This window comes from Tamandua tetradactyla, chromosome 4 (assembly GCF_023851605.1).
Source record: "Tamandua tetradactyla isolate mTamTet1 chromosome 4, mTamTet1.pri, whole genome shotgun sequence".
In the NCBI taxonomy this organism is placed as follows: domain Eukaryota; kingdom Metazoa; phylum Chordata; class Mammalia; order Pilosa; family Myrmecophagidae; genus Tamandua; species Tamandua tetradactyla.
Genome location: NC_135330.1, coordinates 182,639,805 through 182,928,162, shown reverse-complemented (window position 1 = coordinate 182,928,162; position 288,358 = coordinate 182,639,805). Strand labels below are relative to the sequence as shown.

The following is a 288,358-nucleotide window of genomic DNA, read 5'->3' as shown; positions in this document are numbered from 1 at the left end:
TTATAAGAAAGAACTTTTTTAATAGACTTTTCTGGTTTGAATCTGTTGTGTACACTAGAAAAGCCAAGTTCTTTAATCCTCATTCAATAATGCTGAGTGAGATCTTTTTTATTGTTTTCATGGAGATGTGACCCACCCAATTGAGGGTGGTGACTTTAGATTAAATGGTTTCCATGGGGATGTATCTCTGCCCATCAAAATGGGGTTGCTTACTAGAGCCCTTTAAGAGGGAACCATTTTGGAAAAAACTTTAGAGAGTCCACTCAGCCAGAAACCACTGGAGATGAAGAAAGAAGAAGCCCCCAGGGAAGACATTAAAGAAGTCTGGAGAGAAAGCTAGCAGACATCTCCATGTGCCTTTCCAGCTGAGAGAGAAACCCTGAACATCATCAGCCTTCTTGAGCCAAGACATTTTCTTCTGGATGCCTTAGTTTGGACATTTTTATAGGCTTGCCTTAATTTGGACATTTTCATGGCCTTAGAACGGTAAACAGGCAACCTAATAAACTCCCTTTTTAAAAAGTCATTCCATTTCTGGTATATTGCACTTCAGCAGCTTACAAACTAAGACATAGACAAAGTATTCCAAAGGGAATAGGCTGTTTGACAGGTCTTGAGTTCCACTAGAAACACTCAGGCAGAGGGTGGACAATTGTGCAGGGATTGTAGTTGAAAGCATCCCAATCTAGAAGGAGGATTGGATTATGTGATATTTATGGTTTCTTCCAAACTTGATATTCTTGACTGTTAAGATTAACTAGGATGGCAATCAAGGCTACTTGGGGAAAGGGACTTCCATGAGGCCTCTGAAACTAATGAGCATCTGTACAGATCTTCACAGTTTCCAAATCACTTTCCTTAACCTCATTTCATTCAATAATCTAAAACTACCTGTATTTCAGTTGTATCCTTAGCAGATAGAAGTCATGAAAGAGGAACCTTGGAAGAAAGAAGCCTCACTAGCAAAAGATGGAAATAGAAAATCAATGAGAGGATGGCAGGCATGTGCAGGACACAAGTATTAATTGAAGTAGAAGCCAGAACAGCACCATGATTGTGGCATTATGCTTCTATCTTTCCCATAAGTTCATTTACTTGGAAATACACATTTAAAAAATCTGAGTCATATATGAATTGATCAAAGTGTATATAAAAATTTCATAGCTGAACTATTCTGAACAATACATAGCAAGGTGGTATTGTTCTTTATTCACTAAAGTTGTTCTTCGCAAGAATACTTTCCTGGAATAAACATTTTGATAAACTCATTGAGGTAGGATATGATGCCAAAGGTACACCCAAGCAACCAAAGATGATTATAAACTACTGTTCGTGAGGAAAGTAAAGGAATTAAATTTGTTCCGAACATGGGGAGGGAAGGGGCATAAATGGGGGAGAACAAAAGGCCACACATTGTATAAAGTAAGCCCTTTCTATGATTCCCCAAATAGATTTTTTAAAAAGACACTGGGAAAGTGTCTGTGTTGAATCCAGGTTGATGGAAGATGAAGGATGGAAAAGTGAATATAGAGAGAGGAGTCAGAGGTAGAAGGGGCTATGAGAGAGTGAGCCCTCGGACTTAGTGGAGACAAGTTTGCAGTGGCATCACACTGTGACAGCAGCTTCAAATACCACTGCAAAGACCAAGCCAAAACTGAGATCAATAGCACTACCAGGGAGTGTCAAGGTTAGGAAGGTACATGTTGAATGCTACCAATACAGAATTTAATTCTGCATGCACCCTAAACCCAGGAGAAGTAAGGTGGCCCTCCGAAACACCTGTTTGGGAGGTAGTACTGGAAGTACAGACTTACTGCTATTTGAATCCTCAGCCTCAGTATCCCTTAAGATACATTTATCTGCAAGTAAATGCATACCCATTTAACAGAGACTCAAAGAGTAAAGGCACTTTGCTTATTCAAATGGCCAGAAATCTGTTGGTGAGCAGTTCCAGCTTTGGTGTAGTGGCTCAGTTATGTTACTCAAAATTTGGGTGTTTGTATTTTACTGCTGTACCACCCTTAAGCAGTTGCAAGATGGCTACTCAAGTTCTCAGCGTTGCATCTGTGCCAGTTTGGATCTGTGGTGGACCCCAGAAAAGCCATGTGCTTTAATCCTCATTCAATATTGCTGGTTGGGAGCTTTTTGATTGCTCCCATGGCAATGTGAACTACCCCATTGTGGGTGGTAACTTTTGATTACATGGCTACAACAGAGTTGTGTCTCCACACATTCAAGGTGGGGTGGTTACTGGAGCCCTTTGAGAAGGAACCATTTTGGAAAAAGCTTGAGAGCCATAAGAACCATGAGAGCCCATGCCAAGATTTTTGGAAATGAAGAAGGAAAACGCCCCTGGGGAAGCTTCATGAAACAAGAAGCCTGGAGAGAAAGCTAGCAGACGTCACCATGTTTGCCATGTGCCTTTCCAGTTGAGAAAGAAACTCTGAACTTCATCGGCCTTTCTTGAGTAAAGGTAACCTCTGTTGTATTTGGACATTTTTATAGACTTGCTTTAATTGGGACATTTTCACAGCCTTAGAACTGTAAACTTGCAACTTAATAAATTCCCCCTTTTAAAAGCTGTTTGTTGTAGCGCATGCTGGAAGCTAGCAAACTAGAACAGTATCCTAAAATGACCATGTTTAAGGTAAGAAGAGAGGTGGTTGGAAAAGGAGCTCTCTCCCACAACACTCTTATTTAGGAAGAAGATCATTCTCAGTATCCCTTGAAGTCTTCCTTTGTTTTTCATTCGTCAGAATTGGGTTACCAGGCAGGGAATAATAGATATCACAATCGAACTGGGGAGTTAGAAAAAGAACAAAACGGGACTGATTTACATGGGAAGAGTTTAAGGAAAATAGCAAGGGATATGTATTACCCTGGGGCTAGCAGGAAACTGTTAGGGCCCTCTGAAAAACAAGTAGAGGGAAAGCAGGGAGTCTGGAAAGGACCACCAGACAGGAGCTGGGGTGTGCAGTGGACAAGTGCAGCTAATTTGTAGGGAGAGAGGCAGAGAATAAGAGCCCCAACCTCACCCTTCTCCTGGCGCCTAATTACCTGCTGGTGCCTTCATTGGTTAAAATTCCACCAAAAGCCATAGGGCTGCCTAATATCTTTCATACAGCAATGTGGGGAAAGGTGGACAGTAGATCTAGAGGGACAAACTGATGTGAGCCAGCCCACCCTTGACTATGAGAAGCAGAGTGAAATGATCAAGATTGGATTAGATAACCATGATTTCATCCCTTGGAGCAACCTTCCTTAAGCATATTTCCACTGGTCTGGTGAAATCGGGGTTTTGTTAAAAAGAAGGCAAAGCTGATTATTGGATAGGCAATAAAGGAATTCGTCACAGATGCATTTGTAAGATCATATATAGAGAAGCCATGCTTCTGCAGTTGGGTAAGCTTCCAAAGTTGGAAGGTTGTGAGTTCTCATCTGGCTAACATTCCTATCCCTACACTCACATTAAAAATGCGCGCACACACACACACACACACACACACATATTTCTTCTCCCATTCATGGAAATGGCTTCAAGATTAGATCTTAACTTTTAAGAGAGATTAAATTGAAGAAATTAACTCTGATGCATATTCCATTTTTTATTTTTTGTTAGATCACAATTATCACAAGAACTCCATGTGATCTGGGACTGTGCAGTGTCACATTCAAGGAGAAATGGTCTAAGAAATAAGGTCACTGAAAACAATTTCAGTCTTTATTGTCACTTCTTACAAAATGTCAAAGGGGATTCATTTCACAACCCCAACACTGTTGGCAATTCTTTTTCTATTCTTCTCCCTGCCTGTGCTCCTCCCTCCAGCCTTTTTCTCCATGACTAGCTCTAGCCTCCCCACCAAAACAGTGACAATGGTAGTGACAACAACCACAACAAAACAACCAAGACGGCACAGCTCTTGTTTCCCTGCCCATGAACCACAGGTTCTGCTTTGCTCAGTAATTGAAGGACATTTAACAAGTTGGGTCAGGGCTGTCACTTAAGAGTCTTAAATGTCATCCTGGACATTCATATAGGTGAAGAGCTCTTTTACAATCATCTGTCTAGAACCTGATTCATTTGATATATAAAAACAAAATCATTTTGCATAGTTTTAATATACAAACTATACACTAGTTTTTAAATTCTGATGCCTGTTTTCATCTCTGCTTTACAATTTGCCTTTTTGTACAGAATTGCTTCTGAACTTGCTTTAAAAAAAATCAAAACCGAGGGCGCTGCTACAGTGGCTCAGCAGGCAGAATTCTCACCTGCCATGCTGGAGACCTGGGTTCAATTCCTGGTGCCTGCCCATGGAAAAAAAAAAACATTAAGGAAAAACTCAAAGCTTATACATTAAAGTATGAGCATCTGTCTATTTATTTCCTACTATAATCATGCTTGAGGATTTCACATACTGAATTCAATATGTATTATTTTCATTATAAATTACTCTTCTTTGGTTGCACAGTTTTATTTCAGTTTGGACACTATATAGATTTTTTTTTAATTATATGTGAATGCAGATTATATGTATGAATTCCATTTCTGGAGAGTAAAGGTGGCATTGAGACGATGTCTTGGTAGAAAAGGATTGAGAGCTCATGCTCCAGCATTCCCAGCTTTTTCTGTGTTCTCAGCTTCTCCTGTGTTCCACTACTGATCACTACAGTTTGCCCAAGAAGGCCCAGGAGGGGGCAGGGGATACTGAGAGGAGAGTGCAAAGGTGAGATGGGAGGGAGAAAAGAGGACACATTATAAGCAACAGTTTTTCCTTTTATCCCTGTCACATGTATATACAGTCACTTTTAGACAAAATATCAGGTAAATGCTATTCATATCTTGTTCTTTCTTGCTGCCCAGTATAACATGTATTGTCTTAAACTAGTGAATATTGTCCCACAAGAGACAGCATCTCCTTCTTTATAATCATATATATACGATTATAAATATATATAATTTCCATTTTTCCCCTGGAATCAACTGCAAATAATATCCTTCAGGCTACCCGAAGAAAAAATATTAATTGAGGGAAGAAGAAAACCTGAGCGTTTATCCCTTTTAACTTTATTCTTTCAAATCGAAGTTTAAAAAAACAAAACTAAACTAAACACATTGGCATTTGCAAATGTAGCTCCTTAAATTGCCTGCCTTAAATTGTAAATTATTTAACATGTGAAATTAAACCTTCACACAGAAGCCTGGCAAGCTCTAATCATACAGGCACAAATATGTCAATAGTGAAGATTTGTTGGTGTTTGAGTCCTGCTAATGCACATTCCAAGAAGCACTTACAGCTATAAATAGCCCCCAAACTACAGTGGCATTTGAGGCCTTTTAGACCAGAGGTATGAATCTTGGGTGCACAAGCAGTGACTGAAAATTACAAACCCCGGTCTTGCCTCCCCTGGCATGGTGAGCTGGAAGGACGGCCCAGTGGGACATAGAGAAGAGAAAATTGCCATTGGTACCCATCTTCTAAGTCAGCGGGAGTTCACAGAGCATGGAGGTGTGATTCACAGGGCACCGGGGTTTGAGACCTTCGGACCCTAGGATGACAACTCATTCATGTTGTCCTGGGAGTTCTGATGTTAGCGCTGAAAAGTCCATGTCCTGGGAAATTCCTCAGTTGAAGGCAAAAAAGGATGGTTGGAAATATACAGGTGAATTAGTGCCTCTAATTCTAAGCCTTCCTTGGAAACTTAAGTCCTTTCCCCTCCCCTATCCTGGCCAACAGTACTCTGTTTAGAAACAAAAATTTCTCCCTGCCAAAGGTCTTGGCTTGGGTCTTTGTCACTTACTACTTTTTGATAACAGGTAGGTGCTAGTGAAGACCTGGGTTCTAGTTCACAGGACACGCGTTTGGAGGCAGGAAAGTGGAGTTAAAATAGTGCTGGCTGTGGGTATGAGGGTGCAGGGGAAGAAAAATGAATACTGAGGTGGAAAGAAGAGAGGGTCCAAGGCAGAGAGGGTAAATTTGAGACAGAGAGGGTGAGTCCGAGGGTCTCCTTCTCCCATAAGGCATGGCCATCCTGGCACCTCTCTGATTGCTCATCTGTACAGTGACAATAATCTCACCAATAAGGCTCACAGGGCTTTTGTGATGACCAAATGAAATATGATTAATCACCTTTGGAAAGTGATTATCATAATGCTTGGCACATAACAGGTTTTCAATAAATGCCATCTTAAAAAAAAATTGCAGCTTCCTTACAGCTGTGCCCACAGATCTCTCAGTGTCCTGGCAGCCCTGGCTCTTCCCATCAATCAGATCTGACCTTTAATGAAAACATATTTGCTATTTCTGACCATGACATAGAATGTTTGCCTTTGAAAGGATCTGGGAGATAATTTCATATACTCCCTTATCTGTGAGGTCCTACACTTTTCAGGTTTGTAATTAAGAGCTGCTTTTTTTTTTCCTTTCTGATAGTATCTTAGGACTTAATTGGCCTGAGCAGGTAAAAAGGCCCCCTGACTATTATTGAACTGTGGGTGAGGGTTGTGGTGAGAGGCCATGCTGAAAATATGATCAGAGCCCTCTTAGTGATTGTTTTTCCTTGGGGAGAATTCCAAATCAACAAATAAGTTCCCTTCATAGGGAAGAACATTGGAAACAGATACCTACTTGTCCAGTGACCTGAGTTTTTTGCTTAACAAATATTGACTGATCTCTACTGAGCGGCACACTCCCCAGCAATCCATCTTACTCAAGAACTGAGATAAAAACTGGTATTAGTAGAAACAAGGTGTGGTAGTTAGAGTCAGGTGTCAACTTGGCCAGGTGAAGGTGCCTAGTTCTATTGCTGTGGACATAAGCCAATGGCATGTGAACCTCATCTGTTCCTGATTACATCTGCAGTCAGCTAGGAGACATGATGTTTGATTTAATTGGCTGGTGCTTAAATGAGAGACTCAACGTAGCACAGCCAAAGCAGCTCAGCATATGTCATCTCATCACTCACAACTCAGCCCAGACATTTGGAGATGCAAAAAAAGAAATCACCCCGGGGAAAGTTGTTGGAACCCAGAGGCCTGGAGAGAAGCCCAGCAGACATCACTCTGTGCCTTCCCACGTAAGAAAGAACCTCAGTTGAAAGTTAGCTGCCTTTCCTCTGAAGAACTATATGTTAAATCAATAAATCCCCTTTTATTAAAGCCAATCCATCTCTGGTATATTGCATTCTGACAGCTAGCAAACTAGAACACAACATAACATAATTTCAGCACCTACGAATGAAAGCATGCTACTATACTCTGAATTAACAAACATATCCTCCCACCCCAATATAGCACTTTGTAGAGAAAAACATGAGTTATTTCCCCAGACACTGGTATTCTTTTTTTTTTTTCTTAGAATAATTTACCTTAACTACTGTAGAAAACCTCTGTTTTATTTCAGGAAAATATTGAAAATCTATCTACTTATTTTTTCCTGGAGTTAAAACCACATGGGAGTTCTCCCATATGTTTTCGAGCTCAAACCTTGAAAGAAATAAGCATGCCTTATATGTGCACCATGTCTTACATTTATTAAGTTCTTTCATACGCATGATCCCAAAACAACACTGAAAGACAGGATTTGGGAGAATCTCTCCATTTTTTATTTGATAATGAGGACCAGAGAAGTACATTGATGAGATTAGAGTCACACAGCTAATAAATGAACCATCCAGGGTCCCATTCACTGTTGAGTTCCTGCCACATCTCTGCTGTGACAGTAACTGAGAACACAATAGGATACCTAAAATAGCATCTGCTCTTCTGACAGCCATTGTAGAGGCAGGTGAGATAGCAGCAGGTTGAGGAACGAGGATTTCGAGTTGGAAATGTTTTGTAATGTTCACCAGTTTGCTAAACTGATACTGGCAAATCACTTAAAATCTTGAAATTTCCTATGTCAATAATAAGAATATTGATATAATTCACAGGAATGTCTAAAGAAATGGGTTAGAAAATATTTTCTGACATGTCTAAAGAACTTAATAATGGTATCTGATAATGGAATTTTGTTTTATATACACGGAGAGGTAATAAATCTCTGTAAACTCTTCTAGTTAATAAGATAGTGAGATCACCTTCCATTCTAAGTTGCTAGAGATTCATAAGTAATGCTGCTTTGAAAATGGAAAAGGGATAAAAATGGAGCTGGATATTTTCCTTTCTGCTGTCATAGACTTCCGTCTCCACAAGCTGACTATCCAAGTTTTTTCACTTTTTTTCACAAAAATTCAAAATGGAAACACTGGTTGGATTTACTCAATATTTATAAAAATGCTAATTCAATTTGGCAATATTGTTCTTTATGCTAATGAAAAAAAAAACTTTCTTTTTCCTGAAAACCTGAAAGTAAGATTCTTATACAATTATATATTCTTGAACTGGTTTTTCAATGCACAATCTCCGGCCACATTTCATCTGCAGATGGAGCAACATGGCCGAGTCCTCTGGAGGACAATCAGGTTCTTTAGTAGGGGAAGTTTATTTTTAGGACTTTTGGGCTTCTTTATTTTTTTCCCTTTCTCTTAGTAAAAATAGTGTCCATTTACCTGTGGTTGTGAAAATCATTAAAGAGCAAGAAGATAAGAAACAACAAAAAGCAATTCATCCTGTCAGATAGAAAGAAAGATGACACCCCATAAGAATTGGTTACTATTTTAAATCTGGGTATATACAAGAGACTTGAGTCCAGCCTTGTATTGTAAAGGCCTGAAAAATGAACCTCAAAAGCAAAAGTGAATGACGTGCTTTTAGGTTAACAGTCTTGCTTAGTCACAAGCATAATGGTTGAATGTGTCCAGGTTCTGTTCTAAGTGCTTTGCATATACTAATTCATTTAATCTACACTAAACCACCAGTGGTCTTTGCTGATGCAAAGAATAGCCTAAACTGTCTGGGTGGGGCAGAAGGGAGCTAGCAAGTTCAGGGACATCGGGTGCAGAGTCCTGAGAAGTCCTGGCCCTTCTGAGAGATCTGATTGGCAGAGTAACCTTGGAATCCACTTTCAGAGTATTGATGAGAGTTTGCCAGTGGAGACAGCCACTTCTTAGCTGTGACAAGAGATGGCATGGTTGGGGGCTCCAATTTATTCACTCAACATAAGCTTTTTGAGTTTCTGATATGTGCCAGGTACTAGTCTTGGAGCCTACCAAGACCAAAACGGACTTTACCCTCATGGCATTCACATTCTATCATTGCTTGTTTTGACCCGAGGTCAGGGGAGAGGCCTATAGAAATAAAACTGATGGAGACTCCTTGCAGAGAGCCTAACTGAAGGATGTCATGTTTAATAGTCAGGTCTGTTCACCATCCCCTGGGCTCTCTGAACTTATTATCTGCATGTCATAGGCTTGTAGATTTTTAGAGCTGGAGGAAGTGTTGAGGAATAATCTACACATTCCTACAAAGTCAGCAGCTGGTAGCGACAGGAATGTAGGCCAGAACCTTAACTCCTGGCTCAATGATCTTTCCACTAAGCCCCTTCCCACTACCCTTCCTTCTACACTGCAAAGATCTGTAACTGAGAAAGCCCCACCCTGAAAAGAGGGACTCGATATCATTTATTTGAAACCCAGGGAATAATAACTTATGGGATTGAATATATTGAAACTAAAAAGTGATGTAATCAAAGGATAGAGAAGGTGGTAGATTTTCACCCCTAAATGGAAGTCCTCAGAGAGATTCATTTTTACAATCTTTGTTTTGGAAGATTTGACTGAATTTGGAGTCCTCTAACATCCGTAAGAACCTGTGGGGTCCCTATTCTCTTCTCTATATGCATTCCATTTACACAGCCTTGCTTTCTCTTTTGGATTCAATTAGCCTCCACAGGCTAATGAATCCCAAAGCAATAACTGGCTCAGAGCCCCCTTCTAAGTGCCAAACCAGGGTAAACAAATGCCAGTGACATCTCCAAAATGGAATTCCATCTCCCCACCCTACCCCCTCTCCCACCAACAAAATTACTTCTTTTCTACATCCTCATCTTCGTAAATGTGTCTGGGAAGCAGGGCATCTTGGTAGAATTGTTTTAATATGAACGATACTGAAAAAATTCATTAAGTAGTTTTTTATTATAAAAGAAAGATACTGTTCTAGTTTGCTAGCTGCTGGAATGCAATGTACCAGAAACGGAATGGCTTTTAAAAAGGGGAATTTAATAAGTTGCTAGTTTACAGTTCTAAGGCTGAGAATTAAAACAAGTCTATAGAAATGTCCAATCTAAGGCATCCAGGGAAATATACTTTGCTTCAAGAAGGCCAATGATATTTAACGTTTCTTTCTCAGCCAGAAGGGCACATGGTGAACATGGCGGTGTATGCTGGCTTTCCCGTGGCTCTACAAAAAAGGGAATCTCTCCAAAATGTTTCCTCTTTTAAAGGATTAATGGGTTGAGTCACAACTCCATGGAAGCTATCTGATCAAAAATTACCACCTACAATTGGGTGGGTCACATCTTCATGGAAACAATCAAAAAGCTCCCAGCCAGCAATATTGAATGAGGATTAAAGGACATGGCTTTTCTGGGGTCCACCACAGACTCAAACCAGCACAAATACATTCATATTTTTTAATGCAAATAATACGAGATGGCATAAAGTAAAAATTGAAAGCTTCTCCCTCTCTTGCTTACCTCCTCCGTATCTCAATCCTACCTCCTAGATATGTGTGTGTGTGTCTTTCTTTCTTCTACATAATATTCTGTAACTTGATATTTTACTTAATAAAAATGTTGGATATTTTTTATATCCACAGGTATAGATCTACATCATTCTTTTTCAATAGCTGTATTGAATTTTATTCTACAACTGTACCATAATTTATTTCTCCAATCTCTTAGTAATGTGTATTCATATTATATTCATATTTTGTGATTACAAGAAATGCCATAGTGAACTTCTGTTCCCATGTCAGTGACCATTTATCGGTAGTGTGCATTTTTATTTTGACTCATATTGCCAAATTTCTCTCCAAAATATTGTACCAATGTTGACTCCCACCAACAGTATAAGAGAATACTCTGTTTGTCACCATGCCCTCTCATGCCAGAGGGATAATCTATTAGATGTGAAATACTATTTAATTATTTTTAATTGATATTGCTCTAATTTAGTGTGAAGTTGATCAATTGGCCATTTCATTTATTTATTCAGACAGTTTTAAAAGGTATTTTTCTTAAGATATCTTTATGCACATGTAATCTGTTCTAGTTTGCTAGGTGCCAGAATGCAACACACCAGAGACAGATTGGCTCTTAATAAAAGGGGATTTATTTTGTTAGTTCTTCAGAGGAAAGGCAGCTAACTTTCCACTGAGGTTCTTTCTTACGTGAGAAGGCACAGGATGGTCTCTGCTGGCCTTCTCTCCAGGCCTCTGGGTTCCAACAACTTTCCCTGTGGTGATTTTTTTCTGCATCTCCAAAGGCCTGGGCTGAGCTGTGAGTGCTGAGATGAGGTATGCTGAGCTACTTGGGCTGTGCTATGTTGCGCTCTCTTATTTAAGCACCAGCCAGTTAAGTCAAACGTCATTCATTGCAACAGGCATGCCTCCTAGCCAACTGCAGATGTAATCAGCAACAGATGGGGTTCACGTACTATTGGCTCATGTCCACAGTAACAAAACTAGGTGCCTTCACCTGGCCAAGTTGACAACTGAATCTAACTACCACATAGTCCATCCAAAGTATACAGTCAGTGGCTCACAATCTCATAGCATAGTTGTGTATTCATCAGTATGATCATTTTGAGAACATTTGCATCACTCCAGAAAAAGAGATAAAAATACAAAAGGAAAAAATTCATACATCCTATACCCTTACCCCTCCCTCTCATGAGTATTGCAATCTACCCAATTGTTTTAACCCCTTATCCATCTATTATGTATTTATTTTTTGTCCTTATGGTTTTACTAATTTTTTATTCAGACAGTTTTACAACCCTGTTTTCTTTTGTAAAAGTTCTTTATATCAGTAGATTAATTAGCTATGTCATATGTGTTGTAAATATTTTCCAAGTTTGATATTTGTCATTCCTCAATCTTTTTTCTGCTTAGATGGTTTAAGTTTATATAATCAAATTTATCAGAATTTTTCCTTTGTGACTTTTGGGTTTTCTGTGATCCTTGGAAAGGTCTTCCCTAGTTCAGGATGATGTACTCTTATTTTCTTCTAACGTTTTTTTTTTGTTTTTTTTTTTTTTTTCATGTATTTTTTTTATTAATTAAAAAAAGAATTAACAAAACAATTAGAAATCATTCCAATCTACATGTACAATCAGTAATTCTTAATAACATCACATAGTTGCATATTCATCATTTCTTAGTACATTTGCATCGATTTAGAAAAAGAAATAAAAAGACAACAGAATAAGAATTAAAACAATAATAGAAAGAAAAAAAACAAAAAAAACAAAAACAAAAAACCTATACCTCACATGCAGCTTCATTCAGTGTTTTAACATAATTGCATTACAATTGGGTAGTATTGTGCTGTCCATTTCTGAGTTTTTATATCCAGTCCCGTTGTACAGTCTGTATCCCTTCATCTCCAATTATCCCTTCTCTTTTTTTTTTTTTTTTTAGTTAACGGAAAAAAAGAAATTAACCCAACATTTAGAGATCATACCATTCTACACATGCAATCATTAATTCTTAACATCATCACATAGATGCATGATCATCATTTCTTAGTACATTTGCATTGGTTTAGAAGAACTAGCAACATAACCGAAAAAGATATAGAATGTTAATATAGAGAAAAAAATAAAAGTAATAATAGTAAAATCAAAACAAAACAAAACAAAACAAAACAAAAACCTATAGCTCAGATGCAGCTTCATTCAGTGTTTTAACATGATTACTTTACAATTAGGTATTATTGTGCTGTCCATTTTTGAGTTTTTGTATCTAGTCCTGTTGCACAGTCTGTATCCCTTCAGCTTCAATTACCCATTGTCTTACCCTGTTTCTAACTCCTGCTGAACTCTGTTACCAATGACATATTTCAAGTTTATTCTCGAATGTCCGTTCACATCAGTGGGACCATACAGTATTTGTCCTTTAGTTTTTGGCTGGATTCACTCAGCATAATATTCTCTAGGTCCATCCATGTTATTACATGGTTCATAAGTTTATCTTGTCTTAAAGCTGCATAATATTCCATCGTATGTATATACCACAGTTTGTTTAGCCACTCTTCCGTTGATGGAGATTTTGGCTGTTTCCATCTCCTTGCAATTGTAAATAATGCTGCTATAAACATTGGTGTGCAAATGTCTGTTTGTGTCTTTGCCCTTAAGTCCTTTGAGTAGATACCTAGCAATGGTATTGCTGGGTCGTATGGCAATTCTATATTCAGCTTTTTGAGGAACCGCCAAACTGCCTTCCACAGTGGTTGCACCCTTTGACATTCCCACCAACAGTGGATAAGTGTGCCTCTTTCTCCGCATCCTCTCCAGCACTTGTCATTTTCTGTTTTGTTGATAATGGCCATTCTGGTGGGTGTGAGATGATATCTCATTGTGGTTTTGATTTGCATTTCTCTAATGGCCAGGGACATTGAGCATCTCTTCATGTGCCTCTTGGCCATCCGTATTTCCTCTTCTGAGAGGTGTCTGTTCAAGTCTTTTTCCCATTTTGTAATTGGGTTGGCTGTCTTTTTGTTGTTGAGATGAACAATCTCTTTATAAATTCTGGATACTAGACCTTTATCTGATATATCATTTCCAAATATTGTCTCCCATTGTGAAGGCTGTCTTTCTACTTTCTTGATGAAGTTCTTTGATGCACAAAAGTGTTTAATTTTGAGGAGTTCCCATTTATTTATTTCCTTCTTCAGTGCTCTTGCTTTAGGTTTAAGGTCCATAAAACCGCCTCCAGTTGTAAGATCCATAAGATATCTCCCAACATTTTCCTCTAACTGTTTTATGGTCTTAGACCTAATGTTTAGATCTTTGATCCATTTTGAGTTAACTTTTGTATAGGGTGTGAGAGATGGGTCTTCTTTCATTCTTTTGCATATGGATATCCAGTTCTCTAGGCACCATTTATTGAAGAGACTGTTCTGTCCCAGGTGAGTTGGCTTGACTGCCTTATCAAAGATCAAATGTCCATAGATGAGAGGGTCTATATCTGAGCACTCTATTCGATTCCATTGGTCGATATATCTATCTTTATGCCAATACCATGCTGTTTTGACCACTGTGGCTTCATAATATGCCTTAAAGTCAGGCAGCGTGAGACCTCCAGCTTCGTTTTTTTTCCTCAAGATGTTTTTAGCAATTCGGGGCACCCTGCCCTTCCAGATAAATTTGCTTATTGGTTTTTCTATTTCTGAAAAATAAGTTGTTGGGATTTTGATTGGTATTGCATTGAATCTGTAAATCAATTTAGGTAGGATTGACATCTTAACTATATTTAGTCTTCCAATCCATGAACACGGTATGCCCTTCCATCTATTTAGGTCTTCTGTGATTTCTTTTAGCAGTTTTTTGTAGTTTTCTTTATATAGGTTTTTTGTCTCTTTAGTTAAATTTATTCCTAGGTATTTTATTCTTTTAGTTGCAATTGTAAATGGGATTCGTTTCTTGATTTCCCCCTCAGCTTGTTCATTACTAGTGTATAGAAATGCTACAGATTTTTGAATGTTGATCTTGTAACCTGCTACTTTGCTGTACTCATTTATTAGCTCTAGTAGTTTTGTTGTGGATTTTTCCGGGTTTTCGACGTATAGTATCATATCGTCTGCAAACAGTGATAGTTTTACTTCTTCCTTTCCAATTTTGATGCCTTGTATTTCTTTTTCTTGTCTAATTGCTCTGGCTAGAACCTCCAACACAATGTTGAATAATAGTGGTGATAGTGGACATCCTTGTCTTGTTCCTGATCTTAGGGGGAAAGTTTTCAATTTTTCCCCATTGAGGATGATATTAGCTGTGGGTTTTTCATATATTCCCTCTATCATTTTAAGGAAGTTCCCTTGTATTCCTATCTTTTGAAGTGTTTTCAACAGGAAAGGATGTTGAATCTTGTCGAATGCCTTCTCTGCATCAATTGAGATGATCATGTGATTTTTCTGCTTTGATTTGTTGATATGGTGTATTACATTAATTGATTTTCTTATGTTGAACCATCCTTGCATACCTGGGATGAATCCTACTTGGTCATGATGTATAATTCTTTTAATGTGTTGTTGGATACGATTTGCTAGAATTTTATTGAGGATTTTTGCATCTGTATTCATTAGAGAGATTGGTCTGTAGTTTTCTTTTTTTGTAATATCTTTGCCTGGTTTTGGTATGAGGGTGATGTTGGCTTCATAGAATGAATTAGGTAGTTTTCCCTCCACTTCGATTTTTTTGAAGAGTTTGAAGAGAATTGGTACTAATTCTTTCTGGAACGTTTGGTAGAATTCACATGTGAAGCCATCTGGTCCTGGACTTTTCTTTTTAGGAAGCTTTTGAATGACTAATTCAATTTCTTTACTTGTGATTGGTTTGTTGAGGTCATCTATGTCTTCTTGAGTCAAAGTTGGTTGTTCATGTCTTTCCAGGAACCCGTCCATTTCCTCTAAATTGTTGTATTTATTAGCGTAGAGTTGTTCATAGTATCCTGTTATTACCTCCTTTATTTCTGTGAGGTCAGTAGTTATGTCTCCTCTTCCATTTCTGATCTTATTTATTTGCATCCTCTCTCTTCTTCTTTTTGTCAATCTTGCTAAGGGCCCATCAATCTTATTGATTTTCTCATAGAACCAACTTCTGGCCTTATTGATTTTCTCTATTGTTTTCATGTTTTCAATTTCATTTATTTGTGCTCTAATCTTTGTTATTTCTTTCCTTTTGCTTGCTTTGGGGTTAGCTTGCTGTTCTTTCTCCAGTTCTTCCAAATGGATAGTTAATTCCTGAATTTTTGCCTTTTCTTCTTTTCTGATATAGGCATTTAGAGCAATAAATTTCCCTCTTAGCACTGCCTTTGCTGCGTCCCATAAGTTTTGATATGTTGTGTTTTCATTTTCATTCGCCTCGAGGTATTTGCTAATTTCTCTTGCAATTTCTTCTTTGACCCAGTCGTTGTTTAGGAGTGTGTTGTTGAGCCTCCACGTATTTGTGAATTTTCTGGCACTCTGCCTATTATTGATTTCCAACATCATTCCTTTATGGTCTGAGAAAGTGTTGTGTAAGATTTCAATCTTTTTAAATTTGTTAAGACTTGCTTTGTGACCCAGCATATGGTCTATCTTTGAGAATGATCCATGAGCACTTGAGAAAAAGGTGTATCCTGCTGTTGTGGGATGTAATGTCCTATAAATGTCTATTAAGTCTAGTTCATTTATAGTAATATTCAGATTCTCTATTTCTTTGTTGATCCTCTGTCTAGATGTTCTGTCCCTTGATGAGAGTGGTGAGTTGAAGTCTCCAACTATTATGGTATATGAGTCTATTTCCCTTTTCAGTGTTTGCAGTGTATTCCTCACGTATTTTGGGGCATTCTGATTTGGTGCGTAAATATTTATGATTGTTATGTCTTCTTGTTTAATTGTTCCTTTTATTAGTATATAGTGTCCTTCTTTGTCTATTTTAACTGTTTTACATTTGAAGTCTAATTTGTTGGATATTAGTATAGCCACTCCTGCTCTTTTCTGGTTGTTATTTGCATGAAATATCTTTTCCCAACCTTTCACTTTCAACCTATGTTTATCTTTGGGTCTAAGATGTGTTTCCTGTAGACAGCATATAGAAGGATCCTGTTTTTTAATCCATTCTGCCAATCTATGTCTTTTGATTGGGGAATTCAGTCCATTGACATTTAGTGTTATTACTGTTTGGATAATATTTTCCTCTAACATTTTGCCTTTTGTATTATATATATCATATCTGATTTTCCTTCTTTCTACACTCTTTTCCATATCTCTCTCTTCTGTCTTTTTGTATCTGACTCTAGTGCTCCCTTTAGTATTTCTTGCAGAGCTGGTCTCTTGGTCACAAATTCTTTCAGTGACTTTTTGTCTGAGAATGTTTTAATTTCTCCCTCATTTTTGAAGGATAATTTTGCTGGATATAGGAGTCTTGGTTGGCAGTTTTTCTCTTTTAGTATTTTAAATATATCATCCCACTGTCTTCTAGCTTCCATGGTTTCTGCTGAGAAATCTACACAAAGTCTTATTGGGTTTCCCTTGTATGTAATGGATTGTTTTTCTCTTGCTGCTTTCAAGATCTTCTCTTTCTCTTTGACCTCTGACATTCTAACTAGTAAGTGTCTTGGAGAACGCCTATTTGGGTCTAATCTCTTTGGGGTGCGCTGCACTTCTTGGATCTGTAATTTTAGGTCTTTCATAAGAGTTGGGAAATTTTCAGTGATAATTTCTTCCATTAGTTTTTCTCCTCCTTTTCCCTTCTCTTCTCCTTCTGGGACACCCACAACACGTATATTTGTGCGCTTCATATTGTCCTTGAGTTCCCTGATACCCTGTTCAAATTTTTCCATTCTTTTCCCTATAGTTTCTGTTTCTTTTTGGAATTCAGATGTTCCATCCTCCAAATCACTAATTCTATCTTCTGTCTCTTTAAATCTATCATTGTAGCTATCCATTATTTTTTCTATGTTTGCTACTTTATCCTTCACTTCCATAAGTTCTGCGATTTGTTTTTTCAGTTTTTCTATTTCTTCTTTATGTTCAGCCCATGTCCTCTTCATGTCCTCCCTCAATTTATCGATTTCATTTTTGAAGAGGTTTTCCATTTCTGTTCGTATATTCAGCATTAGTTGTCTCAGCTCTTGTGTCTCATTTGAGCTATTGCTTTGTTCCTTTGACTGAGCCATATTCTCAATCTTTTGAGCGTGGACAGTTATCTTCTGCTGCTGGCGTCTGGGCATTTATTCAGATTTCTCTTGGTGTTGGACCCAGCAAGGTTGTAATATTTTTCTGTGAAATCTCTGGGTTCTGTTTTTCTTATCCTGCCCAGTAGGTGGCGCTCGTGGCACACGTTTGTCTGCGGGTCCCACCAGTAAAAGGTGCTGTGGGACCTTAAACTTTGGAAAACTCTCGCCGTCCTGGGGGTTCGCTAGCCGGAGCGGCTTGAGCCGGCCCCGGCCCGGGGTCTGAACGCAGGGAGGGTTGCTGGTCGCCGCAGCCAGGGAAAGAGCCAGTCCGAATTTCCCAGTCGGCCCTGGGCAACAAGCGTGGCAGGAGGGCGCCAGCGGCAGCGGCCCGCCCGAGAGAGTGCACGTTCCCCGGGAGTCACGGGGTCACCGTTCTCCGCGGCCTGGGGGTTTCCGATCCAATATTCTCAGTTGGTCCGGGGGCTGCGCGTGGTGTGGGCGCCAGTCGCCCCGATTTCAGGGGACCACCTCTCCAATTCTCCCAGCCGGCCCGGGAAGGGGGAAGGGAGTAACTCCGTCCGCTTGCCACCCCGCCCGGTAAGGCCCGCGCGCCTCGGCGATCTCACCCGAGCTGCTTCTCTCAGCCAGCCAGCCGTTCCAGGATGGGGTACGCTGTCTTTTTTTATCTCTGTTGTGGCTTTGGGCGCTTTCTGTATCGTTTCTACTCCCCTAGTAGGTGTCCTGGAGAAGAAACTAAGATCCGCGCGTCTTACTAAGCCGCCATCTTCCAGGAACGAGCTCTTCTAACGTTTTTATGGTTTAATTTAAAAATTTGCTTGAACTTGAATTTATTTGGGTATTTGGGTTGATGTAGGGCGAGTGGCAGCTCCCCTTACCTCACTGCTACAAGTGTCTGGCTGATTGTCCCAAAGCCATTTACTGAATAACCTAAATCATTTCTCATTCATTTGAAATGGCATTTTTATCAAATACTAAATTAACATTACATGTTTGGGCTTATTTTTGGACTCTATTCTATTCTAATAACCTGCCTGCATATTCCTACACTGATAGCATGCTGTTTTAATTACAATGACTTTCTTCTATGTTTTAATAGCTTGACTTTTTTGCTGAGCTCTCTCTTCCAAACAAACTACTATAGAGTAGCTGTCACTGACCCCTGTATAAACAGGATTTGTGATTCTCTAGATTTCATATCAGAATTGTGCCGCTCATTATTTTGCAGCTGAGTTGACTGATCTGCTAAGGGTGTTCCTGAAGGGATAAGTCAGAGATGGGACTGACTCTAGAATCTGTCCAGAATGATCAGATGATTATATCCAGGTCCTTGGCCCTGTGGTCTCCAAAGCACAGTAACCCAGGAAGTCAAAGCCAGCCATGGGTGTGGTTAGGTTGCATGGGATACTAGTACGGGAAAGCAGAGCAAGGGTTTTCATGTTCTCACAGCCTTTCCCCTGCTTTCTTCCCATGCACCAACAGACAATCAGCCAGACACTTGTAGCAGTGAGGTAAGGGGAGCTGCCACTTGCCCTACATCAACCCAAATACCCAAATGAATTCAAGTTCAAGCAAATTTTTAAATTAAACCATAAAAACGTTAGAAGAAAATAAGAGTACATCATCCTGAACTAGGGAAGACCTTTCCAAGGATCACAGAAAACCCAAAAGTCACAAAGGAAAATTTCTGATAAATTTGATTATATAAACTTAAACCATCTAAGCAGAAAAAAGATTGAGGAATGACAAATATCAAACTTGGAAAATATTTACAACACATATGACATAGCTAATTAATCTACTGATATAAACAGTGGCCTTGTTGTCAAGCCAGCCTTGCTGAGAGCCAGGCTACCCAGTTTATTGCTCAAGCCACAGGAATAGCACAGTGCTCCATTAACCGGCTTCGGTGAGACTTTCACCCCATTCTCAAATACTTGCTTAATATGTCTCATAATTGGCCCATGTAAAAGAAAAAGCAATTCAGATTGCATTTTTTCATGGCCCAAATCTCTTACAAAGGAGCTCTGGGGCTCGGGTTGAAGTCCATAATATTTCCCACAAATTAAATTATTCTTACTCCACCCCATAGGAGAGAATCCGGGGGGGGGGGGGGGCGGATTTTAAAAGCCATGTCCGAACAGCTCTGTACAATCGTAAAACACTGTGTTTATGATCCACAAATAATATGTGCAACTAAAAGGATAATGCTAACTCCAAACCTTAAAATATGATTTAAGCTTTAATCAAGGTTTAATTAAACAACATGGAGCCAAAAATAAGGAATTATATTGTGATGCTTACTTTCTTCCTTCCCTTGAGGATGTATCTGATTTCATAAGGTGAGTATAATTAGGAAGCTGCTCTATACCATGTTTTTTAACTTCTATAAACCAACTATGCTGCTGAAAAATAGCTCAGTATCACCTTTCTAATGATTTGTCAAAACTACCAGAACGTGATTTTTTTGAGCTCTACTTTCTGCACTTTAAACTATGAATGACTTGTTTGCTTTTTTTAAAATATCGTGTATCCTTCAAAAATATTTATTGAGATAAAATTCACATACCATAAATGTTCCCATTTGAAGTGTACAATTCAATGGTTTTCGTGTATTCACAGATTATGCAACCATAACCATGAAGTTTAAAACATTTTCATCACTACAAAAAGGAACCCCCTTCCCAATATACTCACGCCCCATTCCCATCCCCCACTCCTCTTCTCTCCCCTCTCCCAGACCTACTAAGATCTATGGTGGTTCCTAATCTACTTTCTGTTTCTGTAGATTTTCCTGTTCTAGACATTTCATATAAATGGAATTACATGTCTTTTGTGATGGACTTCTCTCATTATTATATTGTTTTCAAGGTTCATCCATGTTGTAACATGCATCAGTATTTCGTTCATTTTTATTGCCAAATAATATTTCATTTTTTGGATATACCACATTTTATTTATCTGTCTACTAGTTGATGGACATTTGGATTGCTTCCACTTTTTGACTATTCTATCACATAGAAAAATATATTGTGTTGTGTTCACTCTGGTCACTTTCCTATGGGAATTTTCCAGTATGTCACTGTTTTCCAATAAATCTGGAAGCTCAAAGCTCCTGTTTGATCTTATTGGAATATATCTGGCCAGATGCAGCTCTAAAATACTTCTCTTATTAGAGCTCCATGCTGCTAGGACTAAATAAACATCTCTTCCTTTGACCTCAAACAGAGGTTGAAGTTTGAAAGTATGGGCCATATCTTCCTTTATCCTGTATTCTGATTTACCTTGGTCCTATCCAGATCAGCTTCATTCATATCTCTAGATGAAGTCTGACCACTCTTTCAGCTTTTTAAACAGTTGCTAGATGGGGTAATGTTGACTTTCATAGCTTCAGTGCTCTAACTCTGGGTCACATAAATATCTGAAGTATCAGGGAATGACCAGGTTATATACAAATAGCTCAGTATCTCAGGATTTAGAAATATCAGTTACAACTCCTGAACATATGTGACTGCTGTAAGAGTTGAAATCTAGAAACCTTTACAATCCCAATCTGAAAACCGATGCTCTCAACTTCAATTTTCTGAGTTTGTATATTATAGCTACTCTATATGAGTGAGGCATGATAATTGTCTTTTTGATTATGATATTTCATTCAACATATTGTCCTTTAGGTTCATTCACCTAGTTGCATGCCTCACAATTTCACTCCTTCTTGCAGCGATTCAGTAGTCCATTGTATGTGAACCCCACAGTTCCCCCTTCCATTCCTCAGTCCTTGTACCCTTAGGCCACCTCTATCCATTGGGAATCGAGAACACTGCCTCCATGAACACCAGTGTGAAAATGTCCATTCGTGTCCCCACACTCAGTTCCTCTAGGTATATACCTAGCAACGGGGTTTCAAGATCATATGGCAACCCCACCCCTAGCCTCATGTGGGACCACCATGCTGCCTTCCAGAGGGGCTGTGCCTCTCAGCTCTCCTACCGACAGTGAATGTGTAAATCTATTTCTTCACATTTTCTCTAGCGCTTGCATTCGTACTTCATACAAGTCAACCTAAGTAAATGGACATGACTTAGCCACCACAATCTTTATGATGATATTACTTTTCTTCCTCATAGAATCCATACCTCTTCCCCATGCCCTCCACATGTTAACATTTAGTTTTGGCATAATGCCTTTGTGGAAGCATATTACAAAGTTACTGTTGACTATAGGCCCTAGCTTGCATTGATTGTGCTTTTTCTGTATACCATCCATTTTCAATTCCTTGCAATGTGGACATTCGTTTGTTCTCCCTCATGCAAAAACATCTTTATATTTGCACATTTAATTGCCATCATTTATCCACTCTAACCACACCATCTCAGTCTTTATCCTCTCTCTTTCTTTCTGGTTTCATATATGCCCCCAGCCTTTCTCCCTCAAACATACACACATTCAGCATCATTCTGTGTACTTACATTATCAGGTAGTGTTGTGCTATTCACTTCTGAGTTTTACAATCAGTCTTGTCACACAATTTGTATTTCTTCAGCACCAAATGCCCAATCTCGACCCTCTTTCTATCTCCTGACAACCTGTGTTCTTAACTTTAACTCTCAAAGTTCACTCATTAGTATTAGTTCATTTTAATGAGACCATACAGTATTTATCCTTTTGTTTCTGGCTAATTTCACTCAGCATAGTGTCCTCAAAGTTCATCCAGGTTGTTACATGCTTCATGACTTTATTCTGTCTTACTGCTGTGCAGTATTCCATTGTATGTATATGCCACAACTTCTTTAGCCACTCTTCCACTGATGGACATGTGGGCTGCTTCCATCTCTTGGCAATCGTAGATAATAATCATAAATACTGTCTCATATTATGTAGGCTGCCTTTTTACTTTCCTAACAAAGTTCTTTAATGCACAAAAGTGTTTAATTTTGAAGAGATCCCATTTATCTATTTCTTTTTCTATTTCTTTTTTCAATGCTCATTCTTTGAGTATAAAGTCTAGGAAACCACCTCCTATGTGCTGGTTTCAAGCTACTGTGTACCCCATAAAAGCCGTGTCCTTTAATCTTCATTCAATATTTATGGGTGGAATCTTTTTTATTATTTTCATGGAGATATGACCCACCAAATTGTGGGTGGTAACTTCTGATTAGATGGTTTCCATGGAGATGTGTCTCCACCCATTCAAGATGGGGTTGCTTACTGGAGTCCTTTAAGAGGGACCCATTTTGGAAAAAGCTTTAGAGCCACTAGAATTGGCAGCGTCCACATAGCCAGAGACCTCTGGAGATGAAAAGAAAAATGCCCCCTGGGGGAGCTTCATGAAATGAGAAGCTAGGAGAGAAAGTTAGCAAATGTCGCCATATGCTTTTCTAGCTGACAGAAGGGTCCTGGACCCATCTTCTTGAGTCAAGGTATCTTTTCCTGGATGCCTTAATTTGAACTCTATTATAGAGTTTCCTTAATTTGGACATTTTCATGTTCTTAGAACTTTAAACTTGCAACTTAATAAATATCCCATTTTAAAAGCCATTCCAATTCTGGTATATTGCAGTGTGGCAGCTTACAAGCTAGAATGTCCTATTACAAGATTTGTAAGATATTTCCTTACATTTTCTTCTAGCAGTTTTATGTTCTTAACTCTAACATTTAGGTCTTTGATACATTTTGAGTAGATTTTTGTATCAGGTGTGAGATATGGACCTCTTTCATTCTTTGCATATGGCTATCCAGTTCTCCAACTACCATTTATTGAAGATGCTGCTCTGTCCCAGGTGGGTTGACTTGACTGCCTTATCAAAGATCAATTGTCCATAGATGAGAGAGTCTATTTCTGAACACTCTATTTGATTCCATTGGTCAGTATATCTACCTTTATGCCAGCACCATGCTGCTTTGACCATTGTAGCTTCATAATACACTCTGAAATCAAGCAGTGTGAGATTTCCCACTTCATTTTTCCTTCTCAAGATATTTTTAGTTATTCGGGGTACCCTGCCCTTCCAAATAAATTTGGTTATTCATATTTCTATTTCAGTAAAGTAACTTGTTGGGATTTTAATTGGCATTGCATTGAGTCTATAAATCAACTTGGTTAGAATTGACATCTTGGTTGTATTTATTTTTCCAATCCATGAACATGGTATGCCTTTCCACTTATTTAGGTCTTCCATGATTTCTTTTAGCAATTTCTTGTAGTTTTCTCTGTGTAAGTCTTTAGTATCCTAAGTTAAATTTATTCCTAAATATTTGATTCTTTTGATTGTTATTGTAAATGGAATTTTTTCTTTATTTCCTCCTCAAGATTGCTCATTACTACTGTATAGAGGCACTACTGATTTGGGGGTGTTGATCTTGTACCCTGTCACTTTGCTGTACTCATTTATTAGCTTTAGCAGCTTTGCTGTAGGTTTTTTGGGATTTTTCACATGTAACATCATGTCATCTGCAAATAGGGGCATTTTACTTCTTCCTTTTCAATTTGAATGCCTTTTATTTCTTTTTCTTGTCTAATTGCTCTGGCTAGAACTTCCAGCACAATGTTGAGTAACAGTAGTGACAGTGGGCATCCTTGTTATGTTCCTGATCTTAGAGGGAAAGCTTTTAGTCTTTCCCCATTGAGGATGATGTTAGCTGTGGATTTTTCATATATTCCCTTTATCATGTTCAGGATGTTGCCTTCTGTTCCCATCCTTTGAAGTGTTTTCATCCTTTCTTGACCTTGTTGAGGTCATCTGTTTCTTCTTTAGTCAATGTTGGTTGTTCATGCCTTTCTAGGAAGTTGTCCATTAACCTATGTTGTCTAGTTTACTAGCATATAGTTGTTCATAGTATCCTCTCAATTACCTCCTTTATTTCTGAGGGGTCATTGGTTATGTCCTGTTTCCATTTCTGATTTTATTTATTTGCATTTCTCTCTCTCTTTCTGTCAGTCTAGCTAAGGGCCCATCGATTTTATTGATTTCCTCAAAGAACCAACTTCTGGTTTTGTTGATTTTCTCAATTGTTTTCATATTCTCAATTTCATTTATTTCTGATCTGATCTTTGTAATTTCTTTCCTTTTGTTTGCTTTGGAGTTAGTTTGCTCTTCTTTCTCTAGTTCCTCCAAGTGTACAGTTAATTCCTTGATATTTGTTCTTTCTTCTTTTTGAATATAGGTATTTAAGGCAATAAATTTCCCTCTCAGTGCTGCTTTTGCTGCATCCCATACATTTTGATATATTGTGTTTTCATTTTTATTTGTCTTGAGATATTTACTGATTTCCCTTGCAATTTCTTCCTTGACTCACTGGTTGTTTAAGAGTGTGTTCTTTAGGTTCCATGTATTTGTGAACTTTCTGGCCCTCTGCCTGTTACTGATTTCCAACTTCAGTCCATTATGATCTGAGAAAGTGTTCTGTATAATTTCAGTCTTTTAAAATTTATTGAGAGTTGCTTTGTGACCACCATATGGTCTATCCTTGAGCACTTGAGAGAAATGTGTATTCTGCTGTTGTGGGATGTAAAGTTCTGTACATGTCTGTTAAGTCTAGTTCATTTATTGTATTACTCTAAATCTGTTTCCTTATTGATCCTCTGTCTAGATGCTCTATCCATTGATGAGAGCAGGGAATTGAAGTCTCCAACTATTATGGTAGAGGTGTCTACTTCTCCCTTCAGTGTCGTCAGTGTTTGCCTCATCTATTTTGGAGTGCTCTGGCTTGGTGCATAAATATTTATGATTGTTATGCCTTCTTATTGAATTGTTCCTTTTATTAATACATAGTGTCCTTCTTTGTCTCTTTTAGTTGTTTTACATTTGAAGTCTAATTTGTTGGATATTAGTAGAGTTACTCCTGCCTGCTCTTTTCTGGTTGTGGTTTGAGTGAAATATCTTTTCCCAACCTTTCACTTTCAACCTATTTTTGTCCTTGGGTCTAAAGTGAGTCTCCTGTAGACAGCATATAGATAGGTCCAATGCTTTAATTCTGCCAGTCTATGTCTTCTGATTGGGTAGTTTAATCCATTAACATTTAATGTTATTATTGTAAAGGCAGTACTTTCTTCTACCATTTCATCTTTGGGATTTTATATATCATATCTAATTTTTTTCCTCTTTTTACCTTTACTGATAGCCTTCATTTTTATACTTTTCTCCAGACCTCTCTTTCCTGCCTTTTTCTATCTGCCTGTAGTGCTCCCTTTTGTCAATCTTTTGTCCTTTTTTGCCAATTTCTTAGTCACAAATTCTCTCCATGATTGTTTGCCTGAAATATTTTAATCTTCCTCTCATTTTTGAAGAACAGTTTTGCTGTGTTTAGAATTATTGGTTGGCGGTTTTTTTTCTTTCAGAATCTTAAATATATTATAACACTACCTTCTTGCCTCCATGGTTTCTGATGAGAAATCCACACACGGTCTTATTGAGCTTCCCTGATATGTGATGGATTGCTTTTCTCCTGCTTCTTTCAAAATTCTCTCTTTGTCTTTAACATTTGACAGTCTGATTAGTAAGTATCTTGGTGCATGTCTATTTGGATCTATAGTGTTTGGGATATGCTGCATTTCTTGAATCTGTAATTTTATGTCTTTCATAAGAGATGGGAAATTTTCTGTAATTGTTTCTTCCATTAAGATTTCTCCTCCTTTTCCCTTCTGTTCTCTTTCTGGGATACCCACAACATGTGTACTTGTGCACTTCTCTGGTCATTCAGTTCCCTGAGACCCTGCTCAAATTTTTCCATTCTTTTTCCTATATTTTCCTTTATATGTCAGATTTCAGATGTCCAGTCCTCTAGTTCACTAATCCTTTCTTCTGCCTCTTCAAATGTATTGTTTTAGGTTTCCATTTTTTCATCTTTGCTATGGTGGCTTCATTCCCATAAGTTCTATGATTTGTTTTTTCAAACATTCCTGTTCTTCTTTATGTTTGCCCAATGTCTTCTTTAGATCCTCCCTAAACTCATTGATTTGATTTTTTTTTTTTTTTTTTTTTTTTTTAAAGGAAAGACAGAGAGAAGGAAGGAAGGATAGAAGGAAGGAAGGAAGGAAGAAAGGGAAACATTTTCTTGTTTTATTGTACTTTGTTTTTCCGTTTTTTGTTACATGGGCTGGGGCCGGGAATCGAACCGAGGTCCTCCGGCATAGCAGGCAAGCACCTCGCCCGCTGAGCCACCGCGGCCCGCCTCATTGATTTGATTTTTGATGAGATTTTGCATGTCTGTTCAAATATCCTAAATTAGTTGTTTTAACTCTTGTATCTCATTTGAAGTGTTGGTTTGTTCCTTTGACTGGGCCATATCTTTGATTTTCCTAGTATAACTCATTTGTTCCTGGCATCTAGGCATTTGATTTCCTTAATTCGTTTTTCTGGAAGTGGTTTTTCACTCTCTTACCTGGGGTTTTCTTGCTAGATGGTTTTGTTCTCTACCTGTCCTTTGACATTCAATTCAACTTTTTCTAGACTTCTAGCATAGGTTCTGTTTAACCAATCAGAAATTTTCAGTTCTTGTTTTTCTATTTCGTGTCCTGCCTATATGGAGCTATTTTTGTTGTTGTTGTTGTTTTTTGTTTGTTTGTTTTTTTAGGAGGGTGCTCAGATATTATACACCCCAGACATACTTTCCCAGACCAAACTGGCCCAGATCTCATGAGAAGAGAGTAGCCAGCATCAGTTTTCCCTGGAAGTGGGACCCAGCAGATTGTCAGACTTTTCTATGAAGCCTCTAGACTCTGTGCTTTTCTTATCCTGCCAAGCTTTTGGTGCTTGTCTACCATGGCTTCCCACCAGCTTAAAGTGATGTGATGCCTTTAATTTCAGCAGACTCTCCTGTCAGAGGCATGATTGAGACAGAGGTGAGGCAGTAGGTAGGCTTTGATTGCTTCTGTTTTCCAGTCTCTGGGGCCTGAATTCCTTAAAAGAGGGCCTCCACTTGAACTGGGCTTCACTCCCCTTTTCTTGGGGGAAGTTAAGCCCTTTAGGGAATTTAACCTCTTTCATCTGACTACTTACTTTATCTTTCAGAAACCCTAGTTCCACCCTTGCTAGGCAGTTTTGGGGCCTGAGAATGGCTGGAGTTCTGTCTAATGATCTATATAAGAAGTAAAAAAAAAAAAAATCCTTTTCAGAGCCAAACTCCTGCTCCTCACATTTGCCAATCAAGAGCTTGAGTTGGTGTGTGGCTCTATGTGCCCCCTTTTCTTGAGGTCTAATCCTTTACCAATATTTTATGCTGTCTAAGTCTAAAAGCCTCTGTTTTTTATATCCCCTCCCCCCAGCCCTGCTCCCTCTCTGCCAGAGCAAAAACTCCTAGTTCCTTTAGTGCTTATTCCAGGTTTATCTGTGCTTGGGGCCTGTTTTCAATAGCCAGAATTTGTTAATTGATTCCACGAACAGAGCTTGGTTAGCTAACTTATTTGCTACCAGTGAAGTCTGTTTCCTTTCACCTCAGTGAAACAGCTGCTGTGCTCTTGGGGGAGGGGTGCCAGCCTCCAAGTCTTGGGGGACTTACAGTTCTGTGTGGAATCTTAGCCATTCCACCTGATCCAGACTGTTTTTATACTATGTATCTGGACCTCAATATGCCGCCATTTGCCCCAGGAAAGATTTCTTAATGGCGTTTTTATTATGAATGGTAGTCGAAGAACATCAGGGGGAGTTTTTCTGAATCTCCTGAAAAACACTCCCAGTATCAGTGAAGAACCAAATAAGGTCATTTTCTACATTGAAAATCAAAAGGAATGTGAAAATTAAATAGCTACTAGGAAGAGGAGAGGACAATTTGGGGGGGGAAGATGAAACTTGTTAAAAGTTTAAATTTTCAAGAAGACAATGATACATCATGAGAAACTTTTGCAAGCGACACAAATGAGGTCCTAGCCCTTCTTGATGAAGCACAAGAAGGACATGGAGAAACAAAACTGGACACAGGGCGGGCCACGGTGGCTCAGCAGGTAAGAATGCTTGCCTGCCAAGCCCGAGGACCCGGGTTTGATTCCCGGTGCCTGCCCATGTGAAAAAAAAAAAAAAAAAACTGGACACAGAGGAAGCCAATCAATCAAGATGTTGATTATTTTCACGATTTCATCATCTTTGTGTACATTTTGGATTATTCAAGGAAGAAGGCTTTCTAAAATAATGTGCAATAAATCGTTTCTACTGAGATTTATTTTACTTTGCACTGATAAACATGAAAATCTGGAGAAAAGAGAACTATGTTATTTTAAATAAAAATGAATATATCTGGGGAGATGAATGTGATTAATACAAATTAAAAATTTTTCATATCTGACAAAATACTTGAAAGTATATAGCAGATAATTTAACTTCTCAATCTGTTGCATGTGCTAATTTTTATGAGTATTACTAGCTGATAATCAGTTTTGTTCGAGTCATAATATACATTCAAATTTTGTTGTCTTTTTCTGACTTATCTTTGCAACGAATCATGTTTTGGTTTGAAGACATCACATTAAAATATCCTGTGGAACATGTAAATTGTTAAGCTATTGCAAATGCATTCAAATTTGGTTTTTCTGTATTCTAAGAACTCAGGCAATTTTAAGGATAAGACACTAAAATTAAAATAAATTAAAACAAGTGGTTCTTTCCACTTATATGTTTGACTTGGAGTAAAAAAAGATGCCTTTAAAAGCATATTGGTTCTTAACTCTAACATTTTTGAATTTTTATTAACTTGCTCATATACTAAATGCTGAATGTGATCCATATCTGTATATTACTATGGACATTAAAAATTACTCAGTGGCAGCTTGCCTAAGATTGTTTTACCTTATGTTAAAGAGTTAGATATTGTAAATGTCACAACTGCATGAAGTTTCAAATTATTAATTTTTATTAATGATGAAAATAAATTTAATTTATTTAATTTTATTTATGTTCCAAGAGTTATATATATGTATAGGATAAAATGTATAGGATACAATTATGAACCATTTTTTTTAGACAATGTACTTGAAGTCTTTCAGTAGTTCCTGGAATATATGGATGTTATAATTGAATCTAAATGGGATAAGGCAGTAAATATGGCTATTGGCCTTTTATTTATAAAGAATGCAAAAATAAAATTAGATTTTTGGTAGTCCCTAAAAATATATATTTGTTAAATGAGTACAGAGAAACGGGATCTATGTGCCTGCCAGGGCTCATTTCTGGAATGTAAAGTCTTATCCTGACTGCCACTGACTTGCTCAGGGGTCCTCCCTCCACGTCGATGCTGTTGGGCTTCTGGCAAAGATGGCATTTTGGTAGCAACCACCAACCTCAGATCAAGCAAGGGATAAATTAAGACATAAAAAAATGCTCCCTGACCCAGGGTGGGTTTGAGTCTGAGCTGACTCCCACTAACAGTATATTCCATCAAGCCATATGAATTGCTGCTACTAGGCTATTTTTACTTACAAAAATGGCTATTTCATATGGTTCAACATAAAAAATTAAATTAGGCTCAACGAATAAAACTACAAAGAATTTAATTAATATTTTTTTGTTTGTAGCCTACAGAACTCATTTTCTCTTTCTTCCTTCTGTTATTCCCTTTGCTTTTCTCTTTTTCTTTCTCTTCCTTTCTAGCCAAGGGACACACCTTGATCCCCAGTTTTCTGCATCTATTATTAAAAGATGCTGGGTCTCAGCCTTTTTTACAACTCTGCTTTCTTACCTGGAGAGGGTAAGATTGACAATAAAGGACACATAATGTGTTGCCATCTATATCCCTCTTTTTTCCTTTCTCTGTCATACGGATCCTACTCTCTCCTTTTTATTGTCACCTCTAATTTCCAGTTGTAGTTCCATACTCTCTTCTCACCTCCTTTCCAAATGACTGAGGTACCCAAAAGAGTTGCTTAGAACTGCCAGTGGCTGAAACAGCTGCAGAAGTAGTTGACTTATGAACCGTGCCCATCTCATGGCAACTAAGATGAGCTGAGTGTTTGTGTTCCCCATTTAAGGCCTGGTACTCTGAAAACTGGAGATGGTCTTTCTCATGAGGCTCCAGAATTGCATTTCATCCCGATTGAATTGCAGACCTTTAATTTCTGAAGCGTATCTTCTTTGACTTGCCAACTATTAAAAATTCTTCATTTCTTAGAGGAGAATTTGATCTGTTCGATGTTTTCAGACAGCTGGAAGAGAACCTGAGGGGTCACTTGCCATCTTGTATGGGGATTATATTTTTACTTGTTGACAAGGACCAAGGACAAGGGGTTGATTTTATACATAGCAAACCAGTTTTATTAAATGAAGTTGTACATAAATGATGATGCTGTTTTTTACATACAGTAAAAGATGAAAAAAGGAATTTCTTGAGGTCAGTTGTTTTTTTGGTGTTTACAATATTTTGTTGGCATATTTGGTCTAGAGTAAATGAATAAATTGGAGTCTTTCCTTTCCTTTTGTTTGCATTTCACTAAATTTACTTTCTCATTTTAGAGGTCAAACTTGATAAGCATCTTGGATAGTATATGATATATTATTCAGAAAGAATTTGTTAAAGTAAGAAAATTTATTAGTCACTTTCTCTAGAAATTCTACATAGACTACAGACATCTTTGTGGTCTAAGTGTTGATGAGGTACATTCATGAATAAGATATGAATATCAAGGAGGGTATTTTGCAACATTTTTCATGCTCATTTTTCTTTTCTGATTTCCTTTTCATAATAGCTATACTTTTCTTGTATACCTTATAAGGTTCAAGATTTCAGTATGACAGTAAATCTTCACAATTCAAAAGGATGACTGATAATAAACTTTGAAGACTGATGTATTAAAATTGGAAGTCATTAGAAGCTTTGAATGAAATGCCTATCATTGCTGTTCTACATTTTCTAAAGGCCTTATCTGTTTGAGTGTTGAAATCAAGAACTCCAAAACTGCTAAGTGGCAGTATACACCGAATCCCTGGAGAGTACCTAAGTATTTCATTACATTTACGTTTCCAGGCCTCGCAGTAAATGCAGTACAGGGTTTATAATAAAATTGGATTTGTAATCCAGCCCTGAACCCTCCCCAGGTATCTGATTTATTTGTAGGATGTTCTTGTGACTATCATTCTACCTGTCTGGGGTTCTACTTTTCTCACTATGAAATGGGAAAATTAATACCCAACTCTTCCTTCAAACCTAATTCAGTACCACCTCAATTATAAAATAAGTGTGAGCATGCTTAAGTGCTTTAAATGCTTTAGAAAGGCGCTTTGGGGACTTTTTGTTATTATTACTTTCAAGTTCTAACTTGGATTGGCCTTTCAATTTCAAAACTTTTAGAAAAAACACCTATATAACTTGTTTTACAGAGGGGTAAATTTCTAGCTTTGGTTAGAGAAAGATCTGTGTAGAAGCATTAGCTTCATGTGCTTTGTCTTCTTCACTGCTAAGGTCTAAATCAACCACCTCTTGCAAACTTGACCCCTGAGCAGATGGGAAAACCACCACAAACGTGCAATAATTGCAACTATTCAGTGTGTGTTCTAGGTAGAAATAACGGCACAGTCAGTGGAAAAGGGAAACAAATAGCTGGCACATGAATTTTTGGAGGATCACCCAGGGTTTAGCAAAGTTGAAACAATCTGTAATCTGAAAATCAAGCCTCTGCATGGAAATTGAATGGGGGACAATCCTCAGCCACTTTCTCAGCCATATCTTCGCTGTACCTGGCCCATAAGGGGAGCTCAGTTTCTTCTCAGATTTCTTCAACCAGATGACATAGAGAATGAGGGACTTACTCTGCTACAGCAGATCCTCAGATACAATCCCACAATTCTGTTTGGAAAGACTTGGTCTTCGTGCATCTCTTTGTGTGGGTGAGGTTTCCCCTTGCTGGTCGCTGGCTGCTTTGGATCTTAGACTGCTAGAACTAGAGACATTCTAGAGATTACCAGTCCAACCTCTTCCCTTTATACATGAGAAAACCGAGGCCCGTGGAGGGTAAATGACTTACTTAAGGGTACAAGGAAAGATCATGGAAAGAGCCCCTGGAGTCTAGAAATTTTTACCTGTCCATGTTATGTAGAAAATGTTTTCTTAGCAATATAATTCCAATATGATTTTTTGCTAGTCTGTTGTTAGTTGAAGAAATATTTCCATAATCTTGCTATGGGATGGGGGATGGGGGCTGGGGGCTGAGACCACCGAGGGACACACTTGAAGTACCATAGATGGTCCTGATGCATCTGTGGGACTTCTGTGTGGCTGAATGGGGCATATAAGGTGAGAATGGAGGTAAAATTATTCACAGCTGTGGAGGGATAGATGTTTTAGAGAGAGATTCTGGAGGGTATCAGAAAAAGGACAGAGGAAATGGCTGTGAGGAGAGAGAAACTGCCTCAGAGAACAGAACTGCCCAGGAGGAATTATGTCAGATTTCTGCTGTGTGGTGAGAAATGTGAATTCCCTTCCCATTAAATCTTCAGTGAAACTATTTCTCATTAATGAGCATGATATCACATGTCTTTATGGGGGAGAAGGGCTGGGTATGGCCTCAAGTTGAGGGGCAGGATGAGAGCAAGGGCATGTTCTGTCTGGATTACAAATAGAAAGCAATCCAACCACCATCTATCTTTTTACAGTTGTGGCATATGAGGTGCCAAGAGGTGGAATGACTGCCATGAGTTTTTGGTAGCAGATGGGCGGGGTTCCACTGTGGTTTAAAACAAATTCTACAACCTGTCCAGAGGGTGATAATCCTGTCCAGACCATTACAGACCACTTGCTGAAGCGGAGGCTGGCTACTCAAAGTGGCCCCTGTGCCCCAGTCCATATGGAACTCTTGGAATATTGCACAGACATTTAGGAATTCCATGGTCTCATGGTAGAATGAATGCTTCTCTAATTTTATAGAAGACAATGCTCAGATCAGTAAAGTCAAGTCAGCAGCCCGCAACTTGTACTATTCTTTGGGAATCAAATAATGGAATGCCTACTTTCCATTCCATTAAACTAAAAGAATACAATACGGTTTCAGTGGGGATATCAATGGATACAGAGAGGTGGCACTTACTAGTCCAAAATGCAATATAATGATGGACCAAACTCTAAGCCTTTTATCGGTGTTGTGTATTCCTATGTCCCTAGTGCTTAATAAAGTCCTTGGCTCTTGGTTGGTGCTTGAGAAATATTTACCGAATGGATGAATGAATGAATGAATGAATGAAGTAAAGAATAAAATGCCGCTTTCCTAGGTCTCCTGGCCTAATGTGTACTATATTCTGTATTCCAGTTACATAAACTCCAAGTTCCAGGTAATGCAGGGGAAGCCACATTTGAACACTTAAGCTACTTAGGACTTGACACTCTGGACAAGGTTAGAGTAACAGATTAAAACTGGAGAGAAGAGTACCTGGTGGTCTTTCAACTCTCTCAGCTCTGGCCCCAGGTAAACACTTGCCTGCCTGACCTTCTGTTTCTTTTAAGGTCCTCATGGTGTTCTCACTCACCATCATCCTTTACTTTTTAAACCTGTGTACACCTCGCATCCTTTTCTGCATGATTAGATTAATCTAAATCAGCTGGGAATAATCCCAGCGCTCACTATTGTAAACTCTACCTAAGCCCGAGGACATTTTGTTTAATGTGATATGAATCTTCTTGAAATATGAAACTGGGTATCAAGGTAGCAGCCAGGCTTAAGGCATAAAGTATTTATTGTGAGACTTGACAACCCAAGGAGGAAAAGAGGGCCTTAATCCTCATTCTACCCATGTGATGGAATGAGGAAACCCATCATCTCTTTGTATATGTTGAGGAAGACAAAACAAAACAAATGAATAATCCAGGGCTCTTCCTGTTTGCGAAATCCTTTAAGTAAGATTAGTTTTGTTAATTTAGCTGCCTTTTGAAAAATAAATCCCCGAGTAACAGAGTTAACCTCTACTACATTCAAAAGCTGTTTTCATACCTAAGTATTGATGACAAATCAGGGATGTATAATGCGTTTCTCTTTCACTGGATTTAATCTCAAATTCCAATAGTTACTCAGTGTGACGTTCTGGCTGAACATGTGATATGTCACTTCTCCAAAAGAAGTGGAAATATGGAAAATAAATCAGTATTTCTGGTTTCTACCACTCTTGGCAGCCAGGTCAACAAGCTGTGGAGACTCAAAATTGTTACAGAAATGGCCTGGGAACCGAGCTCATTGCCTTCCACAGTCACACATGGTTCAAAATTCTAATCAGGTTTGCAGCCAGGCCACAATTAGTAGGTCATAATTAGAACACCAGTATTCTTTTAGGTAGTCATTGAGTGCTCTTGTCAACCTTAAAAATGTTTATTAGGTCCTCTCTAGAATAATCCAGGAGATAGTCATACTATTAAGAGGGAAACAACTTTGGTACTTTTGAGGGGTTGAGAAGAGCTTTGATAAAATGCTCTTGCCTTGGTTAGTATGAAGTGAAAACAAAACAAGGCAAGTTTTCTTTATTTTTTTTTCCATGCTAGTGCTCTGCTTAGAATTTGAAACATCAGATGACGACTTAGTCTTTTGAGCTGCAGTCCCTTTCTCAATTGTTTGTTGAGGAATAAACAGAACGACATTCAAAAACCGAGGTGAGTGAATTAATTATTAAACAGTCTAGCACAATCAATACAATATTGCTGTGTTTCCTTTTAGATATTTCTGGAGTTTGTTTTCAATATTTAATTCAACCCAAATGTGTAGGTCATTAGCAAATATATATTCCAGGGTACCACAAGATGTACCTTGCATTATATGGTCACACCACAAAAGCAATGAAATTCTTGATGCAGAATTTGGGTTTAGTGGGTTATAATTTTAAAAGTCCTACCTTAAAGGAAAAGTTAATGGTAGGAGAAACTTTCCAAGTGGATCTTTTCTCCCCCCCACTTTTTTTAAAAGGATAATGGGGTAAATTTATTTGCAAATTCTTCTGAAAGATTTATCAAAGAATATGGTATTAATGGGATCTTTGATAAAGATCATAAGGAATGGAGAAATCACTTCAAATTGCCATTTCCTATGTTTCTTGGTATTAGCATGTAAACAATAAGGACAAAAGTGGAAAGAAAAATATTTTTATTAGATTATATGTTGGTAGAATTATGTATGGGGTACATGACATTTTGATTGGCTACTTTCATGTGACTGTTTTGCTGAGAGGGCATTTTTAATTTGGCCAAAAAAAACCAAAACCTAACTTTCACATAAAAAAATTACATTGGATGTAATTTGTGAAAGAAATTCCCTCTTCCCATATTTAACCCCATCCTCAGTGGGGAGGGATGGGTACAGATCAGAGATGTCTGTTGTGAACATTACTTGTAAATAAAAAGTTATGATTTTCACATTTTGATATGGTGATTTTGGACATAATTTCTCAAAGGGCTGCATCAAAATGTCATTAGCAAATATATAGGATAGGAGAGGCAGGCCTTCCTATCACAAGTTAACTTCCACATCAATGTATCCCTAATGCATTAAGCTTCCCCACTGGTGAGTTCTCTTTTTGGGCTGAGCTATTATCCTGCTTTAAAATCTTCTTACACAGAGCACCTTTTACCACTCATGAACTCCTATAACAGTCTTTGCAACCTGATGGCCAGTGGGTGATGGAGTGGATTCCTGAGTGCAGGACATTTGATCTAAGAACATGATACATTACCTAGGAGAAAGAAAGATGGTGGCAGCTTTCTCAGGGTGTGGCCTGGGAGCAGCCATGAGCCTGTGGTTTAGGAAACAATGAAAGGCTGGCAGAAAAGTAGCTTTATCTGTTTACTTTTGTCTTAGATGGTCCCTTCCAACTGCCTTACCAATTTCCCATATTGCAACTCTCCCCCACTAAGGTGATTGAGCTGGAGGAAGCTTCTTGAGTAAATTAATCTTCAAGTCAGGTCAGATGAGACTGCTACCAGTGTCATCAAGTGTGATGACCAAACAACAAGGAGAATGCTTCTTTAAGCCCTGCTTTGACATCTGACTCAAAGCTTTATTTTCATAGCCAAGCCTTTTATATTATGGTATAACTTTATAAATGAATAAGGTATTTTCTATTTTAGCCTTGTGAAGACTTTGGTATGCTAATGAAAGACAAATTTCAGATTTCAATAAGGTACACAAAAGCATTTAAATAATTTACTAAGTTTCCTTGTGAATGGGTGAATTTCTATATCCAGTTCTAAAGTAGATGTTTTAGTTTACTAATGCTACCTGAATGCAATACACAAAAAATGGATTGACTTCTATAAAGGGTATTTATTTAGTTACAAATTTACAGTTCTTCAGAGAAAAGTTAGCTAGCTTTCATCTGGATTCCTCTGTCACATGGGAAGGCACATGGCAATGTGTGTGGTCTTCTCTCCTGGCTTCCAGTTTCAAACAGCTTCCTCTGTGGTGTTTCCTCTCTGCATCTCCAAACGTCTGGGTCTATGTTGACTCTGAGCTCTGACCTGAGCTTTTCTGAGCTTCTTCTATCCCTTCTAACATCTCCTTTTAAGCCCCCAGCTGATGAAATTGAAACATCACTCATTACGGAAGGTACTCCCCTTAGCTGGCCACAGATGTAATTGTTCACAGATGAATTTCACATGCTCATGATTTAAGTCCACAGCAACAGAACAACTGGAGACCATCACCTGGCCAAGTTGACACCTGAACCTAACGACTACTGTAGGATACATTAAGAGGCATTAAGATGCTTTTGATAAAATTCAATTAAATTTCAAGAATAAATTATTTTCAGTAATGATTGTTCTAGTTTGCAAGCTGCTGGAACTCAATATACCAGAAATGGAGTAGCTTTTAAAAGGGGGAAATTTTTAATTTGCAATTTTTTAAGTTGCAAGTTTACAGTTCTAAGGCCATGAAAATGCTCAAATTAGAGCAAGGCTATAGAAATGTCCAAGCTAAGGCATCCAGGGGAAAATACCTTGGTTCAAGAAGGCTGATTATGCTCAGAGTTTCTCTCTCAGCTGGAAAGGCACATGGCGAGATCTGCTAGCTCTGTCTTCAGTGGATTCCCTGGGGCTCTGTCCATTCTGTTGGCTGTCAGTTCTGGTGGCTCTCGTGGCACTAAAACTTTTTCCATAATGGTTCCCTCTTAAAGGGCTCCAGTAAGCCACCCCACCTTGAATGGGTAGAGACACATCTCCATGGAAACCATCTAATCAAAAGTTACCACCCACAATTGGGTTGGCCACATCTCCATGGACACAATAAAAAACATCCCATCTAGCAATATTGAATGAGGATTAAAGAACATGACTTTTCTGGGCTACCTAACAGCTTCAAACTAGCATAGTGATGAAAACCCAGTGGAAAAGATCTGACTTAGGAAACAGTTTTACCTTTTATTTAAAGCCCAATGATTTTCAGTTCAGATGAAATGTTTCTTTAAGTTGTTTCAAGGGTATAGAGATTTAGAATAATGAGAAAGGAAGAAGCATTATTTAAAAAACTATAAGCAAAGGAAAATGATCTCTTTTACAAAAATGTAGAAAATGACATAGGAATATTTTCTACTTAAAAATAAAAATAGAATTCTGTTGATTTTTTAAGTTTAGTTAATGTTTATTTAATGGTTGTTTCTCTAACCAGAATCGACTGACTCACAACTAAAGTTCAAAAGGATGAGGAGTGTCAGTACGCTCTCAGTTGTGTTGAAATAAGTTTTTGGTGGGAACTTTGAAGTTTTACTTATTTCAGTAAGAGGAAAATATACTCTAAAGAAAACTGTAAGAGTAACCTAAGTTTTAGCATCTTTAAACAGGTAAATAAATTCACAAACCATGTTTCTATTGACTTGCCATCTGTCATTTTAAAATCTTACCTGAATTTCCTCATGATGAGGGAGAAGAAAATTCTTCACATATTAAAAAAAAAAGACTGTTATATCCAACCATAGAAATTAAAATCAAGAGATTTATTCTGGTTTATAGGAAATACAGGGTATGGTGATAAAGGAAACTGAGGAAACAATTAGACAACTCTAGAATGTTGGACATTCTACAAGAAAACTGTCCTGGTGACTCCAAAAAGTCAATGTTGTAAAAACATGAAAAGATAAAAAAGAAGGGAGGAAGGCGGTTGGGAGTCTGTTCTAGATTGAAAGAGGCTAAAGAGACATTAAAATAAAATATAATGCCTGAATTTTGGCTGGGTTCCATAACAAAGCTTTTGGAGACAGTTGGGGAAATCTGAATTTGGACTAGATGATATTAAGGAATTATTGCTAATTTTCTTAAGTGTGAATAATATTTTGACTGTACAGGAGAGCATCTTTTTTTTCAGAGTGTGCTGGTTTGAAAGGAAGTATGCCCCCTAAGAAAAGCCATGTTTTAATATAAGTCCCATTTCATAAGGTAGAATAATCCCTATTCAATACTGTATGTTTGAAACTGCAATTAGATCATCTCCCTGGATGATGTGATTTAGTCAAGAATGGCTGTTAAACTGGATTAGGGGACGACATGTCTCCACCCATTTGGGTGGGTCTTGATTGGTTTATTGGAGTCCTATAAAAGAGGAAATATTTTGGAGAATGAGAGATTCAGAGAGAGCAGAGAATGCTGCAGCACCACGAAGCAGAGAGTCCACCAGCCAGTGACCTTTGGAGATGAAGAAGGAAAACGCCTCCCGACAGGAGAGAAAGCTAGTAGATGACACAATACTCTCCATGTGCCCTTCCAGCCAAGAGAGAAGCCCTGACTGTGTTCGCCTTGTGTCTTCTCACTTGAGAGAGAAACCCTGAGCTTCATCGGCCTTCTTGAACCAAGGTATCTTTCCCTGGATGCCTTTGATTGGACATTTCTATAGACTTGTTTTAATTGGGACATTTTCTCAGCCTTAGAACTGTAAACTAGCAACTCATTAAATTACCCCTTTTAAAAGCCATTCCATTTCTGGTATATTGCATTCTGACAGTTAGCAAACTAGAACACAGAGATACTGAAGAATTTAGGGTGAATAGTCATGGTTGTCTAAATGAAATGGATTAGCAAAAAAAAAAAAAAAGCTAGGCAATGGGTTATTTTTCAAACTTTCTCTAAGTTTTAAACAGCTAATGATGAGCTATTAGAAAAAAAATCATATGGCAAAGAAAAATACTAACATGACTTGATTGTGAGACTAAATCTTAAATTTTCTTTGCAAAGATATTTCAGTAAAAGCCTGTGGCCTCCACAAGTTTTTCTGTGTCTTAGTTTGCAGGCTGCTGTGACAATGCCACATAATGGATTAGCTTAAAGAGCAAGCGTTATTGGGTCATGATTTCAGAGGCTAGAAGCCCAAAATCAAGGTGCTGGCAAGGCAATGCTTTCTCCCCATGTCTGGAACATTCTGGTGTTGCTTTGTTACAATCCTTGGGGTTCACTGGCTTCCATTTCTGCATACATGTGCCCTCCCAGTTTCCACTGACTTCCAGCTTTTGGATCATGGCTTTCTCTGACCAGCTGTGTTCAAATTTCTTCTGCTTATAAAGGACTCGAGTAAGAGGGATTAAGGCCCACTCTGATTCAGCTGGGCCACACCTTAACTAAAAATAATGCCTTCAAAAGGTCCTATTTACACATGAGTTCAAACCCACAGGGATGCAGGTTAAGAACATGCCTTTCACTGGGGTTCATAATTCAACCAGCTACATCCTGTCAGGTAGTTGCAGACAGTGCTCCGATATGTGAAGTGCCTGGTGCTCAAAATGGCCCTTTCTCCAAAAAGTCAAGCATTAATATGGCTGTGGGGAAATAATGATGTCAGTAGCCACCCAAGAACTGTACTTGGGTACCCTGTGACAATTCCCTGACTTCTATACCTTTTTGTAGGTTCTTTCCCTCAACCTTGCATCTTTCATGTAAAATGAAATTTGTACAATTCTGGTCCATTCTTGGGAGGAGCTGTTTTGGAAATGATTGCTGTGGAACAGGGCTGGGAGTTCTACTTCTTTGCTTTCATGTAACAAGGGCTAATACTTTTGTTGGTGCTTCCTCATGCCAGCGCCTAAGTGCTTTATGTATATTAACTCTTGTTTGTCACCACAAGGTTACGTGGTAGATTCTAGTACCAGCTGTGCTTAGGAGCTGAAGAAACAAGCAAAGAGAGATTAATTAATTTGCCCAAGATCACACAATTAAAAAGTGGCAGAACTATGTTGAAGTATTGAAGGAGAAGTGCACTTATGTCTGCAATTCATTTTGAAACATATAAAAAATAGGGTAGATTGATGAATAGAGGATTGGATAGCTGGATAGAAATGTGATTAGCAAATATAAAATGCCAGTTGTATGGAATCTAGGTGAGGTGTATATGGGTGTTTACTGAACAATTCTTTCAGCTTTTCTGCATTTACATTTTTGTATAACAAAACATTGGATGAGAAATATTTAAAAGTAGCAAAACTGAGATTTGAACCATAGCAGCCTTTCTCTAGGGTCTAGATTCTTGACCACCAGGTGCTATTGCTTCTTGAGCTGGAAAGAGTTAGGCTGAGTAGCTTATGGGATACTGCAAAAGCATGGGAAGACTAGATGGAATCTAAGATGTTATCTAGTCAACCCCTCCGGAGATGTTCAGAGAGAGGGAGTGACTTGCCCAAGATCTAAGCAAGGGGTAGGACCTATGACTCATGACTTCCCATTGCTTGGTCTGTCCACTATTCCAGGCTGCCAGATCTTATTGATGCAGCCAAGCAACATGATGTGTGATTCTCTTTCTTTTCTATACTGTGTTTTGGCCACAGAACAAGACTTTTTATTCAGAGTTGGCATCTAAAATAATAATTGTATTATCTTTTCTTTCGATGCCTTCTAGAATGTAGATTCTAGATTCTACATTCTAGATTCACATATTAGAATGCTGTACTCTACCTAGAATCATATCTTATGCTTCATCTCTGAGTACCTAGAGTTTATTGAGCTGTAAGGAACATTTTACCATTGAGTTTAAACATCTTCTGGTTTCTCTTCTATTTTTAATACCTTGGATTCATATGGCACTTTGCTTTGCTGAGCTCAGGCACTTCACAGACATTGCCTAATAAATCCTCCCAGACTGGTGGATGATAGGGTTTATTAACCACACACCACATGAAAAAAGCCTACTTCTAAGAGCTTAAATGGCTTGTGTATGATCACCAAGTAGGTGAAGAGATAAGAGCTGGTCATCACACCTGAATCTTTATTTTTTGAGTCCACTTTCTAGAGCCTGGGAAAACAGACAATTGCCTTTGGTATTGGTATTGCCTTTTGGAATGGTATTGAAGAAATAGAATTGTGTCATTTTAAAATCAGAAATGACCACAAAAATCATCTGTGGCAACCTCTTCATTTTAAAATGAGAAAAGTTAATGGACTTTCCCAAGGTCACTGTGGTGACTTGGAACTATTTACTCCAGAAAAACATGTTCTTAAATTTAATCCATTCCTTTGGGTGTAACCCATTGTAAGTAGGACTTCTTGATGAGGTTACTTCAGTTAGGATGTGGCCCAATTGATTTAGAATGGGTCTTAATGCAATTATTGAAAGCCTAATAAAGAAGGCCACAGAGAAAGAGAAAGCCTGAAGCTGGAAGTCAATGGAGTGGAGAAGGCAGGAGAGGACACCATGTGCATTCCATGTGACACAAACCAAGAACCAGTGATCCCAGACAGCTGGCATTGCCTTGATGACACCTTGATTTTGGACTTCTCCCAGCCTTGAAACCATGAGCCAATAAATTCCCACTTTCTAAGACAACCCTTTGAATGGTATTTGCTTCAGTAGCCACAATACAGTCACAAAGCTTATTAGTGGCAAATCCTCCAGTAAGGTGCTGAGTTGCATGGGTCTTGAAAACTCCACTCCTTGGTGATTAATATTTTATTTCTTATTAATCAATATTAAACTACATACCTAATTCCTTGCCTCAGGGTGATACAAACCGTTCTTAGCTGAGGGAAATTGTGCCTTTCAAGAAAATTAATTTGGAAAACCTACCTTAAGACTAGAGATGTAGAAAAACTGGTAAATTTGCATTGCTTTTCAGGGCATGTTGCATGAACAGCACAAGGTCTGGGGAAATAGAGTGAGTCTGTGCTGGCCAATCCAGCCTGACCAGTCAGCGTTCAGGAATGTCATCTAGACGCAGAGCACAGTTAGAGGCAGATTCAACCTTGCACCTCAGCAGGACAAGACTGGCTGGCTTGCGCTGACAGTTCAGAGCATATGCAATGCAATTACTGTTTCTTTCTAAAATTCCATTTAAGCTTTCTTAAGCAGGGAATGTGTGTTTTCCACAGTACTGTGTCCAGACCTTAGTGAACACTCAACATGAATAATAAACTATTTAGAACAAAGGGAGAAGGAATCATAATCCTGTTATTAGTAGGCTTCTCAACCTCTTTGGGACTTTAGGGGGGGTCATCCAAAGAAGTCAGTTGGTGTGTTTTTCCAGTTCTATTAATTCTGTGTGGAGTCTACCTTACCACACAGGCAAAGTTCAAGGATGCCCATACTGGATGATTTGAAGGATGTTTTTGAGCTCCACAGCATAAGATATGTTTCCACAGGACTTTATGTAAAAAAAAAAAAAAAGATCTTGTGGAATTTTTACCTCATTCTTTTTAAACCAATGTTCCCAAAGTATTTTCTTATTTTATCTCTAGCTATCACCTCACCAAAAAAATTTCTGTCAATCTTTATTATTTGTTCTCATTTATTTATTTATTCATCAATCCATTCATTCACTCATTTATTTATTTAATCTGTTTATCCACTATCCTTATCTATCTAATCCTACTCACGTATAGAGAACTAGATTAACCAAAACCCTTGCTTTATAGCACACTTTTATCATTGGTCAACGGCTGGTGAGTTACTTAGTTATTTTTTGATAATGTAATAAGTACAGACAAGCCCACTACTGTAAACCAAAGCTAGGATTTTGACAGTAGCCCATCTGTAACTATATATAGCCACCACCTCATCTCAGTCCCCACCCCATCACCTACCTCCTCCCATCTTATATAACCATCATCTCAAATCCCTGTTCACCATTCCCTTGCTTTCATTTTTATATGGTTTTACATTTATATTGAGTTCTAAAAAGTGTGTGGTGTGAGTATCCTTGTTCCTAACTTTATAAAAAAAAATGTGTCACTTTATATATTTAGACTTAATTTTTCTCTTTCTATTGGTCTTAGTTCCCAGGGCTGCTGTAACAAAGTGCCACAGACTAGTTGGCTTAAACACAGAAATGCATTGTTTCATGGTTCTGGAGGCTAGAAGTCTGAAGTCAAGGGGTTGGTAGGGCCGTGCTTCCTCTTCTGTACCATGCTCTCCCCTGGCTTCTGATGGGTGGTTGACAATCCATGGTGTTCCTTGGCCTGTGACAGCATAACTCAGTCTCTGCCTCCAAACTACATGCTGTCTCTCTCTCTCTGTCTCTCTGTGTCCAGATTTCTTCTTGTATGGACACCAGTCATATTGGATTACGGCACACCCCAATCCAGTTTGCCCTTATCTTAGCTAATAAAATCTTCAAAGATCCTATTTATAAACACGTTCATATTCACAGGACTGGGTTAGGACTTGAGCTTGTCTTTTTTGGGAAGACACAATTCAATGTATAACACTATTAAATTGCTTAGTTTCACCATCGTCTTGTGTCTTGCTCTATTTCATTCATTTTGCCTCCTATATAAAAATAACCTATCATACAAATATACTACCAAGAACTGTGAAGTGACTGAGATTTTATTTTACAGTTCTATGGGTTTTAAAAAAGATATTTAATTCTGGTAATATATACAACATAACACTTTCCAGTTTAACCACTTTCAAGTATAAAATTCAATGGTGTTAATTACATTCACAGTGTTGTGTGGCCATAGTGACTAAGATCTTGTCCTACTTGCAACACAAAAAGTTCACCTGCCATCATTTCATGCATGCTGTTGGAAGTCATGGGACTCCTGGGTCAGAGACCAAGGACTTTCACGGCCCAGCAAACAGCACGAGAATCAGGATAATTGGGTCAGTTCTCCCTGTCTCCAAGTTCCAGAGGGTGATGTGGATGGGCCCAGATGGCTGCCTGTACACATAGTAGCTTGTTACAAAAGAGGAATTCTGTGTTTGGGGAACCCAAATCTTTTATAATGGGCTGTAAATTCCCTACCTTTGCTCCTGAGAGCAACACCAACTCTATCTTTCAGGGCCTTAAGCATCCCTACTCTTTGCTCTGGAGGGAGACACTCTATTTTCCCAGGCTTTTTGCTATACAGATATTTTGGAAAAGATGGTCTGGAGCAAAGGGCAGGTCTTCCCTTGTTTGCAAGACATGTAGAAACATGAAAGACCCCTGGGGGATGGCTTAAACATATACCATCGATTACTCAACCTTTCAAACTTTAAGATATTATTGCTAATGGAATATAAACATCTCTAAAAAAAAAAAAAAAAGTAAAAATACCTTTTTTCAGTCACTTACACCTTAAAGAAAATTAATTTATCTAATTTTTACCACATTGGAAGCTAGATGAGTTAAGCTTTGAAATAGGGAATGGATGCAGAGGCTCGAAGTTCCTGAGCTACAGGGTATGGGGAGTAAAGTTTGCTAAAGGAGCAATGGACTATGTTACACTGAATTTTTGCCTATGGGGCAATTTTATCCAAACTGACCAGGGCCATACATCTGATGGGACAGATGCCACTCATTCACATGGCCATTGCATTGAGTGGCAATTAATTGATCTGATTGCATTTTTTATGCCATGCTGTTTTAGCAACAAGGTAAGGGCAGGCCAAAGGGAATGGTTCTAAGAAAGAAATTGCTTAGAGTTGGCAGAGTGGCAGGGATTTGTTCTGCCATTGAGCCAGGGGTACTTTGCACTTTCAATACTCTCATCTCCGTTCCCTATTAAAACTCCCCTTCCCCTTAATAGGATACTTACTATTTGGACTGGCTAAAGAGGTGAATACATCAGGAACAGTTCATAGGAAGAGACTGAATGTTTATATGTTCTGAGATAGTGGTTCTCAACCTTGTCTATACACCAGAATTATTTGGGAAGCTTAAAAAAATCCCCATGCTCAGGGTAGGCCAAGACCAATTACAAAAGAATCTCTGTGGTTGGGACCAAGCATCAGTATTCTTTCATAGTTCTCCAGTATATTCCACTGCGCAGTCCAAATTGAGAACCTCTGCCCTAGTATCTAAGCACAGGGCCTGGTACAAAATAGGGATTCATTGAATCAATGCTTCATTGAATCCAACAGAAGCTTTCATCCCAAACTTAAGTTTGGGTGCAGGACACAGATGCAGGGCAGTGATTTTTCAAATGGGTTCATGCTGGAATCGCCTGGGGAGCTTGTCAAAAATGCTGAAATTAGGGTCATACCCTAAGCCAACTGAATCTTTATATCTGGGATGGGATCCTGGAAGAAATTTATTTTGAAAGCTCCCAGGTGAAAATCACTGCTCCAGGGTGAAGAAAGTAACAGACTGAAGAATCCCATTTCCCATCTCCAGTATGTGGGGGCATGGTAGGAATAGAGTGTCAGGGGAAAGAATGAATGAATCTTCTGTATGGCTTGCTTTCCACATGTATTCTCTAAGACTAGTAGTTGCCTCTCTTCACCACTGTAATCAAATATTTCAACAACTCCTACAAAGTTTGTAAAGCCAAACATTTTCTACTTGTTTAGCTAGCAGTAAGAGCTTCCTAATGCAGAGATGGCTGATGGGTTAGACAGCATGGGGTGCATTAAGGAAACTAGGATTTAGCCAAATCTCAGAAGAAGAATCCTTGAGGTCCTTGGGATTTCTCTAATCACTTTTCTGATGTCAAGGTAAAATGGAGAAAAGCCATAGTATGCGTCATTTTTTTCCTACTCCAGCTCCTTCCGTTGGCTCTTACCCTCCTGCCCCTCCTTTTTGTGCTCCTAGACTTTTCCTGGAACATCTCACTTGGGTCTCTGTTGTTAGGTGGTGGAGCCTGGCTGCACTCATGCACTAGAAGCAAACGTGCAATCGTTTGGCTGTTCTCCTTCAGACCCTTTTTCATGTTCCCACTGTCTTCTTAAAAGGTGATGCTTCTCATGGAGATAAATACTGTTGGTGGAGAAGAATACCCTTAGGCTGAATGCAGGGAAAGAATTACTTCACAACCTCACTTTCTGCAAACCCTGCCATAGTCACCCCGAGTCTTACCCTGGAAGAACAGCAGTAGCTCTAGGTTCCTAAGACATGGATCTCAAGGAAGACTGCCACCTGCACCCGGCAATCCCACCTAGGGCCTTGTCACCGATAGCCCCAAACAATTTGCCTCTGGACTCCTGGTGTGTCCTTGGAGCAAACCAAGGAACCATTAGGAGAATCTGATAATGCCCAGGAAACTGGTAATAATAGGAAACCTTCATTGAGTTCTCACCATGTGCCACAGTTGTTTTATGAATTATCTCATGAAATCAGACAACAACTTTGTGAGGTACATAGATACTGTAAGATAGTATTAAGCATATAGACCATAGTTCTAGGCTGCTGGGGTTTAAACCCTGGCTCTGCCATTAGCTGTGTGACCTTGGGCAAGTCATAACATCTCTGTGTTCCCAGTTTTCTCATCTGTAATATAAGAATTAATAATAGCAAACAGTTTGTAGGATCATTGTAAAGACTAAATGTGTTAGAACAGAGTCTTGAACATGGTAAGTACCTGATAAGTGTCAGCTATTGTTATCCCTATGTTATGGAAAAAGAAACAGAGGAACAGATTGATGAAACCATTTGTTGATGTCCCACAGCCAGTTTATATCTGAGAGCCTCACTGTTGGTTCCTCTGCTGGAATCCCTTGGAACATGCCTGGTTCTAGACTAAGGATGAGGCTCCAGTGGCTACTCAGAAGCCCTAAATGGTGGAGTTATACAGAGAAGGTTGGGTTTAACAAATGAGCATGACTGTGGAATCATTATATTGATATTTCTTTTAGTCTCCAGTATCTTAGGGCAGCTAGAAGTAAAAACCTAAAATTGTGGAATTGTATCCCATACCAAATCTGTTCTACAGCTAATTGTTGCAATGTGCTTTGAATTTTATTGCTTTTTTGTATACATGTTATTTTTCCCCCAAAAAGAAAAAAAAAAGTCGATTGTGGTGATAAATGCACAGCTATATGATGGTATTGTGAACCACTGATTGCACACTTTGGATGATTGCATGGTATGTGAATATATAACATGTATCAATAAAAATAAATAATTAAAAAAAAGATCAAAGGAGAAGGTGGAGTTATAAAAGAGAAGATAGGATGTAACAAATGAGCATGACTCCTGAATCATATTGATATTTCTCTTAGTCTCCAGTGTCTTGGAGCAGTCAGAAGGAAAAACCTGAAATTGGGGAGTTGTGACTACACCAAACTCTGGAATCTGTTCTATAACTAATTGTTGCAGTGTGCCTTGAAATTTATTCCTTTTTTTGTATATATGTTATTTTTCACAATTAAAAGGAAAAACACCCATCAATGAATCCAAGCTGGCGTATGGACCAACATTCTCCCTCACACAGTGGACAACCATTCCCAGGTACTGGGCTCTGCTCTGAGCTTGCACTGTTCCCCCCAAAAGCCTTTCTAGAAAGGGGGTAAAGCTGGCAACTATGGGGGACAAGTCTCAGGACAAAAGCCAGCACAATCAAGAAGGCTGAGCAGAGATGTGGAAAGAATTGGGGTTTTCTGCAAGTCAGTCTATTACCCGGCCTTGGATGTCCTACCTCTGGACTTCTTATGTGAAATATTGCATTCTTCCAATTGATTAAACCACTTTAATCGGGTTTCCTGTTAATTGTGGCTGAAAGTATTATGATGCAGCATGTCTTACTATGCACTCCAACACAACCTTAAAATGAAAAGGGAAAGCCAGTTCTTCTAATTCTGGATTGGCACCTCAGTTCATTTACATAAGTAATTGTCAAACTTTGAGCATTGGCTTGACAAAAACAGCTAGCAGAGTGCCACAGGATAAAAAGAAAAGCCTGCTTGGGAATGAGACAGAAAAAGACTCAGTTAGAAAGGATTTTAATTTAAAAACTAAATTAAGGAAACTCCAGCATACATAATGTTGCTTTTTTTTCCATCAGAAAAATGTAAGGGCAAGGTATAATTTGGAATCCATTATAAGTGAATAATCAGTATCAACTACATCAATTCTCATTTTAGACATCTTATTTCATGAATTTTTTTTAGTTAAAAAAGTCAGTCATATTCTATTATTGTCATTTAGAATGCTTTCAATTTTTCCTTTGAAGATTTCAAATTCTGAAATTACTAGATTTAGCCAGAGTTCAGATAGCCTGGAAATCACATACCCACCACCTAAACACTCTTTTGGGGTGTTTTCATGTAACAGATCCCCTACAGTTCTGTCTGGCTGTTTCTGATAAGCACAGGAGCAGGTGGTCTGAATTGCATTTATCTTCATCAGACAGGCAGTGACACAGCACTCGTGGCCACAGAAAATAGAGAACACAGAGGAATAGTGGTGAGGAAACAGTGTTTAGTCCCCTCTTCTTTTCTTATTTATTTTTCTTTGACACTGAGGAACCCTAGACTATCAGCAATGACCTTGCCAATTCCTTCCCCATCTTGGCCTGAGGTAGGGATTTAGGGTTCCCTGAAATAGTCTTTCTCTTTCTCTCTACCCCTGTCCACTCAGGGCAGAACAGGAAGGAAAAGAAGAGGTTGACCAGGGAATGAAATAAGCACCTCTGCCCTTTTAGAGCAGTTTTATTAAGATATATTTACATACTATACAATCCATCCTAAGTGTACAACCAATGGCTTTTAGTATAACCAAAGAGTGGTGCATGCATCATCACAATCAATTTTAGAACATTTTCATTACTCCAAAAGGAAAAACCCTACAACTCTTAGCAGTTACCTTTCAATCCCTTTATCCTTCCCCAGCCCTACATAATCACTAACTAATTCTATCCTTATAGATTTATTTATATTTGCATTTACGTTTTGTATAAATAGAATCATACAATATGTAGTACTTTGTGTCTGGTTTATTTCACCATGCATAATGTTTCTTAAAAATTATTGTCATTTTTTTAATTAGAGAAATTGTACATTTACGGAAAAGTCATGTAAAAAATATGTACACCCCTCTCATTGTTGGCACTTTGCATTAGCGTAGTACCTCTGTTACCACTGATGAAAGAATAATAAAATATTACTGTAAACTATTCCCTTTAGTTTATGTTAGGTATATTTTCCCCCTCTACCACCCTATTATTAACACCTTGTAACAGTGTTGTACATTAGTTATAATTTATGAGAGAACATTTTTGTATTTGTATTATTAACCACCATCCATCGTCCACAACAGGGTTCACTGTGTTAAACAGTCCCATGTTCTTTCTGTCTTCTAGTGTCATATACAACCCAAAACTTCCCCCTTCAAACACATTTACAAACATAAGTCAGCATTGCTAATTACACTCACAATAATGCACTACCGTCGTCACTATCCATTTTCAAATATTTACAATCAACCTAACTAGAAATTCTGTACAAATTATGCACCAGCTCCCACTCCTTGCCCCCATTCTATCCCCTGGTAACCAAATTCTAGATTCTAACTCTATAAGTTTGCTTATTATAGTTAGTTCATATCAGTGACATCACACAATACTTGTCCTTTTATGTCTGACCTGTTTCACTCAACATAATGTCCTCAAGATTCATCCATGTTATCACATGCGTCAAGACTTCATTTCTTCTTCCCGCTGAATAATATTCCATTGTATGTATATACCACGTTTTGTTTATCCATTCATTGGTTGATGGACACTTGGGTTGCTTCCATCTTTTGGCAATTGTAAATAACGCCACTATAAACATTGGTGTGCAAATATCTGTTCAAACCCTGCTTTCAGTTCTTCTGGGTATATGCCTAGTAGTGGCATTGCCAGATCACATGACAATTCTAAGTTTCCTGAGGAACTGCCAAACTGTCTTCCACAGAGGCTTGCATCATTTTACATCTTCACCAACAATGAATGAGTGTTCTTTTTCTCCACATCCTTTCCAACGCTTGTAGTTTTCCTTTTTATTAATAGTGGCCATTCTAGTAAGTATGAAATATCACTGAGGTTTTGATTTGCGTTTCCCTAATAGCTAGTGATGTTGAGCATATTTTCATGTGCTTTTTAGCCATTTATATTTCCTCTTTGGAAAAATGTCTATTCAAGTTTTTGTCCATTTTTAAATTGGGTTGTTTGACTTTATATTGTTGAGTATAAAATTTCTTTATATATTCTGGATATTAAACCCTTATCGGATATGTGTTTTCCGAATATTTTCTCCCATTGAGTAGGTTCTTGACAACGTCCTTTGAAGCATAAAAGTTTTAAATTTTGAGGAGATCCCATTTATCTATTTTTTGTTTCATTGCTGGTGCTTAGGGTGTAAAGCCTAATAAACCATTGCCTAACAAAAGATCTTGAAGATATTTTCCTACATTTTCCCCTAGGAGTTTTATGCTCCTGATTCTTTTATTTAAGTCTTTGATCCATTTTGAGTTGATTTTTTTATAAGGTTTGAGGTAGGGGTCTTCCTCCTTATTTTTTTGCAAATGGAGATGCATTTTCCCAGCACCATTTGTTGAGTAAACTAGTCTTTCCCAATTGAGTCGTGTATTACTCAGGGTTCCCTAGGGAAAAAAAGACCAACATGAGATATCTTTAAGGATAAACTTTCGTGAAAGTGTCTCATGCAACTGTGGGGATGCATGAGTCCAAATTCCATAGGGCAGGCCGTGGACTGGCGGCAATGATGAAGATGTTTGATGAATTCCAAGGAAAGGCTGGCTGGCTGAAGTGGAATAGAAAATTCTCTCTTCTGACTATGAAATCATCACCTCTCCCTTAAGTCTTCAACTGATTGGATTCAACTCAGCTGATTGGATTCTCTCTTTGCAGAAGACATTCCCCTTAGCTAGGGGGATGTACATGTAATCAGCCATAGATGCAATCAACTGAGTGGTGATTAAATAAATCAGTCTTCTGGTTTATTAATGAGCCATGAAATATCCTTGCAGTAATGGTTAGGTCAGTGCTTGTTTGACCAGCAACTGGACACCATCATCTGGGCAAGTTGACACATGAACCTAATCATCACAAGTGATCTTTGCCCCCTTGTCAAAAATCAATTGACCATAGATGTGAGAGTCTATTTCTGGACTCTCAATTTGATTTCATTGTTCAGTGTATTTATCTTCATGCCAGTACCATGCTGTTTTGTCCACTGTAGCTTTGTAAATGCTATAAAGTCAGGAAGAGTGAATTCTCCAAAAATCCATTCTTCTTTTTTCAAGATGATTTTTGGCTATTTGGCACCCTTCATCTTCCAAATAAATGTGATCATTGGCTTTTTAATTTGTACAAAGCAGGCTGTTAGAACTTTGATTAGGATTGGGTTGAATCTATAAATCAATTTGGGTAGATTTGACATCTTAATGATAGTCTTCCTGTACGTGAATGCAGAAGGTCCTTCCATTTATTTAGGTATTCTTTGATTTCTTTTAGCAATGTTTTGTGGTTTTCTTCATACAAGTCCTTTGTATCCTTGGTTAAATTTATTCCTAGATATTTGATTATTTTAGTTGCTATTGTAAATGGAATTTTTTTCTTGATTTTTCTCCTCAGATTGATCATTACTTGTGTATAGTAACACTGCTGGTTTTTGCAATGTTGATCTTGTATCCCCCCACTTTGCTGAACTCATTAATTAACTCTAGTAGCTTTGTTGTAGTTTTGTTTTGTTTTGTTTTGTTTTACCTCTTATAATAGTAGCGGTTATTTGCCAGGTGCTGGAAATTTATCTGTATTTGTAACCCCAGTTTGGGGTTAAAGTAATTCAGATCACAGGGGTAAGGAAAACATTGTCTGTGTTTTAAAACCACACATACTCTTTGAGACCAAAAGAAGAAAGGCTTATGTGGTCTAGAATGAAAATTTTCTGTAGCACATAATCTAACTCATCCTATCTGTATAGCTCATTTGAACAATTGAAACAGGGAGCTCAGAATAAGAAAGAGGTCCTTTAATCCTGTATAGCTTAATATAATGCCTGGCTACATCTTAGAGTATAGTAAGCAGACAATAAAAAAGTATTGGCAAAGTCCCTTGAGGGATGGAAGAAAAAATATGGAACTATTGAACTTTTACTTACTCTTACTCTTGTGGAGCTTATGTAGGTAGTGAAAAAACTTAGCCTACCTATAGGTATGCCTATGAGTTACTTCTGGGGGACTTCTTTTGTTGCTTAGAAGTGGCCTCTCTCTCTCTCTAAGTCCAATTCTGTAAGTGAAATTATTGCCCTCCCCACTACGTGGGACATGACATCCAGGGGTGAAATCTCCCTGACAGGTTGGGAGATGACTCCCAGGGATGAATCTGACCCTGGTACAATGGGATCGACAATGTCATCCTGACCAAAAGAAGGAAAAGAAGTGTAACTAATAAAGTATCAGTTTATAGGCTGAGAGAGTTCAAATAGTGTCAAGAGGCTACTCTGGAGGTCACTCTTATGCAAGCTTCAGTTAGACATTGCTACCTATCATAACTTGCCAAACCACAACCAAAACCATTCCAGCCAATCCTAAAGAACACCTAGGTCAATATATAAGATTCTACAAAGGTTCCATGCACTAGAGTAACTTTCCAGAAACCTACAACCTCCAGATAAGTCCTAAAACACAGCCCAGCCTCTCCAGAACATCAGCTAGTTCCATGTCCCTACCCCCTAATACTGACAGCCCCTTCCAACGTGAAAAAGTTAGAATGGCCATATCCCAAACACCACTGAAGAGTGGGAGAAAGTTCAAAGGTGATGGTGGAGCTATTCAGAGAATGTAGGGTTTAACAAATGAGTAAATGAGTAAATGAGTATAATGATTGTTGAATCATTATATGATCTTTTAGGCTCCAGTATCTTTGAGCAGCTAGAAGTAAAAACCTAAAATAGTGGAATTGTAACACATACCAAACTCTGAAATCTGTTGTTTTGATGTGCTTTGAAATTTGTTTTTTTGTATATATGTTATTTTTCAAAAAAAAGTTGATTGTGATGATAAATGCAGAGCTATATGATGATGTTATGAACCACTGATTGTATACTTTGGATGATTACATGGTATGTGAATGTATACCAGTAAAAAATATATATATATATTATAAACACAAAAAAGTTATATATATATATATATACACACGTATATATATATATATGTGTGTGTATATATATATATATAAAAGAATGGGGTCAACAACAAAGGTACGGTCTCAGTGCAAAGCTGACATTAAACATCAGAATTTTCTACTTGAGCCTGTTGCTTTTAATCTGTCCACCCCCAATCAGGGTTTCCTGTCACAGCCTCCATCTATAGGACTTACCTAACCCAGGCTGGTATTTCTTCCTTCACACATACCCTCATAAATGCTGCCTCGTAGTCTGGTTAGCAAAGTCTCTCATTTATCAAGTTTTTAATTCAGTGCTGGTCTGCAAGTCTTTTCAACCTCTCTGATGCACAGTGAAGATGATCTGGGGAGTTTTTACAAAATATTGATGCCTAGGCTCCACCCTAGCCCAAATGATTCAGAACCCAGAAGTTGAGAATCACTGCTCTAGAGATTACTAAAGATTTTTTTTCAGCCTCGTTTAGACTTCTGATCATCTGTATGCCCACTCTCTTCTTGCCTTGGAATCTTTCTTAATCTATGATGCTTTTCCTCTAGAGGCCTTTGCTTTCTGCACTTGCTCAGCTTGCTGTTACCTAGTGTGAGGATCTGCCCGGGCCTTGGCTAACTGCTTGGTTGTCTTGCCTGGTTTAGACAAGACTTTTGTGTGAGAAGTGTATTTGGAAGTGTGATTCCAGGGGGCAGCAGTAAAGGACAGCGGAAGTGAAACTGGGAAGCAGAGAGAGCCAACTAAAAGATATTGTTATCAAATTGCCACTACCGTAAGCAACTGGTTGCTTGATCCCGTAGGACCTTCTGCGAAGTCTTCTGAAATGTGTATCAGGCACATCTACCAAAGGGAAGAAAGAGGAAAACATTTATTCATTGCCTTACATCCCCCCCACGGCCCCCACCTAATTAAGGATTGCCCATCAGGGTTTAACCTCCACCACTTCCAGGTTTCATATACATGAGTGCTGGGCACGTTCTTACAGATTTCCTAGGCCACATCTTCAGTGAGGCCCCGTGGCAAGATATGAAAAGCACAAAGCTTAGAAATGGACACTTTTCAGGTTATACCTTCATGAAACTGGTTGTTATGACCTGAATCTTGTCTCCCCAGAAGATGTGTTGAAGTCCTAATCAACACATCAGAATGTGACCTAATTTGGAAACAGGGTTGTTACCAATGGAATTAAGCAAGTTAAAATGTAAGTCATCATGGGTAAGGTGGGCCCTTAATCCAATATGACTGGTGTCCTCATAAGAGGAAATTAGGAGAGACAGAGGGAAGAAAGCACATGATCCCCACAGCAGAGAATGTCCTCGATTCCCAGCAGCCTCAAGAAAGGCACGGGACAGATGCTTTCCTACAGGTGAAGCCCTGTGCTGCTGATACTTTGATTTCAGACTTCTAGCCTCCAAAACCATGAGGCAATAACATTCTGGTGCTTTAAGCCACCCAGTTTGCAATACTTTGTTACGGCAGCCCTGGGAAACTAAGATGCTGGTCAAAGCCTAAGAAGAACTGATTACTACATCAGTGGCTGGAATAAAAGATGAGACCTACAGGACGTGAAGTGGTGCACAAGAGATGTCTGAAAATGGCATTTCTGACCTAACCCAGCCTGCCTACACCAGAGTGCTCTGTCTATAGCCCTATCCTGGTGGACACTAGTCTTTGCTATTCCAGTTTCTTCTGCCCAGGGCCTCTGAACCTCTCATTTTCCCTAAGCTGACATTGGTCTACAGCAATGCTGTGCCAGAGACATGCACTATTACACTTTATGAGGCCCTCTGTGATCAAGTGAGCTCAGTTAATTAATATTTTTCCCCACCTGGTAGCTTAACATGGAAGACCCCTTACTGTCTTACTGCCATAGTGTTCTCCCCCAGCCCTCTATTACATGGATGTTTATTCTGGTTCCCTAGACCTGCCTTACTCTTTTCTCTCTCTACTCATTGGTTCATCTGAGACTCTCTCTTAGAAAGTTCTTCCCCTTCTTCTATCCCTCCATAATTGGACTCATCCAACTCAAAGCCCACATCTACTTTCAAGTATTTCCTGACCAGTCTGAAATGCTCTTTCTCTTCTCTAAATGCCTATGGTAGCTATTATTTGGAAGTTAACTTTGTATTGCCTTTTCACATCTCTTATCTTGAACTGACGTAAAAATGTTATTGTGATTCAACTTTTGTGCTTAGGTGCCGCGTCCTCTTTTTCCTCCCTGGTTTGACATGGTTCCCTGGAAGGAAGGGCGGTGGCAAGGCCTTCAATGCCCCAAAAGAGGATGAGGCATAAAATGGTGTAATAGAAAAATACTGGGATTAATGACACTAATTGTGTGTTTCTTGTTGCTGGTTGTGCTCCAAGCATTATATCAAAACGAATCAGAAAGCAAAAATTTTGTATTAAGAACTGGAAAAAATGATACAAATTGTACAAATTGCAAAACTTTGTTAATGACTGTTTGGGAAAAATTAGGTTGGGATACCCCCATTAAGCAAGTCATGCTGCAGATGCAGCAGGCAGAAGTGCTTTTAGAACAAGTCACAGAAAAGTACCCCATAGAGAGTAAACAATTACAATTAAAAAACCCTGCATTGAGCCATCCTAGAAATTTACTTCCCACCGCTCAAGGACCACCTAATGTGAAATATAAAATTGGAGACAGATGGTGGGAACTCCCTAAAGGAGCTAATGTCAATGGGAAAAGATTCCCTGACCCTCCATTACCATACACAGGAGTTTACAATGAAGATGGCCATAGAATTGTAAATGTCAATGGTAGGCACGTTAGATTTAACTCTTTATCATTTATAGAAAAACTTAGAAGAGCAAGCCCCCCTTTGTGTCTTTTTGGGGCCTAAAACGAAACGAGATCTTTTACAACAGTTAGTGAAATCACAGTTAAGATGGAGTTTAACATGCTGCCCCTGGTTCAGGGAACCTGTCCAAAAACTTCAAGAGGAAATAAAGAAATAAGAAAAACTGATACCTGTCAGCACCCAATCTCCCCCACCACGGCGCCGGTCCATGCTAATGAAACAATAAAAAATCTAAGTAGACAATGTAACCTTTTAATCATAAACCAGATTAAAATAGGTCTTGACATATAGCCTCACCTGTAGAATAATAGGAACAGAAAGTCTAAACTCAGAAAAACTGCAAACACAATGTCTGCGGTTTAAGCCAATATCTTGCTGCTATCGAAATCTTATGTACATGTTCCTAAGAAAATCAGAACGTGTATTTTCGCTTTGCTTCCCTGAACCTGTAACCTTACCTAAAATGTAAGCCATGATGCAACCATGATCCTGTGATACCTGTTTTTTTTGCCAAGAATAAGGGTATAAAATCAGTTAAGCAAAAATAAATCTAAGCAACTCTTCTCAGAAAAGAATTCTCTAAGCTGTCTCTTGGTGTTCTTCTCGCGCCGACGACCCTCCACACCTTCAAGCCCGTTCCCTCTGCTGCGGCTGGACCGCGGCACTTAGGTTTTGCCTCCCTAACTAAAATGAGATTCAGACCGATTTCTTTCTGACACTCTAGCATCTTGGTATGATGTCTTGCCTATAGTGGATGTTCGATAAATACCTGGTCATCTCATCCTTATTAAATGTCACACATTTCCAAAAGTTTTTAAAAACCACAATACAGATAATTGGAACTTCAGAAACTTTACAGGCCAAAGGGGTGGGGAGTGCTTCCGAATACCTAATCACTCCCATATTTGCTTACTACTGCATGTGTAGGCTGGAGAAGATGGCTGTCCCTTGGTGGAAATTATCATTAAAATATGATGAAGGGATATTTATAGACCTTAAAGCACAAAATAGCAATATTTTTAAAGGCTAACTTTTACAAGGCTATGGGGTTGAATTCTAGTTTGGGTCTAGAAACTGGGTCACTGCAGTAAGTAGGATGCCGGGGTTGGCTGCCAGTGGAAAGATCGTTGTGGTAGACTGGTTTATCCTCTCAGTCTGTTCATATCTCTGCTTAAATGGCACTGTCTCCCTGCCTCCTTCTAACCCCATATAAAACATATTTTATGTTAAATATGTTCTTCCACTTGTAGTCTCCCCTTAACCTGCTTCTCTGTTCTTCAGAACACTTTTTACCGTCTGATATACCCTCTTATAATTGTTTTTCATCTGCTTTCCCCCCATTAGAACATCAACTCCACAAGGGTTAGATTTTACTTTTAGTGCAATTTTAGATTTATTGAAAACCGAGCAAATTTCCATATACCACCCCCATACACCCAGTTTTCCCTATTAATAGGATTTTGCATTAATGTATAATTTTTGTTATAATTACTGAACTGATATTGACATGGTATCATTAACTGAAGTCCATAGTTCACATTAGGGTTCACTCTTTGTGTTGCATAATTAGTCGTTTTTGACAAAAGCATAATGTCATGTATCCAACATTACAGTATCTTACAGGAATGTTTCCTACCCTAAAAATTCCTTGTGCTTCACCTGTTCATCCCTCCCTCCCTAAAACCCAGTGGTAACCACTGATTTCTTTACTGTCTGTAGAGTTTTGCCTTTTCCAGAATGCCATAGAGTTGGAATCTGTCTTAGATTTGCCTGAGCTGCTATCACAGATATCACATAGTGAGTTGGATGAAATAACAAGCATTTATTGGCTCACGGTTTCAGAGGCCAAGGGTCTAACATCAAGACATCACCAATGCTTGCTCTCTTTCTGAAGACTGTGGCATTCTGGAGCCGGCTTGCTGGCAATCCCTGGGATTCCTTGGTGGTGATGGTGTCACAACGTTGTGAATATAATTAATATCACTGCTTTGTAGAGTAACTACCATTGTAATAATTAGCATTATGATCACATAGTAGTTAAAATGGGATATTTTATGTTTATATATGTTACCACAATAAAGATTTTATAAAAAAAGAGTGTTGCTCAACCAACAAATATCTTGGGATTTCCAGCTTTCTTTCTGTTATTGATTTCCCATATAATTCTATTATAGTCCAAGAGCATATTTCACATGATTTCTGTTATTTTAAATTTGTTCAGGTGGGTTTTATGGCCCAGAATGTGGTCTGTCTTGATGAATGTTTCATGTGCTCTTCATAAGGACATGTACCCTGCCATTGCTGTTGACATATTCTACAAATGTCCATATGATCCAGTAGATGGATGGTGCTGTGAAGTTCAATTATGTCCCTGGTGAAAATCACTATGTCTGCTAGATATGGCAATTACTGATGGAGGGATGCTAGCCTCCAACTAGAATTGTGGGTCTGTCTATTTCTCCTTTTGGCCTATCAATTTTTGCTTCATATGTGGTTTGCTTCTTTGTTGTTAGGTGCATGCACATTAAGTATTGTTATACCTTCTTGGAGAAATGATCCCTTTATCTTTATGTAATGTCCCTCTTTTTGCCCTAACAATTTTTCTTCCTCTGAAGTTTACTTTTTCTGAAATGAATATAGAATGCCCTAGCTTTCTTTAATTAGTGTCAGCATAAAACATCTTTCTCCATCCATTTACTTTAAAAAAAAATATATTTTTATTATAGACAATGAACCCATATACCAACATTCTTGACATATGAACATTCTTGACATGGTTGCAATCAATGGCTCACAATATCATCACATAGTTGTGTATTCATTACTATGATCATTTTTTTTAACATTTGCATCTCTCCAGAAAAAGAAAGAAAAAAAGAAAAAACTCATACATGCCATACCCCTTACCACTCCATTTCATTGACCACTAGTATTTCAATCTACTCAATTAATTTTAACCTTTGTTCCCTCTAATATTTGTTTATTTTTTATCCATATTTTTACTCATCTGTCCATACTGCAGATAAATGGAGCATCAGACACAAGGTTTTCACAATCACACAGTCACATTGTGAAAGCGATATCATTATACAATCATCTTCAAGAAACATGGCTACTGGAACACAGCTCTACAGTTTCGAGCACTTCCCTCTAGCCACTCTAATACACCATAAACTAAAAAGGTGATATCTATATAATGCATAAGAATAACCTCCAGGATAACCTCTCAACTCTGATTGAAATCTCTCAGCCACTGACACTTTATTTTGTCTCATATCTCTCTTCCCTCTTTTGGTCGAGAAGGTTTTCTCAATCCCTTGATGCCGAGTGCCATCTCATTTTTTAGGATTTCTGTCCCACGTTACCTGAGAGGTTTGCACCCCTGGGAGTCATGTCCCCTGTAGAGAGGGGAAGGGCAATGAGTTTGCTTGCCATGTTGGCTGAAGGAGAGAGAGGCCACATCTGAGCACCAAAAAGAGGTTCTCTTGGAGTGACTCTTAGGCCTAATTTTAAGTAGGCTTAGCCTCTCCTTTGTGGTGATAAGTTTCAAGAAAACAAACTCCAAGATTGAGGGCTAGGTCTATTGATTTACTTTTAATATATTTGTCTTTATGTTTAAACTGAATTGTGGCAAGAACATAGAGTTGGGTCTTTTTTAATCCTTTCTGATAGTTTCTGTCTTTAATTTGATGTATTTAGACCATATGCATTGAAAGTGATTATTGATATAGCTGGATTGATATCCACCATGTTTGTAACTGTTTCTATTCATTGTCATTGCTCTTTGTCTCTTTTTTGTTTTCCACTTCTTCCTTCCTTCTTTGGGCTTATATGAGCATACTTTTCTCTCCTCTCAGCGTCTCAATTACACTTCTTCTTTACTTTTTAAAATTACTTGCCTGAGAGTTTACAATATACATTAGCAACAAATCTAAGTCTGCCTTTAAATAACACTATACCACCTCAAGGGTAGTACAGGTGCCTTATAACATAATATTCCTAATTCCTCCCCGTCCCTATCCTTATAACGTTGCTGCCACTCATTTCACTTCTTCATTTGCTATAATCACTGTTCTTCAAACAGTTATCTATTGGATCAATAGAGAATAAGAAAAATAAAAGATTTTATTTTGCCTTCACTTATTCCTTCTCTAAAGCTCTTACTTTCTTTCTGTGGATCCGAATTTATTAGCTATATAATTTTCCTTCTCTATAATTTCTTTTAACAGGTCTACTGTTAACTAAATTCCCTCAATTTTTGTTTGTCTGAGAGACTGATTATTTCTTCTTCACTTTGGAAGGATAATTTTTCTAGATACAGAATTCTAGTTTTTTTTTTTTTCTTTTAACACTTGAGATACTTTCCTATGTTCTTATTTGCGTGGTTTCTGATGATAAGTCTAAGGTAATTCTTATCATTTTTCTTCCATAGTTAAGTCATTCACCCCATCCCTGATGACTTTTAAGATTTCCTCTTTGTTTTTTTTGCAGTTTTAGGTGATATGCTTAGATATAGATTTTTTTTTTTTTTTTGTATTTACCTTGCTTGATTTTCTCTGAGCTTCTTGAATCTATGGTTTGATATCTGTCATTAATTTTGGAAAATTCTCAGCCATTATTACTTCAAATATTTTTTCTGTTCCTTTCTCTTTTCTCCTTCTGGTATTTCCATTATGCACATGACATACCTTTGGTAATTGTCCCAGAGTTCCTGGATATTCTGTCAATTTTTGCTCATTCTTTTTCCTCTTTGCATTTCAGTTTAGGATGTTTCTATTAATGTATCTGAAGCTCACTGAATCCTTGGCTGACTATGCCCAGTATATTGATAAACCCATCAGAGACAATCTTCATTTCCTGTTATAGTGTTTTGTTTCATTTTATATGGACAAGCATCAGGAAATGAGCCCTGTTATAGTGTTTTTGATTTCTAGCATTCCTTTTTACTTTTTTTCTTAGAGTTTTCATCTCTGTAGTTACATTACCCATCTGTTTTGCATGTTGTATACTTTTTTTCAAGTAGAATCCTTAACATGTTAATCATAACTATTTAAAATTTCCTAGATAATAAATTCCAAAATCTGTGTCATATCTGGGTCTTGTTCTGATGCTTGCTTTGTCACTTTGCACTGTTTTTTTCCTGCCTTTTCGCATGCCCTATAATTTTTTGCAGAAAGTCAGATATGATATATCAAATAATAGGAACCAAAATAATTAGGCTTTTAGTATCAGATATAATGTTAATATGGCTGAGAGCTGGACTGTTCAATGTTTACCATAGTTTTAGATGCCAGAATTTCCTGTTTCAGTTTTCTCTAGTGTCCTTCCCCCCTCCTCCCATGCTGACTTTGGGTTTCCCTAAGAACTCCTTCTTAAATGGGTCAGTGTATTACAGCTCTCTCAGTTGTAATCCACTGCTCTTTGCCAGAGCCTTGATTTGGTGGTAAGGTGTCAGGGAGGGAAAACATTTTCTAATTTTATAATCGTAAATCTCAGGTTTTTAGTGCTCCTGAGTCCTTGGGCTGTGACCTTTATAGCCATTTTTAGCCTTTTTTTTTTTTTTTCTCTTCCTACATGAGATAGGAAGGCTTTAGGGGTCAGAGTTGGAGAATTGCCCTCCCCAGGTCAGATAAGGCTCTGATAAAGTAGTTTCCTCTAGAGGGCTGACCTTTGTTATGGGGATTGCTCTAGCCACATTTAAAAGGATTACTTTCCCACTGGGCATATTTCAAAATGATTACTCCCCTCCCCCTTCTCCTGCTGGATAACAGGATTAGATTTTCCTCTTGATCTTCACAGTGAGAACCAGATCCTGGATTCTTAGATCCTGGAACCATGCAAAGAAGGAGAGTCCCTCCCAAGGCTGCGCCCCTGGAGTTTTTAACTCTCAAGCTAGTTCACACTGAGTCTCAGTTTTTCAAAATTACTATCTAAGTATTTCTACCAGTTCATAGCTCCAGGGCTGCTGCTCTGGGCAAACAGATTTTGGCTGTAATTCTCTGTATTCATCTGCCATCCCAGATTTAGGGCTGGTGGTTTGCCTTGTGACCCGAGTTCTCTGATGGACCTAAGAAAAGTTGTTAACTTTCAGTTTATCCAACTTTTCTTTAAGTGTCAGAGCTGAAAACAGTGAAAGCTAAAAACCAGTGAAGTCCCAGCACTAGCCTTCTTAGATGTTTTGTCCACTGCTCTGTCTCCAGCAATCGAATAGTGATTTTTCACATTCTAAAGGCACAAATAAACATATTTACTGAAAGAATGAAGCCACAGTGACATGGCCCTGACGTCTCTACTGACCAAAGAGCCACAGTTCCACTGTGTACTAGGGAGTGCACTATAGTGAGTTGGGGGACTTAAGACTGTATTCATTTAGAGGAGGTTATATGTAAAAAAAACCTTCAGAGCCATGGAGGAACATCACTTCTCTCAGACTGGGTCGTCTCTCTCTGCACCGGGCTGGGTTCACTGGTTTAAAAGCAGACCTAACAGACCCACTGTTGTTCTTTCTATCACACAAGGGTGTCCCCAAACCAAGACTGTAACAAATTTATTCTGCTTGCTCTCCTTTTAGGCAAACTCAGCCAGAACTCAGTTCTGTTTCCTACTTTTACAGAAGTAGAACTCCGTAACTACCCATGAGTTTCTGAAGAAATCAAAAAAGAAGAAAACACCCTTGGAGCATCTCTGTCCTTCTTCATTTAAACTGCTAACAAGAAGGAACATAGATTATTCAGGTGCCTATCAGTGTTCATAGTAGAAGTACTGCATGAGTCAGGACCCTTTCCATTAAAAGCCATAGAAACTCAACTCAAGCTTAAGGAAAAAAGAAATATATTGGTCCACGTAACAGGAATTGTCAGGTGTGCAGCTAGCTTTAGTCATGTTAATCCAGCTTCTCATATGATTCAGAATCTTGCTTCTGCCGTACTTCCTTTGTGCAGTGTGCTGGGAAACGTTGAACAACTGGTTCTCTAAAAGGGAAAGAAAAGCCCTGATTTTTAGCCAACTTTTGTCATATAAATACTCACACCACGATTGATTTCAAGTTAAAGTAACTGAACCCAGAGTTAGGAAGAGATACGCTTATTTGGCTCTTGAGAGCTAATGCAAGCTGGCTCCATCACACCACTGCATTTACATTGTTTTCTTTCTCCCGTGGGCCTTTCCCACACATTGGGAAAAATAATCTGGGCTTACATAATTGTTTTACCTAATTTAAATTCAGAAGAAAAACAGCTCTACACAGTTCCCAGGCTTTGTGCGTGTGTGATATGCCCACCCCTGGACCAAGCACTGTGCCTGAGGAAGAGATCACTTTGATGGATCAGTCATAGTGATTCCATCCTTAGAGGAGGAAGGAAGCTCCACCAGAATCACATGACCTGCCAACGGGCCACTAACTCAAAGGAAGTGACCAAGAACTAATAAAGAAGCAAGAGACATCCAGTGATTGAGCTTTCATGTCTTGGGGTTAAGTAGCCTCTGAAAGTCACATTCTAAACAAATAAAGCAACATTTTGAAATGGAATAGTGAGACTCCCAGGAAATGTTCTAAGAGTTTGAGAAGATTTAGGGACTAAAAGGAAAGGTGAGAGGATGATATCAGAGCTATATTGGTTCAATTATTCTTGGATTTCTGCTCCTATATGTGCCCACAATAGTAGTAACTAAAATTTTAATCACTCCTTATAGAGATAAAATGCTCTGTCATATTATCTCACTTCATCCTTGCTCAAGATAGCACAGCTAATCAATGGCAATGCTGGTATCTAAATCCTGGTTTCTAGTTCCTGTTTCTGGGTTCTTTCTAATGACTCATGCTGACTTATTGATTCCCTTTGATTAACTGTATGGATCTCCCATTGTTTATTATCTCTTTAACCCATTGGCATTTTCAGTCTGTGTACTTCCTAAAGTAAGACAATCTTTCAACTTCCTTAAAACTATAGTCTCCAAGTTTCTATTGTGGTAGCCCAAACAGAGTGAGTTCGTATACTTCCTAACCACAATTAAAAATATTTGTGGACATAATAGAGCCATGGGCCTGAGGAATAGTACATCATTGCTAATCTCACCAATAAATGCATTAGCAGCCATTTTTTTTCTTTAATTTTATTTTGAAATAATTTCAAATTTACAGGGGCAGTCAATAACTCCATTGTTTTGGACACTGAAATAGCCACCTTTGAATTTCTCTCACTACTTAACCGGGAGGCCAAGAATGGTATTATTTAATTGGCTTGTATGGTTGAGCCCAGTTACCAAGGTGAAAGCAGTTTGCTGCTATATAATGGGGGAAAGAGACTGTATCTGGTACCCAGGGGATTTTCTGGGGTGTTTTTTGCTCTTCTATGACCCAAAGTAAAACTTAATGGAAAATTATACTAATCAAAAAAGACTAAATCTCTGAGGATTCATAGATTTAGTAATGAAGGTTAGGGTTATCCCACCAGGCAAAGATTCCCAATCCACTGATGTCCTGACAAAGTTAAAAGGAAACAGGAAATAATTATTTGGAATGGAAAGTGTCAACATCAACTATAGTACCAAACCCAGATATAAAAGCAAGGACTGTAGCCGAATATATTTTTTCTTCTATGTTTATTATTTGTATACAAATATATATGTACATATTTACTATTTTCATTTTCTCCTTTCCTTCTCTTTTTTTCAGTTTTATTGATATATATTCACACACCATAGAAACCATCTAAAGTATACAATTGCTGGCTCACAGTATCATCATATAGTTGTGCATACAGCCCCATGATCAATTTTAGAATATTTTTATTACTCCAGAACGGAAATAAGAATAAAAAGTAAACCCAAATTCTCCCATACCCCTTATTCCCTCCTATTGTTGACCCATAGTATTAGTGTAGTAAATTTGTTATTGTTGATGAAAGAATATTAAAATATCACTGTTAGCTATAGTCCATAGTTTGCAATAGCTTTGTTTTTCATATGACCCACTGTATTTTTTTATATTTGTAGTAGTTCATGCAAGAACTTATTTACATACATGACTTTAAACCACTTTCAAAGTCACCTACAATACATCACTATTACTTATAATCCCAATAATGAGCTACCATCACCTCTATCCATTCCCACAAATTTAAGTTCAATCACATGAACAATTCTGTGCTTATTTGGTAATCATTCCCTCTTCTCTAGCTTCTATCTCTAGGTACCCTATATTCTACATTTTAGGACTCTGTGTTTACATGTTCTAGTTAGTTCATATTAGTGAAATCATAAAATATCCGTCCTTTTGGGTTTAGCTTATTTCACTCAGCATTATGTCCTCAAGGTTCATCCATGTTGTCACATCTTTCAGGACCTCATTCGTCCTTACTGCTGCATAATTTTCCATCGTATGTATATATCACATTTAGTTTATCCACTCATCTGTTGCGGGACTCTTGGATGGTTTTCATCTTTTGGCTGTTGTGAATAATGCCACTATGCACATCAGTGTGCAAATGTCTGTTCGTGTCCCTGCTCTCAGATCTTCTGGGCACACACCAAATAGCAGAATCTCAATATTTAGTTTTCTGAGTACCCACCAAACTCTCTTCTATAGTGGTTGTACTGTTTTACATTTCCACCAGCAATCAATAAGTGTTCCTATTTCTCTACATCTCTCCAACATTTGTAGTTACCTGTTTGTTTAATAGCAGCTATTCTTATAGGTATAAGATGATATCTCACTTTGGTTTTGATTTACATTTTCCTAATAACTAATGAAGATGAAAATCTTTTCATGTGCTCTTTAGCTACTTATTTTCTCTTTGGAAAAATATCTATTCATATCTTTTGCCCATTTTATAATTTGGTTGTTTGTCCTTTTATTGTTGAGTTGTAAGATTTCTTTATATATACTGGATATCAGATGCTTGTCAGATAAAAGATTACCATATATTCTCTCCCATTGTGTTGGCTGCCTCTTTACTTTTTGACAAAGTTCTTTGAAGCACAGAAGTGTTCAATCTTGAGGAGATTTTTCTTTTGTTGCTTATGCCTTGGCAATAAGGTCTAAGAAGTTACCTCCTATTTCTAGGTCTTGAAGATGTTTCTCAATATATTCTTTTGGAATTTTATAGTACTGGCTCTTATATTTATGTCTTTTCTCCACTTTGAGTTAATTTTGTATAAGGTGTGAGGTAGAGGTCCTCTTTCATTCCTTGGGTTATAATATCTAGTTCTCCCAGTCCCATTTATTGAAGAGACTATTCTGTCCCAGTTTAGTGGATTTGGGACCTTGTCAAAAATCAGTTGACCACATGTTTTAGTTTACTAGCTGCCAGAATACAATATACCAAAAATGGAATGGCTTTTCAGAAGAAGAATTTAATAAGTTGCAAGTTAACAGTTTTTAGGCCATGGAAATGTCCCAATTGAAACAAGTCTATAGAAATGTCCAATCTAAGGCAACCAGGGAAAGATACCTTGGTTCAAGGAGGCCGATGAAGGCTAGCTTTCTCTCCTTGCTTCCTCTTTCATGAAGCTCCCCGGGATGTATTTTCCTTCTTTGTCTCCAAAGGTCGCTGACTGGTGGACTCTCTGCTTCTCGTGGCTATGTCCTTCTTCTCTGCTCTCGCTGAATCTCTCTCATTTTCTAAAATGTTTCCTTTTATAGGATTCTAATAAACTAATCAAGACCCACCCGAATGGGTGGAGACACATCTTCACCTAATCCATCTTAACAACCACTCTTGATTGAGTCATGTCTCCAGAGAGATGATCTAATTGCAGTTTCAAATATACAGTACTGAATAGAAGAGATGGCTGCCTTTACAAAATGGGATTAGGATTAAAACACGGCTTTTCTAGGGTACATAAATCATTTCAAACCAGCACACCATAGATCTGAGGTTCTATTTCTGAACTCTCAATCTGATTCCATTGATCAGTATATCTATCTTTGTGCCTGTAAACATGCTATTTTGACCACTGTGGCTTTATAATAAGCTTAAAGTCAGGAAGTATAAGTCTTCCCACTTGTTCCTCATTTTTAGGATGCTTTTGGCTATTTGAGTTCCCTTTCCCTTCCAAATAAATTTAATAGCTAACTTTTCCAAGTCTACAAAATAGGTTGTTGGAATTTTTATCAGGATTGCATTGACTCTGTAGATCTATTTGGGTAGAATTGATATCTTAACAACATTTAGCCTTTCTAACCATGAACACGGAATGTCTTTCCACCTATTTAGATGCTTGATTTCTTTTATCAATGTTTTGTAGTTTTCTGTGTACATGTCCTTTACATCCTTCATTAAGTTTATTCCTAGTTACCTGATTTAACTTTTAGTTGCTATCGTGAATGGAATTATTTTCTTAATTGCCTTCTCAATTAGGTCATTACTAATGTATAGAAACACTATTGATTTTGTATGTTAGTCTTATATCCTGCTGAATTTATTAGCTCAAGTAACTTTGTCATATATTTCTGGAGATTTTCCAAATATAGGATCATGTCGCCTGCAAATAATAAGAGTTTTACTTCTTCCTTTCCTGTCTGATGCCTCTTATTTTCTTTTTCTTGCCTAATTGTTCTAGCTAGACCTTCTAGCACAATGTTGAATAACAGATGTGACAGTGGGCATCTTTGTCTTGTTCCTGATTTTATGGGTAAGGTTTTAAGTCTCTCATCATTCAATATGATACTGGCTGTGGGTTTTTCATATATGCCACTCATCATTTTGAGGAGATTTCCTTCGATTCCTATCTTTTCAAGTGTTTTTATCAAGAAAGGATGCTGAATTTTGTTGAACCCTTCTCTTCGTATACAGATTTTGTAGTAGGTAACTTTGCAACATAGTTTTTTGGTAATAGAATATTCAGATGGAACTGTGACTGAATTTGAAGAGAAAATAACACAGTCCAAAGAAGAATAGTGTGTGACTATCTCCCACAAAATGGACACAACTATTGGAATTTTGTCTCCTAATTTTAAGTAGAGCATAAGAATGTCTTCATTTGTATGATGTATAGTTGCATCATGTTTGGAGGAAACATAGATGTTTTGGTTATTGTATGGAAGATTGTGTATGGAAGCTGTAGCCAAAGGGGTGGACTATACCAGTTCTTAGGTGATTGTCTTTCAGCCATAAACCCCTCCTTCCGTGATGCTGAAGCTGGGACTCTGCAAACCACACTTCTGCTTTACCACATGGTTTCCTGTTAGGCTCTGTCAATACAAGGAGGGCTAGAGGAAGATTTCAAGGCTGAAGAAGAGCTTCATCCTTCCTATATGTTTCCTGGGGCTTTCCCGTCTGCTTCCTGTTCTTGGTTGTGTAACAAGTAATTCTTTCTCACTCTGGGAAAGCGGTTCCTTTCCATAGCAGCAGCTGAATTCAGTTTGCAGTTTTTCTAACCAGACTCAGAACAGAACCAGACTCATTTCACCAACTTCATGGGAATATTCTTTCAATCCCACAGACTCCAGCGGTCTCTGTTTCAATTTCATGGGGACCTTCCTCCAATTTTCTAAGTTTTAAAAATTCCAACTTCTTCCTTTTGTTTTTTTAAGTGTTTTGAGGTGTTAGATTGCTTTGCTTTCTCCTGAAGCCTTACTTAGTGGTCTCTCTTTGCCTTTTCATTACCTAGTTAATAAACTTTATACCTAGTTAACAATTCTTTGTGTTACGTTGTTTTCTTTCGAATAGCTGGCATGGTTCCTGTGTCCTGAGTGAACTCTGACTGACACATCTTCTGGCAAAAGAATTTTAAGTAAATGACTACTTCACTGAACTGAAATTTACCTTTCTATTGGAATTTTATCTATGAATGTCATGAAACTTTTTTATAAGTTGCATATAAAATAGGTGAAGTAAATAAATTTGAATAAAACTAAGTATACTTCTATGAAAACATTTCTGTATGGTTATGTGGTAGACTCTTTGCTATCCATGTGGGAAACCTGGGTTTGATTCCAAACCATGCACCTAAAAAAAAAAAAAGGCACATTTCTGTAATCGTTATTAGATTTGTATGTCTAGAAACACTGAGATAAGGGCCTATAAAGTTTTAGGTAGATTTCAAAACAAGAATGATGTACACAGCTTAAAAGATATTGATTTCAAATGTTTAAACCCCTTAAAACAATATAAAAGAAAGAAGGAAAAATAAAAAAGCATTTTCTGCTTAAACATACTAAGAGATTCAAGTGAAGTTGGTGGTAACTAACAATAAATGCCACAAGGAGCTAGTATTTGATTTTTTTCATCCTGAAGTTTTGCTTAGAACAGAAGTGCATAGTATGAGAAGGAGACCGAGGGCTTTGTTAAGGCTGAAAATGGATTTTTCAGTTGTGAAATGTGTAAGTTTCTTAGTGAGCCAAAATAGGCAAAAGAGAAAATTGTGTGTCACTCAAAAGAGTATCAAAATTTTGTTGTTACACAGAATGGTGTATTGAAAACAGCACAACTGCAGGGCATTTTGTAAAAGGTTTTATATGCAGTGGACCTGAGCAAGGGAAATTGTGACTATACTTTACAATGCATCTCTTGGCTGAAACAAATAAGATTTGATGATAGTCATACACAATTTGCAAAGCAATATACTTTTGAAATTCTAACCTTGAAAGTATGCATCCATAAAACTGAATATACTCCATTGTTAGGCTGTTAAATATTAGGAAAATCCTGGGAGAAGTAAAGGTGATAGAATTTGGGGCTAAGAAATAAGGAGATGGAAGAGAGATAAAATGTGCTGGATGATACCTTCCTAAAAAATACTGCAAAATAAGGACAAGGATTATTTAGGAGTGGTCTTTATCAATACTTTAATATGTTATGTTAGTGCCATCACCTGGAACCTATGCTTTAATCTTTGATTTAAAAAAATGGTATAAGATGGTCAACAATTCCCAAAGCTCTTCCATGGAACATTAGTACCTGTAGAGAAGATAATAGATATTCTTTCTCCACCCACCAGTCTTCCCGCAAAAAGTTTTTTGAGCAAAAGGCTTTTAAATGCATGCAGTGTAACCAACTGACTGGTTTGCCTGGCACAAAGAGGATTCTGGACGTAGGACTTTCAGTTTTAAAACTGGGACGGTCTCCAGCAGACAATTCCAGTTTGCTCAGGACAGAGAGGTTTTCCAGGATGTGGGACTTCCAGTGCTCAGACCAGGAAAGTCCTGCGCAAACCAGGATGAGCTGGTCACCCTAAATGTATCTGTTTCCTTCATTCCACGGTATAATTTATTTTAAATATCAACCTTCCTGAATTCTAGATGCATATTTACACTGATGCCCAAAGAAACATCCCAATTTTCAGAGAGAGGAATAGTCTGTGATATAGTTGTCTATAACTCTACATGCACAGAATTCAATTATGGGGAGAAGGTATCTGTTTCTCTCATTTTTACCTCCATTATTTGCACTGGCTGCTCCAAATGTAAGCAAATCCACTATTTAAAACAAAAAATAATTACAAGGCATTGTGGGTTTTATACTGTATGGAGAAGTAAAACTTATGACAACATTAGCACAGAGGATGGGAGGATGGAAATGGAAGTAAATGGCTGTAAGGTTTTGACATTGTATGTGAATTAGCATAATATTATTTTTAAACAACTTTATTGTGGGATAATTTATACACTATAAAATACACCAATTTTAAATGTACAGTTCAGCGATTTTTAGTAAAGTACTAAGTTGTGTACTCCCTACCACGAATCCATTTTAGAACAGTTCTATCACTCCAATACCACCTCTCATGCCCATTTATAATTACTTCCTATTACCACAATGAGCCCCAGGTAACCACTAATCTACTTTTCATCTTTACAGATTTACCTTTCCTGAATATTTCATATGAACGAAATCATACTCTTTGTGGTCTTTTGTGTCTAACTTCTCTAATTTAGTGTAATGTTTTTAGTGTATCAGCACTTCATTCTTTTTATTGCTGAACAACATTCCATTGTGTGGGTTTACTGCATTTTGTTCAACCATCCACCAGTTGATGGACATTTGAGTTGTTCTCAATTTTGGGCTCTTGTGAATTATGCTGCTATAGACATTTCCATGCAAGTCTTTGTGTGGGCACATGTTTTCAGTTCTCCTGTGTAGATATCAAGGCGTGGAATTGCTAGGTTGCATTTGCAAACTTTATTTTTGACTTTTTTAAAAAGCTGGTAAACTGTTAAGAATATTGAATCCTGCAATCCATGAACCTGAAAATCCCTCCATTTTTATCTTACAATGTTTTGTAGTTTTCAGTGTACAAATTCTTGCACTCCTTTTGTTAAAATTATTCCCAAGCATTTTGTTCTTTTGATGCTTTGTGGGTGCAATTGTTTTCTTAATTTCTTTTTTGATTGTTTATTTCTACATGTGGAAATGAAGTTGATTTTTGCATATTGATCTTATATTCTGAAACCATGTCCTGCAATTATGCTAAACTCATTAGTCTAATAACTTTTATGGATAGCTCAGGATTTTCTACATACTAGATCATGCCATCTGTTAATAAAGGCAGTTTTATTTCTTCCTTTCCAATCTAGATGACTTTTAATTCTTTCTTGCCATATTACCCTGATGAGAGCTTTAGTACAGGAGTGGTGAGGAGAGGGACATCCTTCTCTTGTTCCTGATCTTGAAGAAAAACATTCAGGCTTTCACCATTAAGTATGTTAGCATCAGGTTTTCCACAAATACCCTTTATCAGGTTGAGCATGTTTCTTTCTATTGCTAGTGTACTGTGAGTTTAAAATCATAAATGGGTATTGAATTTCGTCACATGTTTTTAGTGTCTATTGAAATGATTATGATTTTTTTTGTCCTTTAGATTATTGAGATGGTGTATAATATTACAAAAAAAGTTGAAATGTCTTATAGATGAGGCTTTCTCAAGTAGTCTCTGTAGCCCAATGCATTTTAGCAAAAAAAAAGAAAGAAAAAATGTTGTGCAACCCTTCTCCCTTCGCGGTCCATACGTCAAGGTCTCATGTGATAATGTGGGGTTGAGTGGAAGATTTAATATTTCATCAAAACAAACAACCTGTCAGGTTTTCAGCAAAAAATATCAGCTCAAAGTAGAACTAGACTCAACCTTAAACTGTCAGTAAGTGAAATTCATATTAAAACAAGATACCATCAATATTTTAAAGGTTAATATTCAGTATTAGCAAGAAAATGGCAAAAAAAAAAAAGTAGTAAAAATTTTCTGTAAGCACTTTGGGAATCAAGGGCTTTAAAACCAATCTGGATTCATCATAGTTATTCATTTCTAATCTAATTCTGTTATGGCTTCAGAACATAAACACTATGAGTTCTTTTGGGGCCGCTAGCTCATCTGATCTCCTGCTTTGTATCTAGCAATAAACTCTCTCTTTGAAACCCCGGTGCCTCAGGAATTGATCATTTGAGCCACTGGACAGAGAATACACTGCCTTTGGGAACAATTTGGCGACTCTACTGGGACCAAGTTCCTAAAAACCAAGGAGGCCATCTGCCCAAGGTTTGGGGGCCCCAGTAAAACAGAGAAGGGCAGTAACCACGCCTTTTGCAACCACTAGACGTTCTTTAGTCTAGAAGCTGGGCAACTGGGTTTTCCAGGGTTTTCTCTGTTCTGCTGGCACTCAAAGCCCTTTTGACACCTTAAGAAGTTTCGAAGAGAGAAACCGTTTCCAGTTCCAAGTCCAGACATCAGACTGGGTGAGTGGGTCATCAAGGTAAAAGTGGACCAGGAATTCAGTTCCGGGGTTCGAGTCCTATAGACCAACAGGCCGGAAGGCCTGGGACTCGCTTCCAGAAAGACCCCAATGGCTCTGACCCCTACACCTTCTGCTTTCTGGGCTCCATGCTGGACGGGATTTGAGGCCCTGACCTGTATTTTCTGTACAGATTTAAAACCCTGGCCTGAGGTTGTTTGTTGATTAGACTTCTGGAAAATAAATAATCCAACGACTTAATTGGTGTTCAATGAAATAAAGTAGGCCTGTTTAACTGCTAGCTGGTGTGTTGACCTAGGTATAGTAAATGTTTAATGCTTGTTTAATTATTAATCGGTGTGTTAAGCATTTAATGCCTATTTAATTGTCAGTTGGTATGTTTGGTCTAGTTATATTGGTGTGTTATTTAAATATATTAAGTGTTAAGTCTATTTAAATTTGTAAGTTGGTGTCTTACTGCATTTATATTGGTCAGGTGGTCCTAATTGGTTACTGATTATGGGAATTATTAAAATGAGAATCTTTGGGCTGTACTGAAAAACTGAAAAGATTTTAGTTATTAGCTATGAGAAAAAAAGTTTATTTCTGTCACACACTCTGGCCTCAATATAATGTAAAATCAGGGGAGAAATGGCATGAGAATAGCTCTAAAATTGTTCCGCAAAAGGGCAGAAATGGGATAAGATAATGTATATTCAGTTCTTTATTTGCCCCTCTCAAAAGTATTTCTGTATTTCTGTTTCTTGTGTCTGTCTTCTCGTTCAATGTATATGTATATTCTCATACATCTGGATATCAATAGTAAATTAACAAGAAATTATTAAAGAACCCTATTCAAATTGCTGAAAAATGAATAAATATATATAAAAATTATATTTATATATAATTTTATATATATAAATTAGTAGTCCTAAAGTTCCAGAAAAGAAAACCATCTGGGCAGCAAAGTTTAAAAGCTTTAGTTTTGTAAGTACTGTAAACAAACCTGAACATTAGAAAAAAAAAACGTTGGAATTTCCCTAAGATAGCAGAAGGCAAAGACCTTTTCCATTGTCCCTTCACAGCTTAATTGAAATAGATTTGATCATTGGAATAGTTAAAAGAGGAGTACTGTAGGAACTCTGAAATTCTGTGGCCATCACTTAAACCTTTTAAGTCCACGTTTCACAAGCTGGGCTTCGATCTCCTGTCCTAGGGCCTCAGCGCCTAACGCGGTCATGACGAAGGGCTGGGTCAACCGGGAAGGTGTGTTTTAGGATCGTTCTAAACTGGGCCTGGAGATTAAAAATGGTAAGCACAGAAAATGCTGCAGAAATAGCCATGTTCATTAAAATAATTTTTTTTTCAGTAAAAGTATAAAAGTATTCTTTTGCAATGGTAACCACTGTAACCAAATCATTATCAAAATATTAATAGCTTTGGTATAAGAGTAACTGAATAAAGTCTAACTTCCAAATTTCAGTAAGTAAAATGAAAGTTCCTTGAGAGCTATAAAAGAGCTTTCCTGGATGTAGACTTGGGACAAATGAAACAGTTGCTGTATATTTTCCAGAACTCAATAGTCGATGTATTAGTTAGGGTTCGCCAGAGAAACAGAATCAACAGGAAACACTTGCAAATATGAAATTTATAAAAGTGTCTCACGTAACCATGGGAATGCGGAGTCCAAAATCCACAGGGCAGGCTGTGAAGCCAACGATTCGATGTAGGGTCTGGATGAACTCAACAGGAGAGGCTCGCCAGCCAAAGCAGGAAGAGCCTGTCTCTTCTGAATCCTCCTTAAAAGGCTTGCCCTGATTAGATTGAGCATCACTCATTGCAGAAGATACTCCCCTTGGCTGATTACAAATGGAATCAGCTGTGGATGCAGCTGACGTGATCATGATCTAATTCTATGAAATGTCCTCATTGCAACAGAGAGGCCAGCACTTGCCCAACCAGCAAACTGGTACCACCACTTGGCCAAGTTGGTGCATGAACCTGACCATGACAGTCAATATATGCTAAAGGTTGTTTGTAATTTTAGGGCATTATAAAACAAACAGATTTTTTTAAACTTCCAATAAAAGGAATTTTATGATAAATTTTGAATTGAACAAATGTGATTTTATTCTACTTAGTTATATCCTCCCTAAATTTATACATGCTTACTGAAAAAAGAAACTAGTATTGTAAGTACATTCTCAAAATTCCTCTTAAATATAACCTAACTAGATAAGGTTAGGTTACATAAACTGAGCAATGCACCTGGTGGTTATGACACATATCAAATATGATAAAAATAAAGATATGCAGATGCTTCAAATATGTCCCATTCAGGAAGTCAGTTAAGCTTAGTAAGAAATATTTTTACTCATTCATTACCTGGATTTCAAAGAATCTGGCTTTTTAGTTTGCCATTTCTATGTGCATTCCCTGTAACACAGGAGTCCAGGGACAAGAGCGCCCAGAAAGGGAGAAAGCAATACCTTGATGGCACCTTGATTCAGATTTCTCCCAGCCTTAAAATTATGAGTCAATGAATTCCCATTGTTTAAGCCAGCCCAGTGCATGGTATTTGTTTTAGCTTTAGCAATGAAGAAACTAAAACCAAAAGGAACTCAGTCGGTCATGACTAGAGACAAGACTTCACAATTTATATTTGAATATTGACCTTGTAGTCATTTTTGCTAAATTATAATAGTTCATCTGTAGATTTTTGGAATTTTTATATGCAAATCAACCCTTGTATGAATTTTACTTCTTCTTTTCCAATCCTTAACTATTTTATTTTTAGCTTTATCTTACTGTCTAAGACTTCCAGTAAAAGACTGAGGATAAGTGGTAATAGTAAGCATCCTTTTTTGTTCTTGATCTCAGGGTAAAGGCTTTTACTATTTTATCATTAAAAATATTGTTTGCTCTAGTTGTTCTCTAAATTGTATTTATCAAATTAAGTGTGTTTTCTTCTGTTTTTCACTTGATGAGAATTTTTATCATGAATGGGTATTGAATTCCATTTTTGGTATCTTTTAAGATGATTAAGTTTTATTTCCTAACTCTATTATTGTTGTGAAATATAGTGACTAACTTCCTAATGTTAACTCTGCATTCTTGGTATAAATTCCACTTGGTTACAATGCATTATTCTTTTTCAAAAATTGATACATTTGTTTGGCTAATTATTTAAAGGATTTTTGCATCTATGTTTATATGAGAGAGTGGCCTGTAATCTCTTTTTTTTTTTTTAGCATGAGCAGGCACCCGGAATCGAACCTGGGTCTCCGGCATAGCAGGCAGGAACTCTGCTACTGAGCCACTGTGGCCTACCCAGGCCTATAATTTTCACTTCTGGGAATGTTCTTGAAAGGATTTGGGTAAAGGCTATGCTGGTTTCAAAAAAGAATTGGTAACCAATCAAGTCAGGGGTAAAGTAATTCAGAAGACATGGGTAAAGAAGACATTATCTATATTTTATACTTTATACTATATTTTATATTTTATACCCTTTAAGGCCAAAGGAAGAAAGATTTATTTTTTTTGGGAACCAAAATTTTCTGTAGCACATAATCTAACTCAACCTGCCTGGATAGCTCATTTGAACAATTGAGACACAGGGAGCCCAGAATAAAAAAAGGGTCCTTTATTCCTATATAGCTTAATGTAATGCCTGGATATATCCTAGAGTATCTTAAGCAGATCATCAAAAAGTATTGGTAAAGTCCCTTGAGGGATGGGAGAAAGACGATGGAACTATTAAACCTTACCATCAGGACCCCTGAGACTGTGCAAACTTTAGGGCCACTCAAATCAATAAGCCAAGCCCTTGATCTTGAGGCTTACTCTTGTGAAGCTTATGTAGGCAGCACAGAAGCTTAGGCTACCTATAGGCATGCGTAACAGTTACTTCTGGAGGACCTCTGTGGTTGCTCAGATGTGGCCTCAGTCTCTCTAAGCCCAGTTCTGTAAGTGAAATCATTGCCCTCCCCACTACATGGGACATGATATCCAGGGTTGAAAATTTCCCTAGTGATGTGGGAGATGACTCCCAGATATAAGTCTGGCCCTGGCACTGTGGGATCAACAATTCCATCCTTACCACAAGGGGGAAAAGAAGTGTAACTAATAAAGTATCAGTGGCGGAGAGAGTTCAAATGGAGTCGAGAGGCATTTATGCAAGCTTCAGTTAGACCTTGCTACCTATCATAACTTGCCAAACTCCAACCAAAACCATTCCAGCCAATCCTAAAGAACACCTAGGGCAATATATGATTCTACAAAGATTCCATGCACTAGAGTAACTCCAGAAACCTACAATCTCCAGATGGGTTCCTGGACCAGGTAAGTTTTGAAACCTAGAAGGGCCAGCCTCTCCAGAACATCAGATAATTCCATCTCCCTACCCCATATTATTGACATCCCCTTCCAACCTGAAGAAGCTAGAATGGCCATAGTCCAAAATACTCCTAAAGAGAGGGACAGAAAGACCAAAGGTGATGGTGGAGTTATACAAAGAAGATAGGATTTAACAAATGAATATGATAGCTGAATCATTAAATTGATATCTCTTTTAGTCTCCAGTATCTTAAAACAGCTAGAAGTAAAAACCTAAAATTGTGGAATTGTAACTCATGCCAAACTCTGAAATATGTTCTACAACTGATTGTGGTGCTGTGCTTTGGAATTTATTGCTTTTTTGTATTTGTGCTATTTTTCACAAAAAAAGAGAAAAAAGGTTGATTGTGATAATAAAAAAATATTTATTCCATTTAGCCTCCTATATTCTGGAGCAGCTAGAAGGAAAAAGACAAGCTCTAGGATCTATCCTGTAACTACTTGTTGAAGAGTGCTTTGAAAACGATTGCTTTTTTCTTTCTTTGCTTTGTATATATGTTATATTATACAATAAAAAAGTTTAAAAAAATATATGCAGATATACCATGGCACATCCTTCTAAAATGTAAATTTTAAACTCTTCTAAGATCATCCTGTGGTGGGAAGCAAGTGATATATATATATATAATTGAGGTTAAATTTTAATGGGCTGAGCATTTAACACATACAATTTTACTGGAGGCAGGGGTGGGGCTGAATAAACATTCAAATTCTTAGAAAAAACAAGTTACAAATTAATTTCATCAGGTAGTCAAAGCAGCAATCTATGAGAAGATAGAGTTCTTGTATATCTGGAAAATGTTTTTATTTTTTTATTGTTTTTGTCCTCAAAATGTAATATTATTTTGGTGGTTTTTGAATTATAGTTATAAAAGTAATTTCTTTCAAAAGTTAAAAGAAAAATATATCTTTGTCCAAACAAATTGTTTAAGCCAAAATCTTATGGTAAACAAAATAAATCAATGAATAAATGTATTAATGAATGAATGAATAAATAAATAAATAAATAAATATGAATTGGTACATTTTCCCTTTTTCTTTCTCTCCCCACAAGTACATATAAGATTGATGTGATTTCTTACATTTTTGGAAAAATTTGCTAGAGAAGCCATATTGGATTTTGGATTTTGTATGTGGAGTGTGAGAAAGTTTTTAATTATGGATTTCAATTTTTTTAATACTATTCAGATTTGCTGTATCTTCTTGTCACAGCTTTGGTAAGTTTAGGTAAATTATGTTTTTTGTCCATTTCAACTAAGTTGCCAAATGCTCTTGCTTAAAATTTTTCAGAATATCCTTTTATTATTATTGTATCTATAGGAGCTGTAGGGCTGTTTCGGTTTTCATTTATGTTATTGGTAATTTTGTTTCCTTTTTTCTTCTTGTAAAATTAGTCTTGCCCAGGGTTTATTTGTTCTATAAATCTTTTAAAAAAACTAAGTTTTGACTTGAATTCGTTGAGTCTCCTTATTTTTTCCCATTTCATTGACTTCTACTCTTATTTTTACTTATTCCCCTAATTTCTTTGCTTAATTTGCTGTTTTTTCTAACTTCTTGAGATGGATGTTTAGTTTTTAGCCTTTCTTCTTCTTTAAAGCATGCATTTAATTCTATGTATTTTTCTGTAAATGCAGCTTTATTTATATCTCACAGTTCTGAATGTACATCTCACAGTTTTGAAATGCCATGTTTCTATTTTTGTTTAGTTCAAAATATTTATAATTTCTAATATAATTGCTTTTTAAAGTCATGGGTTATTTAGAAAACTATTGCTTAATTTGAAAATATTTGGGGATTATCTAGGTCACTTTTTGTTTTGATTTCATATAAACTGTGTATTCTCAATGGGGGATGATGTGGTCCACAAAGGAATGAAAATTGGTTCTCGGCGGGGCTATGTCTTAGATATTACAGCATCTCATGACCCTTCAACGTTCAACCCGACCCCCAAAATATTGTTCATTAGTACTTAATTTCTATTGTTAGTGAGAAATTTAGTCTAAGTTAATTAAATTAAATTAAACTCATTTTCCCTAAGGAGAATGATAACAAAATGAAGTTGAGGGTAAGGCTTAAATATACCAAAATCAGAGATAGTATACTCTGTATCATTCTAAAACCTTGAAATATGTCAAACCTTGCTTTATTGCTCAGCCTTTGGTGAATTTAGCTAAATGTTTAATGGGTATTTAAAAGAAAGTGTATTTTGCAGTTACTGGACACAGTGTTCTATATTTACCTATTAGTCAAGTTGTTCAAATTTTCCCTATACTTACTAATTTTGGTGGAGGAGCAGGTGGATGAGGCAGTCAGCTTGTTGTATCAGGTACTGAGAGAAGTGTGTTAAAATTCTTCATTATAGGGTGGGCATCAGTGGCTCAGTGGCAGAGTTCTCGCCTACGATGCTGGAGCCTGCCCATGCAAAAAAAAAAAAATTCCTCATTACGATTGAGATTTGTCTAATTCTCCATTTATTTCTTTAAGATTTACTTTATAACTATTAAGTTGTTCTTATTATTGTCATGAACATTTAGAGTTACTATATTGTCCTCGTAAACCGACATGTTCATCATTTGCTCCACAGTATTTTTAGCAAAGCTTGCTTTTATATCTACTTGTCCGATATTTGAAATTCATCTTTTATCGTTAATGCTTACCTAAGATATATTTTATTATCCTTTTACTTTCAGTCTTTTTGAACCTTTATTTTCATGGTTTATTTATTCTACACAGCATAAATTGTTAAGTTTGGGACAGCTCTTTTCTGTCTATTTTTAAATTGCTATGGTTAGCTATTTTGCATTCGGTGTAATTATAGATGTTGAATTTAAATCCTTAATTTTACTCTTTGGTTTCTATTTCTGGTATCTTTTCTATGATTTTTTTCTCTTTTATTTACTTCTTTTGGTTTAAGAATGTTTTATTACACAGTTTTTCCCTATTAACTTGCTAGTTATGCATACTTTTCCCCTTATTTTAGTGGCCATTTAATGGTTTACAACATTCATCCTGGACTTATTAAAATCTGATTTTTTTACTTTTAATCCATCCTGGAAAACACGAAGATCTTAGAAAACTCTTCTCCATGTATTGCCTAACCCTGACATATCTGCTATTATTTAAAATTTTCTCTATGTTTTAAATTCCACAATGTATTATTACTGTTTGTGCTGGTTTGAAGGGAAGTATGCCCCCTAGAAAAACCATGTTTTAACCAAAACTCTATTTCATACGGTGGAGTGGTCCCTGTTCAATACTGTATATTTGAAACTGTAATCAGATCATCTCCCTGGATGATGTGATTTAGTCAAGAGTGGATAAACTGGATTAGGTGATGACATGTCTCCACCCATTTTGTGGATCTTGATTGGTTTATTGGAGTCCTATAAAAGAGGAAATATTTTGGAGAATGAGAGACTCAGAGAAAGCAGAGAATGCTGCAGCACCACGAAGCAGAGAGTCCACGAGCAGTGACCCTTGGAGATAAAGAAAGAAAACGCCTCCCAGGGAGCTTCATGAAACAGGAAGCCAGGAGAAGAAGCTAGCAGATGATGCTGTGTTCGCCATGTACCCTTCCAGATGAAAGAGAAACCCTGAACTTCATTGGCCTTCTTGAACCAAGGTATCTTTCCCTGGATGCCTTTGACTGGACATTTCTATAGACTTGTTTTAATTGGGACATTTTCTTGGCCTTAGAACTGCAAACTAGCAACTCATTAAATTCCCCTTGTTAAAAGCCATTCCATTTCGGGTATATTGCATTCCAGCAGCTAGCAAACTGGAACACTGTTCTTGCTGCTGTTGTTTTTTATACCATTATTTAAATTTAGATTTATCTCTCTCTGTAGTTATTGATTTCTTTCAAAGCTGTGCTTCTATTTGAGATTCTTTTCCTTCCCATTAGTGTTTTTTTACTGTGGGTCTGATAGCCACCTATTCTCTCTGTTTTTGTTTAACTGAAAATGGCCAGCTACTCTTGAGCAATACAGCATTTGGTCTTAACCGTTCATTCATTGTTGCCTTGCTCTGAGACAGTGCTGTGCGTGTCATCACGCCTGTGAATTAGGCATTCATTCTGTAAGCCTTCTGATGGTGTTGTTGGAAGAAGCACTTGAGACAGAAAAGGCCAACTCCAATCTAGGAGTCAATCCTACTAAAGATAGATTGCTGCTACCTTTCAGGGTGGTCAAGATGTGTAACCAACATGTTAACAGACTTCTGGCTGGTCTACTCAAGGCATAGTGCCATGTCCAGAACCAGTGTTGGCCTCTGCTGCTGGAAGCCTGGGTCTTCATCAGGGATGGAATCTAGAGCCGTCTCTGTGAGAGGGAAGGACCCAGGCTTTGCTTTCTTCCTTGCTACATGGTCATGCTATTCATGGATCCATTGTCCATGAATAGCTGAGAGAAAGCTTGACAGACATGCACAGGGGTCTGCTTTCCCGCCTAAGTACCTCCCTGGAATGCTCTCTGGAGTACATGAGTATGAGACATAAAGTCTTGCATGTTCTGGATCCACTCTCTCAGTCCAATTTTATGTCTCTAGCAAGGCAGAGGGAGATTCTTTGCTCAATCTGGAAGGTTCGGGGCAATTGGGAATTTAAGAGACTCTGATCTTAAATACTCAGGTGTCCCAGCCTAAGGTCATAGGGGTCTACTCTTTTCTTAACAGGGCCCTCACTTTGGCATGAGAGACCCATCACGGCTGTAAATTCTGTTTCCTTTGTAGCTTTCCTACTCTGCAAAGAATCCGTGAGCCTGATTTTCTGAAGTCTGCCCTGCAGCTCCAAGAAGGAAGGATCTCTTTAAACAGTGCCAAGGGGAACTTCTGACTTTCACAGTCAGTCTTGAGCTGATGGTTGGCTGACCTCAGTCTATTGTTTTCTTTTTTTTAAAGGCATTTAAGAGTCAGCCAATTCTACAGTCTTTATAATGGTTATTTCCTCCATTCTGTTCAAGTGCCAGTTACCATAGTAGCTAATGTATAACCTTCACCTGCACCTCACCCCAATCTACCTCTGTAAGAGCCACAATGTGCCATAATTATATACCACTGGCTATCACCACCCCACTCACCACGGGTAAATGTACTTGAATCCCAGCTTTAGGATGCACTTTCTGAGGACCCCTCTGGTACCCACTGTCTTAGCCTGGGTTCCCCCAGGCAGCAGAGCCTGAGCTAAGGATTTATATGAATGTAGGTTATATAGAGAAGGGAAACCAGGGGGCAGGAGTGGGAAACACGAGAGATTGAATCAGGACAGTAGGAAAAGCTAGTAGATGTGATTTATCAGATTGGTCACCACTGTCAGCAGATGGTGCAGAATCCATGTAGAATGCACCTCAGAATTGTACACCTGAGGGGCAGAAGTGGGGAGCATTCATCCTCTGACCCTCACCTTCCATTGTCCATTCCTCAAGGAGTGTTAATGGCCTCACACATCCAGGTTGGACATTCTGCATTAGAAAGGTCCAGAAAAAAAGTGGGGGGCATGCAATGCAGCAGGAGGTACACACATAACACACAACACTGTGTTGCACTGAGTGCCATGCCAATAACCAGAATATAAGGTTGAATGAGAGAATGTGAGGTAGGGTATGAGAGGTGAACAATATATCTGGAATGTTCTTTTTTTTGCTTGGGCAGGCACCAGGAATCGAACCCAGGTTTCTGGCATGGCGGGTGAGAATTCTGCCTGCTAAGCCACCATGGCCTGCCCTGGAATGTTCTTTTTTTAATGCTCAATGTCATGGTCAGGTTCACGTGTCAACTTGGTCAGGTGGCAGTGCCCGTTTGTAAACTTGGTTGGGAAAGTGCTGGCCTGTCTGTTGCTATGAGGACATTTCATAGAATTAAATCATGATCACATCGGCTGCATCACAGCTGATTGCATTTGTAATCAGCCAAGGGGAGTGTCTTCTGCAATGAGTGATGTTTAATCTAATCACTGGATGGCTTTTAAGGAGGATTCAGAAGAGACAGTCCCTCTTTCCTGCTTCAGCCAGTGAGCCTCTCCTGTGGAGTTTATCCAGACCCTTCAACAGAGTTGTCAGCTTCACAGTCTGCCCTACAGATTTTGGACTCTACGCTCCCACAGTTACGTGAGACACTTTTATAAAGTTTTTTTCTATGGATACTTCCTGCTGATTCTGTTTCTCTGGAGAACCCTAGCTAATACACTCAAAGTGGCTGATTTCTATTTCTCCTTCAGGTCTCAGATTATAGTAACTCCTCAAAGAGTTGAACACCAGCCCAACGTGGGCACCCATTATTCTCCTTTATGGCTCTCCCTTTATAGCATTTTTCACAACTTGTAATTACAAATTTGCTTTTGCTTACTTTTTCACTATTTATTTGAACTACAATTTAATTAGCCAGAGACTGTGTATCTATTGTTCATCATTAATTAAAGCATCTAGCATAGTGCCTGACACATTATAGGGGGACAATAAGTTAGATGAAGAAGAAAACCCTGCATCTCCTTGTTCCCCAAGGCTACCTATGATCACAGTATTTTCCTCTTTCAGTGTCTCCTTTCCTTCCTCTAACCCTACTGAAATAATACTGAAAACCTTACCTCCTCTATGAAATTTCTCTGGTCTCTAAAGTTCGTGGTTTTCTTCCCTCTTCTTAATGACTACAACAATTATTGCATATTTCCCTTATGTGGCATGATATCTATTCAAGTACCTAACTTAAGGGTATATTCCTTTTATTCCAAACACATAGCACAGTACTGGGCACGTGGTAGGCATTCCATCTTTTTTAGCTCAATACTTTTAGATGCCACTAGCCTGTAGCTTTATGTGGAATCATATTAGTAGCAAGGACTCAGATCTGCTCACTTAACAGTTTCAATAACTGTTGTCCCTCCACATAACTATAAGACTCCTGGAAGCTCCCCAGATTCCATGTAAATGGTAGGTACAAATAGGCACCAAGTAGGAAATTGGGAGAAAGAAAAGTATCACCAGCTTCATCCACTGGGCATAGCTCTCTAAGGTACAAATTTAGGTACACTGTTACCCAAGATGATGCTTTTGATATTTCTAACTAGTTGACAATGAATAGAGAACTGCTGGTGGTTTTGCCAGTCACCTCACAATAGCAGTCAATCAAAGAGCTGATCCCGTGTTCCTGTTTTGAACACTGAGGAGCAGTTTCCACTCATTCTAGAAACAGGTGCCATTTCGTGTAGTATTATCACACTTCCTGGAAGCTCTTCCACTCAGACCAATAGTGCTTTCCAAAGCTGCTTAGGTGAATATGTCTTCCCCCCACCCCCATATGCTGTGATGTCATTTTATACAATCGGATTCATTTATTACAGTCTGTATTCCATCCTGGGACCCACAGGCATCCTGTTTATTTTATTTTCATTTTGCTGATATTAATATTTATGATATACAGTACTATGGGTTCTGCTTACATTTTATACTGTTTTCATAGTACAAAAAAACTACTTTCACAGTCATCATTTCATTTGGTCTTCACTGCAAATCTCAAAGGTAGGCAAGATAAAATATTAATGTTTTATTTTATTAGTATTTTCATTTTACACATAATATTTAGAAAAATAAAATATAATCAATATCACAGAGGAATAAAATGGTATAGCAACAGTTTGAGCACAGTTATCTTGCTCTTCCTGAAAGCTATTCTACTATTCAGTGTAGTCTTTCATGTTTTTGATGGTCTATCACAAAATGACAAAGATACAGAGTAAATGAGATGTACTCTAGATAGGTGCTGTGGTAGTTAATTCAGTTGTCAACTTGGCCAGGTGAAGGCACCTAGTTCTGTTGCTGCGGACATGAGCCAATGGTACATGAACCTCATCTGTTGCTGATTACATCTGCAGTCAGCTAGGAGGCGGGCCTGCTGCAATGAATGATGTTTGACTTAATTGGCTGGTGCTTAAATGAGAGAGCGCAATATAGCCCAGCCTAAGCAGCTCAGCATTCCTCATCTTGGCACTCGCAGCTCAGCCCAGGCCTTTGGAGATGCAGAAAGAAGTCACCCCGGGGAAAGTTGTTGGAACCCAGGGGCCTGGAGAGAAGGCCAGTAGAGACCATCCTGTGCCTTCCCACGTAAGAAGGAACCTCAGTGGAAAGTTAGCTGCCTTTCCTCTGAAGAACTAACAAAATAAATCCCCTTTTATTAAAAGCCAATCCATCTCTGGTGTGTTGCATTCCGGCAGCTAGCAAACTAGAACAGGTGCCAACTGTTCTGCACTGTCCTTTTTCCAATACCTTTCCTAATGTCTTTGCTGTTAAAAATGACCTTTCTGAGATGTACTATTCACTGTCAGCAGGGAAACTGAGAGGTGCAGCCCCTAGGAGGGCATGCGGTGGCTCCACAGGAGGCTAGGGGTAGCGATCCATAAGATCCTGCAACCCCATTGCTCAGTCTATACCTGGGGGAACTGAGTGTGGGGACACGAATGGACACTTGCACACTGGTGTCAATGACGGCAGTGTTCACAACCCATAATGGATGGAGGTGACCTTGGAGTACAACAACTGAGAAATGGAAGGGAGAGCCATGGTGTAAATATACAATAGACTACTAAGTGGCCGCAAGAAGGAATGAGGTTGTGAGGCACGACTGAACCTTAAGGACTGTATGTTTAATGAAATGTCAGAAACAAAGAGACAAATGTTATCATGCCTCCCTCATATGGACTAACCATAATATAAAAACTTGGTGAACTGAAGCTGAGAGCATGGGTAACAGGTTGGGGCCTACTGCAAAGGGTCACATATATTCACAAATTGTAAATGTTATTTCTAAATTGTGAGGTACTGAGCTGTTTGCCTAGAACCTGGTGTTTCCCAGAAACTTCAGCTATTTATGTGACACGTGAGACTCAGAGTTAGAGCTCTGAAGCAATGAAAGTCAGCACCACCCCATACAGGAACTGTTTAAAAGTTGAAAAAGGGATCTGACTTCAGAGTAGAGATATGAATGAAGCTGATCTGGATAGGGCTAAGGTAAATCAGAATACAGGGTAAAGGATGACATTGTCCATATTTTAAAACTTCAACTTCTGTCTGAGACCAAAGGGAGAGATGTTTATTTGGTGCAAAATTTACATTTTGGGTAGTGCATTTCCTAATTTAACTTGTATGGTCAGTTTAGTCGAACACCATAAGTGCATGGAATCTTGAATAGGGCGTGAGACTTTGTTGGTTTGAGACCTTGTTGATTTGTTATATGCCTGATATAACCCAGAGTAATTTGGGCAGTGAATAAAGAAGTATTTGCAAGGTCCCCTTGGGGCACTGGGGAGAAAGGAGGAAATATTCAACTTCCCATTGGAGAATTTTTGATATTCTCGCAAGCAGTGGATACAAACAAATCAATCGGTTGAGCCCTCAATCTTGGGGTTCATCCCTAGGAATAGGCTAAGCCTACTTAAAATTAGCCTAAGAGTCACTTCCAGAGAGCCTCTTTTGTTGCTCTGATGTGGCCTCTCTCTCTAAGCCAACTCTGTAGGTGAACTCACCGTCCTCCCCCATGACATGGGACATGACCCCCAGGAGTGTAAATCTCCCTGGCAATGTGGGACAGAAATCCCAGGATGAGCTGGGCCCTGGCATGAAGGGATTGAGAAAGGCTTCTTGACCAAAAGAGGGAAGAGAGAAATGAGACAAAATAAAGTTTCAGTGGCTGAAAGATTTCAGAGTTGAGAGGTTATCCTGGAGGTTATTCTTACACATTATATAGATATCCCTTTTTAGTTAATGGTATCTTTGAGTGGCTAGAGGGAAATACCTGAAACTGTAGAGCCGTGTTCCAGTAGCCTTGATTCTTGAAGACGATTGTGTAATGATACAGCTTTTACAATGTGCTGTGGGATTGTGAAAACCTTGTGTCTGATGCTCCTTTTACCTAGGGTATGGACAGATGGGTAAAAAACACGGATATAAAATAAATAATAGGAGGGACAAAAGTTAAAATAAATTGGGTAGATGGAACTACTAGTGGTCAATGAGAGGGAGAGGTAAGGGATATGGGATGTATGAGGTTTTTTTTTTTCTTTTTATTTCTTTTTCTGGAGTGATCGAAAAATGGTCTAAAAAATGATCATGGTGATGAATACACAACTACGTGATGTCATTGTGAGCCCCTGATTGTAACCATGTCAAGAATGTTTGTTGCTTACAATAAAAGTATATTTTAAAAAAGGTTCATACCCACAATTCGGTGCGCCATACCCCTGTAGAGATAATCTAATCGAGCCTCCAACCTACAGTGCTGAACGGGGATTAAAAGAAAAGCATCTACAAGATGGATCAGGATTAAAACACGGTTTTTCCAGGGCAGATAATCCTTTCAAACGGGCACACCCATGCATATGTCAAATCAATGTAAAGAAAGAATAGATGATCATTCCTCTCTTTTTTTACTACCTTTACATTTTTCTAGTTTTTGAGAAGGCCCCTTTAGCCACATAAAAGATGACACATAAATCAAAAATAAATTACGTTTCATGCTGTGTTGAAAGATTCTGAAACTAGATTATTATCTGTGTAGCTTATTGTAAAAGTAAGTTCTCTCTTCCTCTCTCTGTCTTCTCTCCTCCGTTATTGTAGTTCATAATCTTAATGTTCAAGAAACTCATGAAATATTTTTCTAAATAAAAGGAGTTCTTTCTCTAGTCATCTATCCATCCATCCATCCATCAAATATTTATTAAGTGTCTATCTCATTGGAAGCACTGTCCTAGGCACAGAGCTATCCCTCATGGTATAAAGGATGAAGAGATATTGAGACATGAAAACATCTGTGTTCAAATAACCAGGGAAGTGGTTGGGAATCTACCATGAAGTGGATGCTATTGACCATTTGGGGTAATGGGAAAACTGAAACAAAGGTATGGTTTTTCTGTCTTTTAGGGAAGAGACACAATTTAGACCTGGACCAAATTATTTTAATTCTCCATTAGCCACTCTACTCTCTTCTTTCAGTCTATGAATTTTTAGTCATATTTCACATGCATCATGTAAAAATGATTTGGGTATAAATAGGGCAGCTTTTGGTGGACTCACTCAGTGTTCAGGATGGGGTAGGGATCGGCGGACATAAGCCGCTAGGTTGATTCCTGTCGGTCTCAGGAGATATTGGTGCTGGGTGGGTCACCAGCCTTTTTATATAGTCCTCTACTTTTCATATTCAGACATATAACACTATTAGTTTATGCCAAGTGAATAACCTATTACTCTAACCTATAATGCGGGCTGATTTGTAGACCAGAATCTATTGTACTAAAGTTATAGGTTGTGCCTGTGTAGGACATGCCTGGAGCACAGGTGGGCAGGTGGGGGTAGAGACTTTCACTGGATATTTCAAAGATGTCCTGGTTAGTCCAGTGGATTATCTTTTACCTACATAGGTACATTTTTATTTGTCTAAAGAGCCAGTATTGGTCACCTAAAATAAAAGACCTAACTTTGACAGTGCTACATATCCATGGATAAATTTTCTAACATTTCATATTCCAGATAAAACCTTAAGGGTATCACTTCCATTCCTCCTAAGCTACTAGAATCCATGATAATGGACAAGATAATTAAACTCAAACAAGGTGTCTCTTATGGATTCATCCTTCATCTGCTCTGACTTGTCCTGATCCAGGGATGAATCTAGATGGACCTCAGGGATCAGGCCCTAGAGAAATGAGAGAAAGAGAGAATAAGATTATGTCCAGGAAAAACAGATTTGGTTTCGGAACTGGCCCTAGAGGCCAATTTACCTCCAAGCTTAATTTAAGTTTGTAGGAATTAGGGTTGAGCTTGGGAGTGAGCTAGACCTAACCCGTGGTTTGCAGGGAGGACCCATATGGGAAGAAGCATCCTCAAGTGAAGGAAGAGGTGAGAATCAAAGGGCATCAAGTGTCCTTTCAGAGGAGAAAAGGAGAGATGCTAACACAAAGTGTAAGGCAACAGGACAGCCCCAGAGGGAAGAAGGTTCTGAATGACAAATAGGCACAATGCTGGAGAAAGTTCCTGAGTCACTGCACCCCACATGGCTCTCAGTGCCCCAGTCTCACCCAACTCAGACATTTGCAGTGTACATAATGGCAAGGAAAACTCAGAACTCAGGCTCCATTTCAGTAACGTTCACTTGGTGGTAGTTGGGAAGGAGCTGAGTGACTGGAGAGAGGATTAGTGGGAATACTCAGTGAGTGTATACATAAATGTATATATGTTAAAAAATACCGTGAGAGTGTGAGAAGCCTTTAAGCCAAGATTGGGAATATACTAAAAAACTGAAGACGGAATGTGGAGGTAAAAGCATACGCCCTGGGTGAAGAAATAAAACTATGGGGTTCCTCACACATCAGAACACAATTTTCTTTACCCCAAATCTTTTTTTTCCTTTCCTACCCCCTCACCTCTGAAGGGAAAATGGGAGATATTAGTAAGAAAAAGATTTACGTAATTTATAAAGGGTCACTCTGAGGGATCTCAAAGACTTAAAGCTTAGGTTTCAAACTCAGACACCTAAAGGCCCTGAACAAGTAATAAGTTGTGTGGTGTATGCTGTGAGCAGGTACCCAGTGCAGACTCCGTGTGAGTGATGGCCATGGTGCCTAGCCAGAGGCTGCCTGGGCCACAGGGCCCATCTAAAGAGATTGCCTGCTTTCGTTTGCTTGAATGAGGTCCAGTGTTGATTGTCTGATATTTTTAGAGAAACCAGTAACTCCAATTTTTTATGTGAAGTCTCCTGATTTTTTAACTGATGGCTCATTTTATAAAAATGATACAGGTCCCAAAAAACCTAAAACTGGCCTACAGCAACTAGTTTTCCACCTCTGAATTAAAGGTTCTTCTGTGCCCAAAGACCTATTCCAACAATCCAAGGACTAAGAGAGGAGTGGTATCCAGAACCATGGGACCATGCAGCTCCTCCAAGATCCTGAAGGGAAGGCTCAGGGGTTTTAGTTTGCTAACGCTGCCAGAATGCAATACACTAGAAATGGGCTGGCTTTTATAAAGGGGATTTATTTAGTTACAAATCTACAGCTCTTTGGAGGAAGGGCAGCTGGCTTTCAACTGGCTGTGTCTGCCACACGGGAAGGCACATAGTGATGGTCTGCTGGCCCTTTCTCCTGGCTTCTGGGTTCAAACGACTTTCCCCAGGGTGATTCCTCTCTGCATCTCCAAACATCTGGATCTGAGCTGAGGCGTGCTGAGCTACACTGAGCTGTTTCTTTCACTTCTGACTTCTCCTTTTAAGCTCCAGCTAATTAAATTAAATGTCACTCATTGCGGAAGGCACTCCCCTTAATCGATCACAGATGTAATCAGTCATAGATGAAATTCACATGCTGATGATTTAAGATCTATACCAACAGAACAACTGGGTACCATCACCTGGCCAAGTTGACATCTGAACCTAACTACTACAGGGGGACAGCAACAAGGAGAAATGACAAAGGAAGATTTGAAAGAGAAGAGTACCTCCCTTAATCCCCAACACACCAACACATCTATACACACAGACATACCACCTGAGACAAACCCTGTGTGTATTGGAATGTGTGGTGGCTTGGGGCTGTGTACTCCAGGAAAACATGTTTTTAAACCTAATCCATTGCTGTGGGTGTGAACCCTTGTGAAAAGGGCTTTTTGATAAGGTCGCTTCAATTCAGGTGTAGCCTAGTTGTATCAGGATGAATCTGAAGTTTATTCTTGAAGGCCATATAAGGAAGGTCACAGAGTAAGAAAGCCAGAGGGAGCATTCAAAAGTTGAAAGCCAATGGAACCTGGAAGAAAAAGAGATGCCAGGAGAGGCTGCCATGTGACAGAATAGTCAAGGACCAAGAATCACCAGCAGCCAGCCCAGACCACCACAGTGTCCTGGCAGAAAGCTTCCTTGCTTTGATGATTGGTGCCTTGATTTTGGATTTCTCCTAGCCTTAAAACCATTAGCCAGAAAATTCCCAGTGTTTAAGCCAACCCATTACATAGAATTTTAGCTGCTAGGAAACCAAAGCAAAAGTTAACTTAGCTAAGAAAAGTAAAGAACTATTTATCTCCATCTTCTGGACTCTGGCTGCCTAACAGTGATTATTTTATTTCTGGTATTTGATGTTGTTGGCATAACTGAGGGTTTGCCTTTAGATAACTCACCTGACCCCTGACCCTGCCTTCCTCCAATCCTGATAGCAGGTCCCTGAATCTTTACAGGCAACGATACCCCTGAAAACAGCTTAGGAAAAGATTGAAGTTTCATCATAAAGCTGTTCTTCCATGATTTGGCACCAACCCAGCCTGGCTCCTAGCTCTCCTCTGGCCTCATTTTCAGAATCCTCATGACCAAAAGCTCTTTTGAAGTCTCCTTTTTGTAACCGGGCCACTGTCTTTGACTCCCCGTACTTTCTCAATATGTCATTGATCCTAGAAGTCCTCCTAGAAGAAAATTGCCTTTAATCTTCAACAGGCAGAATGAGCAAGAGCCCATTCCTCTTTTCCATGATGATGGACACGTGTCGATTCCACCAGCCCATCTGGGTTGTGATTTCTTTGCAGCCCTTCTCCTGAATATGAAGAAAGTAAAAGAAATGTGGGTGAGGGACAAGGCATCACTTGACCAAGAACTAAAATAAATATTCACATCAAATGGGTTCTTTGTAGTCTATGAGGGAAAAAAATGTAGGCTTCGAAAATCGTAATTTGTGATTGACTTTAGTTTCCAAAATATAAGGAATTTATATTCTGAATGTTCAGTTATTCCTATTTTCTTGGTTTTGTGTTTTGGATTCCTTGCGTTTCTTTCATAAAACACCAAAATAATTGGTATTTCTCCTGAAAATATCATAGTTTCTCTTTACACTAAAGAGGAAGGGAAAGTTGTCCATCCCTAGACCTTTGAAGTAGGAGGAAGAGTGTGTTGGTGTATTTGTGCCTCATCACCTGAAGAACTTCCACATAACACCCAAAAAAGAAAGAGCAGCTGTCCTTGGGGGAGAGTCGGGATGTTAACCTCTGTAGACATAGCTGGTAAGTGGGAAACATTAATGAGTCAGGTTAGAGAGATAATAAGAAAATCCAAGAGAGGATTTGGGTAGTACCAGGGATTTCAAAACCTGTGCCACTTAGGAAGCCTTTCTTATGCATGCAGTTGATTTTCTTTGCAAACCTGTGGTCACTGCCCCTGACCTCCTCCCACATCTCCCAGAGACTGGAATCCTGACTAGTGCTGTCTGCCCACCTGGCATCCTTTTGTCAGCTGCTTCCAGACTGCCCCAATGCCAGGGCACACTCCTGTTGCCTGGCTGTCCTAATATCTGTCCATAATTTCTACTGTCCTTTTTGCTAAACTCTTCCCCAGTTGCCTCTTCTACTTTTTGGAGGTCAGTTGAGTTGCTGGGTCCTGACTGCCCTCTGAACGGCCTGATCCATTTTGACTGAGTTATGGTTCTGTCATTCCAAACAGGTCACTGACAAAGCATTTTTATAACTAATTTCATTGAAGTTTTATAAATTGTCTGGATAAAGGATCCTGTAATGACATCTTCATATCTGTAGTTATCCTAAACTACTCCAGGGGGAGGCAGGATGATGAAATAAGACTTTTTCCAAAATTTTCCCTCACCATGCTGGTGGAATAGAGTGAGTGTGTGCTCTGGAGTCACACAGGCCTCAGCACAAATATCAGCTCTGCCACTTACGAGATGTACCAGCTTGGCAGGTCCCTTACCCAAGCTTTAATTTCTTCACCCATAAATGGGGAATGTAGTATCCACCTTATACGTTATATGAGGATTAGAAGCAATACATGTAAAGCATCCAGCAAAGTCTATAAAGCACAGTAACTATGCAATAAATGGTAGAGTTGCTGAGGTGGTTATTAATAAAAATAAATGGAGAGAAGAACATGATATACATTATAGGGAGTTTGTTCACTTTAACCTTCTGCTTATTGAATATTACCTAAATTTTTACCTCTGTGAAACTTTTCATATTTTTATGTCCTATTTTCCAAATAAGATCATATTCTCTTTGAATTATAGCACAGCTAACAGATATGGAGTGCCTATCCTGTGTCAGATGTTAAACACATCACATGTATCACATGCTTTGCCACATGTATCACTGGATTTAGTACCTTTTTTTTTTTGCATGGGCAGGCACCAGGAATCAAATCTGCATCTCCAGCATGGCAGGCAAGAATTCTGCCACTGAATCACCATTGCGCCGCCCCATTTCATTGGATTTAATTTCCACAATATCTATCAGGTAACAGCTAATATTCCAATTTGCTGATGAGGTAACTGGAACACCTCCTTTGTTTGTGCATATTTTGTCCTCTTTACTATCTCTTCTTTGAAGATTCCTACTACTCATCATTAAATTATCAGATAGGCACCAACTTTTCTGGAAGCCTTCTTTGAACAGGCCAAGCTGTAATACCTACTTCTTAGTACAGCTAGTGGCACCTATGAACATATGGTATACCAGTTATCCTGTTATTCAGCAACTAACTGTATATTGTGTTGCCTATCTCATGAGCTTCTAGAGGAAAGAGACTGTATTTTAGCACTAGCACAGTGCCTGGCATATCATAGGTACTAAATAAACTTTTTTGAATGAATACACAAATAATCTGGGGTGTAGCAAGGAATGGATACTGGATGGCAGGTAGGAGAGATGATGAGGCTTATTTTCAGGCAGGTTTGAATTTGAGGTTAAGAAAAGCATTTAAGCGAAGTGTTCCACTTCAGGCAGATGAAATCCAATCCAATGTACTGCTGTGGTCAACAAATACATCTACAAAATATTGCTGAGCATCATGAGGAAAGATGTTGGAAACAGAATAGAAACATCATCCTACCAATTTCTGCACCTGGAAAACTATATATGCTTTTGATTGCCAAATTTGAGAAATAAACAATAAAGCTAGGAAAAGTCCAGGAGGCAATATTCTCAAGCATACAGAGAGATTTTCATGAAAGGACTAATGGGGGAAAAAGTCTTACTTTCAGCTTGAAAATAAAAAAAGGAAAATATATTTCAGGAAAATGTAATGATTTATAGATTAAGCATATTCTTGTTTCTCTGATTTCATGGGAAACATGCCTGAAGGCTGTAAACAATTAAATTCAACACAAATGAGTTCAGTAACACAGTACATACATTTATGAACATAGATGTTTCATATTAAGCCAACATCACTGAGCACTTTCACATACATTATAAAATAGAATGCTCACAACCTCCCTGAGAGATTGGTATGATCATCTCAATATCACACATGAGGAAAGTAAACCCTGGATATACTAAGTTAATTACTCAGTCATCTAATTAGTGGCAGGCAAGACTTTTGACACAAATGAAGTATTACTTAATACATTCATCAATAAAATTTTGAAATTCAGTAACCCAAAAGGGTAGATTGGAACCTATACTTCACATGTGAAAAACATATAATATAATATAAGCTTCAACTATTTTATGTTGATTTTTTTGAACTTGAGAAATAGATGGACCCCACTTGAATCCAAAAAGTACTGGGGTTCCACAGTTTTGACCATTATACCATGACTCAAGTATGTACAGGTCTAAAATTGTGTATTTTCAGATTAAATACAAACAAAACTATAGAATCAATAAACTTCTAATTAGCAACATTTCTTCATCATAATAGATGAGTTGTTTTGGTATATCTAAAATGCTAATAAAGTTGAATATTTCGTGTTTCTTTGGATTGGTAGCATAATATACCATCATTTGAGACATCATGATTATATTTATTTTAAACAGTGATTCATTATTTAGATTAGCTAATCAATTTTAAAATGTACCATCAAAACACAGTGCTGAAAAATAAAAATAGCTGCTTTTATGAATGTTAGTACAAGCAAAAACAAAATCCATATAAGATACCTACTCGTAAGAATATGCTGTAAAAACTAAGATACAGGTTCTTTTAATTTCACTATTCATGTATAACAATTTGTGACATAAAGTGATTCAGTTATGTACTCAAATTGCTGTGAAATTATCTTTCATATACTATACCTTAAAGTCTTTAGGCTTTCACTGGAGTTTATGTCATTTATATGGTACGTTTTATTTCTATTCTTTTTATATTATCCCTCAACACTTAAACAGGTACATTATTTTCATCATGCTATATTGTCTTCATCATGTCAAACCAAAATCTTAAGTTGTTAAGAGTAAGACAATGTCTTGCTTTAGGAAAATGTATTTTAATAGTGAGAAAAACTTTTGACTTTGTGACTTGTCAAAGATTTTAACATGAATACAATAGGCATGACATAATCATAATTTTGAATTTAAGACAAGCTCACCTTAAGGTTGAAAGACATGCTTATTCCATATAAGCAGTTAACATCGTTTCTTTAGGGTCTTGCCTGGTGAGTCCATGATCATGAACACCGTTCTGAGTGCAGATGTGGCAATGCTATGACAACTCTCATTTCTAAGACTGGCATTCAGATGATCCACAGTATGCTGAAATTTTTCAGATTTTCAAATAAAAGAAGCACAACATTGCCTAACAGAACTCTTGGACGCTGGAGGATATAATTCTCTCTCTCTGTGTATATATGTATAGTTAGACATAAGCTAGTTCAGTCATGTTCACCCCATGGTTCTACTTACTAGTATTGTCCTGCCTTGAAATTGTCCTTTTGTACTTCTTTTCCAAGAGGACAACACACTGGGAAATTTCTCCAATAGAGGGGTCAAAAGCCATGGATGATGGCACATGCTTGGAGCAGTACTGACATAAATACATTCAGCCCTATCAGCAGACAGACAGGCACCTTCCGATGTATACGGATGGTCGAAATCCAACATAGATGTGAACTTCCCAGCCTGTGAACTTTATAAATCACCTTACACAGAAGGTAAGAGAAAGTGGCTCTCCTTCTTAACTTAGGGAAGAATTAGTGGAAATAAAACAGAGAGTTTAGGTTATAGCTGACAAAGTTTCTGGCAGAAACAATTATCAAGATAGGCTTGATGTGCTCAGGTTGTACAAAGGAGACTTTCCAGTACGGAATGAATGCTGGGGAAGGGTTTAGAATCACCTTTCCTGAAGGTCTTTAAAGGTAGGATGAATTTCCACCTGTCTGGGGTGGGTGATGTAGAGCCTGTGCAAGGGGGAAGAAAAGGGATCAGAGCTCCCTTCAAGGTCTTTTCTAGTTCCATTATTCTGTAATTCCTCTACCACTTGAAATAAAAAAGGTGAGACTCTGAATGCACTTTGGGAAACTGGAAGGTCCTGAGGGGCTCTGCCCGTTCTTATATGTGATGTATTTTCCTATGTGGTGGGAAGTCCCTCAAATTATAGAAAAGCCTTTGTATTTGGTCTCTTATAAACACCAGTTTAGAACTTTTCTGTAGCCAATGAGTACAACAAAATGCTTGTGGTCAAATAAAAAGGTATTAAGGATAGAATGGAAACCTTCAGCATACTATAGGAAAAGCCATGCTAAGAGCACTTCAGAATTACTAGAATAGTTCCGGTTACTATACCTCCAGGCCAGAGGGAAACTTGCTGAAAGAGAGTGAAGTAGAAAGACCAGATTATCAGTCCAGAAATAAGAAGCCTTCAAGGACAAGATTGAATTCTGTAAATTCACGAAGAACAGAGGTAGAGTGAACACAGATTTATGACTAAACCTAGCACACAAGTATTTGGGGGACCTTCCCTTAATTTGGAAGAGACAAATTTGCTACTATTCACAGAAGGCATGCATTTCTTACAAGAAATAAATCCCTGGAACTCCTTTTCCTATAATTAGTAATACGAAGATTTTTAAAAGCTTAAATAAATTAATTGGTGGTAGAAACACAAATTGTCATTAAGGAATGTTGGGATTTTAAAGCATCTGATGTCAGCAGTGAGAACAATCGCACCATCTCACCATATACTCCTTGCACCATCATAAGAAAACAGAGCCCTGGGCTGGGTGGACCTTTGGTTACTGCAGTGACCTAAGAGACCACAAACAAAGAGGCTGACCTCCATCTCCAGGGAAGTTGCATGGATTTAAAGCAGACTGAAGTCTTTTTCAATCTAAAGAAATAGCTATTTGCAAGTTACTGGTTTTATGCCAAACAAATGAAGGTCGCATATTGCATGGTATTTCACAAGGCCAAAAGTAGGCCTTAAGTGCTTAAGAATGCTTCCTATTTTGTCCTTCCTCTAAGTATTTATAATTCACTAAAGATCATTCCCCTAAATGCCTCTTGAATTACATTTAATAAGCCTTCATTGATTCATAGCAAACATTTATTGAATGCCGATATATCTATCTTGGGTTATAAGCATTAATAAAACAATTCCTGCCCTCAAGGAGCTCACCATCAAATGGATAAATTACTGTAAAGAGTAGTGAGGGCTATGTACAAAAAGATGCTCTGTTCTCATTCCCTGAGCAGTGACAGTTTCTGGGCACACACACTGGAAAGTCACCACTGCAGACACCTGAGATTCCTTGCCTAATGGCTTTCCAGGTGGCCAAAGCATGCTCAACTCAGTGGCCTGGCAGCCCCAAGTCTGGGGGAGTTAATGGCCCTGGGAGCCCACAGGGTTGGTAGATTATTATTTCAGCTTCTTCCTCACTCCAGCAGATCAGGGGGAACTAAAATACATGCTAAAAAATGACCAAGGATGAAAACCTGGTGAGTCTCATATTTAAGGGGGGGTTGGTGGAAGAAGGAACTATTAAAGGAGACAAAAAAGAATCATCAACTGGTTTTGGATACTAATAAAAAAGAGTTTTGAAAGTAGGCAAAGCCCAGGTCTGGAGAGAGGTCAGACTGAATGAGAATTAAGAACAGGCTTTAATTTGAACAGTTAGTTAAGAGGTCCTTGGTTTCCTTGGACAATACTAGTAGAATGGCTGTTTGAAAGGTTGAGTAAAGAATGAGAGTTGGGAGAGTAAACTGTTATGAAAATCCTCAATGAAATTTGTGCATTTAAATCAGTGGTACAACTTGATTATTCAGCATCTTGGTACTCACAAAAATGTTTTGCATTTATTGTACCATATAATCATCACAACCTATGAAGTAGATGGGGTGGTTGCTATCCGTTCCCAATTTCTATGGAGGGGTTGACCATAGAAAACAGATAGTGTTGAGTTAAATATATATATATATATATTGCTGGCTATTATTTTAATCACATTGTGCATTTGTTTTTTTCCTAGTAATTAGGATACTGTTTAATGTCAATAATCTGCTAAAATACTTAAGAATGAAATGATATGATATTTGAGATTGCTTCCAAATCATTTGAGTAAAGGGCAATGGGCTTCAAATGAGGGGTGAGTCCAGGGCTTGGCGAATTATGGGGCTCCAGGGGTTAAGGGACAAATCAGGGCTTAGGGCCCCAGGGCTGAAGTCTAGAGACATTGCATGGTAGGTACATCTAGAGAAGTATCATTTAGGACTGGTTGGTAAACATGGGTCAAAGATCAGAGTGAAGAATCAAAACACAGAGACAGTTGTTAAGAGCACATCCAGTTAAGAAGTAATGGAGCAGGAGTCAGAAATTCTAAAATAGTGGTGGGGAATGGAAGGCTGAAGAAATGGGAATGGATCTTTATGCCATCCCAAGAGATGAAAGCAGTGGTTAACCCTGGCTGCACATTAAAATCCCTTAGGGAGTTTAAAAATACATCCATCCTGCACCTAACCCCCAGAGATTATGATGGTATTAAAAAAAAAAAAAACATTCTTCAGGATTGAGAGCCCCTGAATTAAAATGTTCGCTGGCACATTCCCAAATTGCTGTGAAGATGATTTATGTAATGTGCCATGCTCATAGTAGGTACACAACAAATTTCCGTTTCTTCTTCATCCTTTTTTTCCCTTCTACATTATTTAAATATAATGGAAATGGATTTCCTTTTCAACCACACACCATATGTTCTACAAGCCTTGCAAAAAAAATTTGTCCTTATTTTTCAAAATTGTGACCTATGAGATCACTGCAAAAGAAATCATTTTTTAGCCATCATTTTATTTATTTTGCCAAAATTGCACTTTTGAGTCTGTTGTTGGCAGGGGCGGTAGCATCTTTTTAAAGCATTATGGCATACTCGACACTGTCATTACGGAAACCTGATATAAAACTTTCTTTCTATCCTGCTTTGATATTGATTTAATATCAGAAGACCATTTCTCCTCATCTCAACCAGAAGCTAAAAGGAACTTGAGGAAGGACATTTCCTGAGCAAGGTATTGCTCACCTAACCTAAAATAAAAGACAAGTTTTCCCTTTCATCTGAAATTTTCTGCTGCTTATGGAACTATATGTTAAGGATTCTAAATGAAAACAGATAAATCTGAAAGGCACTTTTTGCTTATTTAATCTATGCTTAATTCTTCACTTATAATTATCCTCAGTAGGGAGAACCTAGTTCACATTGATTAAAACAGGATCTCTCTGTAAAAGTATTAAAAGCTATAAATATGTTAGCACTATTATTTCTTTCCCTTCAATACTTCACCTCTCATCTCTTTCCTGCTTTTAGAATTGGTCAGGCTTCCAGTGCCAAGTTAAACAGAAGCAATGATTGTGAGCATCTTCATTTTATTCCCAATCTTAAAGAAAGTATTTAGCTAAATATTCTATAGAAATATTTCCTTTCAGAATAAATTTAATAGTATATTCAAATGTTTGGTTTAGGGTTTTGGTGCATATATTCTCTTTTTTATTGAGGTAAAATGATCTACATATAGTTTATTATTTAATGTATTGTGACACATGTGTATGCCTATACCACTGTGTTGACTTGAAAGGATTATATGCCCTAGAAAAGCCATGTCTTAATCCTAATCCCATCATATGGAGACAGGTTTTCTTTTAATCCCTATGCAGCACTTTAGGTTGGAGACTTGATTAGATTATCTCCATGAAGATGTGACTCACCTGATTGTGGGTATTAATTAGAGGGGGATGTAACTCCACCCAGCCCAGGTGGATCTTGATTAGTTTGCTGGAATCCTTTTAAAGAGGAAGCATTTTGGAGAGAGAGAGACGAAAGAGCCACAGGATTGCAAGAGATCCTTGAGAGATGAGAGAGCCCACACAGCCAGAAACCTTTGGAGATGAAGAAGGAAAACGCCCCTGGGGGAGCTTCATGAAACCAGAAGCCTGGAGAGAAAGCTAGCAGAAGTCACCATGTGCCTTTTCAGTTGAGAGAGAAACCCTGAACGTCATTGGCCTTTCTTGAGTGAAGGTAACTCAACTCTTGTTGGTGCGTTAAACTGGACATTTATATAGACTTGCTTTAGTTTGGACATTTTCACAGTCTTTGAACTGTAAACTAGTAACTTATTAAATTCCTGTTTATAAAAGCCATTTCACGTCTGCTACTTTACATTTTGGCAGCTAGCAAATTAGAACAGTCACTGACACTCCAATCAAGATACAGCACATTTCTGGGCGCCCAGGTGATTCAGTGGTAGAATGCTCACCTTCCATGTGGGAGACCTGGGTTCGATTCCCAGATCATGCAACACCACCACCACCCCCCAAAAAAGAAATAGTATAATTCGGGCCATGCAATGGTGGCTCAGTGGCAGAATTCTCGCCTGCTGTGCCGGAGACCTGGGTTTGAAGTCCAATCCCCCATCGTCATCAACAGCTATGATTTTGATCACTGTTGATTAAAATTGTTTCCTTTTCAAACTCAAATGAAATGAATCACAATACTATGTTCGTTTCTTTTAGTCAACATAATGTTTTAAGATTCATCTATGTTTTTTATGTTCCAGTAGTTCTTCTTCTCTTCTTTTTTTTTTTTAGTTCTGAGTAGAAGTCCATTGTATGATTATACCACAATTTTTTTTTTTTTTTTACTTGTGTCTCTGGTTGATGGATATTTGAGTTGTTTTCAGTTTGGGGCTGCTGTAAGTAAAACTGCTCTAAATATTAGTGTACAAGTTCTTTTGTGGGCATGCATTTTCATTTCTCTGGGAGGAGAGTCGTTAAGCCATAGGGAAGGTAGATGTTTTGCTTTATAAGAAACTGTCACTCAGTTTTCCAGGCAATTACACTATTTACAAGAGTTCTAGCTGATCCACATCCTTCGCTAACATTTGTGTTAGTCTTTTAAACTTTAGTTGTTCTGGTGGGTGTAAAGTGGCACCACATTTTGATTTTAATTTGCATTTTCCTGATGCTGAATGATGTTGAGCACATTTACATGCCTTTTTTCATATTCGTATATCTTTCTTTGTGAAGCATCTCTTCAAATCTTTCATCCATTTTTTTTAATTGGGTTGTCTTCTATTGTTGATTTGAAGAGGAGCATTACATATTTTGAAAACAACTTCTTTGTCAGATATGTGTATTATGGGCATTTTCTCCTTGCTTATCACTTACCTTTAGATTTTCTTAAGGGAATGTTTTGATGTGTCTTCTCTAAGAAATCTTTATGTACCCCCAGGTCACAAATATGTTTTCATGTTTTATTCTAGAAAGCTTTATAGTTTACTTAGAAATATAATTCAACTTAAATTAATTTTCCTTAAAGTAACTTCTTTGAATTAGGGATCAAGATAGAGGTGTTTTTTTTTTTTTTTTTTTGCCATGTATTTATCCAGGCATTCCACACCTATTCATTGAAAAGACTTTGCTTATCCTCTTTAATTGCTTGGCTATCTTTCCCAAAAATCAATTGACCATAGATGTGTAGTCTACTTCTGTACCTTCTATTGTGTTCCATTTATCTGGATATCTACCTTTACACCAAATACCACACTGTAGTGATTACTCTAGCTTTAGACTAAGTCTTGAAATTTGTTAGTGTGGCTATTCGACTTTTACAAGATTAATTTGCTGTTCTAAGTTTTTCATTTCCATACGAATCTTACAAATCAACTTGTCAATTTCTATAAAAATTTCCTATTGGGATTTTGATTGTGATTATGTTGAATATATAAGGGAGAACTGACATCTTAACAATATTGAGTCTTCCAATCCATATGCATAATATAGCTCTCTGTTCATTTGGGTATTTTATCATTTCTTTCAGCACCATTTCATAACCTTCAATGTGGAGATATTAAACCTCTTTTGTTATATATATACCTAAGTATTTTATTTATTTTTAGTATTATAATGGGAAATACATTTCTTTTCCAACTGTTGCTGTTGCTAGTATATAAAAATATTATTTTTTTAATTTTGAAGAACTTTTATTTTGAAATAATTTAAGATGCATGATGCTTCAAAAATAGTTTGGAGATTTATGTATCCTTCACTCTGCTTTCTCCAATGATAACATCTTATATAACCATATTTCATTATCAAAAACAGGACATTGACATTGGTGCAATGGTAGTATATAAACTATAATCTTAATTTGAATTTCATCAATTTTCACAAGTTCTTAGATTTTTTGGTGTATAATATTATGTAAGTTTATAATATATAGAGATAAATGTCAACATTACCACTTGATTTTTTATATTGATCATATGTCATTTTGCTAAATTCACTTATTAGTTTTTGAAGATTTTCTCGGTTAGCTAGCATTTTCTACATAAATAATTATATCATCTGTGAATAAAGACAGTTTTATTTCTTCTCTATTTTTGTGAGCTGTAAATTCCAATGAAGATTTAATCTCCAGAGCCCTTGCAATGCAAGTCTGGTCTGCTTCATATTTTGGCAACTTGGGACATTTTTATAAGAATGTATTCATTTCATAATTAGAGAAATGAGACCCTGATATAGACAAATATTTTATATATCATGTCTTAGAACGTAAGAGCTCAAAAGCCAAGTAAATACCATAGTCAAAAATAATAATAAGCAGTTAAAGTCAGGAAAAGAAGGAGCACAGTGGTCCTCATTTTAGAGAAGGAGATGAGGTCATGCAACTTAAACTCCAGGTGGCAAAGTGTGCTGGCATGTGGCCTCTTTGTGCCCAATTGGTTCTGATGTAGTCATTTCAAAGGTACTACATGGCATCTGAGAGTGTTTTTCCAGCACTCCAATTTGGATTCAAATTTAGCACTTCTGGCTGTGAAACCAGAAGGCTGTCTTTGAGAAAGCAAGACACAAGAGAAGACAATCGTGATCAACGAATTAATTATTTTTTTAAATATGGCCAGAAAAATTTTAATTATACATATATGAGTCTCATTTGTGATACATTATATATCTACTCATAATGGTGCTCTGGAGACTGGATTAGTTTATAATATGTTTATAAAACTAGCTCTGTTTGCTGAATCAATAAAGGTGTACAAATCTTGCCTTTTCTTATCAACTACTACTATTAAAATAATTTTATATGTTTAGGGCTTTTGCTACTTTTCACTTTACTTTGGATCAATTTTTAATACATGAAATAATGCTGTATACACTTACATATAATGCTAAATTAACTCTCATTTAAAAATATACACCATGATTTAAATAAATCTCTGTTGATCTTTTAAATGTAATCTTGTTAAAATTTATATATTGAAATCTACTTAAAGACATTCCATAAGCTCTTTTGCAGCTACCATTTTTTAGGGGGGCGGGGAGGGATGTGTGGCCCGGGAATAGCCCTGGGTCTCCCGCATGGAAGGCGAGCATTCTACCACTGAACCACCCGTGCACCCGCAGCTATCATTTTTAAATACTTACCAGATAGTTGGCAAACATCAACTCACGGAATCCTCTCAAAATCCTGCAAGATGAATATACGCATCGCTATTTCAAAGATAAGAAAACCCAATTTCAAAGCAGTAACTTGTCCAAGGTCAAATTCCTACTAGTAGGATTTGAACCCAAGTCTTTCTAAAGCACTTTGGAATACTCTTTACTGCCTCCTACTTTTTCTTACTGATGACAGTGAAATGGTCTTACCATCATTCTGAAAAATGAGACAGGACATTCTAATAGCTTTACTAAGTAAGACAATGACTATGGACCAGAGTAGAAGAGGCTCAGTAGAAGTATTAGAATTCTGTTAATAATCGAATTGTTCATGAACCTATTCTCTAAAACCATTCGGCCCCAGTGGCCTGCAGAGGGCAGCACTAGGCTGGCTCACGGAGGACAGATCACTGGAGTAAGAGAATTACCTTGCTGAGCTCTCATAATTACCTTGCTGTAAGTACAGCTCTGGTCCCTGAGAAGCAGGAGGCGCTTTTGAGCTCAAATCATGAGGGCTTACCTCAGAATCAGGGCAGGGATAGAGGACAGAAAAGAGGGTCCTTTTCCTCCCCTCTTGGTTTCTCCTCTGTTCTCAAATACAGATTTTCTCAAATACCTCAATACACACAGCGATCCTGTCAGCAGCTGGAAGATGAGTTTTTTCTGCGTCAAATGCTATCTTCAAAAATACTTCTGTATTTTCTGTGGTACAAATTTCAAATGATTTTCATGAAACCACGTAAAGAATTATAAAGAACCTTAAATTTCAATACAACATAACAAGGATTTTTCTTTTCTTTTTTCTAAGGAAAGACTGCTCACTGTGAAGAAAAAATGCTGCTTAAAAAACTGAAATAACAGCCACTTGACATAATAGAAATCAACCAATGAAGACTTCTTTATATACAATTTTATATTGAATTTTTAATCTCCTAGTTTACTGATAAAGTGTTAAAATGAGAAAGACTAATGAGTTTTTACAATCCATGATTATTGAAATAGAGGTTCTTAAATTTTTATTGGTAATTTTACTTTCTATTAGAAAGTGATTATTAGTGAACTAATAATCTGGAGCCTGGAACAGACACAGATCCTAGTCTCTGGCCATTTACTTCCATGTGCTTAGGCAAAGAACACCTCTTCTCTGGGCTTCAGGCTCCTTGATTCTAAAAAAGATCATAAGCCTTGCATCAGGTATTTGGTAAGGAAAATGGGCTCATCTTTTCCTCTTCTTTCAGGGTATAAAATAATCCAAATGGATACTCATTGTTGTTAAAAAGAACTTGTTTGTACAGCAGTTTATTAAATATAATCATCTTCACAGTACTCCGTGTTATCTATTTTATTGACAAACAAACCACAATTTAGAGAGGTGATATGACTTTACAATGGTCATGCAGATGGCAAATGGCTGAACCAGAACTTAAAACCCTCATCTTCGCCTCCAAATCCTGTTTCCTTTCTTCTTCGCCATACTACCTGGTCAAATTTGTGAAGGGAAATGTGAAGGTATAAACACTGAAAATGCATCTCACGTGGAGGAAGGGGGAAGAGGTGGAGTTGTTTCCAAATGGTTCTAACTTTTTAATGAGATTGGTGCTAGAGAACCTCATCTTTAAGCAAGTATTTTTTTGATAAAGACTTAGAATGATTTTCTACTCCAAATTGATGGCTTTACAAATGAACTTAAGCCAATGGTTTGGATTCAAAGTTGTATTTAGAATGAGTTTAATGCCATTGAAAATTTTGTATATGATATTAAAAATTTTGAAAACGAACTGAATGTCCAAGAACTTGAATAGGAATTAATTATGTAAATTGTGGTATATCCATTAAGACAATATTATGGACTCATTAATCATCGAGGTTTAGTTTATTTGATGATATAGAAAAACATGAGATACAATATTGAGTGTAAAAGGAGGTTACAAAACAGTGTGTATAGTACAATTATATGTGCATATATATATATGTACACACACACATATACATGCACACAGGAAAAGACCAGGTGTATACATCCTAAGACATTAATAGTGGCTATCTCTGTAGCTGCATTCATGCTTGATTTTTATCTATTAAGTGATTTTTTTTGTGGTTTCCTAATTTTTCAGAGTACATTTGTTATCTTGGAAGCAGAAAAGCTGTTTTTTTTGAAAGACTGTATACATATAACATTGCCAATAAAATAAAAATAATTTTGAGATCTATCTATCTATAAAATATATATATATATATATATTGAGATATATATATCTCAGAGAGAGAGTGTGTGTGTGTGTCTTCCAAACCAAAAGTGCTAAAAGAAGACTTTGGAAATACAAAAAGAAGGTATGAATTGAAAATAAAAAGCCATCCTGAGTATACACTAGGGAAAATGGAGTAGAACCTAATAAGACTCTGGGAGATCAAATTGGAGCTAAGCATTGGAATTTGATTGAATAGTTTTCTTATAGGAAAATGGTGAATACATTCATTTATCACTAGAACGCTTTTGAAATTCTGCAAATAAAGATTAATCTTTTTGCCTGGGATTCTGATATAGGATCCCAGGGAGAATTATGAATGTGAGTAGAGAATGTGGGCATTTTTGCAAGTACTATAAGAGAATTGCGGAGTCAATTTGGAGCCGAACAAGTGAAACAAAATGTCCAATATCAAGTGAGCAAAATCAATCTCTTATCTTTTTCTCCCTCCGTCCCTGTGTTCTTTCCTTCCTTCTTACCTGCTTTGCTTTCCTTTATTTCCGTATATATATGTTAACTTTGGTCCCATTCTATAAACCAAAGATTAGAAATTGTGTGATACATTCATGGGTGTTATTACATTTGGGATTATGTTAAATCTTATTATATTCTGGGTATAAAAAAGCAAAACAAAGCAAAATTTACCAAATACAGAGAACTAGTAATTAAATAAAATATTGGGAAAGAGTAAGGTCTTACCCAGTTTTCTCTGTAGTAAATTCTAAAACAATCTACTTTTAACACAAAAACAGCCTTGGAAACCACAAATAAAATGTAGCAGCCCTTCATATCATTCAAATCTGTGATCTCTGATGGAGGAACATGAAGTATAATTGTGAGGCTCAGTCTAATTTTATGGGACATGATCCATTTGGTTCTTTCAACAACAATCTGAAATTAATCAAGTACTGCAGTTTTCACTTCTGAGAAAGCTGACTAGGAGGCATTAAATGGTTTGCCTTTGGAAGCGGCACAGCCAGCCTTCAAATCCCTGTCTCTTGGTTTCAGTGTTCCTTCTGTATTTTATTAGTTTTACTGGTTTTAAACTGTAAACTGGGTCTGCACACAATGAGACTTTAGGATAAGAATCATGTCTTGGGAATAACTATAGGGTAATTTTGTATTTATATCATACACTGAATGTTAATGTTAGCTGGGAATCTTGTAAAAATATAATTTGTGTAAAAGAGTTAATGTGTCAAACCCAAGGGAATTATCTTGGTTTGATTCTGTGGCACGTATCATACACATTCCGCTTGGATATTCCAGCTGTATCTTTATACATACTTTTAAGTTAATTTTATGTATGATGAAAAAAACATTAGTGCTTGTGCTCGAGAGGTCACCAGCCCACTCAATTGTTCTGTGAGGCACATCAAATATAAAAGCATGACAAAGAACAAATGCTATTCTCTCCTATGCAGAGACTAACTGAATTCTGCTGCTGCTGAGGTAATTTAATAATATATATTTATAGAACTAAATGGCCCATCTGGTCATCATGTGCTTCAAATCAATCACTGAGTACAATGAATAAAAGGGGACTATTCAAAATGGCTTTTGAGACCAATTGGTCAAATTGGTCATTTGACCAACATGGAAATGTTTGTGGGGTTTGCAGACAAACAAGGCCCTCTCTTGGCATTATTACCTTGTGAGAAGCACTTGTTCAAGCAGAAGAGGAAGAAGCACTTTAATCATCCAGAAAACGAATTATTTTCTTTCTTTAAAATATCTTACTGGATTTCTCCTTTGAAGTCTGTCTCGAATGCCTTAGGATGAAAGAGCTGAAGACATTGAGAGAAGTAATCAAAATATATTAAGCAATCAAAAATGTCTTTAATTGAGAGGCATTTTTGCATAGCCGAGAAGCAATAGTGTGAGGGTCTTAAAATCTGGATTTCAGTTCTGGGTCTGCCTTTAGCTATGTGTTCTTGGACAAATTACTATGATTCTGAATTGCAGTTTCTGTATGTTTAAATTGGGGAGAACAAGACTGATCTTAAGTTGTGATGATTAGAGGTAAATGGCAGCCACTATAATTTATGTAAAAATAGTGTTTGTGTATAAGATGATTATAGTCACATAATGAGAAGTGCGTGGGACCATAACTTCGAGGACGCAAGCATTCCCTGTGCTGGCTCTGAGGAGCCTGGAGTGTCAGAAATTAGAATAGAGATCGTGGGATTCTCAGAAGCTCAACAGACTATCGGCTGAATAGTAATATCCCATTGCCTGCTGGGGAAAAAAAATCAAACAGTGTTCAGAGCTTAACCTGGCCCAGAAAAAGGTTTTGACACTGACCTCCACCAGCCTCACATACCTGGATGAAGGGGGGTGGACAGTATGGAGATACACCAGTTAGGAAGTCAGCTGCTGCTATCATCTTCAACTCGGTTGGTTTTTCTGGTTTTCTTCCTGCATGAGCGGGCACCGGGAATCGAATCGAACCCGGAGTCTCCAGCACGGCAGGCGAAAACCCTGCCACTGAGCCACAGCCGCACTCGTTTTCAAGTTGTTTTTGAAGGTATTATCTTGTCCTTTGTCCTCCAAACAGATCATAATCAGACTCCTGGGCAACCCATGTCAACCTCAGAATTCTACATTCCAGAGGTTATATACCAGCTAGAAGAAAGCCACCATTCTTCACCGTTCACTTTCACATCTTACCTCATTTTACAGCTCCTTTTAGAGTTGAGAAAACTATAAAAAGTCTTCATCATTAGGGGAGCGTCTGAGGAATCATATGGAACATACCTTAGGACAGACAGGACGTTGGAGCCTGGGTCCACTGACTTCCATGCCCTGTTGGGTGGGGGTGAGGGGGCGCCCTTGGGGACATTAACTCCCCTCACTGCTCCAGGCTTCACCGCACATGGCTTCAGAGAAAGCAGAGAGATAGATGCCATGTGGGTCACTGGCCATGAGGCCAGGAAATTCACCAGAGTTGCACCAGAAACATAGGGGTCAAAGGGCCATGGCGTGTGCATAACAACTGTCCACTATACTTCCAATTATTGAATATGTAAGAAAAATATATTTAATGCATTTTCAGGAAATAAAAATGGCAATACATTTCCAAATTTTGGCCTATATTTTTATTCTAATGTATATTCTGACAGTCAGTCTGGCATGTTATTGTGAGGGGAGGGGTCATATGGAATGAATGATGGAAGGACTGCATGAGGTCAGATGCAACTTGTAGAAGATAAACATAATATTGCCACTTAACTATTAAGCTAAAAAATGAGCTTCCGAAGGCCAGGGAAATGTCCAGTCTTGCTTTTAGACTCTGGCCAAGAACAAATTTGGGGGCACACTAGGCCCTCCATAAATATTGACAGACTGATATATGCATACTCTCTAAAACATTATCCATTTTAGAGACACTTGGGGAACAGTTTTATTTATCTTAGAAGTTTGTGGTAAGCTGATGTACCTTCAATTTTGTGGAAGGATAAAGGCCAGAATAGGCACACATACCCATCAAAAACTAAAGACTGAAACAGGGGATTCCGGGTCAAGATGGCAGCTTAACAACGTGCGCGTTTTAGTTCGTCCTCCAGAACAACTACTAAATAACTAGAAACAGTACAGAACAGTTCCCAGAGCCACGATAGTGACCGGACACACAGCATACCCCTGATCAAAGTGGATCAGGGTATGCTGTGTGTCCAGCAGCAGGAACTGGGCACAATCAAACACCAATTGTGGAACTAATTAACAAATTCTGACTACTAAAAATAGGCCCCAGCTTAGGTGAACCTCATCAAAGCGGAGGTTGCTCATTTTTGCCCCGGCGCCAAGGGGGCAGGACTGACAGAAAAAGGGGGAAAAAAAAAAGAAGGAAATAGGTTTTTGTGGCTGTGTATCTACAAAAGCTTGACTGCCTCTGGATACAGCGGCAGGCCTTTTCAGGCTGCAACTGCCCCAGGCATAGGCAGAAGTGAGCTCTTTGGGGGGCTTGTCTGGAGCCTGTGCCTTCCCCAGGGGAGGGGTGAAGCCCAACTCAGGTGGAATCCCTCCATCAAGGAATTTAGACACCAGAGCTTGGTAATTTGAAGCCATTAAAACCAGCCTACAACCTCTCCTCTGTCTCCACCACGCCCCCAGCAGGGAGAGTCTGCCAAAGTTAAAGGTACCGCATCATCTTATGCTGGTGGGACCTGCAGTCAGACAAGCACCACATACTGGGCAAGATAAGAAAAACAGAGTCCAGAGACTTCACAGGAAAGTCTTTCAACCTGCTGGGTCTCACCCTCAGGGAAAACCGACGCAGGTGACTCTTTCCTCCTGATAGGAGGCCAGTTTGGTCTGGGAAAATCTGGCTGGGGTCTATAATACCTAAGTAGACCCTCCTAAGTGTGTGTGTGGGGGGAAGGCACCACACAAGCAGGGCAAGAAACAAGAAAACAAGAACTGAAAAATTCTCCTCTGTTAAACAGAACTTAAGCTAAAGGTCCAGATAAAGCTGAACGGAATGTCAAAGAACAGATAGACAACAAATTCATCCAGCAAGAAAACCCTAGATAAAAGAAGTGAAAGCAATCTCCAGAATAAACTAATTAAGGTAATTAAATGCCTAGATGCCAGCAAAAAATTACAAATCATACTAGGAAAATTGAAGATATGGCCCAGTCAAAGGAACAAATCAACAATTCAAATGACATACAGGAGCTGAAACAATTAGTTCAGAATGTACGAACAGACATGGAAAACCTCATCAAACACCAAATCAATGAATTGAGGGAGGATATAAAGAAGGCAAGGAATGAACAAAAAGAAGAAACTGAAAGTCTGAAAAAACAAATCACAGAACTTATGGGAATGGAAGACACAGTAGAAGAGATGAAAAAAACAATGGAAACCTACAATGGTAGATTTCGAGAGACAGAACATAGGATTTCAAAAACTGGAGGATGGAACATCTGAAATCCGACAAGAAACAGAAACTGTAGGGAAAAAATGGAAAAATATGAGCAGGGACTCAGGGAATTGAAAGACAATATGAAGCGCATGAATATACGTGTTGTGGGTGTCCCAGAAGGAGAAGAGAAGGGAAAAGGAGGAGAAAAACTAATGGAGGAAATTATCACTGAAAATTTCCCAACTCTTACGAAAGACTTAAAATTACAGATCCAAGAAGTGCAGCGTACCCCAAAGAGAATAGATCCAAATAGACATACTCCAAAACATTTAATAATCAGAATGTCAGAGGTCAAAGAGAAAGAGAGGATCTTGAAAGCAGCAAGAGAAAAGCAATCCATCACATACAAGGGAAGCCCAATAAGACTATGTGCAGATCTCGCAGCAGAAACCATGGAGACAAGAAGACAATGGGATGATATATTTAAATTACTAAAAGAGAAAAACTGCCAACCAAGAATTCTGTATTCAGCAAAATTGTCCTTCAAAAATGAGGGAGAAATTAAAACATTTTCAAACAAAAAATCACTGAGAGAATTTGTGACCAAGAGACCAGCTCTGCAAGAAATACTAAAGGGAGCACTAGAGACAGATATGAAGACGGAAGAGAGAGGTGTGGAGAAGAGTGTAGAAAGGAAGACTATGAGTAGAGGTAAAAAGAAGGAAAATTAGATATGACATATAAAACCCAGAAGGCAAAATAGTAGAAGAAAGTACTACCCATGCAGTAATAACACTGAATGTTAATGGATTAAACTCTCCAATCAAAAGACATAGTCTGGCAGAATGGATTGAAAAACAGGACCCATCTATATGCTGTCTCTACTCAAAGGACACGAGGCCAAGGACACAAATGGACATTTACACACCAATGTTTATAGCAGCTTTATTAACAATTACCAAGAGATGGAAACAGCCAAAATGTCCATCAACAGACAGTTGACTAAACAAACTGTGACATTTACATGAGATGGAATATTATGCAGCTGTAAGACAGAATAAAGTTATGAAGTATGTAACAACATGCATGGACCTTAAGGACATTATGCTGGATGTGATTAGCCAGAAACAAAAGGACAAATACTGCATGGTCTCACTGATATGAACTGACATTAGTGAATAAACTTGGAATATTTCCTTGGTAACAGAGACCATCAGGAGATAGGAATAGGGTAAGATAATGGGTAATTGGGCTGAAGGGATACAGATTGTGCAACGGGACTGAATATAAAAACTCAGAAATAGACAGCACAATACTACCTAACAATGGTGTAATCATGTTAAAACACTGAATAAAGCTGCATGTGAGAATGATAGAGGGAGGAGGGCTGGGGGCATAAATGAAATCAGAAAGAAAGATAGATGGTAAAGATCGAGATGGTATAATCTAGGAATGCCTAGAGTGTATAATGATAGTGACTAAATGTACAAATTAAAAAAATGCTTTTGCATGAGGAAGAACAAAAGAATGTCATTACTACAGTGTGCTGAAAATAGATGATAATTAATACTTTAAAATGTCACCTTATGTGTGAGACTAAAGCAAAAATGTTTATTTGTTACAAAATTTATATTTTGACTAGAGCATTTCCTAATATATCTCATGTAGATAGTTTGATTGAATGTCATAAGTACTTGGAATCTCAGGTAGGACATGAGATTTTGTTGGTTTGTCCAGAGTGATGCCCCGATGAATCCCAGAGTGATTTGATCAGTGACTGGAAAAGTATTTGCAAGCCCCCTTCGGGGAATGGTGAGAGTGGGGAGAAATTCAACTTCCCCAACTTGAATTCTTGATATTCTCACAAGCAGTGTGGACAACCAAAGCTATAGGCTGAGCCCCGAGTCTTTGGGTTTGTTCATATGAAACTTAACCCCACAAAGGATAGGTCAAGTCTACTTAAAATTAAGCCTAAGAGTCACCCCCAAGAGGGCCTCTTTTGTTGCTCAGATGTGGCCTCCCCCTCCAGCCAACATGACGAGCAGTCTCACCACCCTCCCCCTCTCTGCATGGGACATGACTCCCAGGGATGTGGACCTTCCTGGCAACGTGGGACAGAGATCCTGGAATGAGCCGAGACTGAGCATCAGGGGACTGAGAAAAACCCTAGAATGAGCTGAGAATTAACATCAAGGGATTGAGAGAACCTTGACCAAAGGGGGAAGAATGAAATGAGACTGTCAGTGGCTGAGAGATTCCAAACAGAGTCGAGAGGTTATCCTGGAGATTATTCTTATGCATTAAGTAGATATCACCTTGTTGTTCAAGATATAGCAGAGAGGCTGGAGGGAACTGCCTGAAAATGTCGAGCTGTGTTCCAGTAGCCATGTTTCTTGATGATGATTGAACAATGATATAGCTTTCACAATGAGACTCTGTGAATTGTGTCTGATGCTCCTTTTATCTACTATATCAACAGAAGAGTAGAACATATGGAATAAAAATAAATAATAGGGGAACAAATGTTAAAATAAATTTAGTTTGAAATGCTAGTGGTAAATGAAAGCAAGGGGTAAGGGGTATGGTATGTATAATCTTTTTTTTTCTCTATTATCGTTTTATTTCTTTTTCTGTTGTCTTTTTATTTCTTTTTCTAAATCGATGCAAATGTTCTAAGAAATGATGAATATGCAACTATGTGATGATATTAAGAATTACTGATTGTATATGTAGAATGGAATGATATCTTAATGTTTTGTTTTTAATTTTTTTTAATTAATAAAAAAAGTTAAAAACAAAAAAACTAAAGACCAACAAGCCTAAATCTTGAAAAGGTTGTGGAGCAGCCAGAACTTTTTTACATTGTTGTTGGGTATGTAAAATGAAATGCCCTCTTTGGAAAAATATCTGGCAGTTACACTAAGCATACCTTACTACATGACCTAGCAATTCTACACTTAGGTATTTACCCAAGAGAAACGAAAATAAGTGTCCACAAAAAACACATTTGTACAAGAATATAAATAGCCACTTTTTTCATAATCACCCCAACTGAAAACAAAGTCTCCCCCAATAAGAGCATGGATTAAAAAAACATGTTGTGGTCATAAAACAGAGTACTACTCAGCAGTAAAAAAGGAGGAGATGTCTTGCTGCATACAATAGCATGGATAAATCTCAAAAGCATTGGGCTTAAAAAAAAACCTAAAACATTGGGTTGAATAAAAGTAAGTCTTAGACAAAGAAGCGCATTCTGTATGATTCCATTTATATGAAATTAAGGCACAAAACACTAATTTTTAGTAGAAAAAATTAGAACAGTGCTTCTGTGGGGCAGGGATAGGGAGAGTGTGACGTGGCATATGGGAACTTTCTGGAGTCATGATAATGCTCGGTATCTTGACGGGGCTTGGATTATACAAGGGTATGCATTTATCAGAAATGAACTTTGTAAATTTTACCTTGAAATTAAAAAATACTTAAGAAAATTGAACAAAAAGAGTAAGTAACTATCAAATAAGTATGCTTTTATTACTTTGTATTATTATATGTTATGCACATTGAAGTATTGCGGGAGGGCCTTCTAAGCCTTTTGCCCCTCCCCCTCCGGGGGCATCCTTCAGTCACTTCTTCTTCCATCCCCCTAACCATTCTGCCATCAAAGCCTAACAAAGTATTGGTTAATTGTTAAGTTAGCGTGATAAGTGTTTTATGTCTGTTTAATTGCTAATTAATGTATTCGGTGTGTGTTCTATGCGAGATTTAAAGCCCTGGCCTAAATTTGTCTGTGACTATACTCCTTAAAGATGAGTAATCCAACAATTAATTAATATTTAATGAAGTTAAGTAAGCCTGTTTAAATGCTAGCTGGTGTGTTACCTGGTTATAGTAGGAGTTAATGCCTGCTTTAAGCGGTTATGCCTGTTTATTAGCTAGTGTGTTCAGTCTAGTTATTAATTAATGTGTCCCTGCATTTATATTGATCAAATGTTCGTAACTGGTTACTAATTATGAAAATTCTTTTAAAAGAAAAAACTTTAGGCTGTGTTAAAATTAAAAAGAATTTGGTTATAAGTCTATAAAAAAGTTTTGTTTCTATAGCATAATCTGGCCTCACTATGGTTTAAAATAAAAATACTACTATTAAAGTTAAAGATATTACAGTTAAGAGCGTTCTGCAAATTCAAAATAAAAATGAGATGAAATAACATTTCAATCCTTTATTTGTTCCTCTAAAAAATATTTCTCTGCCTCTGTTTTTCTTTCAAAATAATAAATTTCCTATTTATATCTCTAATGAATTTTCAATGTATAGTCTCATACCCCTGAATAATAACAAATTAATTAAAAAATCCTTAACGAGCTCTATTTAAACTACTTAAAGATAATTAGGTGCCTAAATGAATATATAAATTAATATTTCTAAAATAAAAAAAAACGCTGATGACAAGATTAAAAAACTTTAGTCTTGTAATTACTCTAAACAAAGGTGGACATTTAAAAACTGCCCCTGGATATTCCCTCCTACCCCTAAAATTTCCCTAAGACAGCAGAAAACTGCCAGGGAGCTGCCTCTGGAGGGGGTGACAACGTTTTCTGATAGTCCAGGTTACAACTTTTAATACAATAAATCTAATGGTTACAAATAGTTAAAAAGGAAATAATAAAAATTCTCAAAATTCCACGGGCCTTACCTAAAACTTTCAAACCAAATGCCTAATATTTTCTGTCTGTGCAACCAATTAAAAAGTTTTCTTAGATTTTAACTTGGGACAAATTCAATGAGCTCAGTATAGTTCCCAGAACTTAATAGTCAATGTACTTTTAAAGTTCTTCATAATTTTAGAATATTATAAAAACAATAGAAGAATTGAATAATGAATCTTTAAATTGAACAAATGCAATTTTATTATGCTTAGGTATATTCTCCTTAAATTAAAAAAAATTACTAATAAATAAACTAACATTATAAGTACATTCTCAAAATTCCTTTTAAAATACACTAACAAGGGGCGGGCCGCGGTGGCTCAGCGGGCAAAGTGCTTGCCTGCTATGCCGGAGGACCTCGGTTCGATTCCCGGCCCCAGCCCATGTAACAAAAACAAAAAAACAAAATACAATAAAACAAGAAAATGTTTAAAGATGTTTCCCTTTCTTCCTTCCTTCCTTCCTTCTCTCTGTCTTTCCTTTAAAAAAAAAAAAATACGCTAACAAGTTGAGTAAACTGAGCAATGTACCTAGAAATAATAACACTTATACAAGGTAAAATAAAATTAAAAATATGCTAATGTTTCAAATATTCTATTTAAGAAATCAATTAAGTTTAATAAAAATATAAATCATTTTTTTCTAGATATAAATCCCTTGAATATCAAAAAGTTAATTATAATTATATTTTAAACTTGGGGCTTTCCTAACCTCTGAAGATAATGCTAAATTGGACTGAAGATTTTTAAATATATCATAAATATATTTTTAAAATAAAATAATCATTAGTGAGTTTTTAGTCTAAAGTATATACATGCCTGGCTATGTTCTAAACTTAAGCATAAATTTCTTCCTTCATTTTATAAATCTCTGTCCCTTCATCCCTTCATAAATACTGTTATTGAAAAAAGTATGCAAGTTCAAAAGCTTCATAAATATGTTATCAAATTTATTTCTGATTATATACTGTCTGGACAAATTAAAACTATAGTTGTAATAACTACAAAAGGTAATAGAGAGTTTCAAAAAGTGAATTTTGTTTATTGTAGTCATTGTGGACTACAAGTCCTGAATAGATAAAAAAACATAATAAAGAGTTAGAGGGACTGAATTTTGCTATAATCATTTTAAATTATAAATCCTGAATAATTATAAAGAGGCACAAAGAAGGAGTTTATGAAAGTGACTTCTGTCTGTCATAAAATAATTATAGAGAGTTAAAAAGAAGGAGTTTATGAGAATGGATTCTATCATAATCAGTGCTAACCAAGGTTTAATAAGTCTGTTTATAATATATTTCAAAAAAAGGAAAGCTTTTGTTTTAAGCTAAGTATTCATACAAAACTAAAGTTTTCTCTGTGTTCTATTAACATGGATTATTAATATATTCTTCATGTAAAATATTAAAAATTTTTTTATCTTAATCATCCAAATACTGTGTCTAAAATATTTTACATCAGAATAATATCCTTGTTAATGTTTATGCTGGCATTATCCTTTATTTCACAACACATCTTCTCACTATTGAGAAAAAACTATTACAAATACTTTGTTCTTTTACCTTATATAAATAAGGTGCTAAAATAACTTAACCTGCTGCATAAAACATATTTGGGAAATATTACAATGATTAAAATAATTTTTTTATCTTGTTACTAATTAAATTTAAATAAATAAAATATTCATACATTTAGACATTGTATAAATTTCTAAACATTTAACAGTACTTTCACTGTCAATGTTATATTCTAGTACTAATCTGTATAATATTTAGCAATGGTATAACATTATTAATCATAGTTTTAGTTATTCTTTAAAAAGCTACAGATTAAAAAAAGTCAAATTATTAGTTACACTACTTTGCTGTAATACTTCTCTAAAACTATATGCGCTTGGGTGATGCAATGGTGGCTCAGTGACAGAATTCTTGCCTGTCATGCCAGAGACCCGGGTTTGATACACAAAGCCTGTCTATGCCCCCCAAAACTGTATATATATATATGTGCTCATCTTAAAAAAAGGTTAAACAAATACATATATATTATATTTTATCTGTTAGATAACATAACTCTCATTTTAAAATGCGTAAAAATATAATAAAACAAAACCTCTGCTATAATTTCTTAATATAAAACAACTAATGTTTTTATTTCTGAAAAAGATTCATTTAAAATTACTTATAAAAATTAAAGCTCGGGCGGGCCACGGTGGCTCAGCAGGCAGAGTTCTCCCCTGCCATGCCAGAGATCCGGGTTTGATTCTCAGTGCCTGCCCATGCAAAAGATAAAATAAAATATAGTTCAAATTATAAGCATTAATTATTATCATTAAATTCTGAGGTACTCTACTCTTTGTATACCCTAGTAATTCCTTAAAATTTTAAGTGTCTGTGTAAACATCTAAAACTGAAATTCAGTTCTCCAGCTCTGAAAGTTAGCATGGGTCCACACAGCAACAGTTAAAAAATAAATGCATTAAGAAATCAAACCCCAATTAAAGATATAATGAAACTGATCTGGTTAAAAACAAGGTAAATCAATATACAAGATGAAAATAATATTGTTTATACTTTAAAGCTTTAGCTTTTGTATAAAATTTTTAAAAGTGCTTATTTTGTTCAAAATTTGCACTAATTTAATCTATCTAATAAATTAAATCTATCTAATTCAGCCTTATTTAATATAGAACCTGGAATAAGAAAGCAAATCTTAATATTTTATACATGTTAATGTGTTATATTCTGCATTTCAGAGTTTTTGGGGCAGAAAATGAAAAAATATTTGCAAAGTCCCTTGAAAAACTAAAAAAAAAACACTATTAAGAATTCCCCAGGTAGTCAAGGCCTCAATTTTAAAGCTTACCCTTATAAAACTTAATTCTATAATAACAACTAAACCTACTTAAAATTAATGCCTAAAAGCCATCTTCAAAAACTCTCTGCTGTTGCTCAAATGTGGTCTCTCTCTAAGTCAAACTCTGAACTTCCCTGCAATGCAGGATATAATTTCCAGGAGTATAAGCCTGGCACTGGCAGCATAATACATAACGGGCCCTGAAATCGCAAAGCACAGCTGGCCCTGGCACTATAGAACATAAGCTCCAAAGACGAAACTGGCCTTAACATCATGGATGAACTAACCAAAAGGGGGAAAAAATAAAGTTTCAATTCCTAAGAAATCTTAAATTGAGCCAAAAGTTTAAAGTTTATTCTGAAAGTTACTCTTAGGCAAGCTTTAGCCAAATATTGCAAACTGCCACAATACAGCGAACTCCAACCAACAGTGTTCCTACAAACACTAAAAATATCTAGTGCTCTATAGAATTTTATTTATTAAGTTTGGTTTTCAAAAACTTAAGACCTCCAAATTGTTCCAATGCCTTTAAAAATAACAATAGTTTCATCATTCATCCCTTTGCCTTTCTTTCAAAATTTCTTTCATTCTTCTCCACCCCTTTATGAGCTAAACTGCTCCCCCTCATTAGGCCCTTAATTATCTCCTATTAATTTTCCTCCTAACCCCCTGCCTCTTACAACCTCTGTCTAGATTTATTCACAGGTCAATAACAACCATGACCCCCCAGCAAAATCCTAGAAACGTACTTCTGCTACAGCTCCTGTCGCAGCAAAAACATCGCTATCAACCTGTTTCAAAAGAAAATGCCCAAAACCCCCAATAATAATGACCCCGCTCAGCTCGGAGCAATTTCTTCCCCCTTAACTTCACCCAAACTCAGCCAGAAGTAGCTAAAAATAAAAACAAACAAACAAACAAAACCGACAATGCCCCTACTCCTTCACAAATCGCTTCAAGCTAAACTAAGGCATTAACCAAAAACCCAACACCAGTTTCATTCAATTTTATTAAAAGGAAAAGGCAGGAATGTTAGGTCTCATAAAAAGAATTCTAAGAGCAACAGGAACTCTTGATGCAGAGCCCCTCAGCCCCCCTGCTCAGCATCCTTGGCAGGTCCAGTTACCATACTGGCTGGTGTTAGAGCCATGAATGAAGGCATCCCAGATAACTAGAAATATGGTCATAATCTGTCTCTCATATAACACCCTCCCCTACCAGTGTCTCACCCTGCCTGATCCATGCAGCTACACATCAAAGGAGAATCATGTGTCAATACCCCAGCAATCTATCAGAACAGAAGTTAACAATACCCATCTAATCAGGGAACAACACACACCTGGTGGGCACCCTCCCTTCCCAGCATCACTGTCCCTTTAAAACACAGCCCCCAAAACAAAGAACAGGAGCCATTTTTCTTTCCTTTTGCTGGCAGGTTTTGCTAGCTCCCGCCTGCCTGCTCTCTCCCTGCTTTCTCTCTGCTTTCTCTCTCTTCAATAAACCTGTTAAGCTTTGACTCACTGTCTTGTGTGAATTCTTTAATGACTCCATGCCTAACGGATAGTAAGATGTTTATGGAGGAATCTAAGTGGTGGTTCCATAGATGCCCACTCTAAAATTCTGGCAACATTTTGGCTTGTTTGAAAATTTCATAATAATGTGTTGGATAAATATTAAAAGAGAAAGCAAAAGTAATTTTCAAAGAGGATATTTTAAAAAGCTTTTAAAAACAACATAAATTTCAAGGAGAAAGAAATGTTTAAAAAAGGATCTTTAGACTGTACTGTTTTTCCATTTTCCTAAAGATGAACAAGTCATTTCTTGGAAGCAGTAAATAGTACATCTTCCCAAATAATGATAATTTCGTATCTATTAATTTTACCTACAAAGGAGGGAAATCGTTACATGGTAGTACCAAGTTGCAAAGTTGCCAAAGAGATAGAACAAAGCCCAGGAAAGCATGTTTTCTCAAATGCAAAAGGAGAAAATAGTTCAAGAAGGAGGAAACGTTCAATTGTTTCAAACTCTGCCGGGAAGTAAATAAGGTGAGGATTAAAACGTTCCTTCATAAGGTGAGGACTGAAACGTTCCTTCTGAATTTAGCCTCTTGGGGATGCTGGGTGAAATTAGGGGAGATTGTTCTGGTGCAGTAAAAGCCTTCAAAAGCCTTCTTCCTTCAAAAAAAAAAGTGGATCATTAAGGAGTGAGTAGAAAAATACTGAAATGGAAAGAGCACACAGACGCCTCTTTCAAGAAGTTTGCTGGGAAACTACAGAAAAGAGAAAGGTGGTTGCTTAAAAGCTGAGTCAAGCTGGACGGGAAGGAGTTAGATGAGTGAAAGAGAGCGACTGATGATAGGCATGCTTTGGAAATATTCAGGTTCAGGTCCAGACCACTGCAGTCAAGTGAATATCACAATGAAGTGCATCACACAAATATTTTGGTTTCTTAAAGAAAATAAAATGTTTACACTGTAGTCTGTTAAGTGTATAATAGATTACGTCTAAAAAACAATGTGTATACGGTAATTAATATGTGGCACAGGGCATGAAGTGAGCAGATGCTGTTGGAAAAATGGCACTGATTGACTTGCTCGAAGCTGGATAGCCACAAACCTTCAATTTGTAAAATATATATACATATATTTGTTAAGCACCATAAAGTGAAGCACAATAAAACAAGGTAAGCCTGTGCTTAAAAGAGAAAAGGGATGCCAGAGGACCCAGGTTCGATTTCCGGTGCCTGCCCATGTAAAAAAAAAAAGAGAGAGAGAGAAAAGGGAAATTGTTCCTGAGAAGAAGGAAGGGAAGAAGGACTCACACAAGCAGAGGGATTGGCCCAATATAAAAGGCAGCATGTCTCTGCTCTTGTTATGGGAGAGTAGGATGGACACAGATGCAGATGGACTTTTACATTTATAGCAGGAAATTGAGGGAGATCCCATCTATCTCTATGTGTAGTACATGACTTGGTCATTCTCACAGAGGATGAGGTGGGAGGATTATGCTTCAGCATTCTGAGGAGAGCAGAAGCCCATGGGATTATGGGGTACAGCTGGCAGTTTCTTTGAGGTCAAGGTTATGACTGTGCAGTGTGGCCATCTGATCTATAGCTCTTGACTCAGGCCTGGAGAATGATGTCTCCGTGGGCCTCATGATAAACGGGTAAAAGGGACACCTTGCTTAGTTTCCAATAAAATGATCAAAATCCGAGCCCAAGATTTCTGAAAAAATAAACATCACCTTAGGAATCAATTATTTAACATCCTTTCTGTCTTTGGAAGCACACTGGTCTTTTTCTTTCTTTTTTACCACCAATTTACTTCTAATAATTTTAAACACAAATCCAGGAGGCATTCTCAGTCTATTTTCTAACCAGGAAAAGTGGACTTGAATGTATTTATCATAGTTTGTCTTTAGATATAATCAGAACACAATTAACTATCTTACAATTGTTTCTTTAAAAATTTTTTAATTATTGTAGAAGTTGTGAGTTTACAAAACAATTCAAGAATCATGTATAAAACACAGGATTCCAAAATACCACCCTATTTTTCTTAAAAATATTTTTGAGACATCTCCACATGCATACAGCCCAACCATGTTATATAATCAATGGCTCACAATATCATCACATAGTTGTGTATTCATGATCATTTTAGAACATTTCCATAACTCCAGCAAAAGAAATAAAAAGGAAAAAAAGAATTCATACATCCCATACCCCCTACCCCTCCCTCTCATTGACCACCAGTATTTCAACGAACTCAATTTTTATCTTTTATATCCCCCTATTATTTATTTATTTTTAGCCTTATGTTTTTTTCACTCATCTGTCCATACCCTGGATAAAAGGAGCATCAGACACAACATTTTCACAATCACACAGAAAACTGTAAAAGTTATATAGTTACACAGTCGTCTTTAAGAATCAAATCTATTGGAACATAGTTCAACACTTCAGGTACTTTCCCCTAGCCACTTCAATACACCATAAATTAAAAAGGGATATCTATGTAATGCATAAGAATAATCTCCAGGATAACCTATCAACTCTTTGAAATCCCTCAGCCACTGAGAATTGATCTTATCTCATTTCTCTCTTCCCACTTTTGGTCAAGAAGGCTTTCTCATTTCCATGATGCCAAGTCCTGTTTCATCCCTGGGAGTCAGGTCTCACATTCCCAGGGAGCTTTACATCCCTGGGAGTCATGCCTCATGTGGGGGTGGGGCAGTGAGCTCAACTGCCAAGATGGCTTAGAGAGAGGGGCCACATCTGAGCAACAAAGAGGTTCTCTGGGGGTGACTCTTAGGCATAATTATCATTAGGCTTAGCTTCTCCTTTGCAGGCATAAGCTTCATAGGGACAAGCCCCAAGATTCACAGCGCAACTTATTGAACTGGTTGTCCCCACTGCTTGCGAAAATATCAAGAATTCCCAAGATAGGGAAGTTCAATATTTCCTTCTTTTCGCCTAGTTCCCCAAGGGGACTTTAGAAATACTTTTTTATTCTCTGCTCAAATTACCCTGGGATGTATCAGGACATCACACTAACCAGTACAAAGGAACAAGATCTCATGCCCTATTCAAGAGTCTATGTAATTATGGTAGTCAAGTAAATTGACCATATGAGTTAAATGAGATAACATGCTACCCAAAATATAAATTTTGCACCAAATAAACATCTCTCCCTTTGGTCTCATATAGAAGTTGAAGTTTGAAAATATAGCCATATCATCCTTTACCCAGTATTCTGATTTACCTTAGTCCTATACAGATCAGCTTCATACATATCTCTAGATGAAGTCTGATCACTTTTTCAGCTTTTTTTTTTTCACAGTAACATTGACTTTTATAGCTTCAATGCTCTAACTCGGTGTCTCAGGTGTCACATAAATACCCATAGTTTCAAGGAATGACCAGGTTATATAAAAATAGCTCAGTATCTCAGAATTTAGAAATATCAGTTATAACTCCTAAATATATGTGATTTCTCTAAGAGCTTAAAATCTAGGAACCATGATAATAACCCCCAACCTAATAACCCATGGTCTCAGTTTCAGTTCTCTGTTTGTATATTATAGCTAGTCTGTATGAGTGAGGCATAATAATATTTGTCTTTTTGTTTCTGATATTTCATTCAACATACTATACTTAAGGTTCATTCAACTAGTTGCATGCCTCACAAGTTCATTACTTCTTGCAGCTGCTCAGTAGTCCGTTGTATACAAATGCTACAGATTCCCCTTCAATTCCTCAGTCGTTGTACCCTTAGGCCACCTCCATCCATTGGGAATCAGGAACACTAACACCATAAACACCAGTGTGCAAATGTCCATTCCTGTCCGCACTCGGATCCTCCAGGTGTATACCTAGCAACAGGGTTGCAAGATGATTGGCAACCCCAACCCTGCCTCCTGTGGAACAACCACACTGCCCTACAGAGGGGCTGTGCCTCTACCAACAGTGAATAGGTATATCTCCTTCTCCACATTTTCTTTAGCACTTGTTTCACTCTGTTCATTTTTAAACAATTTATTTGCACATCATACAATCCAACCTAAGTAAACAGACATGCCTTCACTACCACAATCTATAGGAAGACATTTCCTTTTCTTCCACACAGAATTCATACTCCTCCCACGTGACACCCCCCCCCCCCCATTTATTGACATTTGGTTGCTGTAGATCCTAATTTACATTGATTGTACTTTTTCCTGTATATCATCCCATTTTCAACACCTTGCAATGTTGACATTCATTTGTTCTCCCTCATGCAAAATGTTTTTAATATTTGTTCATTTAATCACCATCATTGTTCACTGTAGGCATTCCTATGTTATACCATCTCAGATTTTATCCTCTGACTTTCCTTCTGGTTTCATACGTGCCCCCAGCCCTTCTCCCTCAACCATACTCAAATTCAACTTCATTTAGTGTACTTACACTATTGTGCTATCATCAGGTAGTATTGTGCTATTCATTTCTGAATTTTTATGACCAGTCCTGTTGCACAATCTGTATTTTTTCAGCATCAGTTGCCCAATCTCTACCCTATCTCTATCTCCTGATAACGTGTGTTCTTAACTTTAAATCTCAAAGTTCATTTATAAATGTTAGTTCATATTAGTGAGACCATACAGTATTTATCCTTTTGTTTCTGGCTAATTTCACTCAGTATAATGTCCTCAAGGTTCATCCACCCACATTGTTACATACCTCATCACTTTATTCTGTCTTACAGTTGTGTAATATTCCATCATATGCGTATACCACAGCTTGTTTAGCCAGTCATCTGTTGATGGACATATGGGCTGTTTCCACCTCTTGGCAATCATAAATAATGCTGCTATAAACATTGGTGTGCAAATGTCCATCTGTGTCCTTGCCTGCAGTTCCTCTGAATATATACCTAGTAATGGGATTGCTGGATCATATGGCAATTCTACACTTAGCTTCCTGAGGAATCACCAAACTGCCTTCCAGAGCAGTTATACCACTTTACATTCCCACCAACAGTGGATAAGCATGCCTCTTTCTCCATACCCTCTTCAGCACTTGTTTTCTGCTTTTTAATTTATCTTTATTTTTTCTAATGGCCATTCTACTGGGTGTGAGATGATATCTCATTGTGATTTTGATCTGCAGTTCCTTTATAGCCAGTGAAGTTGAGCATTTTTTCACGTCCTCTTAGCCATTCATACTTCCTCTTCTGCAAAGTGTTTGTTTATGCCTTTTGCCAATTTTTCGATTGGGTAGTTTGTCCTTTTGTTGTTGAGTTGAAGAATCTCTTTGTATATTCTGGATACTAAACTCTTTTCTGATGTGTGGTTTCCAAATATTGTCTCCTATTGCACAGGCTGACAAAGTTCTTTGATGCAAAAAAAGTGTTTAATTTTAAGGAGATCCCTTTTATCTCTTTTCAATGCTTGTGCTTTGTGTATAAGGTGTAGGAAACCACCTCCTGTTACAAGATGTATAAGATATTTCCCTACATTTTCTTCTAACAGTTTTATGTTCTTAACTCTAATGCATAGGTCTTTGATCCATTTTGAGTTAATTTTTGCATAGGGTGTGAGATATGGGAACTCTTTTCATTCTTTTGCATATGGATAACCAGTTCTCTAAAACTCAATTTACTGAAGAGGTTACTCTGTCCCACGTGGGTTGGCTTGACCACCTTATCAAAGATTAATTGTCCATAGATGAAAGGGTCTATTTTGGAACACTCAATTCAATTCCATTGGTCAGTTATATCTATCTTTATGCCAATACCACGCTGTTTTGACCACTGTAGCATCATAATATGCTTTAAAGACAGGTAATGTGAGACCTTCCACTTCATTTCTTTCTCAGAATATTTTTAGCTATTTGGGGCACCCTGCCCTTCCAAATAAATCTGATTATTGGTTTTTCTATTTCTGCAAAGTAAGTTGTTGGGATTTTACTTGGTATTGCATTGAATCTATAAATCAGTTGGAGCAGAATGGACATCTTAACTATTTAGTCATCCAATCCATGACCACTGTATGCTCTTCCATTTATTTAGGTCATTCATCATTTCTTTTAGAAATTTCTTGTAGTTTTCTGTGCATAGGTCTTCTGTATCCATTGTTAAATTTATTACTAAATATTTGATTCTTATAGTTGCTATTGTAAATGGGATATTTTTCTTGATATCCTCCTCATATTGCTCATCACTAGTATACAGAAACACTACTAAGTTTCAGGTGTTGATCTTGTATCCTGCCATTTTGCTGTACTCATTTGTTAGTTCTTGTGGCTTTGCTGTAGATTTTTCGGGATATCATGTCATCTGCAAACAGTGAGCATTTTACTTCTTCCTTTCCAATTTGGGTGTCTTTTATTTCTTAATTTCACTATGAACACTGGTGTGTAAATACCTGTTTGAGTCCCTGCTTTCAATGCTTTTAGGTAGTGGGATTGTAGAGTCATATGGTAATTCTATACTTAACTTTCTGAAGAACTGCCAAACTGTTTTTCACAGAGGCTGCACCACTCCACATTACCACTAGCAATGAGTGTTCCTATTTCTCTGAATCATCTCCAACACTTGTAATTTTCTTTTTTTTCAATAGCAGCCATTATAATGGTTTTGAAATGATATCTCATTGTAGTTTTAATTTGCATTTTCCTGATGATCAATGATGTTGAGCATCTTTCATGTGCTTTCTAGCCATTTGAAGAGTTGCCTATTCAAGTGTTTTGCCCACTTTTTAATTGAGTTGCTTGTTCTTGTTGTCAAGTTAAAATATTTCTTTATATATTCTGGATATTAAACCTTTGTCAGATTTGCGGTTTCCAAATATTTTCTCCCACTGTGTACCCATTTTCATGATAAAGTCCTTTGAGGTACAAGTTTTTTATTTTGATGAGGTCCCATTTATCTATTTTTTTTCTTGTTACTTGGGCTTTGGGTATAAAGTGTAAGAAACCATTGCTCAACAAAATGTCCCGAAGATGCTTCCCCACCTTTTCTTCTAGGAGTTTGATAGCTGTAGGATATAATCCTACAATTTCATTCTTCTTTTTCAAGATAGTTTTGGCTATTCCAGGCCCCTTAATCTTCCATACTAATTTGATGATTGGCTTTTCCATTTCTGTAAAGAAGGTTGTTAAAATTTTGATTGGAATTGCATTGAATCTATACATCACTTTAGGTAGGATCTACATCTTAATTTAGTCTTCCAATCCATGAACAATTATTTAAGTCTTTCTTTCTTTTAGTAATGTTTTGTGTGTATGTGTGTGTGTGTGTGTGTGTGTGTCGTGTGTGTACAAGTCCTTTACATCCTTGATTAGATTTATTCCTAGACATTTGATTCTTTCAATTGCTATTGTAAATGGAATCTTTTTTCCCTTGATTTCTTGTTCTGATTATTCATTGTCGTGTCACAACTGTTTCTAGATAGGCTTTATATATACAGTTTATCTATGAGGAATTTTCCATCCCAGCTCATCTTCTTTCCTGTAAACATATAAATATATTTTTTGTTAAATCATCTACCAGAAGAATTAATCAATTCCTACTCTAACAACAGAATAAAAACATTGAAAAAAATGTTTATGAATAAACTATGAAGTTAACAACCACCACAAGTGCACTATTAAATGGGGAAATATGAGAAAGCAGAGATGAGAGAGATTAAAACACTAGTCATAGAATTTTTGTCCAAACCAAGAAATTTCATTACCATTATGAAGAGCCATTCTTACTCTTTCTATAGTTTTTTTAATTAGAATATTTTTAGAATCAAAGAAGCAACAGTATACTTGAGTATCATATTGAAAATTAATATTCTACAAAAACTGTAGACATAGACCTGAGTAATAAGAAAAAAGAATACAGGAAAAGTAATGTTGGAAAAGAGAGAAATCATGATTTCTGTTTGCTAACTTGGTGATATGACAAAAGCAATATTCAATTCTCATGATATCTATAGAAAAGCCTTCTCAAAAGTCAATCTTTGAAAATAAAAAAAAGAAGTCAATCTTTGAGAATCAATTCCAACTTTAAACAGTGTAAGAAGAAACACTACATGCTCACAAAATTAGATAACAGGAAGGACAGTCGCTCAAAAGGCTTCTTGACTTCTAAAGTAATTTATCCATCTACTTAACTTAATTGAGATTTTCCTGAAAGATATGAGTTTTTCAAAGTCTAATTATAGTTTCAATCTGTTGATCTGATTTCCAAAAAAATAAATCAGTATGCTCTCAAAAAGGAAAAAGTGAATATCAGCTTATAAATTAATTATAATATGAAATGCTATTCACTAGTTTTATTCAATCAATCATCAGAAAATCCTTATAATAGCTAAGTCTAGTTCTGATAGTCTCATTAATCATAAAGCTTCCAATTTAGGCTGCTTGAATGCCTTTTCCCCTATAATATCAAATGTGACATGAGAAATAGAATATAAGAGAATTTTAAAACTAGTCCATATTCAAGGAGAGAAGCAGACTCTTCCTTATGATGTGAGGAGCAGCCTACTCATAAGGAGAAGGAAGGAACTGTGAAGAGCCATATTTGAAAACTGTCTACCATAGAATAACATACTACTTTGTGTCATATGAAGGGACCTATTTTCAGCAAAAGAGTTGAGACAATGGGAACATGACCACAGAGTTCATTGGTCTTACCACATATCCCATTACCCCCAAACACTGGCCTAATAGAAAGTAAAAATGACCTGTTGGACTCAGTTAATGTACCAGCTTGGAAAAAATACTTTTTGGGATTGGTGCAATCTTCTATGATGTGATATATATGTTGAATCAATAGTCTGTTATGGTGCCATGTCCACAATAGCTAGAAATAAGTAAAAAAAATAAAAATCCGAGGGTAGAAGTAGGATTAGTTCCTCTCACTTTCACTCCCAATAATCCACCTGTGGAAACTGTGCTTCCTGTTCTTACAACCTTAGACTCTGCTGTGATATAGATACCATTCCCCAGAAGGGAATATTTCAATCTGAAGAAACGGTAAGGGTTCCATTACCGTTGAATGGAACGGCCACCACTTGATCACTTGTGGTTTTCATACCAGTAGATCAACTGAGAACAAAAGAAGACACTATACTATTAGGGTAATTAACACTGATTACCACTTACAATAGCTGCAACAAAATAGGGAGCAAAGGAGAATAATTTAGGAACCCAGAATACATTTGGGGCATATCTTTTTTATATTTTTCACATTAATAAGAGAAAATGGTCAATTGTAGCTAATGCAGACACAGAGGTTCAAGGCAACTAGAGCTCAAACCACTCAGGGATGAAAATGTGAGTCACTCTACCAGGCAAGAAACTTAGATCAGTGAAAATATTGAGTGAGAATGGATGGAATCTGGGATGGTTGGTGAGGAAGGGAGACGATGATTTTCAATTACCTCCCTAGAGGCAGATGCTGTAGTGGGGACTTCAGCTTGTTTTACTAGCCATCTTTCTTTATTGTCAGATTACAGAGAGCCCCCTTGATAGGAGCTCACTGACAGATTGATCCTGTTTCTTTTGCTGTCAGGAAAAAGAACAAAGGCATCTTGTTCTAAAACAAGGTCTCCATATTGTAGTATGGAGGCCAGATACAATGAAGATAATAAATGGTTCTGAATGGTGTAATAGTGATACCACTTATGTCTTACTTCAGATTCTCCCAGCCTTCTTATTCCTGCTACCTCTCTATGGACTCTGACCAGCTTCATGCAGACCAACATGACAATTTCTCATTTCATACCTATGCTGTAATGTGCCCCTACTGCCTTCCACCCTGTGATTTCCCTATAGATGTCAAGGCATGGAGCCCTGCAAGACATCATTTTAACATTCAAAAAATCTGAAAATTGGAAGTATGGGGAATTAATGATGCATGCAGTGAGTGTCTAAGCCCTGGAGTATGGAAATCAGTTGATAAAATCGTCCTCCTTGGGCCCCAGGATGGAATTCAGAAAGGGACCAAAGAATCCAAATATATTATAAATGTATGACAAACTCACTGAAGGGGTTGGGAGAATAAGTTATTGACCTAAATTACTTTGGAAATGAGTGGAGTCTGTAAGACTAAAGGCAAAAGGAATTGTACAGAAACACAGTGCTCTAATTGGCAAAGTTGTTTCCCATAAGGGTGTGAGTTAGCTATTCAGAAACTCCTATACTTGTACACTGGAGTTGAGAAACTATATAAATGAATGTCAGAAGTTAGGAGCCAGTGTTCTCACTGTTGTAGTGGGAGGTTACAAATGAGCAAATGAAGGTTAGAATGACCCACGTAGTAATGGATTAAAGTTGGAAACATCAGTATGAATTCATCTTTAGCTAACCATAGATACAGATGATTACATACAGAAATATTTATACCTTTGTGTATATAAATGGATTAGTATACAAACTTATAACTCCTTGTTCTGTCAGCTGAGAGGGCCATGAAGTAATGAGCACACATAGCACTCAGATCTTGGTTTCTAATACCATTCTCCAATAAAAGGAAGCAGAAGTCCTTGGAGAAATGGTTGGCTGATTCTAGAACTGGGGTAAGAAATACATAATCTGAGCATGGAGCATCTTGTCATTATTCCAGAAAGAAAGTGCTAATAAACAAACAAATAAACAACCAAAAACCTGTGTTAGTTTGTAAGCTGCTGGAATGTGATATACCAGACCTGGAGCGGCTTTTAAAAAGGGGAATTTAATAAGTTACAAGCTTGCAGTACTAAGGAAGTGAATGTGTTCAAATGAAGGCACCAACAAGAGGTTACCTCCACTCAAAAAAGGTCGATTAGTTTGGAACAACTCTGTTAGCTGGGAAGGTACGTGGCTGGCATCCACTGGTCCCTCGCTCCTGGGCTCTGCTGCTTTCAGACTTTACCCATGGGGGCTTCCTCAGTGCTTCGCTGGGGCTGGCTTTCATCTCTTGACTTCCCTTCACTCTCTCCAGCTTCTGGCTTGCTTAACACCTCATGGTGACGTCTGCTGGGCTTCAAGCATCTCCAAACATCCATGTCTCTATTCTCCAAGTGTTGGCATCTGTTTCAACTCTGCTCTGAAGTTTCTTTTGGCTCTGTTATTTGTCATTTATGACTCTCTCCAAAATGTCTCCTTTTTTAAAGGATTCCAGTGAACTAATAAAGACCCACCTGGAATGGATGGAGTCACATCACCCTCTAAACAAAAGGTCACACCCAGAATTGAATGCGCTACAGCCCTGCAGAGATAATCTGATCAAAGCTTTCCAACCTACAGTATTGGATCAGGATTAAAAGAAACTGTTGCTCCCATAAGATTGGACCAAGACAAAAACATGGCTTTTCTGGGGCACATAATATATTCAAAATGGCACAATCCCCAAAACTACATGACAACAACATAAATACCATAATAATGAGTGTATGTCAAAGGGATACAGGAGGCAATTGAAAGAGCTCTGGATGGCCAAAGCTGGAAGAATTTGATCAATAAAACAAGTAGTATTATAATCCTAAGTATAAAATAAGTATCTATGAGTTCATACTGATTTGGATGAATTTTTGAATAAATGCATAAGAGAGAATAGATAAATCTTCCATGTAGAAGAATTCAAATAATTTATGAACAAATTCCTCCTTTAAGAAGGTGGAGCATATTTCTCCATTCTTCAAGCATTGGCAGCATAGTGACTTTCTTCCAAAAACCAAAGTATGGAAAGGGAGAACAGAGTAACTTTACAGTGGAGAAACTGAACAAATACTAACTCAATCCAGGTGATCGAGGTTATTATTATGAAAAGTGATGTCATACTGATAGTAAGTATACTCCATATGATGCAGTGAAAATGAACTTTACCTCTGTGGGCTTCCTCATCTATTCACATTATCCTATCTAAATCACAAGAAAAAGACCAGGGGTTCAAGTGAGCAGTTACATATTTAGTGGTTAAATGAGTAACACATCCTCATATCTGTTCTCCCTCTTTCTCTTACATTTGTTTTTCTAACCTACCTCGAATCGCACTTCCTATTACATATCTAGCACATAAATTCTTTGCCTCAGCCAAAAATTTCCTGAAAAATATAGGCAAAACTTTCCTGAAAAATGTAGGCAGACAATGAACTTTCATTTGGCTAGTACTTGTATATGTATACACATATATGTATAGTATTTGTATATATTTATATATATATATATTTATGCATTATTTTACTTTTGAAATTTCTATATCCATGTACTTTAGGCACTTCTTTTGAAAGTGGCATATATTTAGGTTTTGGTCTATTATAGACTCTTTTATTTTTCTTGGAGGATTTACTGCATTTATATGTAAGGTAATCTGCGATACATTTTTTTATTGAAATATTGGCTTTCTCATTTCCCTCCCTGTATTCTGTTCTTTTTAATCTTCTTATTTTTCACTTTATTTTGGGTAAATGAGAACTTTTTTATTATTCTATATTTGCTATTAGTTTGGTAATTACCAATAATTTTACTCTTCTTGTAGTGGCTTCCCTAGAAATTACAAAAATCTCCTTGAGATGTCAATGTTTAATATAAATTAGCACTTTTACCTCTTCCAGGATTATTTCAAGGACATCACAACACATTAATTACATTTACCCCCTTTTTTATTTGTGAGAGGTTTTTATGTATCTTAATGTTATGTTTTATGCAATCATTATTCATTTATATTTATCATGCGTTTACCCTGAACATTATTTTTATTCCTACTTGCATTTCCAGCCTTTAGTCTTGTGTTTTTCTTCTGCATGAAGATACACTTTAGTATTTTTTTTTTACTGTGGCTCTGCTAATAGTCTTTTTTTTTAGTGGTGAATCTCTTAATTTTTCTTTTCTAAAAATATCTTTATTTCATCTTGTTTTTAATAATAATATTTTAGCTGAATTTGGAATTCTATGTTGACAGTCGTTTTCCTTCAGCACTTTGGAAATATAATTTCTTCTCCTTCTGGTTTTTATTATTTTCTGCTGAAAAAATTGGAATATTTGGGAAGAAATAAAGTACAATGGAAAGAGGGAAATTATGAACAACTACAATAGACTGGAATTTTAGTAGCATCCCTTAAATATGTTGAAGTGTTTTTTCCCTTTTAAAAATATAATTTTATTGAGATATAATTAAATGCAATTGCATGTGCGAAGTGCATTATTTGATATGTTTTGACATATGTATATAGCAATGAAATCATAACATCATCATCAAAAATTTAATTATGACCTGTAAGCTCTCTCTCCTGCTTCTCTTACCCAATCCCAGGCATCCATTCATCTGCTTTCTAAAATTTTATATAGTTAGAATCATACAGTTTGTACTCTCTTTTGTCTGGCTCCTTCCCCTCAACATAATCATATTTAAATCCATCCATACTGGTGTGTGTATTAATAGTTAATTTCTTTTTATTCTTGAGTATGTATACACTACAGTGTGTTATCACATTCATCTGTTGATAGACATTTGGGCTCTTTCCACTTTGGGGCTATAACAAATAAAGCTACTATAAAAATTCATGTACAAGTCTTTCTAGGGACATATGCTTTCTTTTTTCTTGGATAAATAGCTAGACATGGAATGTCTGTCTTGTGTTAAATATATGTTTAACTGTTTTCTAAAGTGGTTGTGCCTATTTATATTTACACTAGCATTGTAAGTATGTTCCATTTCCTTCATATCCTTGCCAGTACATGGTATGGTCAGATTTTTACTTTAGCCATATTCTAATTGATGTGTAGCAGCTTTTCATTCTGGGTTTTTGCTTTTTTGGCTGCAAAAAGATTTACTGTTCATATTTGGATCACAGCTTGTTAGAGGGCTGCAAGATGTCTCCTGGATGGAGGGAGGGGCTTAGGCAGAAGTCCAGATGCTAGGGGGAATGGAGAGCCCACAGGGCCCTCTGGGCTAGGGAGGATTCTATTTGTACTTCAGAGGAGCTTTAAAAAGGGATACTCCCTCGTTGGTTGGTTGGTCAGATGGTCGCCCATCTTCTTCATGAATTTTACCCCCTCATCTAGAAGTGACTCTCCAGGGAGCCAAGGAGATAGGGTCTGTGTGTACACAAGTCAGGGCATGCAGATCCATAGCAGCCAGTTTCAGGTTCTTCTGCATGGTCATAGAGGCTTCTGTGGCATACAAGGTGTCATGGTTAGGGACAGGTGTCAACTTGGCCAAGTTGTGGTACCTGTTCATCTGATTGGGCAAGCGCTGGCCTGTCTGTTGCAATGAGGACATTTCATAGGATTAGGTCATGATCACGTTAGCTACATCCACAGCTGATTCCATTTGTAATCAGCCAAAGGGGAGTGTCTTCTGCAGTTAGTGATGCTAAATGCAATCATGGGAAGCCTTTTAAGGAGGACTCAGAGGAGACAGGTTGCATTCCTGCTTTGGCTGGTGAGCCTCTCCTGTGGAGTTCATCCAGGCCATCCATTGGAGTCATCGGCTTCGCAGCCTGCCCTGTGGATTTTGGACTCTGCGTTCCTACGGTCACGTGAGATGCTTTCATAAATTTTATATTTGCAAGTGTTCCCTGTTGATTCTGTTTCTCTAGAGAACCCTAACTAATACACAAGGTTTTACCCCACTCGTCTTGGATGGCTTTTGCACATCCTGGAAGAGGCACAGCTGCTGCACTGGTTTTGTATCTTCGAGAGACATTTGGCACCTCGGCACTTCTCCTTCACCTATGTTCTAATTTGCTAACTGCTGGAATGCAATATACCAGAAACGGAATGTCTTTTAACGAGGGGAATTTAATAAGTTGCTAGTTTACAGTTCTAAGGCCAAGAAAATGTCCCAATCAACACAAGTATATAGAAATGTCCAATTTAAGGCATCCAGGGAAAGATACCTTGGTTCAAGAAGGCCGACAATGTTCAACATTTCTCTCTCAGCTGGAAGGGCACATGGCGAACATGGTGGCATCTGCTGGCTCTCATGTGGCTCTACCAAAAAGGACTCTCTCCAAAATGTTTCCTGTTTTAAAGGATTCCAGCAAGCAACTCCACCTTCAGTGGGTAGAGACACACCTTCATGGAAATCATCTAATCAAAAGTTACCACTCACAATTGGGTGGGTCACATCTTCATGGAAGCAATCAAAATGTTCCCACCCAGCAATTCTGAATGAGGATCAAAGGGCATGGCTTTTCTGAGGTCCACCACAGATTGAGACCGGCACAACCTACTTGTTCTTCAGGGCCACAGCTCTGCAGTTGAAACAGAAGTTCAGAGAATGGTAGGTATGGGAGACTGCCAGAGAAAATTGACCAGGTGGCTGATGAATGCCTCCACTTTGCAGGAATAATTTTGGTAGATGGGGGAGCTCATGCTAGGTTGAGAAAGAGAAACTAACTACAATAAATAGTGTTAGCTGGCTCCAGAAGCAGGGAATAGCCTAGAAGGTGGTGCTGGAGCTTGCAACTGGAGAGAAAGTTGGACTATGGTTGAAAGCTGATGGGGGAAGGGGGTTAGCACCCAGATCTGTTCTAACAACTGCTGAAGCAAGAGATAGTTCCATGAGACTGCTGTGGGTGCCGTGTTAGTGTGTGTGTGCGTGCACACATTTAAATTGTCTGGTCCTAAAGTGTGGGATTTGTTTCCCATGGCATGAAACTGCTGATGTTTCTATTTTGTTTTCTTTTTTAAAGAGAACTTTATTTTGAAATATTCCAAATGTACAGGAAAGTTGCAAAAGTCTGCCACTTTTAACTGGCAAAGCTATGGATTTTTACCTCTTGCACCATGTCAAGTCTGTTCTTCTACCAGGTAAGTTGACAGTTTTTGCATCCAACCTTTTACAGGAGTCCCAGGGTACTCTCCAATCAAGCTGTGGAGGGGGGATTTAGCAGCCCTGGCAAGAAGAACACAGACTTAGATTTTTCTAAGTCAATACGTGCTTCTTAATTGTCTTTTGTTGACTTACAGTATACTGATTTGGTTTGTTTTGACAATTTTGTCTAAATTTTTTCTTCCTTCACCCCATCATCTCTTGAAGTCCTATACACTTACAATTATTTTATCTTCCTAATGAACTGGCCCTTTCAGTATTATAACATGTCCTTTTTTATCTCTGTGTCCTAGTTTCCAATTGTGTGACTAGTCTGTAGACAAGTCCAAGTCTACATCATGTTTTATATCCACCACACTGTAGCATTTTACATATTTTTTCATTTTTTAGACTGGAAGACAGAAATACATTGAGGCAAAGTTCAGTAATAGATGAAGTTGTAAGGTCACAAGAGCTCAATATGTAGTATGTTGTGCTGTGTGCTCTCTAGTTTCCTTCCCTCTCACTGTGTCTTTTTACCCTATTATGTGGATATCATGCCTGCTCTTGGGCCCAGGCAAGTATAGCTGTAGGGCTGGCAAGAAGTGCTATGGTCATATGCAACCGCTGAAACTGCAGTTTTGCTTTTGAAGTCCTGACCTTCTAAATGCCTCACTCAGAGACTGTTTTGGTCTTATGGCCCTAATGGTTTTCCTATTCCTAGCATTCAAGTGGAATAAGAGCACAGGTATTAACTGTCTAGTACAGCAAAAGACTTTCTTCAGTGTCTTGGCCCTCAACAGGCACCTATTATGGTATCGTCTGCCATCCCCTAGTTCAAGGAGGAAACTTTTCCATAGTCCTAGGTAGAGGAGTTTTGAGTTTTTCTGTGACCGTGATGAGGAGAGTGAGTAGAGGGTTGATTTGCTTTCTTTCTCACTTACTTCACTTGATTGTTTGAAGGTGCCTTGTTTATCCATGTTATAGCTCAGGTCATCCTGAGATACAAATTCTTTTGCTCTTAATTCTAAATTCCCTGGAAAGAAACGTTGGTTGGTCCAGTTTGGGACAAGTACCCAGCCCTGGTCTAATCAACTGTAAAAAGCTGCCAGGATCTCTTGCCTTGGGCCAGCTAGCTGATATGTAGATTGGATCATTAGTTTCATTTAGTTCCAGAATTGGGAAGTTTTCAGTGCCTTTGTCTCCCTTGTGGAGCCTGTGTAAGCTTGAATGATGTAACTGCCGGCTTATTTATCTTTTTCTCCTCAGGCCTTTTCCTCTTCTCTCACTTTTCTTCTGGATCTTACTCTTCGGATGATGTCATAGTTAAACGGGTATTGAGGTAGTGGAGTCGGTGAAGGTTTGGGGCTGGGAAGTCAGTATAACTAAAACCATGCCCTGTAAATAGTCCCATGCTCTGCTTATAAGAGCCCGCTTTGGTCACAGCAGATGTGAAATGCTAAACCAAACGTTAAAAACCATAGAACTCTCGTACTTTAAACAGGCAAGAATGACTCAAACCAAGGTAACTAAAAAAAGCCCAAAATTATGGACTATAAAGGCCCTACTGACCACCAAGCACTCTCATAGAAAGTCATTCACAATCATGAACCTTTGAGCAACGTTCTAAAAAAGTCCAGGAAACGTTCTGAGAAGCATAAAGCAGTACTACTGATACAAAAGCTTAGTAAGGTGGTCAATTTGCTAGCCGGAACTTTTCTGGCCCGCTCGATGGTGGTCGTGGGAAATTTTGCGGAGACGGGAGAGGGGGATCTTTTAAGTCGTTGCACGCGCAAGGCCTGGAGCCGTGGGGGAAGACGAAAGGCATTGTGGGGGCTGGCTAGCAGTTTCGGCGGGTTCTGTTAAAATGGCGCCCTTTACACCGGCGGTCTCTATATTTTAGCCTGTCAGGGGAGGACGCCGGAGCCCAAGCGCGAGGCGCGGAGAGGGGCTAGCGGCGCTGAATGTCAGGAGGGTTCCTGTGTGCAGCAGCGGCGGGGTCAACGCGGAGTCCCCGGAGCGTGCTCCACCTTGGGGAGGGTGGGGTGCAGCTTGTGGGTGAGTGACAGGGGCAGTCCACCTGGGTCCGGCCCGCTTGCGTCCCAACCTCCGTTTGTCTGCGTTTTCAGTCCCGAGGCGAGGATGGCGACCCCGGATCAGAAGTCGCCGAATGTTCTGCTGCAGAATCTGTGCTGCCGAATTCTGGGCAAAAGCGAAGGTAACCGCGCCCGGGCCGCAGGAGCGAGCGCCGCAGGGGTGGGACCGGGCGGCTTGGGACTCGGAGATCTGTCCCGGAGGCCGCTCTCTTCTTGTCCGGGCTGTGAGACGTTCCAGCAGGCTCAGGAGGAGGACAGGATTCGGCGTCAGGGCAGGGGCTGGGATCCCTCAGGCCAGCGGTAGCGGAACCTTGAAGGGTTGCCGAAGGCCTGCTAGATGCTTCGGTCACTGCTGAGGCGGCCCGGAGCCGCGCGGTTGGCCAGCGACAGGAGAGAGTACTGGGGTGTAAGGGATCTGGGGGCCTCGAGAGCAGGCTGAGTCCCGGTCTCAATAGGCCTTGATCTGTAAGATGCAAGAGTGAATTACGGAGGAATACTGTCGGGTTGCGAATTTATCCGCCTTTTCTAATGTCACATAGCGGGGTGGATGCTTTGCAGTTTTTTTTTTTTTTTTTTTTTTTTTTACTGAGTGGAGTTAAAAGAAGGGGTAGAACTGGTTCCCAGTTACACGTGCCTGATTGCTGCAAGAGTGACGTTCGCATCCTTTGGAACAGAACACCACGGAGCAGCGTCGGGGGAAGGTTAAGGCTAGCCACAGGTGTTACCTTTGTCGTTAGGAAAGTGTAACGGATTTGAGTATAATGTAAAGGAGGTATTTGTGACTGTTACCTGTCAGGTTTTTCTACTATAAAGGGTTGAGGGTTGGGTTTGATGTAAAACTGTCCCAGGAAAGTTCGCATAGCGAATATTGTTACTAAGAAGCAAAACCAAAAACCAGTCCTTTACAATATGTAAAGCCACTCTTGGGCCGTGGCACTTAAAATAAGTGGTGTGGTATGTAACCTCTTTGGGTGTGTGTGTGGGGGGGTGTGTATGTATGTATATATACTTTTTTTTTTAAATTTTTTTGGGCGTGTAGGGTGGTGATGCACAGAAGGGAATTTTCCAAATTGAACCACCTGGTTTATTTATTCCTTAAGCACTGGATTGTAGAAATGAAAATGTACAAGTTTTGAGGGAAGACTTTTAAAACGTTTCATGTTAACAAAGTTGTGAGACTGCATTTTGACCTTTCTTTCATGACTCGTGACCATTAGTGTGTGAAGTTCATTAGTTATGTGATAACTTTAGGAGCAAAAGATACTTTTTTTTTTTTTTTTGCCACTATAGTAAATGACTGCCTTCATGGTTCTTGCTACATTTTGCAAGTGTTTCACTTTATCCCTTTATTCATCCTAGAAATATTTTGAGCATCCCAGGCATTGTGGTGGTGGTGTGATACAGAAATGAACAGAATAGACAATTGTCTTTCCTCTTATAGAGTGCACATTATAGTAGAGGAAACAGGTGATAAAATATAAATAATTAATGTTAATTAGTGGTAAGTGTTACAATGAAAAATAATGTAGGTAAAGGAATAGAGAAGAGGTCAGGGAAAGCCTCTGAAGAGTTACTTAAACAGAGATCAGAATGGAGTGAGGGAGGGCCTTGTGAATACATAGGGAATATTCCAGATAGAGGGAAAAGGTTCAGTGGCCTTGAGGTATATTGGTGTACTGTCTTCTGGTTTTTTCTCTCTTTTGTATGTGTATCCCTAGCACTCTCAGTTACCTTTCTAATTTCATGTTCATAGTTATAGGAGAATCCAGATCACTAAGATTGTTAATTATGGCTAATCCACTTTAACGCCTTTGTTTTATCATAGCAGTGGTTCTTAAATTTTTCCTTCAGAGATAAACCATGCATTCATATATTTCCATTACCATAACTGGATTTTGAGAATTTTTGTTCACTTGAATTGTTTGTTATTTTTAATTTTTAATTTTTTGGTATGCTGTATGGCAGGGTTAAATTTCATTATTTTTCCATGTGAGTATCCTGTTATTGCAACACCATTTGTTGAATTTTTGTTTGTTTGTTTTTGCTTGTTTGTTTTTTTAGGGGGGATGTGCATGGATGGGGAACCAGACCCAGGTCTCCCACATGGCAGGCAAGAATCCTACCACTGAATTAACCTTGCACCCCTGAATTGTTTATTTTTGTATATTTTTAAATTCAGCTGTCATCTTTTACCTGAATGTATGTATAACCTTTTTGAGATACAGAGGACAACCATCTTTCATTTAAAAGTTCTTGGGCCTACATCTTGGTGTGCTTTGGAGCCTTAACCTTTGGAATTGAGATAGTGCAATTCCAGTTGAGCTTCTTGCCTTGGTTTTTCACTTCCACTAGTCTTTTCTATACTATAGTCACAGGGCCCTTCCTAGAAAACAAATCTAATGACGTTTGTTGAGGAAACGTATTTTTTTCTCTCTCTATAATCCTCAGATTGAAGGCCAAATTATTTGTCTTGTTTAAAGTTTAAAACTGTGGATGCTTTATTGAGTTTTGATTTTAATGCTGTGTGTATACCTTGAGATAGTGTATTTAAGTCTCAAAACAGTTCTGGGAGGTCTGTGTAGATATTATTAACCTTATTTAATAGACTAGAAAACTAAGACTTTGCTCACTGTCATCTGGTTTATGAATTGCAGAGCTAAGATTGGATCCACTCTCTGCGTCTACAGTTTATTTTCGAGTAATTCATTCTTGCCCTTCAGTGTAGAATTTTTTAAATTTTTTTTTATTAATCAAAAAAAGAAAAGAAAATAACATAACATTTAGAAATCATTCCATTCTACACATGCACTCAGTAATTCTTAGTATCATCACATAGATGTATGATCATCATTTCTTAGTACATTTGCATCGATTTAGGAAAAGAACTAGCAAAACAGCAGAAAAAGATATAGAATGTTAATATAGAGAAGAGAATTAAAATAATAATACTAATAAAATATATATATATAAAAAAGGAAAAAAAAACAAAAACAAAAGATACAAACAAACAAACAAACAAAAAACTATATTTCAGGTGCAGCTTCATTCAGTGTTCCAACATAGTTACATTACACTTAGGTATTATTGTCCTGTCCATTTTTGAGTTTTTGTATCTAGTCCTGTTGCACAGTCTGTATCCCTTCAGCTCCAATTACCCATTATCTTACCCTGTTTCTAACTCCTGCTGGTCTCTGTTACCAATGATATATTCCAAGCTGATTCTCGAATGTCGGTTCACATCAGTGGGACCATACAGTATTTGTCCTTTAGTTTTTGGCTAGGCTCACTCAGCATAATGTTCTCTAGGTCCATCCATGTTATTACATGCTTCATAAGTTTAGTCTGTCTTAAAGCTGCATAATATTCCATCATAGGTATATGCCACAGTTTGTTTAGCCACTCATCTGTTGATGGACATTTTGGCTGTTTCCATCTCTTTGCAATTGTAGATAATGCTGCTATAAACACTGGTGTGCAAATGTCCGTCTGTGTCTTTGCTCTTAAGTCCTTTGAGTAGATACCTAGCAGTGGTATTGCTGGGTCGTAATCCATTCTGCCAGTCTATGTCTTTTGATTGGGAAATTCAGTCCATTAACTTTTAGTGTTATTACTGTTTGGATAATATTTTCCTCTACCATTTTGGCTTTTGTATTATATATATCATATCTGATATTCCTTCTTTCTACACTTTACTCCATACCTCTCTCTTCTGTCTTTTTGTATCTGATTCTAGTGCTCCCTTTAGTATTTCTTGCAGAGCTGGTCTCTTGGTCACAAATTCTCTCAGTGACTTTTTGTCTATAAATGTTTTAATTTCTCCTTCATTTTTGAAGGACAATTTTGCTGGATATATAAGTCTTGGTTGGCAGTTTTTCTCTTTTAGTAATTTAAATATATCATCCCACTGTCTTCTAGCTTCCATGGTTTCTGCTGAGAAATCTACACATAGTCTTATTGGGTTTCCCTTGTATGTGACAGATTGTTTTTCTCTTGCTGCTTTCAAGATCCTCTCTTTCTCTTTGACCTCTGACATTCTAACTAGTAAGTGTCTTGGAGAACGCCTATTTGAGTCTATTCTCTTTGGGGTGCGCTGCACTTCTTGGATCTGTAAATTTAGGTCTTTCATAAGAGTTGGGAAATTTTCAGTGATAATTTCTTCCATTAGTTTTTCTCCTCCTTTTCCCTTCTCTTCTCCTTCTGGGACACCCACAACACGTATATTTGTGCGCTTCATATTGTCATTCAGTTCCCTGATCCCCTGCTCAAGTTTTTCCATTCTTTTCCCGATGGTATCTGTTTCTTTTTGGAATTCAGATGTTCCATCCTCCAGCTCACTAATTGTAGCTTCTGTCTCTTTAGATCTACCATTGTAGGTATCCATTGTTTTTTCCATTTTTTCTTCTTTATCCTTCACTCCCATAAGTTCTGTGATTTGTTTTTTCAGATTTTCTATTTCTTCTTTTTGTTCAGCCCATGTCTTCTTCATGTCCTCCCTCAATTTACTGATTTGGTTTTTGAAGAGGTTTTCCATTTCTGTTCGTATATTCAGCATTAGTTGTCTCAGCTCCTGTATCTCATTTGAACTATTGGTTTGTTCCTTTGACTGGGCCATATCTTCAATTTTCCGAGCGTCATCCATTATTTTCTGCTGGTGTCTGGGCATTTAATCAGATTTCCCTGGGTGTGGGACCCGGCTGGTTGAAAGGTTTTTCTGTGAAATCTCTGGGCTCTGTTTTTCTTTTCCTGCCCAGTAGGTGGCGCTCGTGGTGCTCGTCTGTCTGCGGGTCCCACCAGTAAAAGATGCTGTGGCTCCTTTAACTTGCTAATCCGAATCTCGCAGTCAGCCTGGGAAACCACACGTGGAGGAGGGGGTCGCCGGCCACCGCGGCTTGGGGGAGTGCCGGTCCAAATTGCCCAGCTGGCCCGAGACGCCAAGCGTGGCGGGAGGGCCCCGCTGTCCAACGTTCCCAGTCAGACTGGGGAGCCACGTGTGTGGAGGGGACCCCAGTCGCCAGCCGCCCCGGCCGGAAAAACGCGCGCCCCTCGGGTATCTCACCGCAGCGGATTCTCCCTGCCTGTTCAGCCGTTCCAGAATGGGGTACACTGTCTTTTTGGTTTCTGTCGTGGCTCCGGGAGCTGTTTCGTATTGTTTCTGTTTCTTTTTTTTTTTTTTTTTTTTTAAAGGAAAGACAGAGAGAAGGAAGGAAGGATAGAAGGAAGGAAGAGAGGAAGAAAGGGAAACATCTTTTAAACATTTTCTTGTTTTTATTGTATTTTGTTTCTCCGTTTTCGTTACATGGGCTGGGGCCGGGAATCGAACCGAGGTCCTCCGGCATAGCAGGCAAGCACTTTGCCCGCTGAGCCACCGCGGCCCGCCTGTTTCTGTTTCTTTAGTTGCTGTTCTGGAGGAGGAACTAAGACCCGCGCGTCTTACTAAGCCACCATCTTCTCCAGAAGTCCTTCAGTATAGAATTTGATACCCTATTTGTCTGTCTTCCCAGCTGGGGAAGAGGCTGGGATGTCATGGTCCTACCTGTAGGTACTTCTGTATCCTACTTCATCAGGACATGCCCTATTTGACTTCTCAGGTCTACCTCATCTTGCTTATTTTAGACTGAATATGTCAGCAGCACAATTACAGTGTCTCTTCTCTGGTACTTGCCTGATGATATGTCCTTGAATTTATTGGTGCCCAATTCTTATTAAAAGAAATAATTGCAGATGATTGCCAGAGGAGTGCCAACTCCCTCTTCCAGGTTCCTGAGGGCTGCTTACCTCTTACACATACCCAGAACAAATTAGAGATAAAGGTATAATGTATTGTGTTGATACTTTCTGGTTAAACAGATTTAGAATACTGCCCTAAATACTCTAATTTTTAGTCTTGGATTAAGATAATAAAAAATCTGGCTGGCCCTTATTATCTATGACCCTACGTGGAACGACTTTGACTAAGCTGTGTATTGGTATCCAATCTCATTGGCCGCCTTTGAGGAACAGTATACAAAATAGCCCTCTGAATTTCATTATTGTGTTTTTTCCACCTGTTTCTTTGGCTTTTCATGTCTGCTTAAAACTTCCTCATAGAGACCTTCCTTAACCAACGTATTTTATGAAGTCTTCCTTTATATTCGCTATCATAGTGTCTTGCTTATTCTTTTGACAATTCTTATCACAATGCAGTTACTTAGTGTAGTTATTTTCCTACTGTTTGTTTGTTAAAGCTGTCAGAATATAGTATACCAGAAATGGATTGGCTTTTACAAAAGGGATTTATTAAGTTACAGATTACAATTCTAAGGCCGTGAAAATGTCCAAATTATGGCACCAAGAAGATACCTTCTTGCAAGAAAGGCAGCTGACATCCAGGGTTCTCTGTCACATGGGAAGGCACATGACAACTGTGCTGTCCTTCATTCTAGCTTCTGGTTTCAAAGGACTCTCTCAGCTCCTATGGGTACTTTTTGCTTCTCCTGGGGCATTTCCTTTCTTAGCTTCTCTATGATTTCATAAAGGGCTGCAGGAAAGGATTAAGAATCACCTTGAATTGGGTGGGTTACATTTCTATGGAAACAACCTAATCAAAAGGTCCCACTCAAAATAGGTCTGTATGCACAAGGCAGGATTAAAAGAGCATGGCTTTTCTGGGGTACATGACAGTTTCAACCCAGCACACCTATTTTTTTTTGTCTTCTCGCTTAGCTCTATGAGATTAGAGCTTTGTCTGTTTTGGTAACCTCTGTATGTCATATTCTTATGGCCTTACAGTGTTTGGCACATGGTAGGCACTTATGTATTATTTTTTTTTTAATTACTGGTTGTGTTTAATTATAATTTAAATCCAAAATTTGTAGTTAACATTTCCCATTTTAGTCTTTGATGGTAGAATTATAAAACAATAACTGTCACCGCTAATTTCTTAGTAGTAGTCTGGATTATGTGCTTCCACCTTTGAAACAGAATAGGTAGATATGGTTTAAGAAATAGCAGATAGATTTTTCAAATATTTTATAGTCACCAAGAAAGAAAGACTGGATATTTGATTGGCAAGAAGATAGAGATACAGATTCAAGTGTGGCTGAAGAGGGTGGAAGTGAATTTAAAGACAAGGTAGAAACGAAGAGGAGAGTGTTTCTGAGATTTTCTTTCTTTTTTTTTTTTTTTAACATTTTTAAATTATGAAATATATATACAAAAAAGCAATAAATTTCAACGTACATTTAAACAAGTGTTATAGAACAGATTTCAAAGTTTAGAATGAATTACAGCTCCATAAATTCAGGTTTTTCCTTTTACCTGCTCCAAGATAGTGGAGACTAAAAAGAAATATAATGATTCAGTGGTCACTCATTTGTTAAATCCTAACTTCTCTGTTATGTTTCCTCTTTCTCCTTTGATCCTTCTCTTATTCTTTAGGGATATTTGGATTATAACCATTCTAACTTTTTTCAAGTTGAAATGGGGTGTTTCCAGTATGCGATAGGGGATAGAATTGGTTGATGTTCTTGGAGAGACTGGCACCTCTGGTTTTCAGGGCTTATCTGGCATGGGAACCATATGAAGGTTTTAGGTTTCTGAAAAATAAACTTCATGTGTGCAGCTTTTGTAGAATCTCAGTTAGAGCCCTGAGTGTTTTTTAGGGTTAACAGGAATGATGTTGGTTGGGGTTTGGCAACTGTAGCAATAAGCAGTATTTAGCTAAAGCTTTCATAAGAGTAGCTTCCAAAATAGTCTCTGGACTCTATTTGAACCCTCTTAGCCATTAATACCTTATTTTGTTACATTTCTTTTCCTTCTTTGGGTCAAGAAGTCTTTCTCAAGCCCATGGTGCCAGGGTCCAGCTGGTTTCTGGGAAATACATTGCCAGGAAGAAATACCCCAGATGTTTTGTACCATGTAGGGAGTGGATAATGATTTTCCTTGGAGAGAGAGAGAGAGAGAGAGAGAACATCTGAGTAACAAAAAGAGGTTCTCTGGAAGTAAGTCTAAGGCATAATTAGGCTGAGCCTCTCTGCTGCAGAAATAAATTTTGTAAGAACAAACCTCAAGATCTAGGGCTTCACCTATTAACTTGGGAGTCCCTAGTATTTGATGAAGTATCAGGAATTTCCCAGGTGGGATATTTCTGGGATTTGGGGTATTGGGAAATTTTGAAACTTTGGTAGGAGAACATTTAAAAGTTCATGAAACTTTTGGAGTGGGGATATTTATATGATGTACTTGAGTATTTATGTTGTTGATAAATTTTGTAGAACTCAGGATTATGGTAATCTGAAAATAATTTTTTACTAGAGTGATTATATAAGCAACCTCCTTAAATAAGCTTTTATTTTAACTTTTTTTTTTTGGAATGATTTCAAACTTGCAGGACAGTTGCAAAAACCTTTTTACAGAAAACTCCAGTCTACCTCACCCCTCCCCTCCATATATCCAGATATTCCAGTTTTAACATTTTGCCACCTTTCTTTCTCTTTTTCTTTCTTTTTCACTCCCTCCTTCCCTCCCTCCCTCCATCCATCCTTCCTTTTATCCCTTCATTCCTCTCTCTTGCTGACTAGCTGTTTTTGGACATTTGAGAGCAGATTGTACACATCATATTCCTTGAACACTTAATACTTACATTTCCTAAGAACAAGGATGTTCACTTACGTAATCACTTTTGGCGCAGTTATCATGTTCTAGAAAATTGTCATTGTTATAAAGTTTACATTCTGTATTCCAATTTTTTCTTATGTCCTAATAAATAGATGTCCTTTTGATATTTTCTTTTTCATTCTTAGATCCCATCCAGTATCACATATTGCATTTGAGTCATTAGCTACTAGTATCTCTCTCTTATTTATTTATTTTTTACTTGTGAAAGCATATATACAACATAAATCTTCCTATCCCACCCTCTCCCAAGCATACCATTTGGGGGAATCAGTCACATTCACAATGTTGCAATACCCTCACAACATTTGTTACTAGATCTTGCACTTTATCCCAAACGGAAACCGCATACTCATTTTGCATTAATTCCTTATTGCCTCTCTCCTCCCACTCCTGGTAACGTGTACTTAACTTTTTGTCTCTCTGAATTTGTATATTATCTGATATTTTCTTTGTGGTTACCAGGGGTCTTAAATTTAATATCCTAAATCTATAAAATTCTTGTTTGCTTTGATATTAACTTCAATAAATACGCAGACTGTGTTCCTGTACTCCCCCATTCATTGGCATTATGTAGTTCCTGTCACCGATTACATGTTTGTACATTGTGTCCAAAACATATTTATCATTCCTTTTTATTTATTTACCTTTTAGATCCTGTAGGAACTAAAAAGTGGAATTGCAAGTAAAAAATACAATAGTACTAGTATTTGTAGTTGCCTATGTCATGATTGTTACTAGACAGTTTTAATTCTTCATGTGGCTTCAGTTAGTGTCCTTTCCTTTCAATTTTTAGAACTCCATTTATTGTGTATTATAGTGCTAGTCTGTTGATAATAATTCCCTCAGCTTTTGTTTATTTGGAAGTGTCTTAATCTCTCTCTCAATTTTAAAAGACAGTTAGGCAGGTATAGAATTCTCAGTTGGCAATTTTTTGCTGTCAGCTTTTTAAATGTATCATCCATTGCTTCCTGGCTGCTGTGGTTAATGATGAGAAATCAGTACTTAATCTCATTGAAGCTCCCTTGTATGTGAACATATCTTCTCTCTTGTGGCTTTTAGAATTCTCTTTTTATCTTTGGCATTTGATAATGTGATTATAACTTGGCGTGGTGTAGGTCTATTTGGATTTATTCTATTTGGAGTTCACTGCACATGGATGCAGTGAATGGATGTATGCATTCATACCTTTCATTAAATTCGGAAAGTGTTCAGCTAGTATTTCCTTATATATTCTCTCTGCCACTTTCTCTTTTTCTTCTGTAACTTCCAGTGTTGGTGGCCCACAGATCCCTCAGGCTCTGTTTATTTTTCTTCATTCTTTGTTCCTTTGGTTCCTTAGATTCTACGACTGCAGTTGTCTTGTCTTTAAGTTCATTGCTTGTTTTTTTCTGCCAGCTCCAATCCACTGTTGAACCTTTTTAGGGAGTTTTAAATTTTTGTCACTGTGGTCTTCAGCCCTGTTTGGTTCCTTTTCATAATTTTCATTTATTGATATTCTTTTTGTGTTCGTCTATCATTTTCCGGATTTCCTTCAGTTGTTTGTCCATGTTTACCTTTACTTCTTTGAGCATTTTAAAATCATTTTTAAAAAAGTTTTTGAAATGTCTCAGGTCTGAGTCTCTTCACTGTTGGATTATCTTTAAAATTTTCTTTTGTCTTTCTGGGCCATTGCTTTCTGTTTCTTTGTATGTTTTGTAATCTTTTGTTGAAACCTGGACATTTTGGTATTTTAGTGATGTGTTATTGCTGGTATTTTGACTTTGAAGTGTCTGTTCCTTAAGTTTGTATCTAGTTAGTGTTACAACAGAGCTTCCCTTAGAGACAAGGAGCAAAAAAAAAAAAAAAAAAAAAAAGAAGGAGAAAAGAAAATACCCTTTCCAATCTTTGCAGATCAGTCTATGCAAGTGCTTTCCTTCAGCGCTTGTCTTTGCTATGAATTTAGAGAAAAGTTTGAGCCAAAGCTACGGACCTCCTTGATTCTTTCTTTGTACATGTCTAGTCTTGGTCATGCACGTTTGGCCCTAGAAGTTCCCCTGTTTACAAGTATACAAATGTCCCTTCTTCTAGGAAGCAGTTTCTTCATGGTTCTGGGCACTGCAGTGTGTGTCCTATAGCCAGCAATCCCAAGCCCCAGGCATTCACTTGATTGTTCTCTCACAGTATCTGTAGGTATGTCTGTAAACAGAAGACAAGTTGTAGTCCCTCAGGTCAACACCAAACAGATTGGGCCAGGCATATATGCCCCCAGTATGTGCATGGATATTACTATGTCCATTTGAAACTGGGACCAGGGGGTAGGAGAGGTGCTAGCCAAGACACCAGGAGCTCCTACCCCTTTTAAGTGGCATTTTTCTCGATTCATTGCTTGTCCAGTGTTCTAGAAGTTTGTTAGCTGCCAGAATGCAATATACGAGAAATAGAATGGCTTTTAAAAAGGGGAATTTAATAAGTTGCTAGTTTACAGTTCTGAGGCCGAGATAATGCCCCAATTAAAACAAGTCTATAGAAATGTCCAATCAAAGGCATCCATCCAGGAAAAGATACCTTGGTTCAAGAAAGCCGATGAAGTTCAGGGCTTCTGTCTCAAGTGAGAAGGCACATGGCAAACACAGGGCTTCTTTCTCAGTTGGAAGGGCACATGGTGAACACAGCGTCATCTGCTAGCTTTCTCTCCTGGCTTCCTATTTCATGAAGCTCCCCGGGAGGCATTTTCCTTCTTCATCTCTTAAACATTTGCTAGTGGACTCTCTGCTTCCTGGTGCTGCAGTATTGTCTGCTCTCTCTGAATTGCTTTCATTCTCCAAAATGTTTCCTCTTCTATAGGACTTCAGAATTTATCAAGGCCCACCCAAATGGGTGGAGACACGTTGTCACCTAATCCAGTTTAACAACCGCTCTTGCTTAAATCACATCTCCAGGGAGATAATCTGATTACAGTTTCAAACATACAGTGTTGAATAATGATTATTCTGCCTTTATGAATTGGGATTTAGATTAAAACATGGCTTTTCTAGGGGCCATACATCCTTTCAAACCAGTACACCCAGGTATTAAAATCCTTTAATTGTTACCTGGAGCTTTGAGAAAAATGTTTCTGCTAGTTCTTACTGGTTGTTCAGAGCTTCTGTGGATGATTAGAGCCCTGAAAATTCTCCCTCCACCATTTTGACTGATGCAGGGCCTAACTTCATTCTGTAAATGAACATTTTTTGAATGACACTTTAACAATATTTATAAATTTAATATACATTCAGTGTGGTAAGTGTGGAAGAATATTAAGTAAAAAAAATTAAGCTACTCTGTAATGTTGTGACCCCAGAAAACACATTTTGGAGTATTTCTTTTTGATCTTTTTAACCCACTGAATATACATTCACCACATATTTGTTGAATACTGTGGAGACACAGGGCCTGGGATTCCTTCCATATTGAGAGCATTCCCCACCATACTGCAAACAAGTCATTTGATGTAGCTGCCTGCATGACTGAGAGAGACATTAAAGTTGTCATATCTCTTTGGGGGGATTGGTGGTCGTGGTGGAAGAATGTGTAGATGGTATAGTAAACAAAGCGTTAAAACTCCTCTCCTGTGATCACTGTTGATAACAAACCCCTGTGTCATGACACTCTGCTGAAACTCTCCTCTCATGCCCTTGTCCTAAACCCTTATAAACCCTTGCGCTACCCCTGCTCCCTTTGTGGAGCATTGACTTTTATTTTCCACAGTCAGTCACTACTGTGGAAGATCTTCTCCTGTCTGTAAGTCCTAATTAAAATTCATGTATAACTCTGTATCTGACATGCCCTTTGGTCTTTGGGCTGCCCTGAACCAAACCCTCCAAGCCTTGGGTTGGAACAAATACTGTATTAATATAGTGATGATTAAGAAAGACTGTGTTTGTGTGTGTGCGCGCGAATGCACGCATATATGTGTGTGTGTGTGTATGTACATGTACTTTAGATAGGAAGATATTTCTGAGGAGGTGACTTTTAAGTAGAGAACAGAATAGAGTGATGGAATTGGGAAAATTTTGCCCCCAGCTTCCAATAGGTTATTGTTAGTACATAGAACTATGATTGACTTGTATGCTGACTTTGTATCATATGTGTTTGCTAAATTCACTTATAGGTTAGTAGATTTTTTTTGTAGATATCTTGGAATTTCCTGGTTAGATAATCCTGCCCTCTGGAAATTAGGCATAGTTTTCTTTTTCTTTCTAGTTTAAATGTCCTTTATTTCTTCTTTCCTTATTGTACTTACTTGGGCTTTTATATGATACGGACAGAAAGTGGTAAGTGTGGACATTCTTGCCATTAGGTAAGATATGAGCTGTAGAAGTTTTGTGGAACCTAACCAGACTGAGGAAGTTCAGTCCTATTCCAGTTTTTTTTTGTTGTTGAGAGTTTTTATCATGAAAGGAAGCTGATTTGTCAGAAGTCTTTGTGCATCTATTGATAACAACTGTGGTTTTTCTTGTTTAGTTTGATAATGTGGAGAATTATATTAAGTCATTGTTGAACCTGTTTTTTTGTTGCTGGTATAAATCCCACCTAATTGTGATATATTATTCCTTTTAATATATTGTTGGGCTAAATTTGCTGATATTTTGGTGAGGATTTTGCATCTGTATTCAATGATTATCCCAATTAAAGGAAGTCTATAAAAATGTCTAAATTAAGGCACCAATAAGAGGTTACCTTCCCTCAAGAAAGCCCAGTGAAGTTTAGGGTTTCTCTCTTAGTTGAAAAGGCACGAGGCAGCATGGAGGCATCTGCTAGCTTTCTCTCCAGGACTCACGAAGCTCTCCCTGAGGTGTTTTCTTTCTTCATCTCCAAAGGTCTCTGGCAGTGTGGACTCTTGTGGTTCTCTAAAAAAAGGGACTCTCTCCAAAATGTTTCCTCTTTTAAAGGATTCCAGTCAAGCCTCACAAGGCTTCACTCTGTGGAAGCCATCTAGTCAGAAGTTATCACCCACAATTGGGTGGGTCACATCTCCATGGAAACAATGAAAAAGCCCCCAGCCAACAGTATTGAATGAGGATTAAAGGACCTAACTTTTCTGGGGTCCACCACAGATTCAAACTGGCACAGAGAGGTTGTAAGTTTACAGAAAAATCATGTAGAAAATACAACATTCCCACATATCCCCCCTCCCCATTATTAACACTGTGCAATAGTGTGCCACCTTTGTTACAGTTGACGAAAGAATATTATTATTGTACTATTACTATAGTCCGTAGTTTGCATTAGGGTTCATTTTTTCCCCCATATACCACCCTATTGTTAACACCTTGCATCAGTGTGGTGCATTTGTTATAATTCATGAAAGAACATTTTAATAATTGTACTATTAACTATAGTCCATCATTTACAGTAAGGTTCACTGTGTTGAACAGTACTGTTTTATCTTTTAATTTTTATTCTAGTAACATATACGACCTAAAATTTTCCCTTTTAGCAACGTTCTCATACATAATTCAGTGCTGTTAAACTCACAAGGTGCTAGCTCCACCACCACCACCATCCATTTCCAAAACTTAAAAAGCCGGAGTTTTGACTGCTAATGTTGTTCCACACTTCTTGTGATAGAGCCTGTGGAACCGCCCCTGGTTTTAGCTTCATTATTGGTTTTGCTTGGTGTAGGATGGCAAGAGTCGAAAGGGTTACTCTCCACAGGGTTCCAGTGTAGTGTTGGAAGTAGACGGGTTGCAGTGTAGTGAAAAATGAGCAGTTTCATTTTGCTGCTAGCATTCATTCATTGTAGGGCAGATTAGTCAAAGGGCCCAACCTTCCCTTCCCTTCTCTCCCTGTTTTCTGGCTAGAGAGAAAACTTTTTCTTGGCACTTTTACTGTGTTTGCCTATTTGTGGTTTGAGTTTTGGATTGTCTTTCAGCTCCAGCTGGGATGCTGGAGGCAAATAAGTAAATAAACAAAATAGAAAAACAAAGCTAAATTAATTGCCAGATTTCTCCTTGATTCTTGAGCTTTATATCCAGTCCTACCTCTTCTTATTCATCACTCAGAGTCTTTTGAGAGCCGTCTCATATTTTTTTTTGCCAGAATTTTTAGTTGTAATCTGAAGGAAATGTAGTAGAGTGTGCTTACTCAGCCATAGCTGAGACTCCTTTCTAGTGTCTAGTACATTGACTTCTCTCTGGTGTTGTTTCTGTCTTGTGTTCTTTGCCTTCTAGGTTTATGCTTTAATTGTTTTTAACCCTTTATTCCCAATTTAACAGGAGTTTTGAAGGAAATGGAGGCAAACATTGGTGTTTAATCCATAATCTTTCTCTTGAAGTATAAATACAGTTTATAAATTAATTACCTATTTTGTTTGTTCCATGGTCCACTTCTATATATATATATATATATTTTTCATTTATTGACTTTAAACTTGGAGATTTTTTGAGGCTTTCTTTAGAAGGCTTACTTTTCATGCATCATCTTTAGGGTTGTGACTTTCCCTTATCCATTTTCTTTGATTATCAGCCCAATTTGTTTTTACCTTTTAGGATTTCCTCAGACACTCTAGCTTATTGTCATCTTACTTTTTTTTTATAGAGCTTTCATTCATTAGTTAATGAAATAATGGTTAATTTTGTTTTTATTTCTTAATAGCTTTTCTGTCTTAGTGAAACACCTTGGAAAAGTAGAAAGTTAAATAAGTATGCTCAGTCCACTGTCTTAAACTGGCAGCTTCAAAGTGCTTGAAAATTAACACTTGACAGATAATAATTGGTTTCCCTTTATGCATCTTTAATTTTGTCAGAATTGTTAAATCATGTTTTTTATTTAGCTGATGCAGCACAACAGTTCCAGTATGCTGTGCGAGTTATTGGCAGCAACTTTGCCCCAACTGTTGAAAGAGATGAATTTCTAGTAGCTGAAAAAATCAAGAAAGAACGTACGTATTTTTTTTGGCGGGGAAGGGGGGCATTTGTTGGATTCTTTAAGTTGTATTTTAATGTGTGTGTATATGTGTGTGTATGTGCGTGTATAGATCCCAGGCAGATTTTAATTTTTATAAATACTATTAAAAATAATGACAACTCAATACTGACTTTTATTAGAGCATAGAGCAAGACATTTGTTTTGAATTAGCAACATAATTTGATTAAGGGTGTGAGGAAGATAAAGGGCTTAATATAATAACTTCTTGCTTCTCTTATGATTTGCAGTATTTAATATTCTGAACTTTTCAATGAGATAACACCGCATACTATTTAGGCAGTAAAAATCTCTTAAGTGAAACAAATACTGCTTTTATGGTTGTCAACATCCAAACTTCTAGTACTTTAAAACTCACTTAGATCAACATTTTAATTCTGTGCTGGTATTTAAAGCTTTTTAAAATGTTAATACCTTAGAGGAGAAAACTGCCCTTGACCTTGATAGGATTCTGTTTATTAGCAAATGGTTTACTAATAGGTTATCTGATCATATAAGGTGAGGCTACATTATCCTTCGTTACTCCTAGAATTTCTATGGGAAGAGAAGCTTGGCTTTGAGTATTTAGGAATCATGTATTAGAATTACTTGTAGTCCTGGTTGAAGGGTTTTTCTCCCCAGTCGCCAACCCCCTATTACTCATGGTTTTCTGAGGCTGTATAACCCAAGCTCTACCTGACTGATATGGAATCCTACCATGAAGACTACTGCATTTTCCCTGCTGGTGCCAGCTATTCAACTACCCAGTGAAATGGGGCTTTGGTCTTATTTCTAAATGTTTTGGCATAATGACACCTGCTAGAGTTATGTCTTTACTGAACAGTTTCCCCACACCAAACGGTTTTATTGTTAACTGCATTTGGCAGTGGTCTTCATGGATGTCTTATTTCAGAGTATAACTAAGGTAGGTAGTTAGTAAGCTTGGATGGATGATAGGAATTGATTGCTGTGGCATCTGGCTATAGGTGCCTTTGCATCTTTAGGGTTGATAAGCAATATGAGTTTGAAAAGATCTGTCTGCTGATATGCTTCAGATTTTTGATATTACTTGATGTACATGCATTTTTTAAAGTAGAGGGATAAAAATGGAATGTTTATCTTGCTATTAACCATTAAGAACTTATTTTCCTCATCATGTTTATAAAACTATGAACATAAGAACACCATATTCTCTTCTTTAACTTGTAGATTATTCCTGACTCCACCCATTAGTTAAAAAAAATTGTTTTAAATATAAATTATTTATTTTTATTAATATATAATGTGTATACACATATTATATATCATATTACCCCATGTGTAGACATATTATACCATGTGTATGCATATTATACACATACCATGTAATCATCCAAAGGGTTTAATCAGTGGCTCACAGTATCATATAGCTGTGCACTTATCATCACAGTCGATGTTTTTTTTTCTTTTTTGTGAAAACAACATATGTACAAAAAAGCAATACATTTGAAAGCACATCACAACAATTAGTTGTAGAACAGATTTCAGAGTTTGGTATGGATTACAATTCCACTGTTTTAAATTTTTACTTCTAGCTGTTCTAAGATACTGGGCACTAAAAGAAATTTCAGTATAATGATTCAGCGCTTATATTCATTTGTTAAACCCTACCTTCTGTGTATAGCTCTGGTATCACCTTTTATCTTTCTTACACTCTTTAGAGGTATTGGGCTAGGCCCATTCTAAGTTTTTCATGTTAAAAGGGGCTATCAATAATACGGGATGGAAATGGAATTAGTTGATGTTCTGGAGAGACTGGCCCTTCATTTTAGGACTTCTCTGGTCCAGGGACCTGTCTGGACAACTATTAGGTTTTATTAAGACTTGAATCCTTTTACTAATTTACATTTCAAGACTTCAGGGTGAACGTATTAAACATATATGTAACAGCTAAAGATAAAATTTATCTGAAGTTAAATTCTTGAAAAAAATTTTTAAGAAGAAAACTGTAGAGTATAGTTTGTGTTTCCTATTTTTCTCTGTGTTTTTGACATTGCAGCATGTTATGTAATGATTCAATATACCTCTTCTGATATATTCCCAAAAGTTGTCCACCTGTTTCTCATGAGCACCTCCAATGAACACCACCTCCCTAAGTATCTAGCTCTGTTGTTAGACAGGTGTAGTTGGTAGTATATAAATGATCACCATTCGTCTATCATAACTTTCTCAAATTTTAACATTTTTGAAAGTGATTATAATTGCTAATATATTAGATTAGTTGAGTTGTGGTAGGCCTGCCTTCTAGAATAACTAAGAAAAGTTACTTTTTATTTTTTTCATGTCTGACTTCAAATATCAAGTGCTGTCTACATGCAAATATGAAGTCATACTCTTAAACTGGGATAAATACAAAGATAAACTAGAAACTATTGAAATTATTATAACTTAGTTCTTAAAAGTAGTACTTTTTTTAGAAGACTTAATAATTTCTTTGAGAGGCAACCATGCACAGATACTCTGCTCATTGTAAATGTGAGCAAGTGGAGTCTGTTCCCTCAAAGAACTTTAAAATCTAATCCCTAGCTTCTTTTTCTTCATGAAACAGAAAATAATACGAGCTTTTTACTTGTTCTGGCCACTTTGAAATAACTCATAAATGTAGTTGGAATTATCAGAAAGATATTTTTCTACCTTCATTTATGAATCACATGAATGAGTGGATGAAAATTAGATAGTAAGCTGTTTTGAAACTGAATAATTAACTCTTAAATTTTATACTAAAAACAAGATGAAGCATTGCTGTATATGTCAGCAAAAATTTTTAGAATGTGTAGTTTTTAAGCCAAATAAACTATCGTGTCATACTTTTTTGTTACTGCCCTTTGCATTTAGGATTCCAAAATTATTTTCACTTCCTAGCCTTCCTTCCAAATAGCCATTATTAACTTGTTAAATTGGTGCTTGTTTAACTCACTGAGTCTGTTTATTAAGTGTTTGTGGATAGATTTTTAAAATTGCATTATTTTTATTAGTTAATTTTCATGTAAGTTCTTTGAGCCCAATCTAATACTGCCCATATTTTACAGATGTTAACTGTAGGTCCACAACATAAGTTGACCAAATGCATAGAGTTAAAAAGCCAATCATTGACTAGGTCTTTTAATTCTTTAAAGTCTGAGATTCTTTTTGGCATGTTTCAAAGTTGTCTGTTATTATAGATGAGACAGCATCATAAAAAAGAATTTCATTATATGTGATTTATATGCTGTTTGTTTTCTAACCTTGTAGTTATTAGACAAAGAAGAGAAGCGGATGCTGCATTATTTTCAGAACTCCACAGAAAACTTCATTCACAGGTATTATAAAAATATTCTAAAAGCAGTTCCACCTCTCTTTGTGAGAATATTCACTTGGACTTTTTTTCAGGGGTGGGGTGGGGTGGGCAAGTACCATGTTAAACTTTTAATTGTAGACAGAGTATTTTTTTTTAAGAGTTTCAGTATTAGAAGTAAGTTTTAGGTGAATTTAATGCTGAGTTGTTTATAAAGATGAAAGATGCTACATTGGAAAAATAATAAATAGGAATATTTACATATTAAATTTATATTACAGAAGTCTTAATTACATTACTGGGAGGAATCATATTGGTAGAAGTATTACATGTATTGCTACGTGTAATAGCAGAAGCTTATCTTGTTTGACTACACTTTATTTTTGTTCATTGGGTCCTAATTTATTCTGTTATATTGAATAATTAAAAATTTTTCATTTTGAATCTTTTGTGATTGCAGGTTGATACTTGAAAATGAATGTTTTTTTGAGCCATTCATAAGGAGTTTGCTAGTCTGTACACCAATAAATTAATTGAATCTTAGGATGAGATTTTTGTGATATCTGAATGTGAAGGAACTTAATTCATCAAGCTTTCTGTCTTTAAGAAGAAAGTGAAATCCAAAGAAGCTTAATGCTTTGCTTAGCCTTACAGCAATAGAAATCACTGAGTTGGGTCTAATTCTACTAGTAATTAAACATATATATATATTTTCCCCTCAAATCTTCCTCTCTATTCACATAAGCTTAAGCATAAGCTTAAGTTTAATTGTTCATTTTGATTCCTTTTAAGTATTTTATTCGATTTACTGTTTTAAGAATGCTTTTCCAACTGGTAATTTTACAAAGTAAGAAATAGAAACCTTTTTTTTCTTGTATATTCATTTCCAGGCAAATAATTTTAAATTGCTTGTATCATTTGCTTTTCTTAAATCTTTCTCCTTTTTTTGTTTACAAGTTTGTTTTTTTAAACTTTTTTTATTGTATAGTATAACATATATACAAAATAAAGAAATAAAAAAGCAATAATTTTCAAAGCACTCTTCAAAAAGTGGTTACAGGACAGATCCCAGAGTTTGTCATGGGCTACCATGTGATCCTGTCATATTTTTCCTTCCAGCTGCTCCAGAATATAGGAGGCTAAAGAGCTTAAATACTGTTTTATCATCACAGTTGACTTTTTCCCTTCTTTTTTTTGTGAACAATTACATATATACAAAAAAGCTATAAATTTCAAAGCACAGCACCAGAATTAGTTGTAGAACATATATCAGACTTTGACGTGGGTTACAATTTCACAATTTTAGGTTTTTACTTCTAGCTGCTCTAAAATACTGGATACTAAAAGAGATACCAATTTAATGATTCAGCATTCAAATTCATTTGTTAAGTCCTATCTGCTGTGTATAGTTCCACCATCACCTTTGATCTTTCCATACCTCTCTTTGGGGTTGCTTGGGCTATGGCAATTCTAAATTTTTGGTATTAGAAGGGGCTGTCATTAATATGGGGTAGGGAGATGGAATTATCTGATGTTCTAGAGAGGCTGGGCTAGATTTCAGGACTTACCTGGACCAGGAACCTATCTGGAGGTTGTAGGTTTCTGAAAAGTTACTCTAGTGCATGGAACCCTTGTGGAATCTTACATTGCCTTATGTGTTCTTTAGGATTGGTAGGAATGGTCCTGATTGGGGGCTGGCAGGTTATGGTCGCTACCAAGGTCTACCTGAAGCAACCTCCAGAGTAGCCTCTTGACTCTATTTGAACTCTCTCTGCCACTGATACTTTATTAATTACACTTCTTTTACCCCTTTTTGTCAAGATGAAATTGTTAATCCCATGGTGCCAGGTCTGGATTCATCCCTGGGAGTCATCTGCCAACCTGCCAGGAAGACTTTCACCCCTGGATGTCATGTTCCACGTAGGGAGGAGGGCAATGATTTTACTTACAGAGTTGGGCTTAGAGAGACTGAGGCCACATCTGAGCAACAACAGAGGTCCTCCAGACGTAACTCTTAGGCATGTCTATAGGTAGTCTAAGCTTGTATTCTACCCACATAAGCTCCACAAGAGGAAGCCTCATGACGAGGGCATGGCCTGTTGACTTGGGTATCCCTCAAGTTTGACAGGATCACGGGATTCCCTGATGGTAAGGTTTAATAGTTCCATAATTCTTTCTCCCCTTCCCCCCCCAGGGGACTTTTTGATTATCTGCTTAATATACTCTAAGATGTTTCCAGGCATTGCAATAATCTATACAGGATTAAAGGACCTCTTTCTTATTCTGTGCTTCCTGTGTTTCAGTTGTTCAAATGAGCTATACAGGTAGGTTGAATTAGATTATGCAGTATAGAACATTTCAGCTCCAGATCAAATAAGCCTTTCTTCCATTGGTCTCAAAGAGTGTGTGTGGTTCTAAAATATAGACATTGTCTTCCTTACCCCTGTGTTCTGAATTACTTTACCCTCAACCTGTTTGGCTTCGTTCTTGTCTCTAAATATCAGGTTGTATATATAAAACAGCATCTCAAAATCCAGAAATAGAAATAATCACCACCTGGACTTAATGTGTCTGCTCTAAAAGCTTTCAGTCTAGGCCCCTGTTTTCTAATAAGCATTTTCTAAAAGTGACCGTACCATTGTTGTTGTTTTGGTTGTGGTTTATTTTGTCTCACCACATGTTCCACATGTTCATTCACATTGTTGCATGCCTCACGACATTGTTCCTTTTTGTAGCAGCAAGCACAACCTTCGTTTGTAAGTATACACCATTTGCCATTCTACTTCTCCGTCAGTGCATCCTTCTGCCACCTGCATTCATCAGGCATCATGTAGAGGGCCCAAAGTCCATAATCCATCAACATTCTCAATTTTAGATAATTTCATTGTTCCCAAGAGAAAGAAAACCAATAAACACCCTCGCCAAATAGGAAATCTAAACCTCCTCTTACCTCTTGTCCCTCACCCCATTATTTACCTCTGCTGTTGCTGTGGTAGTGCTGATGGTTTCCTTTTGAACATCTCATAGCATGCAATAGCAGTTTTTCCCTGTACCCTGGACTTAAACACTCTTTATATAAGAATCATATCTTTGAAGTAATTCTTACAAGAACTCTTTCATATTTCTATTGTGAATCAGTGGGACATGTAGGTGTATACAACCCCTTTCAATATTGTTCATTGTCAATATGGTAATATTACTTCTAGACTCACTAGAGAATCACCTTTGCTCCTGTCTGTTAGGAGTTCAACCACATTAACTAACTGTTCACCCATCTCTAGCTTCTGTGTATCTCTGAGTCCCCTATATTTTGTAATACAAGCCTCTGATTATACCTTTATGCTGGTCATAAAAGTGGACTCATATATAGTATCCTTTTGCATCTGGCTAACTTCACTCAACGTTATGTCCTCAAGGCTCATCCATCTCTTTCGCTTTCAGATGAATTTGGTAGTTAGCTTTTTCAAATCTTCAAAGTAGGTTTTGGAATTTTGATTGGCACTGTGTTGAATCTGTAGATCAATTTGGGGAGAATTGGCATTTTAACTATATTTAGCCTTCCTGTCCATGAGCAGGGAATGTTTTTCCAGCTATTTAGATCTCCTTTGATTTCTTTTAGAAATGTTATGTAGTTTTTTGTGTACAAGTTCTTTATGTCCCTCGTTAAGTTCATTCCTACATATTTGATTATTTTAGTTGCTATTTTGAATGGAATTTTTTCCTTAACTGACTCCTCAACTAGCTTATTGCTTGTGTATAGGAATATTACTGATTTCTGCACATTAATTTTATATCCCAGCACCTTGCTGAATTTATTAGTTCAAGCAACTTTGCTGTGGATTTCTCAGAATCTTCCAAGTATAGTTTCATGTCATCTGCAAATAATGAGAGTTTTACTTCTTCCTTTCTAATTTGGATGCCTTTTACTTCTTTGTCCTGCCTGATTGCTCTAGCTAGACCTTCTAGCAGAATGTTGAATAATAGTGGTAACAGTGGGTCTTTGTTAAAACAAGGAATGATCAGAAAGTGATCAAGGTTAGTAAGGTGACCAGTTAAGTGCCTGGAAGGGTTTGTGATGATGAAGAGTGGTAACTGTGTCTGTAGATGAGTTGAGTTCAGGTTATATAGGGCTGTGAATGCTGGAAAAAGCTGTTTGTATTGGGCACTAATTAGATCTTATGGTGTTTTTATATTTCAAATGACATTGACATGTTTTTAAAAGTTTTATGTTTGAATTGAGGTCCTTTATTTCTCAAAATCTAAGGTAACAGGGTCTGGAGTAGTTTAGAATTGTTAAAAACATTTGTGATGCTAGAGTTGTTCCAGTTTTTCTTTGTTTACTCTACCGAATCTATCCTGTACCCTTTTCTGCTTTGCTTTGTGCTCTGCAGGACTACATCCCCTGCACTGTCTTGCTCTCTGGCTTCTGGGTGCCTTCAGCTGCAACTGGCAGAAGCACCAGCATGTGATTGCAGGGTGGGAGAAGAATGAGGTGAAGGTATTTATTCCCCATGTGCCAGGCAACAATTTTCACAGTAGCTTTACTATGTCCACAGATCCTGCTTGGCAGTCTCTCTTATGTCTGTATGCTTTCACTAATTTCTACTAATACAATTTGCTCCCCTTGTTCTTTCAGGCCTCGGAATAGTAATGGATTCTTGCTGTTGTTTTTCTCTGGATGCTTCACCATCTCTTATTCTTTTCCTTAATCCTCTGTACACTTATGTCAATAGTCCCATCAGTGAACTCTCTTTGGGCTGATATTTATTCTATTTATGTTAAAAACAGTTGCCTTAAGTCCCCTTTGGGGAATGGTGAGAACGGGAAAATTCGACTTCCTCAAATTGAATTCTTGATATTCTCACAAGCAGTGTGGACAACCAAAGCTATAGGCTGAGCTCCCAGTTGGGGTTTGTTCATATGAAACTTAACCCCACAAAGGTCAGGCCTACTTAAAATTAGGCCTAAGAGTCACCCCCAAGAGAACCTCTTTTATTGCTCAGATGTGGCCTCTCTCTCCAGCCAACACAACAGGCAAACCCACCACCTTCCCCCTGTCTATGTGGGACATGACTCCCAGGGGTGTGGACCTTCCTGGCAACGTGGGACAGAAATCCTGGAATGAGCTGAGACTCAGCATCAAGAGATTGAGAAAACCTTCTCGACCAAAAAGGGGAAGAGTGAAATGAGACAACATATCAATGACTGGGAGATTTCAGAGTGGAGAGATTATCCTGGAGGTTATTCTTACGCATTAAGTAGATGTAATGGAGAGGTTGGAGGAAACTGCCTGAATATGTAGAGCTGTGTTCCAGTAGCCATGTTTCTTGAAGTTGATTGAATAATGATATAGCTTTCACAACGTGACTGTGTGATTGTGAAAACCTTGTGTCTGATGCTCCTTTTATCTACCTTGTCAACAGACGAGTAGTACATATGGAATAAAATAAATAATAGGGAAAACAAATGTTAAAATAAATTTAGTTTGAAATGCTAGTAATCAATGAAAGGGAGGGTAAGGGGTATGGTATGTATAAATTCTGTATCTGTTTTCGGTTTATTTCTTTTTCTGAATAGATGCAAATGTTCCAAGAAATGATCATGATGATGTATATGCAACTCTGTGATGATATTGTGAATTACTGATTATATATGTAGGATGGAATGATCAAAATAGGAATGTTTGTGTTTGTTTGGTGTTTTTTTGGTATTTAAAAAAATAAAATAAAAAAGTTAAAAAAACTTACCCGTAAAAAAAAAAAAAGAAAAACAGTTGCCTCCTTCTTGAAATATATCATATTAAAATATTTGCTCAATTTTTTTCACTTTGTCCATTCTTCACCCAGATATACATTTTTATTTTTCTAAAATAATAGACGTGATTTTTAACCCAGGGCTCTTGTTGCAAGGGTTACCATATTTTCTACCATATTTCCTTATGCATATTGATCACCTTTTGTCAGACATTCCTGAGGAAACTCCCATAGGGACTTGCACCCTGGCATCCTCAGAACTGAAAGGAGCCTATTATTTCTTATTGTATATCACCAGATATCCATCATATCCACCCACATACAGCCTGCTTTTTCTTCTATATTCTCTCTTGATGAATGATAACACCATTCCTATATTTCCCCAAAATAGAAATTTTGTGTTATCTTGACTTTCCTTTCACTTCCTTACCCAAATTCAGTTTGTCCTTAAGTCTTATTGCTTGTGCCTCTTAAATATGTCCCTTTTTTGTCCCTTTTGGGTAAGATAGACCTTGGTTTGAACCCTAAGCACATAGCTTTGTCATTTAGGTAAGTTTTATTTAGGTTTTATCAACTTTGTTTCTTTCATTTATGGAATAAAGATAGTAAATCCTGTGTCAGCATTGTTGTGGTGATTATATAATCACCACAGGAGATAATATATATTTATAAAGAACTTGGCCCATATAGGTGTCATTAAATGATAGCTACTGTTATTAACTGATTGTTCTCTAATGCTTGAAAAAATGTGATTGTGTAAAAAGAGCTTGCTCTTTGGAGGTAGATAGACCAAAATTTGACACCTTAGTTGTGTGCATGAATAAGTCATTTTAACCTTTTAGAGCTCTGTTAAATATAAATAATACTTGTAATACTTACAGGGAGTTGTAAAGGTTACATGATCTAATGGCTATAAAATTCTTAGCATATACTAGGCTCACTATATTATAGCTGTAATATTTATCATTACAGTCATATATCATTTCACCTCAAATTTATTACTGTATTCTTAACTAATATCCCCCTGTCTAGTCTTGTTTTTCCTTCAGTACATCCTTCATTAGACTGTCAATGTGATTTTTCTGTAAGAGTGTGCTGATCATGTCACTCCGCCTGCAGAAAGTTCTTTACACGCTTCCTGTTGGCGTCTTCCGTTTAGAATTCAAATTTCTTAGTACAGCATGCAAGGTCTTTTTTGATCTGACCCTTCATTCCATTTTCAGATTCCATTTTCACTCTTAGTTTTAGCCAAACTTATCTGTGTACAGTCCTCTGAAAGTGGTTGTTCACCATCTCTCCCTCTTTAATCACCCCATCTTTCTAGGAAATACAAGTCTCTTTGGACATCCTTTCATGACTGCTTAAGCCTCGATTGGATGACCCTCCTATAACTAGAAATATGTTTTTTCCTGTCATATGATTTATTATACTACATTGTGTTTGTCCTTTGTCTATTTTCCATGAAGCTGAGGACTCCTCGGCTGATCCTCTTTCTTATCTTTGTCACCTCAGCTGGGGAGTTTGTTGAATGGAATTTCAGAAAAAAGTTTGTGTAAATCAGTTTTTTAAGGCTGACCGTAAGTGTAATACCTAGGATGAACTTTACTCGTTAAAGAAACTTTTAGTGAACGTTTCATGTAATGAAGACTTTATTTAATGTAAGTAAACATCCCATAATTTGTTTTGTAAATGTAGGTATTTATATATATTAGCTTTTGTACCTAAGAGGTAAGATTGTATGAATAGAGTAATATGCTATGTAAATTTGAGGGAAAAATTCTTGAGGGTTGGCTGATGTTAGAGTTGTGAAATCAAGTAGGAGTGATACACAATTTAAAATTAATGAATGCTATATGATAATGCTTACATAGAAACCTAGAGGATAGTTATCCTGCCAACTAAGTGCTTCAAAACCAAATCTTGAATTTAGGAATTTATGATGAGATTTGTATCTTGTACTTGTAGAGTTCTCTTTTTTTTTTTTTTAATAATAGCATATTTTAGTAATGGGACATTAATAGAAAAAATCACATTTTACGATGTCATTTTTCATATAATCAGTATGTTTATGGTTATTATAAACATTATTTCAGGGGCAGAATGCTATTATTCACAAAATATTGTAATTTTAAAAAGTTGCTTATTTTAGGACTTCGGTGTTAGTTTACAGGGTGTTAAAAGATCCAAGGGTATTAATCTCTTTAGAACATTATCTCTAGTCGTCTGATGGATGGTGCTGTTTGTGATACCTGAAAAATGAAGAAGTTTAGATTTGATATTCTGTGAATTTTAAAACTCATTTCTATCTTGGAAATAATTTAGGAGAGTGTAAAATGAAACTGGAGAGTAATACAAAGCTCTTCTTTTAATATTAAGTTTTTTCTAAACAGGGAGTTTTGAAAAATAAATGGTCAATACTCTACCTCCTGCTAAGCCTCAGTGAAGATCCACGTAAGCAACCTAACAAGGTAAATGATTCTATTTTAATGTCTTTTAATAGAACACTTAATGTCTTTGGTTGGGGCAATTATACCAAATTTTTCTTTTGTAATTAGTTTTTGTGTTAAGAAAAAAGAATCTAGTAGAAAATAATATGAGGAAAACAGGACACTTGCCTATTTTTTCTACACAGTCATTAGTCATTGAAGGTCAAGAGATTTCTGGTTTTTTTTTTTTTTTCTTTTTTAAGCCATTGTAAATCAGTGGACAGTGTTTTCTTAAGATGTCTTTTCAGAATTATGCTATTACTCCATATTAATGTATGATTAATGAGAGCATAAATTATCAGCTTTCCAGATTTTTACTTTGTGAAGTTATCAGTGCCAGCATAAGTGGGATAATTCTTGATGAATTAGGATTCTCTTTAAGATTTCCTCTGCTTTCGAGTTACTATGAACATCAGTTACTGTTATTGATGATGCCATATACCTTCAATTTTTGTCACGTGTGGTGCTTGGAAGAGCTATTCTATTGCTATAGAAACAAGTACAATAAGATATTCTACTAGAGAAATTTGAATGCTTAGGAAGTTGAATGTAGATGAGAGAGTCACATTAATCTCTAAGGCCTTAGTTTGAGTAATGAGCATTCCTTCATTATATAATAATGCCAAACTTTTAAAAATTATTTGATTTTTAGCTTGCTTGGATTCAGAATAAATGTGTTTAGTTATTGGGCAATGTGAGAGTTGTTAGAATTCAGAAAACTTTCTAAAACTTTATCAGTTTTGACATGTTTCAAAAGTATATAAGAACTGATTTGTTTAATAAGTATGAAATCCAATTACAGAAACAGAAAGGAAATCTGAATATAAATTATCTTTGTTGGTTTAGAAAAAATGTGCTGTAATTTCATATCTCTATATTTCTAATGTGTTTTTATTGTATGTTAAGGTTTCTAGCTATGCCACATTATTTGCTCAAGCATTACCAAGAGATGCTCATTCAACTCCATACTACTATGCTAGACCTCAGACTCTCCCATTGAATTACCAGGATCGGAACACTCAATCCACACAGAATTCTGGCAGTATGGGAAGCAGTGGAATCAGCAGTATAAGCATGTATGCCCTAAATGGCCCAACACCAACACCACAATCTTTCCTTCCAGGGTAAATTCAAGAAGCCTAAACTCATAGATTCTTTAAGTAGTAGAAACAGAAAAATCTTCAGGCTTTTCATCAGGCAGTTTGTGTTCATTGAAAATATCTTTAGTGAATCAAGTATCAGGCAATATTCTAGCCACTGTGTTTGATATGATTTATCTTAGTGTTTTAATCTTTACTTAGAGCCATGTTATAAACAGGTTTTTTTCCCCCACTTTTTATTGTTGGGTTAATTGTAAAGATTTTTGGCCAATTCCTAGCCTGTTAATGAAAATGCGTATTAGTAAAGGACCTAATTGAACAGAGTCTATTATTTTGAGGTGACTGATTTGTATTTCTCTTATTCTCATATTTATCTATCAATGATAGTGTCTTCCTTTTTTGTTTTTCTCCTTGTTGAATTATTTTAAGAAAAACAATAAGTAAAATTAATAAATAAGGCTGCCTTATCCTGCAGTAGTGAGAGCTTTAAACTAAAAATTATAGCATGCTAGTGCATGTGAATTAAGATAATGAATTGCAGGAAAGCACCACTCAAGTTGGTATATATTTTGTAAATTGATATGCTGTCAAATCTAATTATGTTTGGGGGAAATACAGATGCATATTTCTAAATATAGATATACATATATATCTAAACACACACATGTAAACATATGTATGTCTAAACCCACACACATACCCATACACACCCATACACACACAGATGCATAAAAGCAGGTGGCTCTGCTTTTTTTTTTGTCATAGGTCATTCCAGAAAATCACATTAAAGCAGATTATCATAAAGTAAATAGCTTTCTAGAAAAGCAGTGTCCAGGGATTCAACATCAAAGAAATGATGCTTGACACATGAATATAATATAAATCATTTTGTGTTTAATAGAATTATGTTCAAGATGTTAGAATATAGAACATGTACACAATGTACATTGATTATAAAAGGGGTCTAATGGAGTATGACAATGACTCAGTGGCAGAATTCTTGCCTGCCATGTTGGAGACCCGGGTTTGATTCCTGGTGCCTGCCCACGCCAAAAAAAAAAGGTGGGGTCTAATGTTCTATAAAAGACAACTAATGTGTTTAAAAATGATACTCTAGTGCTTACTTCAGTAGCATATATACTAAAATTGGCACGATACAGAGAAGATTAGCATGGCCCCTGTGCAAGGATGACACGCAAATTCGTGAAGTGTTCCATATTTAAAAAAACAAACAGAAAACATGATACTCTATAAATTTATTCTAAAACACATTTTAGCTGAAAGTAAAGAGACATTCTCAGTAACACCTTACAGTTTGGGAGAATTAATTTTTGTAATATAGAAAGGCTGTATAGGGAACTTGGAACTGAAGCAGTCTTTTAGAATTATTTCCTTAAGTTTAGACCTATACCCAAAGACGTAGTTTCAGTAAATGTTGTTAACTTTTTTTCCCACTAAAAAATAGAAAAAAAATAGGAACTGCTTCAGTTTTTTGTTTTCTCTCTTACTTCATTAGTGGATTATAGATAGACCCACCAATATTACACTAGTAACAAATCGAGGCTCTGCCACTTGGAAACAAGAAGTACAATTGAGATTATTATTCTATTTCATAGTCAAAGGAAGTAGTAGTTTGTTGCAGTTAGCAAAGCATATGTTATTAGAAGCCAACTATTAGGTTCTTAGATTTTGAAAAAGCAGCTTTAATGTAGCCTCAACTTCAAAACTATCTTGATCTTGGATGTACTTATAACTTAGATTTTATGTGGTTGTATATTTTTTAAATAGTTGAAAATTACTTCGTTTCTTTTTTTTTTCCGTTTCTTTTCATAATGAGTATGCTGAAGGTAAGGAGTTAGAGGGCAGGAAAGAGGTATAATCTTACAGATGTTTTTTAACTTGTTTGCTCAATAAAAGTAAATGAAAGGTGTTAATTTCAAAATTAAAATTAGTAATCAATTTCAAAGGTGGGTAGCTGGGTGAGTAATGTATGGTTGGTAATAGTAAAGAAAAGTCAAATAGATTTAAGATTTAACTTTTTGTGCTAAGAAATATGTTTAGAAGGTAGTAAAAAGATCATTGGCAGCGCTCTTGTGTTCAGAGCCTTGGATGAATGAATCCAATTTGGCATTTAATAAAAGAGACTAAAATTAAAATGTTCAATTTAAATGATAGGCTGAGAGGTCTGGAAGTTTTCAAGAGCCTTAGAGCTGATTGTTTTTGATATATTTAGTTAGTATGAAGTCATTATATCACTTATTTCCGATTTTTAAGTTTATGTAATTTAAATAATGATATAAAGATAAGTTTCTAGAAACTTTTTTTGTCTTTCCAATGAATAGCATGATAATTTGAAGTTATAAAATGTTGTTTCATTCTTTTAGACAGTCTCATCAAGCTGCAGGAGTAGGAGATTGCCTTCGGCAGCATTTGGGGTCACGGCTTGCATGGACTTTAACTGCAAACCAGTCTTCTTTACAAACCACTACCTCAAAAGGTATTCCAAACACTGTTTCTCGCAACATGACAAGGTCAAGGAGAGAAGGGGATACAGGTGGTGAGTAAAGATGTATTTTCAAATAGCTTTTCTTTTAACATTGAGCACTAATGCTTCTTTAATTTTAAAATACTAATCAGAGAATCCCCACTTAAAACCTTTTGGTGGTTTCTTACTGTTCTTATGATGAAGTATAGAATGCTCAGCATGTTCTATGACACCTTGAAGAGTCCAGCTTTATCACTTCACGTCACCATCCCTTTGCTCTTTGAACTCCAGCAAGAAGCACTGTCCTTTTATTCATCATCTCCTTCCATCTTTTGAGTCATTGTCCATATTGTTTGTCTTGACTGTCTCTGGGTCACTTATTTTCTTGACCTTGTCATATACCCTTTTTCTAATTTTTATTCTGCCTTTCTTCCTGGGAAAACCTCTACAGTCTAGGTTAGTCCCCCTGCTAAATAGTATACCTTCTTCTACCAAAATCTAAGTTCCATGAAGGTAATCTACATTTCTGTCTTGATTGCTGTGCCAGAACCTATCATAGCATCTAGAACACTGAAGAAACTCAATGAGTGAATACTTCGTTAGAAGTTTTAATACCTTGTTGATTCCAAAGGGAAGTTGTGTTTTTTTTTCCTTGAGAATGTTATGAATAGCAATGTTTGAAATGTGAGTATCCTAAAAATAGAATAATAGACTTAATTATTGGTATATAATCTCATAAATTTCTCTAGATCTTATCTGTCCTTGTCCAGAATACAAAGATAATGGATGTCTTTTTGGACTAGAGCATATCTTGGAACCCTGAGCCTTTTGGCACATTCACCAGTATCTAGAGAATTCAGGCTCTCCCTGTGTGTAGCTGAAATTTGCTAGCCTTCATCTGTTCATAACAGCAAAATCATTGCATCATGTATGATAACTATGAGTTTTTAGATTTAGAATGCTAGTTTCTAGACTGAGTCAGAATGCTTTTCTCTGCTTATTTCTTTTTTATTGTTGTGATTCCTAACCCAATCACTGCATGCAAATATGTATTCTATATAAAGCTAAGAGATTTTTTTTTAATCCACTTTTGAATTAATCCAAAAGAAGGCAAGGAGGAAGTACAAAGGTTGAAATAACAAGTGGATAAATAGAAAACATACTGAATAAGGTAAATTTAACCTTAAATGTGTCCACAGTTACATCAAATACAAATGGATTAAGTATTTCATTTCAAAACAGTTTTAGAAAAACAAATCCTATTAAAAAACTGCTGTTTATAAGAGCCATATTGTAATATAAGGACACAGATAGGTTGAAAGAAAATGGATGGAGAAAGATAAATCACACAAATACTAAACATAAGTACCCTGGGTGGTTGTATGAATATCAAAGTAGACTTCAAGGAAAGGAGTATTACCAAGGCTATAAAGGAACCTTTTATAACCATGAAGGGGTCAGTTCCTTAGGAAGACATAATAATCCTCAAAGTATATTTGCCTACTAACAGAGCTTCAAAATATACAAAGTGTAACTGACAGAACTGTAAGGAAAAACAGACAAATCTCTAACTACAGTTGGATATCTCAGCTTTTCTGTTTAGTAATTGACAGGAGAAGCAGGCAAAAAAAATCAGTAATGATATATAAGATTCAAACAATACTGTTAAGCAACTTGGTATATTTCATATTTATAGAACATTACACCTAGTATCTTTGAAATACACTCCTGTACTTTGCTTCTGACTGTGCTTGCTTGACTTTGGTTGTATGAATGCTGATCTTGAGGCTATACATTCTGACCATGTTTCTCTCTCCTTCTGTCAGTGCTTGGTTTCTGGGCATTGCTTCCTCATCTTTATTTTGGTTTGACTTAGCTGTTGATGAAAAGAATTATGGAAACCAAAAATATATTGTCTATACCATAACTCCTTTGGAAAAAGGAGGAGTATTTTAATACCTTTTTCAGATAATTGTGGATGTTCTTTTGGATACTACATAAAAACTCAACAAACAGTAGTTTCTGAAAAGTTTGCTGCAATGTGGAATCAGAAATCATAACAGCAAACTTTTTTGTTTTTTTCGCATGGGCAGGCACCAAGAATCGAACCTGGGTCTCCGGCATGGCAGGCGAAAACTCTCCCACTGCGCTACCGTTGCCCGGCCCATTGTGACAAAGTTTTTGAACTCTGTTACATTACAATAATTGTTCTGTTTAGCACTTTGAAAAAATCTTTTACCCGTGCATAATTTTGTAAGATTGTTTTTGGTCATTTGAAAAATATTGGTCCACTGAGTTATCCAGATATTCCACATATTGACACATTTTATTATACAGTATTTAAAAATCACTTAAGAAAAGTCTCAAGTATTGGGATACTGTCAAGTTCATGGTGGTAGATACATATTCTCCCAAAATTCTAATTTTTGCTTGAAAGCTTGAATTTTAGTTCTGGCAACAAATGTCATTTGTTTTTCTTGAAGTGAGAAGCTTACTTTTGAGAAATTATCTCAAAATATCTGATACATACCTAAATCTGAACAACTATAGTTTGTCAGTCATTCAAGTAAAAATAGTGTTCTCTTAAAAAAAATGATTAGCTCAGATTGTAATTCAGATGTGTAAGTGCTTTTCTTGAAGACAGTTATTGTACTTTGGTATACAAAAGATATGCTTTGTGTGACCTTATTTCATCATGTAGAATGTTAGAAACATAAACTGGAGTCAAGATTTATAACATTTGTAATTTTTACTGCTTCCTTAGTATATTCTTCAGTGAAACTGACTTTTTATGTTTGATTTAAAATTGTGAGTTTATTGTGGTGAAGAACACAACTACTAACACAGTTAGTTGTCACTGCCTTGATTTGTGCTAAAGCACCAGATGTTTTACCCACCATTGCTTTAAGACGTTTAGGTAGGACATTATCTTACCTATAATATCTCCATTCCCTTTTCAGAAAATCTTTGTTTCTTTCTAACTTATTCTCTCTCTCTCAATACTCTCTTTTTCATTTTAAGCTCATTATTCAGTTTGGAAATTTTGCTCTGGTGGCAATATATAATTTAAAGCTAATTGTGTTATAGAGTATATTTCACCTTAAAATGTATTATTTAGTAAGTTACTCTCTTTTTAAAATCATTTTACAGGTAACGTGGACATTAATGAATCAACTCTAGTAAGAGACATTTTATACGTCTTCCAGGGCATAGATGGCAAAAATATCAAAATGAGCAATACTGAAAATTGTTATAAAGTGGAAGGAAAGGTATAGTAACATAAATTATAGTTTGAAATATTCTGATAGAGAAAAAATGTCCCTAATACCAGGTAGTGAACTTTTAATTTGTACAATTTATTAGAGTAAGGAGGTTTTGGTTTACAAAATTGATGATTCCAATCAACTTATGCTATTCAATTCTGGTTTATATTTCTTTGTACAGCTTGTGGCTTATGCAGTTTTGTTATAGGGGCCCTCTTTGTAATCAATACTTGCTCCTTTTTACTTCCATGGCTGATAGGCTATTCTTTTTAGCTTATATCTGCATACTTTTAGAATGATGTTGGAGCTTGGTACCTTTGCCTTTGATACAGAATTCCAGATAAGGTTTTTTGTTTTTGTTTTCATCTTCCAGAAATAAAAATGAAGAACCTCCGTTTATTATACCCCCTTATTTACTTGATAGTGTTGCATAATAACTTGTGTATCTCTTTCACAAATTTATCAGGGTTACAGGCTGTCTTTGCTCCACTGAGGTTAAATTACAGATTCTGAGTAAGTCACTCTGTACTGGGAGTGACTTTACAGAAGGTTAAACATTTACACTGGGATGTTTTAAATACCTGCCTGTCACGTGATGTTTTCTTGTTTCCCTTCTCATTGTTTTCACTTTAATGATGATATACTAATTAACTTTAACTTTTATGTTTTGAAGACTACAAGTTATAATATCAAAAGCACAAATGGTCAAACAGAAAATAATTAAAATATTACCTTTGATTTTTAAAATTTTAACTCAATATATTTACTTTTTAGGCAAATGTAAATAAATCTTTGAGAGATACAACAATCAGACTTGCTGAGTTGGGATGGTTACATAATAAAATCAGAAAATACACTGACCAGAGGAGTTTAGACCGCTCTTTTGGACTTGTAGGTCAGGTATGTCCGTTATTACTAGAAGAACATTTGGGATGTCATTAACTTTGGGAAATGCTTAATCTATTTAAAATCTTACTGTGAAAATAGTTCTTAAAAGGGTTCTTTTCAAATAAAGAAACTTTGATATTAGACAACTGGGGAACAAAAAAAGAAGGTGGGATTTTCAGAATCCAAAAACTTGTAGAGGAGGCTCCCAGTCGGCACAGATGTCTGAGGAAGTGACCCTGCCCAACTACTACTGGTTCATCAGGGAGTTGGAAGAGGGACACTGCTGGAACCCAAACTTGTGAGGGGGAAACACTCCCAGTTGCTCTTGGTTCCTCTTATAGCACAGTGAGACTGCATTTGGAATGCTCAAGGAAGATAGAGATTGGCTTAAATGACCATTGCTGGGACAATGCCTCTAAGAACAGCCAGTGTCAGAAAGGAGTCCCATTTCCCTTCCTCCTGGCTATATAACCCAACAAGAAGCAGCTGGCAAAGCAGACATTAAAATTGCAGAGTCCCAATCCTTTTCAGTGGTTAAGCAGCACGTGATTTTGCCTTCAGCTTGACCTAGAGTGGTAATTATTTCCAGTGAACTCTCCAAAAAATTGAGTGTGAATTACAAATAAACTTTATAGGACAAGCATAGCATAAGTATTGCACTCTAGTGATGGCTTTGAAGTTAGCCCATGGATCAAATTTTGACTCCATTCTTTAATAGTTACTTAGTTGCCGTTAGTGTTTTCATATGTAAACTGGAGATAATAGTATCTGCTCCATAACACTGTGAAGATTAAGAGAGAATGCAGTTGGTGCTGTTGGTATAGTGCCTGGCACTGTTTTTTATTAATTTTTTTTTTTTAACCATCATAATGGATTGGCTTTATTAGATCAGGATGCCAAATTCTTGGAAGACATGCTGTAGTCTCCTTATTTTAATGCAGATGTTAATAAATAGTGACTGACTTTGCTCTTGAATCCTTTTTCATATTGAGATCCATTTACCATTAACAATCCAGTGGCTTTGCAGGTTCAGTGAAACCTATTTGCAATCCCTCCAGCAGCGGGATGTGATTTCTATAAGTCTTGCTCTTTTTTCAGATGAGATTGTTTCATCATTTCATAGATTTATCCTTCCCGTGTGAAGTACAAATTTTTAGTATCGTATTTTAAACCTATTCTCTCATTTTCTTCTGAGTCTTGTTAACAGTCCTTTAAAAAAATTAGGAAGGCAAGTTTTAATTATCTCCACTTACAAATATAAAAGTTGAGCCTCAGAAAGGTTAATTGATTTGTCCAAGTTCCTGTGACTAGTAAGTGGAAGAAATGGGGCCAGAGTGATTTGTAACTTCTAATCTAAAGCTCCATCACTTCTACTTCCATTTCCTGTATTTCAATAATTATTTTGTAATATCTTATTACTGAACAAGTAACTATTTAGTTTATTAGAAGAATTATGAATGCCTAGTTGGGATAATTATGAGTCTCAGGAATCCCTGGGATAGTCCCAATTTATGCCCATCTCTGTGTAATATTAATCCCATCCCCTTTCATTGTCAGAAGTGCCCTGACTTGACATACAAAATGGAAAAAAATCTTATTTATAAAGAAAGATACTGCTTCCTAAGTAGAAGCTTATATGTGTTTTTTGTAAGCAAAGGGAAAGAATCTCAGCTAATTAAAAACCTTTCATCTTGAATGTATAGGTTTTTTTTTTTTTTTTTACATGGGCAGGCATCAGAAATTGAACCTGGGTTTCTGGCACAGCAGGCAAGAACTCTGCTACTGCGCCACCGTGGCCCACCCCATAGGGTTCTGAAATAAACATAATTCTATTATTTCTGTGATATACTGCTTATAAGCTGACTTATATGCTTTTTGTATGTATTTGTATTCTATATTATAGATAATAGGGTTATTTCTAGGGTTCCTTAGGTTTTTTCTTTTCCTTTTTTTTATTTTTTAACTTTTATGTGCTTGCGTGTGTTTCTGGGTGGTTTTGTAAAAGGTAATGCTATGCTTGAAATGATCCCACAATCCTTTCTCTATGAATATTAAGAAAACTAACGTAAAATTTAATAGGCATTTCCTTCCTCCCCGTACCATGCCAGCCCTGTGTCAGAAGCTTTCCTCACATATCTCATTTATTCCTTCCTACTTTTGCCCTCATTATGTATTTTAGGAAACAGAACCCATAGATATATTGAGTGATATTGAGTGATAGAGATATTGAGTAACTAAGGTGATAAATCTAGCGGAAGCACGGGATTTCATACCAAGTTCTATCTGATTCCAAAACCCAGGGCATTTCATTGCAAGTCTCATTATTGATTTGTTCTGTTAGTCTGCAAAATTATTTTTATGTTCATTTTATAAGCTTGTAAGGATGAAAATATCCAGGTTAGTCTCAATCCACAAAACTTAAATATAATAAATATATACATAGTCAATATATTGATTTAAAATATGAAGTAAAGTAATAAGCCCTGCATAGTCATTTAAAAATAACGTCTTATCTTTGCAGGCTTTATTGTAGCATATCTCAGGAGACTCTGCTGAATATCCCTTGTTTTGTATCCTAGAGTTTATACCAGAAAGTTATTGTCAGAAATATTCCTGATCTTTGAAGTACATTTTGACTTCTGAAACAGTCATTTTGATTGGAAACTTTTTCATTATATTAAAATTGGAAATGGCTAAGATGTAAAAAAAAAAAAAATGTTTTTAATAATGTGGATGGGGGAAAACGTGTGGTAAAACAAAAAAAAATTGAAGGGCAATTGGCATAGGGTTGTCAAGTGTTTAAATTTTCCCAGTTAAGAACATCAAAGAAAATTTTATTTTAACTCCACAAAGTTAGAAGGGATGTAATCTTATAAAATAAGGGATAATTCTGTAAATTGGCTTTCATAAAGCCACTTTTGGCTTTATGAAAAACATACTACATTTTCTTTATTTCTCTCCTGCAAAATACATGCTTTTTGTCCTAAGGGAAAGCATTTCCCTAACATTACTAAAATATATATTGTGGTTAAAACTATTAGTGGCAGGAACCATTGAAAGAACTAGAACTTAAATCATGCTGCTCTTCATTTGAAATTTACCTAAAAGTAATGAGCGACTCTACATTTAAATGGGTTGATATGTAATGAATATATTATATTTCAGATATACTTATTCCTTTCCATACAGAGTTTTTGTGCAGCTTTGCACCAAGAACTCAAAGAATACTACCGATTACTCTCTGTTTTACATTCCCAGGTAAACGTTTTTGTCTTTATTTTGATTTCTTCATGGTGTAAAGTGTTAACAAAAATTACAGCTATGTAGAATATTTTGCATTTCTTCATACATATGTTACTTTTAAAGGACAAAAATATTTTTGATAATACTGTTTGTCAAGTCTGGATAGCTATATCCTGCTGTACCGTAGAGCCAATTAGTTGTTAATTTTTAGGATTCTTTCTACCATAATTAGATCACCTGTAGCTTGAGAGGACTACTGCTTTCTCAAAGGGAAGTTTGTGCTTTATTTTTATGAGAATGATCACTTCCTAGTATTCAGTTTATATGGATTAAGAAATGATGTGACATTTAATTACTGGTACTTAAACCTAATATTTTTAATTGTTTTTCAGCTCCAGTTAGAGGATGATCAGGGTGTAAATTTGGGACTTGAGAGTAGCTTAACTCTTCGGCGTCTCCTGGTTTGGACATATGATCCTAAAATAAGACTGAAGACTCTTGCAGCCCTGGTTGATCACTGTCAAGGTCATTTTGTATTTCTTATGCATGTATCTCATAAATTTGCTTTACCTCAAAGCAGTTTTTAGGAAATACTATCTATTTCTGTTTTTGTACCCTGCCCTTTTGTGTCCTTTTAATAGCCATAAATATGTCGATTGAATACAGATTAATGGATATGAATTTACAGGGAAAATAACTAGTTCTCAGTTTGGTTGAATACTGATACTTGAAGAAGCTCATTTCATTAATATGTAGGAAGGAGGAAGATGTCTTGCTGTTAAAGACTTTCCTTTTTTTTGTGATCTTGGTGGTATAACGTTCATTTATTGATATTTCTTTGTTGCTTACCTCTTAACAAACAACATTTCCTAGAGTTTCACTTTTAGCTTTCATTCCTCCTGAGGCTATAGTCCATGTTTGTCTTTTCTATCTATATATTAAGCAGTTCCTTATTTGCGTATTTAATTTATGCATCTCCTGAGCCCTAGGTCTCTGTTGCTAGTTGCCTTCTGCACATTTCTTTTTTTTTCTTGCTGTGTTGCTTTGGCGAAGAACCTCATTGCCTTTTCTCCTCATCTGTAATATTGGGATGCTAATCATAGTTACTCCATAGGATTGGTATGAGGACTATAACGTGATATGAAAAGCAGGTAGTCTGGTGCATAGTCAGAACTCAATAAGTGTTGGCCATTATCATCTCAATTGAATGACTCACAAGTATCCAAAAATTCAACATATTCTAAAACTAAGTTCATCATGCCATCTGTGCCTAGCCTCCCCTCTCTCTTGGCACTCCTCAAAAATGGAAAGAAGTTGAATGCAATAGGTAAATGTCTGCCTTTTTCCCAATATGGCACTCCCCCATAATTGGATTTCTGCCAGATTCCTTGGTCTTGTTCCCAGTCTCCCATCTCTTTGGATATCCAGTTAGCCACTGAAGTTCTATTACTTTTAACTCCTTCATATATCTCAAGTCTCTGCCTTTCCTTGACACTGTTTAAACCATGCTTTTTATATATCTTCCCTGTATGTGTTATTTTACTAACCCTTTAAAATCTGTCTTCAGTTTCACCCACCTTCGATTTTGTGCACACATGCCAGAGGAATCTTATTAAAATCAGATAGTTTATCCTTTGCTTAAAATCTTGCAGTTATCTAATAAAATCATGACTTAGAATAGCATAAGAAATCGTTCACGTGCATATATTTTTAAACCTGATTTTTGTTACTTCTAATACTTCGTATTGCACTGTTTTCCCAGAACATAGAGTACTATTATCTTCTCTTAGAGCAGGGTTTTTCAGACTGTAAGTTGCAACTATTAGTGTGGGTTGTGAAATCAGTTTAGTGAGTGGAGACCTACATATTATACCAAAAAATAAGATAAATAAATGAAGAAGAAAAAAGAAAATATTAAAGTATAGATATTGTTTTGTAAAACTTTTATTATATGTATTTGTGTATATTGGATTGTAATATAAAGTGTGATTCTTGATGTGCGTCTCGGTTAAAAAGGGCAAAAGCCATGTTAACTCAAGATATATAGTGAATCAAACTTTTTGCTACTTAAATACTCCTTAGCAATCATGAAAAGATGAGTGGCTTGCACAGGTTCATGGGAAGTCAAAGTTACAATATAATCTTGGTTTGTTGACTTTTAATCCATCGCATATTTACTGCTACTTCTGGGTCCAAAAAATGGTATTAACTATTAACACAGCAAACCAATTTTTATTGTTTTGACATGTTAGATTAGTGTTAATTGGTTTCTACTGTGAGTTTAAATTTGAGTATTTTTCTTCTATTTTTTTTTCCCTACCTAGGAAGAAAAGGTGGTGAACTGGCATCAGCCGTCCATGCTTATACAAAAACAGGAGATCCCTATATGCGATCTCTAGTACAGCATATTCTTAGCTTAGTATCTCATCCTGTTTTGAATTTTCTTTACCGTTGGATATATGATGGAGAACTGGAGGACACATACCATGAAGTAAGTGTTAATATTGTATTTTTAGACTTGGATTTAAAGAGCTTGGGCACTTCAATTATTTTTGTTTGGCTTTCATGTGATTCCCATTATCTGTTAACAGTGTTGGTACCTCACTTCATTTTAATGGAATGTACATTTTCCACATTGCTTTGAAAGCAAATTAATCTCATTTCACAGCAGAGCCATTTTTGGTTGGTGGAAAATTGTTATTCCAGTTTTAATACTGAGAAACTGAGGCTCAGCAAGGTTAAATAACTTGTCCAGTTTTACTAGCAAGTTGTTGGCCAAGCAAGGGCTAGGTTTCCTGAGTCTTCATTTCACTTTCTTTGCAGTTCTTTATGAACTCACTTTGATTAACTATGGTGCTGAAAGTTTTGATGAGAAAAATTATTTGTATGCGTATATGTATGTACTTATCAGAATATAGTTAGTTATGCTTTAATGCAGCCTGTGTGTTCCTAAAAATCACCATGCTGTGCGAAAATTATACAATAAAAACCATGGGGTTTATGGCAAAAAAGTGGGATTAGGGGTACCATGCTCAAAAACCTTGGCAGTGACATTAAAAAAAAAAGATAGGAACCTAGTAGAGTGGTAGCACAATTTTATGTATGTTAAATGTTAAGAAATGCATATATATTACATTAAATGGGCACTTTATCTCAAAAAAGCTGTAATGTTTCCTTGTGAAAATGGGACATTGGAAGAGTTGCAGATGTGTGTTGTGAAGTGGTGGAAGAATGGTTATTTGAAATCAGACGTGCATGGTGTGGCTTTTCACACACATGATAAATTAAGGTACCTGGTAGATTTTGAGGGGTGTGTATGTGTGTGTGTGCATGCATTTTGAGTATTCCTTCGCAGCTCAGTTCAGCTGGATGGAATTTCTTCTGAATACTGTTTCTGGCACGTGCAGAAAAGAAATAGATGTGAAGTTTGCATTGTGCTCAAATTGTTTACTTATATCAGTTGCACTGGAATAAATTATTGTTTTTAAAATGAGCTTCATAGGACTGACTGTGTATAGTATTGTTTTGTAGTGTGTGCTTTTGAAACTCATAAATGGCATTATACTGTTTATGTATGGTACATATCATACATATAGATTGTACAAGTAGCTTATTTTATGTCTTGTAGCTTTTTCCATGACAGAATATTTAGTTTTATCTTATTACTGCATATTATTTCACTATATAGATATACCATTTTTTATTTACTGCTCTCCTGTTGATGGAAAATTATGTTCTTTGTAGTTTTGAATCTTATGAACATTATTAAAATAAATGATTCCAAGTGCATATTTTTGAGTTTTTGCTAAGCCAGATATTGGAAAGTGGAATTGCCGGGACATGAGAATGCATCCTTTACATTCTAATACTGGCGTTTTTAACTCTAGATTACCTATACCATTTGGCTCTATAATCTTATAGTTTCTGTTCCTCCACCCTTGCCAGCACTTCATATTATCCAACTTTAATAAAAATGTTTTTAAATCTAATGAATAAAACACTGTACCTCACTATGGTATTTATTTGTATATCCCTGGCTGCAAGTAAGATTGAACACCTTTTCATGCTTATTAGCTATTTTATTTCTTCTGTTTATTGCCTATTCATATGTTTCACCATTTTTTTTCTGTGGATTTGTCATTTTAAAATTAAGCCATCGATGGCTTTATATATTTGTGTCTGTAATTGCAGTTCTTTTCTTTTAATTGTTATTCTTTTAACTGCTTATTTTGATTTAATTTCAGGCTTAGGAAAAAATTGTAAGAATGGTGCAAAGAATTACAGTTTTGACCAAAGTGGATCATATGTTAAGTTCTAATATTTACCTGAGTCTTTTTCCATGCTCTGTTTTTTTCCTGTGTGATTTAAAAAATATTCATTTGTCAATATTATTTAAATTAATGTAACTTTATGGCTTAATATTTGATAGGATGAGTCCTTAACCCTTTACTATTTTCAAAGTTTTGCATGATAATTTTGCACATTTGTACTTACATATGAATTTAGAATCATCTTACCAATTCTACTGAAATTTCTTTTGGGATTTTTGTAAGGGTTACAGATTGAATTTATACAGTAAGATAATAAATGTTTTTATGCTTCCTGTCTTCCTGTTGCTAGATGAACTATCTTTTCTTCTATTCTAAAATTATTAATTGAAAACTAAGAAAGGTTTTATGTTCTTAATTTACTAAAGATTACTTAAACATTTTTTAAATCTTTCTTCAATGTCTATATTTCTGAATGTCAAAGAGTAAACTGGTTTCTTTAAACCAACCCCTTCCATTTACATGAAGAAATTTGCAGTTTGCCCAGGTTCTGCTCCTTTGTACACTTAATCTCTCTCTTTTGTTTAGACCTCAATTATGTTACTGTTTTAATTTTTATATGCAATCTGAAAAAGTTTCCTGTTATATAAGATTTTTTAAAAATTTGATTTGCTTTACCTTTAGACTTGAATCAATTGTTTAGACTTTAACTGGTAATACTGTTTACTACCAAACTCAATAATAACCTTTTATTGATATATATAGAAAAGTACACAAATCATTGGTATAGTGCTTGATGGTTTTATTATGAAATGAGCCACCATGAGGTCAGGAAAGAGTGTACTGTCAGCACACCCATCATGCATCCTCTTAATCACTACCCCTTTCCTTCTCGCCACAAGTAAACACTGTTTTCACTTCTAACACCATAATTAGTTTTGTCTGTTCTACAATTTTACTTAAGTAGATACACAGAGTTAGTATACCGTAAAAATATTTACATGCTATCTGTAAGGACGATTACTTGTATTTGTTGTTAAGCTTGAATCTATATTTTTATCTACTCTTTCTGAGAAGTGCCATAAAAAGATGTTTTTCAAATTAGAACTTTAAGTCAGACTTAATTTTTCAAGATTGAGCGGAGACAAATTCTTTTTCCATTCAATTTTTATCATCATATTTATGGTAAGGAAACTTTTAGGTAATGTTTTTCTATTGATAGAGTTGAACTTGTAATTTTTTATTTAATATTTTACGAACTTGTCAATTTTAATGCATTTGAGATCTAACCTCTATTACAGGCAGATATTAATTTTGCAAGGTTTTTAAAAGCCTATGTAATTGATTATTTAGAATGCTTATCCAGTCTCCTAAACTCTTATGATAATGTGACAAATTATCTGAGTTTTAAACATTGAACATTTATGAGCTTATAAGATTCTAAGTGAACCTATGGTTAAGAAAATGAAAAACTAAAATGTCCTTTTAAGGATGTGGGTATGTTCTTTTTATATTATTATAGTTTCTATATGATCAGCTGTGGTTAACATTGTAAGTGTATAAGAATATTTGTAAGCCAGAAATGAAAGCCAATGGATATTATTATTTTCAGTTTTGGGCCTCTGTTTTTCTATCCATTAAGATTCTAGGCACATTATTATGAATGTTATTAACAGCACTACTGAATTATATATGTGAATGTGGTTAAAAGGGGAAAATTTAGGTCGTAGATGTTACTAGAAAAAAATTAAAGGATAAAACAGGAGTGTATAATGCAATGAATTCTATTGTTGACAATGGACTATAGTTAATAATACAAGTATAAGAATGTTCTTTCATGAATTGTTATAAATGAAGGACACTAATACAAGGTGTTAAAAATTGGGTGGTATATGGGAAAAATACACCCAATATAAACCATGAACTGTAGTTAATAGTACTGTTTTAATATTCTTTCATTAGCTGTAACAAAGGTACCACACTAATGCAAAGTGTCAACAATGAGGGCGGTATATGAGAATTCTGTTTTTTACATGATTTTTCTGTAAATCTAAAATATCTCCAAATGAAGAAAAGATAGGGCATAAAGAAATTCTACCTTACAGAAAAAAAGAAGATAATCTTTTAGAACAGTCTTCAAATATTAGGATTATAATTAGACAAAAAAATGTGCCATTTATTTATTGTATCATCAGTTGTTCATCTCACCTAGAACAGCTGCTGATTTGATGAATCTCGTCTTCCTCAGAGGTTGGAATGGAAGCTGTTAACTTGTTACCAACTGAAATAAAAACGAGAGCCACACACTGGCTACTTATCTTTTTTGGATTTAATATCTAATTCCTAATTTTTTTTTTTAGTTTTGTTGGTTTTTTGGGGAATAAATTTACTTGCCTTTTCTAGGAACCAGATTTTTTTAGATGTAGACCTTAGTTGTACCACCAATTCTTTATATGCATCTGTGTTTAAAAATAGATGTTAAATTTGCCACTGATTTTTTTATTGTCTTTTTTATGTATTATTCAGCTTAAAAAAATTTTTTTCTGATAGTAATTATGAGATTGAAGAGCTATTGAAGAAGGTAGAAATAATTTGGCAAAAATCTTGAAATTGAATTTCCTTTAGTTTTTCTTCTTTTATAAACATTGACTCAACTAAGGTGAGAGAAAAGTGGAGTCCATACAACTAATATAGTTTAAATATGGGATAATTATAACTTTTTATTTCTTAAGCTATGTGGAAGTATAAAGCTAACTTTCAGGTTTTATTTGTTTAAAAATGAAATATTAAGTCAGTTATGATGTCTATTGAATATAATGCTAGGGTCATTAGCTTAAGTGATCATTTAAACAATATACCTCATATCTTACATTGTTGGTAAAGTTTTTTATTGAAAATTTTTTCTTTTGATATAATTTCACACTTCTAGAAAAGGTGCAAGAATTGTACAAAACATTTCCAGATATCCTTCACCTAGATTATCTGGATGCTAATATTTTATTATACGATTTTTATCCTTGTGGTCTTCTTTCTTTTAAGGTTCTATAGTAACATTGTAATGTGTAGGGCGGTGAATTTAGGTAGGATTTTAGGAAGTTGAAGGTCTTTAATTTTTTATTTGCTAGTTATTTTGCTCATGTAGCCCTTTTTACCCCAGTTACTCTTGTTTACGTCACTAGTTTTGCTTGTGGGATTTCTCAAAAGTGCATTGTGAGGGAGGGAGTGTACCTGTGCATTAGGCCAGCTTGTCCTGGTTTGGTCCCACTCGTAAACAGGTGGTGGCGGCAGCAGCTGGGTGGGATGGGGATGGGGCTCCTGAAGCCAAGGACATGGTGTGTGTGGGGGTTCAGCTATGGTGTCTGGAGCACAAGGCGACTGGGGTAGCATTTGCACGGTAATGCACACAGAGAAGACTTGCTGTTCTCAGCAGGGAGTCAGAATTACTGAGTGCTTCCTGCTTCCCACTAGCACCCTAATAAACACCACAGGGTTCACTGGCAGTCGTCTGACCTGGACCCCCAGCTCTAAAGAGATGAGCCTGATGAAGTTCCTTAGTTGTACTGGACCGGTAAGCCCTCACCTCCCCATGACAGCCTCCATGAGCCTCCTGATGTAGTCTGATGATGAGAAAGGCCATGGGAAGAAAAAAGGGAAATTTAAGAAAAAGGAAGAAAGGACAGATGGCTGTGCTGCCTCGCAGGAAAATAGCTCTTGAGATAAAGCTGAAAGTCCTTCCAAAATGAAGAGGTCCAGGGGAATCCATGTCTTCAAGAAGCCTAGTTTTTCTAAAAAGAGTAAGGATTTTAAAATTAAAGAGAAACATAAAGAAGAAAAGCACAAAGAATAAAAACAAAGAGAAATCAAAAGACCTGACAGCAGTCGATGTTGTTAAACATTGGAAGGAAGAGAAGAAAAAGAAAAAGCCAATTTAGGAGCCAACAGTGCCTCAGGTTGATAAACTGAATCTCAGATCATTTTTGGAATTCCTTTGACTGATGCAGCGGAGAAGACCATGATGTATGATGATATTTGGCTACCAGCAGTTTTCCGGGAATGAGTAGATTATATTGAGAAGTATGGCATCAAGTGTGAAGGCATCTACAGAATTTTGAGAATTAAATCAAAGGTGGATAAGCTACAAGCAGCCTGTGACAGAAGAGTCTCCAAACTTGGGAGAACATGTGCCAAATACTGTAGCCAGTTTGCTGAAGCAGTATCTGCATGACTTTCCAGAGAGCCTGCTTGCCAAAGGATACCCCAGTTTGTAGACATGTATGGGAGCAGCACAGAGGGCGAGAAGGTGCTGGAGGTCCAGTGCCTGCTGAAGGAACTTCCTGGATGCAACCATCTCATCTCTTGGCTTATAGACATGGACCATGTCTCCAAGGAGCTGGAAATGAAAATGAACATACAGAACATTTCTATAGTGCTCAGCTCTGCCGTGCAGAGTAGCAGTTGTGCCCTATATGTGTTTTTCACACATATGCAAGAGCTCTTTGGAAATGTGGTTCTAAAGCAGGTGACAAAGCCTCTTTGCTGGTCTAACATGGCTGCAGTGCCTCTGCTGCCTGGCACCCAGGAATGCATCACAGAGGAGATCAGTAGACAGGAATTTCTCTTGAATTGTTTACATTGAGATTTGCAGGGTGGAATAAAGGATTTATCTAAAGAAGAACGATTATGGAAAGTACAAAAAATCTTGACAGCCCTTAAAAGAAAATTGAGAGAAGCTAAAAGACAAGAAAATGAAACCAAGATTGCACAAGAGAGCCAGTCTTTCAAAAGTGGATGTTTCCAAAGAAGAAGTGAGTGAAAATGAAGAAATTATAAATATTCTCCTTGTCCAGGAGAATGAGATCCTCATGGAGCAGAAAGAGCTTCTCATCAGCAAGCAGTTCCTACGTAAGCAGATTACTTCCAAGAAAGAAGACATAGAACGAATGCGAGCTGAGAGCACTGAGATCCAGATAAGTCAGCAGCATAATCAAAGTGAAACTGAGGAATATTCCTCTGAAGTGAAAGCGAGAGTGAAGATAAAGAGGAGCTGCAGACCATTCTGGAATATATAGAGAGATGGAATGAAGAGCTAGTAATAAAGAACAATCATCTGAATCAAACAATTCATGAAGAACGAGAGGCTATCATCGATCTGCATGTGCAGCTCTGCCTTCTTCAGATGCAGTGAGCCAAGTTTGAGTAGCAGGCACTGGAAGAGGAAGAGCCCAAGAAACATGGAGGTGTGATTCTGCCACCATGGGACAGAGTCCTTGAGCCAAAAGCAGCTATAGAGCAGCCTAAGGCAGTGTATTAGTTAGGGTTCTCTAGAGAAACAGAATCAACAGGGAACACTTGCAAATATAAAATTTATGAAAGTGTCTCACATGACCGTAGGAACGCAGAGTCCAAAATCCACAGGGCAGGCTGCGAAGCCGATGACTCCAATGGATGGCCTGGATGAACTCCACAGGAGAGGCTCACCAGCCAAAGCAGGGATGGAACCTGTCTCCTCTGAGTCCTCCTTAAAAGGCTTCCCATGATTGCATTTAGCATCACTAATTGCAGAAGACACTCCCCTTTGGCTGATTACAAATGGAATCAGCTGTGGATGTAGCTGACGTGATCATGACCTAATCCTATGAAATGTCCTCATTGCAACAGACACGCCTCCTAGCTGACTGCAGATGTAATTGGCAACAGATGAGGTTTACGTACCCTTGGCTTATGTCCGCAGCAACAAGATTAGGTATGCTCACCTGGCCAAGTTGACAACTGAATCTAACTAACACATGTCCACCCCTTGTCAACTTGGCAACTTCAAGCATCACTTTAAACAGGTGCAAAAATTTATCTTCTTGCTGTGGACCTGTGAATCTCAAAACAAGTCTGGTGCCAATAAGCAAAGGAGGATATTCACAGGATACAGATTTTCATCTCCATAGGGAAAAGTTGGAAGATACACAGATGTAAAACCTGCAGGGCAAGCGCCGTGGGATTTCAAAGTCTGAAAGTCATTCATCCTTCGGCTATAGAAAGTGGCAGTCCCACCCCTTCCAAGGGCCTATGCAGTGGCTGGCCTCTTTCCAAATCAACCTCGGGGAACATCGAGGAGACCACCTCTGGGCTCCACTCTCTCCAGGCATCAGGGCCACCCCTGGGCTCTCTGCCATTTCTGGGGCACACGCTCAACCCCTCCACATGGTGGCAGCCAGGCTCTCCCAGTCCCCCAAGGAGCGTGCTACACCTTTTCTAACTGCTCTAGCTATAACATTGAATGCAGAATCTCTGCTTAGTGGGCCCATATCAATAAATTCAGCCTGATCCAGCCTTATATTCCTCCCACCATTATCCCACACTTTTAAAATCCATTGCCACACATATTCCCCTGATTTCTGTCTATATAAATTGGAAAACTCACACAGTTCTTTAGGAGTATAACGTACCTCCTCATGTGTGATACTTTGTACCTCACCTTTAGGGGCCTGTTGGGACTTTAGTCTAGTTATAGGTCTAGAAGAAATGAGGGGTGGTGGGGGTGGGTCATGAAAAGAATTAGAAATATCTTCCAAGCCATTTGCTTCAGGGCTTTCATTTGCAGTTTCATCTGGTGAAACAGGATTAATAACTCTAGGTCTAATCCCTTCAGGAGGAGGTTGGGTGGCCAATTCCTCAAGGCAGGCTGGAGGTGGGGCAGCTATGTCCTCAGGGCAGACTATTACAGGGTTATCTAAAGAAGGCTCAGCATGGTCTAGGGTTTCAACCTCACCCCCAACATCATTATCAATCCATATGTCACCATCCCATTTTTCAGGGTCCCACTCCTTTCCAATCAATGCCCTCACTTTAATGGCAGACACCATGCAAGACTGAGATTTCAGTTTACGTTGTAAAGTTGCTACTCTAACAAAAAGATTCTGAGTCTGATTTTCAGAGATCTCAAGTCTACGGCTACAGGAAACTCATAGAAACCTCTACATCTTTCAGACGGCACTTAAGCTTCTTGTTTGAAGCCTTAAGCCCATCCCTTTCACCCTTTAATGCAGACAGTGTATCTAACAACAACCAACCAACATCTCTATAACTCTTGTTTCTACAAAACTCTGTAAAGGTGTCAAAAACATTATCCCCCAGAGTCTGGCTTCGTACAAGCGAAGCATTAGGAGAATCGAATGATGATATTTTGACTATCTCCTTTGCCAACTCAGTCCATGGATTGGGAGTGTCATTCTGATTACAGGAATCAGAGTCCTTAGTGTCTCTGAGCCCAGTCAGAGTAGAAAACCATTCATAAAAACCCATTTTTAAGATTCTGTTCCTTAAGAACCACTCCTGGTACCAAGATGTATTAGTTAGGGTTCTCTAGAGAAACAGAATCAACAGGGAACACTTGCAAATATAAAATTTATGAAAGTGTCTCACGTGACCGTAGGAACGCAGAGTCCAAAATCCACAGGGCAGGCTGCGAAGCCGATGACTCCAATGGATGGCCTGGATGAACTCCACAGGAGAGGCTCACCAGCCAAAGCAGGGATGGAACCTGTCTCCTCTGAGTCCTCCTTAAAAGGCTTCCCATGATTGCATTTAGCATCACTAATTGCAGAAGACACTCCCCTTTGGCTGATTACAAATGGAATCAGCTGTGGATGTAGCTGACGTGATCATGACCTAATCCTATGAAATGTCCTCATTGCAACAGACACGCCTCCTAGCTGACTGCAGATGTAATTGGCAACAGATGAGGTTTACGTACCCTTGGCTTATGTCCGCAGCAACAAGATTAGGTATGCTCACCTGGCCAAGTTGACAGCTGAATCTAACTAACACAGGCAGACAAGGAGCAAGTCAAGCCATTGCCATGCAAAGAGAGGAAGGGAACTCCAGTCTGAACAGCTGTGGGGGATCATCACAAAATCCTCCAGACTTAAAAAGACCTGTGCCTCTTACTGTAATACTGAGAATCCCTGTGTATACATTATGTAAAATGTCTTTTATTCTCAGAGACTCTGCTCTGTCTCACACTAAGTATTTAAGTTACATGGGGGGCAAAGCACTGCAAGCATTTTGGGGCTTGGAGGGGACAGATAAGTTTTCCATATAATATCAACTTATTTGAAGATGACTTTTCTTTAACTTAAAATAACTTAATTCTTTTTTTTTTTTTTTTTTTTTTTTTTTTTTTTTTTTTTTTTTTTTTTTAAAGGAAAGACAGAGAGAAGGAAGGAAGGATAGAAGGAAGGAAGGAAGGAAGAAAGGGAAACATTTTCTTGTTTTATTGTATTCTGTTTCTCCGTTTTTGTTACATGGGCTGGGGCCGGGAATCGAACCGAGGTCCTCCGGCATAGCAGGCAAGCACTTTGCCCGCTGAGCCACCGCGGCCCAACTTAATTCTTGATAGCTTATTTTAAAACCAAAAATTGTCTCTTTGCTTTTTTAAATCATAGAATCAGAATCTCTTTCTCTCATTCAAAAGGGAAAATAACAAAAGTTGAATACTGTATACCTGTTGGTTGATCCGTTGGCTGTCAGTTGGGATGTCTGCTTACCTGGTCATTTTTTGCTTGTGCCTTTATACCGTTTTCAGTGCAGATTGTGTAATGGGAGCTGCCTCAGATTTTTTTTTTTTTTTTTACATGGGCAGGCACCGGGAATCAAACCCGGGTCCTCTGGCATGGCAGGCAAGCGTTCTTGCCTGCTGAGCCACCATGGCCTGCCCTACCTCAGATTTTTGACTGTCTAGAAAGGCCCTTACTGGGAGTCACCTTGGCTCATTTTGTCAGTTCCATTTTACACTCTTAACCACAGTCAGCATACCCAGATCTTCCGTGGTCTTGCCACTGTAAACAGAGTTGGTGCTGTGGAACGTGCCAGTGCAGAGTGCCTGCCCTTTCCCTTTCTAGCTGCTAGTGATCAGCTGGTATTTTCCACTGGGTTGAGGGGACCTAATCTATCCACACAAAGGATCCACACAAAGGATCCCTTCAGTGAGAGCAGAATAGTTTGTATGACTCCCTTAGGTGGAATGTAAATGCCCCTCTGCCTGAGTGAGACCCAGGTATGCTCTGATCTGTGTCATTTCAGTGAATCTGCTGTTAGACTCCCCAGTCTACAAGATTGAACCATAAAAATAAAAACCGCTTTTCTTTTTAATGGTAGTAAGGGCCTCCCCACCCCATTTTCTGGTTTCAGATTTGGGTCTAGAAGATCTGAGGTTTCTGTCAGGATGGCTCCTGTGGCCCCAGTGCCCCCTACACTGTCAGGATTAACAGCAACCAGGGGACAGTTTAGGAGCTTATGGCTGTGAAATGAGCCCTACCCCCCAAGGTGACAGGAGGGACCCCCAAGAGTGCTCTATCCTTGCCTCCTCCCAGTTAGTATTTATTTTCCGCAGCTGTTTGATGTGGTTTGTTTAATCCTCTACTTATTGCACTGTTGTAATGTGTTGGCCATTATTTGATTTTTGTGTGGAAAAAAAGCTTTATTATAGAAGTCACAGCATATTTTTTTAAATGTGAAGAAGAGATGTTATGGTGACTGAAAATATGGTCAGGTGTAAAGTAGAAATGTATAAAGCCTTCTTGCTGTCCTGTCATACTGTATTCATTTTATATTTGTTGGCAGTATCAAAGATTTATGTTGCTATAAATGCTTAATCAAGGTATCATGGATTTTTAAAATCAATATTTCATCATAAATGTCTCAATGTGAGTTAACTAATTTTGCCAGGACCATTATTGAACAAACAAATTCAACACCCATTTGGGGGAAAAATGTATTGTGATTGATAGAGTTAAAACTAATTTTGCTTGTTGTAAAATATATTATTTGCCACTTGTCTTCCATTTTACTGTACAGTTTGGCTAGTAGGTTTATGATATACTTAACTGTATATCTTGTCATGACTCACCTGACTGCTCTGTCACTGTAGTGCAGAGCCTAAGAATGTGGGTTCTGGAGTTAACTGACTTAGGTTTGAATCTTAGTTTCAGTTTCTAACAGCTCTGTCTCTGATGAAAGTAACTTAGCCTCCCTAAGCCTTTCCACATCTTTCAGATGTGCTTATTTGTAGACCTCTGACTTTTTTGCTTTCTGTTGAAGCCTTACTTTATCAATATTCGTTTAGGTCTTTGATTGGTTTTGCTAAGGTTCTCTCCATACTCAATATTTTAATCATGTATGTTTGGTAGTTTAGAGAATTACACTTTGTGTTTGATATTTAGGTAATTAAATTTTAGACATTTTATCCCTTCAGGTCCTAATTGGATTAATTTTTCCCTCAATTTGGTTAAAGTATGTTATAACTTGGTTTTTTTCTTTTTTTTTTTTAACATGGGCAGGCACTGGAAATCGAACCCGGGTCCTCTGGCATGGCAGGCAAGCATTCTTGCCTGCTGAGCCACCGTGTCCCGCCCATAACTTGGTTTTAACAATCTTATTTCTTCAAGTTTATAGTTAATTCTCAGAAGCTTTATATGAGCTTTATAACCACTACTTAATAGTAATTCATTGAGTATCTGTATAAGGAATTACTATTTCCCATAATCAATATGAAGTATGAAATATTAATAGAGAAATTATTCAAAAGAACCCAGTAAGAATTCTGAAGTTGAAAGGTGCAGTAGCTGAAATGACAAATTCACTAGAGAGCTAAATAGCACTATTGACCAGGAGGAAGAAAGAATCAGTGACTTGAAGATAGATTAGTTGAAATTATCCAGTCTGAGGAACAGAAACATAGGATAAAGAAAAATCACCAGAGCCTAAGAGACAGGTAAGATACAGTCATGTGTACTGATACACATGTAATGGAAGACAGGTAAGATACAATCATGTATACTAATATAGGTATAATGAAAGTTCTCCAGAAGGAGAGCAGAGAGAGAAAGGAATGTTTGAAGAAAAATGGCTGAAAACTTCCCTTATTTGATGGAAAACATTAACTTATATATCCAAGAAACTGAATGAACTCCAGGTAGGATATACTTGGAGATCCACATCGAGACACTTTCTAATCAAACTAGAAGGCAAAAGACAGAATCTTAAAAGCAGCAAGAGAAAAGCAACACACCTTGTAGAAGAGGTCTTCAATAAGATTAACAGTTGTCTTCTCATCAGAAACCATGGAGGCCAGAAGTCAGGGGGATGTTGTAGTCAAAATGCTGAAATAAAACAAATTGTTTAATCAAGAATTCTACATTCAGAAAAGCTATCCTTCAAAAATGAAGGAGAAATTAAGACGTTCCCAGATCAACAGAAGCTGAGAAATTTGACTGGCTGTAGACCTGTCATGCAACAAATGCTAAAGGGAGTACTTAAGGCTGAAATGAACAGACACTAGACAGTAACTAGAATCTACATGAAAAAATAAAAACTACCAATAAAAATGACTACATAGGGAAATAAAGTCAGTCTTAATGTACTTTTTACTTGTAAATTATCTTCTTTCTAAATGATTTAAAAGATCTTCATAAAACAATAATTATAAATGGAAATTGATGCACATATGTATAAGGACATAATTTTAGACAAAAGCATAAGGTTATGGTTGACATACATATATGGTAGCAAAGGTTTGGTATACTATTGAAATTAAGTTGGTATTAAACCAAACTATGTTGTTATAAATTGTTAATTTTAACCCCCAGGGCAACCAGTAAGAAAATACTCAAGTAGAAAAGAAATGACAGGGGGAATTAATATGATGCAATAGAAAATATCTATTTAACACAAAATATGTTGGTAATGGAGAAAATGAACAGAAAAAAATATGACCTAGGAAACAGAAACATGGCAGAACTAGGTCCTTCTTTATAAGTTATTACATTACATGCAAATGGATTAAGCCCCAATTAAAAGGCACTGATTTGCCAGGATGGATTAAAAAAATGAAACTACTATATGCTATCTAAAAGAGATTCACTTTAGATTTAAGGACACAAATTGATTGAAAATGAAGAGATAGAAAAATGTTCTGTGCAAAACCCATAGGAAAAAAAAGCTATAGTAGTTACAAATATCAGACAAAATAGAGATAAGGAACGAGTTACACAATGATAAAAGGGTCAAGCCATCAAGAAGATAAAACAATTTTAAGCAAATATAGACCTGACAACAGAACCCTAAAATACAGAATTGAAGGGAGAAGTAGTTCAATAATAGTTGGAATCTTTAATACCTCATTTTCAATCATGAATAGAACATCTAGGCAGAAGATTAGTAAGGAAATGGGAGACTTGGACAACATCATAAATCATCTATGCTGAATGGACATCCATAGAATGCTTCATCCATACACATTCTTCTCAAGTGCATATGGGACATTCTCCAGAATTGACCATGTATTAGGCCACAAGTCTTAGTAAATCTAAAAATGCTGAAATGATGCAAAAATAAGTTCTCAGACCTCAGTGGAATAGAAATTAGAAAGTGAGGCAGGGCAAGATGGCAGCATGGTGAGGTAGGGAATTTAGTTTGTCCTCCAGAACCACTAGTAAATAGCCGGAAACTGTATGGAAAAACTATTGGGGAAATATCAATGACTGGACATACATTATACACCAGTCTGGAATGGGCAGAATGGCTAAGATCCCACACAGAACTGTAAGTCTCCCAAGCCAGAGAGGCCAGTGTCCCTCCCCTATGGGCATGGCAGGTTAGTCCTCAAGGAGAAAGGAAACAGACTTTACTAGTAGCAAATAAGTTAGCTCAACCGCACTTCAACTGTGGAATTAATTAACCAGTTCTGACTACTGGAAACAAGCCCTGAGCACAGATAACCCTAGAGTAAACACTAAAAGAACCAGGAGATTTTTGTCCTGACAGAGAGGAGGTGGGGCTGACAGAAAAAAAAAGAACAACAACAACAACAAAAAAACCAGAGGCCATTTGAGTTGGACAGCATAAAATACTGGAAAAAGGCTTGGCCCCAAATAAAGGTGGCACATAGAACTTAGCAACACATAGAGACACTTACCAACTCCAGCTCTTGATTGGTAAAACTGGGGAGCTGAGATCTGGCTCTTTTTTTTTTTTTTTTTTTGGTCTTTTTTAACCTCTTAACTCATTAGATAGAACTGCAAGCATTCTCAAGATTCAGCACTGCTCCAGGCAGGGTGAAATTAAGGCATGTCTGAGAGACAAAGTAAATGAATGAATGGAGACAGTTCCCTAAAGGGTATATGGTCCCTAACAAAAGGGGGTCAGGGCCCAGCTTAAATGGCAGCCCTCCTTCAGGAAATTCAGGTCCCAGGGGCTAGAAAACAAAAGCAACCTAATCTGCTCTCTACCTCAGCCTCTGACTCAGCCACCCCACAGGCAGTGAGAGGCTGCTAAAATTATAGGTACTGCATAACTTTATGCTGGTGGAAAGCTGTGGGTAGACAAGTGCCACATGCTAGGCCAGATAGAAAAAGCACAGAGTCTAGAGGTTTTGTAGGAAAGTCTGACAAACTGCTGGGTCTCACCTTCGGGGAAATTTGTTACTGGCTATTCTCTCCTTCTGAAATGTGGGCTTGTCTGGTCTGGGAAAATCTGACTGGGGTAGATAATATCTGAGGAGACCTTTCTCAAAAAAAGGTTCCATAAAGACAGATCAAGAACAGAAAAACAAGAGCTGAAACTTTCTGAATAGTTAGACCTATGCTAGAGGTCTAGAATAAGTTGAACTAAATGCCAAAGAACAGATAGAGAACAAAGCCACCCAGCAAGAAAGCCCTAGGTAAAAGAGTGAAAACAGCCACCAGAATAAGGAAATCAAGTGCCTAGACACTAGCAAAAATGATGAGTCATACTAGGAAAATTGAAGATATGGCCCAGTGAAAGGAACAAATCAGCATTTCAAATCAGATACATGAGTTGAAACAACTAATTCAGGATGTTTGAAGAGACATGCAAAATCACATAAAAAATCAAATCAATGGTTGAGGGAAGATATGGCAAAAGAGTTGAAGGATGTAAGGAAGATATTGGGTGAACAAAAGAGCTTGAAAGTTTGGAACAAAACAAAACAAATCGCAGTACTTATGGGAACGAAAGGCCCAATAGAAGAGATGCAAAAAGCAATGGAAACCTACAACAGATTTGAAGAGAAGAAGAAAGGATCGGCGAACTAGAGGGCAGGATATCTGAAATCCTACACATAAAATAAAAGTACGGAAAAGAAAAATATAAGCAGGGTCTCAGGGAATTGAATGACAATATAAAGTGCACAAATATGTGTTATGGGTGTCCCGGAAGGAAAAGAGAAAGGGAAAAGGAGCAGAAAGAGTAATGGAGGAAGCAATCACTGAAAATTACCCATCTCTTATGAAAGACATATATTGCTGCATAGCCCAAACAGAATAGATCCCCAAAGAACTGCTCCAACATGTTTACTCTTCAGATGGTCAAATGTCAAAGGCAGAGATAGGATTTTGAAAGCAGTGAAAGAAAAGCAGTCCTTCACATACAAGGGAAGCTCAATAAGACTATGTTTGGATTTCTTAGGAGAAACCAAGGAAGTGAGAAGTAAGGAGTATGATATATTTAAGATTTTAAAAGAAAGAAACTGCCATCCAAGAATTTGTATCTAGAAAAACTGTCCTTCAAAAATGAGGGGGAGACTAAAACGCTTTCAGAAAAACAGTCTCTGAGAGAATTTGTGACTAAGAAATCGGCTCTACAATAAATACAGAAGAGAGCACTACAGGCAGATAGGAAACAACTGGAGAGGTCTGGAGAAGAGTGTAGAATGAAGATTTTCAGTACACGTAAAAAGAAAAAAAGTTAGATATAACATAAAATCTAAAACACAAAGTGTTAGAAGAAAGTACTGTCCTTATAGTAATAATATTAAAGTTAATGGATTAAACTTCCCAATAAAAAAATATAGCCTGGAAGAATGGATTAAAAAATAGGATCCATCTGCATGCTCTCTATAGGTGACTCACTTTAGACTCGATGACAAACATAAATTGAAAGTGAAAGGTTGGGAAAATATATTTCACACAAACACCACCCAGAAAATAGCAGGGTAGTTATACTGATATCTAACAACTTAGACTTCAAATGTAAAACAATTAAAGGCACAATGGAACTATGTATTAATAAGTGGAACAGTTCAACAAGAAGAATATTTATGCACCAAGCTAGAGTGCTCCAAAATACATGAGGCAAACACTGACAACACTGAAGACAAACAGTGACAACACAACCATAATAGTTGGAGACTTCAGTTCGCCTCTCTCATCACTGGATAGAACATCTAGACAGAGAACTGATAAAGAAACAGATTTTGAATAATATGATAAATGAACTACATTTAACAGACATTTACAGAACTTTACACCCCACAACAAGAGGTTACACATTTTTCTCAAGTGCTTGTGGATCTTTCTCAAAGATAGACCCACATGCTGGGTCACAAAGCAAGTCTCGATAAATTTAAAAAGACTGAAATTACAAAAAACACTTTCTTGGATCATAATGGAATGAAGTTGGAAGTCAATAATGGGCAGAGGGCCAGAAAATTTCACAAATATGTATTGAGGCTAAACAACACATTCTTAAACAGCCAGTCAGTCAAGGAAGAAATTACAAGATAAATTAGTAAGTATCCTGAGGAAAATGAAGACACAACATATCAAAACTTAGAGGATGTGGCAAAAGCAGTGCTGAGCGGGAAATTTATTGCCTCAATGCCTATATTAAAAAAGAAGAGCAAAAATCGAGAAATTAACTCTTCACTTGGAAAAACTAGAAAAAGAACAGCAAATTAACCCAAAGTAAACAAAAGGAAAGAAATAACGAAGGTTAGAGCAGAAAAAAATGAAATTGAGAATGTGAAAACAATAAGAAAATCCACAGAACTGGAAGTTGATTCTTTGAGAAAATCAATAAAATCAATGAACCTTTAAATAGGTTAAAATAAAAAAGAAAAAGGATAAAAATAAAATCAGAAATGGGAGAGAGAACATGACCATTGACCCCACAGAAATAAAGGAGGTAATGAGAGGATACTATGAGCAACCATATGGTAATAAACTAGATGACATAGATAAAGTGAACAACTTCCTCTTTCTTCCTCTAGAAGAAATAGACAACTTCAACAAACCAGTCACAAGTAAAGAGATAGAATTGCCATATGATCCCGCAATCCCATTACTTAGGTATATACTCAGAGGAATCGAAGGCATAGACACAAATGGATATTTGCACACTGATGTTTATAGCAGCATTATATATATTTGCCAAGAGATGGAAACAACTCAGATGTCCATCAATGGACGAGTGGCTAAACATGCTGTGGTATATATATAATGATGGAATATTATGAAGCTGCAAGACAGAATAAAGTCATAAAGTCATGAAATTTGTAACAATGTGGATGAATCTTGAGGACGTTATGCTGAGTGAAATTAACCAGAAACAAAAGGACAAATACTGTATTGTCTCACTAATATGAAATAACATTAATGAGTGAATTTTGAGAGTTGAAGTTAAGTACACAGATTATCAGAAGATAGAAGGTGAAGATTGGGCATTTAGTGTTGAAGGAGTACAGAATGTGCAACAGGACTGATTATAAAAATTCAGAAATGGATGACACAGTACTCTCTGGCAATATCACAATGATATAACACCGAATGAAGCTGAATGTGGGTATGATTGAGGGAGAAGGACCTGAGGCACAGACCAGAAGGAAAGATAGAGGATGATGACAGAGGGTATAACTTAGAAACCTCACGTGGACAGTAGTGGTTTTTAAGTATACAAATAAATAAAAGATAAATAATAAAGAATGTTTTTACATGAGGGAGAACTAATGAACATCAGAATTGCAAGGTGTTTAAAATGGGATGTGTTCTAGTTTGCTAGTTGCTGGAATATGAAATGCCCAAAACAGAATAGCTTTTTTTCTTTTCTTTCTTTTTTTTTTTAACATGGGCAGGTACTGGGAATTCAACCCGGGTCTCCGGCATGGCAGGCCAGAACTCTGCCTGCTGAGCCACTGTGGCCCACCCTAGAATGGCTTTTTAAAGGGGAAATTATTAAGTTGCAAGTTTACAGTTCTAAACCTGTGATAATGTCCAAATTAAAGCAGGGCTACAGAAATGTATAGTCTAAGGCATCTAGGGAAAGATACCTTGGCTCAAGAAGGCTGATTAAGTTCAGGATTTCTCTCTCAACTGAAAAGGTGCATGGCAAACGTAACGGCATCTGCTGCCTTTCTCTCTGGACTTCTTGTTTCATGAAGCTCCCCCAAGGGCGTTTTCCTTCTTTATCTTCAAAGGTCTCTGGCTTTGTGGGCTCTGTAGCCCTCCAAAATGTTTCCTCTTTTAAAGGATTTCAGTCAAGACCCACCTGGAATGGGTGGAGTCACATCTCCCTCTAACCAAAGATTGATACCCACAGTTGTCTTATCTCTGTGGAGATAATCTAATCAACTTTCCAACCTACAATATTGAATATGGAGTGAAAAAAAGGCTGCCTCCGCAAGTTGAATCAGGATAAAAACATGGCTTTTCTAGGGCGCATAATCCTTTCAAACTGACACGATATGGTATACAGGAAAAAATACAATCATTGCAAGCTAGAGTATGTAGTCAGCAGTAACACTGTGTTACGCTTCCACTGAATGTTAACAAAGGCATCATGCAAAAACTAAATATCAGTGAGTAAGGGATTTGGGGGAAGGTTTGGAATTTTTTGCCAAGGAAAAGGAATTGTCTTCATATAGATTGTGGTAGCAAAGGTATGGCTATGTGTTTATACCAGGAACCGTTGATTTTTTTTACTTAGGTTGGATTGTATGATGTGCAAATAAAATTGTTTAGCAATGAACAAAGAAAGAGAAGTGCTGGAGAAAATGTGGAGAAAAAGATGTACCTGTTCACTGTTGATAGGGAAGCTTACAGGTCCAGCCCCACCTGAGACGTCAAGTTAGAGCAGTGGAGATATGAAAGTCAGCATTACCCCATACAGCTACTGTTAAAAAAAGTTGAGGAAGTGACCAGACTGTTTGACCAGAGACATGAATGAAGCTGATTTGGATAGAACTAAGGTGACTCAGAATACATGGTAAAGGTTGATATGGTTCATATTTTAAAACTTCAACTTCTGTATGAGAGCAAAGGGATAGATGTTTATTTGGCACACAGAATTTATATTTTTGGTAGCACATTATCTAATTTAACTTGTATGACCAGTTTATTTGAAAACCATAATTGCATGGAATCTTGAATAGGGCAAGAAATCTTGTTGGTTTGTACATATTAGTGTAATACCCTAATATATCCCAGAGTAATTTGGGCAGAGAATAAAAAAGTATTTGCAAAGCCCCCTTGGTGGACTGGTGAGAAATGAGGTATGATGGGATTAAGTGAGCCTTTTTGATCAAAAGGGAAAAGAGAGAAATGAGTCAAAATAAAATTTCAAAGGCTGAGAGATTTCAAGCAGATTTAAGAGGTTATACTTATGTATTATATTGATTTTCATTTTTAGTTTATGGTGTGTTGGAAAGTTAGAGGGATGTACCTGGCACTGTTGAACTGTATCCCAGTATCCTTGATCCTTGAAGATGATTGCATAACAATGTAGCTTTTTCAAGTGACTCTCTGATTGTGAAAACCTTATGTTTATCCAGAGTATGGATAGATGAGTAAAAAAACAAGGAAAATAAACATATAAATAGTAGCGGTGGATAAGGGGTAAGGACAAAATTGTGTAGATTGAAATATTAGTGGTCAGTGAGAGGGAGGGTGTTCTAGTTTGCTAGCTGCCTGAATGCAATATACCTAAAATTCGTAGGGAATTATAAGACACCTTGAACAGCGAAATCTATCTCACATATACAAATTTGAGATTCACACTTCCCAATTTCAGAACGTAGTACAAAGTCACATTAATCAAAACAGTGTGGTACTGACATAGGGTAGACATATAGATCAATGGAATAGAATTGAAATTCCAAAAATAAGCCTGTATATCAATGTTCAATTCATTTTTTTGAGAAATTTTTTTAATTGTGAAATATGTATTCAAAAAAGGAATAAATTTCCAAGTACATTTTAACAAGTAGTTATAGAACAGATTTTAAAGTTTAGTATGACTTATAGTTCCATGATTTTTCGTTTTTTCTTCTAACTGCTCCAAAACGCTAGAGACCAAAAGAAATATCCATATAATGATTCAGCAGTCATACTCGTTTAAGTCCTATCTTCTCTGTTATGTTCCTCCCTCACATTTTTTTTTCTTTTTGTGAAAAAATAACATATATACAAAAAAGCAATAAATTTCAAAGTACATCACAACGATTAGTTGTAGAACAGATTTCAGAGTTTGGTATGGGTTACAGTTCCACAATTTTAGGCTTTTACTTCTAGCTGCAATAAAGTACTGGAGACTAAAAGAAATAATGATTCAGTACTCAACTCATTTGTTAAACCCTGCCTTCTCTGTATAACTCCACCATCCCCTTTAATCTTTTTCCCACTCTTTAGTGGGAATGAGCTATGCCCATTCTAACTTTTTTCTTGTTGGAAGGGGCTGTTGATAATGTAGGATAGGTGGATGGAACTAGTTGATGTTCTGGAGAGGATGGCCAGAACTTATGTGGTCCAGAGATCCGTCTGGAGGTTGTAGGTTTCTGGAAAGTTACCCTAGTGCAGGGAAACTTTGTAGAATCTTATACAAATACCCTAGGTATTCTTTAGGTTTGGCAGGAATGATTTTGGTTAGGGTTTGGCAAGTTATGATAGGTACCAATATCTAGCTGAATTTTACATTAGAGTGTCCTCCAGAGTAGCCTCTCAATTCTGTTTGAACTCTCAGCCACTAATACATATTTGTTACACTTCTTTCCCCCTTTTTGGTCAGGATGGCAATATAAAATAGCCTCTCAAAATCCAGAAATAACAAATACTGCTTCAGACTAAATGTGCCAAGTATCCAAGAGTCATATGTATACGCCAGTGTTCGCCATTCTGTTTCTCAGTCACTGCACCTTTCATCTATCTCCATCTACTAGGTCTCGTGAAGAACGTCCAAAGTCAACAGACTGTCAGCACTCTCAATTTTAAATAATTTCATTGTTCCCTAAGAGAAAGATAACCAGTAAACACACCCTTACCAAATAGAAAATCCAGATCTCTCCCTAAATTATGTACCTGTGATATTGTTGCAATACTCTTGATGTTTTCCTGTTAAACATAGCATGCAATGGCATTTTTCCCCTGAAATTATATATTCTACTTGATTCATTTTTGACCATTGTTTGAGGAAGGAATAGTCTTTTAGAAGGAAACAAATGTAGATGTGCATGACTTTGGAGTAGGCAATGGCTTCTTAAATATGTCACTAGAAGCACAAGCAACAAAAGAATAGATAAATTGGACCTCATCAAAATTAAAAATTTTTGTTAATCAAATGATACTATCAAAGTGGGAAGGCAACCCCTCACACGCAGTAGGATGGCTATAATAATAATAAACAAATGGAAAATAAGATTTGGCAAAATGTGGAGACATTGGCAGTCAGTATTGCTGGTGGGAATGTAGAGTGGTGCAGCTGTTTAGGAAAACAGTTTGGCTTTTCAAAAGGTAAATGTAGGTTTACCACATGACTCAACAGTTTTGCTTGTAGTTATTTAACCTAAAGAAATGCAAGCGTATGTTCATAGAAATTTGTACATGAATGTGTATAATTCTTAATAGTCAAAAAGTAGAAACAATGTACATATGTACATGTCCATCAACTGGTGATAAGATTACCAAAATGTTACACCTGTACAACGAAATATTATTTAGCAATAAAAAAGAATGAAATTCTGATATGTTCTATAACATAGTTAAACCTTGAAAACATTATCTTAGGTGAACGGTACCAGACACAAAAGGCCATATATCGTATGATTCCATATAGATGAAATGTCTAGAATAGGTAGTTCACAGACATAGAAAGTACATTGGTAGTTTCCAGGGGCTGGGGCAGGAATGACTTTGACTACTTAATAGGTATGGGATTTCTGTTTGGGATGGCGAAATAGATAGTAGATATGTTTGCATAACATTTTGAATGTATTAAAAACCACTGAATTTTCCATGCTAAAATGGTGGGTTTTATGTTATATGAATTGTATCTCATAAAAATAAAACATACTGTTTCTGAAAGTGACCTGTTGGGGAGGGGTCAGCTAAATTGATACTTGAACTCCCACACTTAAAATATAATTTTCCTCTTAGATCGTTGTGGGGTACTCCCACTTTCAATTTTAAGGAAGTTTTATTCACTTTTCTTTATGTATATAGATTTTTTTAAATCTTTTTTTTTCTGTTTTTGTATGCTGTATGGCGGGGTCACATCTCATTATTTTTCCATGTGAGTATCCCATTATTGCAGAACCATTTGTTGATTTTTGTTTGTTTGTTTTGCTTGTTTGTTTTTTGGGAAGTGCATGGATCAGCAGTCACACCGCAGGAACATGGCAGGTTAGAATTCTGCCACTGAACTACCTTATACCTCCACGTATATAGTTTTTTAAAAATATTTTTATTGAGATATCTTCACACACATATAATTCATCCAAAGTATACAATCAGTGGCTCACAATATCATCATATATTTTTGTGTTTACTGCTGTGATGATTTTTTAAAACATTTGCATCACTCCAGAAAAAGAAATAATTAAAAAGAAAAAACCCTCATACACTCCATACTTATTCCTCCCTTTCATTGACCATTACTATTTCAATCTACCCAACTTTTTCCCCCCCCTTATCCCTACCTATTAGTTATTTATTTTTTGTCCTCATTTGTTACTCGTCTGTCCATACCCTGGATAAAGGGTGGTCACCCACAAGAGTTTCACAATCATATGGTCACATTGTAAAAGCTATATGGTTAAGTATCTAGTTTGTTCACAAATTGCACATCCTTTTGGATGTACCTGGGAACTGTTGAGAGAGTTTTAACAAGTACAGATGACTAGTCCCTCCACCAGATGCTAGGATTTAGTTAGTCAGAACTGTAGCTTGGGCAATAAGGATTTTTATTTTAATGTTTTTTTTTTAATTGTGAAATATTACACATATATATGCATGTGCACAAAGCAATAATTTTCAAAGTACCTTTTAAAAAGTAGTTACAAGACAGATTTCAAAGTTTGGAACGTGTACTGTCCTACAATTTCAGGTTTTTCCTTTTAGCTGCTCCAAAACATGGGAGACAAAGAAATACCAGTGTAGTGATTCATCAGTCATACTCATTTGTGAAATCCTGTCATTGTCTGTTGTAGTTCCTCCTCCTTTGAGCCTTCTCTCAGTCTATAGGATTCTTTGGGCTATGCCCAGTCTGACTTTTTCATGTTGAAAAAGTGTGTCAACAATACAGAATAGGGGAATGGAATTAGTTATCCTCTTAGAGAGGCTGGCCACTCTGGGTTTCAAAATTTACCTGCCCTAGGAACACTATCGAGGTTATGGGCTTCTGTAAAGTAAATTTAGTGCAGTAAACTTTTATGGAGTTTCAGTTAGAGCTCTGTGTGTTCTTTAGGATTAACAGGAATGGTGTTGGTTGGGGTTTGGCAAACCGTGGCAATTAGCAGTATCTAGCTGAAGCTTGTATACAAGTAGTCTCCAGAATAGCCTCTTGACTCTGCTTTGCTAAGCAAAGTTCTTTATTTTTGGCACAAAAACACTAAAGGATTCTAAAAAGCATTGTTAAAACTCCAGACTCCCGATTATCTATGTACCTGCTTTGGTAAGAAATATTTTAATTTGGCATATTTACTTTATATTCTTATAGAAAATGGTACTGTTGTTTAAAAAGGTACTTAACCAGTGATTGAAACCATTATTCAGGGTTGAATAGGTATGCTATATAAAGGGGTCTGCATGTTAAAACTAATGTGATTTTCTTGTCTTTTAATGTTACGTATTAAAAATACAAGCATTTCCAATTAACGGTAACTGAATTAAAAGCAACCTGAAATTAAGAATGTTTGATTAGAATTAAGAATGTTAGAAGCAAAGTAAAGTTTCAGTGACTAAAAGATTGCCAATAGACTCGAGAGGTCATTCTGAAGTTTACTCTTAGGGAAGCTTCAGCCAGACATTGCAAATTGGCACAGTATGCCAAGCCTCAGCCAACAGTATTCCTGAAAAAACCTGAAGAGTACCGTGGGCTCTAAGACTTTTCAAAAATTTTACTTAGTAAGTATGTTCTTTCAAAAGCTTAAGGCCCCCACATTCTACTTATGCTACGTAAGCCCTGAAACATAGAGGTACCAGTCTCCAAAAATATCAACCAGTGTCATTCCTCTACCCCATAAGGTTGACACCCCTTCCAAGCCTGAAGAAGTTAAAATGGTCATTGCCCAGATATCCCTGAAGTTTGAGAGATTGATCAAATGAGAGGGAGGAGGTATGACTGAGAAATTCGGATTTACAAGTGATATGTCTACTGGCTCATTATATAGATATATCCTTTTAGCTTCTAGTGTATACAGATAGTCAGAACTTAATCCAGCAGAACTGTAATCCAGCAGTTCTGACTCCCACTAATGACTATAAACTCCTATTGTGTGACCATGTGATTGCAATAACCCCACGACCGACACTCCCTCTATCCAGTGTAGGGCAGATGAGCCACAAAACTCAGAGATGCATGAAAAAAATAATACTAATAATAGGTCGGGAATATGGAGAAAAATACCTCTGTGTAAACTATGGACAGTTGTGCTACTTTATATAATAGTGCTACTTTAATAATCTTTCATCAGTTACAACAAATATAACTACTTTTAAAAAATAGTAGAGGGCGGGCCACAGTGGCTCAGCAGGTAAGAATGCTTGCCTGCCAAGCCTGAGGACCTGGGTTTGATTCCCGGTGCCTGCCCATGTAATAAAAAAAAAAAATAGTGGAACTATAAAAAATGTGTTGTCATCAAATGTGACAGAATTCCACACCAATACAAATGTTGGTGGGGTGGTGTATGAGGATACTGTATTTTTTATGCATGATTGTTCTGGAAGTGTATAACTTCTTTAATAAAATATATATTTTTAATAAATAAAAAAAGAAAGGATCCTGTACAGTATCTCTGAAACTCAGAAACTGCTCTGACATAAGTTCCATTGCATTTCATTTCTTTATGTTAGACTTTGTCATCTCTTATTTCTCAATTGTACTCATCTGGTAGGTGATTGGCATGAATTCATCAAATTTCTTCCTTTGGTAATCAGTCTATGAGGATATTAAGGGGGATTGGATCATTGAATGGAGAAGGAGCAAGAAGAAACAACTAAAGATAAAAATTTAATTTGTACTGAAAATTTCCAAAGGATCAACCCCTTTTTAAACCTCCTGGGCTAGGTGAACAGATGACCCTGACAAAGGCATGAAAGATGCATGCTGCTTCTTTAATGAATGAAAGTACATTGTGAGAGAGTAATGATCGTTGAAGTTAATGCACAGTCTGTTCTAGGGATAGCTCTGATCATTGTACCTGATATCAGATATTGTGAAGTTGGTTGACTTCGATGATTTCATAAATATTATGAAATATTTAGAAGAAAACAGTATCTTTCTATAGCTAATAGATATTCTCTCAGTTTTTATTTATGTATTACTCTGTACATACAATGTCCTATAACTCTTCCAGATTTACCCAGTAGCAATGAAAAATGTCCTGTCTCTAAACATAACACTTCTAGCCCACCACCAGTAGACCACACATGTCTAGGTAGCAGTCCAGATAGTGTGCCAGTTGGATCTCATCTTGTCTCGACTCTATTTGAACTCTCTTAGTCACTGATAACTTATATTGTTACATTTCTTTTCTCCTATTTTTGATCCCTTGGTACCAGGGCTAGGCTCATCCTTGGGGGTCATGTTCCACATTGTCAGGGAGTCTTTCGCCCTCGAATGTCATGTCCCATGTAGGGGGGAGGGTAATGATTTTCCTCGCAGAGCTGGGTTTAGTGAGAGAGAGGCCCCATCTGAGCAACCTAAGAGTTATCCTGAAAGCAACTCTTATGCATAATCATAGGTAGGCTTAGTTTCTCTACTACAGAAATAAATTTTGTAAGGGCAAGCCTGAGAATCAAGGGCTTGACCTGTTTACTTGGGAGTCCCTAGTATTTGATAGAGCTAAGGGTTTCCCAGGTGGGAAAGTTTAACAGTTTGATTTTTTTTCTCCAGTCCCTCAAGGAATAGGCATAAGGATTTTCAAAGCTGATGATTCTAATGTGCAGTTAAACTTGAAAAGCTGTATAGCCACCCTTGCCTGTAATATAATTGAGACTAAGGTGGAACATCTAAAAAGTTTATCTTAAAAATTGGGGTATTATGAAAGGGAAGTCTATAGCTTACATTAGAGTTCACTCATCTATAGCTCTGTGGGTTTTGACAGATGTATAATGTCATATTTTCACTATTACAGTTTCACACAGCTTAGTTTTATGACCCTGATAGTACCATGCTTGAATATCTCTTCAGCTCTTCCTATTCACATTCCTTCCCCTGGCAACCATTGATCTTTTTGTTCTCTTTATAGTTTTGCCTTTTCCCCAATGTCATACTGTAATTATATAGGTTGTAGTCTTTACAGACTGACTTTTTCCAATTAATGATATGCATTTATAAGTTTCCTCCATATCTTTTTCTAACTTGATAGTTTGTTTCTTTTTATTGTTGAGTAATATTCCACTGTTTGTGTATATCACTGTTTATCCATTCACCTACTGAAGAATATCTTGGCTGCTTCTAATTTTGGCAATTATAAATAAAGCTGGCATAAAACATTGACCTGCAGGTCTTTATGTAGATATAAGTTTTCAGCTCATTTGGGTAAATACTTAGGAGCGCAGTTGTTTGATTGTAGTTGGTAAGCCTATGTTTAGTTTTGTAAGAAACTGCTAACCTGTCTTTTAGAATGGCTGTACCATTTTTTTTTTTCCCGACCAGCAATGAATGAGAGTTCCTCTTGCTCGAAAGCCTTGCTCATATTTGGTGTGTTTTCACTGTTTGGATTTTAACCATTCTAATAAGTGTGTAGTGGTATGTTGCTATTTAATCCACAGTTTGTAGTGATCTGTGTGAATATATTTTCATTTATTTAATTGCTGACTGTATATATTCTTTGGTGAGGTGCTTGATGAGATCTTTTTGCCTACTTTTTGATTGGGTTTTCTTATTTTTGAGTTTTAAGAGTACTTTATATATTTTAGATACAACCTATTTTTCAGATATGTGTTGCGCAAATATCTTCTCTCAGTGGCCATTGCAGATACTTGCAGCAGCTTAACATGTGAAGTGAAAAATATATGATTTTTACTGGAGTCAAAGTCAGAGGTATTGCTAATACTACTGTGGTTTGTTTTATATGTTTTCATTGGAGGAATAACTAAATTTTAGTTAGAGGTTAGTGAAAATAAAGATATAATTATTTTCCCTTCCAAGTTCTCTGTATTCTCCTGTGTACTCTCCTGTATTCCCTGTGTGTGGAATTTAAGTAAAAAAAAAAAAAAAAAAAAAAATCCCCACTAGAACAATACCTAGAGCTTTTCTTTGAATTGGATTTTGTAAATACAACAAAAGTCATTTTCTAGTATTGATACCATGTGTGCCAGTTTGTAAGGGTTTATGTACTCTAGAAAAGCCATGTTTTCATCCTGATCCAATCCTGTGGGAGCAAAGTTTCTTTTAATCCCTATTGGAAACTCAATTAGATTATCTCCACGGAGATGTGACTCACCCATTGTAAATGTTAACCTTGGATTAGAGGGAATCCTTTAATTAGATGTGACTCCCTCCACCCATTCCAGGTGGGTCTTGATTAATTTACTGGAATCCTCCAAAAGGGGAGACATTTTGGGGAGAGCCACGAGACACCAGAGCCCACACAACCAGAGACCTTTGGAGATGAAGAAGGAAAATGCATCCTGGGGAGCTTCATGAAAAAAGCCTGGAGAGAAAGCTAGGAGACTTTTTGCCATGTTCACCATGTTCCTTTCCAGCCGCGAGAGAAACTCTGAACTTCATTGGCCTTTCTTGAGTGAATGTAACCTATTGTTGGAGCCTTAATTTAGACATTTTTACAGACATCCTTTAATTGGGACATTTCCACGGCCTTCAACCTGTAAACCTGCAACTTAATAATTTCCCTCTTTTTAAACCTATTCTGTTTCTAGTATATTGTATTCCGGCAGCTAGCAAACTAGAGCTCCATGAAATAACTAGTTTTCCCTAGAACTCACAAAAGCGTGAATGTGTATATCTGTCTCTAATTCTTCCTGCTTAGAAATTGATGAAATGTTTAGTCAAATGTAGTAAAAGCAGGTATTTCGACTTCTGGGTCAAGATGGCGGCTTAACAACGTGTGCATTTTAGTTCGTCCTCCAGAATAACTACTAAATAACCAGAAGCAGTACAGAACAGCTCCTGGGGCCATGTCAGTGACCGGACACACAGCGTACCCCAGTCTGGACCAGCTGGACCGTCTGTGAGCATCCCGCAGAACCGTGTGTTCCCAAAGCTGTGGCGGCCAGCACCCCTCCCCAACAGGCCGCTTTCCAGAGGGGAAAGGAAAGGACTTTACCAGCAGCAGGGACTGGGCACAATCAAACGCCAATTGTGGAACTAATTAACAAATTCTGACTACTAAAAATAGGCCCCCAGCTTAGGTGAACCTCATCAAAACGGAGGTTGCTCATTTTTGCCCCGGCGCCAAGGGGGCAGGACTGACAGAAAGAGGGGGAAAAAAAAAAGAAGGAAATAGGTTTTTGTGGCTGTGTATCTACAAAAGCTTGACTGCCTCTGGATACAGCGGCAGGCCTTTTCAGGCTGCAACTGCCCCAGGCATAGGCAGAAGTGAGCTCTTTGGGGGGCTTGTCTGGAGCCTGTGCCTTCCCCAGGGGAGGGGTGAAGCCCAACTCAGGTGGAATCCCTCCATCAAGGAATTCAGACACCAGGGCTTGGTAATTTGAAGCCATTAAAACCAGCCTACAACCTCTCCTCTGTCTCCACCATGCCCCCAGCAGGGAGAGTCTGCCAAAGTTAAAGGTACCGCATCATCTTATGCTGGTGGGACCTGCAGTCAGACAAGCACCACATACTGGGCAAGATAAGAAAAACAGAGTCCAGAGACTTCACAGGAAAGTCTTTCAACCTGCTGGGTCTCACCCTCAGGGAAAACCGACGCAGGTGACTCTTTCCTCCTGATAGGAGGCCAGTTTGGTCTGGGAAAATCTGTCTGGGGTCTATAATACCTAAGTAGACCCTCCTAAATGTGTGTGAGGGAAAGGCGCCACACAAGCAGGGCAAGAAACAAGAAAACAAGAAATGAAAAATTCTCCTCTGTTAAATTAAAAATTCTCCTTTGTTTAAGCTTTGTTTAAGCTTTTATCTGGACCTTTAAGCTAAAGGTCCAGATAAAGCTGAACGAAATGTCAAAGAACAGATAGACAACAAATTCACCCAGCAAGAAAACCCTAGATAAAAGAAGTGAAAGCAATCTCCAGAATAAACTAATTAAGGTAATTAAATGCCTAGATGCCAGCAAAAAATAACAAATCACACTAGGAAAATTGGAGATATGGCCCAATCAAAGGAACAAACCAACAATTCAAATGACATACAGGAGCTGAAACAATTAATTCAGAATGTACAAACAGACATGCAAAACCTCATCAAAAACCAAATCAATGAACTGAGGGAGGATATAAAGAAGACAAGGAAAGAGCAAAAAGAAGAAACTGAAAGTCTGAAAAAACAAATCACAGAACTTATGGGAATGGAAGACACAGTAGAAGAGATGAAAAAAACAATGGAAACCTACAATGGTAGATTTCGAGAGACAGAACATAGGATTTCAAAACTGGAGGACGGAACATCTGAAATCCGACAAGAAACAGAAACTATAGGAAAAAAGATGGAAAAATATGAGCAGGGACTCAGGGAATTGAAAGACAATATGAAGCACATGAATATACGTGTTGTGGGTGTCCCAGAAGGAGAAGAGAAGGGAAAAGGAGGAGAAAAACTAATGGAGGAAATTATCACTGAAAATTTCCCAACTCTTATGAAAGACTTAAAATTACAGATCCAAGAAGTGCAGCGTACCCCAAAGAGAATAGATCCAAATAGACATACTCCAAAACATTTAATTGGTGTCCCAGAAGAAGAAGAGAAGGGAAAAGGAGGAGAAAAACTAATGGAGGAAATTATCACTGAAAATTTCCCAACTCTTACGAAAGACTTAAAATTACAGATCCAAGAAGTGCAGCGTACCCCAAAGAGAATAGATCCAAATAGACATACTCCAAAACATTTAATAATCAGAATGTCAGAGGTCAAAGAGAAAGAGAGGATCTTGAAAGCAGCAAGAGAAAAGCAATCCATCACATACAAGGGAAGCCCAATAAGACTATGTGCAGATCTCTCAGCAGAAACCATGGAGGCGAGAAGACGGTGGGATGATATATTTAAATTATTAAAAGAGAAAAACTGCCAACCAAGAATTCTATATCCAGCAAAATTGTCCTTCAAAAATGAGGGAGAAATTAAAACATTTTCAGACAAAAAATCACTGAGAGAATTTGTGACCAAGAGACCAGCTCTGCAAGAAATACTAAAGGGAACACTAGAGACAGATACGAAGACGGAAGAGAGAGGTGTGGAGAACAGTGTAGAAAGGAAGACTGTGAGTAAAGGTAAAAAGAAGGAAAATTAGATATGACATATAAAATCCAGAAGGCAAAATAATAGAAGAAAGTACTACCCATGCAGTAATAACACTGAATGTTAATGGATTAAACTCTCCAATCAAAAGACATAGTCTGGCAGAATGGATTAAAAAACAGGACCCATGTATATGCTGTCTCTACTCAAAGGACACGAGGCCAAGGACACAAATGGACATTTACACACCAATGTTTATAGCAGCATTATTAACAATTACCAAGAGATGGAAACAGCCAAAATGTCCATCAACAGACACTTGGCTAAACAAACTGTGACATTTACATAGGATGGAATATTATACAGCTGTAAGACAGAATAAAGTTATGAAGTATGTAACAACATGCATGGACCTTAAGGACGTTATGCTGAGTGTGATTAGCCAGAAACAAAAGGACAAATACTGCATGATCTCACTGATATGAACTGACATTAGTGAATAAACTTGGAATATTTCCTTGGTAACAGAGACCATCAGGAGATAGAAATAGGGTAAGATAATGGGTAATTGGAGCTGAAGGGATACAGATTGTGCAACAGGACTGAATATAAAAACTCAGAAATGGACAGCACAACATTACCTAACTGTAATGTAATTATGTTAAAACACTGAATGAAGCTGCATAGGAGAATGATAGAGGGAGGAGGGCTGGGGCATAAATGAAATCACAAAGAAAGATAGACGATAAAGATTGAGATGGTGTAATCTAGGAATGCCTAGAGTATACAATGATAGTGACTAAATGTACAAATTAAAAAAATGCTTTTGCATGAGGAAGAACAAAAGAATGTCATTACTACAGTGTGCTGAAAATAGATGATAATTAATACTTTGAAGTGTCACCTTATGTGTGAGACTAAAGCAAAAATGTTTGTTACAAAATTTATATTTTGGCTAGAGCATTTCCTAATGTATCTCATGTAGATAGTTTGATTGAATGTCATAAGTACTTGGAATCTCAGGTAGGACATGAGATTTTGTTGGTTTGTCCAGAGTGATGCCCTGATGAATCCCAGAGTGATTTGATCAGTGAGTGAAAAAGTGTTTGCAAAAGTCCCCTTCGGGGAATGGTGAGAACAGGGGAAAACTCAACTTCCCGAACTTGAATTTTTGATATTCTCACAAGCAGTGTGGACAACCAAAGCTATAGGCTGAGCCCCCAGTCTTGGGGGTTGTTCATATGAAACTTAACCCCACAAATGATAGGTCAAGCCTACTTAAAATTAAGCCTAAGAGTCACCCCCAAGAGAACCTCTTTTGTTGCTCAGATGTGGCCTCTCTCTCCAGCCAACACAGCAAGCAGACTCACCACCCTCCCTCTGTCTACGTGGGACATGACTACCAGGGGTGTGGATCTTCCTGGCAGCGTGGGACAGAAATCCCGGAATGAGCTGAGATTCAGCATCAAGGGATTGAGAAAAACTCTAGAATGAGCTGAGACCCAGCATCAAGGGATTGAGAAAACCTTCTTGACCAAAAGGGGAAAGAGTGAAATGAGACAAAGTGTCAATGGCTGAGAGATTCCAAACAGAGTCGAGAGGTTATCCTGGAGGTTATTCTTACGCATTAAGTAAATATCACCTTGTTATCCAAGATGTAATGGAGAGGCTGGAGGGAACTGCCTGAAAATGTAGAGCTGTGTTCCAGTAGCCGTGTTTCTTGATGATGATTGTATAATGATATAGCTTTCACAATGTGACTGTGTGATTGTGAAAACCTTGTGTCTGATGCTCCTTTTATCTACCTTGTCAGCAGATGAGAGGAACATATGGAATAAAAATAAATAATTGGGGGAACAAATGTTAAAATAGATTTAGTTTGAAATGCTAGTGATCAATGAAAGGGATCAGTAAGGGGTATGGCATGAAAAATTTTTTGCTTTTATTTTTTTTTCTGAATTGATGCTAATGTTTGGGAAATGATCATGATGATGAATATGCAACTATGTGATGATATTGTGAATTGCTGAGTGTATGTGTTGGAAATGTTTGTGTTTCTTGTAATTTTTTTATTAATTAGTAAAAAATTTTTTTAAAAGTACAAAAGCAAAAAAAAAGCTGGTATCTCTGTTCTTCTTGTCTTTCATTGTCAACTTTTCTTTGATCATTTTTCTTTGTGACCCATTCCATCTACTCCTTGATGGTAACTGTTTTGCATTAGGTTCCCACCAATTGCAAAGAATTCTCAGTGGCTACCTAAAGATCACTTTGTTTGTAAAGACTTTATTACTTTTTTCCTAAAAGGAAAGCCCTTTAAAATGCCTATCCTGGGATACTATTTCTCTGTTTGTCTGGTGCTGAGCATTGTGTTAAGTTTCCTTGCTTAGATCTGAGTTTGGCTGATTGGTAACTGAAGTGTGAATTTTTACCTTATTTATTTTATCTGAAAATATTTTCATGTGTCATATGAAATCTGCTGTTTCTGGTGGTATCGTTAAAAACTGTCTCTAGGTCCAGTAGTTGGGATTTTAGTTTTCAAATATTAAAAGGATGTGATCCCTAATCTTAAAGGCATTTATTAGTGCAGGGAATGCTATCCAAACTGTATTGTGATGAAATACACAGACAGGAAAAAATAAAGGACTGTATGAACTTAGAGTACTGTAAATCAAACTGAATTTTCTCATTCTTGGCTATTAGTATCTAGAGACTACATATTGTTATGCTTTCTGTACATAGCATGGTTTCTTGCCCCTATAAACAGAGGTAAACAAATTACATCAATATGTTTAAGTTAAGAACAAAATAGCTCAATTTTATTTTATTTTATTTTTAGCTTTTAGAATAAACTTGACAGAGCTAAAAAGGATAGGTACTTCAAGTAGGAAAATGTTAAGCTCTTTTGTTTTGAAATTAGAAAAATTTCAAACTTGCTTCAAATGCTTATTTAAATGCACTAATAATACCCTAAAGATCTACATCTTTGAATTTTAAGGTCAGTGACCTATATACATTGCAGTGACTGCTTATTTTGGAATATCTCCTTGGATTCCTTTAGCACTCTTGTTATTTTGTTCCTTTGATATTTTTACTAAGAATTACTGAAATTTAAAAGTTTACCAAATAAATTATCTTTTAGAATTTTTATCTTATCTCCTGAAATATTATAATTTATAAATTTACCTTCTTAAATTATCTTTTATTAGACAAAGAATTGACCAGTTTACCCATTCCCCTTTTCCAAATGCCTTTTATCCCCCCTCAGTGTGGCCTTAGGAGAAATCTGTTCTTTGTAGTTACCTACATGATTGACAAGTTGAAGTTGGAATCTTTAATGGTCTGTATTAATGGATCTGATTCTTAGAAACTAAGTTGCTTGCTAAGAAAATTACCCTCTTTATTTCTGTTTTTAGTAGAGAGGCCTTGGCATTTGTCCAATAGTTAATAAGAAATCATGGTACAATTATGTTTTATTTTTTTTTCTCAGTTCTTTCTGTGTTTGACATAATGGTGAAAATTAAAGAACCTTGAATGCAAAATGCATCAATAAAATAAAAGCTTATTGCAATTATATTCTGACCTTGATTTTTCCCCCCTCTTTAGCTATATATTTTTCACAGGATTAATTATAACCTAAAATGTACCTATATCTCTGTTTTTGCTATTAGATGTTTTCTGCTATAGTAATTGCATGCTATTTTGTCCTTAGGTCAAGTAATGCTTTCTAAACTTCTAAAAATGATTGAATTGTCTGAAATTTTTTTTCTTTTTTAAATTAAAAATTTTTAGTGTTCATATTAATAAAAATTTGGCTGTACTCCAACTATCAGGGTAAATTAGAGTGTTGTCTGTAAAAACTAGCTCTTCTGTTTAAGTGACTAGCAGATAAATACGATTTGTATGCAATAAATCTAATATGTTGAATGTCAAGTTACAGAGCAATCCTAGCATGGCAATTGAGTAACTTTTTAGATTATTCTAGGTGGGCTTTTAACTTTTTATTTCTAGCAGGAGCAATTTAATTATATGTTAACATGATTAGCCTTATTATAGTAGTGGTATATTCATAAGTTATGTTTAAATTTAGGAAGGGAATATAATTGTAAAAAGTCTATAATGTAAGCATCAGTGAATGCTTTAATAATTCAAATGATATGTGTAGATAAGAAATTTTAGTTGAAATTAAGGTAGCAATCTTCCATGTGGTCATAAAATTTTTGTACTTTTTCATATGACTACTTATAAAGGGGATTAGCTGTATGTAATTGATAACATCTAGCACTTACTTACAGGGATTACGTGTAAAATCTTAGCATCATTAACATTAGGTTGAATAACACAGCACCTGCCCTATGTATGTGACCACACACTTACACCCCCACCCTACCACTTCAGAGCCTTTCTAGATGAATCCCCTAATCTAAATAGTTTCCCTCTACTCTTCATATCACCTCTACCCTTCTTTACTTTTCTTGATTACCAGGTAGTGCTAAGTGCTTGTCTCTTTCTCATTCTAGTTGAAGCTTCATGAGGATAAGGGATTGTTTTCTTAATTGTTCACTGCTGTATCCTCGGTTCCTAGAACAATACATATAAGTAAATATTTGTTGAATGAATATTAAATTTCTCTTCCTATATGTAATTGGGCTTCCCTTCTTTGATTTCCTATATTTTACTTCAGCTTTTATATGACTCAATAGTTCCTTCATCTTAATGCAATTATTCAGGCATTTACCTCATCCTTCCTTGTAAGGTCCTTGAAAGAAGGGTCCATGTTTTATAATTTTTTTTGTTTTATTTTTATTTATTTTTTTGCATGGATAGGCACTGGGAATGGAACCCGGGTCTCTGGTATGGCAGGCAAGAACCCTGCCACTGAGCCACTGTAGCATCGCCCCATAAAATTTTATAGTTCTTCTGCTACTCAACTCAGTATCTTGAACATGTGAAGTACTTAATACAGATTGTTGAATGCTTGGCTTACTCAAGTGCTGCTTCATCCGGAAAATGTTAGTTATTTAGATTTGCAAAGATATTTGCTTGATTATAAATTGGATCCAGTGTTCTCATATGGAGATATGTTCATATATTGTGTGTTTTAGGAAGATCAGGGCTTGAAAATTTACCTGTTAGTCTGAGGTATAACTGTGATAAAAATTTTTGCTGTCCTTTGCTCTAAATGCCTGTCCCACTGTTTAAAACATTGACACAAATCATGCTGAGTTTCTTTTGCCTCCATCTTCACTCACACTTCTCAGGGCAAAATTCTTTTTGACCCTGACACCTAAATCATTTAGATTAAGGGAAAATGATGAAGGAGACACATTCTGTTTTTTCACTTGCAAAATTTTTCTGTGTTGGTGGTGATACTGAGAAGATAGTGGAGCTTAAACATTGTCTTTTCTGTGGAAAGTGTTAGAAATGGAAAATTTTTAGGTTTTATATAAATTGCATTTAGGGAAATAATGGGAAAGGCAAAACTTTCTGATAGTTTTAAAATTACCTTATAAATTGTTTACCTGCTTGCTGTACAGATATGTATGAAATTAGTTGATTATACAGTAAAACAAATTTTGGTAACTTTGATAAGTATTTTATATTTAAGCTTGTTTTCTAGGATGAATATGATGAAGATGGCTGTTTTATTGTAATGTTAATAAAATCTTCAGTATGACATCTGTATAACTAAACGTGCTTGTAGTTTATGGTCCTATAAACGGTTTTCCGGTAATTTTGAATGTAGGGCAATCATAATGTTGACCTGTGTCCCAATCATTAATTATTATTTTTTAAATTTTCATGTCATGGAAATAATATAGACAGTTATAGAGGCTTGATCATAAAGCCAAGAAAATGAAGGTTATTTTGTGTAATTTTTTTTGAGAAATTAACTTTTTATTATTAGAGAAGTTGTGAGTTTATAGAACAATCATGCATAAAATATAGGATTTTCATATATCACCTTTTCATTAACACCTGTATTGGTTTGGTACATTTGTTAACAATTGATGAAAGCATGTTTTTATTATTGTGCTGTTAATTATAGTCCATGGTTTAATTTAGGGTTTAACATGTAGTACAGTTTCATGGATTAAAAAATTATTCAGATAACATGTACAACCTAACATTTCCCCTTTTTTAACCGCATTCAGATGTATATTTCAGTGCTGTTAATTACATTAACAATGCTGTGCTACCATCATCACCATCCATTGACAAAACATTTTCATAGTACCAAATAGGAACTCTGTACATTTTAAGCCTTAAGTTCATTCCTTATCCCTACCCCATTCCCTGGAAACCTGTATTCTAGAGTCTGATTCTGAGTTTGCTTATTTTAATTATTTAATATCAGTGAGATAAAACAGTATTTGTCCTTTTATTTAGGTCTTCAGTGCATTTTCACATGATGTGTTTTTTTTGTTTTTTTTAGTATTTTCTTCAGTTGTAATTTTTTTGTATATAATTAGGAACACTTGGAAAACAAAATTTAAACAATTTCATTTTCAAAAGCATCAAAAATACATAAACTACTTTGGACTAAATATAACAAAAGATACACTAAAATGCAAACTATTGCCAAGAGAAATTAAAGAGGTTCTAAATTAATGATATACTATGATCATGAATTGGAAATTGAAAGGCTCAATAATAAGAAATCAACTCTTCCCAAATTGATCTATGGATTCAACCCAAGTCTCCCCCAAATCCTAGCAAGCGTTTTTGTAGAAATGGTCAAATTGATTCTAAAATTGAAATGGAAATGCTGAGGTCTCGGAACATACTGTCCAATAGCAGTTTCCGATACAGTAGCTAGTAGACACGTGTGGCTTTAAAATGTAACTAGTGGAATGCGAAACAGAATGCTATTTAATGTTTTTTTCAAAAAAAGATTTTGAAATAATTTCATACAGTTGCAAAAAGAATACAAACACCATACACAGAAATCCCAGATCAACAGTTTTTTGCCACCTTTGCTGTATCTTCTATATATCATGTGTCTGTCTGTCTGTCTGTCTGTCTACCTACCTAAGTACCTACCTACCTACCTATCTACTTACCATTTTCTGAGCATTTGAAGCAACTTGCATCCATAATACTCCATTAACACATAATAGTTCCGTGTACATTTTCCTATGAACAAGTATATTCACTTATGTAATCACCTAGGTGCAGTTTTCCAAATCAAGACTATAACATTGACATAAGCTTGCATTCTGTATCTCAAAGTTTTCTTATGTCCCAATAATATCCTTTGAGCCTTTCCTCCTTCATTTTTTATTCCGTCCAGTATCATGTATTGCCTTTGTTATCTTTACTTTTCTTTCTTTTTTTAAAAAAGTGGAAACAAATATACAACATAAATATTCCTGTTCCAACCTCTCTCCATTTAGTGGAATTAATCATATTGCAGTATCTCACCACAATCCCATTATTAGAACTTTACCTTTACCCTCAGTAGAAGTCCTGCAATCATTTTACATTAACTTCCCATTGACCCTACTCCCCATCCCTGGTAACCTGCACTCTACTTTTTATCTCTGTGAGTTTGTATGTTTTCTGATATTTTCTTTGTAGTTGCATGGCACTTCAATATAACATCCTAAATCTGTAACAATCTCGTTTGTCTTGATACCACCTTAAATCACTTTTCCCACAATCACACAGTCACATTATAGAAGTTATATTATTATACAGTTGTCTTCAAGAATCAAGGCTACTGGAATATAGCTCAGTTTCAGGTACTTCCCTCCAACCACTCCAATACAGTATAAACTAAAAAGGGATATCTATATAATGCGTAAGAATAATCTCCAGTATAACCTCTTGACTCTGAAATCTCTCAGCCATTGAAACTTGGTTTTATCTCTTTTCTTTCTTCTCCCTTTTGGTCAAGAAGGCTTTCTCAATCCCATAATGCTATTTCCCAGCTCATTCTGGGAGTTCTGTCCCATGTTGCCAGGGAGATTTACACCCCACGGAGTCATGTCCCATGTAAGGGGAAGGGCAGTGAGTTCACCGCCAAATTGGCTTAAAGAGAGAGAGGCCACATCTGAGCAACAAAAGAGGTTCTCTGGGGATGACTCGTAGGCCTAGTTTTTAAGTAGGCTTAGCCTTACATGATGTTTTAATGAATCTTTAAAGTTAACCATGAAGAAGACAGACACTAAGATCATTGAGATGATGATCTAAACTTGAAGAGGCTATTGTGCTTAATAAAGTTAGGGCTTAGATGTGAGTCTGTACTGCATATCAGAAAATGATGCTTTTATTAAGTTTTATTAAGTTTCAGCTATCAAAGTTATTAAAGAGAAATTTGGCTAGACAGACTTCTGAAACTTAGAAGTTTGAGATTTTAAATTATGATTTAATATTCTATTTTCTGAAAATTTGAACCGTTTGATCATTCTTTTGGTTGAAATGTGTTTGTCCTACTTGGTTTTAAAATTTGGTTTCCTTAAATATTTAACCTTGTATATTTCTAAGAAAAGTAAATATGTTTAATTGGTTTTCCTGGTAAAATGCTATTAAAAAAAATTCTTACTGATGCTATGTGTTTTGGCTGGAGTGGAGTTATTTGAGTTTCTTAAGCAATATTTTTTTCTGATTTAAAAATATTGTGCAATTTCAAAATTTTTGAGCCTATAATCCATACTGAGGAGAAAATTAAAATTCATCAGTAATCATCTTATGAACAGATAATGTATGATAATATTTTTGTGTGCACCCTTTTTTTTATAGTGAGTATTCTTGTGTATATGTATATATAGCATGCAATGTGAGGTGTTTCGTAACCTGTATTTTTTTAACTTAAATAATAGTGAAAATCATATGATTAAATAATGTTTAAATATTAAATCATGATTAATCACATATGATTGAATAATGTTCTATATTGAAACTTCTTAACATGTGATCTGTGAAACCGCAGAATAGTTGTAAAAATGTATATTTTATAGATGCACTTATCATCTGTGATGGTTAATAATGAATATTGTTTTTAATATAATAGTTTATAATTCATTTATATAGTCTCTTGTTTTTGGACATTTAATTGTGTACTTCAAGTATAATATATTCTAACCAAAAATATTATATTCCAGCAATGTGGATAGTATTTTCATTCAGCATTTCTTCTTTTATATTCACAAATGAAATTAGTGTATAATTTTCTTTCTTGGTATTATTTTTATCAAGTTTTGGTAGTGTTATACTAGATTCACTAAAGGAAGTGGGTACTCTGTACATTTTTCTGTGGTCTGGAATTATTTAAATAACATAAGAATGAACTCTTTTTTAAAAAGTAGGTCCTATATACCTTAAAGATAGCATTTCATATTTCTAGTTTCTTTTAAAGGTACTGCTCTTTTTATTGTCCTTTCTTCTTGGGTCATTTTGGTCATTTGAATTTTGCTAGGACATCATTAAATTTCTCTTGCTATACATTGCTAACAATATTTTAAAAATTCTTCAAATCCGTTCTTTATCTATGGGCCTACCTTCTTTTATCCAGATTGAATGTAGTTTACATGTTGGTTACTTGGAGTTTTAAAAGGGTTATCAAACAAATGCAATTTAGGTATATTCTGACTTAAATGAATGTTTTAGTGACTGGGGAACCAAACAGCTATGCATAACAAATCTTGTGCAAAATCTCAAATAATCAAGTCTCTAATTTAAAATAATGCCCAAATGCAATTATTGTGGTTTTAAAATGCCATTTCTCCACAAAAGAACTAACTTTCCTTAGAGAAATGACTGATTTTAGGTCTGGGGGAGGAAATGAAAAAGTTGGGGTTGGAAGGTGATCTGTATCAGAAAGTAAGGAAGACTACCAGAGTCAAATCCACATGACTCTGGAGCCAACTTGAAGAGGCCCTCAGCCCAAAGTGGGAAAAATAGAGCATCAATAAGGATAATAATTGTAATGGGTTGAAATACCTGATACACATAATCCATGTTCATAATGATGACGATAATAGTGATAATAATAATAATGAAACCAGAAAATTGGCATCTACCATTTGATTATCAAATGACTTTTTAAGCATCTCTTTGGTTTAGTCAAAGGATTTCCCCCCTTTAGTTTGTTGATGTTGTTAATTATGATGATAGTTCCTGAATTTGAGCCATCTTTAGTTCAGAGGAAATGATGATGTATCAGAAAAAATGGAGAAACTGTGGTATATACATACAATGGAATATTATGCAGCCATAAGATAGAATAAAGTTATGAAGTATGTAACAGCATGAATGGACCTTAAGGACATTATGCTGAATGAGATTAGCCAGAAACAAAAGGAGAAATACTGTATTGTCTCACTGATATGAACTGACATTAGTGAATAAACTTGGAGAATTAAAAAAAAAAAAAAGGATAAAATGTCAACTAGAAGTATAGTACCACCCCACCAACATACTGTGTGCAAGGATAAATTCTAGAAAAATTTAGAGTTTTTTTTAATAATAAAAATATAAAAATATATAATTAAAAAAGGCTAAATATGTATCTATAACCATATATATCTACTTAAATATAAATATCTAAATATTGAAAAATCACAATAGAAATGCTTAAAAAAAGGGGGGTATTTTTATAATCTAGAAATGGGGAGATTTTAGGAAGACAGGAATCTCAAAAGCCATAAAGGAATTCAAACGTTTGCCTACATTACAGAAAAATAGACCAGAGCATGACAATGTACTGTAAACAATAACAGATGCTTAACTTGGAGGAAATAATTTTTGATAAATGTTCAATAACTCCCAATATACAAAGATGAGAGGCTGTAATATATAAAAGAGATAAGACAAATAAAAGGCAGAGTCAATAGAAAGATGGGTCAAGGATATGAAAAGACATTTCATGGGGTAAACAAAGCAAATGGACATCAAAGTTATTAAAATATGCTCAGCTTCATTTGTAGCGAGTGAAATAACAAGGGCATGACAACCTTGATTTTACCTAACAGATTGACATAAACTAAAACAAGCAAGGATGGCAGAATATAGGGCAAATTGTTGGTGAGAGTGCTAGTTGACACAGCTATTAGGAAAGGAAATCTTGCATTGTCTATAAAAATTAAAAGTTAGACCCACCAATTTGCTTTTACAGAATCTAGTTTACGGAAATAAGAGCACAAGTATATTAAGATATATGACTGAAAAATGAGAATTGCCTCACTGTTGTAGTGGCAAATAAACTGGAAACAATAACAGTTTTTTCCTTATCACTTGTCATTTTTGATGTCAAAGGTCCATGCTAGTAGCCTGGAGTTCAGGAAAGATGAGAAGCACAGTAGACAAGGAAGGAACTTCTTAAGCACATGTGGTTCTCTGAAAGAGCTAAGAAGAAAAGAACCCTTGCTATGGTGCCACTTCTTTGGTTGATTTGTACTGACCACTTATATGTCTAGGTCATTTGTAAGTCAAGGTCTGCCTGTAGGTGACAGTCTATGTACTAAAGAACTTTTTTCCTGAACAAATTACATTAGCTTCTTGGGTACCTTTTTTTTTTTTTAATTGACAAATCTTCACACATATACAGTCTATAGATGGTGTACAATCAAGGGCTTACAGTATAATCACTTAGTTGTATATTCATCATGATCATGTTTAGAACATTTGCATCACTCCAGAAAAAGAAATAAAAAGCAAAAACTCATACACCCCAAAGCCCTTACCCTTCCCTCTCCTTGACCACTAGTATTTCAATCTACCTAATTTATTTTATCCTCATCACCCCCATTATTTATTTATTTATTCATTCATTCATTCATTTAATTCATTAATTAACTCATCTGTCCATACCCTGGATGAAAGGAGCATTAGACAGAAGGTTTTCACCAATTACACAATCACATTGTAAAAGTTACATCATTATACAATCGTCTTCAAGAGTCAAGACTACTGGAACACAACTCAGCAGTTTCAGGTACTTCCCTCTAGCCTCTCCAATACACTATAAAGTAAAAAGAAATGTTTGTATAATGCATAAGAATGACCTCCAAGCTAACCTCTGGATTCTGTTTGAAATCTCTCAGCCGCTGAGACTTTATTTTGTCTCATTTCTCTCTTCCCCCTTTTGGTCAAGAAAGCTTTCTTATTCCCCCGATTTTGTGTCCCAGTGAATCCTGAGAGTTATCTCCCACATTGCCAGGGAGATTTATACCCCTGGGAATCATGTCCCATGTATGGGGGAGGGCAGTGAGTTCACCCGCCAAGCTGGCTTAGAGAGAGGCCACATCTGAGCAACAAAAGAGGTTCTCTGAGACTGACTCTTAGGCTTAATCATAAGTAGGCTTAGCCTATGTTTTACAGGAATAAATTTCCTAAGGTCGAACCCTAAGATTGAAGACTCAGCCTATTGACTTGGTTGTCCCTACTGCTTGTGAGAATATCAGGCATTCTCCAAAAGGGGAAGTTGAATATAACCTCTTTTCTCCCTAGTCCCCCAAGGGGACCTTGCAAATACTTCTTTATTCACTGCCCAAAGTACTCTGGGATATGTCAGGGCATCACACTAACCTGGAAAAAGTAACAAGATCTTATGTTCTATTCAAAATTGTACTTATGGTGTTTAACTAAGCTGACCATAGAAGTTAAATTAGGTAATGTGCTACTTAGGGAACCTTTTGCGTTCCATAGTTAAGGGCTTTGCAAAAGAGAGGCTGCAAAGGGCAGGCACTCTGATAGAAAGAGTTATAAGTTGAGTGTAAGGGACAAAGACAGAAACATTACAAAGCACGTATGAATTGAATATTCAAAAAGCTCTATCAACCTGAGTCAACCTACTAAGGTAGATGGGACCTTGGTATGTGTTAGTAAGCCTTTACATTCTAAGTCTTAGATTGTTGATTTCCTATAGTAGAGCCTCTAGTTGATATTCATAGTGAGGATCATGAGTCTTCATGAGAAAGCTTAAGTTGTTTTTATTAGGTTAAAAAAAATCTGGGAAATATAAGTTAGATTTTATTCAAAATGGTTTTTAAAAGAAGTTTGATTATATAAATGGGTTTAAGTCTTTCTCTATGCAAAACTTGACTTCTAGAAGGTTAGTTTATTCTTTGATAGTATAGATAAGCTTAATTTTTGACCATTAATATTACTTTTTAATATTTCAGTGCCCTTTTGCTTTCAGTTTTTTGTAGCATCAGATCCAACAGTTAAAACAGATCGACTGTGGCATGACAAGTATACCTTAAGAAAATCAATGATTCCTTCATTTATTACAATGGATCAATCTAGAAAGGTATGTTTGGAAGAAGTTTTTGTTATTTTGATGTTTTGATATTTTATATACCTAAAACTTTAATCTTAAACAAAATTTTATTACATTTTAGAATTGTTAACATATTGAGATGAAGCTACATATTAATTTGCTTATGTTAATATTTACTGAGTTCCTAGCATTTACTTGAAAATGTACTGGATGCTCTTGTTTTAAAGTTTTTAATCAATATCCAGACGTAGCTTTAAGACAGTTTACAGTTTGGAGGATTTATTTTAATTTTACATAAAGTAAGCATAGAATTTTTTTTTGTTTAGGTCCTCTTGATAGGAAAATCAATAAATTTTTTGCACCAGGTTTGTCACGATCAGACGCCAACTGCAAAGATGATAGCTGTTACAAAGTCTGCAGAGTCACCTAAGGATGGTATGATAATACTATTATATTTCTTAAATTATATTTTTCCCCACAAGACTGTCAGATTATCTGAACTGTTATCTAAAACATGTTAATACAAAGTGTTATATACATAAAATATCTAATACTGTGTAGATTTTTAAAATTCAGTAAGCATTGGAATAGTTATTTTGCCTTTCTTAGTATGTTATTTTTTCATGGTATAGTGACAGTATGCCAAAATATGTAAATAAAAGAAAAAAATTTGCTAATGGTAGCCATCCTTTGAGACTAAAAGGCTTACTCAGAAATCAGTAAGGATTTAGCAAGTGTTTATTGTATTCAGAATGCTGTGTTGTGTGTTGCCTTAAAAACTCTGTGGTTTTCGCTTGCTCTTTTACTTTCCTCCTGTTCCATTTTTCCTATTTGCTGCCTGACCCAACTACAGCATTTTCATGGTATTTTGTGTATGCCTGATATATATTTATAGCTTTCCAGTCCTGACTATATGATATTTGTATCAAATAAAAATATCCATTCAACAAGATCATCAAACTTGTCAATCCATTTAATAAGTTTACCTTGCTTAGTACTTTGGAGTAGGTATTTGGTGAGTATTCTAGTTTGCTAGCTTCCAGATTGCAATATACCAGAAATGTAATGGCTTTTAACAGGGGAATTAATTAAGTTGCAAGTTTACAGTTCTAAAGCCATGAAATTGTGTCAGTTAAAGCAAATCTGTGGAAATATCCAAATTAAGGCACCACTAAGAGGTTATTTTCACTCAAGAAAGGCCGATGAAGTTCAGGGTTTCTTTCTCCACTGGAAAGGCCCATGGCAAACTTGGTAATGCTTGCTAGCTGTCTCTCCAGGCTTCTTGTTTCATGAAGTTCTCCTGGGGTATATTTTCCTTCTTCATCTCCAAAGTTCTCTGGCTGGTGGATTCTTGGCCTCAGGCTCTGCCTTGGCTCTGTGGCACTCTCCTCCTTCTAAAGGTTACCCCCAAATCCTTCCTCTTTTAAAGGATTCCAATAAACTAATCAAGACTCACCTAGAATGGTTGGACCCACATCTCCTTGGAGATAATCTAATTAAGTTTCTAGCATATGGTATTGAATAGGGTTTAAAAGAAATGGCTGCCTCCAAATGATAGATCAAGATTAAAACATTGCTTTTCTAGGGTACATAATCCTCTCAGACTAGCACAGTGAAATAATATAAATCCACTGTCGACTATACCTTTAATGAGTTTATAGTCTAATAATGGAGATTTGTACAATACAATAAAATAATGAGTAAACAAATAATGGAAAGTAAAAAGTTATATACGAAATTGAGATGTACAGATAAAATGCTGTAGGTATTTTTAGGCAGGGCATCAAGGAAAACTTCTATTAAAGAGATAATAATTGAACTGATCCTTAGAATGCTCAGAGTTTCCTCATGGGTTGATGTGCAATTCAGGAAGAGGGAGCAGCATAAATAAAAGTGTGGATATGAAATAGTAGAAATATGAGTTTGTAGAAATAAGACTTATGACGGTTATAGTGAAAATATAGAATAATATTTTTGAACGTGAACCATAACATGATTAGAACTGCTTAAGTAAGTTATTTTTTCTTCATAATAAGGCATTTAATTACTCAAAATCCTTAATTACTCAAAGGTACAGCAAAAACATTTCTGGGGAAAAATATTTACATTTTTAGAACTATATAGATCAAAGGAAATATAAGCCCTGTTTTCTTCCTCCCCCAATGCATAAGCTTAGAGAGGGAGAGACTAGAACTTGTTAGATGATGTTATTGGATGTTATTTTAGTGATAGATATTGGTTAGACAAATGTGAAAGATATTCTTTAACAGGACCTCACAACTCTTTAGACAAGAAGGAGAGACGAGAGAGAGGTGTTGATGATATCAGAACTTCGAGCTCACAACTAAAGGGGGACAGACAGTTTAGGACTAAGGTAGTGTTAGGTGAAGAGACTTTTAAGTTTTGGGCAATTAGATTTTAAATAGCTACTAGGACGTATTAGTAGGTATTGCCAGCAAATACTTGGAAATGCTGTACTGATACTCTAGATAAAACACCTGTATCACCGTGATAATTAAAGGTAAAGGTCAGAGTCTCCTTAGAATCCTATATAAGTTATGGTCATTCTTAATCCTTCTGTCCCTGCCCTAACTGCATTTGCACACAAAGAGTTTTGCATCTACTTTTAGGATCTTCATAGACCCCAGGTTAATTCTTTTTTTTTTTTTTAGCTTTTTTATTAATTAAAAAAAATTAACAAAACATTAAGATATCATTCCATTCTACATATACAATCAGTAATTCTTAATTATCATCACATAGTTGCATATTCATCATTTCTTAGAACATTTGCATAGATTTAGAAAAAGAAATAAAAAGACAACAGAAAAAGAAATAATAACAGAAAAAAAAAGATTATACATACCATACCCCTTACCCCGCGCTTACATTTACCACCAGCATTTCAAACTAAATTTATTTTAACATTTGTTCCCCCTATTATTTATTTTTATTCCATATGTTCTACTCTTCTGTTGATATAGTAGCTAAAAGGAGCATCAGACACAAGGTTTTCACATTCACAGAGTCTCAATGTGAAAGCTATATCATTGTTCAGTCATCATCAAGAAACATGGCTACTGGAACACAGCTCTACATTTTCAGGCAGTTCCCTCCAGCCTCTCCATTACATCTTGGATAACAAGGTGATATCCACTTAATGTGTAAGAATAACCTCCAGGATAACCTCTCGACTCTGTTTGGAATGTCTCAGCCATTGACACTTAGTCTCATTTCACTCTTCCCCCTTTGGTCGAGAAGGTTCTCTCAATCCCTTGATGTTAATTCTCAGCTCATTCTAGGTTTTTCCTCAGTCCCTTGATGCTGAGTCTCAGCTCATTCCAGGATCTCTGTCCCATGTTGCCAGGAAGGTCCACACCCCTGGGAGTCATGTGCCACGTAGACAGAGGGAGGGTGGTGAGTCTGCTTGCTGTGTTGGCTGGAGAGAGAGGCCACATCTGAGCAACAAAAGAGGTTCTCTTGGGGGTGACTCTTAGGCTTAATTTTAAGTAGGCTTGACCTATCATTTGTGGGGTTAAGTTTCATATGAACAACCCCCAAGACTGGGGGCTCAGCCTATAGCTTTGGTTGTCCACACTGCTTGTGAGAATATCAAAAATTCAAGTTCGGGAAGTTGAGTTTTCCCCTGTTCTCACCATTCCCCGAAGGGGACTTTTGCAAACACTTTTTCACTCACTGATCAAATCACTCTGGGATTCATCAGGGCATCACTCTGGACAAACCAACAAAATCTCATGTCCTACCTGAGATTCCAAGTACTTATGACATTCAATCAAACTATCTACATGAGATATATTAGGAAATGCTCTAGTCAAAATATAAATTTTGTAACAAACATTTTTGCTTTAGTCTCACACATAAGGTGACACTTTAAAGTATTAATTATCATCTATTTTCAGCACACTGCAGTAATGACATTCTTTTGTTCTTCCTCATGCAAAAGCATTTTTTTTAATTTGTACATTTAGTCACTATCATTGTATACTCTAGGCATTCCTAGATTACACCATCTCAATCTTTATCGTCTATCTTTCTTTGTGATTTCATTTATGCCCCAGCCCTCCTCCCTCTATCATTCTCCTATGCAGCTTCATTCAGTGTTTTAACATAATTACATTACAGTTAGGTAATGTTGTGCTGTCCATTTCTGAGTTTTTATATTCAGTCCTGTTGCACAATCTGTATCCCTTCAGCTCCAATTACCCATTATCTTACCCTATTTCTATCTCCTGATGGTCTCTGTTACCAAGGAAATATTCCAAGTTTATTCACTAATGTCAGTTCATATCAGTGAGATCATGCAGTATTTGTCCTTTTGTTTCTGGCTAATCACACTCAGCATAACGTCCTTAAGGTCCATGCATGTTGTTACATACTTCATAACTTTATTCTGTCTTACAGCTGCATAATATTCCATCCTATGTAAATGTCACAGTTTGTTTAGCCAAGTGTCTGTTGATGGACATTTTGGCTGTTTCCATCTCTTGGTAATTGTTAATAATGCTGCTATAAACATTGGTGTGTAAATGTCCATTTGTGTCCTTGGCCTCGTGTCCTTTGAGTAGAGACAGCATATACATGGGTCCTGTTTTTTAATCCATTCTGCCAGACTATGTCTTTTGATTGGAGAGTTTAATCCATTAACATTCAGTGTTATTACTGCATGGGTAGTACTTTCTTCTATTATTTTGCCTTCTGGATTTTATATGTCATATCTAATTTTCCTTCTTTTTACCTTTACTCACAGTCTTCCTTTCTACACTGTTCTCCACACCTCTCTCTTCCGTCTTCGTATCTGTCTCTAGTGTTCCCTTTAGTATTTCTTGCAGAGCTGGTCTCTTGGTCACAAATTCTCTCAGTGATTTTTTGTCTGAAAATGTTTTAATTTCTCCCTCATTTTTGAAGGACAATTTTGCTGGATATAGAATTCTTGGTTGGCAGTTTTTCTCTTTTAATAATTTAAATATATCATCCCACCGTCTTCTCACCTCCATGGTTTCTGCTGAGAGATCTGCACATAGTCTTATTGGGCTTCCCTTGTATGTGATGGATTGCTTTTCTCTTGCTGCTTTCAAGATCCTCTCTTTCTCTTTGACCTCTGACATTCTGATTATTAAATGTTTTGGAGTATGTCTATTTGGATCTATTCTCTTTGGGATACGCTGCACTTCTTGGATCTGTAATTTTAAGTCTTTCGTAAGAGTTGGGAAATTTTCAGTGATAATTTCCTCCATTAGTTTTTCTCCTCCTTTTCCCTTCTCTTCTCCTTCTGGGACACCAATTAAATGTTTTGGAGTATGTCTATTTGGATCTATTCTCTTTGGGGTACGCTGCACTTCTTGGATCTGTAATTTTAAGTCTTTCATAAGAGTTGGGAAATTTTCAGTGATAATTTCCTCCATTAGTTTTTCTCCTCCTTTTCCCTTCTCTTCTCCTTCTGGGACACCCACAACACGTATATTCATGTGCTTCATATTGTCTTTCAATTCCCTGAGTCCCTGCTCATATTTTTCCATCTTTTTTCCTATAGTTTCTGTTTCTTGTCGGATTTCAGATGTTCCGTCCTCCAGTTTTGAAATCCTATGTTCTGTCTCTCGAAATCTACCATTGTAGGTTTCCATTGTTTTTTTCATCTCTTCTACTGTGTCTTCCATTCCCATAAGTTCTGTGATTTGTTTTTTCAGACTTTCAGTTTCTTCTTTTTGTTCTTTCCTTGTCTTCTTTATATCCTCCCTCAATTCATTGATTTGGTTTTTGATGAGGTTTTGCATGTCTGTTTGTACATTCTGAATTAATTGTTTCAGCTCCTGTATGTCATTTGAATTGTTGGTTTGTTCCTTTGATTGGGCCATATCTCCAATTTTCCTAGTGTGATTTGTTATTTTTTGCTGGCATCTAGGCATTTAATTACCTTAATTAGTTTATTCTGGAGATTGCTTTCACTTCTTTTATCTAGGGTTTTCTTGCTGGGTGAATTTGTTGTCTATCTGTTCTTTGACAATCCGTTCAACTTTATCTGGACCTTTAACTTAAGTTTTGTTTAACAGAGGAGAATTTTTCAGTTCTTGTTTCTTGCCCTGCTTGTGTGGCGCCTTTCCCTCACACACATTTAGGAGGGTCTACTTAGGTATTATAGACCCCAGACAGATTTTCCCAGACCAAACTGGCCTCCTATCAGGAGGAAAGAGTCACCTGCGTCGGTTTTCCCTGAGGGTGAGACCCAGCAGGTTGAAAGACTTTCCTGTGAAGTCTCTGGACTCTGTTTTTCATATCCTGCCCAGTATGTGGTGCTTGTCTAACTGCAGGTCCCACCAGCATATGATGATGCAGTACCTTTAACTTTGGCAGACTCTCCCTGCTGGGGGCATGGTGGAGACAGAGGAGAGGTTGTAGGCTGGTTTTAATAGCTTCAAATTACCAAGCTCTGGTGTCTGAATTCCTTGAGGGAGGGATTCTACCTGAGTTGGGCTTCACCTGTCCCCTGGGGAAGGCACAAGCTCCAAATAAGCCCCCCAAAGAGCTCACTTCTGCCTATGCCTGGGGCATTTACAGCCTGAAATTTCTGCATATGCCTGGGGCATTTGTAGCCTGAAAAGTACTGCCACTGTATCCAGAGGCAGTCAAGTCTTTGTAGGTACACAGCCACAAAAACCTCTGTTTCCTTCTTTATTTTTTCCCCCTTTTTCTGTCACTCCTGCCCCCTTGGCACTGGGGCAAATATGAGCAACCTACACTTTGTTCAGGTTCACCTAAGCTGGGGGCCTATTTTTAGTAGTCAGAATTTGTTAATTAGTTCCACAATTGGCGTTTGATTGTGCCCAGTCCCTGCTGCTGGTAAAGTCCTTTCCTTTCCCCTCTGGGAAGCGGCCTGTGGGGGAGGGGCGCTGGCCATCACAGCTTTGGGAACTCACGGTTCTGGGGGATGCTCGCAGCCGGTCCAGCTGGTCCAGACTGGGGTACGCTGTGTGTCCGGTCACTGACATGGCCCCAGGAACTGTTCTATACTGCTTCTGGTTATTTAGTAGTTGTTCTGGAGTTCGTCCAGGTTAATTCTAAAACGTGCACGTTGTTAAGCTGCCATCTTGACCCGGAAGTCTCCCCAGGCTAATTCTTGAAATAGAGATGTGATCCAAGTTTTGAATTTTGGAAAATACCCACATTTTAGAAGTAGAGAAAGGAATATGACCCACGGGAACAGTTACTTTGATATGAACATCTGTTGATAGATTTTTACCTTTCTATAGTGTCTAGCATAAAAAAAAAAGAATAAAAGAGGCAATGTAGTATGGTGGCCATATTCACTTTGGAATCACTCAGTCACAGGATTGTTGTAAAAATGAGATGAAATAATATTTGTAAAGCATCTAATAAATGCCTAACATATAAGACAATGTATAAAGATTGTTGCTATTGCATTATTATTACTACTTCTACCTTTCTTTCAGTTATAGCAATTAGTGCTATCCCTGTCATCATCTCCACTGCTGCCAGCATCTATCGAGAACAAAGTTTTTGCCATTAAGTTTATAGTATAATTGAAAAGATTGAAAGTAGACACCCCCAAAAACCACTAATAAAAAAGCAATGGAAAAGTCAAATTTGTATTTCTTACCTCAAAAAAAATTTGAAGATTTAAAAGTGTGATAAAGAAAAAGTTAATTTTAAAAAACTGGAGCATAAGCTAGCTTGACAACATTATGAAACTGTTCAAGAAAGGTCTGAATTTTATTTATTCTAGTAGGCTACTTCGGCTAAAATTTGTTAAAACTGTAAACCTTTTCTTTGGAGTGAAAATCCTTCATTACTCAAAGGTGCAGCAAAAGCATTTCTGGGGAAAAATATTTACATTTTTAGAAGTATATAGATCAAAGGAAATATAAGCCCTGTTTTCTTCCTCCCCAAAATATTGAAATGAATCAGATCATCAGGTAGTCTTAAAACATTATAAGCATCACTTAGACTTCTCTCTTCAATTGAAAACTATGTACATATTCTTCACTTTGGAGATCTAAGTTCTCCTGTACTAATATGTAATTGAAATAATAGTACCAAAGTAGATTTTCTTGATGAAGCTAGTCTAAAGAATAAACAAATGGCGCAATCTTAAAGTCTTCCTGTATTTCTGATTTGGTTAGATGCAGGTAGTTGAAAGAGACTTAAACTTAGAATCTAAAGGTCTTGTCTGTCTTTTATTCTTATTTAACCTTGAGTGAATATTACCTTCTCTCAATCTTAGATTGTTCTTGTACATTGGGATTGTTTTCTACCTCAAGTATTGTTAGGGTTTTAAATGAAATCAAGTATTCAGATGTATATATGTATATTTTTGGCATGGGCAGGCTTCAGATGTATTTTATAAACTGTTTTGTGCTAAACAAATGTAAAATGGCATTATAAAAAGCCCTATTATGTGCATAATCTGTAAGCTATAGAAACTCTTATTTCTTATGTAAAATTAATGCTTAGAGGTAAACTTCTTTATTGATAACAGTCAGGTTTTATTACATGCCAACTAGAAACTCCTTGATGCTTTCTCTCGAGTTTTCTCAATGAGACTGTCATATGACTGATAATGATACCTAATTCTTAAACAGAGTTTTGGGACTCACAAACCTCATTCACGTTTTAAGTGTGTACAGGTGACTCAACATTGACTTTCCCTATTTGTTCTTTGCACGTTTACCAAGTGTTTAGTAAGATTCCATGTTAGTTACATTGTTGAAGGTATTTGGACCTTTAAATCCTTGAAGTAATGAATAAATGCTGTTACTGGTTTCTTTTGTCGGTCAAGCTGTAAATGTTTGCTGTAAATTCAACTGAATATTGTTTATTAGAATTCTCAGCCTCACAGTCTTGTGATTATGCTTTGAATATGTATGCTACAGATGGCTTGTGTTTAGGCTTTTATTGGTGCCATTTTACAGGTGTTGGTACTGGCTGTTTTTGGTACATGTATTTCTTTTAAGATTCCTTTGTTACAATACAAATAATGTATATATGTATACTCTGTCTTTTGTTCTTTATAGCTGCAGATTTATTCACAGATTTAGAAAATGCATTTCAGGGGAAAATTGATGCAGCTTATTTTGAGACCAGCAAATATCTGTTGGATGTCCTTAATAAAAAATACAATTTGTTGGACCACATGCAGGCAATGAGGCGGTACTTACTCCTTGGTCAAGGAGATTTTATAAGGCACTTAATGGATTTGCTAAAGTAAGAAAACTGTCTGTTTGGAATTATATATATATATGATAGATTAAACATGATAAAAAGAAAGATCCTATAATTTTGTTTAAAGGAATAAATGGCATCAGAAGATTATGATATGAATTCTTACATAACTTATTTTTAAAATAAAAAAAAAATTTTTCCTTCCATTTTTGTTCTGGTTACCAGCAGACCATAATAGTCTTGTACTTGCTTTATTAAAATTAGATATTTGTTATTAACATGGTAGTACCTATGGTAGTCATTAATGTAAAAGGAGTTCGTGGTGTTTACTTCTCATGACATCTTCCATTCTAAAATTAAATGTGTGTCTTTCCCCTCCATCTGTAGAGACACAGGCAGCTCTGAATCAAAGCAAATTATACTCATGGCTCTAGAAACAATTCAGACCCTAGTGATGCAATCTAAGTGCACTCAGCAATATTGGCAAGTGAATGCACTGAGTTGTGGGCTATAGCACATGACAGTGATTTTCACTCAGGCATTTTTAACAATGAAAATTATCAGTATTTTTTTGTGCTCCCTTTAGGATACTTAAAATAGTAGGTTATCTTTAAATTATACCTGTGCTAATCAAGCATTTGTTTTGGGCCTTTAGTTCTCAGACTTCAGTGTTTATCAGAATCCCTTAGTTTGTTAAAATAGATTGCTGGCTAATGGATTGCCTACCTCCAGAATTTCTGATTCAGTGGATTAGAGTACAGCTCAAAAAGTACATTTCTAATCAGTTCCCTGTATATGATGCTGCTGCTTGAGAGGGGACTACACTTTGAGAACCAGTGGTTTAAATATATAGACTACTAAAGTCCTACTGTTTAACCAGAAGTCATTCCTCAATATGAAGAGTAATTTAGTGTCTTGAGGCACATGCAGCAATAGCTGATCTTTTTCTATATGCTTGAGTGACACAAATTGTTAGATCAATTAGCTTGTAAAAGAGTTGATTGTTTGCTAACCATTAAAAAGCTTTGTGTTCATACTTAGTGAAGAGCATTTCTGCAGTTTCAGTAAAGAAAGGATTTACTGCAAAGTTAAATGCTGGTCATGAGACTTTCTTTTGAAAGTATATATAGGTGGTGAGGGGTTTTAAGTTATGAAATGTTCTTTAAATGTCAGGGCTGAAATGTGAGTACATGGGAAGATATGGGATATATAGCTTCATTAAGTTTTTTAAGAGAGTGTGTTTAAGAGAGATTAGCAAGTCCTTCTTACAGTTTAAAGTTGAAGTAAAATTTAGAGTTCCATATTACATGCTATGAATCAAATCATTTAGCTAACTTACCATATTTGCCTCATGCTGGATTTTCGTATTTAAAGTATCTCATTCTTGCTATTAAATTAAAAATTTATTTCTTCTGAAAGGTGTGTTTTAAGTATCTAGTTTCTAAAAGGGGTATGCCATAAATACATCATTCTAGCTTGCATCAGATGTATTTGACAGTTGATGTTGCATATTTTTTTTAAAAATCTTTTCTCATTTAATATTTTATTGTTATAGGCAAATTGATTTCTAAAGGCCTTTATATTGGTGGGGTTTATTTGTATACCTGAACATCTTCCGGGTGGCTGTATTCTTACTTGATCAACTTTTTGTCAGAGAAATATTATCTGCATAGTTAAAATACAGATAACCCTTAAGAAATGTTTGTTGATGATGCAATAGTTTGTCATCTTGTTGAATTATGACATCATTTATCTTACTGTTTTCTTTGATTTAATGAAGAGCTCTGCTCTTTCCTTCCATTGGATTTTATACAGGAAATTAAAATAATACATGCGGCTCATAGGACGTTGAAGTTTTAAAACTTCATTTATTAATATTTATGGCAAGTAGAAGTATTTATGATCTAAGGTGAATAAAATTGATTTTTTTGAGATTTTAAAGAAAATTTTTTTTCTCCTAAATAATTGATGAATCACTATTTACTCTTAATACTATGTAACTTCTGTTAACACACTGTTATATTGGTTCCATTTGTCTTCTCAGTTTTTATTATTTGAACTTTCTTTTTTATAATTTATAAGCTTTTCAAAGTTCATTAAAAATTGAAGTAACATTTTCATCAATTTCTAAAAAAATTTTTAGACCAGAACTTGTCCGTCCAGCTACCACTCTGTATCAACATAACTTGACTGGAATTCTTGAGACTGCTGTCAGAGCAACCAATGCACAGTTTGACAGTCCTGAAATTCTCAAAAGACTGGATGTTAGACTTCTGGAGGTAATTTAACTTTCTCTGTTTGAAGTGACACTTCTCTGTAAAAGATCAAAAACAAAACAAAATAAATTCTTAGTGAGACCAGGGTATTTTAGCTAATATTTTCAACATATTTAAGTTATAACTAGTTTAACTTGATGGTTATGGTCATTATTGGAAGACTAGATAACTGAGTTTGAATCCTAGCTCTCTCACTTGTATGATTTTAGACAAATCACTTAATGTCAACTTCACTGAGTCCCAGTTTCTTCATCTAAAATGGGGAAACCTCTCAGAGTTGTTAGGTTTAAATTGGATAAAATACATAAAATACTTATCATAGTTCTTGGCAGCACATGATAAATGCTTAGTAAATTATAGTTTCTATTAATAGGAAATCAGGAGGCACAAGAAATGATGTATAATATTCATTAAAAAGCAGACATTTTAATTTTTAGATTTCAGTTTGGTAGATGGTAACTTTTCTTAGGAGCATGGGTTATTATAAACATCATTGTTTGCTCAGTTGTAAAGAAGGACCATTAACAGAACCTGTTCTTAAAATATTGACTTTTAAGAATTTGAAATACATTGCTGTAGAAATGGTGATTAATGTGAACATGCTTGCAATATTCATTCAGAAATATCCCATTCATCCAAAAATATTTGTAGAGTATCTATATGCCAATCAATGTCTGAATGCTAAGAATACAGAAGGTGACAAAAATAACCGTTCCTTGCTCTCAGCACTGTTAAGTCATTCTTAAAAATTGGGCCTTATTTTTCTCCTTTTTTTTAAGATGTAGATATATTCTTTAGCAGTGAGCTTAATACTGGTAGAAAATTCTGCAATTATTTATAATTTTTTTGTTTTTGGTGTCAGGTCTCTCCAGGTGACACTGGATGGGATGTCTTCAGCTTAGATTATCATGTTGATGGACCAATTGCAACTGTAAGTTCATTCTGTATATTTTTATAGTATTCACAGCTATTAAGATTGCAAACATTTCGTTGTTATACATTTGGCTTTCTTCTCTAAGAACTTCTTAGAGAAGTGAAAGAAGTGGATTTTTTTTGGGTGGGGAAGTGCATGATCTGGGAATCAAAGCATTTTTTTTTTAGCACATAAATTTCCAATGTTTAACTTTTACCAAGTCATAGTTACTATATTTTAAATTTATAACTGCTCTTAAATTTAATTTTTGTCATATTCACATTAGTCTTTCGTCCTTTGACTTATATCCTGAACAGTTTCAAATAGATATAATGTATTATAAAACAGTATGGTACTTACAGAATTTAATTATAATGAGTACATATCTATATAACAGAATTATCTAACTATATCTTATAAAACATTATGTAATTTTAGCCTCATACCTAGTTCTTTGATATACAATATCAGTGTAATTTTAGTACAAGTTTACTTTGGAAAATTAATCTGGAAAATTAAAAACTCAGGTTACACAAATAAAAATATGTTAACTAAATAAAGTTCATTAAATATTTAAAAATTCTGTTCATCTTGTTTTTATGAATCGTAAACTATTTGAGAAAAGTCAGTTAATTTATCCAAAATTTGTTTGATTATGTCATGTAATGTTGACATTCAACTAAGGAAAGACTTAGGTTTTGTTTTAAGGTCACAAAGTTATAATATGTGGTAAGATAGCCTAATATTGGGTGAAGAAGAATGAAGAAAGGTTATCTTTAATTTTCTCATTTTGACAACAGCAAGATAAAATACATTTATTTTTGTCATTTTCCAGGGATCAAGAAGCATATTTTCTTAGTATTTCTATCAGCCTTATTTTATAGTAGGAGATGAACTGAAAGATCATATAAATAGAAAAGCTATAAACTGATTTGGTTGATGCTTTCCCTCGTAGAATTGTAGTGGAATATGAATGTTTTCCTTTTAAAGAATTAATATTTCTAAATAGTTGTGATTAATTTTGATTTTTTTTTTTTACTTGGTACTTAAAGGAACCCTATAAAATATCATTGCTATAGCAAAGAGTCCTGTAGTTATTCATAAAATTATTTAAATAGCTCACCCTTTATTTCTATAATAGCAAGAACATTAATAATGTGGGCAGCACAACAAAATGGATAACCTCCAAAACATTCATATTTGAGTTTGCAGTACTTTTTTTTAAAAAATTTTTTATTAGAGAAGTTTTAGCTTTACAGAATGGTTATGCAGGAAATAAAGAGTTCTCATATATACCCTATTATTAACATTTGCATTAGTCTGGTATCTTTGCTATAATTAATGAAAGAATATTATTATAATTGTATTATTAACTATAGTCCATAGTTTGCATTAGGAGTCATTCTTTGTGTTGTACAGTCATATGATTTGAAAAAAAAAAATTATTCTAGTTACATGTAAGTCTAAAATCCCCCCCCTTTAAACACATTCAGATATGTAATTCAGTGCTGCCAATTATTGAAGCTAAATGGGACTTCATCAAAATTAAAAACTTTTGTGCTTCAGAGGACATCATCATGAATTTAAAATGACAGTCTATGAAGTAAGAAGAAAATATCTTGAAACCATACATCTGATAAGGGTTTCATACCCAGACTATACAAAGAACTACAACTGGACAGCTTAATTTAAAAATGGGCCAAGGACTTGAATATACCTTTCTCCAAAGAAGATATACAAATGGTCATTAGCACATGAAAAGATCTCAACGTCATTAGCCTTTAGAGAAATGCAAATCAAGACCACAGTGAGATACCACTTCGCACCCATTAGAAATACTACTATTTAAAAAATGGAAAATAAGTGTTGCTGAGAATGTGGAGAAATAGGAACACTCATTCATTGCTGATGGCAATGTAAGTGCCACCATTGTGGAAAACAGTTTTATGGTTCCTCAGAAAGCTAAGTATAGAACTATCCTATAACTCGGCAATCCCACTACTAGTTCTCTACCCCCCAAAATTGAAAACAGGGACTCAAATAGTTATTTGCACACTGCTGTTCATAGCTGCATTATTCACAATTGAGTTTGCCGTACTTTTAAAGCATTTCTTTATCTCTCCTGTTCAAACATTTAATGATCGGTCAGTATTATGCATGTGGTATAAAAGTGTGTATGGAAGAAGTAGATAGTCCTTGCTAACTGGTGAAAAGTGACAAGAATATATAAAATAAGAAATCAAGGTAAAACAATGCCATTAAATTCTAAATTTGTAAGAATCAAGGAATAAATATCATAAGTATCCAAAGAAGAGGGAAATAGGTAAGACCAAAGAAAGATGTGTTGCCTCTGTCCTTGAAGGATAGATAGGATTTAAGCAGGTGAAGATGATAGAATAAGGCCCAAAAAACATTAATATGAGTAAAGACCCAAAGATATGAATCAACCGGCTAAGTTCAGATTGAGAAGAAAGCTCTGAATAGAGGAAAGCATGTGTTTCTTGATGCCCAATCTAGTTCTGCTGTTGAGAATTCATACCTAGTTCTGTTTAGCATACCAGGAGGATTAATTTATAGATGTTCTATTCGCAGTTTACTATACTGTAAATATAAACACTGGTTATAAATAATAAATGAATTTCTGCCCAAGCCATTTAGTGAAGGATAGAAATGTGCCTGAGTCTGTTGTGTGTACATTTGTATCAGTTAGAAATGTGTTTGGCTGCAGTTTTCAGAAAACCCTGTTTTGCTGCCTGTATACATGGGATATACTAATACTAAAAATCTTTTCATATTTTTTTCTGAAATTCAAATTTAACTAGGGTTGCTAAGTCTAGTAATTCTAGGATGGAAGTGGTTATGGAAGGGAGAGATCCACTATAATCTCTTACAATGCCTCATTTACCCCTGATTGTGAAACTGCTTTCCAGTTACCCTGAAATTAAGTATTCACAACCAATAAATAACATATTAGAAAAACCTGGGGCACTATTTTCAGTCTGGAGAGTCTTTTAGGATTACCTTCTGGAAAGTCACTACTGTAATGAGATAGTGTTACAGAAGAAACTGTGGTTCTACTTCACGTAGTTCTCAGGTAGGTTAGGGTAGGAAAAAATAGCTACACATTTGGAGTAATATTTAAGAGTCCACAATTTAGACTAGGTCTAAAATTCCTGATTCGCCATTTACTAGCTGTGCATCCATACCTCTTTTTTTCCCTATTTGTGAAACTGATATACACATATTTACCTTATATTATTGTAGGTTTTATTGCTTTTTGGTGTGTGTGTGGGTTTGTTTTGCATGCTGCTTGGCATGTAAATATTCAGCAAATGTAGTTGCTATATGTTCCTAAAATGTTCCATATTAGTTGTTTGCATGCTACTTAAAATTTGATTCTATTTTTTTTTTTTAAATTTGTTAGAGTTCTATGGCTTCTTTGAATAATTAAAAAAATCCCAAAACACTGAGACTTGTATTGGAAGGATTCTTATATCATGGAATACTATAAGCCTGTCTTCTGCTCTTCCTTTCAGGTATTTACTCGAGAATGTATGAGCCATTACCTAAGAGTATTTAACTTCCTGTGGAGGGCTAAACGGATGGAGTATATCCTTACTGACATACGAAAAGGACATATGTGTAATGCGAAGCTCCTGAGAAATATGCCAGGTAGAATACTAATCAGACAAGCAATCAAAGTAAATTGGGTGCTAACAAATTTATGAGAAACTTTGCACTTTACATAGTTTCTAGTACTGCAGCAAAAATTTAAATGTACATAATAATATTGAATTAAAAAGTGATTCATTATTTTAATTTTGGTTTTGGATTTTGTTATAAAAGGCTCATTTGTGATACTGTTTATCTTTCATTTCAGTGGAAATCAGGAAAAAAAAACTGTTAGACTTTTTTTAGACTGTGAAGTTTCTCTTAGAATCATTTGTTTTTTACTCTCGTATTCATAGGTGTGCTTTATTATTTTTTTAATTGCCAATTTTTAAGGAAAGTGCCCCCCACTTCTTAGTGATTGTGAATTGAAAAACATGGGTCGCATTTATGAAGGGAGGCAAGACCAACGACCAGTTACAGAGGGGACTTCATTCCTAAGGCTTTCAGCTCTGCATCTTTTTGCTGTTTCTCTTATTATAGCCTTCTCTAGGTATACACAGGATTACTCACTTATTTAACTGGGGGTGTACTTGTAAGTTACTCAGTTTGCCCACAATGCTTCTTCCCTCTGCATTCTTTTTAATGCTGTTGAGTAAATTAGCTCTTAGCTGTCACCTCACTATACCAGCATCTTTCACTAGTCTGATTTAGATCAATTCAGTGTTTTATAAATACTTTGTCATTGTTTCTTTCTTCTTCTTTCAAAATATGCAACTCCATTATTATTAGCACTGGGAAATCAGAGCTCATTAACAAATGTGTATTAGCTGGTTGTGATATATTTTTCTGATTTGAATATCAGCTTGGTATGAATTTACCTATTTCTCTTATCAGATAATCACAAATGAGTTTTACTTCCTTCTTGGACCTAACAAAACTTTTTTTGGGTCAATTTTCTATATGTATGAGAAAATATATTCCTTTTTTTATAAAATTAATAATTTTAACATAATTTGATCCTCCTATATGGAGTAGTCTCAGATTCTTTCACTAGTCCTATTGCCTTGTCATTAAAAATTCTTCTAAAACAGTTTTACTAGCATCATAATATTGCTTCATAAGTATTATGTATATAACGTTTTTCTGTTTCTCTTTGGTTAGACATGCAGTTTATTCCCAGTTTTGCACTGCTACAAATAATGCCATAAAATATCTTTGTGTGTATCTCTGAATATTACTTTAGAATAGATGGGTTGGAAATGAAATTTCTGGGTTAGCAGACATGAATATTACTTTTACTTTTTATTTACTAATATTTTATATTTATACTTTGACTCGGTTTATACATTCTATCAGACTACTTTTCAGAAAGATTGTTCCAATTAAATTTGTGTCTCAAAAGCACAGCACCTGTTGCCTGAAAATTGTGTGTATCACTTTATTTTTGCTAACATTAATATTTTCAAACTAATTGTCAGTTTGATAGAGGAAAATGTTTCATATTTTCAGAATCACTGATTCTAAAACATTTTCTCTCCATTAAAAAAATTATTTATTCTTTATTGATATATATTATACATATATAATATATATATTATAGGTATCATATATTATGTATTCCCAATCCAAAGTGTGTAGTCAAGGCTCATAGTATCATCATATAGCATTAATCATCACAGTGGACTTTTTTTTTCTTTTTTGTGAAAAATAACACATATACTAAAAAAAGCAATAAATTTCAAAGCACTTTGCAACAATTAGTTATAGAACATATTTCAGAGTTTGGTATGGTTTACAATTCCACAATTTTAGGTTATTACTTCTAACTTACCTAAGATACTAGAGACCAAAAGAAATATCAATATAATGATTCAGCACTCATATTCATTTGTTAAGCCCTACCTTCTCTGTATAACTCCTCCATCCCCTTTGATCGTTCTCCCACTCTTTAATGGGTATTTGGGCTATGCCCATTCTAACATCTTCATGTTGAAAGGGGTGTTGATAATATGGGTTAGGGGGACAGAACTAGTTGATGTTCTGGGGAGGCTGGCCTCTTACATTTCAGGACTTACCTGGCCCGGGGATCCATCTGGATTTCCTTTTTATTTTTTTATTTAATTAATTTATTTATTTATGTCTGTTTTAGAAATTTAGAAAATTGTCTCATGTTCCTTGCCCATGTTTTTATTGGATTATTGGTGTTCTTTCCTTTAGTTTATAAAGAAGTATCTCAAATACTGATATTTCTTTTTATGTTTTTTATGTTTTTCAGGCTTTTGATTGCTTTTTAATTTGTGGCCGATGCTTTTCATTTACAGAACGTTATATTATAGTCAAACCCGTGATTTTCTTTGATTTCTTTCTTTGTTTTAATGCTTAGATGCCGTTTTCTGATCCAGTGATCAGCTATTTATCCACCTTTATTGTCTCAAATTAAAGAAAAAAATTCTGCTATTTTGCATACAACTATTTAATCCAAACACTTTATTTTGATGAATATTGTCAAAATAATATCTGAAATGAATAATTATTGAGATTATAAGTACGACCAAACCATCTTTTACATGCTGTATGTCTGTAAAGAATTCTAAAAACTGTTTTTAGGAGAATTTTATGAATTTTTCTGAATTTTTTGCCTCAGGTTCATGTTTGGTAGGATATTTCTAAATTTACTGTATTAGCTGGTTAATTTCTGCTTATGAAGTTGCCTGGCCATTAGCAACTTTGGCCCTTTGAAGTATTTCAGACCACCCATAAAGCCTTTCTTTTCTTTTCATGTGAGTATCCCCAGATACTAGTTTTTCACCTAGTGATTGACAGGGCTGTACACTTTATTCAACCACATGTCCAGGCCAGTAGTCTTTCAGTGATACTGTTTCAATAATTCCAAAATTCTAATGAGGAAAATGTAAACTTTTTAGAAGTGGGGTAAATTAGTATGTATGAAGAGTAATTTGATTGTCTCTATAAAACTAGTTGTTGAGAGGGTGATCATTTAATATTTTTAAAATAGGATAAATAGTATACTTATTTTTCAAGATAGTGAACTTTTTTTTTACGAGGTCTTTGTGGTTTAATATTTTTTATACTGCTTTTAATTAATTTTAATTTGAATTAATATTCAGTGTGTTCACTTTTACAGTAATAATCTAAGAAATACAGCTTATTTCATGCTGTTTTAAAATCATCTTTCAAAAATCTTATGCTGTACTTCAGATTCTCTTTTCTGTCTTCTCTTAAAATATAAAATTTAATAAACAAATAGCCCTGCATAATATATTTATGCATTTAAAATACATTTTAAATACAAATGGTATTTTGTAATGGAAAAAGAAAATTTGAATTTGTGCTATGATGTTAATTTCATATACACTAATAATAATAGCCAACATTTATTGAGTGCTTATGATTTTTCTGTCAGGCTCTCATCTGTTCATTTTATATGTATTAACTCGGTTCTATTAATAGCCTTATACAATGCGTACCGTTATTTCCTCAGGAGCTGCTTAACTCCTCTGCTGTGTCCTCATGTAAGCATTTGTACATTCAGTACAGAAGGTAGCACATTTCTTTTGGAATTGTTTTGAGGGTAAAGTTCCTAATTTGCACTTTGCACTAAAAAAAAAGTGAACATTTTAATAAGATATCTTTTTTGTTTTCTTGGGAATTTAGTGTGGCATTTCTTGGTTTGAATACTTTAAACACTGCTTGTGAAAAGCTTTAGAACAGGGTTACACATGATCTTTCATTGAATGCTTTTGTATACTAACTTTCTGAAGCACAGAAGGCTGAAATTAGTAATTCTAGCAACAGATACTGCCATGTAGTCTGAAAATGTAATAAGTTCTTATTTTTAGCAATATAAATAACTGTATTTAGGAAAAATAATTCTATGAAGGAACAAGCAGAGAAAGAATTAGGTATTGGTGAGGCGTCTACCTTACAATAGAATATTTAATGACAATAATGAATAGACAATCTTTTATATGTTATTTGGAAGATAATATAGAACCGTGATTGAGTGAGGACTCTAGAGCCAGGTATCTGGTTTTGAATTCTGAATCTGGCACTTGCTAATTATGTAATGTTGGGCAAATTGCTTAACCTTATGTCCTCCAGTTTCTTTGATGTGGAATTAAATTAATAATACTGGCTGCTTTATTTAATTGATAAGAAGGGTTAACTAGGTTAATGCATGTAAAGGATTTAGAACACTGCCTGGTACAAAGTAAGCATTCAGTAAAAGTTAACCATTTGAAGTAAGACCATTAGTACTACTGCTACTGTTTTAGCTGGTATGGTACATTTTTGCCATTAGTCTTAAGTGGCTAAAGTTGTTGTATTTTATATGATATTTTAGCCATTATTTATATAGCTTAAGCTGTTGTTACATTATTGAAGTAGAATCTTTTAAAAATGGAAATTGCTTTATTTCATATTGATTCTAAAGTATTTGCAAAAACAAATCAGAAAATATGGGGAAATATAAAAAACATGCCTAATCAACAATATACACATCACCCAGTATGAGCAGTTGCTTAATATTTTTCTTATATTCTTCTAAACATCTTTCTGTGCATAATATGTGTATTTCAAAAACAGCATCATATTTTTTGACAATTTAAATTTAATAATGTATTAATGATTTATTGTTAATGAATATTCAATTGCGTTGTATTTAATTGTATAGATACACTGTACTATACTTAATCTAATCCTCAAGTAATCAGTCAACATTTAGTTGTTTGCATTTTCAACATTATAAACAAGAATGCAGACATATTCTTTAACATCTTTTTATACTGTTTGAATATTTGTTTTGGAAAAAAGCTTTATGATCGATGCTGACATACAGTCTACCAAGAAGATTGTAACCATTTCTAGTGTATGGCTGTCTGTTTTCCAGTGCTCTCACCAAGATTGGATAGTAGCATCATTTTTATATATTGTGATTCATCTAGACAAAAAGTAATTGTTGATATTAAAATGACTTAAACATTTGTTTCGAATGGTATGGATTTTTTCCTTTTAGATCAAGACATTGCTACCAATGTCAACCAGATTTCATATTTAAAATAGCATTTCTAAAATGCAATAGATAAATATAAGTAAATGAACTTGCATTCTTTTTCAGCCTTTGTGTGTGTGTGTGTGTTGTTGGGTGGTGGGGTTCAATGGATGGACGGGGTCTTTTTTTCTGACCTCAAAAAGAATGGTGTTAACAGAATAATCTTCCTTATGGTGTGGGGATGCTTATGGGAAATAAAATTATCCTGTTATTTCTCTTATGTTCTTGAGAAAAATGAAGAATGTGTTCATCCTTCATAACAAGGATGAACCTTGAATAGTGAGACTTTAATTTGAATCTGATCTAGAAGTAACGATTTATTTGGTTTTCCTTTGGTTTCAAGATACTCGCTTACCCATCTGAGATAAAAAAAAATAGTGTTTAGATATTTAAAGAACTGCAAAATAATGTTAATTCTGTGGTGTGTTTCTGTGACAATGAATGGACACTGTTTAGTGGAGGTTTGGTGTTTACTTTTTTGCCTTTAAGATAACAGAACTCCACTAGCTTAGATGAGTGAATGTGTACTAGATGTGAATAATGTTATGATCAAAATTAGACTTTGAGCCGAATAGAGTAGCTCGAGATTAGCCCGGCTGCGCGGAAAAGTTAGAGAAGGGACAAGAGGTTGACTGAGGCAGCAATTTGGGAGTGCGGCTGACCTGGTGCTGACCTTCTGCACCACATAGGACAGCCCTAGTTACAGAGGCCAAGGAACAGAGGGCAGAAAGCTGGGGACTGGCACAGAGTCTTAGAGCCCGCGGGAGTGCACAAATGGGAACTAGGGACTAGGAAGTAAGCCAGTCTGTGTTCCTTGAGTGCGCTACCCATACTAGTGCAGCCTTGTGACCTGCAACTCACCCCATACCCCATGCACCCGAACCATGTCACCTGCTCCCATTCCCCGTGCTCCAGGCGCCCCCACCCTACCAGCCCCCAGTGCAGGTACCTGCCCCACAGTCCGACCCCAAGTGCAGCCCAACACACCTCTCCAGCACCCCTCCCGAGCACTACCTCCCCCTCCCCGTTCCCTGCAGGCTGTTGCCAGTGCATAAAGGCTGCAGGTACTAACCTCCATACCTAGGCTACCCCTGTCCCCCTGCCCATAGTGTCACACAGCCTAACCCTGACCCCCCTGAGCTCTGCTCGTCAGTTTACGGCACTCCTAGACCCATGCATGTGCACAGGCCCCAATCACATCATTCATCTCTGGGAACATCAATTTATAGCAGTCCTACAACTGCACACGTGTACAGATCTCTGTCACACTTCCCAGCTCTGAAAAAGTGCTAACGTGCAGCCAGGTCACATCAGCCTCCAATCCATGAAGACATAGCGCCAACCTGCTGCCACCGCTTTATGCGTGTGCACAAAGGGCCCCATGCCTTAGACCAGCGCACAGCAAGGGTTTTGCCCTCCAGACTGGTACACCCACACAGCTACATCCTCCCTGGCTGCAGGGCGCCCACATTCACAAGCATCAGTGTAACATCCCCAACCTGCGTCTGTACCTACCCTGAAACAAATCACTGCAATATGTGCCCTACCCCGTACCCTGCTCCCTGCTGTACAACCATCCCGAAAACACAAGGCCATAGACTACTGAAAGAAGTCAACTCCCAAAGTAAATCAAGATATTTACATACCAGAAAGACAGCAAAAGGTCATGAAGCATATCACAATGCAGACAGATATAGTCCCACCTAATGACCAAATTAAAACAACAGAGGAGACATAGACGTTGGAACAACTACCAAACATGTTCATACAACTCTACTTAATAAAATAAGTGGGATAGCAAATGACATAAAGGAGATCAAAAAGACAGTAGAAGAGCATAAAGAGGAACTTGAAAGAATAAATAGAAAAATAGCAGATATCACAGAGATTAAAGACTCAGTTGACCAAATAAAAAACATACTAGAGGTACACAACACCAAATTTGAAGAGACAGAAGAAAAAATAAGTGATGTAGAGGACAGGATAACTAACTTCAAAGATTCAAAACAGCAAATGGCAAAGAAGATGGAAAAATTTGAATTGGATCTCAGGGAAATGATAGACAAAACAAAATGCACAAATATAAGAATCATTGGTGTCTCAGAAAGGGAAGAGAAAAATAAAGGGCTAGCAAGGGTAGTTAAGGATATAATGGGGGGAAACTTCCCAACCCTCATAAAGAACATAAATATATAAGTCAAAGAAGCCCAAAGAATTCCAAACAGAATAAATCCAAATAGGCCTTCCCCAAGGCACATACTAATCAGTCTGTCGATGTTGAAGAGAAGCAGAAAATCCTGAAACTGGCAAGAGAAAAAACAATCTACTACATACAAGGGAAACCAGATAAGAACTAAGTTCATACTACTGAACTAGCACCCTGGAGGCAAGAAGGCAGTGGTATGATATATTCAAGATCCTGAAAGAGGAAGACTTCCAGCCAAGAATTCTCTACCCAGCCAAATTGTCCTTTAAAACTGAGAGAGAGATTAAAGTTTTCACAGACAAAGTCCTGAAAGAATTTGTCAACAGGAGACAGGCTCTACAAGAAATACTAAAAGAAGTTCTGCTGGCTGAAAAAAAAAAAAAAAGACAGGCGAAGCAGGTCTGGAGGAGGGCACAAAATTGAAGAGTACTTGTAATGGTAATTTAAAGAATACAAATAGAAAGAGAGAAAAGAATATATAGATCTGACAAATAAAATAAATACATAAGGTGGATTCAAGAAATGCCTTATCAGTAATAACTTTTAATGTTAATGTACTAAACTGACCAATTAAAAAATACAGACTGGCTGAATGGATTAAGAAATATAATCTACCTATATGGTGCGTACAAGAGACTCATCTTAGACACAAGATTCCAAATAGATTGAAAGTGAAAGGATGGAAAAAAAATTTCTGTGCAAGTTGTAACCAAAAGAAAGCAGGAGTAGCTATACTAATATTGGATAAACTAGTCTTTAAATGTAAAAGCATTATAAGAGACAAAGAAGGACACTATATTCTAATTAAAGGGTCAATTCACCAAGAGGATATAACAATCATAAATGTTTATACTCCCAATCAAGGAGCTTCAAAGTACATGAGACAGACATTGGCAAAACTGAAAGGAGCTGTCCTAGTTTGCTAGCTGCTGGAATGCAATATACCAGAAGTGGAATGGCTTTTAAAAAAGGAAGTTTAATAAGTTGCTAGTTTACAGTTCTAAGACCGAGAAAATGTTCCCAATTACAACAAGTCTATAGAAATGTCCAATCAGAGGCATCCAGGTAAAGATACCTTGGTTCAAGAAGGCCAATGAAGGTCAGGGCTTCTCTCTTGGCTGGAAGGGCACATGGTGAACATGGCGTCATCTGCTAGCTTTCTCTCCTGGCTTCCAGTTTCTTGAAGCTCCCCGGCAGGCATTTTCCTTCTTCATCTCCAAAGGTCGCTGGCTCATGGACTGTCTGCTTCGTGGTGCTGCAGCATTATCTGCTCTCTCAGAGTCTCCTTCATTCTCCAAAATGTTTCCTCTTTTATAGGACTGTAGGAACTTACTAAGACCCACCCAGATGAGTGGAGACATGTTGTCACCTAATCCAGCTTAATAACCACCCTTGATTAAATCACATCTTCAGGGAGATGATCTGATTACAGTTTCAAACATACAGTATTAAATAGGGATTATTCTGCCTTTATGAAATGGGATTTTGATTAAAACATGGCTTTTTTAGGGTCCATACAGCCTTTCAAACCAGCAGAGGAGTGATAGATATTTCAACAATAATAGTAGGACACTTCAATGTACCACTCTCCTCTGTAGATAGAACAACCAGATAGAAGATCAGTGAGGAAATACAGAAGTTAAATAACTTGATAAATAAATTAGACCTAACAGACATATGTAGGCCATTGCACCCCAGAGCACAAGGATATACATTCTTCTCTAGTACTCATGGAACATTCTCCAGGATAGATCATATACTGCAGCACAAAACAGGTCTTTATTAATTTAAAAACATTGTAATTATTCAAAGCACTTTCTCTGATCATAATGGGATAAAGCTGGATCTCAGTAATCACCAAAGAATGAGAACATTCACAAATATACAGAGATTAAATAACATACTCTTCAACAACGAGTGGATCAAAGAAGTAATTGTTATAGAAATTCGTAGCTGTCTGGAGATGAATGAAAACAAGACTACAACATATCAGAATTTATGGGATATGGCAAAGACTGTGCTGAGAGGAAAATTTATTTCCCTAAATGCCTATATTAAAAAACAAGAAAGAGCAAAAATAGGGGACTTAACAGTACACTTGGAAGAACTTGAGAAAGAGCAGCAAACGAACTTCAAAGCAAACAGAAGAGAAATAGCAATGATTAAAGCAGAGATCAATGAATGGGAGAACAAAAGAACAATAGAAAGAATCAATAAAACCAAAAGTTGGTTCTTTGAGAAAATCAATAAAATTGATGGGCCACTAGCAAGACTGAAAAAGAAAAGAGAGAGGATGCAAATAAACAAAATCAGAAATGAGAAAGTGTGCATTACCACAGACCCTGAAGAAATAAAAGAATTTATAAGATGTACTATGAACAGCTATATGCCAACAAGCTAGACAACTTAGATGAAATGGATGAATTCCTGGAAACACACAAACAAGCTACACTGACTCAGGAAGAAATAGAAGATCTCAGCAAACAAATCACAACTAAAGAGATTCAATCAGTCATCAAAAATCTTCCTACAAAGAAAAGCCCAGGGCCAGATGGCTTCACAGGGGAATTTTATCAAACATTTTAGAAAGAACTAACACCAGTCCTGATCAAACTTTTTAAAAAACTTGAGGAAAAAGGAACTCTATCTAACTCATTTTATGAAGCTAATATTTTAATACCAAAACCAGGTAAAGATGCTGTAAGAAAGGAAAACTGAAGGCTAATCTCCCTAATGAACATAGATGCAAAAATTCTCAATAAAGTATTAGCAAATTGTATCCAACAACACATTAAAAGAATTATACACCACAACCAAGTGGGGTTTATACCATGAATGCAAGGATGGTTCGATAGAAGAAAATTAATTTAATACAGCACATTAACAAATTGAAAGGGAAAAATCACATGATCATCTTTGATTGATGCTGCAAAAGCATTTGACAAAATTCAGCATCCTTTTCTCATAAAAGCACTCCAAAAAATAGGAATCAAGTAACTACCTGAATATGATAAAGGGAATATATGAAGAACCGATAGCCAACATCGTACTCAATGGAGGGAGACTGAAAACTTTCCCCTTAAGATCAGGAAGAAGATAAGGGTGCCCACTATCACCACTATTATTCAACATTGTGCTAGAAGTTCTAGCTAGAGCAATCAGGCAGGACAAAGAAATAAAAGGCATCCAGTGGAAAGGAAGAAGTAAAACTCTTGTTATTTGCAGATGATACGATACTATACTTAGAAGATCCTGAGAAATCTACACCAAAGTTAGTTGAGCTAATAAACAAATTCAGCAAGGTGGCAGGATATAAAATTAATATGCAAAAATCTGACATTTCTATGCACAAGCAATGACCTTTGTCATTTGTCAAAAGGTGAAGAGGAAGCCAATTTAGTGGGACAAAATATTTAGAAATCACATATCGGACAAAGGTTTGATTTCCTGTATATACAAACAAAGCATACAACTCAACAACAAAAGAACAAACAAGCCAATTACAAATGGGCTAAAGATATGAATAGGCCAATTACAAAATGGGCAAAAGACATGAACAGACACTTCTCAGAAGAGGAAATACAAATAGCCAATATGCACATGAAAAGATGCTCAACTTCCCTGGCTTTTAGGGAATTGCAAATCAAAACCACAATGAGATATCATGTCACACCCAACAGAATGGCCATTTTCAATAAAACAGAAAATGACAAGTGCTGGAGAGAATGTGGAGAAAGAGGCACACTTAACCACTGTTGGTGGAAATGTAAAATGGTTCAACTGCTGGAAGCTAAGTATAGCTTTGTCATACGATCTGGCAATACTTTTGCTAGGTATTGATTCAGAGGGCATGAGGGCAAGGACACAAACAGACATTTGCACACTAGTGTTTATAGCAGCATTATTTACAGTTGCCAAGAGATGGAAAAAACCCAGAAGTCCATCAACAGAAGAGTGGCTAAACAAGCTGTGGTGTATACATAAAACGGAATATTATGCAGCTATAAGATAAAATAAAGTTATGATGTATATAACAACATGAATGGAACTTGGAGAACATTATGCTGAGTAAGATTAGCCAGAAACCAAACGACAAATACTGTATGGCCTCACTGATAAGAATTAACATTAATGAATGGACATGGAGAATTTCAGTTAAGAACAGAGAACATCAGGAGATAGAAATAGGGTAGATATTTGGGTAGTTGGAGCTGAAGGGATACAGACTGTGCAACAGGACTGATTGCAAAAATTCAGAAATGAATAGCATAATGTACCTAACTAATATGATGATGTTAGAACACTGAATGAAGCTGAATGTGAGAAAGAGGGAGGAGGACTGAGGGCCCAAATGAAATCAGAAGGAAAGATAGACGATAAAGACTGAGATGGTATAATCTAGGAAGGCCTAGCATATACAATGACAGTGACTAAATGTACAAACTAAAAAATATGTTTGCATGATGAAGAACAAAGGATTGTCAGTATTGTAGGGTGTTGAAAATAGATGGTAATTTGTATTTTAAAACTTTAACTTATGTGTGAGACTAAAGGAAAAAAATGTTTATTTGTTACAAAATTTGTATTTTGGCTAGTGCATCTCCTAAAATAACTTATAAGACACTTTAATTGAATACCATAAGTACGTGGAACCTTGAATACAGCGTGAGCTTTTGTAGATTTGTCCAGATTGCTGCCCCAATAAATCCCAGAGTGATTTCAACATTGATTTAAAAAGTATTTGCAAAGTGCCTTGGGGAATGATGAGAAAGAGGAAAAATTCATAGGTAGTGAGGACAACAAAATCAATTGGCCGAACCCTCAATCTTAGGGTTTGTTCATATGAAATTTATCCCCAGAAAGGGTAGGCTAAGCCTACTTAAATTTAGGCCTAAGAGTCAACCCCCAGAAAACTTTTGTTGCTCAAATGTGGCCTATCTCTCAGCCAACATGGCAAGGAAACTCACTGCCTTCCCTCTCACTACATGGGACATGAATCCCAGGGGTGTAAACCTCCCTGGCAACTTGGACAGACGTCCTAGAATGAGCTGGGACTCAGCATCAAGGGATTGAGAAAAGGGGGAAGAGACAAATGAGACAAAATGAAGTTTCAGTGGCTGAGAGATTTCCTGGAGATTCTTACACATTCCATAGATAACCCCTTTTTAGTTTAAGGTGTATTAAAGAAGCTAGAGGCAAGTGCCTGAAACTGAAGAGCTGTATTCCAGTAGCCGTGTTTCTTGAAGATGATCATATAATGATACTGCTTTTGCAAAGTGACTGTGTGGTTGTGGAAACCTTGTTCTGATGCTCCTTTTATCAACGGTATGGATAGATGAGTAAAAAATATAGATTAAAAATAAATGAATAATAGGGGAAACATGTTAAAATAAATTGGTTAGTGGGAAATACTAATGGTCAGTGAGAGCCAGGGGTAAGGAGTATGGTATGAATGAATTTTTTTCTTTTTTCTTTTTATTTCTTTTGCTGGAGTGATGTAAATATTCTGAGAAGTGATCATGGTGATGCATATACAACTATGTGATGATATTGTGAGCCATTGATTGCATACCAAGTATGGAATGTTCATACGTTAATAATGTTCATGTTGTATGTTGATTGGTTTTATTAAAAAAAACATAAAAAATGATATGAATAGGGATTTTTCTGAATAGCAAACACAAATGGCTCAAAAGCATATGAAGAGATGCTTATTTTCCTTGGCTATAAGGGAAATGCAGATCAAGACTTCAATGATCTACAACCTCACACCTATAAGAATGGGTGCTATTAAACAAACAGGAAAGTATTAATGTTGGAGAGGATGTGGAGAAACTGGGACACTTATGCACTGCTGGTGGGAATGTATAATGGTGCGGCCACTATGGAAGACTGTTTGGTGGTTCCTATGACCCAGCAATAGCACTACTTGGTATTTACCCAGAGGAGCTGAAAGCAGTGACACATAGCCATTTGCACACCAACGTTCATAGCAGCATTATTCACAAATCGCCAAAAGATGGAAACAAACCAAATGCCCATCAACAGACAAGTGGATCAACAAAATGTGGTACATACATACAATAGAATATTATGCAATAGTAAGACAAAATGACATCTTGAAGCACATGACAAGTTGGATGAGCCTTGAGGATATAATTCTGATTGAAATTAGCCAGACACAAAAGCATAGATACTATACGATTCCACTTTTATAATCAGCATAAAGGTCATATAATCAGAGACATATTCTAGAATGTAAGGGACTTAGAAATACATAGAAGCTAGAGATGGGTGAAGCAGTAGCTATTGAGGTTGAACGCCAATGTAGGGGAATAGATAGGAATGAGGGTGGTTCTCTAGTGGGTCTATAAGCAATAATACCATATTGAAGGTGAAAAATATTGAAAGGAGTTGTGTCCCTTTTATGTGTCCCACTGATTAACACTAGAAATGTGAATTAGTTCTTGCAAGAATTACTTGAAAGAGGTGATTCTTGTACAAAGAGTGTTTAAGTCCAGGGTACAGGGGATAAACAGCTATTGCATATGAGCTGTGTTCAAAAGAAAACCATCAGGACTACCACAGGAACAGCAGAAGTAAATAATGGGGGGTGGGGCACAAGATTTAAGAGGAGGTTTAGATTTCCTATTTGGCAAGGGTTTTCTTTTTTGGTTTTCTGTTTGTTGGTTTTCTTTCTCTTGGGAACAATGAAATTACCTAAAATTGAGAATGTTGATGGTCTGTGAAGTTTGGGCACTAAACATGATGCCCGATGAGTCAGATGGCTGAAGAATGCACTGACGGAGAAGTGGATTGGCAAATGAAGGTGTATACTTACGAACGAAGATTGTGCTGCTAGAAAAAGGAACAAAGTTGTGAGACACGCAGCGATGTGAATGAACATGTGGGACATTTGATGACAAAATAAACCAGAGGCAAAAGAAAAAGAATGGGATGGTCACCTTTAGAAAATGCTTATAAGCAAACAGGCGTAGATTGTAAGCTTTTAGAGCAGACACATTAAGTCTGGAGTGGTGATTATTATTTCTGTATTTTAAGAGGTTGTTTTGTATTTATAACCTGATATTTAGAGATAAGAACAAAGCTGAACAGATTGGGGTTAAAGTAATTCAGACATTGAGGTAAGGAAGACAGTTTCTATACTTTAGAACCACACATACTCTTTGACACCAATGGAAGAAAGACTTATTTGGTCTGGAACTGAAACTTTCTATAGTACGTAATCTAATTCAACCTATCTGTATAGCTCATTTGAACAGTGGAAACACAGGATGCCCAGAATAAGAAAGCGGTTCTTTAATCCTGTATGGATTATTGTAATGCCTGGATACATCCGAGAGTGTATCAAGCGGATAATAAAAAAATGTTGGGAAAGTCCCCTGAGGGATGGGAGAAAGACTATGAAACTATTAAACATTACCATCAGGGAATCCTCTGATACTGTGGCAAACTTTAGGGACACCCAAATCAATAGGCCTTACCATTTTTTTTTTTTTTTTTTTTACTCTTGTGAAGCTTATGTAGGTAGCATAGAAGCTTAGAATACCTATAGACATGCCTAAGAGTCATTTCTGGAGGACCTCTGTTGTTGCCCAGATGTGGCCTCAGTCTCTCTATGCCCAACTCTGCAAGTGAAATCATTACCCTCCCCCATATGTGGGACATGACATCCAGGAGGAAAGTCTTCCTGGCAACATGGGAGAGAACAACCAGAAATGAATCCAGACTTGGCACCTTGGGACCAACAAGTCCATCTTGACCAAAAGGGGGAAAAGAAATGTAACTAATAAAGTATCAGTGGCAGAGAGAAACTACTCTGGAGGTTGCTCTTACACAAATTTCAGTTAGACTTTGCTACCTCTCATAACCTGACAGTCCCCAACCAGGACCATTTCAGCCAATCCTAAAGAACACCTAGGGCAATATGTAAGATTCCACAAGGGTTCCATGCACTGGAGTAACTTTCCAGAAACCTACAACCAAGATGAGTTCCTGGTCCAGATAAGTCCTGAAATGTAACCCAGCCTCTCCAGAACATCACATAGTTCCATCTCCTTACCATATATTAGTGACAGACACTTCCAATATGAAAAATTTGGAATTGCCACAGCCCAAACACTCCTAAAGAGAGGGATGGAAAGATCAAAGTTGATTGTGGAGTTACACAGAGAAGATAGGATTTAACAAATGAATATGAATGGTGAATCATTAAATTGGTATCTCTTTTTGTCTCCAGTATTTTAAAACAGCTAGAAATAAAAACCTAAAATTGTGAAATTGTAACCCATGTCAAATTCTGGAATATGTTCTACAACTAATTGTGGTGTGTGTGCTTAGAAATTTATAACTTTTTTGTGTATATGTTATTTTGCACAAAAAAAAGAAGTAAAAAATGCCAATTGTGATGATAAAAAATATTTAAGCCCTCTAGCCTCCTGTGTTATGGAGCAGCTAGAAGGAAAAATATGAGAGAATTGTATGGTAGCCCATGACAAACTCTGGGATCTGTCCTGTAGCTACTTATTGAAAATTACTTTGAAAAGTATTGCTTTTTTATTTCTTTGCTTTGTATATATGTTATACTATACAATAAAAGTAGTTAAAAATAAAACAAAAATTAGGGAGCTCACCTTCTGCCTGCCCGCTGGCAGGAGGGAGGAGAGAATTGCAGCGTTGCTGCTCTGGGCCCTGATCTCAACTGGCCTCTGCTGCTGACGTTTGTAATGCAGACAGACTGTTTCCTTATTATACTTCCAAAGGCACAACATAATCTTCCAGCTGGCGGAAACAGTGGTTCACATAGAGAAAGGTGAGCTGACCCAGGAAGAAAAGGAGCTGCTGGAAGTCATTGGGAAAGAATGGAATGACTCCTCTAATGCATGCAGCCTGTAAAGGAAAAGTGGGTATGTGTAAATTACTCTTGCGACATGGATCTGATGTAGATTGTCATCAACATGAACATGGATACACAGCTCTTATGTTTGCTGTACTTTCTGGTAATAAAGATACATGGGTATGGTGGAAGCTGGTGCCAAGACAGATATTGTCAACTCTCTGGGAAAAACAACAGCTCAGATGGCAGCCTTTGTGGGTCAGCATGATTGTGTGATTATAATCAACAATTTCTTTCCTCAGGAGAGACTGGATTATTACACTAAACCCCAGGGACTGGATAAAGGGCCAAAACTACCCCCAATGTTGGCAGGCCCACTGCACAAAATCATCCTGTCAAGATCGTGATACTCATAAATGAGTATCCCCTGCTGGCAGAAGAAGCAGCCCTGAGTAAATGCTATAAGGTGATGGATTTGATCTGTGAAAAATATGTAAAACAAAGAGACATGAATGAACTATTGGCTGTGAAGATGCATTATATCAGCTGTATCTTTCAGAACCATTAACTTCATAAAAGAGGAGAGAATAAACTGGACAAATAAGCTGAATCAAAAGGTTGTTTGAAGACCGAGCTACTGAGGGCTTTCCAATCTATCAAGAAAACATCTTTATAGAAAGTATCAGGCAGTTTCCTTACTGTGAAGCTACCCTCCTCGAAAAGCTGGTGCAAAGCATTGTTCCTGTTGAAATTGGTTCTGACCTACTGCATTTTCCATAGTTACCCAGGCCATCACATGTCAGGTAGCTTTTGTGGATGTCCAATTTTGCACAACCTGTGGAGAAAAAGGAGCAAGCAAAAGGTGCTCTGTGTGCAAAACGGTAATATACTGCAATCAAACCTGCCAGAAAACACTTTGGTTTGCACATAAAAAAAATCTGTAAGAATCTAAAGGTCATTTATGAGAAGCAACAATTGGAGGCTGCCAAAGCAAAGAGTCAAGAGAGCAATGGCAAATTTGATGTCAATTCTAATTGTGTTAACGAAGGCCAGGTGCTGAAATGGGCATAACCAAAAGGTTTCCCACCCTAAAGAGTCTATGGAAGAGGAGAAAGCATCTCTTCAGAGCAATGCAGGAAAAGGCACAGGCTTCTCCTGCAGGTCCACAGGTCTCTGAGGAGTAAAAGTCATCGCAGGTGCCAGCTCAGATGGTACTGGGCCCTGGCAGGTAGCTGGAAATCTCAGGACCGTGTTCTCTCTGCTTAGTGACACCTGCACAGCTACTAAAGGCAGACCTCCACGTTTCATAAAGTATCTTTTGAGAAAAACTCTTTACCATGCCCTAATTTATGTTCTAAAGCAGATGAATATTCCTATGGAAAAAAAATTTTTTTTTCAAAATATAGGAGAAAACATTTCTATCCCTTTTTGAGGCCTGCCTTGCAGCAGTTGTTCTCAAAGGAAGATAAAACCCTTTAAGAAATAGAGGCTCTAGGGAACAAAGGGACAAGCACAGCAGGTGCCGGAGAAAGATTTTCTGAAAAGAAAAATGTTATAGTCACATTTTTAATGGGTAGTTAAAAGGATCATAACTTATGTGAATAAAATACATATAAATAGCATCTGCAGTAACAAAGTTCTGCTTATTGAGGTGCAATGTGATGAAGAAAATCTATGTGTTAAAGGATTTTGACGTAGTTTAGCTGATGGTAGTTTTATAGAGAAATTGTTCTAAGCAGTGTGAACTTGTAGTTACTGCAGTAACTTTTTATAATATTTGTATCTTCAGAAATGTCAAATACCTCAGAAGAAACTAAAGCATAGCCAGGGTTATCTCAGCCTGTGTATTAAAAAAGATGATTCGGGGATTTTTTTTTTGCTTCCACTTTCTCTTGCCCACAGGATTATTTTTTTCTTTAATTTTTATTAATAAAACCAATCAACATATAATATGAACATTCTTTTTTCATCACATAGTTGTATATTCATCATCATAATTTCTTAGAACATTTGCACTGATTCAGAAAAAGAAAACAAAAAAATTCATATATACCATATCCTTACCACTCCCTTTCATTGATCACTAGCTTTTCAATCTACTAAAGTTATTTTAACATTTGTTCCCCCTATTATTTATTTATTTTTAATCCATATGTTTTACTCATCTCTCCATAAGGTAGATAGAAGAAGCATCAGACACAAGGTTTTCACAATCACATAGTCACACTGCGAAAGCTATATCATACGATCATCTTCAAGAAACATGGCTACTAGAACAGAGCTCTACATTTTCAGGCAGTTCCCTCCAGCCTCTCTGTTACACCTTAACTAAAAAGGTGATATCTATTTAATGCATAAGAATAACCTCCAAGATAACCTCTCGACTCTTTTTGGAATCTCTCATCTATTGACACTTTATTTTGTCTCATTTCTCTCTTCCCTTTCAGTCGAGAAGGTTTTCTCAGTCTCTTGGTGCTGAGTCCCAACTCATTCTAGGATTTCTGTCCCACGTTGCCTGGAAGGTCTACACCCCTGGGAGTCATGGCCCATGCAGAGTGGGGGAGGTCAATGAGTTTGCTTGTCATGTTGGCTGAGAGAGAGAGTGGCCACATCTGAGCAACAAAAGAGGTTCTCTTGTGGGTGACTCTTAGGCCTAATTTTAAATAGGCTTACCCTATCCTTTTTGGGGTTAAGTTCATATGAACAAACCCCAAGAATGGGGGCTCAGTCTGTTGCTTTGGTTGTCCCCATTGCTTGTGAGCATATCAAGAATTCTCTACTTGGGGAAGTTGAATTTTCCCCCTTTCTCACTATTCCCCCAAGCGTACTTTGCAAATACTTTTTTATTCACTGTTCACGTTTTTCTGGGATTTAATCGAGGCATCACTCTGGACAAAGTTACAAAATCTCATGCCCTACTCAAGGGTCCGTGTACTTATGGTGTTCAATTAAGCTGTGATTCGGGAGGTTTTTTATTAAATAATTGCTAAACATACAATTATTGTAAGACTAATTTGTATGCCATAGTCCCATCTGAAAAACTGTTATCTTTCTGGAAACTTTTCAGGTGGCTTTTCCTGTCCAGAAACTGATTTACAGCTTTCATTTAGAGGGTGTCCTAGTATCAGTTTTTAGAGTATCTAAATATAATATCTGCAATATTTATACAGAACTAGAGAATGTAGTATCTGGTGATAGTACTGTGTTTCAGTCTTTCTTGTGTTGATTGTAAAATAAATTGCCAACTAATATGAACAACTCAAAAATAAAACATAAAAAAATTAGACTTTGTACACTAAGTACTAAATTATACCTTTTTATAAATAATAATAAAAGGCACCAAATTTCCTTCATCTTTTCTAATCTTGCTGAATGAAACATGCTCATGATAGAATTGATGTCTGAAGTAAGACCTTGTATACATATTGAAGAATAGTGTCAAACCATAGAGGTAACTTTATGGGGACACATCTGAACCATTAGGTAAATGCTCATTTATCATTCCTAGAATTAGAATGATTTAGAAGTTGAAAACTCTTTGGAGATCTCATAGTCAATTTCCAGTTGAGAATAGTCTTGGACCCTGTAAATGAAGTGATTAGTCCTAGATCATATCATTGTTACATATGTCCCTCAAGTTTTTTTAAAACAAAAGTGGAAATTTTTTTAGTAAATGAGCCAACAGTTAGCATAGAAGGGGAAAAGATATGACCATGAGTATTTGGAGTCATTATAGGAAATAGGTACTTGCAAAATATTTGGAAGGATTGATGGAAGTAGCTCTAGGCTGGGCCAACTAAAAATGACTTCCAGAACCATAGTGTACAACCTTCCTTTCAAGGAATCTTCTACCTTTTCCATGCTCCTTCATCTGCTTGTTGGAGGATCATATCATCTTAGCTGCAGCCTGGAAATCTGGAAGCCCTGTCCGAACTGATTGTTCCAGAGCTGCACTACACCTGTTAGGTCTGTATCAGCAACATGGCTGCCTCATGCTGAGTGTCTCGGGTTTGAGTTTGAGTTTCATGTGTATTCATCTGATTGGAGGACCCTAAATTACATCTCACACCCTAGCTGTAAAGAAATCTGGAAAATGCACATTTTAGTTTTCTAGTATCTGCATATAGGAAAGCATGTAATTAGGAATTTGGAACAGATCATCAGCAAGTCAACCTACTGCTTTTGTTGACTGTACTTTAACCTCTTGCTTCCTGCTCATTTTCTTCTCTCTTGACTTCATTTCTCCTTTATATTTTGCCTAACTGTAGTAGTTAGGTTCAAGCGTCAACTTGGCCAGTTGATGGTACCCAGTTGTTCTATTTCAGTGGACTTAAAACAACATGTGAATTTTATCTGTAGCTGATTATGTCTGCAGTCGGCTAAGGGGAGTGCCCTCTGCAGTGAGTGAGGCTTAAAAGTAGAAGACAGAAAAGAAAGAAACAACTTACCACAGCTCCAACGAGCTCAGCACAGCTCAGCACAATGCAGCTTAGAGCTCAGAGCCAGCTCAGAACCAGACGTTTGGAGATACAGAAAGAAGCTGCCCTGGGGAAAGCCATTTGAACCCAGAAACCTGGAGAGAAGCCCAGCATACATCACTGTGTGCCTTCCGATGTGATAGAGGAACTCAAATGAAAGCTACCTGCCTTTCCTCTAAAGAGCTATAAATTTGTACCTAAATAAATCCCCTTTATGAAAGCCAGTCCATTTCTGGTGTATTGCATTCCAGCAGTCTTAGCAAACTAATATACTAACCTTAACAATAAATAGCAGTGTGGGTAATAGCAAAAATAATAAGATGGAAAAAAGTGAGGTTAGCCCAGATTTATTTTTCCTCATAAAGAAACATTTATTATGAAGAATAATAATGAATTAAGGTTTAACTGCTCATATTTATGAGTTTTTTTTATCCTATTTTATTTCTTCTAAAGTACATATTTTTTTCATATTCAACTTTTTGGAATGTATCTTAATGTCATTGTCAGGTAGCAGTCCTGATGTCATTATTGCCTATGTATTTGTGAACTTGGTGATAACTATTCTTAGTGACACTTGAATTGGGTTATTGTACATTGTTGATAGTACATTTTTGTGTCAACCACAGGTGAGATTAATCTTCCTCAAAAAGATTACATTGTGATTCTATATTGAAATGAAAAGCTTGTATTTGCAGAAAGGCATAGAAACAGCAGGGGAACATAAATCTGAAATTAATGAAACAAATAATTATTATTGTAAGAATGACCAAAATTCTATTTCTCCATATAAAGCAGTACTAAGTGCTTTACATTACAGAAGAAAAGGAAGATTAAAGAACTGAAGATGTGCTAAATGTTGTGGTATACATAAAATAGGATTGCCTGTCTAAGGAACGCCACATGATGCATTGAAGGCTGGAGAAATTGTCAGGTTCCTTGGAGGTGACTAATTTATGTATTGTTGCAGGATTGAGACATTTCGTCCTTTTTTTTGGCAGCTGTTTCTTTTTTTGTGTGATACACATTGATGAATTTTACAATTGACAGAGTTTTAGATTGAGGAAATATGATAGTTTAGAAAGTTAAACATTTTCTCTTTAACAGTTTATCTTTTTGCATATGTGCTATTTTGTATATATGGATGCATAAGTAGTCCTTAATAATTTTACATACAAAAATTCTCTATGCATAGTTTAGGTGTTTACAGATGCCTTTTTGTTTTTGTTTTTAAATGGGAGTGGCTAGTTATCAGCATAGATGCTGGAGATAGGTTGCCTGGGTTAGTCCTGTCTGTACCAGTAGGGACTAGAGCTTCAGGCTAATTTCTGCCTCATTCTTACCATATGGGAAATTGGGATGATACTAGTACTTGCCTCATAGGGTTGTTATCAGGATTAAGTATATGTAAGAGTACTTAGAACAGTGCTTGGCTCATGGTAAGCAACATGTAAATATTTATACTCATCATCACCATTGTAATTAGTGTTGTTATTACTACTTGCCTAGTGATATAAGGAAGACTTCCAGATGATGTTTGGAGGAGAACCTTAGAGGTGATTAAAGAATTTAGAAGCAATGATTCTTTGATTCCTTAGCCTTGAGTAAAATAAATCAGATAGATAATTTGATAACACCACTTTTGAATATAGTATCAGTTATAAATACAAGCTCAGAGAGATGATTTGAAATTGTGAAGCGTTTGTTTTACAGTATTTTAAAAAAAGAAGTATATATAATTTTTAGCTATACACAGTACTTTCTGTGGGTACATATGTAGCCTGATGAGCAGATGCTTCTTAAGAATTTTTTTTGAAAAACAGTAGATTAAATAATTTTTCAAGATTTAATCCATACAGTCTTTCTTCCAAGAAAGAAAATCTAAGGCAATTTGTTGCAAAATCTGAAGATGGTTGGATTTATAAAAAGTAGGATCATTTAGCCTTTTATTCTGTCCTTAGTAATATGCCTTTTCTTCAGTATAAAACAGAAGCAGGGACTGTGGTTAACGTTTTTATAGAAGAAAGTGGATGGGTTTTTTTTCCTCTTTGAGTATTTCAAAACATGATGGATTTCTTTCAGTATACACTGATTTTCTCAAATTTCTCCAAAGCATGCATTTAAGAAGCATTATGTCAATAATGAAATTAAGTGTCCTACTTGTAATTTGAAGTCTTCATTTAGGTGGTGATGGTAAATAATCTTAAACATGGTATCTGTTCTCTGAAAAAGAAAGTTTATAAATCAATCTTGAAGTTCTTTTAACAACCTTTAGAGGGCACTAAAGAATTACAAATGAATCTTAACGTTCAGATCCTAAATAAACTAAAGGAAATAATGGCCATTCTTAATTTTGTTTGTAAAACTATGCACTGTTGAAGTTAATCTAGCAGGAGATAAGAATTTATTTATGAACTCATTGAACTTGAATGCAAATGTTGCTTTGATTTGGGATACTTATAATTATATAGTTATTTGTGGGCCAACCATAAAAATAAAAGCACTGTAGCTAAGCATGTTTTAAATATACTTAGTGCTCTGGATAAAGAAATCAAATATTTTGGAAGTAATTTTTATTTTTTAAGGACTGAATGAGTGAATTGGGCTTGGTGAATTAAATCTGTTTGAGAAATGAGCTTTTACCTTTATCTTCCTGTGGATTGCCAATTTGTTAGTTTTCTTGCCTGAGGGCCCTGTGTTAGTGCTGCCCCCTTTTTAAAAAATTAATTCCACCCACTTCAAATGTTGGCATTATTGAATTCTGTTATTATTCATTTGTAAATGAAAACTCTTCTACTTCCTTGAAATTAAATGCCTCTTTTTTTGTCTTTTGAAATTTAGTTTTTAAACATCTTTTGTTAGTAGTCACACACTTCACTTAGGTTTTGTTAAGGAAGAATATAAAAGTAATCATACTCTCTCTTTTCTTATGAGAAAAGTGCTGGTGTATAATGTTGTTACCACTCCTTTTTTGTCTTTGTCTACTTGAAGATTCTCTGGCTTCTGTGCATTAGAATAATCTCCCTTTCCCGACCCTTCTGTGTTTTAGATTTCCAGCTCCTTTGTGAAGCCCAGACATCTGGAAACCAGTTAATGTCCTCCTTCCATATACTTTTTTCCTTATTTTCCAAATATACAGCTCATACTTTTCAGACTGTATATAAAATCAGAATATTTATGACTTGTTAATATATACCTTTGTTCAGCATTTGTACAATCTATATTTTTTATGCTTGTTTATCATTTGTTTAAGAATGTAAATTTTTGTTTTATAATAATATCTCTTCCTTTCTCTCTCTCCCTCTTCTTATCTCACTCCTCCTCTCCCTCCCTCCTCTCCCTCCCTCCCTCCCTCCCTCCCTCCCTCCTTCTTGCTGTTTCTCTCCCCCCTTTTCCCTTTTTCTTTCTCTACTGACCAAATAGTATGCATTGCCATTCTTATTTTTACACACCGGTTTTTATATCTTTCACGTGCTTATTATTCTGTTAGAAGGGACTAGAACTGATTTCTTGAAGCGGTAGTAAAAAAGCTAAATCTGGCCCATATTAAAGTTTTCTTGTAATCATTCCTCTGATGGACTTATCTTTGATTTGATCCATCTCATACATAATATTCCGGTATAGTCTTTGAATGAAAAATGAAAAGTATGAGCAGAGAACTGTTCTTTGGTGGCCTTCAAACCTTTTGATGGTTTTTAACCTCATAAAGAATAAAAGCTGAGTCTGAACTCATCCTTAACCTCTTTCAAAGGATCATATTTCTCTCAGGTGATGAGGTCATATTTCAGTTCCTTAAAGAAATGTCATTTTTGTCTCCAACAGCTAGGGAAGAGTAAATGTTTCATGCTCACTAGACAGACTAATTGTAAAGAGACCATGACATAAATCTTGTATTTATTCAAGATACTGCATTATTTTAAAATAATTTTTTTGTGTTTAACCTTCAAATACAATTTTTCTTTTGTTTCATACCATTCCTTATTAGGTTCTTAAAATTCTATGAAGTAATAGAATACTGTTTGATTAGATAGCAAATCCTTGTCTAGCTCAAATGATATAGAAATTAAGTATAGAGTTGTTCCCTATTTTAAAGGGTCAAGAATTGAAACTAGTCATTTAAAAAAAAATAGGTCATAGATATTGGAGGAATAGCATTGTGTTGGTTTTAAATGTATATCCATTTTATATTTAATATAACTTTTTGGCTTCTCTTACAGAATTCTCTGGGGTGCTGCATCAGTGTCACATCCTGGCATCTGAAATGGTCCATTTCATTCATCAAATGCAGTATTACATTACATTTGAGGTATATTTTAATCACCCTGTTTATTTTAAATAAGTCATGTTTTATACTTTTACATGGTATATTTTCTAAAAGATACTATTTTATATTAGTAAGAACACAACCTTAACCAAAAGTTTTGAATTGTTTCCTAGGTACTTGAGTGTTCTTGGGATGAACTTTGGAACAAAGTACAGCAGGCTCGAGATTTGGATCACATTATTGCAGCACATGAGGTTTTCTTAGATACCATCATTTCTCGATGTCTACTGGACAGTGATTCTAGAGTAAGACTGTTAATTGTTTACAGCCCTTAAAAGGAATAATATTCTTCTTCTTGGGTTTTCCTGTCAAATGGAGAGTCTTAGAAATTACTTGTTGAAGACATATTAGTAATAATTAAACAATTTGATTGTAAGTTTGATGTTTGAGATATACTCTTTTTGATTAGAATTGGAAGAATAAGGATGAAACAAGAATGTGCTCTAAAATGTCTAAAATGTGTATATATGGTAACAAATAATAGTACCTGTTCATCTCCTAGGTGTAATATTATCCTATTGTATTGTTCAAATAGGAAGAGGTTGTTTTAAATCTGTCTTCTTTGATGGACCAGTTAATCATCAATGATAGTTTTGAGTTGGGGAAAGGTAATATCTGAACAAAATACACTAAGCAAGGCATATTGTAAGACAAATTGTAACCTGTATTAAAATTCATTAGAATGGTTTAAGAAATGTAGAACTCTCTGTTATCTTTTTATTTTCTTAAGCCAAGGCTATAGCTCATCCTCAGTATGATAAAGTTCCAAATAGGACATTTTTCCTAGACATGAGGAATTCCTAGACGTAGCTTTTTGACCCTCGTATTCTTATGTTTTAAAAGGGCCTGATAGGGCAGTACAGTGGTGGCTCAGTGACAGAATTTTCACCTGTCATGCTGGAGACCTGGATTCGATTTCCCTTGCCTGCTCATGTAAAAAAAGGCCTGATACTAGTCACTCTAACAGATTTATGAGTTAAATTATACAATTTCCATAAAATATCTATCATAGTTGCTGCACATAATTGTTAGCTGTTATTAAATAATTAAAAGCCATTGTGTGTGTGTATTTTACAGAGGTACTTGGAATCTTTACATTTAATGTCTTTTCAATTTCCCACAAATCTACTTTACCTTTGCAGTTCTAATTAGCTAGAGTGTTCTAGTAAACTTTTTTTGTTTGTTTTTGAATGCTAAGTTATAGATGGACCAATACTGCCAAGTCTGTCTGTTTCTTAGAAAACAATCTATTTAGCATGGAGTTTTCAATGGTTATTAAAAGTATAGTTGTAATAATATTATAATAGGTTTTATAGCTTTTTTACCAAGCAAAATGAATATATTCCAATCCTGTTCTTACTTTTGATCATTATGTAACAACCTTTTGACAATTCAGATCCACATTTCTATCATCAAAAAGCAGATAGTATTTTTTAAATTAACTGTGATAATATATTTTTCATTTCACATTTTGTAGATGGCCTCAAACAGTGGCCGAACCTGTTAATTGGTTATTGTTCTAAAGAAGAGCTAAATATTAATTATTCCAAAACCCAAATTCTGGTTTGGGAATATATAGGGAAATTGCATAGTGACATAAAATTGCACAACTAATAATGTTCAGCTGGTTACTTCATTTTGTTTCCTTGGGCTCTGTCTTGTCTCAGCCTTGTTGGATTGTTATAACACATTTCTCTGTTATAACACATTTCTCCTTAAAATTTTAAGCATGTTATAGGAACTATATTGAGTCCACTTTGAGCTGGGAAGTAGGGGAAAGCAGACTTCTGTGTCTATAAGGCTCTTACTCATTTAAAAAAAAAATCAGAACAACCTGTTATTCGTGGCCATCTTTTATGTCTTATAGTGTAAAACTTTGGAAACTAGATTTTATTGAAACTTTTAAAATAAAACAGTTAACTTTGAGAAATTTCTTGTAGGTTCTGTGGCAAACTTTATTTCACATCATTCTGAAAGACATACATTCTTCAATTAACATAGGAATACAATCAGTCTTAAAATTTTTACAGTAAGCTGCATCAAGATGTGAATCTTCTTTTAGCAAATGAAATAGAATGACTGCTCTTCAGGTTTATTTTACTCATGCCCTTGATGTATGTAGATTTTTCTGCTAATAGGTTTAATCAGTAATCAAGCTGAGAAAACTTTTATTTGAGAGGGCTGTTATAAGCATTGCTTTTTTTTTTTTTCTTTTTCTTTTTTAGCATAGGTAGGTACCGGGGAACTGAACCTGGGTCTCTGGCATGGCAGGCAAGAGCTCCACCACTGCACCACCATTGCCCACCCAGCACTGATTTTTTAACAAATTTTCTTGTGTTAGAGATTTCTGAAAACTGGAAGAAAGTCTTGAATTTTGCATCCAGAGTATTGCACACATGGATAATTTCACATACAATTTTAGGAGGTCGGTGACCCTTCTGTAACATGTCAGTATACTGCTAGAAATCTAAACATTGTGAATATAAGTTGAAAACCCTTTGATATGTTAATAGCTGAGAAATTTTCCTAGCTTTATCTCTGAGAATTCCTGTTCATCCGAAAGTAAAATACCTAGAGGTTCTTCTGTCTAACCCTTTTTTTTAAATGCACCTTCAGAGAATAACATGAAGTTGCAATTAGGCTGTTAGCTACATTTCAGTTATCATCAGTGTATAGAGAAGACTCAGAAAACTTTTGAAATACTAAGGAATATACTCATACAGAAACTTAATTGTGCTAAGTAGCACTCTATGCAACTGATAATATAGGCCTCTCCTTCTGATATGAAAATTCTGTATAAAATGAATTAAATATGATTCTTGCCTCTAGATATGCATTTATAGGAACAGAATCCAAGGGAGGAAATATTTTTGCCTGTAACATAATTTTCTTATGATAATGGTATATTTATATGTGAGTTGCTTCTGACTAACTTCAGTGAGGGAGTCATTATGTTAAAGGCTAAAAAATATTTCTTAAATTGTACCTTTAATGTTTATTTTACTTTGAATTTTATGATTTGTTTAAAATAATCAAGTTGAAAAAAATAATCAGGATGGGTTTTTTTAAGGAACTCAAATATATAAAATTGATAAAAATAGTCTGTTACTGGCATTATTACTTTCTTAAGTGTAATTTTTTTTTATATCACATCAGAAAAACATGGCTATTTTGATGCACATAATTTTGAAGTTGGAAGTTCATGGCATGAACGTTGGCAGGTATATTTTTGGTGTTTAATTATTTTCATATTTTTTTATGCATTCTTAAGAAAAATCTTGAATCACACATTAAATTATTATGAACTAATATCACCACAGAATTTACTTTGCAATTTTCCTTTGTTAACAGATTGTTAATAGGAACCCATATTGCACCCTCAGCTTAAAGAAAGCATCGGTAAATCACCTCACAGATTAATTATTCCATAAATAATCTTAAAATGTTTTTTATTTAACTTTAATAAAGAAATACTGAGTTAGAGGAAATAAATCTTTATTAAAAAGCAAAAATTAAAACATCTTTTATTTTGCTTTCTTATTATAAATAAGACCCTTTCCAAAAGAACATAAAAACTTTTAATATGAGACTATTGTTTATTCAGTATCGTGGTTGTCTAATATTAGGAACGTCATTAGTTAATCAGATCCTTATATTGTTTGCCAAATCAAGTCTCCATTGTTTTTATTGCAGTGTAATTTGAAGATCCTGTTTTGTACAAATACATTATAGTAAATGAAAAAAGGACATGAATTGTTCATTTTGCAATATTGAGTTCTCTTGAATTAGCTTGTTCTAAAAGTTATATAGCAAATACTAATTTTAGTTTGGTTTCATTTGCGAGTCAGACATTAGGTCAGCTTTTAATGATGCTGCTATGACTACGTAAATGAATTTTCAACCTGAATATTATTGTCCCTTGATAAAGGGAAATATTTTAGCAGAGTAGAGTGCAAGTCAACCAGATGGATGGGTAATGGAAAGTAGCATTGCAATTATCTTCAGTAATTAAAGTTATTTATAATACATCTAGTCTAAGGTTTCATTCAGTCTTCATAATTATAATGAAATTTTATTAGGTGCTGTAAAAATGGTCACATTATTTTATTGTATCAACTGATTGGTCTAAAATGTGTTATCAAGGTATGTGAGTCTCTTTAGGCAAGAAGAATTTTGCCAGACAAAAAAGCATGGAATCCCTGAAAGCTAGTGATTTATAGCACAAAACTCTTAGAGTAATTTTATCTCATCAGAAAGATCTCACCTTTATAAGTTGAAGCAATACTGTTGGTTACCTGTTTCATTGCACAGAATTTTAAACAAATTTGACTGACATAGGTAACTTTTCAGCAATATAAGTATTATTTCAATGCATTGCCTGGTGATACACACAGATAATACATATTGCTTTCTGATGCCACATTTGATTTCAGGCTTTGATCATCGTGATCCTTCTAATCTTTGCCCTTCATTACTGTATTAGTTAAAATGTTACCATTAGTTGCTGTAACAAATAAAGGCAACAATTTTGATGGAGTAAAATAACAAAAGGCAGTTTCTTAACCCACTTAATTTTATATCTAAGCTCCTAATTGACAGGCAGTTCTTGTGCATTCACTGATGCAGCTTTAACAGTCCTTCCATCTGGTGACTACCCTTTCCTAGGAGTGCTTAGGTGAAAGCAAGTAGTCCACATTATTTCACCTTACATTATTTTGATGATGCTGGAAATACTGGGAAATTTCTCTGGGCAGATACATTTCTCAGCAACTCAGTTTCATGGAAGAGGAACACAAACTTTTTTAATGGGGAACTAGTCAACTCTAATACTATATATATCAATATTTTTTACCCTCATGACATCTGAAAAATGCAATTGATTCTCATTATTTGCTCATTCTGGATTTGCAAATTCGCCTAGTGGGTAAAATTTATTTGTAACTCCAAAATCAAAACTTGGTGAATACTTTTGTGATCATTTGCTGACATGTCTAGAGGTGAAAAATGTGAGTCTTATTGACCTGTGTGTTCCCAGCTAAGATTGAACAAGGCGATGTTCTGCCTTCTTGTTTGATCTCTCATACTGTAAACATGTCTTCTTTGTGTTGTTTAGTGCCACATTTTTCACATTTTCATGCTTTTTCTTGGAAGTGTTTTCACTGTTTAAAATGGTATGCAAGCATAGTGCTGAAGTGCTATCTGGTTTCCTAACAACAAAGAAAACTGTGATGTGCCTTAGGAAGAAAATATGTAAAAGATAAACTTCATTCAGGCATGAATTTTAGTGCCGTTGGTAATGAGTTCAATGTTAATGAATCAGTGGTGCATATTAAATAAAATATTTTTAAACAGAAACACACATAAACAAGGTCATGTCTTGATCAGTTGATGAAAAATTTGTGACCAGATGCTTACAGGAACCTAACCCTTAAATTCCGCTAGGAGCCATGGTTCATTAGTCACTAATTCAAAGTTGGTGATGACTTTATAGAACATCATGCAATGAGAATCTACTGTAGTTCTTTATATTCAGCATGATTTTGTTTCCATAAGCATTTGAAGTTTAGGGAATGCTGAGTGGTTTATAAGTGCTTTATAAGATAACTTGCACTGTGCATCAGGAGTATTTTTGTTTCTAATTTATAATTTAAATGGCAAATGATTACCAGATTTTTTTGTTTACCTCCAGATATTAATTTTCTTGTTCGGATATAAATTAAGTCATTTTGGAGGGCTTATCACTTAATTTTTGAAACAGAAGGCTGAAATTATATTTCCTTCAACTTTTCTGCTTATTTGTGTCAGTCATGTTTTGAGGACTGCAGAACTCCACTTTTCATTTAAAATTTCCTTCTTTTAGACAAGGTTCCGTGGGAAATAAATTTCTGCAGTATAATATGTAGGAAACTCTGTATATTGATTATATAAAACAAGGTTCCATGGGGAATAAATTTCAGCAATGTAATATATAGGAAACTCTGTATATTGATTCTATACAATAAGGTATTTTGTATAGTCCAGAGATCATTGAATAGATGACATTAACATGAAAATAGTTGATAGGTGCTGCCTGTGATTTAGGTTGAATTTCATGTGTTCATGCCCCAGTTGCTCACTCATGGCACTTTTTTTTTAAAGGAAAGGTATTTATTATTTACACCACTGAAATAGTCCTGAAACAACAATATACACCATGTTTATCTGGAAAGATTACCTTCTTTTCAAACACAAGAACTATATAAAGCAATACTGTAAACATAAACAGTGATCACATCACATATATATAGCACAGGCTAAAGAACTGCAGATATATTTTTTTAATCTCATGACTAGATATTTTCACTGAAACAATGTTTGCGCATAGACGGGATATAGCTGGAACAGAAGAACTTTTGTTCAGGCTTTTTAGAAATGAATCCGTTACATGTTACATTGAAATATTTAGTGCTTTTATCTCCTTTTGTGAGTGGGGTTTTAGGCAGAAATGCTTCTGTTTAGCCACCAAAAAGACACACACTCTTGGTCTTTAGTTGTATTCTTTAGTCTTATGGTTTCTATTTCCCATACTATATCTGTACAACAGCTGACATTTTCCAGTTTTATTCAAAGAACACTGACACACATACAGATCAAATTGCGATAGCTCAGAATTCAGAGATCTAGATAATAAAGAGGAGAAATTGTGTATATGACAGAGGGTTAAAAAATTAGTGGTAATTTTAAGCATACCAAACTAGTTTCCCTACTCAAAAACTTCTTTTTTTCTTTTGGTTTTAAAGGGAAAAACACTAGTTTCAAGATGGGTTTGGTCTTAGACTTAGTGAGACAAAAACACAATGAGACAAAATATAAGATAAAAATTGTTTCCTAAGTCACAAAATGACAGTGAGTATGCATTTTTTTCCTTTTTTTTTTTTTTTGTGGGAAAAAAACCTCAGTAATCAATATTGGAGAAAATACTTTTCAAGAATAACAGTATTATATACTCAGAGGGAAAAATAGATTTTTTTTTAGCATATTGCTATGATCTTCAAAAAATATAAAATTAAACTTACAAAAAACTGAAAGTCCAAGTATAAGCAGTGTGGCATTTGCTTCAGTATCTGTCACTATTATAATGATTTCTATCATAAAAGCAAGAAATTCATGGACCTCAAGTATCTTCAGTAACTACCAGTATAATTTACAACTACTGTCCTTGCTTCTTTGAGAGATACCTGTCTCAATATTTGTGATTTAGCTCTAAGAAGTCATCTAATTTGGTTATTTCCTTGAAGTACTGAGTTAATTTTAAAAGTTCTTTGTCTTTAATCTCAATTTAGATGAGCTTTTGTAGAAGGCCTTTTCTTTAGTCCATTCTGTGGATTCATTAGAAAATTTATTATTATGTTATCAAATATAATGGTGTTTTTTTGCTGTAAAACTCTGAAAACTTTCCCCATGTAACACCAAGAGGTTTTATATCTATTAATCCTTTCCTTGAAATATACACTATTATAGCAGTGCTGTGCTACATGAAGGTAATCTTATAGCTTGCCTTTGTGTTTACTCCCAGTTCTTTCATTTCAGCTTCAATCCACTTCATATTTATTGCAGACCAAATAACAGTGTTGTAATCCTCATATGCAGATGTTAGGAATTCATAAAGATATAACCACATTAATTCTACCCCAATCTCTGCACAGGACCTATGATCAAATAATATATAATCATTCTCTAATAACGAGCTTTTTCCCTTCCCTGGGAGGACTCAAAATTTCCACTTTGTACTTTTTAATTCTGCGAGAAATTTTTAGGAAATTTTCTATTTCACCTACTTCATCTTCAATATCAAAGTCGTTGACATCATCATCGTTGTCAGGTGGTGGACCTAAGACATCTTCCAGTCTCTCCTCAAGTGGTACCATCATCATGATTTTAATATTTGGTTTCAGTTTGAGAACTCCAAGCTTAATGTAATTTTCTGCAGGTTTGCCTTTGACTTAGGGTCCAAGTAACTTTTGGCATTCTAGTAGCACTCCTGTAAGGGTCTTGAATAACTGTTAAAGATCTAGCACAGGATCTGAAAGTGTAGTCACTGACTATTCCTGTCCACCTCATTTTATAATGAGAGGAAGAGCCATTCTTTAACATCTGATGTCAATGAACTTTCAGTCAGGAAAATTGGAGTGTGGCAGAATTGGTCGCAGTGGATGCAGGATCTGGCCACAGCAGTCATGCCAGTTTTTAAAGTGTCAAATTATTACATCATCATCATAATATAGTATTCTTATTAAAAATATATTTGATTATATTTTGAAAGAGAAAATATCTGGATTTTTCCTTTGTGGGTTTTACCTATTAATGTCTTCTAGAATACAGGTGTCCAACAGATACAATTTGGGTAATGCTGAATAAATTTGATCCAACAGCTTGAAAGGATGGTAGCTTTCATCTTTTTCATTGGTATGTTTATACCTATGCCATTATTCCTGTTTAATTATTGTAATTTCATTATAATTCTTGTTCTGCTTGGGTAAGCCCTTCATTACTGTCTTTTCTCAGAAGAGAGAAATTCTTCTGTATTATATATATATAACCATTATATATATAACCATATAACCAAGAGAGTATTCTTAGTTATACTTGTTCCTTTTTGCATTAAATGAATTTAAGGGTGAGCTTGTCAAGTGCCAAAAATTCGGTGAGGATTTTGATTGCAGTTAAATTTATAGGTAAAATATGGCAATTCTCTCCAAGTTATTAATATTGTATCTTTCCATCCAAGAAAATTGTTTCTCTGCTGTTTCTTTTCTTTTTAAAAAATAAGTAGAGCAGTTTTAGGTTTGCAAGAAATTATGCAGAAAGTTCAAAGTTCCTTTATCTACCCTCCCACACAAACACAGTTTTTCCTACACTAAATGTTTTACATTTACCACACATTAGTGTGGTGCCTTTGTTACAATTGATGAAGCAGTATTATAATTATTCTATTAACTCTAGTCCATAGGGGTCACTCTTTATGTTGTGCAGTTCTAATCTGGTAACATATGCAAACTAAAATTAATCATTTTAACTGCTTTAAAGTATATAGTTCAATAATGTTATTTATATTCCTAATGAATGATACTTGGTTGTATGTATATACCACATTTTGCTTATCCATTTATCTGGTGATGAACATTTGAATTGCTTCCACCTCTTGGCAATTGGCCATAATGTCACTATGAACATCAGTGTGCAGAATTCTTTGAATTCTTTCAGATATATACCTAGAAGTGCAATTGCTGGGTCACATGGTAGTTCTTGACTTAATTTTCTGAGGAAGCACCAAACTGTTATCCACAGTAGCTGCCTGTTTCACATTCCCACCAACAATGTACTAGGGTTCCTATTTGTTTACATCCTCACCAACACTTGTTATTCTCCAGTTTCTAAATAGTAGGCATTCTTGTGGGTGTGATATGGTATCTTATTGTGTATTGATTTGCATTCCCTTGATAGCTGATTTTGTTGAGCATCTTTTCATGTGGTTATTGAATTGTTTGAGTGCTTTGCCTATATTTTAATTGGATTGTTTAGCTTTTTGTTGTTGAGTTGTAGCAATTCTTGATAGACTGGATGCTAAACTCTTATGGGGTATATGGTTTCCAGATATTTTCTCCTGTTTCATAGTTTGTCTTTTCACATTCTTGATAATGTCCTTTGATGTATGAAAGTTTTAAATTTTGATGAAGTCCCCTTATCTATTTTTTCTTTTGTTGCTCATGCTTTGGTTTAAAGTCTAAGAAACTACTGCCTAATACACAAGGTCCTGAAGATGCTTCCCTATGTTTTCCTAGTTTTAATTCTTACATATATTTAGCTCTTTGATCCATTTTGAGTTAATTTTTTTATTTGGCATGAGATAGTAGCCTACTTTTCATTCTTTTGCATGTGAATATGCAGTTTTCCTATTACCATTTGATGAAGAGATGATTCTTTCCCCACTGAGTAGGCTTAGCCCCCTGTTAAAAATCAATTGGACATAAATATGAAGGTTCATTTCTGAACTTTCAGTTCTATTTCATTGGACTGTATGTCTACATTTGTGAGTACCATGTGTTTTAATTACTGTAGATTTGTAATTAGTGTTTGTTGTTGTTGTTGTTGTTTGCATCAGCAGGCACCAGGAATTGAACCTGGGTTTCCGGCATGGCACGCAAGAAATCTGCCACTGAGCTACCATCACACTACCCTGTAATTAGTTTTAAAATTGTGAAATATGAGTTCTCCAACTTTCTTTTTCTTTTTCAAGATAGTTTTTGTTATTTGGGGCCCCCTACCCTTACATATGAATTTGATTATTGGCTTTTCCATTTCTGCAAAATAGGCTGTTGGAATTTTGATTGAAATTGTATTAAACCAATAAATTCTTCTGATAGTGTTGACATCCTAGTGATATTAAGTCTTCCAGTCTATGAACATTAGGAGTTTTTCCCCTGTATTAAACCATACTTTCATGGAATAGTTTCATCCTTGACTCTCAACTTACCTAGCTTTGAAATTTGGGACAGTATTTCATTTTTGTAAGATTATTGTGAGAGTTGTAGTAATTTGCACAAAAAGTGGTGTATCATCATAATACTAGCTGCTGTTATTATGGTGTGTTAGTTAGATTCAGTTGTCAGCTTGGCCAGGTGAGCATACCTAGTCTTGCAGTATGAGCATACCAGGTAAGCATACCATTGCTGCCGACATAAGCCAATGGTACATGAACCTCATTTGTTGCTAATTACATCTGCAGTTGGCTAGGAAGCGTGTCTGCTGCAATGAGTGACGTTTGACTTAATTGGTGCTTAAATGAGAGAACGCAATGTAGCACAGCCTAAGCAGCTCGGCGTTCCTCATCTCAGCACTTGCAGCTCAGCCCAGGCCTTTGGAGATGGAAAAAGAAGTCACCCTGGGGAAAGTTGTTGGAACCCAGGGGCCTGGAGAGAAGACCAGCAGAGACCATCTTGTGCCTTCCATGTAAGAAAGAACCTCAGTGGAAAGTTAACTGCCTTTCCTCTGAAGACCCAACAAAATAAATTCCCTTTTATTAAAAGCCAATCCGTCTCTGGTGTGTTGCATTCCGGCAGCTAGCAAACTAGAACATATGGTAAGTAGAGAATTACAGGGTTTCCCTAGTACCCTGCTGTACCATATTAGGTGTTCAGTACATTTTTGATAAATGAATGGCTGAACAACTTGAACACAGAATTTGAGTTGATATCTTGTTGAGTTACTTCTTACTAATTATCAGTATTTTATTTTAAAAGCTTAGAAAGCATGTTGTGGTTTTCTTTATAAAAAGAAAAAATGTCTTCTATCTTTAGGCACTTTTAAATCAACTTAGAGCTGTGTTTGATCAAATTATTGAACTTCAGAATGTTCAAGATGCCATATATAGAGCTGCTTTGGAAGAATTACAGAGACGATTACAGTTTGAGGAGAAAAAGAAACAACATGAAATTGAGGTATGGCTTTTATAATATTGGATTTTAAAATTTCAATAATGAACTTCTTGCCACAGTAGTCACAAATATGAACAAGTAAGTTAATTTTCCTGCTAAAAATTTCATAGAAATTGAGACTGTTGTTAAATATCTGCATTTGAATTCCTGGGGAAGTATTTTAAAGATGAAATCGTCATCATCATCATCATCATTTTAATTAATAAAGACAGTAAAATTTATGGTAATCCATGAACATGTTGCCCGTTTTCATTAATAAATATCAAGATGCCAACATCCTTCTGAATTGGCACCTGCACAGAGTGGAACTCCTGTTATCCTTGATATTTGAAGATTATTAAGCAATTTCTTATGCTTCTTATTATAAGAGAATTTCTTATGTTGCTATGATCTGTTTATTTGGGTTTTCATAGTATTATTTTTGACTATGTGTATTTCCTTAAAACTTGGGTTAGAGGATGATATTTAGCTTGGAGTATTCAGTCAATAGGTGCTCAAGTTGTTTCTTCAGTATGTTTTGGAAACAGGAGTAGTGCTTGCTCCGTTGTATTGCTAAGGTGTTTTATTATTCAAAGTGGGTTTTTTTAATTTGTTTTTAAATTCTGAAGTGTCAGTGAGTTTGTATGCATAGACTTAAGATTCAGGCCTAACTCTATAACTCTATAACTTTATGCTGTTGAATGACTTAACTTCTCTAAGACATGGTTTCCTTATTTGTAAAATCGATGGGCTAATAAATAATACCTCTTAGAGTTATTCATTTATGTTTGCTAATTTATGCCAATTAGTTATCATTTAGTAACTGTTCAGTAAATGGTAGCCACTGCTATCATTTTGAAAAATTTCCATAGGCCCCTGGTAACCTTTCCTTCTGGAGAATTACTAAACTAAATAAAAACTACAAAAATCAATCTTTAGACTCCTAACACTATAAAAATAGGTAACATGGCAGCCAATCACATGGGAATTGATTGTTCTCTCTCCAAACTATTAACTATCAGCAGTGGAGTGAAAAAGATTTACATAATAATTTCAGGTTTATTCAGTATATTTTATTCAGACACCTTAGGGATACAGAAAGAGATTTAAAGCTGAAACTATTTCTGAGAAATTATTTAAATTCAAAAGGCAATGTAATTTTTAAGGTAATCATTTAGACCTAAGGAAGGATTTCGAAATGCTGAGAGTTATGTTGTTATTGAAAGTTGGCTTCTGCTCACTTTTACTTTCAACATTTTGTCTTCTATTTTTCTTCTCATGCTTGCTATTTGGGAGTTTTCAAAGTATCAACTTCTCTTTTGAGCTGTGTCTGTAGTTCTCTTCTTTTTTTCACTTTTCTTTTCAAAACCCCTATATGTATAACGTTTTCAATTCAAATTTATGATTAAATGGCTATTGCTTCTTTGATTTTTATACATATTTTATATTGAAAATCTTGGTTTATAACATTAACATACTTATTGCCATTCCAATAAACACGTACACACAACTGCCTCAGAATAAGAATCCTGATACTACCCACACCAATAGAGTTACTGAAAAAGAATTTTATACGTTTTTGCAATTCTTTTTTTTTTCTTGTTTCATAAGAGTTTATTCTATGTGCAGTTAAATTCCATTTGGTTATGTCCCTTAAAATAATTACCCCCTTTTGGCTGTGCAACCAACTCAACACACAGATTAATTGACTTCATTTTTGCTTTCAGTTTTTTAGGGATTGCTTTTATTTGTAAAAACGAAATTGAATTTAATTTTGTAAAATATTTACTTGGTTCCAAAGTCAAATTTACAAAACAAGGCATTTAGAAAAGTCCAGTTTCTTGTTACTTTCCATCCTATACCAGTCTCTCTCATAAACATGGGTACAAAAATCCTAAACAAAATATTAGCCAACTGTGATGTATCAAAAGAATATTAAAGGAGGTGCAAGTATAGTTCAGTGGTATAATTCTCACCTGCCATGTGGGAGACCTGGGTTCGATTCCCAGCCCATGCACTTCCCCCCTAAAAAAATTTTTAAAAAATTAACAAGTGATGCTGCAGTAATGGGATAGTCACATGGAAAAAAGAATGAAATGTGACCCCCACTATAAAAGATACAAAAAAATAAAAGAATATTACGTTACAAATGGTTTTGCTTATTCCAAGAGTGCAAGGCTGTTTTACCATTCTAATAAAAGCATTGTAATTCCCCACATTTACAAACTAGGGAGAAAAATGATGACCATATTAAGATGGAGAAAAACATGTAATACCAAGTGAACAAGGAATAGAAGGAAACTCCCTTAACTTAAAAAGATTTGCAACCAAAAATCTTCAGAAACACACAATACACTGAACATTAAAGTATTTTTGAATATATCTGCCGGAGATTAGGAAAGAGATGAAGGCTATTTGCTATCACTACTTATGTATTCAATATTGTATTTGTGGTCCTAGGTAATGTTTAAAACGAAGGAAAACAAATGCAAAGTAAAAGGATTAGAAAGAAAGATATTTAACTGTCAATTCTTTTCAAAAGTGTTGGAGCTGGGATATACGGAATCCAAAATAATCTTCAAGTAAATTATTAGAATTAATAAGTAAATTTATCAAGGAAACAAGATCAATATACAAAAATCAGTTGTATTATTTAAATCAGCAACAAGCGAGATGAAATTTTAAAAGGAATACCATTTACAAGAGTATTAAAATATAACAAAATATATGCAAGTCCTGTCTACATAAAGCAGTAAAATAGAGCGTGGCAACCAAATGCCCACAGGCCACATTTAGCTGCCTATTTTTGTACATAAAGTATTGGAGCACAGCTATATCCATTCATTTACATATTGTGTTTGGTTTCTTTTGAGCTACAGAGGCAGTGTTAAGTAGCTGCGACAAAGACCATATGGTCCACATACACTGAGATATACACTATCTGACTCTTTACAGAAATTGTTTGCTGATTCCTGCTCAAAAGCATCACTGAAAAATGTTAAAGGGAACCTAAATAGAGGAATATATCATGTTTATGAATAGGAGAATTGGCATATGATTTCACTGCAATCCCAATTCCAATACCTCCAGGTTTTTTGTTTTTGTGTTTTGATAGAAATTGATAAGATAGTTCTATAGTTTATGTGGAAATACATAGCACCCCTATAATACCCAAAAAAAATATTGAACAGGATTTACATTTATATTGCCACGTATCAAGACTTATAATTAATTTTATAATTAAAAGAGTTTGGCAGAATTCTCACCTGCCATGCCAGAGACCTGGGTTCGATTACTGGTGGCTGCCCATGCAAAAACAAAAAGTATGGTATTGGCCTAAGGAAAACAAATTAATAGAACAGAATATTGTCCAGAAATAGATACACACATTTAGGGGCAGTTTATGACGGTAATGGCACTGAAAACATTGGAGAATGGATAATATTTTCAGTATATGATATTAGCCATCTGTATCTTGATCCTCCTTCACACATACAAACAAAAGACAATTTGTGGTAGATGGTACATTAAAATGTGAAAGGTAAAACTACTAAAGCTTTTACAAAGTAACCTAAAGAATATCTTCACAACCTTGAGGTAAGGAGACTTTTCTTAAATTGGACATAAAGAGCGTTAACTATGAAAGAAATTAAAGATGGTTAATCATTATGCTGCAATTAGTAATGCCCATTTATCAGAGACACTCTTAATAATGTGAAAAAGCAAGCCATAACGTGAGAGAACATACTTATATACATGTAAGTATATATGTATATAAAAGTGTGTAAAATGTATAAAAAAGTGCCCACAAATCAATAATATAACCCTATTGAAAATGTGGGCAAAAACAGTTCACGAAAGGGGATATCTAGAAAGATTTAAATTTGTAAAATTTATGAAAATCATGAAATTTATGTGAAGATGCTCACCTGCATTAGTTATAAAAATAGAAAACCCCAGTGGTAATACATTACACCACCAACAGAATGGCTTACATTTTAAAGATAGACAATACCGGATGTTGGTGAGGATATGCAAAAATGAGAATTGTCATACATTACTGTTAGAAGTATGACTTGGTATCCAGCCTTATGTTGGAATACTGTTTGGCAGGTAGCTTATTGAATTAAAGAATTTTCTGACCCAACATTTCCATCCTAGGTGTGTATATATATATATATATAACAGAAATGCATTCTTAGGTACACAAAGAATAGTCATGGCAGCATTATTCGTAGTTTTGGTACCTCTGGGAAAGAAAGAGGATAGCAATTGAAAGAGGTTGTGAGAGTGTCATCTATTCTGCTAATAATATTCTATTTCTTGAACTAGATGATGGTTACCTGATTGTATTCATTTTAGGTTAATTTTATCATAGAGTTCACTTATGATGTGAGTACTTTTCGTATTTGTCATACTACAATAAAATAGCATATTTGAAAAAACTTCATTAAAACTATCAGAGATAAAATTTGATAGGAGAAATTATTGTGATTTCTTCATTGTTTATAGCCAAGCATCAGAAGTCATTCTTGAAAGCTGATAAATCAAATAATCGATGTATAAATATAATAAAAGTTGTAAACATGAAAATAATGACTTCTGAAATTGAGTGGCAAAAAGAAGGAGGACACTAATCATTATTGCTCAAGTTATGATATTCTTTTTTTTTTTTTGTATGCTATATCGTGGAGGTCACATTTCATTCTTTTTCCAAGTGACTATCCCATTATTCCAGTACCATTTTTTGAATTTTTTTTTTGTTTTTGAAAGTGTATGGCCAGGAATTGAGTCTGGGTCTCCCTCATGGCAGGTGAAAATTCTACCACTGAACTACCCTTGCACCCCCAAGTTAGCGTGTTCTTACAATCCAAAGAATATAAAAGTGATGTTTTACTAAAATATAGTTATAAAGATAACCACTAGAACAAAAGTACAAGCATTTCAAATTATCCAGAAGAAACCTATCCACATGGTAAAAGATTATTAAAGTAAACTAGAAAGCATAACTTAAATATGATGAAAATAAATCTATATACCTATAGAAAATGGATGATTTATTATAGATTTTGAAAATTGACCCCAGAAGAGAAAGCAACTCCAAGACAGAACACCTTCTCAAGAAGTTCCTAAAGAGCTCTGCCACCTAAAAAGTGTCATGTCAGTTTTACCAATATATGTCATATCAATAAAGGTAACTAGCTTAATCCTCCCTCAAAAAATATAATGCTTATATGGTTCCCTTTCGTAAATGGGCTAGACTAATGGTGACTTGTGCAAGGGCTGAAAGGATCATTGTCTAGGCTTATCTGCCAGTTGGTATGTTCTGTTCATAGAAGAGATACACTGAAAACAGAGTAACAGAATTTGTAAAGAAAAGAATGGACAAGGCTTATTAAGCAAATGCAGTTCAAAAGAAAGGTGGAGGTTCAGGGCAAAGAGCAGTAAACTAGACAAAAAGTATACCTTGTAATGATAAAAAGTGCAAGTCACAAGGAAGGTAAAGAAACAATTATGATTCTGTAAATACCAAATAATATGCTATGAATAGTCATTAAAAAAAAAGGCAATGGAAAATAGAAGGAGAAATGGATTGAAGCATATTAATTATTAGAAATATAATTTAGTTTCTCTCAGACTATGAAAGATCAAATGCACTTAAGTAAGACATGTTATATCAAACTTTCTACCTTAAAAGCAGGGAATATGCCCTTTCAGGTACTTACAATCATTTAAAATAACTGACCATATATGAGGCCTTAAAGAAAATCGCAGTGTATTACTTACAACATTTAGATATAGTGTAGAAACATTCTGTGATACAATGAAATAAATTTACAAATTACTATCAAAAATAGACATCTAAGGCAAAAATTAATGATTTAGAAGAAAGGAAGAAAGGTAATAAAATCAAAGCTGGTTTTTTGTGGGGGGAGGGGGAGGATTGCGGGTAGAATAAAAGAAGCTATTAACTAATAGGTAGTGGGAAGAAAAAGCAAAAATGCACAAAGGAAGTGAGAAAACATCTTACATTATTTTGCTCAGCTTTATGGAAATAAATCTATATACCTAAAAGAAATGGGTGATTTTTTTGTATTTTCCAAAATTGTCCCCAGAAGAGAAATCAGATCCTAAACAAAACAACTTCTAAAGAAGTAAAGTTGCTAAAGAGCTCTGTCGTCTAAAAGATAGCAGGTTAGGTCAGACAGTTTTACCAAGAAATTCAACCAGCCTTTAAGCAATGAATAACTAGTTGCTCTATAAACTATTCCAGAGTCATAGAGGGGAAAAAAAAGTTTCCAAATTCTGTTTATGAGGCATCATGAAATTGATGCCTAGACTCAAAAAAGAGAACATATCTGTAAATATTGATAGATCTTACATAAAATATTAGTGCAAAAAATCCAGCAAAGTATTAAAAGAATAATTCACCAAGATTAGGATTTTTTTCAGGAATTCAAGGGTTCAGGAAATCTAGTAATGTAACTTACAATGTTAATTAATCAAAGAAAGAAAATCCTGTGCTAGTTCTTATATATACTGAAAAAGCATTTGGTCAAATTCACCAATGATTGAAAACAAAGAAAAAAATAAATAGATGAATATACTTCCAATACAAAAATATATCATGCTTAGTGGGAAATAGTAAAAAACGGTCTCATTAAAGTCAAAAATTAAAGCAAGGTCGGGCAGCATTGGCTCAGGCAGAGTTCTTGCCTGACATACTAGAGACCCGGGTTAGGTTCCCAGAGCCTGCCCGTGACAAAAAAAAAAAGAATTAAAGGAAGGTTTTTTAAGGGGTGCTTGAAACCGTGGGGTTTCATGTCTTATGTATACTATTTATGTGTAAACTGTATACAAAATGACAAAAGGTAAAAGGCTGTTTATTATAACGTAATTACAAAAGACTGGTTAGCTTGTGATGAATTAAATTATTGCACCTTATATAGTGTAATACAATAATTAGTTACTTAAAAGAATAAGGCAGTTCTGTGTTGGAGAACAATTTGGCATCAACACAAAATTATCATGTGAAGTTTTTAACAGTACAGAAGGGTGTAAAAGCATCCATCTTCCTGCTCCTAACATGTTTAATTTTCAGTCCCACTCTAATAACAGTTTTTTTGTTGAGATTTTAATTAAAATTTGGAACTTTGATTCTTTAGGGCCAGTGGGGAGTGACAGCAGCAGAGGAAGATGAAGAGAAGAAGAGGATTCAAGAATTTCGAGAATCTATACCAAAAATGTGTTCACAGTTGCGAATATTAACACATTTCTACCAGGTGCATATTAGATTAACAGAATGTCTATCAAAGTCACATTTGTCATTTTCTGTAATTGACAGTAACTTTCAAAATGATTAAAAATGAATCATTTCAATAAATTTCACACTTAGGATGTGAATAGCACCCACAGTGGTTCTCATTGGAGAATCGCCTGGGAAGCCTGCGACCCTTCCCCAGAGATTCTTCAGTGTAGACTGGCAATCAGGTGTTCTGAAAGGCTCTAGGCAGTGCTCATAGGTACCCAGCGATGAGAACCATTGACCTAGCAACTGTTCTAATTTTTATTCTAGACTCAACTCCCTCCTCTGATGTTGGTGGGTGGAATGGCTTTAGGAGAACCTTTACACATATTTGAAACCCTTCAGATTTCATTTATCTTCTTGAGATGAGACAGAACTGCACTGCAGATACACCAGATGAAGGTCTGAAGGGACTACTATTCAGGATCACAAGTGGGGATGAGTTTCTAGTTTCAGGGATCCAATAGCCTATTGACATTTCTGAAAAGCTGGAAAATAAAAAATCTATTGGTTTTAGCACAGGATCAGCAGAACTAAAGTTGCCTAGAAGAGAGAAGCTAACCTATACAGAACACCTGCTCTGCTTTGTATTTCCATTTCTAGCTCTGGTTTCTGATTTTATCTGCTTCTCAACATGATTTTAGTGATGGAAATATAAGTGAAAAGATATATTAAGAGTTTTTCCCTTCAGTTGCTGATGACTAATGAGAAAGACAAATCACGCATTGACTCTGAAGTCCTTTAAAAGAAATTGTGGGTGTATATGTGCTGGTTATATTCATAAGATTAAAAATTTTAAATGAAATGCCCCTCACCTTGTTCCATGGCATCTAGTTTGCTTTCCTGGGGTCTACAGACTTTTTAATGTTATACTTTTCTTCAGTATAACTCAGGGATATTTTTTCTTTTTAAAAGTGGTCTTGTTCTGTTCATTTCTCGGACCATGTACCTCCACCCCCCAAAAAAAACATGTTCTTGTTCTGACTTTGGCCTATTTGGGTTTTTGTTGAAAACATGTTTCGTAAGTGGTGGTAATGTTCAATGTTAAATTATCTCTTATTACATAGATGTTTTAATATGAAGTACCTTTATAACCCCATGTTGTATATATGGTGTATGTTTATATTTCTTTAAAACGGATACCTAATGGTGAGTTCCATGCTCTTAATTAAAATAAGATGTACAGCTGCAAAGGAGTGATAATTTTAAAATTTTGTCCATATGCTTCATTACTGAAAAAGACAGTGTTCTTGCTTATGGTTATACGTTTCTCTGATGCAGTTAATACATTTTCTAAAAAGTAATCTTAATCAGTATCATCCCAGTTTTTTCAGCCTTAAATCTTAATCTTAGTAAATCATTATCATAGAAATTTATTTTCTGTTCTCCTTGTAGAGGTGCTTGAAACAGTGGTGTATTTACAGTATTTGTCATGTATTGCTTAAGAGCAAACAACCAGAGTCCCAACCCTGTGGAAAAGAAATGTTATTCAGATGTACTTGTAAAGAGTTTCACATATTATATTATTTTTCAAATTCATCATTCAGCAGGAAGCCAGTGTTTAGTAATATAATTCTTTAGTAACAAAATATTTTTCTTCTCCTGTGTCCAAAAACAGTGATATTCACATACATATACATATTATTCATTTGCTTAAAAGTAAAATTATTTCACATGTATGAGCCTACACATATACTGACTATCCAGGTAATCCTCCCAAATCTGTTGGTATGCTCTGGCATTCATTTTTATGACCAGAAACAAGGAGAAGGAAATATGACAGCTCTTAGGGAGTTTGAAAAGGATTTATAAGGATATGATACTTCAGTAACTTATTTCCCTGCAGATGAGAAATCTTCCAAAGCATCTAGAAAATAAGGAGACCAACAGCAGTTACCTTGTATAAATAAATGTCTGTTAGCAATGAAACAAAGCTGTGTATTTTGACCCTAGATAGAAGGATTCAGTAATTTTGTCTTATAAAAATTTGAATAAAATGTCATATTACATTATTTTTATAAAGGCCTCTTGAAAATGAGATGATACAGTAATACTTTCTCCCCATCCCCTTTAAGAAGGCTAAACTTTAGCCTTATTTTCACAAAGTCATTGGAAGCTTAAAGTAATGGTTTAGAATATGTATACATTTTTTTTAGGTTCTAAATTTGTTTTTTAATCATGGCTTTATAATTAAACACTCTTTCAAAAGGCATGTAAGATAAAAATGTAACACTGGGTTTATAGTCAAAATAAAAAAGCATAGTATGTTTTAGCATTAGTTACTTTGCTGTTTTGGCTATTCTTATAGAACTTAAGAGCAAAAAGGGGAAAAAACTCTTGATTAATTGCTTTTAAATAAAATTTATTCATTGCTAATTTTTATTTGTAAAAATGAGTTTCTCCTACTAATAGAGGCTTCAATTGGTTTAGTAAACTCCTGGGTTATGAAATATTGTTCATTAATTAGTGTGCCTGCCATAGTGGATATTGATGAAATACTGGTTTATTTGAAAGGAAAAATAACGACAAAGGGGATTAAAATTGGGAGGATACATTTGTGTACAGCTTATTTTCTGATACTAATATTTTATTCGTTATGTTTCTTTTTAGGGCATTGTGCAACAATTTTTGGTGTTACTGACAACTAGCTCAGATGAAAGTCTACGGTTTCTTAGCTTTAGATTGGACTTTAATGAACATTATAAAGCCAGAGAGCCAAGACTCCGAGTGTCTCTGGGCACTAGAGGACGAAGAAGTTCCTACATATGAAGCATTTTATATAACTACAAAGAACTACAAATGATATTAATTGCATTATTAGACATAAAAATTTACATTTAAATTCTAAAGCCAAATGGCATGCTGTGCAGTGACTACCATTTCTGCCCACAAATACTTCAGGTGTTTTGATGTTGAGGTGTTATGGTAGAATTAAAGGTCATGCTTTTTATACATTGGAGTTGAATATATTTGTAATATCCCTGAATTAAATAAGTTGGTTTGCACTATTCAAATGTATTGTTTAAAGTCTTCATATTTAAAAGATACCACACTTTTTTGAGGCTTCTTAAACTCTCCATGATATCATTTATATTTGTCACTTTTTAAACAATCAGTTTCTTTTTGAGGAAATTAGGGTGATGGGGTATTCATTAGGTAAGACATTAATGACATTACTATTTTTTAAACATTCTCTTTAGAGGCCTTTTTTGTTAATATAATCAAATTAAATTGAAATATAATATCCCTACTAAGAAACTACAGAGTATTTTATTTTGCTTTTCTTGTTTGTTGTAAAGTATTAACCTCTGTGAGAACCTTTGAGTCTTGATGCATTATCTTTACATGTTAATTCTTTTTTCATTTCTTTCAAAAGTTTACATTTTGTATTTAATTTACTATTTCAGATAAGTTCTAAAATAGAAGTGATGTGGAACATAAACATCCTTAAATGGTGAAACCCATATTTCTTGAAACTGTCAGCTGTAGTAATGTGTAAATATCAATGACTAGAAAACTTAATGAGGTATTTTATTTTCAAAATTCTGATAAGCATTGAAAAGAAGTTGACTTAGATAATGGAGATTTCCTTTTTCCTTGCCTATTTTTTCATTGTAAATATTTGTATACTTCTGACCAGATATTGGGGGATACTGTTTTTTTGTAAAAATGTCATATCAAGTCATATAAATCAGACTTTATTATGTTCTATAAGTCAAAACTTAGAAAATTAAAAGTAATTATCTTTCAAGTGTATCAGTTATTTCTTGAGTGGTCTATGAAGAAATATGGTTCACTTGCCAGATTTCGGGGATTGGAGCGTTGGGGTTTAATTTAATATACTACAGCATTTGAATTATTTAATAATCAGTGAAACTAGAAACTCAGATTTGTGTGCAGTTTTAAATGTAGTACCAAAGGGAGTACCACCACTCAGATTTTCATGACCTAAAATCTATACCTGGTTTCTTTTAGATGTAGAGTCCCTTTAAAATAAAAGGGGAAATAAGGATTCTTAGCTATGCAAAGTGATTCCACAGTGAAAGTTGGGATTCTTTAGGATAATCATTGCTATTTTTCAGGGTTGTCATAAAGATTAGAGGTATTGTACGTATAGGGTCTGGCTCATAGTAGCATTTAATAAATGGTGCCTAGCTTTTCTGCAGTTGAGGATGCCTTTTCTACCCAGGAAGTTTTAGTTATTGTGGCTGAAGGTAAAAGTTATCTTCCCATTGGATTTGTAGTTTTATTATTACTCCTTTGTGTCCTATTGAATTCATGGCTGTTTAGCTCAACCGAAGAGGGGAATATACTTGCCTTTGCTTTTTTTCCAACCTTGTCACTAACAGAACTCATGACATCATTGATTCCCAAGTCCATATGAAAAAGTTGTCCTGCAGACTTAAAAAAAAAAAAAAAAGAGCACAGCAAAACTTGAGAAGCCCCATTTATTAGGAAAAGAACACTTTTAGCAAGTAACAATCCTCATAATCAAATTGAGTCACAAGGTACAAGTTATAAATGGATACAGGTTAATATTACCAGACACTAACTATGTGCCGCTACCATTGTGTTTAATATCTGCAGGTATTAAGTCAATTGGGATCTAAGGTAAACCCTGAGCATGTTAGTTACAAAAGCCTCTCCTATTTTTTGTACCTTAAAAATGAGAAGTGAATGGTTGGCCCTATGTTAGTGTTTTATGTATTTAAATAGATATGGGGTGGGCACTACATAGAAATTTAGGGTTCAGTAACAGCATAAATTATAAAAATGATCAAATGAATGCAATTAACTATGAAAGGTAAAGTTTTTCTGGAATTGGTGAAGTTAGA

At 36.3% G+C, this 288,358-nt stretch overlaps 1 protein-coding gene, 2 long non-coding RNA genes, 1 other non-coding gene and 3 pseudogenes across 11 annotated transcripts; 4 read left to right on the top strand and 3 right to left on the bottom strand.

Moving 5' to 3' along the window:
- Positions 1-63,657: 63,657 nt before the first annotated feature.
- On the bottom strand, positions 63,658-88,952 carry LOC143681578 (uncharacterized). The gene is made up of 3 exons (XR_013174743.1): positions 87,672-88,952; positions 80,171-80,306; positions 63,658-63,804 (listed from the first exon to the last, which is right to left on the bottom strand). It is a non-coding gene; the product is annotated as an uncharacterized LOC143681578 (long non-coding RNA).
- Positions 88,953-88,961: 9 nt separating this feature from the next.
- Positions 88,962-109,364, bottom strand: LOC143681577 (uncharacterized). Of its 5 annotated transcripts, none has more exons than XR_013174742.1 (7): positions 109,119-109,364; positions 108,447-108,582; positions 105,166-105,251; positions 104,538-104,580; positions 96,220-96,382; positions 92,036-92,442; positions 88,962-89,567 (listed from the first exon to the last, which is right to left on the bottom strand). It is a non-coding gene; the product is annotated as an uncharacterized LOC143681577 (long non-coding RNA). The 5 variants fall into 5 exon arrangements; XR_013174741.1 differs by lacking the exon at positions 96,220-96,382 and having other exon boundaries at positions 92,036-92,114; positions 92,200-92,442; XR_013174738.1 differs by lacking the exon at positions 96,220-96,382.
- A 28,943-nt stretch (positions 109,365-138,307) lies between these two features.
- On the top strand, positions 138,308-287,718 carry TUBGCP3 (tubulin gamma complex component 3). 4 transcript variants are annotated; one of them, XM_077158701.1, is made up of 22 exons: positions 138,308-138,708; positions 154,035-154,142; positions 157,436-157,503; positions 165,622-165,699; positions 166,624-166,841; positions 169,202-169,374; positions 172,453-172,571; positions 173,340-173,465; positions 176,643-176,711; positions 177,089-177,221; positions 179,021-179,187; positions 223,755-223,865; positions 224,201-224,270; positions 232,883-233,072; positions 235,174-235,309; positions 236,169-236,237; positions 239,756-239,891; positions 264,658-264,746; positions 264,878-265,009; positions 276,101-276,241; positions 283,384-283,500; positions 286,134-287,717. In XM_077158701.1, the coding sequence occupies exons 1-22, from the start codon at positions 138,633-138,635 to the stop codon at positions 286,290-286,292; spliced, it is 2,685 nt and encodes an 894-aa protein (XP_077014816.1). In that variant the 5' UTR covers positions 138,308-138,632; the 3' UTR covers positions 286,293-287,717. The 4 variants fall into 4 exon arrangements, with proteins under 4 accessions (XP_077014816.1, XP_077014815.1, XP_077014818.1 ...); XM_077158700.1 differs by having other exon boundaries at positions 224,162-224,270; XM_077158703.1 differs by lacking the exon at positions 264,658-264,746 and having other exon boundaries at positions 224,162-224,270; positions 239,756-239,920; positions 286,134-287,718.
- On the top strand, positions 167,934-168,040 carry LOC143681790 (U6 spliceosomal RNA). Its single transcript, XR_013174849.1, has one exon. It is a non-coding gene; the product is annotated as a U6 spliceosomal RNA (small nuclear RNA).
- LOC143681575 (ralA-binding protein 1 pseudogene) lies at positions 184,272-189,070 on the top strand (annotated as a pseudogene).
- LOC143679663 (ankyrin repeat and MYND domain-containing protein 2 pseudogene) lies at positions 253,884-257,916 on the top strand (annotated as a pseudogene).
- Positions 271,954-272,887, bottom strand: LOC143681576 (ubiquitin-like domain-containing CTD phosphatase 1 pseudogene; annotated as a pseudogene).
- Positions 287,719-288,358: the final 640 nt, after the last annotated feature.

Coding starts and splice junctions, on each gene's coding strand:
- TUBGCP3 (XM_077158700.1), top strand. CDS start 138,633: ATGGCGACCCCGGATCAGAAGTCGCCGAATGTTCTGCTGCAGAATCTG. Junction 224,271..232,882: donor TGCAGAGTCACCTAAGGATG/GTATGATAATAC, acceptor TGTTCTTTATAG/CTGCAGATTTATTCACAGAT. Junction 276,242..283,383: donor AGAAACAACATGAAATTGAG/GTATGGCTTTTA, acceptor TTGATTCTTTAG/GGCCAGTGGGGAGTGACAGC.